General features: G+C 47.7%; 1 protein-coding gene across 1 annotated transcript; it reads right to left on the reverse strand.

The window, feature by feature from the left end:
- Positions 1-244: 244 nt before the first annotated feature.
- On the reverse strand, positions 245-187,473 carry GRIN3B (glutamate ionotropic receptor NMDA type subunit 3B). Its single transcript, XM_085638494.1, has 9 exons — positions 186,389-187,473; positions 149,032-149,627; positions 138,441-139,491; positions 133,665-133,810; positions 125,478-125,593; positions 114,245-114,396; positions 105,268-105,432; positions 104,710-104,771; positions 245-3,660 (listed from the first exon to the last, which is right to left on the reverse strand). The coding sequence occupies exons 1-9, from the start codon at positions 186,998-187,000 to the stop codon at positions 3,276-3,278; spliced, it is 3,285 nt and encodes a 1,094-aa protein (XP_085494620.1). The 5' UTR covers positions 187,001-187,473; the 3' UTR covers positions 245-3,275.
- Positions 187,474-261,942: the final 74,469 nt, after the last annotated feature.

Consider the following 261,942-nt stretch of genomic DNA (forward strand, 5'->3'; position numbering starts at 1 on the left):
GTGCGGGACTGTTTGAGTTTTGGTAGTTCTTTGGCAGAAGACGTTTTAAGAGTACGGACAGGTAGTTGGTTGGCATGGTTTTGATCTGGTTGGTAGGCGGTCCTTCGTGGCCCTTGGTGTATGTCATTTACCCTGAAAGAGCATTCCCAGGTACTGGTCAATTCTGTAGGTTGGTCTTTTGACAAGATTTGTTTTGGATTATTTGTTTCTCCCCAAAAATTACCAAGTCTTTAAAAAAAAAAAGTTTTTCTGTAAAAACAATTTTATTTGTTTTCATTTGTTTTATATGACTGCATTGTCCTTTTGAAACCGCCTAATATTGGTGTATTACATAGAGGTAGAAACTGCACAAAAAAACAATATTCAGTTTAGATGTAATTTAACAGTCCCATTACATAGTTTATAAACCGTGCACAGTACAAACTGAATGTATTCAAGTGCCTTAAAGTAAGAATTAAATATTGCTCAAATCTGTGCATTGGCACCAAGTCCTGCTTTTTCCTTGTAGGGGTTACCTTCCTGTGACGGGCCTGTGTGTACCCTATGGTGATCATAATGGGAGCGTTGCTGGGGTGGTCCTGCTCTCGGTCTTTTGGGGTTACCTGTCACGGTCAGGCCTGTGTACACCTGATGGGATTGTGGTTGAAATGATACTGTCAGTCTGTTTGGAGTTACCTGGCAATGTCTTGCCGCTGTACGTAATGAGGTGAGAAGACATTTGCTGCTGTGGTCCTGCTGCTGTCTCTGGGTGTTACCTGCTAATTCGTTTCACTCTGCTTTGTGCAGACACACCTTTCAGAATGTAGGCATGGAACAGATCTACAGAAAGCTATGAGATAAGCACTTTGTTCAGAGAAGACCCAGCCTGCCGCTGTCCCTTCAGACTTGGAGATCACCAGGTTTAGCGGAGGGTTTTCCCTTAGTCAGTGACACCTTTTACTGTTTACATGAAAGTATTCTTTGACCTCATCTTAGTTTGCTTCAGAAAGCTGTTCTTGATTATGCCGATCTGTTCAGGTCCCAGAATTCTCCTGCTCGGCAGCACCTGAATACTTTCCATGCTTTACTTTGGTATCCGGATGGGGCCAAAACAGTCCAAAATGGTTTCTAGTTTCAAGAGCACACAATGAAAAGGCTAAACTGTTTCAAAGATTGGTATTCGCATTTTGTGTTTTCTCCATAAAATCTCTCCAGAGGACTGACCTAACTCTCTAAGGTAATCCTGAGAAATCCTCAGTGCTATGAGAGGTGGTTCCTGTTACACCCTGCATGATATCCTTTGATGGAAATCTGCAAAGCAGCCACATGGACATCGGGTCATGTCGCCAAAAGGTACTGCTCAAGTTGGCCAATTTATCGTGAAAGGACGCTTGTTCCTCGCTTCCATCCAACTTTTGAAGTTTTTCTGATTCTCACTCTAGTCTGAGCATGTGAATTTGTAGAGGATATGAGGGTAGAGAATTATGCTCCTAACCTGCCACCCTAGTGTTTCAGTTAAGTCTCTGGTGATGAAAGTGCTTCCTACTCAACATCTCTTTAGTATTGGCTGCTGAGCTGTCCCATCACTGCTCCATAGGGAACCTAGGTTACATTTCACTGTCTCCGGCATCACAAAATGGTTCATCCTTCAAGGATATCAAATGGCTACAAATGTTAACATTACCTTTTCCAAGTCCAGCATTGCTTCACAGTCACACACTGGCAAAATATTCAACCTTGCAAGTGAGTCTTTTTCTTAGCTGTTGCTCCCCTGCATAGCGCCCTGGTCCGCCCGAGTTACTTTTGTATCAGGGTTACTCTGCTTTAAGACCCATACCCTTACTGTGAGTAATTGTTCTGTCTTGTGCTGCCTTCCTTTATCTCCTAGCTTCAGTGGTACGTGCCTTTTTGGATATATGTGAAGGAGTACATATGTTTTACAGGAACCAGAAAGAAACATTGGTTTCCTATGTGGCAATTTAAGCAGCTCAGGGTTGAGAAGTGTACGTTTTTTGTCCCCCCCGCCCCCCACAAATGAATAGAGATGAAGTAGAATGTTAATGTTTGCTTTTTAGGTCTGACTTCACAACACCGCTGTATGCATAGCATCTAACTACAATTCCTTTAAAATATCCAGTGTGTGTTTTGGATGCACCCAAAGGAGTATTTTGGTCTCAAGTCGCGCTATTAGCTGTTTGCTGGATCATTCAGCTTAATTTGAAGTGCTCGTGTTACAATGCACGAAGGACTAATTTACTTCTCAAACGGTACAACGAAGTGTGGCGTATTAAATTATCTAATAGATTCACCGTGTACAGAAACCAGTAGTATTTTGCTTTGTTCAGGGCTCAAAATGCTTACCAGGCTTGTTTACTTTGCCAGTGCTTAGCTTATTATGTTGATGTTTTTAAGATGCTGTGTCCCCTAACACCTCACAATGTGAACTAATTCTCTCATGATACCTAGCCAGGCCTGAAGGTGACAGCAATTACCTTGTGCTAGCCCTAATCCCACCCAGGTCTAGAGGTGGCATGTCTAATCCCATGTCAATACCCTGTGCATACTCAGGCTTTGCGGATTGGCACAGAAATACTGTGGGCCACATCTGAGTCCATACAGCCATAGAAGTGTCCTGCTCGCTATGCCTGTGCCAGTCCCCCGAGTCCATGTGACCTAGAGGTCACATTGTTATTCTGAGCCAGAGCCCAGTGAGGCCGTCTTTGTCTCCCTGCATCAATCCTCTGGAGGCCTCTAACATTCTTTGTACCTATCCTCTGCACCATGTGGAAGTGACCGCCTTTGTGTCCCGGTGTCAATCCCATGAATACATTAATTTTAGAGGTGATGCGTTTTTTATCCCTGAACTAATCCTCATAACCGTTCATCCCCACTGAGGACAGGAAAAGACGGGTGTGCCTGCCAAACCCTTGAGCCCAATCTGGGACATGATCTATATTCCTGTGCAAATCCTCTGAGCCCATCTAGTTCCAGTGGTGACGGGCCTTACATCTCTATGCCAGACTCTCAAGCCATTCAAGCGTTAGAGTTGACAGACTGTATGAACCTGTGACATTTCTTTCCCCAACAGGTAGGTGGGCTTTTGTCAGGATCTGCATCCTTTAGTGGAGTCTGTTCTTTTCAGCCCTGTTCTGTGCATCTCACCAGCCTTCAGTATATATTCCTTTGCTCTGGTCCCACAGCTGCCTCAGTCCCATAAAAATAATTCTGTTTTGAGGATTTAGAAAGTAACATGGTTCAAAGTCCTTGGGGAGGTGGCCCCGCTCTTAGGAGTCCCATCACCTGTCCTCCTTGTTCTCTCTACAGGCAGAAAGGCAGATGCTGTTGAGAGGTGTCTGCAGGGAGGACATCAGCTCGCTTTTCCTCACCAGGGCAGCCCTCAGCTGCTCCTTCATCTTAAGAATATTCAGGTCCAGTTCTTTAAGTTCCCGTTCACTGGGGTTTCCTTCCTCTGGCTCAGGAGGTCGCCCATTCTCACAGTGCCCAAGCTGGCCATCCTTTTCCTGGGGGGAAACTCCTGTAGCCCCGGGATCCTTCTCCAGGTTAAAGTGCACATGCCGGTTCTCCTTGGCCACTGCCCGCCGTAGATTGTTCCATCGTGCTCGACTATCAGCTCTGCTTATGCTTGGGGGAGGTGCATCTTGGCTTCCTTTAAGGTCACTCCTAAAGAGAAATACAGAGAAAGCAATGAAATGTGTTGCCTCGCCCCTTCCTGTAACCAACAAGAACACCCAACAAATCCACTGCAAAGGTTACTGCCCCACCACCAGTCAATCACCATTGTCTACAAGTCAGGGTAGTTGATGGAGTCTTACAGCCGCAGATTGCTTACCTTAAAATTATCTCCAGGCGTCAGACTGGATCTGCAAATTCTTTTGTGATCAGTACCCCCGTGTGTAGATAAGTGGTGGTGTTTGGCTCTGTGTGGCATCATCCGCGCCAGATATAACCTGTGCAGTTCTTATATAGGTGCCACCCCAGTGCGCTGTTGTCTGTTAATATTCGTGGCTTTCCACTAGTTTGGAATACTAGGGCCCCGAGAGGGAAATAGCCCTGTTCCTAGAATTCCATTCGAGGGGAGAAGGGTGGATTGGTAATTAATCTGAGGCTAGAAATATTCTCTACCAAATAATTACTGAAGGTAAGTAACTTGTTCATATGATTGAGACTTTAAGCCATAGATATCATACCTCAGAATAGATACCTCAGAATAGATACCTAAGCAATACCTCCTTGGAGGTAGGTCTACAAACTGATTCACACTTACAAAGTCCTGCAGGATCGAAGGAGCAAAGAGCCCTTCCTGGCGGACCGGACTTTCCACGCAGTAATGCTTCATGAATGTGTGTAGAGAAGCCCATGTTGCTGCCTAGCAGATATCCAGGACCATAACTCCATGTGCTAACACAGTGGTCGCAGCCTTGGCTCTGGTGGGATGAGCATGCAAACCTTCATGGGGTTGCTTCTTGGCAATGTGTATATCTTAATGCATAGCCTGATCCATCGGGAGATGGTCTGCTTCAAGAGGAAGGTCCCAGGATTGGTCTGGAGTCCAAGATCCTCGTCTAAGTCGTCTTTGTGTAAGTCCCACCGTAAGAAGTTGTTTTTTACTCCCATCTGTCAAAGTTATCTGACAAGGGAGTGTTGTAATTTGAGACCTGGCTCTGCAGTTGAACCTGCGCCTGGGCAGGATCTCCACCTCCCTAAATTTCCGGGAGCTATAGCGACCCTGCTATGAGTTCTAGGAGGACATGCACCTCATATGGGCAGCCTGTTCCTGCTGGTGCACCTTTGGGCCCTGCTTGAAGTCACATCCCCTTCTCCAGTCTGGCATTTCCACGAATGGACTTGAACCAGCACCGGTCGTACAACCTCGACCTTCCCTGATGCCAGCGCCATCTCCATTCTCATCCTCCAGTATGGAACCAGAGCCCTATTCGTATGGGCTGGGGCCCATGGAAGAATGAGTTACTGTAAACTGAAGAATACTATCCCCTAACATGGACTGGTGTAAGGATTTGGCGGATGCCAACAGATTAGGCACCTTTCCAGATACTGGCATGGTGTCTCCTCCTACTGTGGCTACGGAGGAGGGAGCCTCATTTGGTATGGTGGTGAGAAGGGCGGCTAAAGTCCTGGACCTTAGCCTACCCTCAGTGGAAGTCCAGACTGACGTCTTGATGTTGGTTCTTCAGCTGGGAGTGACCACCTCAGAACCGCTTCTCCCATTTAATTAAGCCCTCATTAACGTCCTGCTTGGGACTTGGTCCAAACCCTGCACAATAAATGCCTCCTGTGAACAGGACTATTACTTGCCGCCACCACCCTGCACCTGGGACACCAATTTCCTCACACAACACCCTATACCTAAGAGCTTGGTGGTCCTAGCTTCCACCCCTTAGCAGACCCTTCCCCCCCCCCCCCCCACCCATTTGCGATATGCTGTCGCAGGACCATCTCTACTTGATCTACTAGTAAGTGACGGTTCTCTTGGACAAGGGAGCCATAGAGATGATGCCAGAAGTAGGTTGTGGTTGTTATTTCTGCTATTTTCTGGTGCCCAAGAAGGACAGAGACATTTGTGTCAGCCTGACCTGCACTATCTAAATTTCTTCCTCAAAAAGAAGTTAAAAATGCTTACCCTTGCTCATGGCCTGCATAACCTGATTCCAGGAGACTGGATGGTAGCGTTAGACTTGCAGGATGCACACGTCCACATTGTTGTCATGTCAGCCCGCAGGCGTTACCTGTGGGGCATCAACACTTTCAGTTTGCTATGCTCCCTTTTGGCCTTAACAGTGCCCCTCGTGTGTTCACCAATGTGATGACCGTTGTTGTAGCTCATCTGTGGAGACCGGGGGTGTTAGTCTTCCCCTTATCTTGATGTTTAGTTATTGAAGGCGGGCGCGCCCCAGGCTGTCATCTCCCACCTCCAGACTACGACGGACCTCCTGCATTCACTGAGGTTCACTAGCGACAGCCCAAAGCCACATCTGACTCCGTTTCAGATGCTCCCTTTTATCGGAGCTATTCTGGACACTGCAGTTTCGGTCCTAGCCTCCGGAACTAGGAGTCCAGGATATTCAGGCTATGATACCGATTTTTCAACCTATATCCTGGATTTCGATGAGACTGACTGAGGCTGCTGGGCCTGATGGCCTCAGAGGGAACTGCAAAAGATCTGCAGTGGTTTTTAACGAACTGCGATTGGGTCAGCAGCAGACCACTCACCCTTCCCTAACCACATCTCACAGTGGTGACAGATGCATCACTTCTGGGATGGGGCTCCCATCTGGGAGATGTGGAGATCGGAGGCGGAATCTGGACTCCTCATCTTTGTTGGAGCTCTGAGCGATCCGGCTGGCATTAAAAGCCGTTCTACCCTCTATCAAAGGAAGACTACTGCATGTGTTCATGGACAACAGTACCATGTGGTACTGTAACAAACAGGCCAGGGTGTGGGGTAATGGACCCTTCATCAATATGCCCTGCGTCTCTGGACGTGGCTGAAACAGCAGGCCATATCCCTGGTGCGTCAACACCTGGCAGGCTCTCTGAATGCCAGGGCTGGCCAACTCAGCTGCAGATGCCTAGCGACAAGTGGCATCTCCATCCGAAGGTGGAGCAAGATCTCTTTCAGCAGTGGGGAGAGCCTTGGTTAGATCTGTTCGCCTCTGCCGAGAACGCGCTATGTCAGCAGTCCTGTGCGCTGGAGTTTACAAGGCAGCTATAGCTCTATAACTGATTTAGTCTTGAGTGCACCTCTGGCCTCCTGTACACCTTTCTGCCCATACCACTCCTGTCCAGAGTGCTCAAGATCAGGAACGACCGGGCCGAAGTCTTATGACTCTAGACTGGGCATGGAGAGCCGGGTATCTCTAGCTTCTCCAACTGAGCATTGATGCTCCAATCAGGCTGCTCCTTCTGGAGGATTTTCTGTCGCAGCAGCAGGGGTTGGTACTTCATTCGAACCTGTGAACACTATGCCTTCTTATATGGTTCTTAATTGGTGGCAGTTGCCAGCATTCGACCTTCCTCCTGAAGTCTGTAATGTTGTTTTGGCAGGCAGGCGTCCCTCTACCAAGACCGCGTTTGCCTGTCTGTGGCACAAAACGTTAAAATATTGTACAGCAAGATCTACTGATCCTCTTTCTGCTTTCCTCTCTCGGGTCCTTTTCTTTATTTTGACCATTGCCCAGCAAGGCTCTGCTCTGGGCACTCTCAAGGGGTACTTTTCTGCCCTGGCTGCCTTTTTGAGGCTGCCAAACCAACCCTCTTTCTTTAAATCCCCAGATGTAAATTTCTTTCTTAAGCGGCTTGTACATATGTTTCCACCTGCCCTTTTTATCATGCGTCAGTTGGACCTTAATTTTGGTTCTCACCTTTCTGATGTGTGCTCTGTTTGAACCTCTGCACAACTACCCCCTCTGGCTGCTTACCATCAAAACAGCCTTTAGTAAGGGGTAATAACATGCTAGGAGAGGGAGCAAGTTGCAGGCTCTGTCATCCAAGCCTCCTTATAAGTTAATGCGTTGCACTAGGCCCTTTCTTACCAAAAGTGGCGACTCCATTCCATGCGGGGGGGCAATCAGTCACTTTGCCCACTTTCTATGCTCCTCCGCAACCTTCTAAATTAGAGGCGCGACTCCGCCGTTTGGAACCAAAAAGAGTATCGTCTTTCTGCCTTGACCACACAAGAGTTCCGGGTGTGCGTCCAACTCTTAGTCCTCTGCTGTACCGCGCAACTTTCTTTGATTCCACTATCTCATGATGGGTCGTCCTCTGCATCAATATTTGCTACGCTCAGGCCCAAAAAGCAGCCTCCTGAAGTCTTAAGGGCTCACTCCACCAGAGCTAAGGCTGCGAACACAGCGTTGCAGCCTGGAGTCCCAGTCCTTATCATTTGTCAGGCAGCAACGTGAGCATCCCTGCTCACGTTTAACAAGCACTACTGCCGGCACAGCTATTTGGTCTGCTTTGTCCTGCAGGACTTTCAGGGCTAACCACTAGAGATGGTATTGCTTGGGTATTCTAAGGTAAGGAACCTGCAGATAAAGTCTCTTTCAGATGAACCAGTTACTAACCTTTGGTGATGTCTTATCCGTGAGAGACAGGATCTAGACATAGATTCCTTACTAACCCACCCACCCTTCCTGCACTGTGGAGAGGGCTAATCCCTTTCAGGGCCCTAGTAGTTCTGAACACTTCATGGCTCCGCGTGGGGAAGGTAAGTGATGTCATAGTACTGAGGTGGAGGTGCTGCTGCTGCTGATGACAAGCAAGGATGATGTTCATTGGAAAGTCTTTTAGATCCAGTGTGATGTTCTAAGGTAAGGAATCTAGCTAGATCATGTCTCTACCAGGTAAGACATCACTGAAGGTAAGTTAGTAAACTAGTCCTAGTAGAATATCTTAACCCCTTCGCCGCGGCAGGAATTCCGCCGCGGCGCTGGGGGGGTTTGGGGGCAGGTGCGGTGACGCTGTGCTCGTGACGGAACCACTCCGTCACGAGTCACGGGTGAGCTGTGCTCATGACGGAGTGGTTCCGTCACGTCTCTGCCCACTGCGCTAATCGCCCGCACAGGCGGGGAATTAGCGCCGCATGGGCGGAGCGGCCGCCAACGGCCGCAGCATGACGGAACCACTCCCTCATGAGCACAGCGCACCCGTGGCTCATGACGGAGTGGTTCCGTCATGAGCGGGGAAGGGGTTAAGTGTCCTAGTGTTGAATGACCGTTAGGGTCATTCTCGACATTGCTAAGTTAGCATGAGCTCTGCTGCCATGATGCTGCTTTTGCGCACGTTACTACATAACTTTATTTTGCAAGACAGTTCTCATGTGAAAGGCACAAACGGTCTACTTTCTGCGTTGTTTGCTGTTCCTGGAGTTTAGTCTGAACACTATGTGCAAGGTTGATAAACATGCCCCTTGTTGTTCTGTTCTGGTCAGTCCCTAGCACCTAGACAAAAAATACTACACACAGCTGCACTGCTGGAAAGCTTGTGCTTTGATATTACAGGGATGCAAGTTCACATGGAGGGAAACCTTTCCTTGCTGAAGAGCTATGCTGTTCCTATGATGTAAAGCTACCATCTAGGCTCTAAGGTATGGAGTCTGCTGACTAAGCCCAGAGATCTTCCTTTATATAATAATCCTCAAACTTACCAAGGGGAGGGTGGTTAGGCCTTATAGTCCTTTTTCCACTGTCTGTATATGATGACATCCCCCTTCATATTCTATGGTATTGAAACAATGCTAACTGTTCTAGGTTTATGCATGTTGCTGCTGGTAGTGGGTCGTATGCTACATTAAAGTTAAAATAAACATTTTGAACTATACAGTGACACGTACGAATGAGTGAGCGAAAGGGTATGTCTTGCTACCGCGATATATGAGAGTTGGGAGTATTCTGTTCTGGGTTGTCTAATCATTTGTAGCTTCGTGATTATATAGGAGAACGAATGAGACACCATAGCTAGTCTGTTTTAGGTACTAAGGTGGTAAGAAGGTACAACCCCTATACACCGAGGTCCTGTTTTCCTGCGCATAGTTCTGTGTATATGCAGAATCCCTGCAACATTAGTTGCATATTCTAAGTAGACTAGTCCTAGTAGCATATTATAAGTGTCCCATTATAAGTAGACTAGTCCCTGTAGCATATTATAAGTGTCGCATTATAAGTAGACTAGTCCCAGTAGCATATTATAAGTGTCGTAATTCTAGTAGCATATTATACGTGTCCCACTATAAGTAGACTAGTCCCAGTAGCATATTATAAGTGTCGTAATTCTAGTAGCATATTATAAGTGTCCCATTATAAGTAGACTAGTCCCAGTAGCATATTATAAGTGTCCCATTATAAGTAGAGTAGTTCCAGTAGCATATTATAAGTGTCGTAATTCTAGTAGCATATTATAAGTGTCCCAGTCCCATATTATAAGTGTCGTAATTCTAGTAGCATATTATAAGTGTCCCATTATAAGTAGACTAGTCCCAGTAGCATATTATAAGTGTCGTAATTATAGTAGCATATTATAAGTGTCCCAGTAGTATATTATAAGTGTCGTAATTCTAGTAGCATATTATAAGTGTCGTAATTCTAGTAGCATATTATAAGTGTCCCATTATAAGTAGACTAGTCCCAGTAGCATATTATAAGTGTCCCATTATAAGTAGACTAGTCCCAGTAGCATATTATAAGTGTCGTAATTATAGTAGCATATTATAAGTGTCCCAGTAGTATATTATAAGTGTCGTAATTCTAGTAGCATATTATAAGTGTCGTAATTCTAGTAGCATATTATAAGTGTCCCAGTAGCATATTATAAGTGTCCCAATTCTAGTAGCATATTATAGGTGTCCCAGTAGCATATTATAAGTGTCCCAGTCCCATATTATAAGTGTCATAATTCTAGTAGCATATTATAAGTGTCCCATTATAAGTAGACTAGTCCCAGTAGCATATTATAAGTGTCGTAATTATAGTAGCATATTATAAGTGTCCCAGTAGTATATTATAAGTGTCGTAATTCTAGTAGCATATTATAAGTGTCATAATTCTAGTAGCATATTATAAGTGTCCCAGTATAAGTAGACTAGTCCCAGTAGCATATTACAAGTGTCCCATTATAAGTAGACTAGTCCCAGTAGCATATTAGAAGTGTCGTAATTCTAGTAGCATATTTTAAGTGTCGTAATTCTAGTAGCATATTATAAGTGTCCCATTATAAGTAGACTGGTCCCAGTAGCATATTATAAGTGTCCCATTATAAGTAGACTAGTCCCAGTAGCATATTATAAGTGTCGTAATTCTAGTAGCATATTATAAGTGTCCCAGTAGCATATTATAAGTGTCCCAGTCCCATATTATAAGTGTCGTAATTCTAGTAGCATATTAGAAGTGTCCCAGTATAAGTAGACTAGTCCCAGTAGCATATTATAAGTGTCCCATTATAAGTAGACTAGTCCCAGGAGCATATTATAAGTGTCGTAATTCTAGTAGCACATTATAAGTGTCCCATTATAAGTAGACTAGTCCGAGGAGCATATTATAAGTGTCGTAATTCTAGTAGCATATTATAAGTGTCCCAGTAGCATATTATAAGTGTCCCATTATAAGTAGACTAGTCCCAGTAGCATATTATAAGTAGACTAGTCCCAGTACCATATTATAAGTGTCCCATTATACGTAAACTAGTCCCAGTAGCATATTATAAGTGTCGTAATTCTAGTAGCATATTATAAGTGCCCCATTATAAGTAGACTAGTCCCAGTAGCATATTATAAGTGTCGTAATTCTAGTAGCATATTATAAGTGTCCCATTATAAGTAGACTAGTCCCAGGAGCATATTATAAGTGTCCCAGTAGCATATTATAAATGTCGTAATTCTAGTAGCATATTATAAGTGTCCCAGTAGCATATTATAAGTGTCCCATTATACGTAGACTAGTCCCAGGAGCATATTATAAGTGTCCCAGTAGCATATTATAAATGTCGTAATTCTAGTAGCATATTATAAGTGTCCCATTATACGTAGACTAGTCCCAGGAGCATATTATAAGTGTCGTAATTCTAGTAGCATATTATAAGTGTCCCAGTAGCATATTATAAGTGTCCCATTATACGTAGACTAGTCCCAGTAGCATATTATAAGTGTCCCATTATAAGTAGACTAGTCCCAGGAGCATATTATAAGTGTCCCATTATAAGTAGACTAGTCCCAGTAGCATATTATAAGTCTCGTAAGTCTAGTAGCATATTATAAGTGTCCCATTATAAGTAGACTAGTCCCAGTAGCATATTATAAGTAGACTATTCCCAGTAGCATATTTTAAGTGTCGTAATTCTAGTACCATATTATAAGTGTCCCATTATAAGTAGACTAGTCCCAGTAGCATATTATAAGTGTCGTAATTCTAGTAGCATATTATAAGTGTCCCATTATAAGTAGACTAGTCCGAGGAGCATATTATAAGTGTCGTAATTCTAGTAGCATATTATAAGTGTCCCAGTAGCATATTATAAGTGTCCCATTATAAGTAGACTAGTCCCAGTAGCATATTATAAGTAGACTAGTCCCAGTAGCATATTATAAGTGCCCCATTATAAGTAGACTAGTCCCAGTAGCATATTATAAGTGTCGTAATTCTAGTAGCATATTATAAGTGTCCCATTATAAGTAGACTAGTCCCAGGAGCATATTATAAGTGTCCCATTATAAGTAGACTAGTCCCAGGACCATATTATAAGTGCCCCATTATAAGTAGACTAGTCCCAGGAGCATATTATAAGTCTCGTAATTCTAGTAGCATATTATAAGTGTCCCATTATAAGTAGACTAGTCCCAGTAGCATATTATAAGTGTCCCATTATAAGTAGACTAGTCCCAGTAGCATATTATAAGTGTCCCATTATAAGTAGACTAGTCCCAATAGCATATTACAAGTGTCCCATTATAAGTAGACTAGTCCCAGTAGCATATTACAAGTGTCCCATTATAAGTAGACTAGTCCCAGTAGCATATTATAAGTGTCGTAATTCTAGTAGCATATTATAAGTGTCCCAGTATACGTAGACTAGTCCCAGTAGCATATTATAAGTAGACTAGTCCCAGTAGCATATTATAAGTGTCCCATTATATGTAAACTAGTCCCAGTAGCATATTATAAGTGTCGTAATTCTAGTAGCATATTATAAGTGTCCCAGTATAAGTAGACTAGTCCCAGTAGCAAATTATAAGTAGACTAGTCCCAGTAGCATATTATAAGTGTCCCATTATACGTAAACTAGTCCCAGTAGCATATTATAAGTGTCCTATTATAAGTAGACTAGTCCCAGTAGCATATTATAAGTCTCGTAATTCTAGTAGCATATTATAAGTGTCCCAGTCCCATATTATAAGTGTCGTAATTCTAGTAGCATATTAGAAGTGTCCCAGTCCCATATTATAAGTGTTGTAATTCTAGTAGCATATTATAAGTGTCGTAATTCTAGTAGCACATTATAAGTAGACTAGTCCCAGTAGCATATTATAAGTGTCCCATTATAAGTAAACTAGTCCCAGTAGCATATTATAAGTGTCGTAATTCTAGTAGCATATTATAAGTGTCCCAGTAGCATATTATAAGTGTCGTAATTCTAGCAGCACATTATAAGTGTCCCATTATAAGTAGACTAGTCCCAGTAGCATATTATAAGTGTCCTATTATAAGTAGACTAGTCCCAGTAGCATATTATAAGTCTCGTAATTCTAGTAGCATATTATAAGTGTCCCAGTAGCATATTATAAGTGTCCCATTATAAGTAGACTAGTCCCAGGAGCATATTATAAGTGTCGTAATGATAGTAGCATATTAGAAGTGTCCCATTATAAGTAGACTAGTCCCAGTAGCATATTACAAGTGTCCCATTATAAGTAGACTAGTCCCAGTAGCATATTATAAGTGTCCCATTATAAGTAGACTAGTCCCAGTAGCATATTATAAGTGTCCCATTATAAGTAGACTAGTCCCAGTAGCATATTATAAGTGTCGTAATTCTAGTAGCATATTATAAGTGTCCCAGTATAAGTAGACTAGTCCCAGTAGCATATTATAAGTGTCCCATTATAAGTAGACTAGTCCGAGGAGCATATTATAAGTGTCCCATTATAAGTAGACTAGTCCCAGTAGCATATTATAAGTAGACTAGTCCCAGTAGCATATTATAAGTGTCCCATTATAAGTAGACTAGTCCCAGTAGCATATTATAAGTGTCCCATTATAAGTAGACTAGTCCCAGTAGCATATTATAAGTGTCCCATTATAAGTAGACTAGTCCCAGTAGCATATTATAAGTAGACTAGTCCCAGTAGCATATTATAAGTGTCCCATTATAAGTAGACTAGTCCCAGTAGCATATTATAAGTGTCCCATTATAAGTAGAGTAGTCCCAGTAGCATATTATAAGTGTCCCAGTCCCATATTATAAGTGTCGTAATTCTAGTAGCATATTATAAGTGTCCCAGTCCCATATTATAAGTGTCGTAATTCTAGTAGCATATTAGAAGTGTCCCAGTCCCATATTATAAGTGTTGTAATTCTAGTAGCATATTATAAGTGTCGTAATTCTAGTAGCACATTATAAGTAGACTAGTCCCAGTAGCATATTATAAGTGTCCCATTATAAGTAAACTAGTCCCAGTAGCATATTATAAGTGTCGTAATTCTAGTAGCATATTATAAGTGTCCCAGTAGCATATTATAAGTGTCCCATTATAAGTAGACTAGTCCCAGTAGCATATTATAAGTGTCCCATTATAAGTAGACTAGTCCCAGTAGCATATTATAAGTGTCCCATTATAAGTAGACTAGTCCCAGTAGCATATTATAAGTGTCGTAATTCTAGTAGCATATTATAAGTGTCCCAGTAGCATATTATAAGTGTCCCATTATAAGTAGACTAGTCCCAGTAGCATATTATAAGTGTCCCATTAGCATATTATAAGTCTCGTAATGCTAGTACCATATTATAAGTGTCCCATTATAAGTAGACTAGTCCCAGTAGCATATTACAAGTGTCCCATTATAAGTAGACTAGTCCCAGTAGCATATTATAAGTGTCCCATTATGAGTAGACTAGTCCCAGTAGCATATTATAAGTGTCGTAATTCTAGTAGCATATTATAAGTGTCCCAGTATAAGTAGACTAGTCCGAGTAGCATATTATAAGTGTCCCAGTAGCATATTATAAGTGTCCTATTATAAGTAGACTAGTCCCAGTGGCATATTATAAGTGTCCCATTATAAGTAGACTAGTCCCAGTAGCATATTATAAGTGTCCCATTATAAGTAGACTAGTCCCAGTAGCATATTATAAGTAGACTAGTCCCAGTAGCATATTATAAGTGTCCCATTATAAGTAGACTAGTCCCAGTAGCATATTATAAGTGTCGTAATTCTAGTAGCATATTATAAGTGTCCCATTATAAGTAGACTGGTCCCAGTAGCATATTATAAGTGTCCCATTATAAGTAGACTAGTCCCAGTAGCATATTATAAGTGTCGTAATTCTAGTAGCATATTATAAGTGTCCCAGTAGCATATTATAAGTGTCCCAGTCCCATATTATAAGTGTCGTAATTCTAGTAGCATATTAGAAGTGTCCCAGTATAAGTAGACTAGTCCAGTAGCATATTATAAGTGTCCCATTATAAGTAGACTAGTCCCAGGAGCATATTATAAGTGTCGTAATTCTAGTAGCACATTATAAGTGTCCCATTATAAGTAGACTAGTCCGAGGAGCATATTATAAGTGTCGTAATTCTAGTAGCATATTATAAGTGTCCCAGTAGCATATTATAAGTGTCCCATTATAAGTAGACTAGTCCCAGTAGCATATTATAAGTAGACTAGTCCCAGTAGCATATTATAAGTGTCCCATTATACGTAAACTAGTCCCAGTAGCATATTATAAGTGTCGTAATTCTAGTAGCATATTATAAGTGCCCCATTATAAGTAGACTAGTCCCAGTAGCATATTATAAGTGTTGTAATTCTAGTAGCATATTATAAGTGTCCCATTATACGTAGACTAGTCCCAGGAGCATATTATAAGTGTCGTAATTCTAGTAGCATATTATAAGTGTCCCAGTAGCATATTATAAGTGTCCCATTATACGTAGACTAGTTCCAGTAGCATATTACAAGTGTCCCATTATAAGTAGACTAGTCCCAGTAGCATATTATAAGTGTCCCATTATAAGTAGACTAGTCCCAGTAGCATATTATAAGTGTCCCATTATAAGTAGACTAGTCCCAGTAGCATATTATAAGTGTCGTAATTCTAGTAGCATATTATAAGTGTCTCATTATAAGTACTAGTCCCAGTAGCATATTATAAGTGTCCCATTATAAGTAGACTAGTCCCAGTAGCATATTATAAGTGTCCCATTATAAGTAGACTAGTCCCAGTAGCATATTATAAGTGTCCCATTATAAGTAGACTAGTCCCAGTACCATATTATAAGTGTCGTAATTCTAGTAGCATATTTTAAATGTCGTAATTCTAGTACCATATTATAAGTGTCGTAATTCCAGTAGCATATTATAAGTGCCCCATTATAAGTAGACTAGTCCCAGTAGCATATTATAAGTGTCGTAATTCTAGTAGCATATTATAAGTGTCCCATTATAAGTAGACTAGTCCTAGTAGCATATTATAAGTGTCCCATTATAAGTAGACTAGTCCCATTAGCATATTATAAGTGTCGTAATTCTAGTAGCATATTATAAGTGTCCCAGTATAAGTAGACTAGTCCCAGTAGCATATTACAAGTGTCCCATTATATGTAAACTAGTCCCAGTAGCATATTATAAGTGTCGTTATTCTAGTAGCATATTATAAGTGTCCCAGTAGCATATTATAAGTGTCCCATTATAAGTAGACTAGTCCCAGTAGCATATTATAAGTGTCGTAATTCTAGTAGCATATTATAAGTGTCCCAGTATAAGTAGACTAGTCCCAGTAGCAAATTATAAGTAGACTAGTCCCAGTAGCATATTATAAGTGTCCCATTATACGTAAACTAGTCCCAGTAGCATATTATAAGTGTCCCATTATAAGTAAACTAGTCCCAGTAGCATATTATAAGTGTCGTAATTCTAGTAGCACATTATAAGTGTCCCATTATACGTAGACTAGTCCCAGTAGCATATTATAAGTAGACTATTCCCAGTAGCATATTTTAAGTGTCGTAATTCTAGTACCATATTATAAGTGTCCCATTATAAGTAGACTAGTCCCAGTAGCATATTATAAGTGTCGTAATTCTAGTAGCATATTATAAGTGTCCCATTATAAGTAGACTAGTCCGAGGAGCATATTATAAGTGTCGTAATTCTAGTAGCATATTATAAGTGTCCCAGTAGCATATTATAAGTGTCCCATTATAAGTAGACTAGTCCCAGTAGCATATTATAAGTAGACTAGTCCCAGTAGCATATTATAAGTAGACTAGTCCCAGTAGCATATTATAAGTGCCCCATTATAAGTAGACTAGTCCCAGTACCATATTATAAGTGTCGTAATTCTAGTAGCATATTTTAAATGTCGTAATTCTAGTACCATATTATAAGTGTCGTAATTCTAGTAGCATATTAGAAGTGTCCCAGTATAAGTAGACTAGTCCCAGTAGCATATTGTAAGTGTCCCATTATAAGTAGACTAGTCCCAGTAGCATATTATAAGTGTCCCATTATAAGTAGAGTAGTCCCAGTAGCATATTATAAGTGTCGTAATTCTAGTAGCATATTATAAGTGTCCCAGTAGCATATTATAAGTGTCGTAATTCTAGTAGCATATTTTAAATGTCGTAATTCTAGTACCATATTATAAGTGTCGTAATTCCAGTAGCATATTATAAGTGCCCCATTATAAGTAGACTAGTCCCAGTAGCATATTATAAGTGTCGTAAATCTAGTAGTATATTATAAGTGTCCCATTATAAGTAAACTAGTCCCAGTAGCATATTATAAGTGTCCCATTATAAGTAGACTAGTCCCAGGAGCATATTATAAGTGTCCCACTAGCATATTATAAGTGTCGTAATTCTAGTAGCACATGATAAGTGTCCCATTATAAGTAGACTAGTCCCAGTAGCATATTACAAGTGTCCCATTATAAGTAGACTAGTCCCAGTAGCATATTATAAGTGTCGTAATTCTAGTAGCATATTATAAATCTCGTAATTCTAATAGCATATTATAAGTGTCCCATTATAAGTAGACTAGTCCCAGGAGCATATTATAAGTGTCCCATTATAAGTAGACTAGTCCCAGTAGCATATTATAAGTGTCCCATTATAAGTAGACTAGTCCCAGGAGCATATTATAAGTGTCCCATTATAAGTAGACTAGTCCCAGTAGCATATTATAAGTGTCGTAATTCTAGTAGCATATTATAAGTGTCCCATTATAAGTAGACTAGTCCCAGTAGCATATTATAAGTGTCCCATTATAAGTAGACTAGTCCCAGTAGCATATTACAAGTGTCCCATTATAAGTAGACTAGTCCCAGTAGCATATTACAAGTGTCCCATTATAAGTAGACTAGTCCCAGTAGCATATTACAAGTGTCCCATTATAAGTAGACTAGTCCCAGTAGCATATTACAAGTGTCCCATTATAAGTAGACTAGTCCCAGTAGCATATTATAAGTGTCCCATTATAAGTAGACTAGTCCCAGTAGCATATTATAAGTGTCCCATTATAAGTAGACTAGTCCTAGTAGCATATTATAAGTGTCCCATTATAAGTAGACTAGTCCCAGGAGCATATTATAAGTGTCGTAATTCTAGTAGCATATTATAAGTGTCCCAGTATAAGTAGACTAGTCCCAGGAGCATATTATAAGTGTCCCAGTAGCATATTATAAGTGTCGTAATTCTAGTAGCACATTATAAGTGTCCCATTATGAGTAGACTAGTCCCAGTAGCATATTATAAGTCTCGTAATTCTAGTAGCATATTATAAGTGTCCCATTATAAGTAGACTAGTCCCAGTAGCATATTATAAGTGTCCCATTATAAGTAGACTAGTCCCAGTAGCATATTATAAGTGTCGTAATTCTAGTAGCATATTATAAGTGTCCCATTATAAGTAGACTAGTCCTAGTAGCATATTATGAGTGTCCCATTATAAGTAGACTAGTCCCAGGAGCATATTATAAGTGTCCCATTATAAGTAGACTAGTCCGAGGAGCATATTATAAGTGTCGTAATTCTAGTACCATATTATAAGTGTCCCATTATAAGTAGACTAGTCCCAGTAGCATTTTATAAGTGTCCCATTATAAGTAGACTAGTCCCAGTAGCATATTATAAGTGTCGTAATTCTAGTAGCATATTATAAGTGTCGTAATTCTAGTAGCATATAAGTGTCGTAATTCTAGTAGCATATTATAAGTGTCCCATTATACGTAGACTAGTCCCAGTAGCATATTATAAGTGTCCTATTATAAGTAGACTAGTCCCAGTAGCATATTATAAGTGTCGTAATTCTAGTAGCATATTATAAGTGTCCCATTATAAGTAGACTAGTCCCAGTAGCATATTATAAGTGTCCCATTATAAGTAGATTAGTCCCAGTAGCATATTATAAGTGTCCAATTATCAGTAGACTAGTCCCAGTAGCATATTATAAGTGTCCCATTATAAGTAGATTAGTCCCAGTAGCATATTATAAGTGTCCCATTATAAGTAGACTAGTCCCAGTAGCATATTATAAGTGCCCCATTATAAGTAGACTAGTCCCAGGAGCATATTATAAGTCTCGTAGCATATTATAAGTGTCCCATTATAAGTAGACTAGTCCCAGGAGCATATTATAAGTGTCCCATTATAAGTAGACTAGTCCCAGGACCATATTATAAGTGCCCCATTATAAGTAGACTAGTCCCAGGAGCATATTATAAGTCTCGTAATTCTAGTAGCATATTATAAGTGTCCCATTATAAGTAGATTAGTCCCAGTAGCATATTATAAGTGTCGTAATTCTAGTAGCATATTATAAGTGTCCCATTATAAGTAGACTAGTCCCAGGAGCATATTATAAGTGTCCCATTATAAGTAGACTAGTCCCAGTAGCATATTATAAGTGTCCCATTATAAGTAGACTAGTCCCAGGAGCATATTATAAGTGTCCCATTATAAGTAGACTAGTCCCAGTACCATATTATAAGTGTCGTAATTCTAGTAGCATATTTTAAATGTCGTAATTCTAGTACCATATTATAAGTGTCGTAATTCCAGTAGCATATTATAAGTGTCCCATTATAAGTAGACTAGTCCCAGTAGCATATTATAAGTGTCCCATTATAAGTAGACTAGTCCCAGTAGCATATTACAAGTGTCCCATTATAAGTAGACTAGTCCCAGTAGCATATTACAAGTGTCCCATTATAAGTAGACTAGTCCCAGTAGCATATTATAAGTGTCCCATTATAAGTAGACTAGTCCCAGTAGCATATTATAAGTGTCGTAATTCTAGTAGCATATTATAAGTGTCCCAGTAGCATATTATAAGTAGACTAGTCCCAGTAGCATATTATAAGTGTCCCATTAGCATATTATAAGTCTCGTAATGCTAGTACCATATTATAAGTGTCCCATTATAAGTAGACTAGTCCCAGTAGCATATTATAAGTGTCCCATTATGAGTAGACTAGTCCCAGTAGCATATTATAAGTGTCGTAATTCTAGTAGCATATTATAAGTGTCCCAGTATAAGTAGACTAGTCCCAGGAGCATATTATAAGTGTCCCATTATAAGTAGACTAGTCCCAGGAGCATATTATAAGTGCCCCATTATAAGTAGACTAGTCCCAGGAGCATATTATAAGTGTCCCATTATAAGTAGACTAGTCCCAGGAGCATATTATAAGTGTCCCATTATAAGTAGACTAGTCCCAGTAGCATATTATAAGTGTCGTAATTCTAGTAGCATATTATAAATCTCGTAATTCTAATAGCATATTATAAGTGTCCCATTATACGTAGACTAGTCCCAGGAGCATATTATAAGTGTCGTAATTCTAGTAGCATATTATAAGTGTCCCAGTATAAGTAGACTAGTCCCAGTAGCATATTATAAGTGTCCCATTATACGTAAACTAGTCCCAGTAGCATATTATAAGTGTCCCATTATAAGTAGACTAGTCCTAGTAGCATATTATAAGTGTCCCATTATAAGTAGACTAGTCCCAGGAGCATATTATAAGTGCCCCATTATAAGTAGACTAGTCCCAGGAGCATATTATAAGTGTCCCATTATAAGTAGACTAGTCCCAGGAGCATATTATAAGTGTCCCATTATAAGTAGACTAGTCCCAGTAGCATATTATAAGTGTCCCATTATAAGTAGACTAGTCCCAGGAGCATATTATAAGTGTCCCAGTAGCATATTATAAGTGTCGTAATTCTAGTAGCACATGATAAGTGTCCCATTATAAGTAGACTAGTCCCAGTAGCATATTACAAGTGTCCCATTATAAGTAGACTAGTCCCAGTAGCATATTACAAGTGTCCCATTATAAGTAGACTAGTCCCAGTAGCATATTATAAGTGTCCCATTATAAGTAGACTAGTCCCAGTTGCATATTATAAGTGTCGTAATTCTAGTAGCATATTATAAGTGTCCCAGTATAAGTAGACTAGTCCCAGTAGCATATTATAAGTAGACTAGTCCCAGTAGCATATTATAAGTGTCACATTATATGTAAACTAGTCCCAGTAGCATATTATAAGTAAACTAGTCCCAGTAGCATATTATAAGTGTCGTAATTCTAGTAGCATATTATAAGTGTCCCAGTAGCATATTATAAGTGTCCCATTATAAGTAGACTAGTCCCAGTAGCATATTATAAGTGTCGTAATTCTAGTAGCATATTATAAGTGTCCCAGTATAAGTAGACTAGTCCCAGTAGCATATTATAAGTGTCCCATTATACGTAAACTAGTCCCAGTAGCATATTATAAGTGTCCCATTATAAGTAAACTAGTCCCAGTAGCATATTATAAGTGTCGTAATTCTAGTAGCACATTATAAGTGTCCCATTATAAGTAGACTAGTCCCAGTAGCATATTGTAAGTAGACTAGTCCCAGGAGCATATTATAAGTGTCCCATTATAAGTAGACTAGTCCCAGGAGCATATTATAAGTGCCCCATTATAAGTAGACTAGTCCCAGGAGCATATTATAAGTCTCGTAATTCTAGTAGCATATTATAAGTGTCCCATTATAAGTAGATTAGTCCCAGGAGCATATTATAAGTGTCCCATTATAAGTAAACTAGTCCCAGTACCATATTATAAGTGTCATAATTCTAGTAGCATATTTTAAATGTCGTAATTCTAGTACCATATTATAAGTGTCGTAATTCCAGTAGCATATTATAAGTGCCCCATTATAAGTAGACTAGTCCCAGGAGCATATTATAAGTGTCCCAGTAGCATATTATAAGTGTCGTAATTCTAGTAGCACATGACAAGTGTCCCATTATAAGTAGACTAGTCCCAGTAGCATATTATAAGTGTCCCATTATAAGTAGAGTAGTCCCAGTAGCATATTATAAGTGTCGTAATTCTAGTAGCATATTATAAGTGTCCCAGTCCCATATTATAAGTGTTGTAATTCTAGTAGCATATTATAAGTGTCGTAATTCTAGTAGCACATTATAAGTAGACTAGTCCCAGTAGCATATTATAAGTGTCCCATTATAAGTAAACTAGTCCCAGTAGCATATTATAAGTGTCGTAATTCTAGTAGCATATTATAAGTGTCCCAGTAGCATATTATAAGTGTCCCATTATAAGTAGACTAGTCCCAGTAGCATATTATAAGTGTCCCATTATAAGTAGACTAGTCCCAGTAGCATATTATAAGTGTCCCATTATAAGTAGATTAGTCCCAGTAGCATATTATAAGTGTCCCATTATAAGTAGACTAGTCCCAGTAGCATATTATAAGTGTCGTAATTCTAGTAGCATATTATAAGTGTCCCAGTAGCATATTATAAGTGTCCCATTATAAGTAGACTAGTCCCAGTAGCATATTATAAGTGTCCCATTAGCATATTATAAGTCTCGTAATGCTAGTACCATATTATAAGTGTCCCATTATAAGTAGACTAGTCCCAGTAGCATATTATAAGTGTCCCATTATAAGTAGACTAGTCCCAGTAGCATATTATAAGTGTCCCATTATAAGTAGACTAGTCCCAGTAGCATATTATAAGTGTCCCATTATAAGTAGACTAGTCCCAGTAGCATATTATAAGTGTCGTAATTCTAGTAGCATATTATAAGTGTCCCAGTCCCATATTATAAGTGTCGTAATTCTAGTAGCATATTATAAGTGTCCCAGTCCCATATTATAAGTGTTGTAATTCTAGTAGCATATTATAAGTGTCGTAATTCTAGTAGCACATTATAAGTAGACTAGTCCCAGTAGCATATTATAAGTGTCCCATTATAAGTAAACTAGTCCCAGTAGCATATTATAAGTGTCGTAATTCTAGTAGCATATTATAAGTGTCCCAGTAGCATATTATAAGTGTCCCAGTCCCATATTAAAAGTGTCGTAATTCTAGTAGCATATTAGAAGTGTCCCAGTCCCATATTATAAGTGTCGTAATTCTAGTAGCATATTAGAAGCGTCCCAGTATAAGTAGACTAGTCCCAGTAGCATATTATAAGTGTCCCAGTAGCATATTATAAGTGTCGTAATTCTAGTAGCACATGATAAGTGTCCCATTATTAGTAGACTAGTCCCAGTAGCATATTATAAGTAGACTAGTCCCAGTAGCATATTATAAGTGTCCCATTATAAGTAGACTAGTCCCATTAGCATATTATAAGTCTCGTAATGCTAGTACCATATTATAAGTGTCCCATTATAAGTAGACTACTCCCAGTAGCATATTATAAGTGTCCCATTATAAGTAGAGTAGTCCCAGTAGCATATTATAAGTGTCCCAGTCCCATATTATAAGTGTCGTAATTCTAGTAGCATATTATAAGTGTCCCAGTCCCATATTATAAGTGTCGTAATTCTAGTAGCACATTATAAGTGTCCCATTATAAGTAGACTAGTCCCAGTAGCATATTATAAGTGTCGTAATTCTAGTAGCATATTATAAGTGTCCCAGTAGCATATTATAAGTGTCCCATTATAAGTAAACTAGTCCCAGTAGCATATTATAAGTCTCGTAATGCTAGTAGCATATTATAAGTGTCCCATTATAAGTAGACTAGTCCGAGGAACATATTATAAGTGTCGTAATTCTAGTAGCATATTATAAGTGTCCCATTAGAAGTAGACTAGTCCCAGTAGCATATTATAAGTGTCGTAATTCTAGTAGCATATTATAAGTGTCGTAATTCTAGTAGCATATAAGTGTCGTAATTCTAGTAGCATATTATAAGTGTCCCATTATAAGTAGACTAGTCCCAGGAGCATATTATAAGTGTCGTAATTCTAGTAGCATATTATAAGTGTCCCAGTAGCATATTATAAGTGTCCCATTATAAGTAGACTAGTCCCAGTAGCATATTAGAAGTGTCCCATTATAAGTAGACTAGTCCCAGTAGCATATTATAAGTGTTGTAATTCTAGTAGCATATTATAAGTGTCCCATTATAAGTAGACTAGTCCCAGTAGCATATTAGAAGTGTCCCATTATAAGTAGACTAGTCCCAGTAGCATATTATAAGTGTCGTAATTCTAGTAGCATATTTTAAGTGTCGTAATTCTAGTAGCATATTTTAAGTGTCGTAATTCTAGTACCATATTATAAGTGTCCCATTATAAGTAGACTAGTCCCAGTAGCATATTATAAGTGTCCCATTATAAGTAGACTAGTCCCAGTAGCATATTATAAGTGCCCCATTATCAGTAGACTAGTCCCAGTAGCATATTATAAGTGTCCCATTATAAGTAGATTAGTCCCAGTAGCATATTATAAGTGTCCCATTATAAGTAGACTAGTCCCAGTAGCATATTATAAGTCTCGTAATTCTAGTAGCATATTATAGGTGTCCCATTATAAGTAGACTAGTCCCAGTAGCATATTATAAGTGTCCCAGTAGCATATTATAAGTGTCCCATTATAAGTAGACTAGTCCCAGTAGCATATTATAAGTGTCCCATTATAAGTAGACTAGTCCCAGTAGCATATTATAAGTGTCCCATTATAAGTAGACTAGTCCCAGTAGCATATTATAAGTGTCCCATTATAAGTAGACTAGTCCGAGTAGCATATTATAAGTGTCCCATTATAAGTAGAGTAGTCCCAGTAGCATATTAGAAGTGTCCCATTATAAGTAGACTAGTCCCAGTAGCATATTATAAGTCTCGTAATTCTAGTAGCATATTATAAGTGTCCCAGTAGCATATTATAAGTGTCCCATTATACGTAGACTAGTCCCAGTAGCATATTAGAAGTGTCGTAATTCTAGTAGCATATTATAAGTGTCCCATTATAAGTAGACTAGTCCCAGTAGCATATTAGAAGTGTCCCATTATAAGTAGACTAGTCCCAGTAGCATATTACAAGTGTCCCATTATAAGTAGACTAGTCCCAGTAGCATATTATAAGTGTCCCATTATGAGTAGACTAGTCCCAGTAGCATATTATAAGTGTCGTAATTCTAGTAGCATATTATAAGTGTCCCATCATAAATAGACTAGTCCCAGTAGCATATTATAAGTGTCGTTATTCTAGTAGCATATTTTAAGTGTCGTAATTCTAGTAGCATATTTTAAGTGTCGTAATTCTAGTACCATATTATAAGTGTCCCATTATAAGTAGACTAGTCCCAGTAGCATATTATAAGTGTCCCATTATAAGTAGATTAGTCCCAGTAGCATATTATAAGTGTCCCATTATAAGTAGACTAGTCCCAGTAGCATATTATAAGTAGACTAGTCCCAGTAGCATATTATAAGTAGAGTAGTCCCAGTAGCATATTATAAGTGTCCCATTATAAGTAGAGTAGTCCCAGTAGCAGATTATAAGTGTCGTAATTCTAGTAGCATATTATAAGTGTCCCAGTCCCATATTATAAGTGTCGTAATTCTAGTAGCATATTATAAGTGTCCCAGTAGCATATTATAAGTGTCCCATTATAAGTAGACTAGTCCCAGTAGCATATTATAAGTGTCCCATTATAAGTAAACTAGTCCCAGTAGCATATTATATTATGCTACTGGGACTAGTCTACTTATAAGTGCCCCATTATAAGTAGACTAGTCCCAGTAGCATATTATAAGTGTCCCATTATAAGTAGAGTAGTCCCAGTAGCATATTATAAGTGTCCCATTAGCATATTATAAGTGTCCTAATTCTAGTAGCATATTATAAGTGTCCCATTATAAGTAGACTAGTCCCAGTAGCATATTATAAGTGTCGTAATTCTAGTAGCATATTATAAGTGTCGTAATTCTAGTAGCATATAAGTGTCGTAATTCTAGTAGCATATTATAAGTGTCCCATTATACGTAGACTAGTCCCAGTAGCATATTATAAGTGTCGTAATTCTAGTAGCATATTATAAGTGTCCCATTATAAGTAGACTAGTCCCAGTAGCATATTATTAGTGTGCCATTATAAGTAGACTAGTCCCAGTAGCATATTATAAGTAGACTATTCCCAGTAGCATATTATAAGTGTCCCATCATAAATAGACTAGTCCCAGGAGCATATTATAAGTGTCCCATTATAAGTAGACTAGTCCCAGGAGCATATTATAAGTGTCCCAGTAGCATATTATAAGTGTCGTAATTCTAGTAGCACATTATAAGTGTCCCATTATAAGTAGACTAGTCCCAGTAGCATATTACAAGTGTCCCATTATAAGTAGACTAGTCCCAGTAGCATATTATAAGTCTCGTAATTCTAGTAGCATATTTTAAGTGTCGTAATTCTAGTACCATATTATAAGTGTCCCATTATAAGTAGACTAGTCCCAGGAGCATATTATAAGTGCCCCATTATAAGTAGACTAGTCCCAGGAGCATATTACAAGTGCCCCATTATAAGTAAACTAGTCCCAGTAGCATATTATAAGTGTCGTAATTCCAGTAGCATATTATAAGTGTCCCATTATAAGTAGACTAGTCCCAGGAGCATATTATAAGGGTCCCATTATAAGTAGACTAGTCCCAGGAGCATATTATAAGTGTCCCATTATAAGTAGACTAGTCCCAGTAGCATATTATAAGTGTCGTAATTCTAGTAGCACATTATAAGTGTCCCATTATAAGTAGACTAGTCCCAGTAGCATATTATAAGTCTCGTAATTCTAGTAGCATATTATAAGTGTCCCAGTAGCATATTATAAGTGTCCCAGTAGCATATTATAAGTGTCCCATTATAAGTAGACTAGTCCCTGGAGCATATTATAAGTCTCGTAATTCTAGTAGCATATTATAAATCTCGTAATTCTAGTAGCATATTATAAGGGTCCCATTATAAGTAGATTAGTCCCAGTAGCATATTATAAGTGTCCCATTATAAGTAGACTAGTCCCAGTAGCATATTATAAGTGTCCCATTATAAGTAGACTAGTCCCAGTAGCATATTATAAGTGTCCCATTATAAGTAGACTAGTCCCAGTAGCATATTATAAGTGTCCCATTATAAGTAGACTAGTCCCAGGAGCATATTATAAGTGTCCCATTATAAGTAGACTAGTCCCAGTAGCATATTATAAGTGTCCCATTATAAGTAGACTAGTCCCAGGAGCATATTATAAGTGTCCCATTATAAGTAGACTAGTCCCAGTAGCATATTATAAGTGTCCCATTATAAGTAGACTAGTCCCAGTAGCATATTATAAGTGCCCCATTATAAGTAGACTAGTCCCAGTAGCATATTATAAGTGCCCCATTATAAGTAGACTAGTCCCAGTAGCATATTATAAGTGTCGTAAATCTAGTAGTATATTATAAGTGTCCCATTATAAGTAAACTAGTCCCAGTAGCATATTATAAGTAGACTAGTCCCAGTAGCATATTATAAGTGTCCCATTATAAGTAGATTAGTCCCAGTAGCATATTATAAGTGTCCCATTATAAGTAGATTAGTCCCAGTAGCATATTATAAGTGTCCCATTATAAGTAGACTAGTCCCAGTAGCATATTATAAGTGTCCCATTATAAGTAGACTAGTCCCAGTAGCATATTATAAGTAGACTAGTCCCAGTAGCATATTATAAGTGTCGTAATTCTAGTAGCATATTATAAGTGTCCCATTATAAGTAGACTAGTCCTAGTAGCATATTATAAGTGTCGTAATTCTAGTAGCATATTATAAGTGTCCCATTATAAGTAGACTAGTCCCAGGAGCATATTATAAGTGCCCCATTATAAGTAGACTAGTCCCAGTAGCATATTATAAGTGTCGTAATTCCAGTAGCATATTATAAGTGCCCCATTATAAGTAGACTAGTCCCAGTAGCATATTATAAGTGTCGTAAATCTAGTAGTATATTATAAGTGTCCCATTATAAGTAAACTAGTCCCAGTAGCATATTATAAGTGTCCCATTATAAGTAGACTAGTCCCAGTAGCATATTATAAGTGTCCCATTATAAGTAGACTAGTCCCAGTAGCATATTATAAGTGTCCCATTATAAGTAGACTAGTCCCAGTAGCATATTATAAGTGTCCCATTATAAGTAGACTAGTCCCAGGAGCATATTATAAGTGTCCCATTATAAGTAGACTAGTCCCAGTAGCATATTATAAGTGTCCCATTATAAGTAGACTAGTCCCAGGAGCATATTATAAGTGTCCCATTATAAGTAGACTAGTCCCAGTAGCATATTATAAGTGTCCCATTATAAGTAGACTAGTCCCAGTAGCATATTATAAGTGCCCCATTATAAGTAGACTAGTCCCAGTAGCATATTATAAGTGCCCCATTATAAGTAGACTAGTCCCAGTAGCATATTATAAGTGTCGTAAATCTAGTAGTATATTATAAGTGTCCCATTATAAGTAAACTAGTCCCAGTAGCATATTATAAGTAGACTAGTCCCAGTAGCATATTATAAGTGTCCCATTATAAGTAGATTAGTCCCAGTAGCATATTATAAGTGTCCCATTATAAGTAGATTAGTCCCAGTAGCATATTATAAGTGTCCCATTATAAGTAGACTAGTCCCAGTAGCATATTATAAGTGTCCCATTATAAGTAGACTAGTCCCAGTAGCATATTATAAGTAGACTAGTCCCAGTAGCATATTATAAGTGTCGTAATTCTAGTAGCATATTATAAGTGTCCCATTATAAGTAGACTAGTCCTAGTAGCATATTATAAGTGTCGTAATTCTAGTAGCATATTATAAGTGTCCCATTATAAGTAGACTAGTCCCAGGAGCATATTATAAGTGCCCCATTATAAGTAGACTAGTCCCAGTAGCATATTATAAGTGTCGTAATTCCAGTAGCATATTATAAGTGCCCCATTATAAGTAGACTAGTCCCAGTAGCATATTATAAGTGTCGTAAATCTAGTAGTATATTATAAGTGTCCCATTATAAGTAAACTAGTCCCAGTAGCATATTATAAGTGTCCCATTATAAGTAGACTAGTCCCAGTAGCATATTATAAGTGTCCCATTATAAGTAGACTAGTCCCAGGAGCATATTACAAGTGTCCCATTATAAGTAGACTAGTCCCAGGAGCATATTACAAGTGTCCCATTATAAGTAGACTAGTCCCAGTAGCATATTATAAGTGTCGTAATTCCAGTAGCATATTATAAGTGCCCCATTATAAGTAGACTAGTCCCAGTAGCATATTATAAGTGTCGTAATTCTAGTAGCACATGATAAGTGTCCCATTATAAGTAGACTAGTCCCAGTAGCATATTACAAGTGTCCCATTATAAGTAGACTAGTCCCAGTAGCATATTATAAGTAGACTAGTCCCTGTAGCATATTATAAGTGTCGTAATTCTAGTAGCATATTATAAGTGTCCCATTATAAGTAGACTAGTCCTAGTAGCATATTATAAGTGTCGTAATTCTAGTAGCATATTATAAGTGTCCCAGTATAAGTAGACTAGTCCCAGTAGCAAATTATAAGTAGACTAGTCCCAGGAGCATATTATAAGTGTCCCATTATACGTAAACTAGTCCCAGTAGCATATTATAAGTGTCCCATTATAAGTAGACTAGTCCCAGTAGCATATTATAAGTAGACTAGTCCCAGTAGCATATTATAAGTGTCCCATTATAAGTAGACTAGTCCCAGTAGCATATTGTAAGTGTCCCAGTAGCATATTATAAGTGTCGTAATTCTAGTAGCATATTATAAGTGTCCCAGTCCCATATTATAAGTGTCGTAATTCTAGTAGCATATTATAAGTGTCCCAGTCCCATATTATAAGTGTCGTAATTCTAGTAGCATATTATAAGTGTCCCATTATAAGTAGACTAGTCCCAGGAGCATATTATAAGTGTCGTAATTCTAGTAGCATATTATAAGTGTCCCAGTATAAGTAGACTAGTCCCAGGAGCATATTATAAGTGTCCCAGTAGCATATTATAAGTGTCGTAATTCTAGTAGCACATTATAAGTGTCCCATTATGAGTAGACTAGTCCCAGTAGCATATTATAAGTCTCGTAATTCTAGTAGCATATTATAAGTGTCCCATTATAAGTAGACTAGTCCCAGTAGCATATTATAAGTGTCCCATTATAAGTAGACTAGTCCCAGTAGCATATTATAAGTGTCCCATTATAAGTAGACTAGTCCCAGTAGCATATTATAAGTGTCGTAATTCTAGTAGCATATTATAAGTGTCCCAGTATAAGTAGACTAGTCCCAGTAGCATATTATAAGTGTCCCATTATAAGTAGACTAGTCCGAGGAGCATATTATAAGTGTCCCATTATAAGTAGACTAGTCCGAGGAGCATATTATAAGTGTCGTAATTCTAGTAGCATATTTTAAGTGTCGTAATTCTAGTACCATATTATAAGTGTCCCATTATAAGTAGACTAGTCCCAGTAGCATTTTATAAGTGTCCCATTATAAGTAGACTAGTCCCAGTAGCATATTATAAGTGTCGTAATTCTAGTAGCATATTATAAGTGTCGTAATTCTAGTAGCATATAAGTGTCGTAATTCTAGTAGCATATTATAAGTGTCCCATTATAAGTAGATTAGTCCCAGTAGCATATTATAAGTGTCGTAATTCTAGTAGCATATTTTAAATGTCGTAATTCTAGTACCATATTATAAGTGTCGTAATTCCAGTAGCATATTATAAGTGTCCCATTATAAGTAGACTAGTCCCAGTAGCATATTATAAGTGTCCCATTATAAGTAGACTAGTCCCAGTAGCATATTACAAGTGTCCCATTATAAGTAGACTAGTCCCAGTAGCATATTACAAGTGTCCCATTATAAGTAGACTAGTCCCAGTAGCATATTATAAGTGTCCCATTATAAGTAGACTAGTCCCAGTAGCATATTATAAGTGTCGTAATTCTAGTAGCATATTATAAGTGTCCCAGTAGCATATTATAAGTAGACTAGTCCCAGTAGCATATTATAAGTGTCCCATTAGCATATTATAAGTCTCGTAATGCTAGTACCATATTATAAGTGTCCCATTATAAGTAGACTAGTCCCAGTAGCATATTATAAGTGTCCCATTATGAGTAGACTAGTCCCAGTAGCATATTATAAGTGTCGTAATTCTAGTAGCATATTATAAGTGTCCCAGTATAAGTAGACTAGTCCCAGGAGCATATTATAAGTGTCCCATTATAAGTAGACTAGTCCCAGGAGCATATTATAAGTGCCCCATTATAAGTAGACTAGTCCCAGGAGCATATTATAAGTGTCCCATTATAAGTAGACTAGTCCCAGGAGCATATTATAAGTGTCCCATTATAAGTAGACTAGTCCCAGTAGCATATTATAAGTGTCCCATTATAAGTAGACTAGTCCCAGTAGCATATTATAAGTGTCGTAATTCTAGTAGCATATTATAAATCTCGTAATTCTAATAGCATATTATAAGTGTCCCATTATACGTAGACTAGTCCCAGTAGCATATTATAAGTGTCCCATTATACGTAAACTAGTCCCAGTAGCATATTATAAGTGTCCCATTATAAGTAGACTAGTCCTAGTAGCATATTATAAGTGTCCCATTATAAGTAGACTAGTCCCAGGAGCATATTATAAGTGCCCCATTATAAGTAGACTAGTCCCAGGAGCATAATATAAGTGTCCCATTATAAGTAGACTAGTCCCAGGAGCATATTATAAGTGTCCCATTATAAGTAGACTAGTCCCAGTAGCATATTATAAGTGTCCCATTATAAGTAGACTAGTCCCAGGAGCATATTATAAGTGTCCCAGTAGCATATTATAAGTGTCGTAATTCTAGTAGCACATGATAAGTGTCCCATTATAAGTAGACTAGTCCCAGTAGCATATTACAAGTGTCCCATTATAAGTAGACTAGTCCCAGTAGCATATTATAAGTGTCCCATTATAAGTAGACTAGTCCCAGTAGCATATTACAAGTGTCCCATTATAAGTAGACTAGTCCCAGTAGCATATTATAAGTGTCCCATTATAAGTAGACTAGTCCCAGTTGCATATTATAAGTGTCGTAATTCTAGTAGCATATTATAAGTGTCCCAGTATAAGTAGACTAGTCCCAGTAGCATATTATAAGTAGACTAGTCCCAGTAGCATATTATAAGTGTCCCATTATATGTAAACTAGTCCCAGTAGCATATTATAAGTAAACTAGTCCCAGTAGCATATTATAAGTGTCGTAATTCTAGTAGCATATTATAAGTGTCCCAGTAGCATATTATAAGTGTCGTAATTCTAGTAGCACATTATAAGTGTCCCATTATAAGTAGACTAGTCCCAGTAGCATATTGTAAGTGTCCTATTATAAGTAGACTAGTCCCAGTAGCATATTATAAGTAGACTAGTCCCAGGAGCATATTATAAGTGTCCCATTATAAGTAGACTAGTCCCAGGAGCATATTATAAGTGCCCCATTATAAGTAGACTAGTCCCAGGAGCATATTATAAGTCTCGTAATTCTAGTAGCATATTATAAGTGTCCCATTATAAGTAGATTAGTCCCAGGAGCATATTATAAGTGTCCCATTATAAGTAAACTAGTCCCAGTACCATATTATAAGTGTCGTAATTCTAGTAGCATATTTTAAATGTCGTAATTCTAGTACCATATTATAAGTGTCGTAATTCCAGTAGCATATTATAAGTGCCCCATTATAAGTAGACTAGTCCCAGGAGCATATTATAAGTGTCCCAGTAGCATATTATAAGTGTCGTAATTCTAGTAGCACATGACAAGTGTCCCATTATAAGTAGACTAGTCCCAGTAGCATATTACAAGTGTCCCATTATAAGTAGACTAGTCCCAGTAGCATATTATAAGTGTCGTAATTCTAGTAGCATATTATAAGTGTCCCATTATAAGTAGACTAGTCCTAGTAGCATATTATAAGTGTCCCATTATAAGTAGACTAGTCCCATTAGCATATTATAAGTGTCGTAATTCTAGTAGCATATTATAAGTGTCCCATTATAAGTAGACTAGTCCCAGTAGCATATTATAAGTGTCGTAATTCTAGTAGCATATTATAAGTATCCCAGTATAAGTAGACTAGTCCCAGTAGCAAATTATAAGTAGACTAGTCCCAGTTGCATATTATAAGTGTCGTAATTCTAGTAGCACATTATAAGTAGACTAGTCCCAGTAGCATATTATAAGTGTCCCATTATAAGTAGAGTAGTCCCAGTAGCATATTATAAGTGTCCCAGTCCCATATTATAAGTGTCGTAATTCTAGTAGCATATTATAAGTGTCCCAGTCCCATATTATAAGTGTCGTAATTCTAGTAGCATATTAGAAGTGTCCCAGTATAAGTAGACTAGTCCCAGTAGCATATTGTAAGTGTCCCATTATAAGTAGACTAGTCCCAGTAGCATATTATAAGTGTCCCATTATAAGTAGAGTAGTCCCAGTAGCATATTATAAGTGTCGTAATTCTAGTAGCATATTATAAGTGTCCCAGTCCCATATTATAAGTGTCGTAATTCTAGTAGCATATTATAAGTGTCCCAGTCCCATATTATAAGTGTTGTAATTCTAGTAGCATATTATAAGTGTCGTAATTCTAGTAGCACATTATAAGTAGACTAGTCCCAGTAGCATATTATAAGTGTCCCATTATAAGTAAACTAGTCCCAGTAGCATATTATAAGTGTCGTAATTCTAGTAGCATATTATAAGTGTCCCAGTAGCATATTATAAGTGTCCCATTATAAGTAGACTAGTCCCAGTAGCATATTATAAGTGTCCCATTAGCATATTATAAGTCTCGTAATTCTAGTAGCACATTATAAGTAGACTAGTCCCAGTAGCATATTATAAGTGTCCCATTATAAGTAAACTAGTCCCAGTAGCATATTATAAGTGTCGTAATTCTAGTAGCATATTATAAGTGTCCCAGTATAAGTAGACTAGTCCCAGGAGCATATTATAAGTGTCCCAGTAGCATATTATAAGTGTCGTAATTCTAGTAGCACATTATAAGTGTCCCATTATAAGTAGACTAGTCCCAGTAGCATATTATAAGTGTCCCATTATAAGTAGACTAGTCCCAGTAGCATATTATAAGTGTCCCATTATAAGTAGACTAGTCCCAGTAGCATATTATAAGTAGACTAGTCCCAGGAGCATATTATAAGTGTCCCAGTAGCATATTATAAGTGTCCCAGTCCCATATTAAAAGTGTCGTAATTCTAGTAGCATATTAGAAGTGTCCCAGTCCCATATTATAAGTGTCGTAATTCTAGTAGCATATTAGAAGCGTCCCAGTATAAGTAGACTAGTCCCAGTAGCATATTATAAGTGTCCCAGTAGCATATTATAAGTGTCGTAATTCTAGTAGCATATTATAAGTGTCCCATTATAAGTAGATTAGTCCCAGTAGCATATTATAAGTGTCCCATTATAAGTAGACTAGTCCCAGTAGCATATTATAAGTGTCCCATTATAAGTAGACTAGTCCCAGTAGCATATTATAAGTAGACTAGTCCCAGTAGCATATTATAAGTGTCCCAGTAGCATATTATAAGTGTCGTAATTCTAGTAGCACATGATAAGTGTCCCATTATTAGTAGACTAGTCCCAGTAGCATATTATAAGTAGACTAGTCCCAGTAGCATATTATAAGTGTCCCATTATAAGTAGACTAGTCCCAGTAGCATATTATAAGTGTCCCATTATAAGTAGACTAGTCCTAGTAGCACATTATAAGTGTCCCATTATAAGTAGACTAGTCCCAGTAGCATATTATAAGTGTCGTAATTCTAGTAGCATATTATAAGTGTCCCAGTATAAGTAGACTAGTCCCAGGAGCATATTATAAGTGTCCCAGTAGCATATTATAAGTGTCGTAATTCTAGTAGCACATTATAAGTGTCCCATTATAAGTAGACTAGTCCCAGTAGCATATTATAAGTGTCCCATTATAAGTAGACTAGTCCCAGTAGCATATTATAAGTGTCCCATTATAAGTAGACTAGTCCCAGTAGCATATTATAAGTAGACTAGTCCCAGGAGCATATTATAAGTGTCCCAGTAGCATATTATAAGTGTCCCAGTCCCATATTAAAAGTGTCGTAATTCTAGTAGCATATTAGAAGTGTCCCAGTCCCATATTATAAGTGTCGTAATTCTAGTAGCATATTAGAAGCGTCCCAGTATAAGTAGACTAGTCCCAGTAGCATATTATAAGTGTCCCAGTAGCATATTATAAGTGTCGTAATTCTAGTAGCATATTATAAGTGTCCCATTATAAGTAGATTAGTCCCAGTAGCATATTATAAGTGTCCCATTATAAGTAGACTAGTCCCAGTAGCATATTATAAGTGTCCCATTATAAGTAGACTAGTCCCAGTAGCATATTATAAGTAGACTAGTCCCAGTAGCATATTATAAGTGTCCCAGTAGCATATTATAAGTGTCGTAATTCTAGTAGCACATGATAAGTGTCCCATTATTAGTAGACTAGTCCCAGTAGCATATTATAAGTAGACTAGTCCCAGTAGCATATTATAAGTGTCCCATTATAAGTAGATTAGTCCCAGTAGCATATTATAAGTGTCCCATTATAAGTAGACTAGTCCCATTAGCATATTATAAGTCTCGTAATGCTAGTACCATATTATAAGTGTCCCATTATAAGTAGACTAGTCCCAGTAGCATATTACAAGTGTCCCATTATAAGTAGACTAGTCCCAGTAGCATATTGTAAGTGTCCCATTATAAGTAGACTACTCCCAGTAGCATATTATAAGTGTCCCATTATAAGTAGAGTAGTCCCAGTAGCATATTATAAGTGTCCCAGTCCCATATTATAAGTGTCGTAATTCTAGTAGCATATTATAAGTGTCCCAGTCCCATATTATAAGTGTCGTAATTCTAGTAGCACATTATAAGTGTCCCATTATAAGTAGACTAGTCCCAGTAGCATATTATAAGTGTCGTAATTCTAGTAGCATATTATAAGTGTCCCATTAGAAGTAGACTAGTCCCAGTAGCATATTATAAGTGTCGTAATGCTAGTAGCATATTATAAGTGTCCCATTAGAAGTAGACTAGTCCCAGTAGCATATTATAAGTGTCGTAATTCTAGTAGCATATTATAAGTGTCGTAATTCTAGTAGCATATAAGTGTCGTAATTCTAGTAGCATATTATAAGTGTCCCATTATAAGTAGACTAGTCCCAGTAGCATATTATTAGTGTGCCATTATAAGTAGACTAGTCCCAGTAGCATATTATAAGTAGACTATTCCCAGTAGCATATTATAAGTGTCCCATCATAAATAGACTAGTCCCAGGAGCATATTATAAGTGTCCCATTATAAGTAGACTAGTCCCAGGAGCATATTATAAGTGTCCCAGTAGCATATTATAAGTGTCGTAATTCTAGTAGCACATTATAAGTGTCCCATTATAAGTAGACTAGTCCCAGGAGCATATTAGAAGTGTCCCATTATACGTAGACTAGTCCCAGGAGCATATTATAAGTCTCGTAATTCTAGTAGCATATTATAAGTGTCCCATTATAAGTAGACTAGTCCCAGTAGCATATTAGAAGTGTCCCATTATAAGTAGACTAGTCCCAGTAGCATATTATAAGTGTCGTAATTCTAGTAGCATATTATAAGTGTCCCATTATAAGTAGACTAGTCCCAGTAGCATATTAGAAGTGTCCCATTATAAGTAGACTAGTCCCAGTAGCATATTATAAGTGTCGTAATTCTAGTAGCATATTTTAAGTGTCGTAATTCTAGTAGCATATTTTAAGTGTCGTAATTCTAGTACCATATTATAAGTGTCCCATTATAAGTAGACTAGTCCCAGTAGCATATTATAAGTGTCCCATTATAAGTAGACTAGTCCCAGTAGCATATTATAAGTGCCCCATTATCAGTAGACTAGTCCCAGTAGCATATTATAAGTGTCCCATTATAAGTAGACTAGTCCCAGTAGCATATTATAAGTGTCCCATTATAAGTAGACTAGTCCCAGTAGCATATTATAAGTGTCGTAATGATAGTAGCATATTATAAGTGTCCCATTATAAGTAGACTAGTCCCAGTAGCATATTATAAGTCTCGTAATTCTAGTAGCATATTATAGGTGTCCCATTATAAGTAGACTAGTCCCAGTAGCATATTATAAGTGTCCCAGTAGCATATTATAAGTGTCCCATTATAAGTAGACTAGTCCCAGGAGCATATTATAAGTGTCCCATTATAAGTAGACTGGTCCCAGCAGCATATTATAAGTGTCGTAATTCTAGTAGCATATTATAAGTGTCCCAGTATAAGTAGACTAGTCCCAGGAGCATATTATAAGTGTCCTAGTAGCATATTATAAGTGTCGTAATTCTAGTAGCATATTATAAGTGTCCCATTATAAGTAGACTAGTCCCAGTAGCATATTATAAGTGTCCCATTATAAGTAGACTAGTCCCAGTAGCATATTATAAGTGTCCCATTATAAGTAGACTAGTCCCAGTAGCATATTATAAGTGTCCCATTATAAGTAGACTAGTCCGAGTAGCATATTATAAGTGTCCCATTATAAGTAGAGTAGTCCCAGTAGCATATTAGAAGTGTCCCATTATAAGTAGACTAGTCCCAGTAGCATATTATAAGTCTCGTAATTCTAGTAGCATATTATAAGTGTCCCAGTAGCATATTATAAGTGTCCCATTATACGTAGACTAGTCCCAGTAGCATATTAGAAGTGTCGTAATTCTAGTAGCATATTATAAGTGTCCCATTATAAGTAGACTAGTCCCAGTAGCATATTAGAAGTGTCCCATTATAAGTAGACTAGTCCCAGTAGCATATTATAAGTGTCGTAATTCTAGTAGCATATTATAAGTGTCCCATCATAAATAGACTAGTCCCAGTAGCATATTATAAGTGTCGTAATTCTAGTAGCATATTTTAAGTGTCGTAATTCTAGTAGCATATTTTAAGTGTCGTAATTCTAGTACCATATTATAAGTGTCCCATTATAAGTAGACTAGTCCCAGTAGCATATTATAAGTGTCCCATTATAAGTAGATTAGTCCCAGTAGCATATTATAAGTGTCCCATTATAAGTAGACTAGTCCCAGTAGCATATTATAAGTCTCCCATTATAAGTAGACTAGTCCCAGTAGCATATTATAAGTAGACTAGTCCCAGTAGCATATTATAAGTGTCCCAGTAGCATATTATAAGTGTCGTAATTCTAGTAGCACATGATAAGTGTCCCATTATTAGTAGACTAGTCCCAGTAGCATATTATAAGTAGACTAGTCCCAGTAGCATATTATAAGTAGAGTAGTCCCAGTAGCATATTATAAGTGTCCCATTATAAGTAGAGTAGTCCCAGTAGCAGATTATAAGTGTCGTAATTCTAGTAGCATATTATAAGTGTCCCAGTCCCATATTATAAGTGTCGTAATTCTAGTAGCATATTATAAGTGTCCCATTATAAGTAGACTAGTCCCAGTAGCATATTATAAGTGTCCCATTATAAGTAAACTAGTCCCAGTAGCATATTATATTATGCTACTGGGACTAGTCTACTTATAAGTGCCCCATTATAAGTAGACTAGTCCCAGTAGCATATTATAAGTGTCCCATTATAAGTAGAGTAGTCCCAGTAGCATATTATAAGTGTCCCATTAGCATATTATAAGTGTCCTAATTCTAGTAGCATATTATAAGTGTCCCATTATAAGTAGACTAGTCCCAGTAGCATATTATAAGTGTCGTAATTCTAGTAGCATATAAGTGTCGTAATTCTAGTAGCATATTATAAGTGTCCCATTATACGTAGAGTAGTCCCAGTAGCATATTATAAGTGTCGTAATTCTAGTAGCATATTATAAGTGTCCCATTATAAGTAGACTAGTCCCAGGAGCATATTATAAGTGCCCCATTATAAGTAGACTAGTCCCAGGAGCATATTATAAGTGTCCCATTATAAGTAGACTAGTCCCAGGAGCATAATATAAGTGCCCCATTATAAGTAGACTAGTCCCAGGAGCATATTATAAGTGTCGTAATTCTAGTAGCATATTATAAGTGTCGTAATTCTAGTAGCATATAAGTGTCGTAATTCTAGTAGCATATTATAAGTGTCCCATTATACGTAGACTAGTCCCAGTAGCATATTATAAGTGTCGTAATTCTAGTAGCATATTATAAGTGTCCCATTATAAGTAGACTAGTCCCAGTAGCATATTATTAGTGTGCCATTATAAGTAGACTAGTCCCAGTAGCATATTATAAGTAGACTATTCCCAGTAGCATATTATAAGTGTCCCATCATAAATAGACTAGTCCCAGGAGCATATTATAAGTGTCCCATTATAAGTAGACTAGTCCCAGGAGCATATTATAAGTGTCCCAGTAGCATATTATAAGTGTCGTAATTCTAGTAGCACATTATAAGTGTCCCATTATAAGTAGACTAGTCCCAGTAGCATATTACAAGTGTCCCATTATAAGTAGACTAGTCCCAGTAGCATATTACAAGTGTCCCATTATAAGTAGACTAGTCCCAGTAGCATATTATAAGTCTCGAAATTCTAGTAGCATATTTTAAGTGTAGTAATTCTAGTACCATATTATAAGTGTCCCATTATAAGTAGACTAGTCCCAGGAGCATATTATAAGTGCCCCATTATAAGTAGACTAGTCCCAGGAGCATATTATAAGTGTCCCAGTAGCATATTATAAGTGTCGTAATTCTAGTAGCACATTATAAGTGTCCCATTATAAGTAGACTAGTCCCAGTAGCATATTACAAGTGTCCCATTATAAGTAGACTAGTCCCAGGAGCATATTACAAGTGCCCCATTATAAGTAAACTAGTCCCAGTAGCATATTATAAGTGTCGTAATTCCAGTAGCATATTATAAGTGTCCCATTATAAGTAGACTAGTCCCAGGAGCATATTATAAGTCTCGTAATTCTAGTAGCATATTATAAGTGTCGTAATTCTAGTAGCATATTATAAGTGTCCCAGTAGCATATTATAAGTGTCCCATTATAAGTAGACTAGTCCCAGGAGCATATTATAAGGGTCCCATTATAAGTAGACTAGTCCCAGGAGCATATTATAAGTGTCGTAATTCTAGTAGCACATTATAAGTGTCCCATTATAAGTAGACTAGTCCCAGTAGCATATTATAAGTCTCGTAATTCTAGTAGCATATTATAAGTGTCCCAGTAGCATATTATAAGTGTCCCAGTAGCATATTATAAGTGTCCCATTATAAGTAGACTAGTCCCTGGAGCATATTATAAGTCTCGTAATTCTAGTAGCATATTATAAATCTCGTAATTCTAGTAGCATATTATAAGGGTCCCATTATAAGTAGATTAGTCCCAGTAGCATATTATAAGTGTCGTAATGATAGTAGCATATTATAAGTGTCCCATTATAAGTAGACTAGTCCCAGTAGCATATTATAAGTGTCCCATTATAAGTAGACTAGTCCCAGTAGCATATTATAAGTGTCCCATTATAAGTAGACTAGTCCCAGTAGCATATTATAAGTGTCCCATTATAAGTAGACTAGTCCCAGGAGCATATTATAAGTGTCCCATTATAAGTAGACTAGTCCCAGTAGCATATTATAAGTGTCCCATTATAAGTAGACTAGTCCCAGGAGCATATTATAAGTGTCCCATTATAAGTAGACTAGTCCCAGTAGCATATTATAAGTGTCCCATTATAAGTAGACTAGTCCCAGTAGCATATTATAAGTGTCCCGTTATAAGTAGACTAGTCCCAGTAGCATATTATAAGTGCCCCATTATAAGTAGACTAGTCCCAGTAGCATATTATAAGTGTCGTAAATCTAGTAGTATATTATAAGTGTCCCATTATAAGTAAACTAGTCCCAGTAGCATATTATAAGTAGACTAGTCCCAGTAGCATATTATAAGTGTCCCATTATAAGTAGATTAGTCCCAGTAGCATATTATAAGTGTCCCATTATAAGTAGATTAGTCCCAGTAGCATATTATAAGTGTCCCATTATAAGTAGACTAGTCCCAGTAGCATATTATAAGTGTCCCATTATAAGTAGACTAGTCCCAGTAGCATATTATAAGTAGACTAGTCCCAGTAGCATATTATAAGTAGACTAGTCCCAGTAGCATATTATAAGTGTCGTAATTCTAGTAGCATATTATAAGTGTCCCATTATAAGTAGACTAGTCCTAGTAGCATATTATAAGTGTCGTAATTCTAGTAGCATATTATAAGTGTCCCATTATAAGTAGACTAGTCCTAGTAGCATATTATAAGTGTCCCATTATAAGTAGACTAGTCCCAGGAGCATATTATAAGTGCCCCATTATAAGTAGACTAGTCCCAGGAGCATATTACAAGTGTCCCATTATAAGTAGACTAGTCCCAGGAGCATATTACAAGTGTCCCATTATAAGTAGACTAGTCCCAGTAGCATATTATAAGTGTCGTAATTCCAGTAGCATATTATAAGTGCCCCATTATAAGTAGACTAGTCCCAGTAGCATATTATAAGTGTCGTAAATCTAGTAGTATATTATAAGTGTCCCATTATAAGTAGACTAGTCCCAGGAGCATATTACAAGTGTCCCATTATAAGTAGACTAGTCCCAGTAGCATATTATAAGTAGACTAGTCCCAGTAGCATATTATAAGTGTCGTAATTCTAGTAGCACATGATAAGTGTCCCATTATAAGTAGACTAGTCCCAGTAGCATATTACAAGTGTCCCATTATAAGTAGACTAGTCCCAGTAGCATATTATAAGTAGACTAGTCCCAGTAGCATATTATAAGTGTCCCATTATAAGTAGACTAGTCCCAGTAGCATATTGTAAGTGTCCCAGTAGCATATTATAAGTGTCGTAATTCTAGTAGCATATTATAAGTGTCCCAGTCCCATATTATAAGTGTCGTAATTCTAGTAGCATATTATAAGTGTCCCAGTCCCATATTATAAGTGTCGTAATTCTAGTAGCATATTATAAGTGTCCCAGTCCCATATTATAAGTGTCGTAATTCTAGTAGCATATTATAAGTGTCCCAGTCCCATATTATAAGTGTCGTAATTCTAGTAGCACATTATAAGTAGACTAGTCCCAGTAGCATATTATAAGTAGACTAGTCCCAGTAGCATATTATAAGTGTCCCAGTAGCATATTATAAGTGTCGTAATTCTAGTAGCACATAAGTGTCCCATTATTAGTAGACTAGTCCCAGTAGCATATTATAAGTAGACTAGTCCCAGTAGCATATTATAAGTAGAGTAGTCCCAGTAGCATATTATAAGTGTCCCATTATAAGTAGAGTAGTCCCAGTAGCATATTATAAGTCTCGTAATTCTAGTAGCATATTATAAGTGTCCCAGTCCCATATTATAAGTGTCGTAATTCTAGTAGCATATTATAAGTGTCCCATTATAAGTAGACTAGTCCCAGTAGCATATTACAAGTGTCCCATTATAAGTAGACTAGTCCCAGTAGCATATTATAAGTGTCCCATTATAAGTAGACTAGTCCCAGTAGCATATTATAAGTGTCCCATTATAAGTAGACTAGTCCCAGTAGCATATTATAAGTGTCGTAATTCTAGTAGCATATTATAAGTGTCCCAGTAGCATATTTTAAGTGTCCCATTATAAGTAGACTAGTCCCAGCAGCATATTATAAGTGTCGTAATTCTAGTAGCATATTACAAGTGTCCCATTATAAGTAGACTAGTCCCAGTAGCATATTACAAGTGTCCCATTATAAGTAGACTAGTCCCAGTAGCATATTACAAGTGTCCCATTATAAGTAGACTAGTCCCAGGAGCATATTATAAGTGTCCCATTATAAGTAGACTGGTCCCAGCAGCATATTATAAGTGTCGTAATTCTAGTAGCATATTATAAGTGTCCCAGTATAAGTAGACTAGTCCCAGGAGCATATTATAAGTGTCCTAGTAGCATATTATAAGTGTCGTAATTCTAGTAGCATATTACAAGTGTCCCATTATAAGTAGACTAGTCCCAGTAGCATATTATAAGTGTCCCATTATAAGTAGACTAGTCCCAGTAGCATATTATAAGTGTCCCATTATAAGTAGACTAGTCCCAGTAGCATATTATAAGTGTCCCATTATAAGTAGACTAGTCCGAGTAGCATATTATAAGTGTCCCATTATAAGTAGAGTAGTCCCAGTAGCATATTAGAAGTGTCCCATTATAAGTAGACTAGTCCCAGTAGCATATTATAAGTCTCGTAATTCTAGTAGCATATTATAAGTGTCCCAGTAGCATATTATAAGTGTCCCATTATACGTAGACTAGTCCCAGTAGCATATTATAAGTGTCGTAATTCTAGTAGCATATTATAAGTGTCCCATTATAAGTAGACTAGTCCCAGTAGCATATTAGAAGTGTCCCATTATAAGTAGACTAGTCCCAGTAGCATATTATAAGTGTCGTAATTCTAGTAGCATATTATAAGTGTCCCATTATAAGTAGACTAGTCCCAGTAGCATATTATAAGTGTCCCATTATAAGTAGACTAGTCCGAGTAGCATATTATAAGTGTCCCATTATAAGTAGAGTAGTCCCAGTAGCATATTAGAAGTGTCCCATTATAAGTAGACTAGTCCCAGTAGCATATTATAAGTCTCGTAATTCTAGTAGCATATTATAAGTGTCCCAGTAGCATATTATAAGTGTCCCATTATACGTAGACTAGTCCCAGTAGCATATTAGAAGTGTCGTAATTCTAGTAGCATATTATAAGTGTCCCATTATAAGTAGACTAGTCCCAGTAGCATATTAGAAGTGTCCCATTATAAGTAGACTAGTCCCAGTAGCATATTACAAGTGTCCCATTATAAGTAGACTAGTCCCAGTAGCATATTATAAGTGTCCCATTATGAGTAGACTAGTCCCAGTAGCATATTATAAGTGTCGTAATTCTAGTAGCATATTACAAGTGTCCCATTATAAGTAGACTAGTCCCAGTAGCATATTATAAGTGTCGTAATTCTAGTAGCATATTATAAGTATCGTAATTCTAGTAGCATATTACAAGTGTCCCATTATAAGTAGACTAGTCCCAGTAGCATATTATAAGTCTCGTAATTCTAGTAGCATATTATAAGTGTCCCATTATACGTAGACTAGTCCCAGTAGCATATTATAAGTGTCGTAATTCTAGTAGCATATTATAAGTGTCCCATTATAAGTAGACTAGTCCCAGTAGCATATTAGAAGTGTCCCATTATAAGTAGACTAGTCCCAGTAGCATATTATAAGTAGACTAGTCCCAATAGCATATTATAAGTGTCGTAATTCTAGTAGCATATTATAAGTCTCGTAATTCTAGTAGCATATTATAAGTGTCCCATTATAAGTAGACTAGTCCCAGTAGCATATTATAAGTGTCCCATTATAAGTAGACTAGTCCCAGTAGCATATTACAAGTGTCCCATTATAAGTAGACTAGTCCCAGTAGCATATTATAAGTGTCGTAATGATAGTAGCATATTATAAGTGTCCCATTATAAGTAGACTAGTCCCAGTAGCATATTATAAGTGTCGTAATTCTAGTAGCATATTATAAGTGTCGTAATTCTAGTAGCATATTATAAGTGTCCCATTATAAGTAGACTAGTCCCAGTAGCATATTACAAGTGTCCCATTATAAGTAGACTAGTCCCAGTAGCATATTATAAGTGTCCCATTATGAGTAGACTAGTCCCAGTAGCATATTATAAGTGTCGTAATTCTAGTAGCATATTACAAGTGTCCCATTATAAGTAGACTAGTCCCAGTAGCATATTATAAGTGTCGTAATTCTAGTAGCATATTATAAGTATCGTAATTCTAGTAGCATATTACAAGTGTCCCATTATAAGTAGACTAGTCCCAGTAGCATATTATAAGTCTCGTAATTCTAGTAGCATATTATAAGTGTCCCATTATACGTAGACTAGTCCCAGTAGCATATTATAAGTGTCGTAATTCTAGTAGCATATTATAAGTGTCCCATTATAAGTAGACTAGTCCCAGTAGCATATTAGAAGTGTCCCATTATAAGTAGACTAGTCCCAGTAGCATATTATAAGTAGACTAGTCCCAATAGCATATTATAAGTGTCGTAATTCTAGTAGCATATTATAAGTCTCGTAATTCTAGTAGCATATTATAAGTGTCCCATTATAAGTAGACTAGTCCCAGTAGCATATTATAAGTGTCCCATTATAAGTAGACTAGTCCCAGTAGCATATTACAAGTGTCCCATTATAAGTAGACTAGTCCCAGTAGCATATTATAAGTGTCGTAATGATAGTAGCATATTATAAGTGTCCCATTATAAGTAGACTAGTCCCAGTAGCATATTATAAGTGTCGTAATTCTAGTAGCATATTATAAGTGTCGTAATTCTAGTAGCATATTATAAGTGTCCCATTATAAGTAGACTAGTCCCAGTAGCATATTACAAGTGTCCCATTATAAGTAGACTAGTCCCAGTAGCATATTATAAGTGTCCCATTATGAGTAGACTAGTCCCAGTAGCATATTATAAGTGTCGTAATTCTAGTAGCATATTATAAGTGTCCCATTATAAGTAGACTAGTCCCAGTAGCATATTACAAGTGTCCCATTATAAGTAGACTAGTCCCAGTAGCATATTACAAGTGTCCCATTATAAGTAGACTAGTCCCAGTAGCATATTACAAGTGTCCCATTATAAGTAGACTAGTCCCAGTAGCATATTACAAGTGTCCCATTATAAGTAGACTAGTCCCAGTAGCATATTACAAGTGTCCCATTATAAGTAGACTAGTCCCAGGAGCATATTATAAGTGTCCCATTATAAGTAGACTGGTCCCAGCAGCATATTATAAGTGTCGTAATTCTAGTAGCATATTATAAGTGTCCCAGTATAAGTAGACTAGTCCCAGGAGCATATTATAAGTGTCCTAGTAGCATATTATAAGTGTCGTAATTCTAGTAGCATATTACAAGTGTCCCATTATAAGTAGACTAGTCCCAGTAGCATATTATAAGTGTCCCATTATAAGTAGACTAGTCCCAGTAGCATATTATAAGTGTCCCATTATAAGTAGACTAGTCCCAGTAGCATATTATAAGTGTCCCATTATAAGTAGACTAGTCCGAGTAGCATATTATAAGTGTCCCATTATAAGTAGAGTAGTCCCAGTAGCATATTAGAAGTGTCCCATTATAAGTAGACTAGTCCCAGTAGCATATTATAAGTCTCGTAATTCTAGTAGCATATTATAAGTGTCCCAGTAGCATATTATAAGTGTCCCATTATACGTAGACTAGTCCCAGTAGCATATTATAAGTGTCGTAATTCTAGTAGCATATTATAAGTGTCCCATTATAAGTAGACTAGTCCCAGTAGCATATTAGAAGTGTCCCATTATAAGTAGACTAGTCCCAGTAGCATATTATAAGTGTCGTAATTCTAGTAGCATATTATAAGTGTCCCATTATAAGTAGACTAGTCCCAGTAGCATATTATAAGTGTCCCATTATAAGTAGACTAGTCCGAGTAGCATATTATAAGTGTCCCATTATAAGTAGAGTAGTCCCAGTAGCATATTAGAAGTGTCCCATTATAAGTAGACTAGTCCCAGTAGCATATTATAAGTCTCGTAATTCTAGTAGCATATTATAAGTGTCCCAGTAGCATATTATAAGTGTCCCATTATACGTAGACTAGTCCCAGTAGCATATTAGAAGTGTCGTAATTCTAGTAGCATATTATAAGTGTCCCATTATAAGTAGACTAGTCCCAGTAGCATATTAGAAGTGTCCCATTATAAGTAGACTAGTCCCAGTAGCATATTACAAGTGTCCCATTATAAGTAGACTAGTCCCAGTAGCATATTATAAGTGTCCCATTATGAGTAGACTAGTCCCAGTAGCATATTATAAGTGTCGTAATTCTAGTAGCATATTACAAGTGTCCCATTATAAGTAGACTAGTCCCAGTAGCATATTATAAGTGTCGTAATTCTAGTAGCATATTATAAGTATCGTAATTCTAGTAGCATATTACAAGTGTCCCATTATAAGTAGACTAGTCCCAGTAGCATATTATAAGTCTCGTAATTCTAGTAGCATATTATAAGTGTCCCATTATACGTAGACTAGTCCCAGTAGCATATTATAAGTGTCGTAATTCTAGTAGCATATTATAAGTGTCCCATTATAAGTAGACTAGTCCCAGTAGCATATTAGAAGTGTCCCATTATAAGTAGACTAGTCCCAGTAGCATATTATAAGTGTCGTAATTCTAGTAGCATATTATAAGTGTCCCATCATAAATAGACTAGTCCCAGTAGCATATTATAAGTGTCGTAATTCTAGTAGCATATTTTAAGTGTCGTAATTCTAGTAGCATATTTTAAGTGTCGTAATTCTAGTACCATATTATAAGTGTCCCTTTATAAGTAGACTAGTCCCAGTAGCATATTATAAGTGTCCCATTATAAGTAGATTAGTCCCAGTAGCATATTAGAAGTGTCCCATTATAAGTAGACTAGTCCCAGTAGCATATTAGAAGTGTCCCATTATAAGTAGACTAGTCCCAGTAGCATATTATAAGTGTCGTAATTCTAGTAGCATATTATAAGTGTCGTAATTCTAGTAGCACATGATAAGTGTCCCATTATTAGTAGACTAGTCCCAGTAGCATATTATAAGTAGACGAGTCCCAGTAGCATATTATAAGTGTCCCATTATAAGTAGACTAGTCCCAGTAGCATATTGTAAGTGTCCCATTATAAGTAGACTAGTCCCAGTAGCATATTATAAGTGTCGTAATTCTAGTAGCATATTATAAGTGTCCCAGTAGCATATTATAAGTGTCCCAGTCCCATATTATAAGTGTCGTAATTCTAGTAGCATATTATAAGTGTCCCAGTAGCATATTATAAGTGTCCCATTATAAGTAAACTAGTCCCAGTAGCATATTATATTATGCTACTGGGACTAGTCTACTTATAAGTGCCCCATTATAAGTAGACTAGTCCCAGTAGCATATTATAAGTGTCCCATTATAAGTAGAGTAGTCCCAGTAGCATATTATAAGTGTCCCATTAGCATATTATAAGTGTCCTAATTCTAGTAGCATATTATAAGTGTCCCATTATAAGTAGACTAGTCCGAGGAGCATATTATAAGTGTCGTAATTCTAGTAGCATATTATAAGTGTCATAATTCTAGTAGCATATAAGTGTCGTAATTCTAGTAGCATATTATAAGTGTCCCATTATAAGTAGACTAGTCCCAGGAGCATATTATAAGTGTCGTAATTCTAGTAGCATATTATAAGTGTCCCATTATAAGTAGACTAGTCCTAGTAGCATATTATAAGTGCCCCATTATAAGTAGACTAGTCCCAGGAGCATATTATAAGTAGACTATTCCCAGTAGCATATTATAAGTGTCCCATTATAAGTAGACTAGTCCCAGGAGCATATTATAAGTGCCCCATTATAAGTAGACTAGTCCCAGGAGCATATTATAAGTGTCCCAGTAGCATATTATAAGTCTCGTAATTCTAGTAGCATATTTTAAGTGTAGTAATTCTAGTACCATATTATAAGTGTCCCATTATAAGTAGACTAGTCCCAGGAGCATATTATAAGTGCCCCATTATAAGTAGACTAGTCCCAGGAGCATATTATAAGTGTCCCGTTATAAGTAGACTAGTCCCAGTAGCATATTGTAAGTGTCCCATTATAAGTAGACTAGTCCCAGGAGCATATTATAAGTCTCGTAATTCTAGTAGCATATTATAAGTGTCGTAATTCTAGTAGCATATTATAAGTGTCCCATTATAAGTAGACTAGTCCCAGGAGCATATTATAAGTGTCGTAATTCTAGTAGCATATTATAAGTGCCCCATTATAAGTAGACTAGTCCCAGTAGCATATTATAAGTGTCCCATTATAAGTAGACTAGTCCCAGTAGCATATTATAAGTGGCCCATTATAAGTAGACTAGTCCCAGTAGCATATTATAAGTGTCCCATTATAAGTAGACTAGTCCCAGGAGCATATTATAAGTGTCCCAGTAGCATATTATAAGTGTCGTAATTCTAGTAGCACATGATAAGTGTCCCATTATAAGTAGACTAGTCCCAGTAGCACATGATAAGTGTCCCATTATAAGTAGACTACTCCCAGTAGCATATTATAAGTGTCCCATTATAAGTAGACTAGTCGCAGTAGCATATTATAAGTGTCCCATTATAAGTAGACTAGTCCCAGTAGCATATTACAAGTGTCCCATTATAAGTAGACTAGTCCCAGTAGCATATTATAAGTGTCCCATTATAAGTAGACTAGTCCCAGTAGCATAATATAAGTGTCCCATTATAAGTAGACTAGTCCCAGTAGCATATTATAAGTAGACTAGTCCCAGGAGCATATTATAAGTCTCGTAATTCTAGTAGCATATTATAAATCTCGTAATTCTAGTAGCATATTATAAGTGTCGTAATTCTAGTAGCACATTATAAGTGTCCCATTATAAGTGGACTAGTCCCAGTAGCATATTATAAGTGTCCCATTATAAGTAGACTAGTCCCAGTAGCATATTATAAGTGTCCCATTATAAGTAGACTAGTCCCAGTAGCATATTATAAGTGTCGTAATTCTAGTAGCATATTATAAGTGTCCCATTATAAGTAGACTAGTCTGAGGAGCATATTATAAGTGTCGTAAATCTAGTAGCATATTATAAGTGTCGTAATTCTAGTAGCATATTATAAGTGCCCCATTATAAGTAGACTAGTCCCAGTAGCATATTATAAGTGTCGTAAATCTAGTAGTATATTATAAGTGTCCCATTATAAGTAAACTAGTCCCAGTAGCATATTATAAGTGTCCCATTATAAGTAGACTAGTCCCAGGAGCATATTATAAGTGTCCCAGTAGCATATTATAAGTGTCGTAATTCTAGTAGCACATGATAAGTGTCCCATTATAAGTAGACTAGTCCCAGTAGCATATTACAAGTGTCCCATTATAAGTAGACTAGTCCCAGTAGCATATTATAAGTGTCCCATTATAAGTAGACTAGTCCCAGTAGCATATTATAAGTGTCGTAATTCTAGTAGCATATTATAAGTGTCCCAGTATAAGTAGACTAGTCCCAGTAGCATATTATAAGTGTCCCATTATACGTAAACTAGTCCCAGTAGCATATTATAAGTGTCCCATTATAAGTAAACTAGTCCCAGTAGCACATTATAAGTGTCCCATTATAAGTAGACTAGTCCCAGTAGCATATTGTAAGTGTCCTATTATAAGTAGACTAGTCCCAGTAGCATATTATAAGTAGACTAGTCCCAGGAGCATATTATAAGTGTCCCATTATAAGTAGACTAGTCCCAGGAGCATATTATAAGTGCCCCATTATAAGTAGACTAGTCCCAGGAGCATATTATAAGTCTCGTAATTCTAGTAGCATATTATAAGTGTCCCATTATAAGTAGATTAGTCCCAGGAGCATATTATAAGTGTCCCATTATAAGTAAACTAGTCCCAGTACCATATTATAAGTGTCGTAATTCTAGTAGCATATTTTAAATGTCGTAATTCTAGTACCATATTATAAGTGTCGTAATTCCAGTAGCATATTATAAGTGCCCCATTATAAGTAGACTAGTCCCAGGAGCATATTATAAGTGTCCCAGTAGCATATTATAAGTGTCGTAATTCTAGTAGCACATGACAAGTGTCCCATTATAAGTAGACTAGTCCCAGTAGCATATTACAAGTGTCCCATTATAAGTAGACTAGTCCCAGTAGCATATTATAAGTGTCGTAATTCTAGTAGCATATTATAAGTGTCCCATTATAAGTAGACTAGTCCTAGTAGCATATTATAAGTGTCCCATTATAAGTAGACTAGTCCCATTAGCATATTATAAGTGTCGTAATTCTAGTAGCATATTATAAGTGTCCCATTATAAGTAGACTAGTCCCAGTAGCATATTATAAGTGTCGTAATTCTAGTAGCATATTATAAGTATCCCAGTATAAGTAGACTAGTCCCAGTAGCAAATTATAAGTAGACTAGTCCCAGTTGCATATTATAAGTGTCGTAATTCTAGTAGCACATTATAAGTAGACTAGTCCCAGTAGCATATTATAAGTGTCCCATTATAAGTAAACTAGTCCCAGTAGCATATTATAAGTGTCGTAATTCTAGTAGCATATTATAAGTGTCCCAGTAGCATATTATAAGTGTCCCATTATAAGTAGACTAGTCCCAGTAGCATATTATAAGTGTCCCATTATAAGTAAACTAGTCCCAGTAGCATATTATAAGTAGACTAGTCCCAGTAGCATATTATAAGTGTCCCATTATAAGTAGAGTAGTCCCAGTAGCATATTATAAGTGTCCCAGTCCCATATTATAAGTGTCGTAATTCTAGTAGCATATTATAAGTGTCCCAGTCCCATATTATAAGTGTCGTAATTCTAGTAGCATATTAGAAGTGTCCCAGTATAAGTAGACTAGTCCCAGTAGCATATTGTAAGTGTCCCATTATAAGTAGACTAGTCCCAGTAGCATATTATAAGTGTCCCATTATAAGTAGAGTAGTCCCAGTAGCATATTATAAGTGTCGTAATTCTAGTAGCATATTATAAGTGTCCCAGTCCCATATTATAAGTGTCGTAATTCTAGTAGCATATTATAAGTGTCCCAGTCCCATATTATAAGTGTTGTAATTCTAGTAGCATATTATAAGTGTCGTAATTCTAGTAGCACATTATAAGTAGACTAGTCCCAGTAGCATATTATAAGTGTCCCATTATAAGTAAACTAGTCCCAGTAGCATATTATAAGTGTCGTAATTCTAGTAGCATATTATAAGTGTCCCAGTAGCATATTATAAGTGTCCCATTATAAGTAGACTAGTCCCAGTAGCATATTATAAGTGTCCCATTATAAGTAGACTAGTCCCAGTAGCATATTATAAGTGTCCCATTATAAGTAGATTAGTCCCAGTAGCATATTATAAGTGTCCCATTATAAGTAGACTAGTCCCAGTAGCATATTATAAGTGTCGTAATTCTAGTAGCATATTATAAGTGTCCCAGTAGCATATTATAAGTGTCCCATTATAAGTAGACTAGTCCCAGTAGCATATTATAAGTGTCCCATTATAAGTAAACTAGTCCCAGTAGCATATTATAAGTAGACTAGTCCCAGTAGCATATTATAAGTAGACTAGTCCCAGTAGCATATTATAAGTGTCCCATTATAAGTAGATTAGTCCCAGTAGCATATTATAAGTGTCCCATTATAAGTAGACTAGTCCCAGTAGCATATTACAAGTGTCCCATTATAAGTAGACTAGTCCCAGTAGCATATTATAAGTGTCCCATTATAAGTAGACTAGTCCCAGTAGCATATTATAAGTGTCGTAATTCTAGTAGCATATTATAAGTGTCCCAGTATAAGTAGACTAGTCCCAGGAGCATATTATAAGTGTCCCAGTAGCATATTATAAGTGTCGTAATTCTAGTAGCACATTATAAGTGTCCCATTATAAGTAGACTAGTCCCAGTAGCATATTATAAGTGTCCCATTATAAGTAGACTAGTCCCAGTAGCATATTATAAGTGTCCCATTATAAGTAGACTAGTCCCAGTAGCATATTATAAGTAGACTAGTCCCAGGAGCATATTATAAGTGTCCCAGTAGCATATTATAAGTGTCCCAGTCCCATATTAAAAGTGTCGTAATTCTAGTAGCATATTAGAAGTGTCCCAGTCCCATATTATAAGTGTCGTAATTCTAGTAGCATATTAGAAGCGTCCCAGTATAAGTAGACTAGTCCCAGTAGCATATTATAAGTGTCCCAGTAGCATATTATAAGTGTCGTAATTCTAGTAGCATATTATAAGTGTCCCATTATAAGTAGATTAGTCCCAGTAGCATATTATTAGTGTCCCATTATAAGTAGACTAGTCCCAGTAGCATATTATAAGTGTCCCATTATAAGTAGACTAGTCCCAGTAGCATATTATAAGTAGACTAGTCCCAGTAGCATATTATAAGTGTCCCAGTAGCATATTATAAGTGTCGTAATTCTAGTAGCACATGATAAGTGTCCCATTATTAGTAGACTAGTCCCAGTAGCATATTATAAGTAGACTAGTCCCAGTAGCATATTATAAGTGTCCCATTATAAGTAGATTAGTCCCAGTAGCATATTATAAGTGTCCCATTATAAGTAGACTAGTCCCAGTAGCATATTATAAGTGTCGTAATTCTAGTAGCATATTATAAGTGTCCCATTAGCATATTATAAGTGTCCCATTATAAGTAGACTAGTCCCATTAGCATATTATAAGTCTCGTAATGCTAGTACCATATTATAAGTGTCCCATTATAAGTAGACTAGTCCCAGTAGCATATTACAAGTGTCCCATTATAAGTAGACTAGTCCCAGGAGCATATTATAAGTGTCCCAGTAGCATATTATAAGTGTCCCATTATAAGTAAACTAGTCCCAGTAGCATATTATAAGTCTCGTAATGCTAGTAGCATATTATAAGTGTCCCATTATAAGTAGACTAGTCCGAGGAACATATTATAAGTGTCGTAATTCTAGTAGCATATTATAAGTGTCCCATTAGAAGTAGACTAGTCCCAGTAGCATATTATAAGTGTCGTAATTCTAGTAGCATATTATAAGTGTCGTAATTCTAGTAGCATATAAGTGTCGTAATTCTAGTAGCATATTATAAGTGTCCCATTATAAGTAGACTAGTCCCAAGAGCATATTATAAGTGTCGTAATTCTAGTAGCATATTATAAGTGTCCCATTATAAGTAGACTAGTCCCAGTAGCATATTATAAGTGCCCCATTATCAGTAGACTAGTCCCAGTAGCATATTATAAGTGTCCCATTATAAGTAGACTAGTCCCAGTAGCATATTATAAGTGTCCCATTATAAGTAGACTAGTCCCAGTAGCATATTATAAGTGTCGTAATGATAGTAGCATATTATAAGTGTCCCATTATAAGTAGACTAGTCCCAGTAGCATATTATAAGTCTCGTAATTCTAGTAGCATATTATAGGTGTCCCATTATAAGTAGACTAGTCCCAGTAGCATATTATAAGTGTCCCAGTAGCATATTATAAGTGTCCCATTATAAGTAGACTAGTCCCAGGAGCATATTATAAGTGTCCCATTATAAGTAGACTGGTCCCAGCAGCATATTATAAGTGTCGTAATTCTAGTAGCATATTATAAGTGTCCCAGTATAAGTAGACTAGTCCCAGGAGCATATTATAAGTGTCCTAGTAGCATATTATAAGTGTCGTAATTCTAGTAGCATATTATAAGTGTCCCATTATAAGTAGACTAGTCCCAGTAGCATATTATAAGTGTCCCATTATAAGTAGACTAGTCCCAGTAGCATATTATAAGTGTCCCATTATAAGTAGACTAGTCCCAGTAGCATATTATAAGTGTCCCATTATAAGTAGACTAGTCCCAGTAGCATATTATAAGTGTCCCATTATAAGTAGAGTAGTCCCAGTAGCATATTAGAAGTGTCCCATTATAAGTAGACTAGTCCCAGTAGCATATTATAAGTCTCGTAATTCTAGTAGCATATTATAAGTGTCCCAGTAGCATATTATAAGTGTCCCATTATACGTAGACTAGTCCCAGTAGCATATTAGAAGTGTCGTAATTCGAGTAGCATATTATAAGTGTCCCATTATAAGTAGACTAGTCCCAGTAGCATATTAGAAGTGTCCCATTATAAGTAGACTAGTCCCAGTAGCATATTATAAGTGTCGTAATTCTAGTAGCATATTTTAAGTGTCGTAATTCTAGTAGCATATTTTAAGTGTCGTAATTCTAGTACCATATTATAAGTGTCCCATTATAAGTAGACTAGTCCCAGTAGCATATTATAAGTGTCCCATTATAAGTAGATTAGTCCCAGTAGCATATTATAAGTGTCCCATTATAAGTAGACTAGTCCCAGTAGCATATTATAAGTCTCCCATTATAAGTAGACTAGTCCCAGTAGCATATTATAAGTAGACTAGTCCCAGTAGCATATTATAAGTGTCCCAGTAGCATATTATAAGTGTCGTAATTCTAGTAGCACATGATAAGTGTCCCATTATTAGTAGACTAGTCCCAGTAGCATATTATAAGTAGACTAGTCCCAGTAGCATATTATAAGTAGAGTAGTCCCAGTAGCATATTATAAGTGTCCCATTATAAGTAGAGTAGTCCCAGTAGCAGATTATAAGTGTCGTAATTCTAGTAGCATATTATAAGTGTCCCAGTCCCATATTATAAGTGTCGTAATTCTAGTAGCATATTATAAGTGTCCCATTATAAGTAGACTAGTCCCAGTAGCATATTATAAGTGTCCCATTATAAGTAAACTAGTCCCAGTAGCATATTATATTATGCTACTGGGACTAGTCTACTTATAAGTGCCCCATTATAAGTAGACTAGTCCCAGTAGCATATTATAAGTGTCCCATTATAAGTAGAGTAGTCCCAGTAGCATATTATAAGTGTCCCATTAGCATATTATAAGTGTCCTAATTCTAGTAGCACATTATAAGTGTCCCATTATAAGTAGACTAGTCCCAGTAGCATATTACAAGTGTCCCATTATAAGTAGACTAGTCCCAGTAGCATATTACAAGTGTCCCATTATAAGTAGACTAGTCCCAGTAGCATATTATAAGTCTCGAAATTCTAGTAGCATATTTTAAGTGTAGTAATTCTAGTACCATATTATAAGTGTCCCATTATAAGTAGACTAGTCCCAGGAGCATATTATAAGTGCCCCATTATAAGTAGACTAGTCCCAGGAGCATATTATAAGTGTCCCAGTAGCATATTATAAGTGTCGTAATTCTAGTAGCACATTATAAGTGTCCCATTATAAGTAGACTAGTCCCAGTAGCATATTACAAGTGTCCCATTATAAGTAGACTAGTCCCAGTAGCATATTACAAGTGTCCCATTATAAGTAGACTAGTCCCAGTAGCATATTATAAGTCTCGTAATTCTAGTAGCATATTTTAAGTGTCGTAATTCTAGTACCATATTATAAGTGTCCCATTATAAGTAGACTAGTCCCAGGAGCATATTATAAGTGCCCCATTATAAGTAGACTAGTCCCAGGAGCATATTACAAGTGCCCCATTATAAGTAAACTAGTCCCAGTAGCATATTATAAGTGTCGTAATTCCAGTAGCATATTATAAGTGTCCCATTATAAGTAGACTAGTCCCAGGAGCATATTATAAGTCTCGTAATTCTAGTAGCATATTATAAGTGTCGTAATTCTAGTAGCATATTATAAGTGTCCCAGTAGCATATTATAAGTGTCCCATTATAAGTAGACTAGTCCCAGGAGCATATTATAAGGGTCCCATTATAAGTAGACTAGTCCCAGGAGCATATTATAAGTGTCCCATTATAAGTAGACTAGTCCCAGTAGCATATTATAAGTGTCGTAATTCTAGTAGCACATTATAAGTGTCCCATTATAAGTAGACTAGTCCCAGTAGCATATTATAAGTCTCGTAATTCTAGTAGCATATTATAAGTGTCCCAGTAGCATATTATAAGTGTCCCAGTAGCATATTATAAGTGTCCCATTATAAGTAGACTAGTCCCTGGAGCATATTATAAGTCTCGTAATTCTAGTAGCATATTATAAATCTCGTAATTCTAGTAGCATATTATAAGGGTCCCATTATAAGTAGATTAGTCCCAGTAGCATATTATAAGTGTCGTAATGATAGTAGCATATTATAAGTGTCCCATTATAAGTAGACTAGTCCCAGTAGCATATTATAAGTGTCCCATTATAAGTAGACTAGTCCCAGTAGCATATTATAAGTGTCCCATTATAAGTAGATTAGTCCCAGTAGCATATTAGAAGTGTCCCATTATAAGTAGACTAGTCCCAGTAGCATATTAGAAGTGTCCCATTATAAGTAGACTAGTCCCAGTAGCATATTATAAGTGTCGTAATTCTAGTAGCATATTATAAGTGTCCCAGTAGCATATTATAAGTGTCCCAGTAGCATATTATAAGTGTCGTAATTCTAGTAGCATATTATAAGTGTCCCAGTAGCATATTATAAGTGTCCCAGTAGCATATTATAAGTGTCGTAATTCTAGTAGCATATTATAAGTGTCCCAGTAGCATATTATAAGTGTCCCATTATAAGTAGACTAGTCCCTGGAGCATATTATAAGTCTCGTAATTCTAGTAGCATATTATAAATCTCGTAATTCTAGTACCATATTATAAGGGTCCCATTATAAGTAGATTAGTCCCAGTAGCATATTATAAGTGTCGTAATGATAGTAGCATATTATAAGTGTCCCATTATAAGTAGACTAGTCCCAGTAGCATATTATAAGTGTCCCATTATAAGTAGACTAGTCCCAGTAGCATATTATAAGTGTCCCATTATAAGTAGATTAGTCCCAGTAGCATATTAGAAGTGTCCCATTATAAGTAGACTAGTCCCAGTAGCATATTAGAAGTGTCCCATTATAAGTAGACTAGTCCCAGTAGCATATTATAAGTGTCCCATTATAAGTAGACTAGTCCCAGGAGCATATTATAAGTGTCCCATTATAAGTAGACTAGTCCCAGTAGCATATTATAAGTGTCCCATTATAAGTAGACTAGTCCCAGTAGCATATTATAAGTGTCCCGTTATAAGTAGACTAGTCCCAGTAGCATATTATAAGTGCCCCATTATAAGTAGACTAGTCCCAGTAGCATATTATAAGTGTCGTAAATCTAGTAGTATATTATAAGTGTCCCATTATAAGTAAACTAGTCCCAGTAGCATATTATAAGTAGACTAGTCCCAGTAGCATATTATAAGTGTCCCATTATAAGTAGATTAGTCCCAGTAGCATATTATAAGTGTCCCATTATAAGTAGATTAGTCCCAGTAGCATATTATAAGTGTCCCATTATAAGTAGACTAGTCCCAGTAGCATATTATAAGTGTCCCATTATAAGTAGACTAGTCCCAGTAGCATATTATAAGTAGACTAGTCCCAGTAGCATATTATAAGTGTCGTAATTCTAGTAGCATATTATAAGTGTCCCATTATAAGTAGACTAGTCCTAGTAGCATATTATAAGTGTCGTAATTCTAGTAGCATATTATAAGTGTCCCATTATAAGTAGACTAGTCCTAGTAGCATATTATAAGTGTCCCATTATAAGTAGACTAGTCCCAGGAGCATATTATAAGTGCCCCATTATAAGTAGACTAGTCCCAGTAGCATATTATAAGTGTCGTAATTCCAGTAGCATATTATAAGTGCCCCATTATAAGTAGACTAGTCCCAGTAGCATATTATAAGTGTCGTAAATCTAGTAGTATATTATAAGTGTCCCATTATAAGTAAACTAGTCCCAGTAGCATATTATAAGTGTCCCATTATAAGTAGACTAGTCCCAGTAGCATATTATAAGTGTCCCATTATAAGTAGACTAGTCCCAGTAGCATATTATAAGTAGACTAGTCCCAGTAGCATATTATAAGTGTCGTAATTCTAGTAGCACATGATAAGTGTCCCATTATAAGTAGACTAGTCCCAGTAGCATATTACAAGTGTCCCATTATAAGTAGACTAGTCCCAGTAGCATATTATAAGTAGACTAGTCCCAGTAGCATATTATAAGTGTCGTAATTCTAGTAGCATATTATAAGTGTCCCATTATAAGTAGACTAGTCCTAGTAGCATATTATAAGTGTCCCATTATAAGTAGACTAGTCCCAGTAGCATATTATAAGTAGACTAGTCCCAGTAGCATATTGTAAGTGTCCCAGTAGCATATTATAAGTGTCGTAATTCTAGTAGCATATTATAAGTGTCCCAGTCCCATATTATAAGTGTCGTAATTCTAGTAGCATATTATAAGTGTCCCAGTCCCATATTATAAGTGTCGTAATTCTAGTAGCATATTATAAGTGTCCCAGTCCCATATTATAAGTGTCGTAATTCTAGTAGCATATTATAAGTGTCCCAGTCCCATATTATAAGTGTCGTAATTCTAGTAGCACATTATAAGTAGACTAGTCCCAGTAGCATATTATAAGTAGACTAGTCCCAGTAGCATATTATAAGTGTCCCAGTAGCATATTATAAGTGTCGTAATTCTAGTAGCACATAAGTGTCCCATTATTAGTAGACTAGTCCCAGTAGCTTATTATAAGTAGACTAGTCCCAGTAGCATATTATAAGTAGAGTAGTCCCAGTAGCATATTATAAGTGTCCCATTATAAGTAGAGTAGTCCCAGTAGCATATTATAAGTCTCGTAATTCTAGTAGCATATTATAAGTGTCCCAGTCCCATATTATAAGTGTCGTAATTCTAGTAGCATATTATAAGTGTCCCATTATAAGTAGACTAGTCCCAGTAGCATATTACAAGTGTCCCATTATAAGTAGACTAGTCCCAGTAGCATATTATAAGTGTCCCATTATGAGTAGACTAGTCCCAGTAGCATATTATAAGTGTCGTAATTCTAGTAGCATATTATAAGTGTCCCAGTAGCATATTATAAGTGTCCCATTATAAGTAGACTAGTCCCAGGAGCATATTTTAAGTGTCCCATTATAAGTAGACTAGTCCCAGCAGCATATTATAAGTGTCGTAATTCTAGTAGCATATTACAAGTGTCCCATTATAAGTAGACTAGTCCCAGTAGCATATTATAAGTGTCGTAATTCTAGTAGCATATTATAAGTATCGTAATTCTAGTAGCATATTATAAGTGTCCCAGTCCCATATTATAAGTGTCGTAATTCTAGTAGCATATTATAAGTGTCCCAGTAGCATATTATAAGTGTCCCATTATAAGTAGACTAGTCCCAGGAGCATATTATAAGTGTCGTAATTCTAGTAGCACATTATAAGTGTCCCATTATGAGTAGACTAGTCTCAGTAGCATATTATAAGTGTCCCAGTAGCATATTATAAGTGTCCCATTATAAGTAGACTAGTCCCAGTAGCATATTAAAAGTGTCCCATTATAAGTAGACTAGTCCCAGTAGCATATTATAAGTGTCGTAATTCTAGTAGCATATTATAAGTGTCCCAGTAGCATATTATAAGTGTCCCATTATAAGTAGACTAGTCCCAGTAGCATATTATAAGTGTCCCATTATAAGTAGACTAGTCCCAGGAGCATATTATAAGTGTCCCATTATAAGTAGACTAGTCCCAGTAGCATATTATAAGTAGACTAGTCCCAATAGCATATTATAAGTGTCGTAATTCTAGTAGCATATTATAAGTCTCGTAATTCTAGTAGCATATTATAAGTGTCCCATTATAAGTAGACTAGTCCCAGTAGCATATTATAAGTGTCCCATTATAAGTAGACTAGTCCCAGTAGCATATTACAAGTGTCCCATTATAAGTAGACTAGTCCCAGTAGCATATTATAAGTGTCGTAATGATAGTAGCATATTATAAGTGTCCCAGTAGCATATTATAAGTGTCCCATTATAAGTAGACTAGTCCCAGTAGCATATTATAAGTGTCCCATTATAAGTAGACTAGTCCCAGGAGCATATTATAAGTGTCCCATTATAAGTAGACTAGTCCCAGTAGCATATTATAAGTAGACTAGTCCCAATAGCATATTATAAGTGTCGTAATTCTAGTAGCATATTATAAGTCTCGTAATTCTAGTAGCATATTATAAGTGTCCCATTATAAGTAGACTAGTCCCAGTAGCATATTATAAGTGTCCCATTATAAGTAGACTAGTCCCAGTAGCATATTACAAGTGTCCCATTATAAGTAGACTAGTCCCAGTAGCATATTATAAGTGTCGTAATGATAGTAGCATATTATAAGTGTCCCATTATAAGTAGACTAGTCCCAGTAGCATATTATAAGTGTCGTAATTCTAGTAGCATATTATAAGTGTCGTAATTCTAGTAGCATATTATAAGTGTCCCATTATAAGTAGACTAGTCCCAGTAGCATATTACAAGTGTCCCATTATAAGTAGACTAGTCCCAGTAGCATATTACAAGTGTCCCATTATAAGTAGACTAGTCCCAGTAGCATATTACAAGTGTCCCATTATAAGTAGACTAGTCCCAGTAGCATATTACAAGTGTCCCATTATAAGTAGACTAGTCCCAGTAGCATATTACAAGTGTCCCATTATAAGTAGACTAGTCCCAGGAGCATATTATAAGTGTCCCATTATAAGTAGACTGGTCCCAGCAGCATATTATAAGTGTCGTAATTCTAGTAGCATATTATAAGTGTCCCAGTATAAGTAGACTAGTCCCAGGAGCATATTATAAGTGTCCTAGTAGCATATTATAAGTGTCGTAATTCTAGTAGCATATTACAAGTGTCCCATTATAAGTAGACTAGTCCCAGTAGCATATTATAAGTGTCCCATTATAAGTAGACTAGTCCCAGTAGCATATTATAAGTGTCCCATTATAAGTAGACTAGTCCCAGTAGCATATTATAAGTGTCCCATTATAAGTAGACTAGTCCGAGTAGCATATTATAAGTGTCCCATTATAAGTAGAGTAGTCCCAGTAGCATATTAGAAGTGTCCCATTATAAGTAGACTAGTCCCAGTAGCATATTATAAGTCTCGTAATTCTAGTAGCATATTATAAGTGTCCCATTATACGTAGACTAGTCCCAGTAGCATATTATAAGTGTCGTAATTCTAGTAGCATATTATAAGTGTCCCATTATAAGTAGACTAGTCCCAGTAGCATATTAGAAGTGTCCCATTATAAGTAGACTAGTCCCAGTAGCATATTATAAGTGTCGTAATTCTAGTAGCATATTATAAGTGTCCCATCATAAATAGACTAGTCCCAGTAGCATATTATAAGTGTCGTAATTCTAGTAGCATATTTTAAGTGTCGTAATTCTAGTAGCATATTTTAAGTGTCGTAATTCTAGTACCATATTATAAGTGTCCCTTTATAAGTAGACTAGTCCCAGTAGCATATTATAAGTGTCCCATTATAAGTAGACTAGTCCCAGTAGCATATTATAAGTGTCCCATTATAAGTAGACTAGTCCCAGTAGCATATTATAAGTAGACTAGTCCCAGTAGCATATTATAAGTGTCCCATTATAAGTAGACTAGTCCCAGTAGCATATTAGAAGTGTCCCATTATAAGTAGACTAGTCCCAGTAGCATATTAGAAGTGTCCCATTATAAGTAGACTAGTCCCAGTAGCATATTATAAGTGTCGTAATTCTAGTAGCATATTATAAGTGTCGTAATTCTAGTAGCACATGATAAGTGTCCCATTATTAGTAGACTAGTCCCAGTAGCATATTATAAGTAGACGAGTCCCAGTAGCATATTATAAGTGTCCCATTATAAGTAGACTAGTCCCAGTAGCATATTGTAAGTGTCCCATTATAAGTAGACTAGTCCCAGTAGCATATTATAAGTGTCCCATTATAAGTAGAGTAGTCCCAGTAGCATATTATAAGTGTCGTAATTCTAGTAGCATATTATAAGTGTCCCAGTAGCATATTATAAGTGTCCCAGTCCCATATTATAAGTGTCGTAATTCTAGTAGCATATTATAAGTGTCCCAGTAGCATATTATAAGTGTCCCATTATAAGTAGACTAGTCCCAGTAGCATATTATAAGTGTCCCATTATAAGTAAACTAGTCCCAGTAGCATATTATATTATGCTACTGGGACTAGTCTACTTATAAGTGCCCCATTATAAGTAGACTAGTCCCAGTAGCATATTATAAGTGTCCCATTATAAGTAGAGTAGTCCCAGTAGCATATTATAAGTGTCCCATTAGCATATTATAAGTGTCCTAATTCTAGTAGCATATTATAAGTGTCCCATTATAAGTAGACTAGTCCGAGGAGCATATTATAAGTGTCGTAATTCTAGTAGCATATTATAAGTGTCGTAATTCTAGTAGCATATAAGTGTCGTAATTCTAGTAGCATATTATAAGTGTCCCATTATAAGTAGACTAGTCCCAGGAGCATATTATAAGTGTCGTAATTCTAGTAGCATATTATAAGTGTCCCATTATAAGTAGACTATTCCCAGTAGCATATTATAAGTGTCCCATTATAAGTAGACTAGTCCCAGGAGCATATTATAAGTGCCCCATTATAAGTAGACTAGTCCCAGGAGCATATTATAAGTGTCCCAGTAGCATATTATAAGTCTCGTAATTCTAGTAGCATATTTTAAGTGTAGTAATTCTAGTACCATATTATAAGTGTCCCATTATAAGTAGACTAGTCCCAGGAGCATATTATAAGTGCCCCATTATAAGTAGACTAGTCCCAGGAGCATATTATAAGTGTCCCAGTAGCATATTATAAGTGTCGTAATTCTAGTAGCACATTATAAGTGTCCCATTATAAGTAGACTAGTCCCAGTAGCATATTACAAGTGTCCCATTATAAGTAGACTAGTCCCAGTAGCATATTACAAGTGTCCCATTATAAGTAGACTAGTCCCAGTAGCACATTATAAGTGTCCCATTATAAGTAGACTAGTCCCAGTAGCATATTATAAGTGTCCCATTATAAGTAGACTAGTCCCAGGAGCATATTATAAGTGTCGTAAATCTAGTAGCATATTATAAGTGTCGTAAATCTAGTAGTATATTATAAGTGTCCCATTATAAGTAAACTAGTCCCAGTAGCATATTATAAGTAGACTAGTCCCAGGAGCATATTATAAGTGTCGTAATTCTAGTAGCATATTATAAGTGCCCCATTATAAGTAGACTAGTCCCAGTAGCATATTATAAGTGTCCCATTATAAGTAGACTAGTCCCAGTAGCATATTATAAGTGTCCCATTATAAGTAGACTAGTCCCAGTAGCACATGATAAGTGTCCCATTATAAGTAGACTAGTCCCAGTAGCATATTATAAGTGTCCCATTATAAGTAGACTAGTCCCAGTAGCATATTATAAGTGTCCCATTATAAGTAGACTAGTCCCAGGAGCATATTATAAGTGTCCCAGTAGCATATTATAAGTGTCGTAATTCTAGTAGCACATGATAAGTGTCCCATTATAAGTAGACTAGTCCCAGTAGCATATTATAAGTGTCCCGTTATAAGTAGACTAGTCCCAGTAGCATATTGTAAGTGTCCCATTATAAGTAGACTAGTCCCAGGAGCATATTATAAGTCTCGTAATTCTAGTAGCATATTATAAGTGTCGTAATTCTAGTAGCACATTATAAGTGTCCCATTATACGTAGACTAGTCCCAGTAGCACATGATAAGTGTCCCATTATAAGTAGACTACTCCCAGTAGCATATTATAAGTGTCCCATTATAAGTAGACTAGTCGCAGTAGCATATTATAAGTGTCCCATTATAAGTAGACTAGTCCCAGTAGCATATTATAAGTGTCCCATTATAAGTAGACTAGTCCCAGTAGCATATTATAAGTGTCCCATTATAAGTAGACTAGTCCCAGGAGCATATTATAAGTGTCCCAGTAGCATATTATAAGTGTCGTAAATCTAGTAGCATATTATAAGTGTCGTAATTCTAGTAGCATATTATAAGTGTCCCATTATAAGTAGACTAGTCCCAGGAGCATATTATAAGTGTCGTAATTCTAGTAGCATATTATAAGTGCCCCATTATAAGTAGACTAGTCCCAGTAGCATATTATAAGTGGCCCATTATAAGTAGACTAGTCCCAGTAGCATATTATAAGTGTCCCATTATAAGTAGACTAGTCCCAGGAGCATATTATAAGTGTCCCAGTAGCATATTATAAGTGTCGTAATTCTAGTAGCACATGATAAGTGTCCCATTATAAGTAGACTAGTCCCAGTAGCACATGATAAGTGTCCCATTATAAGTAGACTACTCCCAGTAGCATATTATAAGTGTCCCATTATAAGTAGACTAGTCGCAGTAGCATATTATAAGTGTCCCATTATAAGTAGACTAGTCCCAGTAGCATATTACAAGTGTCCCATTATAAGTAGACTAGTCCCAGTAGCATATTATAAGTGTCCCATTATAAGTAGACTAGTCCCAGTAGCATAATATAAGTGTCCCATTATAAGTAGACTAGTCCCAGTAGCATATTATAAGTAGACTAGTCCCAGGAGCATATTATAAGTCTCGTAATTCTAGTAGCATATTATAAATCTCGTAATTCTAGTAGCATATTATAAGTGTCGTAATTCTAGTAGCACATTATAAGTGTCCCATTATAAGTGGACTAGTCCGAGTAGCATATTATAAGTAGACTAGTCCCAGTAGCATATTATAAGTGTCGTAATTCTAGTAGCATATTATAAGTGTCCCATTATAAGTAGACTAGTCCCAGGAGCATATTATAAGTGTCGTAATTCTAGTAGCATATTATAAATCTCGTAATTCTAGTAGCATATTATAAGTGTCGTAATTCTAGTAGCACATTATAAGTGTCCCATTATACGTAGACTAGTCCCAGTAGCATATTATAAGTGTCCCATTATAAGTAGACTAGTCCCAGTAGCATATTACACAAGTGTCCCATTATAAGTAGACTAGTCCCAGGAGCATATTATAAGTGTCCCATTATAAGTAGACTAGTCCCAGTAGCATATTATAAGTGTCGTAATTCCAGTAGCATATTATAAGTGTCCCATTATAAGTAGACTAGTCTGAGGAGCATATTATAAGTGTCGTAAATCTAGTAGTATATTATAAGTGTCCCATTATAAGTAAACTAGTCCCAGTAGCATATTATAAGTAGACTAGTCCCAGGAGCATATTATAAGTGTCGTAATTCTAGTAGCATATTATAAGTGCCCCATTATAAGTAGACTAGTCCCAGTAGCATATTATAAGTGTCCCATTATAAGTAGACTAGTCCCAGTAGCATATTATAAGTGTCCCATTATAAGTAGACTAGTCCCAGTAGCACATGATAAGTGTCCCATTATAAGTAGACTAGTCCCAGTAGCATATTATAAGTGTCCCATTATAAGTAGACTAGTCCCAGTAGCATATTATAAGTGTCGTAATTCTAGTAGCATATTATAAGTGTCCCAGTATAAGTAGACTGGTCCCAGTAGCATATTATAAGTGTCCCATTATAAGTAGACTAGTCCGAGGAGCATATTATAAGTGTCGTAATTCTAGTAGCATATTATAAGTGTCCCAGTAGCATATTATAAGTGTCCCATTATAAGTAGACTAGTCCCAGTAGCATATTATAAGTGTCGTAATTCTAGTAGCATATTATAAGTGTCCCATTATAAGTAGACTAGTCCCAGTAGCATATTATAAGTGTCCCATTATAAGTAGACTAGTCCCAGTAGCATATTACAAGTGTCCCATTATAAGTAGACTAGTCCCAGTAGCATATTATAAGTGTCCTATTATAAGTAGACTAGTCCCAGTAGCATATTATAAGTCTCGTAATTCTAGTAGCATATTATAAGTGTCCCAGTAGCATATTATAAGTGTCGTAATTCTAGTAGCATATTATAAGTGTCCCAGTAGCATATTATAAGTGTCCCATTATAAGTAGACTAGTCCCAGTAGCATATTGTAAGTGTCCCATTATAAGTAGACTAGTCCCAGTAGCATATTGTAAGTGTCCCATTATAAGTAGAGTAGTCCCAGTAGCATATTATAAGTCTCGTAATTGCAGTAGCATATTATAAGTGTCCCATTATAAGTAGACTAGTCCTAGGAGCATATTATAAGTATCGTAATTCTAGTAGCATATTATAAGTGTCCCAGTAGCATATTATAAGTGTCCCATTATAAGTAAACTAGTCCCAGTAGCATATTATAAGTGTCCCATTATAAGTAAACTAGTCCCAGTAGCATATTACAAGTGTCCCATTATAAGTAGACTAGTCCCAGTAGCATATTACAAGTGTCCCATTATAAGTAGACTAGTCCCAGTAGCATATTATAAGTGTCCCATTATAAGTAAACTAGTCCCAGTAGCATATTATAAGTAGACTAGTCCCAGTAGCATATTATAAGTGCCCCATTATAAGTAGACTAGTCCCAAGAGCATATTATAAGTGTCCCATTATAAGTAGACTAGTACCAGGAGCATATTAGAAGTCTCGTAATTCTAGTAGCATATTACAAGTGTCCCATTATAAGTAGACTAGTCCCAGGAGCATATTATAAGTGTCCCATTATAAGTAGACTAGTCCCAGTAGCATATTACAAGTGTCCCATTATAAGTAGACTAGTCCCAGTAGCATATTATAAGTGTCGTAATTGTAGTAGCATATTATAAGTGCCCCATTATAAGTAGACTAGTCCCAGTAGCATATTATAAGTGTCGTAATTCTAGTAGCATATTATAAGTGTTCCATTATAAGTAGACTAGTCCCAGTAGCATATTATAAGTGTCGTAATTATAGTAGCATATTATAAATCTCGTAATTCTAGTAGCATATTATAAGTGTCGTAATTCTAGTAGCATATTATAAGTGTCCCAGTAGCATATTATAAGTGTCCCATTATATGTAGACTAGTCCCAGGAGCATATTATAAGTGTCCCATTATACGTAAACTAGTCCCAGTAGCATATTATAAGTGTCCCATTATAAGTAGACTAGTCCCAGTAGCATATTACAAGTGTCCCATTATAAGTAGACTATTCCCAGGAGCATATTATAAGTGTCCCATTATAAGTAGACTAGTCCCAGTAGCATATTATAAGTGTCCCATTATAAGTAAACTAGTCCCAGTAGCATATTATAAGTAGACTAGTCCCAGTAGCATATTATAAGTAGACTAGTCCCAGTAGCATATTATAAGTGTCGTAAATCTAGTAGTATATTATAAGTGTCCCATTATAAGTAGACTAGTCCCAGTAGCATATTATAAGTGTCCCATTATAAGTAGACTAGTCCCAGGAGCATATTATAAGTGTCGTAATTCTAGTAGCATATTATAAGTGTCCCATTATAAGTAGACTAGTCCCAGTAGCATATTATAAGTGTCCCATTATAAGTAAACTAGTCCCAGTAGCATATTATAAGTGTCCCATTATAAGTAGACTAGTCCCAGTAGCATATTATTAGTGTCCCATTATAAGTAGACTAGTCCCAGTAGCATATTATAAGTGCCCCATTATAAGTAGACTAGTCCCAGTAGCATATTATAAGTGTCGTAATTCTAGTAGCATATTATAAGTGTCCCAGTAGCATATTATAAGTGTCCCAGTATAAGTAGACTAGTCCCAGTAGCATATTATAAGTGTCGTAATTCTAGTAGCATATTATAAGTGTCCCATTATAAGTAGACTAGTCCCAGTAGCATATTATAAGTGTCCCATTATAAGTAAACTAGTCCCAGTAGCATATTATAAGTGTCCCATTATAAGTAGACTAGTCCCAGTAGCATATTATTAGTGTGCCATTATAAGTAGACTAGTCCCAGTAGCATATTATAAGTGCCCCATTATAAGTAAACTAGTCCCAGGAGCATATTATAAGTGTCGTAATTCTAGTAGCATATTATAAGTGTCCCATTATAAGTAGACTAGTCCCAGGAGCATATTATAAGTGTCGTAATTCCAGTAGCATATTATAAGTGTCCCATTATAAGTAGACTAGTCCCAGTAGCATATTATAAGTGTCGTAATTCTAGTAGCATATTATAAGTGTCCCATTATAAGTAGACTAGTCCCAGTAGCATATTATAAGTGTCCCATTATAAGTAAACTAGTCCCAGTAGCATATTATAAGTGTCCCATTATAAGTAGACTAGTCCCAGTAGCATATTATTAGTGTGCCATTATAAGTAGACTAGTCCCAGTAGCATATTATAAGTGCCCCATTATAAGTAAACTAGTCCCAGGAGCATATTATAAGTGTCGTAATTCTAGTAGCATATTATAAGTGTCCCAGTAGCATATTATAAGTGTCCCATTATAAGTAAACTAGTCCCAGTAGCATATTATAAGTGTCCCATTATAAGTAGACTAGTCCCAGTAGCATATTATTAGTGTGCCATTATAAGTAGACTAGTCCCAGCAGCATATTATAAGTGTCCCATTATAAGTAGACTAGTCCCAGTAGCATATTACAAGTGTCCCATTATAAGTAGACTAGTCCCAGTAGCATATTATAAGTGTCGTAATTCTAGTAGCATATTATAAGTGTCCCAGTATAAGTAGACTAGTCCCAGTAGCATATTATAAGTGTCCCATTATAAGTAGACTAGTCCCAGGAGCATATTACAAGTGTCCCATTATAAGTAGACTAGTCCCAGTAGCATATTATAAGTGTCGTAATTCTAGTAGCATATTATAAGTGTCCCAGTATAAGTAGACTAGTCCCAGTAGCATATTACAAGTGTCCCATTATAAGTAGACTAGTCCCAGTAGCATATTACAAGTGTCCCATTATAAGTAGACTAGTCCCAGTAGCATATTATAAGTGTCCCATTAGCATATTATAAGTCTCGTAATGCTAGTAGCATATTACAAGTGTCCCATTATAAGTAGACTAGTCCCAGTAGCATATTATAAGTGCCCCATTATAAGTAAACTAGTCCCAGGAGCATATTATAAGTGTCGTAATTCTAGTAGCATATTATAAGTGTCCCATTATAAGTAGACTAGTCCCAGGAGCATATTATAAGTGTCGTAATTCTAGTAGCATATTATAAGTGTCCCAGTAGCATATTATAAGTGTCCCAGTATAAGTAGACTAGTCCCAGTAGCATATTACAAGTGTCCCATTATAAGTAGACTAGTCCCAGTAGCATATTATAAGTGCCCCATTATAAGTAGACTAGTCCCAGTAGCATATTATAAGTGTCGTAATTCTAGTAGCATATTATAAGTGTCCCAGTAGCATATTATAAGTGTCCCAGTATAAGTAAACTAGTCCCAGTAGCATATTATAAGTGTCCCATTATAGGTAGACTAGTCCCAGTAGCATATTATAAGTCTCGTAAGTCTAGTAGCATATTATAAGTCTCGTAATTCCAGTAGCATATTATAAGTGTCCCATTATAAGTAGATTAGTCCCAGTAGCATATTATAAGTGTCCCATTATAAGTAGACTAGTCCCAGTAGCATATTATAAGTGTCCCATTATAAGTAGACTAGTCCCAGCAGCATATTATAAGTGTCCCATTATAAGTAGACTAGTCCCAGTAGCATATTATAAGTGTCGTAATTCTAGTAGCATATTATAAGTGTCCCATTATACGTAGACTAGTCCCAGTAGCATATTATAAGTAGACTAGTCCCAGTAGCATATTAGAAGTGTCCCATTATAAGTAGACTAGTCCCAGTAGCATATTATAAGTGTCCCATTATATGTAAACTAGTCCCAGTAGCATATTATAAGTGTCCCATTATAAGTAGACTAGTCCCAGTAGCATATTATAAGTGTCGTAATTCTAGTAGCATATTATAAGTGTCGTAATTCTAGTAGCATATTATAAGTGTCCCAGTATAAGTAGACTAGTCCCAGTAGCATATTATAAGTGTCGTAATTCTAGTAGCATATTATAAGTGTCCCAGTATAAGTAGACTAGTCCCAGTAGCATATTATAAGTGTCCCATTATAAGTAGACTAGTCCGAGGAGCATATTATAAGTGTCGTAAATCTAGTAGCATATTATAAGTGTCCCATTATAAGTAGACTAGTCCCAGTAGCATATTGTAAGTGTCCCATTATAAGTAGACTAGTCCCAGGAGCATATTATAAGTCTCGTAATTCTAGTAGCACATTATAAGTGTCCCATTATACGTAGACTAGTCCCAGTAGCATATTATAAGTGTCCCATTATAAGTAGACTAGTCCCAGTAGCATATTACAAGTGTCCCATTATAAGTAGACTAGTCCCAGGAGCATATTATAAGTGTCCCATTATAAGTAGACTAGTCCCAGTAGCATATTATAAGTGTCGTAATTCTAGTAGCATATTTTAAATGTCGTAAATCTAGTAGCATATTATAAGTGTCGTAATTCTAGTAGCATATTATAAGTGCCCCATTATAAGTAGACTAGTCCCAGTAGCATATTATAAGTGTCGTAAATCTAGTAGTATATTATAAGTGTCCCATTATAAGTAAACTAGTCCCAGTAGCATATTATAAGTAGACTGGTCCCAGGAGCATATTATAAGTGTCGTAATTCTAGTAGCATATTATAAGTGCCCCATTATAAGTAGACTAGTCCCAGTAGCATATTATAAGTGTCCCATTATAAGTAGACTAGTCCCAGTAGCATATTATAAGTGTCCCATTATAAGTAGACTAGTCCCAGTAGCATATTACAAGTGTCCCATTATAAGTAGACTAGTCCCAGTAGCATATTATAAGTGTCCCATTATAAGTAGACTAGTCCCAGGAGCATATTATAAGTGTCGTAAATCTAGTAGCATATTATAAGTGTCGTAATTCTAATAGCATATTATAAGTGCCCCATTATAAGTAGACTAGTCCCAGTAGCATATTATAAGTGTCGTAAATCTAGTAGTATATTATAAGTGTCCCATTAGAAGTAAACTAGTCCCAGTAGCATATTATAAGTAGACTAGTCCCAGGAGCATATTATAAGTGTCGTAATTCTAGTAGCATATTATAAGTGCCCCATTATAAGTAGACTAGTCCCAGTAGCATATTATAAGTGTCCCATTATAAGTAGACTAGTCCCAGTAGCATATTATAAGTGTCCCATTATAAGTAGACTAGTCCCAGTAGCACATGATAAGTGTCCCATTATAAGTAGACTAGTCCCAGTAGCATATTATAAGTGTCCCAGTAGCATATTATAAGTGTCGTAATTCTAGTAGCACATGATAAGTGTCCCATTATAAGTAGACTAGTCCCAGTAGCATATTATAAGTGTCCCATTATAAGTAGACTAGTCCCAGTAGCATATTATAAGTGTCCCATTATAAGTAGACTAGTCCCAGTAGCATATTACAAGTGTCCCATTATAAGTAGACTAGTCCCAGGAGCATATTATAAGTGTCCCAGTAGCATATTATAAGTGTCGTAATTCTAGTAGCACATGATAAGTGTCCCATTATAAGTAGACTAGTCCCAGTAGCATATTATAAGTGTCGTAAATCTAGTAGCATATTATAAGTGTCGTAATTCTAGTAGCATATTATAAGTGTCCCATTATAAGTAGACTAGTCCCAGGAGCATATTATAAGTGTCGTAATTCTAGTAGCATATTATAAGTGCCCCATTATAAGTAGACTAGTCCCAGTAGCATATTATAAGTGTCCCATTATCAGTAGACTAGTCCCAGTAGCATATTATAAGTGTCCCATTATAAGTAGACTAGTCCCAGTAGCATATTATAAGTGTCCCATTATAAGTAGACTAGTCCCAGTAGCATATTATAAGTGTCCCATTATAAGTAGACTAGTCCCAGGAGCATATTATAAGTGTCCCAGTAGCATATTATAAGTGTCGTAATTCTAGTAGCACATGATAAGTGTCCCATTATAAGTAGACTAGTCCCAGTAGCATATTATAAGTGTCCCATTATAAGTAGACTAGTCCCAGTAGCATATTATAAGTGTCCCATTATAAGTAGACTAGTCCCAGTAGCATATTATAAGTGTCCCATTATAAGTAGACTAGTCCCAGGAGCATATTATAAGTCTCGTAATTCTAGTAGCATATTATAAATCTCGTAATTCTAGTAGCATATTATAAGTGTCGTAATTCTAGTAGCACATTATAAGTGTCCCATTATAAGTGGTCTAGTCCCAGTAGCATATTATAAGTGTCCCATTATAAGTAGACTAGTCCCAGTAGCATATTATAAGTGCCCCATTATAAGTAGACTAGTCCCAGTAGCATATTATAAGTGTCGTAATTCTAGTAGCATATTATAAGTGTCCCAGTATAAGTAGACTAGTCCCAGTAGCATATTATAAGTGTCGTAATTCTAGTAGCATATTATAAGTGTCCCAGTATAAGTAGACTAGTCCCAGTAGCATATTATAAGTGTCCCATTATAAGTAGACTAGTCCCAGGAGCATATTATAAGTTTCGTAATTCCAGTAGCATATTATAAGTGTCCCATTATAAGTAGACTAGTCCCAGTAGCATATTATAAGTCTCGTAATTCTAGTAGCATATTATAAGTGTCCCAGTAGCATATTATAAGTGTCCCATTATAAGTAGACTAGTCCCAGGAGCATATTATAAGTGTCGTAATTCTAGTAGCATATTATAAATCTCGTAATTCTAGTAGCATATTATAAGTGTCGTAATTCTAGTAGCACATTATAAGTGTCCCATTATACGTAGACTAGTCCCAGTAGCATATTATAAGTGTCCCATTATAAGTAGACTAGTCCCAGTAGCATATTACAAGTGTCCCATTATAAGTAGACTAGTCCCAGGAGCATATTATAAGTGTCCCATTATAAGTAGACTAGTCCCAGTAGCATATTATAAGTGTCGTAATTCTAGTAGCATATTTTAAATGTCGTAATTCTAGTACCATATTATAAGTGTCGTAATTCCAGTAGCATATTATAAGTGTCCCATTATAAGTAGACTAGTCTGAGGAGCATATTATAAGTGTCGTAAATCTAGTAGTATATTATAAGTGTCCCATTATAAGTAAACTAGTCCCAGTAGCATATTATAAGTAGACTAGTCCCAGGAGCATATTATAAGTGTCGTAATTCTAGTAGCATATTATAAGTGCCCCATTATAAGTAGACTAGTCCCAGTAGCATATTATAAGTGTCCCATTATAAGTAGACTAGTCCCAGTAGCATATTATAAGTGTCCCATTATAAGTAGACTAGTCCCAGTAGCACATGATAAGTGTCCCATTATAAGTAGACTAGTCCCAGTAGCATGTTATAAGTGTCCCATTATAAGTAGACTAGTCCCAGTAGCATATTATAAGTGTCGTAATTCTAGTAGCATATTATAAGTGTCCCAGTATAAGTAGACTAGTCCCAGTAGCATATTATAAGTGTCCCATTATAAGTAGACTAGTCCGAGGAGCATATTATAAGTGTCGTAATTCTAGTAGCATATTATAAGTGTCCCAGTAGCATATTATAAGTGTCCCATTATAAGTAGACTAGTCCCAGTAGCATATTATAAGTGTCGTAATTCTAGTAGCATATTATAAGTGTCCCATTATAAGTAGACTAGTCCCAGTAGCATATTATAAGTGTCCCATTATAAGTAGACTAGTCCCAGTAGCATATTACAAGTGTCCCATTATAAGTAGACTAGTCCCAGTAGCATATTATAAGTGTCCTATTATAAGTAGACTAGTCCCAGTAGCATATTATAAGTCTCGTAATTCTAGTAGCATATTATAAGTGTCCCAGTAGCATATTATAAGTGTCCCAGTAGCATATTATAAGTGTCGTAATTCTAGTAGCATATTATAAGTGTCCCAGTAGCATATTATAAGTGTCCCATTATAAGTAGACTAGTCCCAGTAGCATATTGTAAGTGTCCCATTATAAGTAGACTAGTCCCAGTAGCATATTATAAGTGTCCCATTATGAGTAGACTAGTCCCAGTAGCATATTATAAGTCTCGTAATTGCAGTAGCATATTATAAGTGTCCCATTATAAGTAGACTAGTCCTAGGAGCATATTATAAGTATCGTAATTCTAGTAGCATATTATAAGTGTCCCAGTAGCATATTATAAGTGTCCCATTATAAGTAAACTAGTCCCAGTAGCATATTATAAGTGTCCCATTATAAGTAGACTAGTCCCAGTAGCATATTACAAGTGTCCCATTATAAGTAGACTAGTCCCAGTAGCATATTATAAGTGTCCCATTATAAGTAAACTAGTCCCAGTAGCATATTATAAGTAGACTAGTCCCAGTAGCATATTATAAGTGCCCCATTATAAGTAGACTAGTCCCAAGAGCATATTATAAGTGTCCCATTATAAGTAGACTAGTACCAGGAGCATATTAGAAGTCTCGTAATTCTAGTAGCATATTACAAGTGTCCCATTATAAGTAGACTAGTCCCAGGAGCATATTATAAGTGTCCCATTATAAGTAGACTAGTCCCAGTAGCATATTACAAGTGTCCCATTATAAGTAGACTAGTCCCAGTAGCATATTATAAGTGTCGTAATTGTAGTAGCATATTATAAGTGCCCCATTATAAGTAGACTAGTCCCAGTAGCATATTATAAGTGTCGTAATTCCAGTAGCATATTATAAGTGTCCCATTATAAGTAGACTAGTCCCAGTAGCATATTATAAGTGTCGTAATTCTAGTAGCATATTATAAGTGTTCCATTATAAGTAGACTAGTCCCAGTAGCATATTATAAGTGTCGTAATTCTAGTAGCATATTATAAGTGTCCCATTATAAGTAGACTAGTCCCAGTAGCATATTATAAGTGTCCCATTATAAGTAGACTAGTCCCAGTAGCATATTACAAGTGTCCCATTATAAGTAGACTAGTCCCAGTAGCATATTATAAGTGTCCTATTATAAGTAGACTAGTCCCAGTAGCATATTATAAGTCTCGTAATTCTAGTAGCATATTATAAGTGTCCCAGTAGCATATTATAAGTGTCCCAGTAGCATATTATAAGTGTCCCATTATAAGTAGACTAGTCCCAGTAGCATATTATAAGTCTCGTAATTGCAGTAGCATATTATAAGTGTCCCATTATAAGTAGACTAGTCCTAGGAGCATATTATAAGTATCGTAATTCTAGTAGCATATTATAAATCTCGTAATTCTAGTAGCATATTATAAGTGTCGTAATTCTAGTAGCATATTATAAGTGTCCCAGTAGCATATTATAAGTGTCCCATTATATGTAGACTAGTCCCAGGAGCATATTATAAGTGTCCCATTATACGTAAACTAGTCCCAGTAGCATATTATAAGTGTCCCATTATAAGTAGACTAGTCCCAGTAGCATATTACAAGTGTCCCATTATAAGTAGACTATTCCCAGGAGCATATTATAAGTGTCCCATTATAAGTAGACTAGTCCCAGTAGCATATTATAAGTGTCCCATTATAAGTAAACTAGTCCCAGTAGCATATTATAAGTAGACTAGTCCCAGTAGCATATTATAAGTGCCCCATTATAAGTAAACTAGTCCCAGTAGCATATTATAAGTGTCGTAATTCTAGTAGCATATTATAAGTGTCCCATTATAAGTAGACTAGTCCCAGGAGCATATTATAAGTGTCGTAATTCTAGTAGCATATTATAAGTGTCCCATTATAAGTAGACTAGTCCCAGGAGCATATTATAAGTGTCCCATTATACGTAAACTAGTCCCAGTAGCATATTATAAGTGTCCCATTATAAGTAGACTAGTCCCAGTAGCATATTATAAGTAGACTAGTCCCAGTAGCATATTATAAGTGTCCCATTATAAGTAGACTAGTCCCAGTAGCATATTATAAGTGCCCCATTATAAGTAGACTAGTCCCAGTAGCATATTATAAGTGTCGTAAATCTAGTAGTATATTATAAGTGTCCCATTATAAGTAGACTAGTCCCAGTAGCATATTATAAGTGTCCCATTATAAGTAGACTAGTCCCAGGAGCATATTATAAGTGTCGTAATTCTAGTAGCATATTATAAGTGTCCCATTATAAGTAGACTAGTCCCAGTAGCATATTATAAGTGCCCCATTATAAGTAGACTAGTCCCAGTAGCATATTATAAGTGTCCCATTATAAGTAGACTAGTCCCAGTAGCATATTATTAGTGTCCCATTATAAGTAGACTAGTCCCAGTAGCATATTATAAGTGCCCCATTATAAGTAGACTAGTCCCAGTAGCATATTATAAGTGTCGTAATTCTAGTAGCATATTATAAGTGTCCCAGTAGCATATTATAAGTGTCCCAGTATAAGTAGACTAGTCCCAGTAGCATATTATAAGTGTCGTAATTCTAGTAGCATATTATAAGTGTCCCATTATAAGTAGACTAGTCCCAGTAGCATATTATAAGTGTCCCATTACAAGTAAACTAGTCCCAGTAGCATATTATAAGTGTCCCATTATAAGTAGACTAGTCCCAGTAGCATATTATTAGTGTGCCATTATAAGTAGACTAGTCCCAGTAGCATATTATAAGTGTCCCATTATAAGTAGACTAGTCCCAGTAGCATATTATTAGTGTCCCATTATAAGTAGACTAGTCCCAGTAGCATATTATAAGTGCCCCATTATAAGTAGACTAGTCCCAGTAGCATATTATAAGTGTCGTAATTCTAGTAGCATATTATAAGTGTCCCAGTAGCATATTATAAGTGTCCCAGTATAAGTAGACTAGTCCCAGTAGCATATTATAAGTGTCGTAATTCTAGTAGCATATTATAAGTGTCCCATTATAAGTAGACTAGTCCCAGTAGCATATTATAAGTGTCCCATTATAAGTAAACTAGTCCCAGTAGCATATTATAAGTGTCCCATTATAAGTAGACTAGTCCCAGTAGCATATTATTAGTGTGCCATTATAAGTAGATTAGTCCCAGTAGCATATTATAAGTGCCCCATTATAAGTAAACTAGTCCCAGGAGCATATTATAAGTGTCGTAATTCTAGTAGCATATTATAAGTGTCCCATTATAAGTAGACTAGTCCCAGGAGCATATTATAAGTGTCGTAATTCCAGTAGCATATTATAAGTGTCCCATTATAAGTAGACTAGTCCCAGTAGCATATTATAAGTGTCGTAATTCTAGTAGCATATTATAAGTGTCCCATTATAAGTAGACTAGTCCCAGTAGCATATTATAAGTGTCCCATTATAAGTAAACTAGTCCCAGTAGCATATTATAAGTGTCCCATTATAAGTAGACTAGTCCCAGTAGCATATTATTAGTGTGCCATTATAAGTAGACTAGTCCCAGTAGCATATTATAAGTGCCCCATTATAAGTAAACTAGTCCCAGGAGCATATTATAAGTGTCGTAATTCTAGTAGCATATTATAAGTGTCCCAGTAGCATATTATAAGTGTCCCAGTATAAGTAGACTAGTCCCAGTAGCATATTACAAGTGTCCCATTATAAGTAGACTAGTCCCAGTAGCATATTATAAGTCTCGTAATTCTAGTAGCATATTATAAGTGACCCAGTAGCATATTATAAGTGTTATGTTATGTTATGTTATGTTAGTGCTATTTGTATTGCGCACGGCTGCTCCAGCGAAGGAGCGTCCCGGCGCACCGACAAGGTGGCGAACACAACACAACTGGGGAACAGAAATAATTATTAAGAAATTGGGGAGTGCAGGATTTAACAAAGCTCAGAAAATAAATGAGTTTTAGCGGCCTTGCGGAAGGAGAGCAGGTCACCAAAGGTCCGGAGTTTCAAAGGGAGAGCGTTCCAGAGTGCGGCTGCCCGCACCTTAAAAGAGCGACCCCCCACCCGACTGAGTTTGAACCGAGGGGCTACCGCTAATTCTTGGTCTAGCGAGCGCAGAGTGCGGCCCGGGATGTAAGGGCGCAAGAGTTGGTGCAGTAAGGGAAGTGATAGGCCCTTCAGAATTTTGAAGGAAAGGCACAAAACTTTAAAGTGGATCCGCTGCCTAACGGGTAACCAATGCAAGGCTCGCAAAGATTGACCGGCCGAGCAAAACCTAGGAAGACCTATGATCGCTCTGGCCGCAGCGTTCTGCACTCTTTGAAGTCGGGTTAACTCAGCCTGGTTTAATCCTATAAAAAGGGAGCTGGCATAGTCCAGCCGTGCCAAAACCGTTGCTTGCACCACCAATTGACGAGTTGCGGCATCGAAGTATTTAAGGGCAGGGCGCAGATTGCGCAGGATGCCGAAGCAGCAAGCCGCCGTCCTTTTGGTGTGGCCAACGAAGTTGAGGGAAGGGTCCAGCCAAACACCAAGGTTTTTGATCTCCGCAACCGGAGTGGGGGTCGGCCCCAACTCAGAGGGCCACCAAGTATCTCCCCATAGGTCCGTCCGCTTCCCAAAGATCATCACCTCCGTTTTTTTGGCGTTTAGTTGGAGACAGTTGGACGTCATCCAACCAGCCACCGCCCTGAGTCCTTCTCTGAATCTTGGGGCATCCACCCCCGAGTCCCCGCTGATCGTGACCGCTAGCTGGGTGTCATCTGCGTACGACACCATGGTCATACCACAGAGCTTCACAACCTCAGCCAGCGGCCTCACGTAGATGTTAAACAACGTGGGGCTCAGTGAGGAACCCTGTGGGACCCCAAGAGACAGACGATGACATTTGGACTGGTAGGGCGGGGACGCCACACAGAAGGAACGATCCCTGAGAAACGAACGGAACCACTGGTGTGCAGTGCCGATCACCCCTATCTCCTCAAGACGTTGCAGGAGAATGTCATGGGAGACCGTGTCAAAGGCGGCGCTTAGGTCTAACAAAACAAGCGCCGCCGTTTGACCTGCATCCAGAACTACCCGAAGGTGCTCGACCATAGATAACAGTGCTGTCTCCGTACTGTGGCCAGCCCGAAAACCATTCTGGGTGTCGTCCAGAATGTTGGCACGCAACAGATGACCAGAGAGGGCGGTGTTGACATGCGCCTCCGCGAGTTTGGCTGGCCACGGGAGAAGTGAAATCGGGCGGTAGTTCTCCGATTTTGTAGGGTCGAGAGATGGTTTTTTCAAAATGGGCATTACTACCGCATGCTTCCATTTCAAAGGCACTTGGCCTGATGATAGCGACGTGTTGATTAAGTCGCAAACCGGGCGAGCAAAAACCTGGTCTCTGAACATAGGTGGCTTGAGCGGGTCGTCCGGCGACCCCGACTTAACTCGGAGAGCCAAGGCCGTGTAAGACTCCAAAGAGAGAGAGGGGAGAGAGTCTAGCACCACCTGATCCAACCGGATGGGAGGCCCCATACTGGTTTGTGCAGTGGAGGAGGGGAAGGCCCTATATATGGTCTGGACCTTCTCCAGGAAGAAAGCCGCCAGCGCTTCACAATGAGTATTGGAGCTGATGGAGTTACCGGCCGGCTTCCTTGCCACAAGGTCTTTAAGGGCCTTAAAGATGGTTTTAACAGGATTCCCACTATTGCGAAACTCCAGAGCGTAGTATTCAGCCCGGGTTCTACAAACCGCGCGGTGATAAGACTTGACCGCAGCCATATACAGGGTTTTTTTGCTGCTGTCATACCTCTTCCTCCAGTCTCTCTCTGTACGTCTGCAGACACTTTTCAGAGCCCTCAGATTGCCATCATACCAGGGACTGGGGGCGCGGGAGCCACACTTACTGGAAACCATCGGGATAAGGGAGTCGAGGGCCCTGGTTACCCATCCGCAGAAATGGTCATAACCAGACTCCACGTTCTCCACTGCACCCAGCGGGTCGTCAGTAAGAAGGCGGTGGAGATCTTCCGCCTTTAATTTGCTCCAGCGCCGTCTGGGCATGGCTCGCAGTGGCACCTTAAGTGGGGCTTCATCAAGACTACAGTGAATGGTCACGAGTGAGTGGTCTGACCAGGTCAGGGGGAGGGGGGGGGCCACTGTAACCCCTTCTAAGTTAGAAAAAAAGGGGTCCAGAGTGTGGCCACCACTATGAGTGGGGTCCGAGACCAGCTGGAACAATTGAAGGGCCTCAAGGTCCGCCACCATCCCTCCCACAGAAGAAAGACACAAAGTGTCAAAATGGAGATTCAAATCACCAATGATAGAAAAATTGGCAGACCCTACTGCTAGTGAACTAACCGCCTCAGGGAGAGCCTCTCGAAATGCCACTGAGCTACCAGGTGGACGGTAAATCAGCAATCCTGACAAGGTAAAATGCGGAGTAACCGCAACCTTGAACAGGGCGCTTTCGCAGCCCGTGATGTTCTGCACACTCCAGGCGCAAGAATAGCACGATTTAACAGCAAGAGCGACGCCACCCCCTCTCGAAGAGCGGTTGAGCGTGTAGATGGAATACTCAACGGGGAACGCCAGATTCAATACCGTAGAATCGGTGTCTTGCAGCCATGTCTCTGTCAGACAAAAGTGTCCCAGTAGCATATTATAAGTCCCGTAATTCTAATGGCATATTATAAGTGTCGTAATTCTAGTAGCATATTATAAATCTCGTAATTCTAGTAGCATATTATAAGTGTCCCATTATAAGTAGACTAGTCCCAGTAGCATATTATAAGTGTCCCATTATAAGTAGACTAGTCCCAGCAGCATATTATAAGTGTCCCATTATAAGTAGACTAGTCCCAGGAGCATATTATAAGTCTCGTAATTCTAGTAGCATATTATAAGTGTCCCATTATAAGTAGACTAGTCCCAGTAGCATATTATAAGTGTCGTAATTCTAGTAGCATATTATAAGTGTCCCAGTATAAGTAGACTAGTCCCAGTAGCATATTATAAGTGTCCCATTATAAGTAGACTAGTCCGAGGAGCATATTATAAGTGTCGTAAATCTAGTAGCATATTATAAGTGTCCCATTATAAGTAGACTAGTCCGAGGAGCATATTATAAGTGTCGTAATTCTAGTAGCATATTATAAGTGTCCCAGTAGCATATTATAAGTGTCCCATTATAAGTAGACTAGTCCCAGTAGCATATTATAAGTGTCGTAATTCTAGTAGCATATTATAAGTGTCCCAGTAGCATATTATAAGTGTCCCAGTATAAGTAGACTAGTCCCAGTAGCATATTATAAGTGTCCTATTATAAGTAGACTAGTCCCAGTAGCATATTATAAGTCTCGTAATTCTAGTAGCATATTATAAGTGTCCCATTATAAGTAGACTAGTCCGAGGAGCATATTATAAGTGTCGTAATTCTAGTAGCATATTATAAATCTCGTAATTCTAGTAGCATATTATAAGTCTCGTAATTCCAGTAGCATATTATAAGTGTCCCATTATAAGTAGATTAGTCCCAGTAGCATATTATAAGTGTCCCATTATAAGTAGATTAGTCCCAGTAGCATATTATAAGTGTCCCATTATAAGTAGACTAGTCCCAGTAGCATATTATAAGTGTCGTAATTCCAGTAGCATATTATAAGTGTCCCAGTATAAGTAGACTAGTCCCAGTAGCATATTATAAGTAGACTAGTCCCAGTAGCATATTATAAGTGCCCCATTATAAGTAGACTAGTTCCAGTAGCATATTATAAGTAGACTAGTCTCAGTAGCATAATATAAGTGCCCCATTATAAGTAGACTAGTCCCAAGAGCATATTATAAGTGTCCCATTATAAGTAGACTAGTACCAGGAGCATATTAGAAGTCTCGTAATTCTAGTAGCATATTATAAGTGTCCCAGTATAAGTAGACTAGTCCCAGTAGCATATTACAAGTGTCCCATTATAAGTAGACTAGTCCCAGTAGCATATTATAAGTGTCCCATTATAAGTAGACTAGTCCCAGTAGCATATTATAAGTGTCCCATTATAAGTAGACTAGTCCCAGTAGCATATTATAAGTGTCCCATTATAAGTAGACTAGTCCCAGGAGCATATTATAAGTGTCGTAATTCTAGTAGCATATTATAAGTGTCCCATTATAAGTAGACTAGTCCCAGGAGCATATTATAAGTGTCGTAATTCTAGTAGCATATTATAAGTGTCCCAGTAGCATATTATAAGTGTCCCATTATAAGTAGACTAGTCCCAGTAGCATATTATAAGTGTCGTAATTCTAGTAGCATATTATAAGTGTCCCATTATAAGTAGACTAGTCCCAGTAGCATATTATAAGTGTCCTATTATAAGTAGACTAGTCCCAGTAGCATATTATAAGTCTCGTAATTCTAGTAGCATATTATAAGTGACCCAGTAGCATATTATAAGTGTCCCATTATAAGTAAACTAGTCCCAGTAGCATATTATAAGTAGACTAGTCCCAGTAGCATATTATAAGTGTCCCATTATAAGTAGACTAGTCCCAGTAGCATATTATAAGTGTCCCATTATAAGTAGACTAGTCCCAGTAGCATATTATAAGTAGACAAGTTCCAGTAGCATATTATAAGTATCGTAATTCTAGTAGCATATTATAAGTGTCCCAGTAGCATATTATAAGTGTCCCATTATAAGTAAACTAGTCCCAGTAGCATATTATAAGTAGACTAGTCCCAGTAGCATATTATAAGTGTCCCATTATAAGTAGACTAGTCCCAGTAGCATATTACAAGTGTCCCATTATAAGTAGACTAGTCCCAGTAGCATATTATAAGTGTCCCATTATAAGTAAACTAGTCCCAGTAGCATATTATAAGTAGACTAATCCCAGTAGCATATTATAAGTGTCGTAATTCCAGTAGCATATTATAAGTGTCCCAGTAGCATATTATAAGTGTCCCATTATAAGTAGACTAGTCCCAGTAGCATATTATAAGTGTCGTAATTCTAGTAGCATATTATAAGTGTCCCATTATAAGTAGACTAGTCCCAGTAGCATATTATAAGTGTCGTAATTCTAGCAGCATATTATAAGTGTCCCAGTAGCATATTATAAGTGTCCCATTATATGTAGACTAGTCCCAGGAGCATATTATAAGTGTCCCATTATAAGTAGACTAGTACCAGGAGCATATTAGAAGTCTCGTAATTCTAGTAGCATATTATAAGTGTCCCAGTATAAGTAGACTAGTCCCAGTAGCATATTACAAGTGTCCCATTATAAGTAGACTAGTCCCAGTAGCATATTATAAGTGTCCCATTATAAGTAGACTAGTCCCAGTAGCATATTATAAGTGTCCCATTATAAGTAGACTAGTCCCAGTAGCATATTATAAGTGTCCCATTATAAGTAGACTAGTCCCAGGAGCATATTATAAGTGTCGTAATTCTAGTAGCATATTATAAGTGTCCCATTATAAGTAGACTAGTCCCAGGAGCATATTATAAGTGTCGTAATTCTAGTAGCATATTATAAGTGTCCCAGTAGCATATTATAAGTGTCCCATTATAAGTAGACTAGTCCCAGTAGCATATTATAAGTGTCGTAATTCTAGTAGCATATTATAAGTGTCCCATTATAAGTAGACTAGTCCCAGTAGCATATTATAAGTGTCCTATTATAAGTAGACTAGTCCCAGTAGCATATTATAAGTCTCGTAATTCTAGTAGCATATTATAAGTGACCCAGTAGCATATTATAAGTGTCCCATTATAAGTAAACTAGTCCCAGTAGCATATTATAAGTAGACTAGTCCCAGTAGCATATTATAAGTGTCCCATTATAAGTAGACTAGTCCCAGTAGCATATTATAAGTGTCCCATTATAAGTAGACTAGTCCCAGTAGCATATTATAAGTAGACAAGTTCCAGTAGCATATTATAAGTATCGTAATTCTAGTAGCATATTATAAGTGTCCCAGTAGCATATTATAAGTGTCCCATTATAAGTAAACTAGTCCCAGTAGCATATTATAAGTAGACTAGTCCCAGTAGCATATTATAAGTGTCCCATTATAAGTAGACTAGTCCCAGTAGCATATTACAAGTGTCCCATTATAAGTAGACTAGTCCCAGTAGCATATTATAAGTGTCCCATTATAAGTAAACTAGTCCCAGTAGCATATTATAAGTAGACTAATCCCAGTAGCATATTATAAGTGTCGTAATTCCAGTAGCATATTATAAGTGTCCCAGTAGCATATTATAAGTGTCCCATTATAAGTAGACTAGTCCCAGTAGCATATTATAAGTGTCGTAATTCTAGTAGCATATTATAAGTGTCCCATTATAAGTAGACTAGTCCCAGTAGCATATTATAAGTGTCGTAATTCTAGCAGCATATTATAAGTGTCCCAGTAGCATATTATAAGTGTCCCATTATATGTAGACTAGTCCCAGGAGCATATTATAAGTGTTTCATTATACGTAAACTAGTCCCAGTAGCATATTATAAGTAGACTAATCCCAGTAGCATATTATAAGTGTCCCATTATAAGTAGACTAGTCCCAGTAGCATATTACAAGTGTCCCATTATAAGTAGACTAGTCCCAGTAGCATATTATAAGTGTCCCATTATAAGTAAACTAGTCCCAGTAGCATATTATAAGTAGACTAATCCCATAGCATATTATAAGTGTTGTAATTCTAGTAGCATATTATAAGTGTCCCATTATACGTAAACTAGTCCCAGTAGCATATTATAAGTAGACTAGTCCCAGTAGCATATTATAAGTGCCCCATTATAAGTAGACTAGTCCCAGTAGCATATTATAAGTGTCGTAATTCTAGTAGCATATTATAAGTGTCCCAGTAGCATATTATAAGTGTCCCAGTATAAGTAGACTAGTCCCAGTAGCATATTATAAGTGTCCCATTATAAGTAGACTAGTCCGAGGAGCCTATTATAAGTTTCGTAATTCTAGTAGCATATTATAAGTGTCCCATTATAAGTAGACTAGTCCCAGTAGCATATTATAAGTCTCGTAATTCTAGTAGCATATTATAAGTGTCCCAGTAGCATATTATAAGTGTCCCATTATAAGTAGACTAGTCCCAGGAGCATATTATAAGTCTCGTAATTCTAGTAGCATATTATAAATCTCGTAATTCTAGTAGCACATTATAAGTGTCCCATTATACGTAGACTAGTCCCAGGAGCATATTATAAGTGTCCCATTATAAGTAGACTAGTCCCAGTAGCATATTACAAGTGTCCCATTATAAGTAGACTAGTCCCAGTAGCATATTACAAGTGTCCCATTATAAGTAGACTAGTCCCAGGAGCATATTATAAGTGTCCCAGTAGCATATTATAAGTGTCCCATTATAAGTAGACTAGTCCCAGTAGCATATTATAAGTGTCCCATTATAAGTAGACTAGTCCCAGTAGCATATTATAAGTGTCCCATTATAAGTAGACTAGTCCCAGTAGCATATTATAAGTAGACTAGTCCCAGTAGCATATTATAAGTGTCGTAATTCTAGTAGCATATTATAAGTGTCCCAGTATAATTAGACTAGTCCCAGTAGCATATTATAAGTAGACTAGTCCCAGGAGCATATTATAAGTCTCGTAATTCTAGTAGCATATTATAAATCTCGTAATTCTAGTAGCATATTATAAGTGTCGTAATTCTAGTAGCAAATTATAAGTGTCCCATTATAAGTGGACTAGTCCCAGTAGCATATTATAAGTAGACTAGTCCCAGTAGCATATTATAAGTGTCGTAATTCCAGTAGCATATTATAAGTGTCCCATTATAAGTAGACTAGTCTGAGGAGCATATTATAAGTGTCGTAAATCTAGTAGCATATTATAAGTGTCGTAATTCTAGTAGCATATTATAAGTGCCCAATTATAAGTAGACTAGTCCCAGTAGCATATTATAAGTGTCGTAAATCTAGTAGTATATTATAAGTGTCCCATTATAAGTAAACTAGTCCCAGTAGCATATTATAAGTAGACTAGTCCCAGTAGCATATTATAAGTGTCCCATTAGCATATTACAAGTCTCGTAATGCTAGTAGCATATTATAAGTGTCCCATTATAAGTAGACTAGACCGAGTAGCATATTATAATTGTCCCATTAGCATATTATAAGTGTCCTAATTCTAGTAGCATATTATAAGTGTCCCAGTAGCATATTATAAGTGTCCCATTATAAGTAGACTAGTCCCAGTAGCATATTATAAGTGTCGTAATTCTAGGAGCATATTATATGTGTCCCAGTAGCATATTATAAGTGTCCCATTATAAGTAGACTAGTCCCAGTAGCATATTATAAGTGTCCCATTATAAGTAGACTAGTCCCAGTAGCATATTATAAGTGTCCCATTATAAGTAGACTAGTCCCAGGAGCATATTATAAGTGTCCCAGTAGCATATTATAAGTGTCGTAATTCTAGTAGCACATGATAAGTGTCCCATTATAAGTAGACTAGTCCCAGTAGCACATGATAAGTGTCCCATTATAAGTAGACTAGTCCCAGTAGCATATTATAAGTGTCCCATTATAAGTAGACTAGTCCCAGTAGCATATTACAAGTGTCCCATTATAAGTAGACTAGTCCCAATAGCATATTATAAGTGTCCCATTATAAGTAGACTAGTCCCAGTAGCATATTATAAGTGTCCCATTATAAGTAGACTAGTCCCAGGAGCATATTATAAGTGTCCCAGTAGCATATTATAAGTGTCGTAATTCTAGTAGCATATTATAAGTGTCCCATTATAAGTAGACTAGTCCCAGTAGCATATTATAAGTGTCCCATTATAAGTAGACTAGTCCCAGTAGCATATTATAAGTGTCCCATTATAAGTAGACTAGTCCCAGGAGCATATTATAAGTGTCGTAATTCTAGTAGCATATTATAAGTGTCCCATTATAAGTAGACTAGTCCCAGGAGCATATTATAAGTGTCGTAATTCTAGTAGCATATTATAAGTGTCAAAGTAGCATATTATAAGTGTCCCATTATAAGTAGACTAGTCCCAGTAGCATATTATAAGTCTCGTAATTCTAGTAGCATATTATAAGTGACCCAGTAGCATATTATAAGTGTCCCATTATAAGTAAACTAGTCCCAGTAGCATATTATAAGTAGACTAGTCCCAGTAGCATATTATAAGTGTCCCATTATAAGTAGACTAGTCCCAGTAGCATATTATAAGTAGACTAGTCCCAGTAGCATATTATAAGTATCGTAATTCTAGTAGCATATTATAAGTGTCCCAGTAGCATATTATAAGTGTCCCATTATAAGTAAACTAGTCCCAGTAGCATATTATAAGTAGACTAGTCCCAGGAGCATATTATAAGTGTCCCATTATAAGTAGACTAGTCCCAGTAGCATATTATAAGTAGACTAGTCCCAGGAGCATATTATAAGTGTCCCATTATAAGTAGACTAGTCCCAGTAGCATATTATAAGTGTCGTAATTCTAGTAGCATATTATAAGTGTCCCAGTATAAGTAGACTGGTCCCAGTAGCATATTATAAGTGTCCCATTATAAGTAGACTAGTCCGAGGAGCATATTATAAGTGTCGTAATTCTAGTAGCATATTATAAGTGTCCCAGTAGCATATTATAAGTGTCCCATTATAAGTAGACTAGTCCCAGTAGCATATTATAAGTGTCGTAATTCTAGTAGCATATTATAAGTGTCCCATTATAAGTAGACTAGTCCCAGTAGCATATTACAAGTGTCCCATTATAAGTAGACTAGTCCCAGTAGCATATTATAAGTGTCCCATTATAAGTAGACTAGTCCCAGTAGCATATTATAAGTGTCCCATTATAAGTAGACTAGTTCCAGTAGCATATTATAAGTAGACTAGTCTCAGTAGCATATTATAAGTGCCCCATTATAAGTAGACTAGTCCCAAGAGCATATTATAAGTGTCCCATTATAAGTAGACTAGTCCCAGTAGCATATTATAAGTCTCGTAATTCTAGTAGCATATTATAAGTGTCCCAGTAGCATATTATAAGTGTCCCAGTAGCATATTATAAGTGTCGTAATTCTAGTAGCATATTATAAGTGTCCCAGTAGCATATTATAAGTGTCCCATTATAAGTAGACTAGTCCCAGTAGCATATTGTAAGTGTCCCATTATAAGTAGACTAGTCCCAGTAGCATATTATAAGTGTCCCATTATAAGTAGAGTAGTCCCAGTAGCATATTATAAGTCTCGTAATTGCAGTAGCATATTATAAGTGTCCCATTATAAGTAGACTAGTCCTAGGAGCATATTATAAATATCGTAATTCTAGTAGCATATTATAAGTGTCCCAGTAGCATATTATAAGTGTCCCATTATAAGTAAACTAGTCCCAGTAGCATATTATAAGTGTCCCATTATAAGTAAACTAGTCCCAGTAGCATATTACAAGTGTCCCATTATAAGTAGACTAGTCCCAGTAGCATATTACAAGTGTCCCATTATAAGTAGACTAGTCCCAGTAGCATATTATAAGTGTCCCATTATAAGTAAACTAGTCCCAGTAGCATATTATTAGTGTCCCATTATAAGTAGACTAGTCCCAGTAGCATATTATAAGTGCCCCATTATAAGTAGACTAGTCCCAAGAGCATATTATAAGTGTCCCATTATAAGTAGACTAGTCCCAGTAGCATATTATAAGTGTCCCATTATAAGTAGACTAGTCCCAGTAGCATATTGTAAGTGTCCCATTATAAGTAGACTAGTCCCAGTAGCATATTACAAGTGTCCCATTATAAGTAGACTAGTCCCAGTAGCATATTATAAGTGTCGTAATTGTAGTAGCATATTATAAGTGCCCCATTATAAGTAGACTAGTCCCAGTAGCATATTATAAGTGTCGTAATTCCAGTAGCATATTATAAGTGTCCCATTATAAGTAGACTAGTCCCAGTAGCATATTATAAGTGTCGTAATTCTAGTAGCATATTATAAGTGTTCCATTATAAGTAGACTAGTCCCAGTAGCATATTATAAGTGTCGTAATTATAGTAGCATATTATAAATCTCGTAATTCTAGTAGCATATTATAAGTGTCGTAATTCTAGTAGCATATTATAAGTGTCCCAGTAGCATATTATAAGTGTCCCATTATATGTAGACTAGTCCCAGGAGCATATTATAAGTGTCCCATTATACGTAAACTAGTCCCAGTAGCATATTATAAGTGTCCCATTATAAGTAGACTAGTCCCAGTAGCATATTACAAGTGTCCCATTATAAGTAGACTATTCCCAGGAGCATATTATAAGTGTCCCATTATAAGTAGACTAGTCCCAGTAGCATATTATAAGTGTCCCATTATAAGTAAACTAGTCCCAGTAGCATATTATAAGTAGACTAGTCCCAGTAGCATATTATAAGTGCCCCATTATAAGTAGACTAGTCCCAGTAGCATATTATAAGTGTCGTAAATCTAGTAGTATATTATAAGTGTCCCATTATAAGTAGACTAGTCCCAGTAGCATATTATAAGTGTCCCATTATAAGTAGACTAGTCCCAGGAGCATATTATAAGTGTCGTAATTCTAGTAGCATATTATAAGTGTCCCATTATAAGTAGACTAGTCCCAGTAGCATATTATAAGTGTCCCATTATAAGTAAACTAGTCCCAGTAGCATATTATAAGTGTCCCATTATAAGTAGACTAGTCCCAGTAGCATATTATTAGTGTCCCATTATAAGTAGACTAGTCCCAGTAGCATATTATAAGTGCCCCATTATAAGTAGACTAGTCCCAGTAGCATATTATAAGTGTCGTAATTCTAGTAGCATATTATAAGTGTCCCAGTAGCATATTATAAGTGTCCCAGTATAAGTAGACTAGTCCCAGTAGCATATTATAAGTGTCGTAATTCTAGTAGCATATTATAAGTGTCCCATTATAAGTAGACTAGTCCCAGTAGCATATTATAAGTGTCCCATTATAAGTAAACTAGTCCCAGTAGCATATTATAAGTGTCCCATTATAAGTAGACTAGTCCCAGTAGCATATTATTAGTGTGCCATTATAAGTAGACTAGTCCCAGTAGCATATTATAAGTGCCCCATTATAAGTAAACTAGTCCCAGGAGCATATTATAAGTGTCGTAATTCTAGTAGCATATTATAAGTGTCCCATTATAAGTAGACTAGTCCCAGGAGCATATTATAAGTGTCGTAATTCCAGTAGCATATTATAAGTGTCCCATTATAAGTAGACTAGTCCCAGTAGCATATTATAAGTGTCGTAATTCTAGTAGCATATTATAAGTGTCCCATTATAAGTAGACTAGTCCCAGTAGCATATTATAAGTGTTCCATTATAAGTAAACTAGTCCCAGTAGCATATTATAAGTGTCCCATTATAAGTAGACTAGTCCCAGTAGCATATTATTAGTGTGCCATTATAAGTAGACTAGTCCCAGTAGCATATTATAAGTGCCCCATTATAAGTAAACTAGTCCCAGGAGCATATTATAAGTGTCGTAATTCTAGTAGCATATTATAAGTGTCCCATTATAAGTAGACTAGTCCCAGGAGCATATTATAAGTGTCGTAATTCTAGTAGCATATTATAAGTGTCCCAGTAGCATATTATAAGTGTCCCAGTATAAGTAGACTAGTCCCAGTAGCATATTACAAGTGTCCCATTATAAGTAGACTAGTCCCAGTAGCATATTATAAGTCTCGTAATTCTAGTAGCATATTATAAGTGACCCAGTAGCATATTATAAGTGTCCCAGTAGCATATTATAAGTCCCGTAATTCTAATGGCATATTATAAGTGTCGTAATTCTAGTAGCATATTATAAATCTCGTAATTCTAGTAGCATATTATAAGTGTCCCATTATAAGTAGACTAGTCCCAGTAGCATATTATAAGTGTCCCATTATAAGTAGACTAGTCCCAGCAGCATATTATAAGTGTCCCATTATAAGTAGACTAGTCCCAGGAGCATATTATAAGTGTCGTAATTCTAGTAGCATATTATAAGTGTCCCATTATAAGTAGACTAGTCCCAGTAGCATATTATAAGTGTCGTAATTCTAGTAGCATATTATAAGTGTCCCAGTATAAGTAGACTAGTCCCAGTAGCATATTATAAGTGTCCCATTATAAGTAGACTAGTCCGAGGAGCATATTATAAGTGTCGTAAATCTAGTAGCATATTATAAGTGTCCCATTATAAGTAGACTAGTCCGAGGAGCATATTATAAGTGTCGTAATTCTAGTAGCATATTATAAGTGTCCCATTAGCATATTATAAGTGTCCCAGTAGCATATTATAAGTGTCCCATTATAAGTAGACTAGTCCCAGCAGCATATTATAAGTGTCCCATTATAAGTAGACTAGTCCCAGTAGCATATTATAAGTCTCGTAATTCTAGTAGCATATTATAAGTGTCCCATTATAAGTAGACTAGTCCCAGTAGCATATTATAAGTGTCGTAATTCTAGTAGCATATTATAAGTGTCCCAGTATAAGTAGACTAGTCCCAGTAGCATATTATAAGTGTCCCATTATAAGTAGACTAGTCCGAGGAGCATATTATAAGTGTCGTAAATCTAGTAGCATATTATAAGTGTCCCATTATAAGTAGACTAGTCCGAGGAGCATATTATAAGTGTCGTAATTCTAGTAGCATATTATAAGTGTCCCAGTGGCATATTATAAGTGTCCCATTATAAGTAGACTAGTCCCAGTAGCATATTATAAGTGTCGTAATTCTAGTAGCATATTATAAGTGTCCCAGTAGCATATTATAAGTGTCCCAGTATAAGTAGACTAGTCCCAGTAGCATATTATAAGTGTCCTATTATAAGTAGACTAGTCCCAGTAGCATATTATAAGTCTCGTAATTCTAGTAGCATATTATAAGTGTCCCATTATAAGTAGACTAGTCCGAGGAGCATATTATAAGTGTCGTAATTCTAGTAGCATATTATAAATCTCGTAATTCTAGTAGCATATTATAAGTCTCGTAATTCCAGTAGCATATTATAAGTGTCCCATTATAAGTAGATTAGTCCCAGTAGCATATTATAAGTGTCCCATTATAAGTAGATTAGTCCCAGTAGCATATTATAAGTGTCCCATTATAAGTAGACTAGTCCCAGTAGCATATTATAAGTGTCGTAATTCCAGTAGCATATTATAAGTGTCCCAGTATAAGTAGACTAGTCCCAGTAGCATATTATAAGTAGACTAGTCCCAGTAGCATATTATAAGTGCCCCATTATAAGTAGACTAGTTCCAGTAGCATATTATAAGTAGACTAGTCTCAGTAGCATAATATAAGTGCCCCATTATAAGTAGACTAGTCCCAAGAGCATATTATAAGTGTCCCATTATAAGTAGACTAGTACCAGGAGCATATTAGAAGTCTCGTAATTCTAGTAGCATATTATAAGTGTCCCAGTATAAGTAGACTAGTCCCAGTAGCATATTACAAGTGTCCCATTATAAGTAGACTAGTCCCAGTAGCATATTATAAGTGTCCCATTATAAGTAGACTAGTCCCAGTAGCATATTATAAGTGTCCCATTATAAGTAGACTAGTCCCAGTAGCATATTATAAGTGTCCCATTATAAGTAGACTAGTCCCAGGAGCATATTATAAGTGTCGTAATTCTAGTAGCATATTATAAGTGTCCCATTATAAGTAGACTAGTCCCAGGAGCATATTATAAGTGTCGTAATTCTAGTAGCATATTATAAGTGTCCCAGTAGCATATTATAAGTGTCCCATTATAAGTAGACTAGTCCCAGTAGCATATTAGAAGTGTCGTAATTCTAGTAGCATATTATAAGTGTCCCATTATAAGTAGACTAGTCCCAGTAGCATATTATAAGTGTCCTATTATAAGTAGACTAGTCCCAGTAGCATATTATAAGTCTCGTAATTCTAGTAGCATATTATAAGTGACCCAGTAGCATATTATAAGTGTCCCATTATAAGTAAACTAGTCCCAGTAGCATATTATAAGTAGACTAGTCCCAGTAGCATATTATAAGTGTCCCATTATAAGTAGACTAGTCCCAGTAGCATATTATAAGTGTCCCATTATAAGTAGACTAGTCCCAGTAGCATATTATAAGTAGACTAGTCCCAGTAGCATATTATAAGTATCGTAATTCTAGTAGCATATTATAAGTGTCCCAGTAGCATATTATAAGTGTCCCATTATAAGTAAACTAGTCCCAGTAGCATATTATAAGTAGACTAGTCCCAGTAGCATGTTATAAGTGTCCCATTATAAGTAGACTAGTCCCAGTAGCATATTACAAGTGTCCCATTATAAGTAGACTAGTCCCAGTAGCATATTATAAGTGTCCCATTATAAGTAGACTAGTCCCAGTAGCATATTATAAGTGTCCCATTATAAGTAGACTAGTCCCAGTAGCATATTATAAGTGTCCCATTATAAGTAGACTAGTCCCAGGAGCATATTATAAGTGTCGTAATTCTAGTAGCATATTATAAGTGTCCCAGTAGCATATTATAAGTGTCCCATTATAAGTAGACTAGTCCCAGTAGCATATTAGAAGTGTCGTAATTCTAGTAGCATATTATAAGTGTCCCATTATAAGTAGACTAGTCCCAGTAGCATATTATAAGTGTCGTAATTATAGTAGCATATTATAAATCTCGTAATTCTAGTAGCATATTATAAGTGTCGTAATTCTAGCAGCATATTATAAGTGTCCCAGTAGCATATTATAAGTGTCCCATTATATGTAGACTAGTCCCAGGAGCATATTATAAGTGTTTCATTATACGTAAACTAGTCCCAGTAGCATATTATAAGTGTTGTAATTCTAGTAGCATATTATAAGTGTCCCATTATAAGTAAACTAGTCCCAGTAGCATATTATAAGTAGACTAGTCCCAGTAGCATATTATAAGTGCCCCATTATAAGTAGACTAGTCCCAGTAGCATATTATAAGTGTCGTAATTCTAGTAGCATATTATAAGTGTCCCATTATAAGTAGACTAGTCCCAGTAGCATATTATAAGTGTCCCAGTATAAGTAGACTAGTCCCAGTAGCATATTATAAGTGTCCCATTATAAGTAGACTAGTCCGAGGAGCCTATTATAAGTTTCGTAATTCTAGTAGCATATTATAAGTGTCCCATTATAAGTAGACTAGTCCCAGGAGCATATTATAAGTCTCGTAATTCTAGTAGCATATTATAAATCTCGTAATTCTAGTAGCACATTATAAGTGTCCCATTATACGTAGACTAGTCCCAGGAGCATATTATAAGTGTCCCATTATAAGTAGACTAGTCCCAGTAGCATATTACAAGTGTCCCATTATAAGTAGACTAGTCCCAGTAGCATATTACAAGTGTCCCATTATAAGTAGACTAGTCCCAGGAGCATATTATAAGTGTCCCAGTAGCATATTATAAGTGTCCCATTATAAGTAGACTAGTCCCAGTAGCATATTATAAGTGTCCCATTATAAGTAGACTAGTCCCAGTAGCATATTATAAGTGTCCCATTATAAGTAGACTAGTCCCAGTAGCATATTATAAGTAGACTAGTCCCAGTAGCATATTATAAGTGTCGTAATTCTAGTAGCATATTATAAGTGTCCCAGTATAATTAGACTAGTCCCAGTAGCATATTATAAGTAGACTAGTCCCAGGAGCATATTATAAGTCTCGTAATTCTAGTAGCATATTATAAATCTCGTAATTCTAGTAGCATATTATAAGTGTCCCATTATAAGTAGACTAGTCCGAGGAGCATATTATAAGTGTCGTAATTCTAGTAGCATATTATAAATCTCGTAATTCTAGTAGCATATTATAAGTCTCGTAATTCCAGTAGCATATTATAAATCTCGTAATTCTAGTAGCACATTATAAGTGTCCCATTATAAGTGGACTAGTCCCAGTAGCATATTATAAGTAGACTAGTCCCAGTAGCATATTATAAGTGTCGTAATTCTAGTAGCCTATTTTAAATGTCGTAATTCTAGTACCATATTATAAGTGTCGTAATTCCAGTAGCATATTATAAGTGTCCCATTATAAGTAGACTAGTCTGAGGAGCATATTATAAGTGTCGTAAATCTAGTAGCATATTATAAGTGTCGTAATTCTAGTAGCATATTATAAGTGCCCAATTATAAGTAGACTAGTCCCAGTAGCATATTATAAGTGTCGTAAATCTAGTAGTATATTATAAGTGTCCCATTATAAGTAAACTAGTCCCAGTAGCATATTATAAGTAGACTAGTCCCAGTAGCATATTATAAGTGTCCCATTAGCATATTATAAGTCTCGTAATGCTAGTAGCATATTATAAGTGTCCCATTATAAGTAGACTAGTCCCAGGAGCATATTATAAGTGTCGTAATTCTAGTAGCATATTATAAGTGTCCCATTATAAGTAGACTAGTCCCAGGAGCATATTATAAGTGTCGTAATTCTAGTAGCATATTATAAGTGTCCCAGTAGCATATTATAAGTGTCCCATTATAAGTAGACTAGTCCCAGTAGCATATTATAAGTCTCGTAATTCTAGTAGCATATTATAAGTGACCCAGTAGCATATTATAAGTGTCCCATTATAAGTAAACTAGTCCCAGTAGCATATTATAAGTAGACTAGTCCCAGTAGCATATTATAAGTGTCCCATTATAAGTAGACTAGTCCCAGTAGCATATTATAAGTAGACTAGTCCCAGTAGCATATTATAAGTATCGTAATTCTAGTAGCATATTATAAGTGTCCCAGTAGCATATTATAAGTGTCCCATTATAAGTAAACTAGTCCCAGTAGCATATTATAAGTATCGTAATTCTAGTAGCATATTATAAGTGTCCCAGTAGCATATTATAAGTGTCCCATTATAAGTAAACTAGTCCCAGTAGCATATTATAAGTAGACTAGTCCCAGTAGCATATTATAAGTGTCCCATTATAAGTAGACTAGTCCCAGTAGCATATTACAAGTGTCCCATTATAAGTAGACTAGTCCCAGTAGCATATTATAAGTGTCCCATTATAAGTAAACTAGTCCCAGTAGCATATTATAAGTAGACTAATCCCAGTAGCATATTATAAGTGTCGTAATTCCAGTAGCATATTATAAGTGTCCCATTATAAGTAGACTAGTCCCAGTAGCATATTATAAGTGTCCCATTATAAGTAGACTAGTCCCAGGAGCATATTATAAGTGTCGTAATTCTAGTAGCATATTATAAGTGCCCCATTATAAGTAGACTAGTCCCAGTAGCATATTATAAGTGTCCCATTATAAGTAGACTAGTCCCAGTAGCATATTATAAGTGTCCCATTATAAGTAGACTAGTCCCAGGAGCATATTATAAGTGTCCCAGTAGCATATTATAAGTGTCGTAATTCTAGTAGCACATGATAAGTGTCCCATTATAAGTAGACTAGTCCCAGTAGCATATTATAAGTAGACTAGTCCCAGTAGCATATTATAAGTATCGTAATTCTAGTAGCATATTATAAGTGTCCCAGTAGCATATTATAAGTGTCCCATTATAAGTAAACTAGTCCCAGTAGCATATTATAAGTAGACTAGTCCCAGTAGCATATTATAAGTGTCCCATTATAAGTAGACTAGTCCCAGTAGCATATTACAAGTGTCCCATTATAAGTAGACTAGTCCCAGTAGCATATTATAAGTGTCCCATTATAAGTAAACTAGTCCCAGTAGCATATTATAAGTAGACTAATCCCAGTAGCATATTATAAGTGTCGTAATTCCAGTAGCATATTATAAGTGTCCCATTATAAGTAGACTAGTCCCAGTAGCATATTATAAGTGTCGTAATTCTAGTAGCATATTATAAGTGTCCCATTATAAGTAGACTAGTCCCAGTAGCATATTATAAGTGTCGTAATTATAGTAGCATATTATAAATCTCGTAATTCTAGTAGCATATTATAAGTGTCGTAATTCTAGCAGCATATTATAAGTGTCCCAGTAGCATATTATAAGTGTCCCATTATATGTAGACTAGTCCCAGTAGCATATTACAAGTGTCCCATTATAAGTAGACTAGTCCCAGGTGCATATTACAAGTGTCCCATTATAAGTAGACTAGTCCCAGGAGCATATTATAAGTGTCCCAGTAGCATATTATAAGTGTCCCATTATAAGTAGACTAGTCCCAGTAGCATATTATAAGTGTCCCATTATAAGTAGACTAGTCCCAGTAGCATATTATAAGTGTCCCATTATAAGTAGACTAGTCCCAGTAGCATATTACAAGTGTCGTAATTCTAGTAGCATATTTTAAATGTCGTAATTCTAGTACCATATTATAAGTGTCGTAATTCCAGTAGCATATTATAAGTGTCCCATTATAAGTAGACTAGTCTGAGGAGCATATTATAAGTGTCGTAAATCTAGTAGCATATTATAAGTGTCGTAATTCTAGTAGCATATTATAAGTGCCCCATTATAAGTAGACTAGTCCCAGTAGCATATTATAAGTGTCGCAAATCTAGTAGTATATTATAAGTGTCCCATTATAAGTAAACTAGTCCCAGTAGCATATTATAAGTAGACTAGTCCCAGGAGCATATTATAAGTGTCGTAATTCTAGTAGCATATTATAAGTGCCCCATTATAAGTAGACTAGTCCCAGTAGCATATTATAAGTGTCCCATTATAAGTAGACTAATCCCAGTAGCATATTATAAGTGTCCCATTATAAGTAGACTAGTCCCAGGAGCATATTACAAGTGTCCCATTATAAGTAGACTAGTCCCAGTAGCATATTATAAGTGTCCCATTATAAGTAGACTAGTCCCAGTATCATATTATAAGTAGACTAGTCCCAGTAGCATATTATAAGTGTCGTAATTCTAGTAGCATATTATAAGTGTCCCAGTATAATTAGACTAGTCCCAGTAGCATATTATAAGTAGACTAGTCCCAGGAGCATATTATAAGTCTCGTAATTCTAGTAGCATATTATAAATCTCGTAATTCTAGTAGCACATTATAAGTGTCCCATTATAAGTGGACTAGTCCCAGTAGCATATTATAAGTAGACTAGTCCCAGTAGCATATTATAAGTGTCGTAATTCTAGTAGCATATTTTAAATGTCGTAATTCTAGTACCATATTATAAGTGTCGTAAATCTAGTAGCATATTATAAGTGTCGTAATTCTAGTAGCATATTATAAGTGCCCAATTATAAGTAGACTAGTCCCAGTAGCATATTATAAGTGTCGTAAATCTAGTAGTATATTATAAGTGTCCCATTATAAGTAAACTAGTCCCAGTAGCATATTATAAGTAGACTAGTCCCAGTAGCATATTATAAGTGTCCCATTAGCATATTATAAGTCTCGTAATGCTAGTAGCATATTATAAGTGTCCCATTATAAGTAGACTAGACCGAGTAGCATATTATAAGTGTCCCATTAGCATATTATAAGTGTCCTAATTCTAGTAGCATATTATAAGTGTCCCAGTAGCATATTATAAGTGTCCCATTATAAGTAGACTAGTCCCAGTAGCATATTATAAGTGTCGTAATTCTAGGAGCATATTATATGTGTCCCAGTAGCATATTATAAGTGTCCCATTATAAGTAGACTAGTCCCAGTAGCATATTATAAGTGTCCCATTATAAGTAGACTAGTCCCAGGAGCATATTATAAGTGTCGTAATTCTAGTAGCATATTATAAGTGCCCCATTATAAGTAGACTAGTCCCAGTAGCATATTATAAGTGTCCCATTATAAGTAGACTAGTCCCAGTAGCATATTATAAGTGTCCCATTATAAGTAGACTAGTCCCAGGAGCATATTATAAGTGTCCCAGTAGCATATTATAAGTGTCGTAATTCTAGTAGCACATGATAAGTGTCCCATTATAAGTAGACTAGTCCCAGTAGCATATTATAAGTGTCCCATTATAAGTAGACTAGTCCCAGTAGCATATTACAAGTGTCCCATTATAAGTAGACTAGTCCCAATAGCATATTATAAGTGTCCCATTATAAGTAGACTAGTCCCAGTAGCATATTATAAGTGTCCCATTATAAGTAGACTAGTCCCAGTAGCATATTACAAGTAGACTAGTCCCAGTAGCATATTATAAGTGTCGTAATTCTAGTAGCATATTATAAGTGTCCCAGTATAAGTAGACTAGTCCCAGTAGCATATTATAAGTAGACTAGTCCCAGTAGCATATTATAAGTGTCCCATTATAAGCAGACTAGTCCCAGGAGCATATTACAAGTGTCCCATTATAAGTAGACTAGTCCCAGTAGCATATTACAAGTGTCCCATTATAAGTAGACTAGTCCCAGTAGCATATTATAAGTGTCGTAATTGTAGTAGCATATTACAAGTGTCCCATTATAAGTAGACTAGTCCCAGTAGCATATTATAAGTGTCCCATTATAAGTAGACTAGTCCCAGTAGCATATTACAAGTGTCCCATTATAAGTAGACTAGTCCCAGGAGCATATTACAAGTGTCCCATTATAAGTAGACTAGTCCCAGTAGCATATTACAAGTGTCCCATTATGAGTAGACTAGTCCCAGTAGCATATTATAAGTGTCGTAATTGTAGTAGCATATTACAAGTGTCCCATTATAAGTAGACTAGTCCCAGTAGCATATTATAAGTGTCCCATTATAAGTAGACTAGTCCCAGTAGCATATTATAAGTGTCCCATTATAAGTAGAATAGTCCCAGGAGCATATTATAAGTGTCCCATTATAAGTAGACTAGTCCCAGGAGCATATTATAAGTGCCCCATTATAAGTAGACTAGTCCCAGTAGCATATTATCAGTGCCCCATTATAAGTAGACTAGTCCCAGGAGCATATTATAAGTGCCCCATTATAAGTAGACTAGTCTCAGGAGCATATTATAAGTGTCCCATTATAAGTAGACTAGTCCCAGTAGCATATTATAAGTGTCCCATTATAAGTAGACTAGTCCCAGTAGCATATTACAAGTGTCCCATTATAAGTAGACTAGTCCCAGTAGCATATTACAAGTGTCCCATTATAAGTAGACTAGTCCCAGTAGCATATTATAAGTGTCGTAATTCTAGTAGCATATTATAAGTGTCCCAGTATAAGTAGACTAGTCCCAGTAGCATATTATAAGTGTCCCATTATGAGTAGACTAGTCCCAGTAGCATATTATAAGTGTCCCATTATAAGTAGACTAGTCCCAGTAGCATATTACAAGTGTCCCATTATAAGTAGACTAGTCCCAGGAGCATATTACAAGTGTCCCATTATAAGTAGACTAGTCCCAGTAGCATATTACAAGTGTCCCATTATAAGTAGACTAGTCCCAGTAGCATATTATAAGTGTCGTAATTGTAGTAGCATATTACAAGTGTCCCATTATAAATAGACTAGTCCCAGTAGCATATTATAAGTGTCCCATTATAAGTAGACTAGTCCCAGTAGCATATTATAAGTGTCCCATTATAAGTAGACTAGTCCCAGTAGCATATTATAAGTGTCCCATTATAAGTAGACTAGTCCCAGTAGCATATTACAAGTGTCCCATTATAAGTAGACTAGTCCCAGTAGCATATTATAAGTGTCCCATTATAAGTAGACTAGTCCCAGGAGCATATTATAAGTGCCCTATTATAAGTAGACTAGTCCCAGTAGCATATTATAAGTGTCGTAATTGTAGTAGCATATTACAAGTGTCCCATTATAAGTAGACTAGTCCCAGTAGCATATTACAAGTGTCCCATTATAAGTAGACTAGTCCCAGGAGCATATTATAAGTGTCGTAATTCTAGTAGCATATTACAAGTGTCCCATTATAAGTAGACTAGTCCCAGTAGCATATTATAAGTGTCCCATTATAAGTAGACCAGTCCCAGTAGCATATTACAAGTGTCCCATTATAAGTAGACTAGTCCCAGTAGCATATTATAAGTAGACTAGTCCCAGTAGCATATTATAAGTGTCCCATTATAAGTAGACTAGTCCCAGTAGCATATTATAAGTGTCCCATTATAAGTAGAATAGTCCCAGGAGCATATTATAAGTGTCCCATTATAAGTAGACTAGTCCCAGGAGCATATTATAAGTGCCCCATTATAAGTAGACTAGTCCCAGTAGCATATTATAAGTGTCCCATTATAAGTAGACTAGTCCCAGGAGCATATTATAAGTGCCCCATTATAAGTAGACTAGTCTCAGGAGCATATTATAAGTGTCCCATTATAAGTAGACTAGTCCCAGTAGCATATTACAAGTGTCCCATTATAAGTAGACTAGTCCCAGTAGCATATTACAAGTGTCCCATTATAAGTAGACTAGTCCCAGTAGCATATTACAAGTGTCCCATTATAAGTAGACTAGTCCCAGTAGCATATTATAAGTGTCGTAATTCTAGTAGCATATTATAAGTGTCCCAGTATAAGTAGACTAGTCCCAGTAGCATATTATAAGTGTCCCATTATGAGTAGACTAGTCCCAGTAGCATATTACAAGTGTCCCATTATAAGTAGACTAGTCCCAGGAGCATATTACAAGTGTCCCATTATAAGTAGACTAGTCCCAGTAGCATATTACAAGTGTCCCATTATAAGTAGACTAGTCCCAGTAGCATATTATAAGTGTCGTAATTCTAGTAGCATATTACAAGTGTCCCATTATAAGTAGACTAGTCCCAGTAGCATATTATAAGTGTCCCATTATAAGTAGACTAGTCCCAGTAGCATATTACAAGTGTCCCATTATAAGTAGACTAGTCCCAGTAGCATATTACAAGTGTCCCATTATAAGTAGACTAGTCCCAGTAGCATATTATAAGCGTCGTAATTCTAGCAGCATATTACAAGTGTCCCATTATAAGTAGACTAGTCCCAGGAGCATATTACAAGTGTCCCATTATAAGTAGACTAGTCCCAGTAGCATATTACAAGTGTCCCATTATAAGTAGACTAGTCCCAGGAGCATATTACAAGTGTCCCATTATAAGTAGACTAGTCCCAGTAGCATATTATAAGTGTCCCATTGTAAGTAGACTAGTCCCAGTAGCATATTATAAGTGTCCCATTATAAGTAGACTAGTCCCAGGAGCATATTATAAGTGTCGTAATTCTAGTAGCATATTACAAGTGTCCCATTATAAGTAGACCAGTGTCAGTAGCATATTACAAGTGTCCCATTATAAGTAGACTAGTCCCAGTAGCATATTATAAGTGTCGTAATTGTAGTAGCATATTACAAGTGTCCCATTATAAGTAGACTAGTCCCAGGAGCATATTACAAGTGTCCCGTTATAAGTAGACTAGTCCCAGTAGCATATTATAAGTGTCCCATTATAAGTAGAATAGTCCCAGGAGCATATTATAAGTGTCCCATTATAAGTAGACTAGTCCCAGGAGCATATTACAAGTGTCCCATTATAAGTAGACTAGTCCCAGTAGCATATTATAAGTGTCCCATTATAAGTAGACTAGTCCCAGGAGCATATTACAAGTGTCCCATTATAAGTAGACTAGTCCCAGTAGCATATTATAAGTGTCCCATTGTAAGTAGACTAGTCCCAGTAGCATATTATAAGTGTCCCATTATAAGTAGACTAGTCCCAGGAGCATATTATAAGTGTCGTAATTCTAGTAGCATATTACAAGTGTCCCATTATAAGTAGACCAGTCCCAGTAGCATATTACAAGTGTCCCATTATAAGTAGACTAGTCCCAGTAGCATATTATAAGTGTCGTAATTGTAGTAGCATATTACAAGTGTCCCATTATAAGTAGACTAGTCCCAGGAGCATATTACAAGTGTCCCATTATAAGTAGACTAGTCCCAGGAGCATATTATAAGTGTCGTAAATCTAGTAGCATATACCAAGCCCTGTCAGCTGAAGCCCCGAGGAATCGGGTTTTTGCTTGCAGGAATCGGGAGGCGGGAGACTAGCCTTCAAATTGGTAGTCTCACGCCTGAATCGGGAGTGTTGGCATGTATGCCGAGTTGTAAGTCTGTCTGGGAGGGCGGGGGGCGCTGTCCTGGTGGCGGCCAGGACTGTCCCTTGCAGACAGACCCAGCATCACTCGTGCTGCGCCTCCTGGGCGTCATCGGCCCTCGGCAATCCTGTGGCGGCCACAAAGTGGAATAAAAGAAGCCCGTCTGCCACATTTAGCAGCTCAAAGTCCTGCTCAGCTGTCGAAGTGAGCGCTGCGAGAGAGCAGATATTGGGGACTTCGCCAGTTAATGAGAAGGGACTCGTTATCGCCAGTTCTTCGCCTCTTTGAGATGAAAACGAGGGGCGCTATCTGAAAGGGAAGAGATGCATTCTGGGTCGTGCGAGCTGTGGGATTATAGCACCAAGGAATATCAAGGCGCACACAAATCCCGAGTGTATATGTGCCTTGCGATAAGTACTGAGATGAGGGGGGGGGGGGGAGCCGAGGCGCAGATGGAGAGAGACAGACTGTGGGGGGGTGGGGGTGCCCTGAGAGCTCCTTAAGTCACTAGTGTGGACTTCGGGGCTTCAATAAGTTAACAGAATCAAATATCACAGCAGCTCGTTGCTGAGCCGTGGGCCCCAGAAAACGAGCGGGGGTGCGCTGAGGATTTCGAGGCGCTGGGTGGATATGGGGCGAAGCAGACTCTGCAACGAGGAGCAGGGGGGTCTGGGGCCACGGGGGTTACTCACACCTTCTTTGTAGACATAAAAATACCACCGTCAGGAGATTCCGGTTATCCTTCTAAGTCTGTAATGTGTAACCAATCACGTCCCACTGAAGCGAAGCACGTGCCGGCATACCTGTTGAACCCAAGAACCACTCTGGCCCATAACTGGCCGATGACTGGCAGCATTTGTAAAATCCAACAATGAATTATTTCAATAAGTATTCAGAACACTCACTGTGGAACTGAGTTACTCATTAGGACCGTGGTCGGGGAGGGACTGAGTCTCAGTCACGTGTCTGTCACAGCTTTGGTACCACTGGCGCCCCTGGGGCACAGGCCTACCATAAAATACAGTGTTTGCCCGGGCCGCCCTGGCCCCAAGAGGAGCCGGGTGGATGTGCATGGAAACAGTCGTTCTTCCACACGGATTAAATGCAGATCGGAAGTTCTCTACGTACAGAGGCGCACTTACCTCTCCTGCGGGACCACTTTCGGAAGGTCTTCGAAGCAGTCATTCAATGCCCAGTGGATTTTCTATGAAAACAAAATGGCAGAGAGGAGTCAGGGAATGCTCAAAGTGGGCCCCGACCGCTCGTAGACCCCACTGCAAACCAACAACACGGGTAGTATGCAGAGGCGCTGCGGCTCACCGTGCATGCACCACTTAAAAGAGCTTAACCGCGGAGCTCTGTCCAGGTATAATTAAATACTTTCCAAAGTACTGGTATATAAAGAATTAAGATGCAGGGAAGGCCCAGGATTAGACGTTCTCTCTCAGTGGCTAAACTTGTGTTCACAGACTACCACTCACCCACATCTGCATCCCCAGGAGAGCAGGTACCGTTAGCCCGGATGTAGCCCCCGTGCAGCTGTGCATACAGTACAAACCAGTCGAAGTGACACGCCTGCGCAGTGAGCCTTCCTGCGGGCTGGCGGCAAGAGGTTAACACAGGTCGCACCTGTGCAGAGACCCAGGCGAGCTTGTGCCCGGCTAGGGATGCGGGGAGCCGAGGGGGCGTCATGGTCTTACCTGACTGGTATGAAGCCAGTACTTGAACCGCTTCTTCTTCTTCATGCGAGGGAGGATGAGGTGGAAGAAGGTGTGCTCCCCCAGGGAGGTGAGCAGGGCCCCCCCGAAGCCAATGCAGAGCAGCACAAAGAGGCCGGAGAAGTGGTAGATTCCCATCTGGAGTGTCTGAGGGTGAAGGAGAGACCCGTGTCAGCGCTCGCGTGTTCATAGTGGCATGGATGGGTGCACAGGCATTCACGACTCGAGGCATGGACTGACGGGCGTTTACTCACTCTCCAGCTCCACGAGTGACACCGATGGGTGTGGGGGCATTACCCTCAACTCAACAGAGCAGTCATGTTATTAGAGCGACCATTCATGTCATGTTCAAAGATGGACACTATCACTCAATCTGCTGTCAGTCACCTGGACTGCAATCAGTCACCTGACCAACTATCAATCACTTGGACATCTATCAATCACTGGACCCGCTATCAATCACCGAACCCACTGCAAATCACATGACTAGCAATAAATCACTCAGAGTGCACCCATCACCTGCACCACAATCAATCTCCTGTTCCTCTCATTGCCTCCATGCTAGATTGAACTGCCCTGTATCCATCCTTCGTGCCACGTGTACCATACCCTTGTGTGGGGACCCCTGTGTTATGTATTCAGAGGAGGAAGAGCCCTCCCTGTCCCACTCATACTTCACACCAGTGCAATGAGGTAAAATACTGTGCCGCCCCCTCATCCTTCCCGCACCCTCACCTGTACCTGGAGTCTTCCAACCGCACACTCCTCTCTGGTGACATCACCCCAGTTCTCTACTCCAGCAATTCATGCTGTGCTCACTGACCTCGCCATCCTTAAAAATAATACAAGCCTTTCCCTACCCCCCCCCCCCCCCCCCACTCCGGCAGCTACCCACCTCAATGGCTCCTCAACTGCTCTCCTCAGATACCTCCTCGAGAGGGCTGATGATAGCGGTGGTGGTCCCTACACTGATGAGGCGCCTCCCTCCCCTACCAGATTCTAGAAGTGGGGCCACATTGTATTTAAAGTTCCCCCTATTTGTGCAAGCCCCTTCCTGCCATACTTTAAAACAAACTTCACTCCACAGACAATACCTCTCGTCTCTGTGCCCCTGCTGCCGGACCCTACCTCCTTCACGCACCCCTCCCCATGCCGCTCCTACCAGGCCCTACCTCCTTTACGCACCCCTCCCACACTGGGCCCTACCTCCTTTATGCACCCCTCCCCCACCGGGCCCTACCTCCTTCACACACCCCTCCCCCACCGGGCCCTACCTCCTTCACACACCCCTCCCCCACCGGGCCCTACCTCCTTTACACACCCCTCCCACACCGGGCCCTACCTCCTTTACGCACCCCTCCCCCACCGGGCCCTACCCTCTTCACCTCTCCTCAATGGTTATCCTTCTCTGCTGCCTCCCACAGACAGCATGTTAGATCCCTGCTGTCCACGGATCTTTTGCTTGCACTATTGACTCTTCGATATGTATCCAACTCTTGTTGCCATTTTACATAAAATGACACAGGTGTTCCCACACACATTGGGTCGGCTCCTGAGCAGGTCAGGTGCATGCACCGCGCACCTACTGCTTGAGCTACGCATTCTCTCTATAACTCCCTCAGTTACTGTTCTGGGACCTGTTGGGCAAGTTTCTTACCTTTGGTAACGTCTTATCTGGTAGAGACTCTAGCCGCAGATTCCTTACCTGAGCATTATCCCCAGACGTCAGACTGGATCCGGAAATGTTTCTTTGGGCAGTACCCCTGCACGCCAGTAAGTGGCGTAGATCGGCCCTGTGTGGTGGCTTAGTTTGTGCTGGATGCAGGAGGCAATGAGACCCAGCGGCCTCAGAGTGAGTCTCGCCGAAATCCAGGATAGAGGCTGAAACATCAGTATCATAGCCCTGGACTCGCCATTTGGGAGGATAAGCCTGAAACTGCACTGTGTCCAGAGCAGCTCTGATGAAAGAGAGCGTCTGAGAGGGAGTCAGGTGTGACTTCGGTATGCTGATAGTGAAACCCAGCGAATGCAGGGCGTTACCCGTAGTCTGGTAGTGGGAGATGACAGCCTGGGGCGCGCCTGCCTTCAACAGCCAGTCATCAGTCTAGGAGAAGACTGGCACCCCTGATCTCCGCAGAGGAGCAGCAAACACTGCCATCACCTTCATTAACACCCAAGGGGCGCTGGTAAGGCCAAAAGGGAGCACGGCAAACTGAAGGTGCTCATGGCCCACCATGAACCACAGTTCACGCCTGTGGGCAGGAAGGTTGGTAATGTGGACGTATGCATCTGCCAGTCCAACGCTACCATCCAGTCTCCCGGGTCCAGGGTAGATGGGACTTGAATGAGCGTGAGCATTTAGAATTTCTCCTTGTGTAAGAAATTGAGAGGGCACAGGTCTGGATAGGACAAAGGCCTCTCTCCTTCTTGGGCACCAGAAAGTAACAGGAATAACAACCAAAACCCACTTCTGGCATCTGCACCAACTCTATGGCTCCCTTGGCCAAGAGAGCGGTCACTTCCTGGCAGTTAAGATGGTCGTCCGTCAGCCTGTTGCAATCAGGGGACATGGGTGGAGGGGTAGTCACGAAGGGGAGGGAGTAGCCCTTTCAGATAATTTGAGCAACCCATTGGTCTGATGTTATCGACTGCCAGTGGGGGCAGGTGATGGCGTATCCTGCCTCACACTGGAGCCCCATGATGGTATGTGGGCAAACTATAAAGGTTTGGAGGCTGCAGCTGCAAAGAGAGAGAGCTGACTGGCCCGACCTCTGGCTGTCCGACCGATGAGTTCTGGGTCCTTGGCTGGGTGGGTACAGACATGGCTGAAAGCCCCTTCCATGGTCGTGAAAGGCAGATTGCGGGTGGCAAGAGGCCATGAAAAGGTACAAGGACCTGGCCATAGCCCTGCTGTCCTTAAAGCATTCCAGCGCTGAACCCACCTTGTCTCCGAGGAGATGGAGCCATCCCCAGAAAAGCCAGTTGTCCTCAGCCAGGCGTGGCACCTTAAGGCAACCATCAACGAAACTGCTCTGTCCAGCGAGCCGGTGGTACCCAGTCGACATCAGATGGTGTACTTGGCTGCATCTCTACCATCAGGAATAGTTTGGGAGAGGATGGCCCGGGCCCCCTCCAGGACCGTCGGCAGCGCCTGCGCAACCATATCCCATAGAGCATGGGAATAGCAGCCCAAAAGGCACGCAGTGTTTACGGACAGCAGTGCCAGGCTGGTGGTAGAAAACATCTTCTTCGCTAAGGTGTCTAACCTCTTGGATTCCTATCCGGGGGGTGTGGTAGCGAATTCGTCATTAGAAGTGGAGGCTTTGACTACCAAGTTCTCGAGGATAGGGTGTTACATGAAGAAATTGGTGCCCCCTGGAGCAGGGGTGGGCAATAGTACTGTTCACAGGAGGCCCTGTGCTGGGCTTGCACCAGGTCCCAGGGCAGGGTGTCTGTAAGGGCGTCATTTAAAGGGAGAAGCGGTTTTGAGTGGGACACTCCTGGCCTGAAGCACTTTCGTCAAGAAGTTTGTTTGATTGACTCAGAGAGCGGGCTAAGATCTAGGACCTCAGATGCCCTTGTCACCACTATTGCAAATGACGCTCCCTCCTCTGTAGCCACAGTAGGGGAAGAAAGCATGCCAGTATGTGGAGAGGTGTCCAGTCAACTGGCTTCTGCCATATCCTCACACCCGTCCATGTTGGGGTCAAAGGGCTGGTATTCCTCAGGGGGCAGTGACCTCACCAAATACTGCCAGAGTCCTAACCCATAAGAATTGGGCCCAGGCATGGAATTCTCCGCTCAATAGCCATCAGGCAACACCCATCTGGCTCTGTGTCGAAGTCAGGGATCAGAAAGGGGACAGCACCAGGAGAATCGGCACTGGGATCGGTGCCGGGGTAGGTCAAGGTGGTACGGCTGGTGCGGATCCATCCGGCGGAACCAACGCAAAGGAACCAGTAGGGGCTCCTCTTGAACTCGCAGGGGTCTAAAGGCACACCAGTGTAAACAGGCCGCTCAAGTATAAGGCACGTGGCCTCAGAAAACTGGAGTTGAGCGGGGAACGCTCTGGCTCCTGGAAACTCGGGAAAGCACAGAGCTAACCCAGGCGCTGGCTCAACAGTAAATCCAGGTCTCAAATGTTAAAGGACGAGGTGAAGTTGAAACCTCTCTTGATTTCTTGCACCGTTGTTAGCGGTGGGACTTACACGAGTGACCCAGAGACTTTGAGTGCAACGAAGATTTCGAGCTCTGCAACCGATCTCAGGACCTTCTTCTTGACCGAGATCGTTCTGATGTCGCACGTTGAGCCGCCAGCAGCTTGAGGGACTCCTTCCTTAAAGCCTTCAGGGTCGAACACAGGCATTACCATTGTGGTCTCGCTGAAGGCACCAAAGGGAAAGAAGATGAGGGTCCCTCATCAACATCGGTCGGTGACAGGTTCCTCAGGGCTTGAACCGGGCCTTCCTAGAGGATATTCCTGCCACACCAGGAGAAGAACTCTAAAAAAAACTCTTGACAAAAGTTGAAAAACGCCCAGTCAGATATTGACTGAAGGGGTAGCTCCTTCCGGAGCCACGCTGACTGGCGCGGGAAGAAAAGAACTGACGTCAGTGCACTGGCGTGGTGGCTATATAGGCACTGTGCAAGTCACATCCGGCGCGGACGATGCCACGCAGGGCTGATAGACGCCACCTACCGGTGCGCTGGGATACTGCTCACAGGAAAATTTCCGCTTCCAGTCTGACGCCTGAGGATAATTCTAAGGTAGGGAATCTGCGGCTAGAAGTCTCCATCTGATTCACTATGTGTTGTAGGGCAAGTACCATTCTCAAAGATCCATTAATGCCAATCCTGAGCTGAACCTGCAGAAAACACAAACCCCGTCACGACCACAATTTTTCACCTGATCCAGAATACTGCGCTTTAACGGTGGCGCTCACTTCTTAGGGTGACGTGGACACCAGAGAGGATCTTACAATTGTAGACTAAAAAAGTACAGTATGGCTCGGACAGGGAGCTTTAAGATTTCACGCCCTTCCGGCAATGCTTCCTCGCCAAATCGTCTACACCTCCTCGAACCCACACTTTGTAGCTAATCCGGGGATTGTGGAAGAAGCCTCTTGGAAGATCAATACTGATGCTAAATCTGCAACAATCATGAATCCACTGTGGGGACAGTAAAGACTTCAGACTGACGCACGTCCTACGGCATTGACAATCCATTCACGGAGCCGTGCAGCAATTGAAGATATTGGTTTTATGTCAAACGACGACATATTGTGCTGCCTCTGTAGTCTGGCTCGATAGCCAGATGTGGTGCTTTGCATACAGTGAGCTGCGCGGGATGTGCTTAGGAGCTGTAATTCAGTGGTGATAGAGCTTACATCTTAGTGCCCTGGCTACCATCTCTTGTGTGCTCTCCTGGACCAGAACATCTTCTAACCGGGGTGTCCTGCACAGGTCCAGACCTTCAGGCTATCCACTACGATGACTCGCCATACAATGAATCTAAATGAAAAACACCTGCAGTGGTTTCATTCCACTGCTGCGACCATGGGCACGCACCGCAGTCTAGGCACCCCAGCCACCTCTCTATGCCTTGTCCTTCCTTACAAGGTCTCCTCTGCTTGCCCCCGTCACCTTGTAGAACCAACCTACTCAAGAGTCCAAGCCCAGTCTGGTGTAGCTTTGTTTACTCTTCGAGGAACAACAAGTGTCATATTGGGCTCCCTACTGAAGGATTCATCTCCAGCGCTGCCACATGTCCGCTTCGAAGAGTAGGGTTCACGCCCGGATAGTCTCATTACTTGCTGCACTGAGGGCCGGACCCCAGGCATTGACTTTGGCTCCAGAGGCCACATCTGTGGCGTGTTCTGAAGGCCATTCATGGGATCTTGCGTACGAAGCTTGATACCTCGTGTGCATCGAGTCCACCTCTGGAGTGTTGTGACCTGTTCTGTATTGCAGTGGGTCCACCTGTCGACTGTCATGTCCCAGTCCGTACATAGTGTTGAGTTATAAACATTATCACAGCATGGGAGTGTTGTGACCAGTTCTTTAGTATAGTGTTGCGTCGACACGGCTCAGTAATTGTCAAGCTTCCCAACAACATCCATATGTCTATTAACCAGTCTGTCTCCTCTAGTCTGTCATCTTCGTTTCCTGCTGACACCTCGGTTGCGCCTTCTATTCCTCGCCATGGTACTTTCTCCATCCCATACACTGCTCCATTTATAAAGCCTCCGTCGGCAGCGGGGACTCGTGACATGTCGTTTCCTATACTACTGTCACACATGCACAGATGTGGACGGTCACCCTTCTTCTCTTCTTCCTACAGGTTGGTGCACTGTAGAACCCTTTCCAACCACAGCGTCCTCGCTCCTACGCCTTGAGTTACCTCCACTTGCCGGAAGAGCCACCAACATCCATTTAAGCTTGGGTCGTCAGTGTTAGGCTCTCACCCACCGGCTCTTCTTGTGAAAGAGCTGGTGACATTTTTATAACTAAGTGAAACCTGCCCATCTACGGGAAGTATGCTCTATTGACGGATCATAGATGACATGTGTATGCACCAATGGCTGTAACATACTGTTTTTCTTTCAATGACATACTCTACACTGAAGACGCGATGCAGTGTAAGCCCCCAAGAATCAGCGGAATAAAGTTTAAGTTTACACAGAACATCGAGCCAAACACAGCAGACCTACGACCTCTCACACCACCAGCACAGCACAGAGGTCTTTTACCTGCATATCACTTCACTCCCAGCAAGGAATGCTGCACAAAAAACCTCCAACAAGACACTGTAAATCAGACAGCTGTACACTACCACAAATGCTGCATTTTGATTGGCTCCCAGCCGGCAGATATCTATCCGCTAGATTAATAGGTAGTGGCTGAGACAGCAACGCCCCGCATAGCACTCCGCCTTCTACCCAGAACAGCTGCCCAGGATGACCACAGATTCCTAATAAATGCCTAGAATGTTCACCTCGCTCAAAGAATGCGCCTGCCCTGGGAGGCATGCTGGTGGAGGCCATTTCACAATCATTCACTCTCTGCAGAAGACTGAGTATGTGCCTGAAGATCATTCTCCTCTCTGCTGCTACAAGTACCTGAAATGAAAGACTCCGCGATAAGGAGTCCACAAAGCTCCGTGAACATTGTTTAGTTCATGACAGTTCTCACTGTGTCACAACGGATGCCGATGTGTCTGCCTTATTTATATTACTTTTTTTTTTAATTCATTCATTAACCTTGAATGCAGTTAGTTGTTTATTAATTATACAGAACAATTTTTTTAATAAATATTTTAAATGTGTTTTATGTCTTCCTTGTATTTAACTCACTAGATTTATTTTGAAGTCAGTGCAAATTTACACGGGGAGCTACAGCTAAGAGTCGAGAGGAAGTGGGGAAAACAAAAAGGTAAAAGCTTGATGCCCAAACAGCAGCTCATTCGGAAGGACTCACCGCCCACTGGAGCACAAATGTATTTGTACTAAACGGCTTACGGCACCTCCTCCCGCACATTTAGATGGAAGTTTAAAGAAATTTTGATGTCTACCAAAATGTTACTAGTTTGAGACTAAGGCTGTATTCAACAACCGACAGGAAGGGTAGCCCGAGTCAACAGACGTGGCACGGGTGGGCTGAGCTTAGGTAGGGGTTGGTCTTAATTACTATTTTTAGTCTCTTTGAAATATATTATGCAACAAACGACAAATAAACCTGTACTACCCCTCACATGTTTAAGCAAGCTGCTTTCATATTTACATTGACACCTCATTACTCATTGACTCCATAGGAAAGTCTAAAATTCAACAGCTCATGCCCTAGGAAGATGGTGTTCAGAAAGGCTCTGCCTTGCCGTTAGCACTGGACGTTAGCGCTCTAGTTGTTCATATTTGTTAATTTATCAACAATGTGTTCTCATTGTAGCTTCTGAAGCGCCTTCAATAAGTTAGTGTGATACCAACAAGAAATAACTTACGTTGTGACTAAACTCTGCGGCCACCCTTTCTATACGTGCTCTGTTTTGTACTCTCACATCCAGGCGTTTACTACAATGTGTTTCACTGGGGCAAAAATGGCATCACCGCATCGCCTAAAAAACACAAATTCTGCTTCTTGTAACCTTCCACCTAAATAGTCCCATGAGAAACTCCATCTAACAGTCTTGTGAATTTCAGCACAGGTGTTGAGAGTTTGTTTTACAACAGCAATATTACCCACGGGGAGGGCGCTCCCAGGCTGCGGATGATGGGGTGGAGTTGGGCCCCCGGCTTCGGCTCGAGCCCTCGAACTCCGACCTGGGAAGTGACTTACCTGGGAGATCCCGCTCCCTTGGATGGCTCTGCCGGCATCCAAGACATCTCAGGGAGGGTGTCCAGTTGGCTCTCGTAAAACAAAGACCTGCTGCACCCCAGCATCCAAACAAACACGTCAGACATAACCCCTAAAATACACCCAACACTGTTCAGTCGACTATCAAGATACTCGACTGGCTGCCATAAAGGCTAGCTATGGACTTCCCTTATAAGCAGAGTCAAGCTCAGACTGCCACTAAGCATCGAGAAATGGGCATATACCAGATCCTAGTGGTGGTCAATCTGGAAAATTCTCTGGCTCCTTCCTCTGACGTCAGTATCACACACTCAGAGCCACATGCTTCGGGGTCCACGCCAACCCACCCGACAGGAGTGACGATGGGAATCTACAGCAATCCATCGGCCAACCTCATTGCAAGCAAAATGCACACCCCACTCCAGGGCATGGAAGCAAACACCCAAAACCACCCACACCTTCAGCCTCCGGCCCGCTGTGGTGACACTGCAGAGGCGAGGACAGCACCCCAAACATCTGCCAGCGTCACAAGACTATAGTTAGACAGCGCACTGCTCAGATGCCGTAAGTAACATATCGACCCAGACAGAGCCACCGATGAGTCTCTCACCTCTGTGACAGCAAACACTCTTTTGCCGCAGGGCACCATCTTGTACCACTTGTCGTGCAGCGTGTCCATAAAGCCAGAGGACTTGTATCGGCTGATAAACTCGGACAGGTTGGAGGTCAGCGGGGAGTTCTGGGGGAGTCCAATCCCGTAACCTATCAAACACAACACCAAGTGAGGAAAATAACAAGTGTTAATATCGGCATAGTTTGAGGAGAAGGCGCTCCACTTGAAGGGCACGGTAGTGGCCGCCGAATGGCAAAGCACTATATAGAAAACACGACCATCAGAGCTATACACACACACACACACACATTCCCTTACCTAATGGAGCAAAGTACCGAAGCGCAAGATGTGACGGCCACTGACGTTGCCCCATTTTCTAAGGCCTCCAGCTACTCCAGGCTCACCCTGCCGATTGAGTCTACGTGCATCTTCTTCAGTCAGTGGTAGATGGGTGAACCCCAAGGGATGAACTCAGTCACCTAACCAGCCACAGACACTCCTCACGCAGGTGGACACCAAGACCCGCCCAGGCGGACACCAGCTCCATCCTCCTCCTGGCAGGAGAAGCCAACAATGATCCACTCTACTGGTGTGTCCAGGAGCACACATCTCATCCTCAGCGCCATACACACCCCATTCACCTGGACCTTGTGCAATGTATGTGCATTACCGGTCTCCCTTCACGGGTGAACAATGGCTCTGATTCTGCTAACTAGCATGCTCACACTCAAGTACTTCCTACTGGTCTATCTTTACTGTAATTCAACCCACATTGTGGAATCCGCAGCTACCATTACCTCAAAATACTTGGCATGTGAGCAGCTAATATCTATAATAATAAACAGTTATTAACGTATCACTACATACCGTACTTCAGATGTTTCTAAGCACTATAAAAAACAGTTGGTACTATTACCCAGTGTACTGGTACTCCAGTTACCATGGTTTGAACTAGATCCTTGCAGATGTCAGTCACAAGCGTTTATGTAACTGAGCACGTGTTGCTAGTTAGGTTAGGTGCGCGGCTCACCTGATGTAGGGGGTTTAGATGAAGATATCTATCAGCCTGTCCATAACCCTGGGGAAGATTTACAAACCCACAAGATGTTAATTCGGCTTGGAAATGTGTAGAGAACGCAGAGATCAAAGCTGCAGCCGCGTGCATTGCAGGGCTGCTATTGACCACACTCAGAGAGACTGCGGCCAAAGGTGAAAAACTCTGAGGGCCGGCATAGGGAAAGGTGAAGGGTAGTCGATGGCGCGTGGGGGGTTGCAGGTCGATTGTTGGACTGGTACCCAATGATGACATCGGATAATGCAGAACAAAGTGAAGAGTCTTGAATGTGTGAACTGAAATGTAAAGAAACCCGTTGCAGAGCTCTTTCCGACATCAATACAAGGCGAGGTCTCCAGTGGGAAGAGTTTAAAGCTCCTCTGAGAGGTTCAGATCTTTAGCAGCTACAAACGCAGCCGCCACGAAGGATTCAGGTTATTTTCTCATCTGTGAAGCGGGGGAATAGGCTTGAGTTACTCAGCTCCGACGCACTCCTGACAGACTGCGCACTCAGAAAATATTCTTTGGAAAACAACCAGCTTTTTTCAGAGTCTGCACGGAAGAGCACTATATTCTCAGAAGTATTACACATTCTCGGACGGGTACACCCAAAGGCTGTGATTTTATTTTCCAATCTTCCTTCAGAGAAAAGGTCATATTGATTTTTTTTTATTGCGTAATGGGGGGGAAATGCGTTATCTGGATCATAGACAGCATTCTTTCTGACCTCTTGGAAAAGGGCATTTTATTGGCGCAGCGACTGGTATCTTATGAGGTCCATAAAATACACACTGCCACTGCTATGCCAATGTAATGCTGTTTCCCCTCTATAGATGGGGTGATAGTGTCTTATTTAAAATCTTACATTGATCTACAAGTACCAGCACGCCCTCCTTCGTCGTACAGAGGCATCTATAAGGCGCCTTTACCCCGTTGGAAGTGACTCAACAGTCAAGGGATTCATTGACGAGGTATCATTCCGTTATTCCCCCATTGTGACTGCTGTTTCTTTTTGAAATTGGTATAAATTAATGTTCTAATAGTTTCATTCTCTGATGCGACCGACAGCTGATGGTTGCCCGCCAACGTTCTCCCTCGCGGCTCACGCGCATCCTCTCCTATGAAGAAGGCTTTTTAGGTCACAAAAAAAGGTGTTTGTGAAAGTAACTTTTTATTTCATCCAGAGCAACTTTCCTTGCGATGATACAAAATGTATTCTGTTAGTCAATTTTGTTCCACTCTGTAGCATTTGATGACTGACGAGAACTTTACAAATAAAGTTCATGCAGCTTATGGTGCATGGCCAGGTATTGATACACCGCTGTACCTCGGCCTCTAACTACTTTCCTTGCAGAAGGTTTAAGGTTACAGCAGTCCTCGCAGGCGGCGCCCTTTGTGCGGTAGAGGGAGGCCTCGTTCTAGATGAATTGAAGGTTCATTTGTCAAAAATTGTGAATTTGTAGATGAAATTTAAGACTAACATATGTTGCACCTAGTGATCCACTTTAAACATAGTTTTAAATTTCCTTTGCTTCTAGGCTGCAGTTTTTTGTTGTAACCCGTACTGCCCTAGCGCAGTGTGTCACTCATCTCTGTGGTTCAAATACACTGACTCCTAAATGAATCTGAGTCCCTCTCTCTGAGTGGAAAGGGCTGTGCATGGAGGGGCGGGTTTCTATCTGGCAGTCTCGGGGCCTCCTTTCTCTGCAGTGTTTTAATATTCTTTCACTGCAGTCTGTGGAGCCCCCGCTCTTTCCAAAGCTCATTAAAGTTCTTGCTTCCGGGGATGTATTTGTGAGCTGGTAACATGCAAATTTTATTTCCCAGGTGGCCAGTGCGCGCGGCTCTTTTGACTTCAGGACAACACTTTCATGTGTTTGCCCCGGCGCGCTGTTGCCACTCGCGCGTGCCGGCTGCCTCTGCGCGTACATCCACTCGCGGGCACTCCCTGGAGTCGTAATGTGACCCTAGCCTTCTTCAGGGATTGATTCTTTAAAGGAGAGAACTCTACTTTTTGGGTTTTTTTTTTTAGATCTGTCACTACGTTTGGTCTCTAACAATGATTTATGATGATGATGAATAGTGATTTGTAAAGTGTAGCAAATACTCCGAAGTGTGTCCCGGCGCTAGACTCCCAGGCAACAAATTAGACCTGAGGAAAAAGCCATTTTTTCAACTTTTTCTAAAAAAATCTGTTGAGACTCTACAAGGCGAAGGTGAAGAGGAAGTTTATTCCAAGCAGAATCCCCAGGAAAGAAAAGGACCATCCACCTTCTCTGGAGCGATTGATCTGGGCACCTCTGCCAGGACAAGCCTGGAGGAGCGGCGTCCCCAGTGGGAAAGTAAAAATGTATTCTTTTTAGAAGATAGGGAGGCCTACATGATGTAAGGCTCTGAGGTTCAGGACAAGCGCCTTGAACAGAATCTGTTTCTTAACTGGGAGCTTGTGGAGGGATTCGAGATACGGGGAAGCCTTCGTTTTCAGAGGAAGATTAAGCAGCAGCCGCGACGCCATATTTTGCGAAGCTTGCAGCCTTTCCATTAAGTAGTCTGGCAGGCCCACGTTTAGAGCATTGGCACAGGCCAGCATAGAAGGAATTATGGCCTGAATCGCTATTTTCCTGGCTAGAAAGGACATGCGCAGAGAAGCCCACAGCAGGTCTCCGCCAATGCAGAGACTTGAGGCTGAAAAGAGAGCTGGTTGTCAATCCTAGGGGTTAGGGTCCTAACCACTTCCGACTGAGGGAACACAGGGGCAGAATTTTCAGGCCAGCATTGGGCCAATCGAAAGGAGAGTCCAGGCCAAAGAATAGGACCTCCGTCTTTCCAGCACTGCACATCAGCGGATTCTGAAGCATCCAAGTAAAAACTGTAGCCAGACACGGTTGGATGAGATCTGGATAAATGACTTCGCCTTTATTACAGGAAAAAAGCAGCTGTGTGTCATCAGTGTAAAACATTATCTGTGCTCTGAAGGATTCCACAAGGTGTGCCAAAGGAGTTTCATAGATACTAAAAGTGTAGGACTCTGGGCAGAGCATTGTGGCACCCCGACTGCCAAAGCCTTAGTGTCAGATGAAAGCGGGGGGCTGGGCCCACACCTCTTGACCTCTGTTATTAAGATCGGAGTCCATCCACCTCAACCTAAGCCATTCAACCCAAGGGTCTGTACTCGACGGAGAAGCATAGAGTGTGGCATCGTATCGAAGGCTGCTGAGAGATCTAACAGCATCCGCACAGGTTCGCCCCCTTCATCTAGAGCGCATTCGATGTGTTCTGTCACCTCTAAAAGAGCTGTCTATGTACTCACATCGGGGACGAAAACACAGACTGACTGGGGTGAAGGAGATCGCTGGACTCCAAATAGTAACAAGCATTGGCATAGCCAATAGGTCTCGCCTTTGGGACCTTATAAGTGTTTAGCCATGCAACAGTTGCATAACTAAACGCTTATAAGGTCCCAAAAGCGAGACCTATTGGCTATGCAAAGCGGCCGTGTGGCTGCGAAAGTGAAAGCAATCGCGGTAAAGCGCTGCGCGCGCGCCTGTGCACATGCACTGTAGCTCTAGGCTGGCCTGGTAGGACTTATTGGAGCCCTCTCAATAAGTCTCGCCAGACCAGCGCATGCGCTGGGTCAGGCGAGACCTAAAAACTATATTAACTATTGTAATGTCCTAGTCTTTGTAAGCACAGTTTAAAAACTATCTTTTTCTCTTAAATGGAAGTCATTAAATCCCAGCAGAATACAATATTTGGGCCTTTGATACCATAAGATTCTATTACACCATTTGCTTCACTGTTAGCTAAAAGGGAGGTCCGGCTCACCATTCCCAAATGTATTGGGTATAAAGGACTCACTTGTTAATGTCGAAGCCCTTCAACCTCCAGATGTGGTCAGCTTTCTTCCAGGGTGCTCCCACTAAGGCACAGAGCCCCCATACAGATTACATCGCCTGGTTTTCACCTTTTAAGGATGATGAATCTGTTTCGATGTTCATCTCGGTCTTGAGGCATGTTGTGTATTAGACAGTTGCGTGACTGGAGCAGACAGCACAGCAACGCCTTCTGTGTGCACACCCCGCATAGCTATGCCTTCCCTGTGCACACCCCGCATAGCTGTGCCTTCCCTGTGCACACCCCGCATAGCTGTGCCTTCCCTGTGCACACCCCGCATAGCTGTGCCTTCCCTGTGCACACCCCGCATAGCTATGCCTTCCCTGTGCACACCCCGCTTAGCGGCACCTTCTACATTACTACAATTGAGCTCATCTAAAAAGTATCATCCTGGTGTTCTTTGGTCCAGGTGATGTCCCGCTGACCTCGCCTTCCTCCCTCTCCGCTGAGCTTCATCCACTTAACCAGTTACAAAGGGGCCAGCACAGCTACCTCAAGATCCTCTTCAGATGTAGGACAGGCGGTGCCAGACCTTTGTAACTTGGTGAATGTTGTTCTCATTCCTGGGTGCCTCTCTTCATACTCGGTAACAATCGCCCTGTCTCTTGGTTACACTCCTGCGCCAAACCTGTGGAAGAGAAGTCAATTCACAGCTGTCCACGTTTTTTGGGGCAACTCCCAGTTTTCCTTGTTCAAGCACGGGTTTGGTCACATCATTACATGGAAGTAGTGCCAGTGACTGTGTAAAAAGGACTGCGAACTACAGACTATTCTTGGTCAGGGAGGAGGGGACGCTCCACTTCTTTGTGATCTCTGCTCAGCCTTTGACGTGGTGTATCAAGATAGGCCGGCGGCATGTCACAATAGACTGGGATGTGTCACAATAGGCCGGCGGCATGTCACAATAGACTGGGATGTGTCACGATAGGCCGGCGGCATGTCACAATAGACTGGGATGTGTCACGATAGGCCGGCGGCGTGTCACAATAGACTGGGATGTGTCACGATAGGCCGGCGGATTGTCACAATAGACTGGGATGTGTCACGATAGGCCGGCGGCATGTCACAATAGACTGGGATGTGTCACGATAGGCCGGCGGCGTGTCACAATAGACTGGGATGTGTCACGATAGGCCGGCGGCGTGTCACAATAGACTGGGATGTGTCACGATAGGCCGGCAGCGTGTCACAATAGACTGGGATGTGTCACGATAGGCCGGCGGCATGTCACAATAGACTGGGATGTGTCACGATAGGCCGGCGGCATGTCACAATAGACTGGGATGTGTCACGATAGGCCGGCGGCGTGTCACAATAGGCTGGTGAGGGGACTACAGAAGGTCTGAGTTCGATTGATAGCATTGGGGTAGGTCCATACTTTCTCAATGGACACAGTCAGGTGGTCTCCTGCCACTCTTACGTCATCGGTGACTCCTCTTTTTGTGCAGACTCTCAAAGGTCCTCATTACACTTTATTCAATCTGCTTGTGTCTCGCCTCTCTGTCCTCTTTGGATCATTTCATGGTTCCTGCTTGCGCTATGCCGTCCACACTCGCCTGATTCTGGGTGGAAATACCGGCGTGGCCGAAACAAATTTATGACAAAACGGAGGTATCAGATCTGATCTTCAGGTTGGCGGTGCACACGTGGTGCTCGAGGCTTTCTGCACCTTATTTTTCTGAAGAAAACGTGATCTTTTCAAACACCCACTATCCTACCCCCAAGCAGGACGGCAGGCACGAATGGAGCACGCTAATGCTCCGTATCTTCATCTGCCGACATGCACCGTTTCCCAGTTACAACTAGTGCAGAATGCAGCGGCTTGACTCCTCAGATTGCAACTCAGTGCACTCATCACAGGCAGCTGCAGACTTTGCAATGGCTTCCTGTACATAAGCGCACCCCGTTTAAAAGCCTTTGCGTCTGTTTTAAAGCCCTCTAACAGCGGCCCTCTCTGCATGAAAGAAATGAAAAGGCCATGAAACCAGCCATGGCCCTGGTGGGATGACCATGAGCGCCCGCCACAGGGCTCTCCGCCAGGGAGCAGCAGGTCTGAACACAGAGGCTGACCCACTGTGAAACTTTGCGATTGTCACCATCTTCCCTTTTTGGCTACAGCACCCCACAAAGAGCTGGCCAGTCGCTCTGCCCTGTCACTATGGTCAATATAGTGCCTGAAGTCGGTCCTGGTTGGTCGGATGCGGAGGAGGGAAGAAGGGTGGAAGGGTAACAGACTGATCCAAATTAAATGCAGAAACGACTTTGGCTGAGAAGGAGGGGCGCGTGCGAAGGACCAACCTATCCGGGTAGAAAGCGCCCTTCCACGGTGCCTGCTGGGTTTGTTGCTAGTGAGGCTCTCACCTAGCGAAAAGGGAACCATAATGATGCCCGGAAGTGATGTCAGAGCGCCCCTCAATGCCTTACGTATCCCTGTGATAGGACGTTCGGTGGGGAAGTTGCATGGCGCCACTTAATGGCCCTAGAGGCAAGGCATAGTTTCAGAGTTGGTGTTTTGGGGTGTGACACCCCCCAAATAAATGTATTCTTGGCTTCATAGTTGGCTCTGCCTCCCCAGAGTTGGGTCTGCTATGTCTGTGTTGGTTTTTCTACCAAGAATATGAGGTAAAACAGCGCCTTTTAATGTTATACCCGGAATCAATACCCACCTCCCTGCTTGTCCAAACTGTCTGATCCTTGGCAAATATTTTCTTTCAGAGAGACTCACTTTTCTTATGAGCACACAACCTCCACCCCTCACCCTGGTCACCTCACCCTCCAGACCTCACCCTGGTCACCTCACCCTCCACCCCTCACCCTGGTCACCTCACCCTCCACCCCTCACCCTGGTCACCTCAACCTCCACCCCTCACCCTGGTCACCTTAACCTCAACCTCCACCCCGAGCCCTGGTCATATCAGCCTCCACCCCGAGCCCTGGTCATATCAGCCTCCACCCCGAGCCCTGGTCATATCAGCCTCCACCCCGAGCCCTGGTCATATCAGCCTCCACCCCGAGCCCTGGTCATATCAGCCTCCACCCCTCACGCTCCACCCCTCACCCTGGTCATCTCAACCTCACCCTGGTCATCTCAACCTCACCCTGGCCATCTCACCCACCAGCCTGCCGCCTTTTTAGGTTGAGCTTTCGAGACCTCTTGTATATACTTATATGTGTATGTACTTTGTGGGCTCTGGCGATCAGCCCTAGGACTGGTCTACTTCCGCTTAGGGACTTTCTTTTCCTGTTCAACTGCCTCTTTTTAACGGTCTTGATAGAAAACTACCAGCAGGGGTCAGTAAAATACCAGAATCACTTTATCATTCTCTAGATTCCAGTCCATAGGAAGTGTCTTCCATGGGCACCCGTAGACAATAATATTTTTTTCAAATCTTGTATTTTCAGTGATATGCCCACAAAAGGGGGGGCACGGGGGCATCCGAGGCGCACGGGGGCATCCGAGGCGCACGGGTTCGTCTTGTTATGAAGCACTTTAGAGCCGGCATCAGTCCGGGAGGCGCTGGGCTTCGAGGCGCGTCTTAGGGCGCTGTAGCACAGAAACATCGCACATTAATCCTTGTCACGTCCGTGGGAAGCGCAGCCTCGGCTCGAGCCCCCATAAATAATGGAGGCGGCTCGCAAGGCACTTAAATATTAATTCATTAAAAGTGTTTTATAGACTGAACTTTGCCCCCGCGGGCTTCGGAGCGCTGCACATCCCGGGGGCGGTTCACACGGCCGGGGGCGCTTTAAAATTCACGGTGGATAGACGGGTGCCAGGGCTGGCGCCCCCGCCTTTGGAAAGGTGGAGGGAGGGCTGCAAGTAATATTACACGCTTTGGAAACACAACCCTCGCTGCAAGCGACTTCAGAGAGAGCCAACGCGAATATACGGGGCGCAGAAACAGGGCGAAAATAATGATATGGCAAAGGTATCCGTGGCGGGGGGGCCTGATCAGAGAGGGTGAGGGGAGGGGCCGAACCTCAGAAGGTGGGGCAGTGATGTAGCAAGGACGCTGAGGGTCAGGAGCACTCACGCAGGACATATCTCCTGTCCACATGTAGATACTGAACTAGAGCAGAAGGACCTAAATTCCGGTGTCACTGCACCTGCTGCACCACTGATAGGCAGGCCCCCTGAATGCGGATGACTGGGGGCCCCGGTGCCACTGCACCTGCTGCACCACTGGTAGGTTGACCCTGGATGCAGACGATTGCGGGCGCCAGTGCCACTACACCTGCTGCACCAGTGACAGGCAGGCCCCTGAATGTGGAGGATTGGGGGCCCCGGCGCCACTGCACCTGCTGCGCCAGTGATAGGCAGGCCCTTCCGTGGCGGAGGAGGGAGCGCAGGCTCTCAGTTCGGGGAAGCAGCGCGCGCCTCATCTTCATACCTTGCACGTGTGGCCTGGAGGACGCTCGGAGACCCCCTGATTGATATGCATCCGGCGCCCCCGCTCACTGATCCGTCTAATCCTGCTCAGTGGACGTGCCTGGGGGGTCCATGGGGCTGCAGAGGAGGCGGGGGCCCTGTCACGAAGCGAGCCTGGGGGTGGGTAAATTCAACGGGTGATTACAAGGAGCCCAAGGTGAGCTGTAGGGTGAGAGGTCACCGGAGCGCGTAGACCAGACCCTAGCCCGGGGGTAACTCAAGGTCACGGCTGGCCAAGAGCAGACCCTGCCAGGGGGTAACTCAAGGTCAATGCTGGGCCAAGAGCAGACCCTGCCAGGGGGTAACTCAAGGTCACGGCTGGCCAAGAGCAGACCCTGCCAGGGGGTAACTCAAGGTCAATGCTGGGCCAAGAGCAGACCCTGCCAGGGGGTAACTCAAGGTCAATGCTGGGCCAAGAGCAGACCCTGCCAGGGGGTAACTCAAGGTCACGGCTGGCCAAGAGCAGACCCTGCCAGGGGGTAACTCAACAGGTAACTGTTCCATCCTGCCCCCTCACTCTCCTCTCGCTTGTGTCTCCCTCTCTCTTTTTACTTCCACCTCTCTCGTCCCCTTCTCCCTTGTCTCTGTCCCCATTGTCTGTCTCTCCCTCTATATCTACTTTCTCTTATCCGCATCTCTCACTTATCTCTGTCCATCCCTGTTAGACCAGTAAGCACTAGGGTGGTCTTTCTCACAAACAACTTGACCTCAGGCTTTTGGCACCTCCGACATCTTGGAACCTGTGCAGGAAGGAAATTCCAGACCCATCTGTCATGGGAAAACTCCACAGAAATGTCTCTGGCTTCCAAGCTTGTGCCAGGTATGAATAGTGGCCCCTCGGAGCCACTGACCAGTGCAGTCCTGGACCTGCGGAAGACTCCGGAAGGACTCCTGTCCTGCGGCCTGAGGCCTGCCCTGCAGCTTGCCCTGCGGCTTGAGGCCTGCCTTGTTCTTCAGAGGCCTGCCCTACTGCCTGAGGCCTGCCCTGCCACTTGAAAGAGAGAGGACCGTCTCCTTGAACCCAGGACTACCAGAGTGACTCCTAGGGTCAGTTGGCTGACCTCCTGTTCTGAGCTGCAGGGACACAACAAGCTCCAGAGGCCTCTCCTACACCTGCCCAGCTCACCTGCTGCAGCTGGCCCTGCCCCAGCCCTGCCGGCCTCTGCTGTAGTGAGTTCATGATCCCCAAGAGGAGGTTCCTCAGATCCTGAACACTTGGCCGGCATCTGGGGAGCTCCTCCTGTGAAATCCCGAAGTTTTGAAATCTACGCCCCGGACCTTGAGACGGTATCTTTTCCAGCGGGACTAACCTGGTACCTGTATCCGGGCACATTCCATCACGGCCAGACTGAGCTTGCAACTTTCTCCCCGTCTAGCATGAGCAGACATCCACAGTTAGCGCTTTCTGCTTCATGGTGCTATTTTTACTTAAACCTTTAAATTGCATATTTCCGGTTCTACTGGTTGCATTTGTTGTGGTCTCCATTGGTGTATTGCACGCTGCGCTCTTATTCTAAATCGGTGTGGGGTTTTTCTTGTGAGTGTTTTCACTTTATTGCTGCATAAATGCTTAACATATTGCCTCCAAGTTAAGCCTGACTGCTTTTGAGCCATGCTACCAGACGGTTGAACACAGGTTAGTTTAGGGACTTTTGTGGTTCACCCTGACCGGGATTGCGGTTGTTGCCTTGGAAGGGTTTTCACTCCCCTCAGTCAAAAACCTAATTTCTCATAATCTCTTTTTATCTCCCACTCTGTACACCCTCTCTCACCCTCTCTCACCCCCATCTCTTCATTTGCTCTTCTGTTCCCACTCCCCTTTCAAGGAGGGGCCTTGCACTCGTACCCCTCACCTTCGATTGCGAAGGGCTTGCCGACGGTGAGCAGTTTGCAGTCGGAGTCAATGGAGACCTCATATTCCAGCAGGGCCTTGTCCATGATGAAGGCATTGAGGGTTGGGGGGTTCGTCCTTCCAAATGAAATCAGAAAGAAACAGAGTGTAACAAACCTATGTGGCTGCCCAGAAGCGCCAGTATCGCAGTGCAAAGTCCTCCTCGTGCACAAGTGTCACCATGCACAGCCCTCGTGGTGCACAAACATCGCCACGCACAGTCCTCCTCGTGCACACGGCACAAGCATCGCCATGCACAGGCCTCCTCGTGCACAAGTGTCACCATGCACAGCCCTCGTGGTGCACAAACATCGCCACGCACAGCCCTCCTCGTGCACACGGCACAAGCATTGCCAAGCACAGCCCTCCTCGTGCAAACGGCACAAGCATCACCATGCACAGGCCTCCTCGTGCACAAGCGTCCCCATGCAAAGCCCTCCTGGTGCACCAGCATCATCATGTACAGCCCTCCTGGTGCACAAGTGTCACCATGCACAACCATCCTGGTGCACCAGCATCACTATGGACAGCCCTCCTGGTGCCCCAGCATCGCCACGCACAGTCCTCCTCGAGCACCAGCATCGCCATGCACAGCCCTCCCGGTGCACAAACATCGCCATGCAAAGCTCTCCTGGTGCAAAAGCATCTCAGCGTAAAACCCTCCCCGTGCAAAAGTATTGTCATGCACAGTCCTCCTTGTGCACAAGGATCACGGTGTACAGCCCTCCTGGTGCACAAGGATCGTCGTTCCCAGCCCTCCTTGAGAACAAGCATCGCCACACACAGTCCTTCTGCTAAAGGCACAAGTGTCACCATGCACAGCCCTCCTAGTGCACCAGCATCACTATGGACAGCCTTCCTGGTGCACCAGCATCTTCACGCACAGTCCTCCTCATGCACAAGCATCGCCATGCACAGCCCTCCTCGTGCACACGGCACAAGCATCGCCATGCACAGCCCACCTCGCGCACAAGCGTCACCATGCACAGCCCTCCTCGTGCACAAGGATCGCCGTGCACAGCCCTCCTTGAGAACAAGCATCACCACACACAGTCCTTCTGCTAAAGGCACAAGCGTCACCATGCACAGCCTTCCTTGTGCACAAGCATCGTTGAGTCCAGCCCTCATCTTGCACAACCAACCCCATGCACAGCCACCCCGCCCAAGCAGCCCTCCTCATGCACAACCCTCACCGTGGAGACAGCTTGCATTAAAGCAGCAGGTGCAGTAGCACCAGGGTCCTACAGTGTGAGCTCCCCATACCCTAATTATCTCTGCCTTTCAACAAACAAACATAACAAAGGGCTCATTTTCTCGCTTGCAAACATGTCACAGCCCCTCTGTCCCTAGTCATGCAAAGAAATGAAAACCGTAATGCGAGTGATGCACAGCTGTCATCACTCTACCCGCCTCCGCGTGCATCCACCCAACAGGGACACCCGTGCAGCCACCTCATGCATTCTTTCAGAGGTCACTATAGCACAGACACTAACCTATCCATCCTTCCCATAGGTTCATGCCTGCCCCCTCCCCAGCATTTATCAGAGATGGGCCACCTGCATGGACATGTGCATCCACCCTACATGTTCATCCGAACAGACACCTCACACGCCTTTCAGAGGCCACCACGGCGCATACATTCACCTATTCATCCTTTCTATATGTGTATCTGTACATCCACCGCAAGCATTAATCCATCCTGAATGTTCCTGTGAATATTCACTTTGTGTATACTTCCAGAGAACCAGCATACATCTTCATTCTCCTATGGATTGATCATATACATCACACCTACTTGTTTGCCAATGTACACCCCCCCATGAGTTCACCCATATAGCCACACTATAAATTCACCTAAGGCAGTCACGCATTGCATTCATCCATTTATTCAACCAATGCATTCCAACCATCAGCTTTATAGATTAAGCCAAATATGTACCCTGCACATTCATCCATATGTTCATTCATGGTAGCCGCACATATCCCTCTGTCCATCCATAGATCCACCCTCCAGGTTTATCCACAAAGCCACCTTATAGATTTACTCTCACATTCACTGCATATTTTCATCCCTAACACATTCACTCATGTATCCACCCCACACATTCATGTGTATATTGTCAGTTTAATTTACGAATATTTTTTAGAGTGTTTTCAATTGGAAGTTGTAGGGTTGAATGTGTAAAGGATACAGCAATATCATTTTAGGCGCAGAACGCTGCATTTATTATGCAAAAATAGTAGGGCGCCTTAGGTATTTCCTAAATTTTAGGTGGAGAGCAGCTCCTTTGTATGGATTACTCTACAATATCACTGACATGCCGTATCTGCTCAGATCAAATGTCTGGTTTTCTAACAGACTTTTTAAGCAGAGGATTAGCAGAGTGCCATTCACGCCAAGCTAGAAAGGCGACAAAGCTTTTAATCATTTTTTAAGCAAACGCTTAAAGCACAGGATTAGCTGATGGCATCAACGCCGAGCTCAAAAACAACAAATGAAAAACAGACATTTGAGGTGAACAGGCTTAGAGTGTCGGCGGACATTTGAGGTAAGCAGGTTTAGAGTGTCGGCAGACATTTGAGGTAAGCAGGTTTAGAGTGTCGGTGAACATTTGAGGTAAACAGGTTTAGAGTGTCGGTGGTCATTTGAGGTGAGCAGCTTTAGAGTGTCGGCGGTCATTTGAGGTAAGCAGGTCTAGAGTGTCGGCAGACATTTGAGGCGACCAGGTTTAGAGTGTTGGCGGACATTTGAGGTAAGCAGGTCTAGAGTGTCGGCAGACATTTGAGGCGAACAGGTTTAGAGTGTCGGCGGACATTTGAGGTAAGCAGGTCTAGAGTGTCGGCAGGCATTTGAGGTGAGCAGGTTTAGAGTGTCGGCAGACATTTGAGGCGACCAGGTTTAGAGTGTTGGCGGACATTTGAGGTAAGCAGGTCTAGAGTGTCGGCAGACATTTGAGGTGAGCAGGAAAAGAGTGTTGGCAGACCTTTGAGGCGAACAGGTTTAGAGTGTCGGCGGACATTTGAGGTAAGCAGGTTTAGACTGTCGGCAGACATTTGAAGTGAGCAGGTTTAGACTGTGGGCGGACATTTGAAGTGACCAGGTTTAGACTGTGGGCGTACATTTGAGGTAAACGGGTTTAGAGTGTCGGCGGACATTTGAGGTGAGCAGGTTTAGAGTGTCGGTGGTGTTGTAGACTGTGCCATATAAAAGAGCTTCTCTCTCTCTAGATATATATATATGTATGCACTATGGTTCCGATCGGCTTCACAGGGACCAATAATAGAATTATTCATTCACAGCCGAATCCTCGTACAACTTAATATATTTTGTGACATCATCAAAAAAGGAAACTATGGTGTATATATGCACACACTCACATATATATATATATATATATATATATATATATATATATATATATATATATACTCTGCCTCAAAACTACTCTAGAGGGCCTTAGCTGATGTGAAAACTCTGCAAGTCAAAATACACACTTACTCCCACCCTATTCATTTATTCACCCTTTCATAGATTCACAAACAAACCACCTGTTTAGACATGTATCATCATGCATACATCACCCATCCATCTAAATGCTGAATAACAAGTTACTTACCTTCTGTAACGCCTTATCTGGAAGAGACTATATCTAGTCGCAGATTCCTTACCTTTTGAGTTCCCTCAGGCGTCAGACTGGATCCGTAAGAATGTGTGAGAAGTACCCCTGCAAGCCACTAGGTTTGCGTCAATTAGCTCCGCGTCCGTTGTCGGCGTCATTGACACAGCGCTAACTATATAGGCATCACCCAGGTACGCGGACGTCAGTTACTTTTCACAACTTTCCATGCCAGAAGTGCAGAGCCATGAAGAAAACTGAGAACGGGAGTGTCAAAATTAGGGCCCTGAAAGGGGTCCTCCCTGTCCCTGTAAATACGTTCGCAAAGCGGGGAGGATGGGTGGGTCAGTAAGGAATCTGCAGCTAGATATAATCTCTACCAGGCAAGGCAGTAATTACTGAAGGTAAGTAACTTATTAATACGATAGAGACATCTAACAGCAGATTCATTACCTTAGAATAGATACCCAAGCAATGCCATCCCGGGGGAGGGTCTGCGATAGTCGGGATAGACAGAGGTAAGGTGGCTTAGAAGATGAGGCCTGCAGCTCACTCACTCTGCGGGCAGATGCAATCACCACAAGGAAGGCTGCTGTCAAGGTGAGAAGCCCGAGGGGGCAATTATTTAAAGTCTCGAAAGGAGCGCACATCAAAGAAGTCAAAACTAAATAAGGTCCCACTGAGGCATTATGAATGGTGAAGGAGGCAAGAGATGAGTGAACAAAGAGGGTTGATCAGGCTACTGGATTATGGCAGAAATGGCAGATAGACGGCCCTTAAGAGTGCCCAGAGCAGAGCCCTGCTGGTTACGCGAAAGAATGAAAAGCAGAACCTCAGAAAGGGGATCAAAAGCTTTCTCTGCACGACATAATTCTTTTCCAACCACAGACATGCACCGTCTTGGTGAAGGGACGCCAGGCTGCCAAAATGGCATTACCGACTTCAGGAGGAAAGTTGAAAGCTGTTGACTGTCGCTGCTCAATATCCAAGCAAGAAGGCGGAGAGTGGACAGGTTTCGGGTGTAGAACCCTCCCCTGCTGCTGTGACATAAGATACTCCCGAAGGGGCAGCCTCATCGGAGGATTGATGGCCATGTTCAGTAGCTCAGGAGACCAGACTCTTGACAGAGGGTCCACGACCCCGCCCTGCTTCTTGCAGTACCCTATGGCAGTGATGTTGGTAAACACCTGCACTAGCCTTCCCTTGATGGAGGGTAGAAAGGCTTTCAATGCCAGTCGGGTCGCCTGGAGCTCCAACAAGTTGATAAGGAGTCCGGATTCTGCTGGACACCAGAGTCCTCTGATCTCCACCTCTCCCAGATGGCCACCCCATCCCAGAGGTGATGCCTCTGTCACTACTGTGTGCTCTGGTTAGGGAAGGGAGATTGGTCTGCCCCTAACCCAATCGTGGCTCGTCAACCACCACTGCAGACCATTTGCAGTGCCCTCTGAGATCTGGACCGTGTCACAGAGATTCCCCTGATGCTGCGCCCACTGGAACTTCAGGTCCCACCGCAGAGCCCCCATATGCCAGCTAGCCTGTGTCACCAGCAGGATGCAGGAGGCCCAACAGTCTCAGAGTCATTCTCACCGAAATCCAGGATAGTAACGGAAACATCGGTATCATAGCCTGAATATCCTGGACTCGACGCTCAGGAAGATAAGCCCAAAACTGCAAGGTCTACAGAACAACTCGGATGAAAAAGAGCATCTGAAAGGGAGTCAGGTGTGACTTTGGTACGTTGGTAGTGAACCCCCAGTGAGTAGACAGGAGGTGGGATACGACAGTCTGGGGTGAGCCCCCTTCAGCTGTAAGTCGTCAAGATAGTAGAAGACTGACACCCCATATCTCCATAGATGAACTGCAATCACTGCCATCACCTTGAAAACCCGGGAGACGCTGGTAAGGTCAAAGAGAAGCACGGCAAATTGAAAATGCTCGTGGCCTATCTTGAACCATAGATAGCGCCAGTGGGCAGGCATGACGGGAATATGAAAATAGGCGTCCTGCATGTCCCACACTACCATCCAGTCTCCTGAGTCCGGGGCAGCCAAGACCCGAGCTAGCGTGAGCATTTTGAATTTCTCCTTTTTGAGAATATGAAGATTGAGAATAGGACAGAGGCCCTTGTTCTTTTGGGGAACCAGAAAGTAGCAGCAATAACAACCACAGCCTACTTCTGACACCAGAACAGTCTCTATGGCTCCCTTGGCCATGACAGCCAGGAAGGACATCCTCCCGGAGAAGAGACAGATGATTCTCCATCAGCCGGTCGTGAGATGGTGGCACGAGTGTGAATTGGCATGGCTGGAAGCCCTTACCGTAGCCGCAAAAGGCAGATTGAGGTGGACGTCGGGCAGCAGAGGCCTAAGGACCTGGCCGTAGCACAAGAATCCTTAAAGTACTCGAGCACCGAATCTGCCTAGTCTCCGAAGAGATGGGTGTCATCTAAGGGCATGTCCATAAGCTTGGACATTACCTGAAAAAACAGGCGTGGCGCCTAAGGGCCGCCGTTGTGGAAACCACTCTGCCAATTGGGTCGGTTGGGTCACGTTCGCATCGAATAGTGAACTTTGCCACATCTCTCCAGACAGTGGCAGCTTAGGAGTGCACAGCACAGGCCTCCTTCGGGACCTGTGGCAGCACTTGCACAACCGTATCCTACAAAGTGTGAAAATAACGGTCCAAACGGCATGCAGTGTTCACAGACCGCAATGCCAGGCTGGCAGAAGAAAACATCTTCCCAAATGAGTCCAGTCTCTTGGATTCCCTATCTGGGAGAGTGGTATGGAAAGCACCTCGGTAGGTGGAGGTTTGGGCCACCAAGCTTCCAGGAGTAAGGTGCTTGAGGAAGTTTGGGTCCCAGGTACAGGGCGATGGCGGCGGGCAATCATCCAATTCAAAGGAGCCCCTGTGCTGGGTTTGGACCAGATACCCAACTGGAAATCAGTGAGTGCGCCATTGAATGGGAGTAAGGGTTCCGACGTGGAGACTTCCAGTTGCAGCACATCTGTCAAGAAATTAGTCTTGACTGCCACCGTGGGTAGCTGAAGGTCAAGGAACTCCGCCGCCCTCCACACCACCACAGCAAAAGAAGCTCCCTCCTCTGTAGCCGCGGTAGGAGGAGAAAGCAGACCAGCATTGGGAGACGTATCCAGGCCACCTCACGCAGATCCTCAAACTAGTCCACACTTTGCCCTCCTCATAGGGCTGGTATTCTAAAGGGTCCATGACCACTCCCTTGTCGATGAAAATAGGCTCAGCCTCCAATCTAGGAGGCAAAGTTCCTGTTGGAGTTGGTGTTGTGTGGCGCACATCCGGCTCCGTGTCGAAGCCATGGATGACAATGGAGATGGCAGTGCTGAGAGTTCGGGCCCACACTGGGAAAGGGTGAGATGAAACGACCGGCGTTGATCCGGGTCCAGAAATGGTTCCTTGGGGCCCCACTGGAGCCAGGGCCGGATCCGCTGATGGGGCCACTTTCAACCCCGCAGGGCCCGAAGGCATGTCGACAGGGTTGAGCCACCCAAATACGAAGCGCATGGCCTCATTGAAGTCTTTCAGTTGGGCAGGAGTCGCTCTGGCCTTCAGAAATTTGGGGAGGCGCAGAGATGGCCCAGGTACAGGTTCTGGGAAATAAGGCCTAGAACGCAGAGGCTCCCTTGTCTCGTCAGCCGAGTGAAAATCGGAGACCTCTTTGACTTCTTGCTCTTCTTTTTGTTCCTCTTTCCTGAGTATCCAGAGGACTTCAAATGGGATGAGGAGAGCTAAGCGAGCAACCCTGGGACTTTCCCCTTGACAGGGATCTCGACTTCCATGGAGTCGCATGCCGGGCCATTAGCAACTTCAGGGACTGCTCCCTCAAAGCCTTCGGAGCTTGGTCCAGCAATCTGAACACAGCTTGGTGTTGTGGTTGCGCTCCAGACACCAAAGACACACATGGTGTGGGTCCGTCACCGACATCGGTCTTTGACAGGCGCCGTAGGGCTTAAAACCAGACTTGCGCAAAGACCTTCTTGACATACCAGGAGGTAAATCTCAAAAAGAGTCAACAAAATGTTGATCAAAGCCTGTCAAAAAACGACATAGGGGTCGGTAGCTCTACTCCGGATCACAGCTGACTGGTGTGGAAAGAAATAAAACTGACATCAGCGCACCAGAGTGGCACATATATAGGTACTGCGACGTCACCTAAGGCACGGACGAGGGACGCGGAGCCGATCGACTCCACCTACTGGTGCACAAGGGTACTGCTCATGAAAAATCTTTTGGATCCAGTCTGAAGCCTGGGAGAATCCAAAAAGTAAGGATTCTGTGGCTAGAAGTCTCTATCAGATATCACTCACCATTCAGCAGCCCGTGGCCAAGTCAGTTCCACGTCAGTCACTCCACCTCTGTGAGCTGGGAGAGTCAGTCGTGTTACGTGCAGGTGTAAACAGGGATCAGTGTGGTGTAGGTTTTATCCCCATCTTCCCTGACCAGAAGCATCCCCTAGTGCTCCAACCGCTCGCCTGCCCACCTTAGGCCCTTACTTGAGCATGGACACCCCATCCGACGTGGCCGGGACACTGTAGCGCCTCATGTACTCGTGAATCTCCGGGAAGCTCTTCTTGATGTACTCCTCGGCACTGCTCTCCCACACTGTGCCGAAGCGGAAGCCTTGAGATGGGTGATGCAGCTTTAGTGGATAGAATATTTTATAAATACATCACAAGAACAAAGTCATCACCAAAACCAACAGAAAGCAGTGAGAGAAAAAGCACACCCTACCACCTAAAAGAGGCTACAACCAAAACCAACAGAAACAACCCATAGAAAGAGCACATCGCACCACGACAACCAGGCTACAATCAAACAAAATCTTAACAGGTCTACAAATCCAACAGAAATTACCCAGCGAGAGCATCACATCCACAGTACAACCAAACAAAACAGGAACACATTACAATAATCCAACAGAAAGTAACACAGAGAGAGTGCATCCTACCACCAAAAACAGATAATGCCCAAACACAGAAGCATCATCTGACCAAAAGAAATGAACCAGAGAGAGAGAGCACACACATCCTACCATCAAAACAAGGCAACAGCCAAATAAAACTGAAACAGGTCAGCCAAAATGATCAGAAATCAACAAAATAGGATCACATTACCAAAACTAACCGAAAGCAACCAGCGATGGTGCACACCCTACCACCTGAACCAGGATACAACCAAGCAAAATAGGAACATGTCACAAAAACAACAGAAATCAACCAGAGAAAGGGCACCTTGGGCCACCACGACCAGGCTACAGCAAAACAGAACACATAACCAAAAGAAAGCAACCAGAGAAAAGACACACCCTACCATCACAACTAGGGGGCAACCAAGTAAAACTGCAAATTGTCACCAAGACCAATAGAAACACATGATATCACCACAAAAAGAGTACAAACAAAACATAGCATGTTACCAAAAACAACAGAAATCAAATAGAGAAAGACCACACCCAACAAACACAACCAGGATGCAACAAAATCTAAGCAGAAACACAGCACTAGAAGGAACAAACAGAGAGAGAGCATATCTTACCACCACAACCAAACAAAACTGCAACAGGTCACCAAAACCAACAGAAGTAGACCAGACTACAATCAAGCAAAACAAGAAGATCAAGAGATCCAGCAGAAATCAACTAGAGAGAGAGTGCATCCTACCACCACAACTAGGCTACAACAAAACAAAACAGGAACATGTCACCTAAATCATCAGAAAGAAACCAGAGACAGAGCACATCCTACCAACTCAAAGCAAAACAGACCACATCACCAAAAGAAAACAACAAGAGACAGAACACATACCGCCACTACAATCAGGCTTCAACCAAATACAAAAGGAACAGATCACCAAAACCAAAAGAGCACAACCACAGAGAGAACACATCCTAACACTGTAACCAGGTGTGCTGTTAAACAAAACATGAACACATATTGAAAACCAAAGAGAGAAAGCGCATATATCCAACCACTACAACCAGGAAATAGCCAAACAATACTAGAACACATCACCACTAGAAACCAACCAGCAAAATGGCACATCCCACTTTCACAACAAGTCTACAGCAAAACAGAACAGGAATACATCATCAAAACAAAATCAAAGCAATAGTGACCAAGCTACAAAGAAATACCCCACAAACATCACCAAAACGAGTAGAAAAAATCCATAGGGTGAGAGACAGCACATCCTAACCTTACAACTGGGGGGAAAAGTTAACCCAAAAAACTGAAAGCAACCACAGAGAAAGCATATTCTAACAAAACAATCCAAGGCAAAACCAAACAAGAAGTCATATGGCATTAAAACTACAGAAATGGAGAACAATGTATCACCACAATGAAGACACGCAGCAAAACCAGAAAGAAGAACAGAGAGGTCATCTTACCACCATCAGGAGGGCACACCTAACAAAAATCAGAAAGAGAAGCATCATCAATGCCATCTTACTATTACAAGTAGGACTAAAGTGGCAAACAAAAATGAAAAACGAGTGTGGACATCTTACCACCATAATAGGCAACAAACAACATAAAGCTCAGGAGAGAATGAAATGTGAAGGGACACATCTTAGAGCAATCTCAGAAAACTACCAAGAGAATTAGGAAGAGAACATGTTACCACAGTCACAAGACAAACAATGGCAACCAGACTGAAAAAGAGAATGTTATCATGAGTAGCAGACCACAGCCACCAGAATCCAGAGAGCAAACTGAAAAAAGCACATATTACAACTATAACTAGTCAGACATCTGAGCGGGAACTCTAAATATTCTCTATATTCTGGTCACAGAAAACAAGGTGCATCCTACCCTTATAACCAGGACTTATCACCATTTGAACTACCCTTAAAATTGGACCGCGAGGATAAGATATCGGCTAAAGATTCAGAAAGGACATCTTACAACCATAACCAGACCATATGAAACAGAAGCGGAGAGAAAGTGCATCTTTTCATCATACCCAACTATGAGATACTAGGGAGACAAAAGGAAATCTTGCCTCCCTTAACAGAATAGAGACCGACAGAAAATACCGAGCGCAAACCTTACCAACAAAATAACAGCATAACAAAGTCTGAAGAAAGAAAGACGGAGTGGAGGGAAGAATATGAAAATCTACATAAGCAGCAAAAAAAAATCTAAACCAACAGGGAACTGAAAGGTGAGCAACTACCACTGCCGCCTACCCATCCAGACCACAACAAACAGAAGGCAGGAAAGGATCACCTCTTACTGTAAACCATACACAGCATGACCTGGATAGAAAGCGAGCACAACTTACTATCGTCGTAACTAGACCAACACTGAACAGAGAGCGAGCATGCCTTACCATCACCCTAACTATACCAAAGACACAGGGGGCGAGCACATCTTTCCATCACCCTAACTATTCCAAAGCTAACAGAGAGCAAGCATGCCTTACCATCACCCTAACTAGACCAAAGACGACAGACAACTAGCATGCCTTACCATCACTATAAACATCCTAAAGGTGACAGAGAGCGAGCATGCCTTACCATCACTAAAACCATACCAAAGGTGACAGAGTGAGCATGCCTTACCATCACTATAACCATACCAAAGGTGACAGAGTGAGCATGCCTTACCATCACTATAACCATACCAAAGGTGACAGAGTGAGCATGCCTTACCATCACCATAACTATACCAAAGACGACAGAGTGAGCATGCCTTACCATCACCCTAACTAGACCAAAGATGAGAGAGAGTGAGCATCCCTTATCACCATAACTAGACCATAGGCGACTGAAGAGTGAGCATGCTTTGCCATCACCATAACAAAGACGGCAGAACGAGCATGCCTTACCATCGCCCTAACTATACCAGAGCTAACAGAGCGAGCATGCCTTACCATCACCCTAACTAGACCAAAGACGACAGAGAGTGGGCATGCCTTACCATCACCATAACTATACCAAAGACGACAGAGAGTGGGCATGCCTTACCATCACTATAACTATACCAAAGGTGACAGAGAGCAAGCATCCCTTACCATCACCATAGCTATACCAAAGACGACACAGAGCAGAGAGTGAGCATGCCTTACCATCACCATAACTAGACCAAAGACGACAGAGAGCAAGCATGCATTACCATCACTATACGCATGCCTTACCATCACTATAACTATACCAAAGGTGACACAGAGCAGAGAGCAAGCATGCCTTACCATCACCCTAACTAGACCAAGGTCGACAGAGTGAGCATGCCTTACCATCACCATAACTAGACCAAAGACGACAGAGAGCAAGCATGCCTTACCATAACTAGACCAAAGACGACAAAAGACGACAGAGAGCGAACATGCCTCACCATAACTAGACCAAAGACGACAGAGCGAACACACCTTCCCATCACAACAAGACCAAAGACAAAAAGCATGCCTTACCATCACCCTAACTAGACTAAAGATGACGGAGCAAGCATGTGTTACCATCACCATAACTAGACCAAAGACGACCGCGAGCGAGCATGTCTTACCTTAACCCTAACTATATTGAAGACGACAGAGCAAGCATGCCTTACCATCACCCTAACTATAGAAAGACGACAGAGCGAGCATGCTTTACCATCACCATAACTATACCACAGACAACAGAGCGAGCATGCTTTACCATAACTATACAAAAGACGACAGAGGGCGAGCATGCCTTACCATCACCATAACTAGACCAAAGACGACAGAGCAAGCATGCGTTACCATCACCATAACTAGACCAAAGACAACAGTGAGCGAACATGCCTTACCATCACCATAACTAGACCAAGGACGACAGAGCAAGCATGTGTTACCATCACCATAACTAGACCAAAGACGACAGCGAGCGAGCATGTCTTACCTTAACCCTAACTATATTAAAGACGACAGAGCAAGCATGCCTTACCATCACCATAACTATACCACAGACAACAGAGCAAGCAAACTTTACCATCACCATAACTAGACCAAAGACGACAGAGAGCGAACACAGCTTCCCATCACAGCAAGATCAGAGCTGACGGAGAACATACAGACAGAGAGCACATCTTACCGCTGCCTCCGATTTAGGTAACTACTTCTCTGCTGTCCATTTTCTTACTCCAATAGAAACTTTACAAATTAATAACTACTTGGTTAGATGGGGTGGCTCTTGCGTTACATCACAATTATGGGATTAAATGATCTGTCCCCTTTATCCTGTAATTGGGCGTTACTGCAATACAGACCCCTACTTCACCGTCTAGGAGAAGAGATGATCGACCAACCTTCGGGTCGTGGATTCCAGAGAGCTCCTCAAAGGTCTTGTCTCCCACCATGACTGCTGCCAAGTTAGCCGTGTAGCTGGAAAGGACCAGGAGGCAGAAGATGGCCCACAGGTTCATCAGGACGCGGCCGGTCCAGCACTTGGGTGTTTTGCTAGAGACCGTCCTGCCAAAGAGAATGGCATAGCAGAGGTTGAGTGCTGAAGAGTAGGAAAAGACGGTCACCCTGTTTCGACCTTGCGGGGTCATGCCGAAGGGGCTTTTCCACTCATAGAGGGTTAAGAAGAATGCCGTTATGTGCAGTGCCACAAAGATGCCCACCCACATGGTCCAGTGAAGAGGCCACATGAAGGCGCCGATCGGCGACGCCGTGTCTTTCGTTCGCACCAGTATGCCCAGGCTGGTGGAGAAGAAGGGGCTGGTGAAGTCAATGACGGTGCTCCTGGCAGAGTTAATGCTGAAGGAGGTGACGGCCATGTGGGCAGTGCCACTGAGCAGGTCACCCACCAACCCGGTCCACCGTCCATTCTTCCAGGCACCATACTTGCCGTCCCCAACGATGTAGAGGTCAAAGTCAAACTGAAGATCCTCAGAGAGTTTCTCCAGCAGGTCAATGCAATAACCATAGCAGCAAGTTTTTAAGTGTCTGGGGACGGAGTTATTCCCACTACTGAGGTCTCCAAAGAGCGTGTCCAGGACGGCGGACTCGTTGGTGTGTGGGTCCAAGCACAGCTGGCCGGCAGGACAGCTGCCATCGGCATCCACATCCCTGGTGAAGACAAAGGGGTGCTCGACCAGCGTCACCACCCGTAGCTTGGTGCGTGAGAAGCCAGCGCCACCACCAGGGTGACGCCGCTGCATGCGGTTCTGCCAGATCCCTTCCTCCAGCTGCATCTTGCCTTGTCGCCAGCTTCCCACCGTCACCCAGGTGGGCTCGCCCAGCGAGTCGTGCACCAGGCTCCATATCTTGTAGCGGTGGTCGGTGTGGATCATGGACGTGTCCACCACGTGCACCTGCCCTGTGGCACCCTGGAAGGACGTGTTCGCCAGGAACCTACAAAAGGAGGGACATCACAATGAGTACACCAGTAGCCAATCTGGGGGGTACCCAAGTACTCTCCAGAGCCATTTTAAGAGAGAGAGCACAAAGGCTGGGGTCCTGGTTATCAGGATCCCAGCAAACTACAGTCAAAACATAATGACACCATCAAAAAGTGGGGGTAACCATGCAAGCAGATCCTACTTTCCTACAATTGCTATCAGTACTGTTGTTATAAACACAGTGCAGTAAGCCTCGATTGCTCACTAGTGCCATCAGTACTTTTCTTACAGACACAGTCGAGTAAATCTTGTCTGCTAACACTTTATCAGTACCCTTACTACAGAGTGCAGTAAGCCTTGATTGCTCACTATTGCTATCAGCACCTTTGTTACAGTGTGCCGTAAGCCTTGATTGCTCACTATTGCTATCAGTACCCTTGCTACAGAGTGCATTAAGTCTTGATTGCTCACTATTGCTATCAGTACCCTTGCTACAGAGTGCAGTAAGCCTTGATTGCTCACTATTGCTATCAGTACCTTTGTTACAGAGTGCAGGAAGCCTGGATTGCTCACTATTGCTATCAGTACCCTTGCTACAGAGTGCAGTAAGCCTTGATTGCTCACTATTGCTATCAGTACCTTTGTTACAGAGTGCAGTAAGCCTTGATTGCTCACTATTGCTATCAGTACCCTTGCTACAGAGTGCAGTAAGCCTTGATTGCTCACTATTGCTATCAGTACCCTTGCTACAGAGTGCAGTAAGCCTTGATTGCTCACTATTGCTATCAGTACCCTTGCTACAGAGTGCAGTAAGCCTTGATTGCTCACTATTGCTATCAGTAGCTTTGTTACAGAGTGCCATAAGCCTTGATTTGCTCACTATTGCTATCAGTACCCTTGCTACAGAGTGCATTAAGCCTTGATTGCTCACTATTGCTATCAGTACCCTTGCTACAGAGTGCAGTAAGCCTTGATTGCTCACTATTGCTATCAGTACCTTTGTTACAGAGTGCAGTAAGCCTTGATTGCTCACTATTGCTATCAGTACCCTTGCTACAGAGTGCAGTAAGCCTTGATTGCTCACTATTGCTATCAGTACCCTTGCTACAGAGTGCAGTAAGCCTTGATTGCTCACTATTGCTATCAGTACCCTTGCTACAGAGTGCAGTAAGCCTTGATTGCTCACTATTGCTATCAGTAGCTTTGTTACAGAGTGCCATAAGCCTTGATTTGCTCACTATTGCTATCAGTACCCTTGCTACAGAGTGCAGTAAGCCTTGATTGCTCACTATTGCTATCAGTACCCTTGCTACAGAGTGCAGTAAGCCTTGATTGCTCACTATTGCTATCAGTACCCTTGCTACAGAGTGCATTAAGCCTTGATTGCTCACTATTGCTATCAGTACCCTTGCTACAGAGTGCATTAAGCCTTGATTGCTCACTATTGCTATCAGTACCCTTGCTACAGAGTGCAGTAAGCCTTGATTGCTCACTATTGCTATCAGTACCCTTGCTACAGAGTGCAGTAAGCCTTGATTGCTCACTATTGCTATCAGTACCCTTGCTACAGAGTGCAGTAAGCCTTGATTGCTCACTATTGCTATCAGTACCATTGCTACAGAGTGCAGTAAGCCTTGATTACTCACTATTGCTATCAGTACCTTTGTTACAGAGTGCAGTAAGCCTTGATTGCTCACTATTGCTATCAGTACCCTTGCTACAGAGTGCATTAAGCCTTGATTGCTCACTATTGCTATCAGTACCCTTGCTACAGAGTGCAGTAAGCCTTGATTGCTCACTATTGCTATCAGTACCTTTGTTACAGAGTGCAGTAAGCCTTGATTGCTCACTATTGCTATCAGTACCCTTGCTACAGAGTGCAGTAAGCCTTGATTGCTCACTATTGCTATCAGTACCCTTGCTACAGAGTGCAGTAAGCCTTGATTGCTCACTATTGCTATCAGTACCCTTGCTACAGAGTGCATTAAGCCTTGATTGCTCACTATTGCTATCAGTACCCTTGCTACAGAGTGCATTAAGCCTTGATTGCTCACTATTGCTATCAGTACCCTTGCTACAGAGTGCAGTAAGCCTTGATTTGCTCACTATTGCTATCAGTACCCTTGCTACAGAGTGCAGTAAGCCTTGATTGCTCACTATTGCTATCAGTACCCTTGCTACAGAGTGCATTAAGCCTTGATTGCTCACTATTGCTATCAGTACCCTTGCTACAGAGTGCAGTAAGCCTTGATTGCTCACTATTGCTATCAGTACCCTTGCTACAGAGTGCAGTAAGCCTTGATTGCTCACTATTGCTATCAGTACCCTTGCTACAGAGTGCAGTAAGCCTTGATTGCTCACTATTGCTATCAGTAGCTTTGTTACAGAGTGCCATAAGCCTTGATTTGCTCACTATTGCTATCAGTACCCTTGCTACAGAGTGCAGTAAGCCTTGATTGCTCACTATTGCTATCAGTACCCTTGCTACAGAGTGCAGTAAGCCTTGATTGCTCACTATTGCTATCAGTACCCTTGCTACAGAGTGCATTAAGCCTTGATTGCTCACTATTGCTATCAGTACCCTTGCTACAGAGTGCATTAAGCCTTGATTGCTCACTATTGCTATCAGTACCCTTGCTACAGAGTGCAGTAAGCCTTGATTGCTCACTATTGCTATCAGTACCTTTGTTACAGAGTGCAGTAAGCCTTGATTGCTCACTATTGCTATCAGTACCCTTGCTACAGAGTGCAGTAAGCCTTGATTGCTCACTATTGCTATCAGTACCCTTGCTACAGAGTGCAGTAAGCCTTGATTGCTCACTATTGCTATCAGTACCCTTGCTACAGAGTGCAGTAAGCCTTGATTGCTCACTATTGCTATCAGTACCCTTGCTACAGAGTGCAGTAAGCCTTGATTACTCACTATTGCTATCAGTACCTTTGTTACAGAGTGCAGTAAGCCTTGATTGCTCACTATTGCTATCAGTACCCTTGCTACAGAGTGCATTAAGCCTTGATTGCTCACTATTGCTATCAGTACCCTTGCTACAGAGTGCAGTAAGCCTTGATTGCTCACTATTGCTATCAGTACCTTTGTTACAGAGTGCAGTAAGCCTTGATTGCTCACTATTGCTATCAGTACCCTTGCTACAGAGTGCAGTAAGCCTTGATTGCTCACTATTGCTATCAGTACCCTTGCTACAGAGTGCAGTAAGCCTTGATTGCTCACTATTGCTATCAGTACCCTTGCTACAGAGTGCATTAAGCCTTGATTGCTCACTATTGCTATCAGTACCCTTGCTACAGAGTGCATTAAGCCTTGATTGCTCACTATTGCTATCAGTACCCTTGCTACAGAGTGCAGTAAGCCTTGATTTGCTCACTATTGCTATCAGTACCCTTGCTACAGAGTGCAGTAAGCCTTGATTGCTCACTATTGCTATCAGTACCCTTGCTACAGAGTGCATTAAGCCTTGATTGCTCACTATTGCTATCAGTACCCTTGCTACAGAGTGCAGTAAGCCTTGATTGCTCACTATTGCTATCAGTACCCTTGCTACAGAGTGCAGTAAGCCTTGATTGCTCACTATTGCTATCAGTACCTTTGTTACAGAGTGCAGTAAGCCTTGACTGGTCTCCGCGGCTATCAGTACCTTTGTTTCAAACAGCCTGAAGTAAGCCAGAACTATTGCTATCACTGCTCTAGAGGATGTGGTGTTCCCCATTCTGAGGGCTTTAACTTGTGCTGCCTGGGGTCAGGGTGGTGCTGCTACACCCCCTCCCTCTATCCACCTCTTCACCCTGTACATCTCATGACGTCAGCCTTGATGTGGTGAAATAAGTAAGATTTGTTCTGAAACTTGAGATATTTGACATTCGATTTTAACTGTGCCACAAAATGCTGGCCCACGCTGGATTACACCCTGGTTAGCGCCCCCGAGCAGTGGCATTTCGGGGGGGGGGGGGGTTGCAGCTGCATTGCTTTGCCGTTAGGACCACCCACACCCTCACCCAGGCCACGATGTAGTGGTTGTAAACAGTAGAAATGGGGGACATGGAAAACAAATTGAGCGCTCTTAGGCAATTACTTTCAAATATATAGGCCTTAAACAAGCTGCGCTGCACTGAGACGTTGGTCCTTCTCTTTCACCGAACGGTTTGATCTTGGGCAAATCATGTTCTCTACAAGCGTCTGTCCCCTTGGCTGCCCTTGTGTGAGGGCTTTAAAGCAGGCTCGATGCAGGAAACCATTGCTAAGGGGCGGGGCTCGTTTCCCGGACAGCGTCTGGGGCGGGTTTACATTTATATACAATGGTGATTACATCATTCTTTTGGGCAATATAGGCGAGACCGGACCGGAAATGACCACTTGAACTGACGCAGTCGCCGGTCAGTGAAACATGACGGCACACGGTTTAGGTCAAAGAGCTGCTGTTGATGTTACAGTGAAGTTACTTTAAAGATATGAAGACAGGGCAAACTCGCAACTCATCTTACACTGATTAAAAACACAATCCAACGATTCCTGAATTCACTAAGATAGATTTCCCTTTTTTAGACCACAAATTGTTCAAACCCATTACCTTGTTTGACAGGCAGCTAATGGGCCCTGTGCTGGTCAGTCTCCAGGGGCTGACTGGCCATTAATCCTCTCTGGGCAGTGTCCAGGCTGGCGGGTTGTTGCCTGCCGTATCAGCGCTGCCCCCTGCCGGTGCGAGCATCCATCCGCATTAGCATATAGAAAGGTAAACGTGTTTCTAACGCTGCAGCGTGCAGGGCGCCCTCTGTGCTGCTGCGTCTCCCAAGCAGTTCCCGCGTAGGCGCGTGCAGGCCGCTCGCGCGCTCCTCTGCGCAGCCCTTGCTCACGGTGTCAAAGCCGCGAGGTCCCGCCGGGCCCCGCCGCCGCCCATGAGCCTCGCGCCCCGCGATCGATGAGCCGCTTGCAGGCTAAGACTCTGTCTTCGGCAGATCCAACAAGTTCCTCGGCCAGCATTATCCTCCGCTCGGAGGGCGAGCTGATTAAGGTCTTGGGGGCCTATTCACAAACTGCATTTTGTAGTACATAAAGTAGTAATGCGGTAGAACCATAAACATGCGGCAGAGCATCTCCGCCGCCACAATCATTTCTCTGCAGAGATCTCCGCAAACCTACGTGCACACCTTTGAAGCCAATGAGGGAGGGGCAAGTGGGAGTGGCTGGAAAATGGGGAATACTTACTACAAAATGGGACTCATTTAGGGAGGGATATGGAGAGGTTTAGGGAGGACGACGCTAATTCAATCACTCAGTAAAAAAAGATTAAACCCGCTGCAATTCATAAGTTACTATTATTATTACAGTTACTACAGCCCTCAAGGTGACAACCCGTAGTAAATGTACTCCAGTGCAGCCTTTGAGAAAGTCAAGCACTACACAAGGCCAGTCACAGGAACTGCAACACACTCCCGTAGAAATAAATGGCGGTAGGGAAATTATTACAAGAAAACCCCATGGAAACTAGTGTTCAATTAATTATCGCAACATTTATACATGTAATTTGTTTACATGTTATAAAAATAAAACCGTATATATCTTTTCTATTTAATAATACACTTAATGTAAAACATGCATTCAACTGAAATTCTTTGAAATAAAAATTAATTTAAAGACAGCCTTTTAGGAATATACTACATATTAAATAAAAATGATAGTAAGGATTTTTTAAAGTATTGTTTATAAATTAAATATATTTTAGTTAATTGTTAAATACACATTTGAGGGGTCAGTGTGCTTTATTAGTTATAGATTAAAATAAATATCTTAAGTTAATTTAAAGTTATACTATACATCAAAATATTTCTAAAGAGTAATAAACTTTAATAATTGTCCCTAAACTTTCCCATAGGGACAGGCCCACCACAGTGGCAGAGACCTCCAACACTGTGATTTGAGGGGATGGAGAAACGTAAGACGACACCTAGGTGTAAATGTACAAGTGGAATGGTGAACAGCAAACACGTGTAGAGCTACACCTGATGTAGTAGTGAATATACACGTGTATTTACTCTACTTCCCTTTGTGAACCGGCCCCTTGATGTCCCATCAGCTCACGGTGGAACACAGGAAAACAACTGTGGGTATCTAGGCTCGAGCTACTGTTAATGCCCCCCAAAGAAATCCTTAGTGTTTTTTATTCAAGATGCTTTGTCTGTGGCTAACCCCTACTAGATGGTGGACTAAGGCAGAGCTTGTGAAAGTTAAATATTCTCAAATTGCAAAACTACTGTTACAGGTGGAGCAGCACAGCTCAGACTCCGCCCTTCACTCGTTTTCAATGCGCAATTATGCGTTTATATTTGACATTATATTTAATGTGTGCCTTAATAATATTAACATGTGTGAACATTTAAACGCATTATTGAAATTTAACCATTTAGAAACTGATGTTTTATAAACTTGTGCACCAACGTTCATTTAAAATACTTACATGTATTCATTATTCACATTTTATATTTACACTTCCAGTTATATTTCCATAAGTAAACATGCATTCTGTTTTTCACTCATGTTTATTTTGAGGGTTGCATGTATAATCATATATTTGAGATGCACAATAGCCTTCATTCTGAAATGTATTTTGCTGGTCAGCGTGTTCCTTCTTTTGCAGGTGCGTTCTCAAGCTTTCATTGGCTGGAGTAAAGGAGTTTTGTTGTCTGTTTTAGTTTCTTGATAGTAAGGCCTTAGAAGAGACATCTTGGCAAGAAACGTGGAGACCTGATGAGCAGGTGACGCCTCCTGTTCATGGACTATGCAGGTCGCGGTACCTGTCCACGTTCTGTGGGATGGGACACTCGAGGGATGCTGTGAATGAACACGAGAAGTGAATGATTGGTTCCTGGTGGGGTGAGGAGAGGTACAACTGTTTTTGGAGTCTCTGTCTGTTTAATTAATGCTCACGGTTACACGTCAGAGCGGATTTTCCGTGGACTGTGAGGGGTACAGACCTCTCCGCTTCTTTATTCTTACAAGTGTGAAACTTCGTGCTAAACACGTATTCCAATTCTGGGACCTCTACTGGCGTCTTCACTGTGCTGACACCTCCTCCCAGGCCCGAACTTCCTGGAGGCCCCACTCTGCAAACCATCCTTATTCTAAACTTAGAGCCCTGATTAGATGAGCTGTGAAAGGTATTCTTGTTTCGGAGAGAGAATCGGCGTTTCTTGAAGGGACGCCTATTTGTAATTCTGCGAGTTTTGCATGTCTTTTCCCAGTGAGAGCGAACCCACTGCGATATTTCAGCTTGCCCGCTGTAATCCTGTGACTTTTAATATTCTCTTGATACGCTTATGCACTGGACTGAATATTAATTGGTAATAAAACGCCTTCACTTCAACCTCGGATTCCTGGTCTATTGTGGGGGCTTCCCGAAGACTGAACTGTTTTAATTTTGAAACTCCCTCGGCCTCTCAGACAACTTCCAACGATCCCCCGGTGAGAGATGGTAAGTCAAGGTAAGTGGCTTTTTTCTGGCGAGGCATGCTGTGCTGTAACAGTCTACATTTGACAACAGATGAACAACTTGTACTTGCTCGTGTTTCTGGGGTCCCCCACTTTCCTTTAGAGCATGTGTCAGGTCACACCCCGCTAACGCTGGAGGGATGCTACAAATACAGGTCTAGAAGTTCTGGCCGAAGACAATCCTTCTGCTGTAAGCAGGGCCAGCTTGAGGGCAGTGCGCCTGGTGCAGCTGCACTGGGAGCTGACCTGAGGAGGGGGCCCTGACTTCAGGAGGGGGTGCTGTGTTTAGTAATAACTTATGATAGGAGAGATGAGGGGCACTTTTGCAGGTGGTAGCGAGAGAATCTGAGGAGGCGGTCATGGAGTGTGTGGGCGCCAAAAATTATTGTCGCACCGGGCGCCACCAGTGCTAGAGCCGGCCCTGCCTGTAAGAGAAGCCAGTGCCTTGAAGCCATCTCAGACTCAGAAGTGACCATTCCTTTCGGACCCCGTAGGCAGCTGCAAACATCAGCAGAGGCGCGGTCTTCTCGAGCACTGGCCAGCACCGGTAGCAAGAGGCTTCTGAAGCAAACAATTGTAATGGGAGAATATCTGTGGTGATATCAAGCCCCACTTAAGGCAAACACATGTGTTTTCAGTCCTCTGGAAATCAGGTTACTTCTCCAAGAAAGTTTCAGCATTTGCTGATGGGTTGTCGACTGACCACCAACACTCGGGCCTCTCACGATAATCCTATGATAACAAAATATCCATTTTATAGAATAATGCTCAAACACTGTATTCCAGCTTCACCCATCACTCTCTCACAAGATGTCCGCCTTGTTGAAGGCCCAAGCTCAGTAAACATTAAGGAGACCACCTGTCCCAGAATTCCATGCTCCTCAAGGAAGCCATCTTGTGTGGCCATTATTACCACCCTCACAAGATGGCTGCCTTGTAGAGGCCATCTTTGGGGCCATTGTTCACACCCTCATAAGATGGCAGCCTTCTTGAGGGCCCAAGGCCAGATGAGCTTGAGGTGTCCCCTCAGTACAAGAGGCCGAGGGTACCAAGCTGCTGGAGACACTGTAAGCATCCGTCCCACCCAGAGGCTGCGGGACCCAGGCTTACACCCATGTGAAGGGGCACGGTGACAGAATGGACGTGCCAGTTTTACCCTTCTAGCGTCAGGATCTCTCAGGGTCCCTGCACGCGCACGTGTTGCTGCATCATCATTGGTGGTTAAGGCTGCCAGTCTCTCCCGCCTTAGGGTGTTGTAGCAATGATTTCTGCGCACTACGAAATTAATATTTAATTTTACATCTTTGGAACAGCGCGTCGCCCATGGCGCTTTTAAATGAAAGAACAGAGATCTCCGTTCGCTGCAAACACGGCCACAACATTTCAATCAATCCCCTGGAAGGGGCAGCATTATTTAGAGAGAGTAAAAACTCAGAGTGGCGACATTTGGAAATGTTTGTATCTATATATGTACATGTGACTTATAAAGTGCAAAGCTAGCCACAAAACAACAGGCAGGTTTAGTTGGGGTTTAACAGTGGGCCCTGCTGGAGGAGGGGCTGTACATGCCAAGAGGAGGTGGGTTACACCAAGGGGGCGGGAGGAGGGGTGGGGGATGGTAAGTCAAGCCTCATTGGGGGGGGGGCAGGAGAGTGGAAGGCTCCGCGTGGGAGGAGAGCAGAGGGGCAGATTTTGGCTATCGGGGCTAATCTTCAAACAACAGTAGAGAAACAAAAAACTGGGGAAATGACCAATATAGGTAACGAGTTGGCCATGGCGTAGAGGGCAAATTAATATTTTAAACTCCATATCTAGCATTTTGCGTCAAGCGCTAGTGGTTCCCAACCTTTGGCGTTTTGAGGAGTTTGTGATGGAATGTGTGTAGTGGGGACATGTTATCTCTGGACCCTTATGTCAGTCCACCTGACTTCATTAAGAACATCAGTGGGTGCAGTGGGCGGGTCTACGTGTGGCTGTGACGTCATCTGCGCAGTTATGTAACATTATACAGACACCTTTGAGGCAGCAGGCCATGCGCCGCCTCATGACACTCACCCCGAGAGGTAGCGGCCGGAGGACTCTCCCCACTTGTGCTTGTCGTAGCAGTTGACCATGTTCTGGATGAGGGCCAGGTCGGGCCGGACGTTCACCGCTGCGGAGATGGCTCGCGTGATCAGGCCGATGGCGTCCTGGATGAACTGCTCCATGGAAGGTCTGTTGACCTCTCCGTAGGCCAGCAGTCCCAAGGGCAGGCCTTCGGTCTGCAGCTCCTCAACGTTGAGGGGGGACCCGATCAACCAGTGGAACTCCTGCACAGTCAAGCCGCAGTCCTTGGCGGTCCTGAAAACCAGCCCCGAGCGCTGGGCATCACAACCAAACAAGAGGAGCGGGCTGGTCAGCCCCCCTATGCTGCTGAAATGCTCCTGGAGATGGCGGACGATGCCGGCCTCGTCGAGCAGGTGAAGGCTGAGGACGGCCCTCAGAGATAATCCGGTGTTCCTGGTCAAGAACCCCAATAATCCAGAGGTGTCCCAGGTGTAGCAGGTGACCAGGGTCAGCTCGTCCCAACCATTGGTCTGGAGAACGTCGACCAGCACATCCATCAAGGCATCGGTCGAGCTCCTCGTGTCCATACGGAGGTGGAAAGGGTTCTGCGGAGACATGAACAGAGCACTCAACGTAAATATTAAGGGGAGGGAGAACACAGAATTCACAAGCAGAAAGAACACCACCTGACATCTTGGACCGACATCTGAATACATGGGACATTCACATTCAAAGTCCCCAACATTGCGTCCCTCCCGTTCCCAGGCGACGGCCAATGCCCACTCCCTGGATGAGGACATCACCGTCTCCAAGACCTCAACACTTCATCTGTTCGATTATCAAATGATGCTCAATCGACTTGTCTCATCAAGACTCGGTCTTGAAATGCCTATTGGCCACTATCTGGTTAATAACGGCACCGTCTCCAAGCCATCAACGGATACACCTCATTCTTAACCCCGAGGCATTCTCACCTGGCCATCCTGGTCTGGACCAAGCCTTCTGAAGAGTCAGAACCAGATCTGTCAGTTGGTTCCAGACAGGACAAACATCTCTATTAACGTGTAATGTCTGCACCGCTCAGTGCCGGACCCTCCCCCGCCATAGAGACGCTGGAAGCAATCGACCAATGCACTGCTACTAACACTAAAAGTCCTATTACATACACCAAGCCACAATACCGCCTGGTTTAGAGAAGCCAGAGCAGTCTAACCACACTGGAGAGTGAGCTTTCCATCGCCCTATTCCTGGTCCATGACATTTAGACAGTGCACACCATGAGAAGGTGCTTCTGTTGACGCCACAGTGGAAGTGAAAAATAGCCAATAAATTACACAGTGCGCAGACAGTACATAGGACAAGCCCAACCACTGGGGCATATTTTTATTGGAATCCTGACGAATAGACGTACAGGATTTGATAGCGTCCAATATTGTATGAAATGGTTAGGACAAAAAATGTGACGTTTCGACCACTCGTAGTGATTTAAGCTGGCTCTTCTTCAGGACATAAACAGGAATCAATCTGGCCATGGAATTTTGGTGTACTCCGATAATATCCAAAAACCCAGTTAACATTACCTCAGTTGTATTTTCAAACTCTTTACCAGGGTCACAAAATGTGTTGGCAAGTGACTCGAGCACCGTGGGGCAGCACTGCGGCGTCACCAGGGGCACCTTCTTAGGTTCTGAGCTGTCTAAATGTCATGAATCTAGAATATGCGGAAAATATAAAGGAATGTTCTTGTTGCTTCTATGTGCCTCATGTTTACTGTTTGAGACGGCATGGATGGCACACGTTGTGGTTCCTCGATGACGCTTAAGATCATTTTAATCATTTCTAGCGGCACACTGTTTTTGAGTCTGTCGTTAGTACGCATGTTCCCTGGAATACAGGGTGCCCCTTGTTTCTGCTAGCTTGATGTGGCTGGGCCTACATACCTTGATTCAGCTGCTCACTGTGTTGTCTTGAGTCTGGCACAATCCTCTGCTTGCCTCCGGAAGTGCTCACTGCTGAACTCTCACCCACTGCTGCATCCGGCGCACCCCGGAAGTACTCGATTGCGGTACTTTCCGGTGGTAGCGGGGGTGGGGCAGACAGGCCTCACTCAAGGGAGTGGGCGTGAAGGCTGGCACCACATATAGTGTAACACAAAAGTTTTTACATTTAATTAAGTTTAATGTCTGCGCCAGGGGCTTCTTTGAAAACATAATTCTTTCATAGTCAGAAAGATGGAACAGTTTAAATAAAACACCACAGAGGAAGCAGAGATGCCCAGCACTTTATGTAACCCCGAGTACATCTTGCGTCACACCGTGCGAGAATGACGCCCCCATTAAAGGAGTTCATGTTACCCTAGAATCCAGGTTCTCGCCGCTTTGAATCACCACAGCGGGGCCGCCTCTTGCACTATGCACACTTGTGAACAGAATCGTGTGAACAGAATCGTGCAACCCGCCGGGCAGCAGCCCACAGGAGCCTGAGTGCCAATGTCTAGGGCGCCCTCCCCATGCCAAGGCCTGAGGTTGGCACCGTCCTGGCGGGATTCTGTGTGGTTTTTTTTTTATTTATCTGCATAGAATTATTGTGTTACAGACATTAAAGTTACAACTAACACAGAGGATTCATCACAAGTCATATATCCGAGGCCCAAACTAACGTCAGATCTCATTTTCATAAGTAATGAATGAACTGTGAAGAAAAGCAGAGGGGCTTCAATCCTCAACAACTAAAGAATGCGCCGCCCACTCCAGCCCAAACCAACAAAATGGACAAATATGATTGACATTGTGATTCAGAGAAGGCGGTCTGGAGCAGTGTGGGAGGAGCCACATGGGGGTCATGTGCAATGTTGCCAGGGCTTTGCCAGGTTACTCGTGCCCGGTGCAGGTGGCGGGTGAGTGTAGTGGCAAGGGTCCTCTGTGCTCCCCAGGCTCCGCCCCCTCTGCCTTAGGATTGGCCTTCTCAGGTTCAGCCCCTAGACAAGCAACCAACAAATGGGGGCCCTAATCCTGCGTGACGTATAACATGTTATTACAACACTAGAATGTTGGGCGCTCCATTGAAGACAATGAAGCGTCTCGGGGCCAATAATGGCTAGTAGAGGCCCTTCTGCACCAGCAGTCCAGGGTTAGTTTGGTTCTCAAGCCGCACCCCCACCCTGGTGGCCAGGAATGTCAATACACATCACCACTAGGGCAATGATATTTCACTGGACTCTTGGACAAAACCAAGGGGCCAGCACTGCACATCTACTCCCCCACACACCTTAATGGCTTCAACCACATCACCGTTATCGTCTTGCATTCAAAGTAAGTGCCAGAGATTAAATTTTAGGGCGCTGCCTAGTGCACAAAGGCCCATTACGTGCATATAATTCATGGATTCTGAAGTTCCCGCATTCAAAGCCCATCTCTAACTCCAAGATAATAGGCAACTTGTAGCACTCCCAAGAAAAGACACCAGAACTCGGCTGTAATGACTTACTACAGTTGAGTTCTGATATCACCATGCCTGCAGCCGGGGGCAAACGCAGGTCAAGTCACAGGGCATAATTAAAGCAGCTGCTTAAAGAAAGAAAAACCAATATGGGGCTTTTCTTTCTTCTGCTTTCTTTTTCTAGCTGTGCAGTGACAAGCAGAAAGGAGATATTTATGGCAACACTCTTTGGGCAATTATAGGAAAGTTAGAATCTTTCTGTATGTTTCTACACATTCCAAGCTACTGAAACTTGTTTTGAAAAACTGGACTTCTATTAAACCTATTCTAATACCCAACAGCTATTTTAAAGTGTTTTTCTTTGCACTAGAGATTCTATTTGTATTCTTCAAGGTCTTTCTCTTATTTCAAAGTGCTGGAGACCAAGGATTTAAGTGGTTTGTGGAGAGGCGATGAGGTCGCAATGTATTATAAGTTAGAATCCCAGTTTTCGTTTTTTACTGATTTTTACAGATAAATACAGACAGAAAACAGTGCGTTTCCTGCTTCCATTTATTTTTAAAAGCGTAAAAATACAAATAACCAGGCTCGCCTTGAGTGACTCTCGTCGCCGTCCTCCATGTTTTAAAGGCCAATCGCTGTACGGATGGATAGCGTGGGGAGTTTAAAAACAGGATGAGATTTCCATGAATAATTCCACATCTCAATATGCTTTTGTGGCATAATGCTTTTCATGTCGGCGTATTGATTTATTATATTTAACTTTGCAGCCTAAGACAGACATCAAAGTCTGACGGCACATTTATCAGATAAATAAATGTGGAAATATACAAGTTACAACTGTATTTGTTTACAAACCTCAGATGTACGGATACTGATAATGTAGCCAGAAACTAAATATCGATAAATACAGAAGGAAATGTTAAAAAATAAATACCATAAAACCAGCAACCTTAATTATACGGAATAACATATCCTTGGTGCACATGAGAAGGATATTGGTAGTTACCTCAGGGTTCCATAAGCTTATAAAGGAACTCAGCCGTTGACCCTCACCCAGGCACCTACCTCCGAGACCCCCTCACCCAGGCACCCACCTCCGAGACCCCCTCACCCAGGCACCCACCTCCGAGACCCCCTCACCCAGGCACTTACCTCCGGGACCCCCTCACCCAGGCACCTACCTCTGAGACCCCCTCACCCAGGCACCCACCTCCGGGACCCCCTCACCCAGGCACTTACCTCCAGGACCCCCTCACCCAGGCACTTACCTCCGGGACCCCCTCACCCAGGCACCTACCTCTGAGACCCCCTCACCCAGGCAGTGACCCCCAGCAGGCGCCAGACTGAGGCGGGCTCTCAACTCAAAGGAGGGGCCAGGTCTGAGGCGGGCCCTCACCTCAAAGGAGGGGCCAGTGACCCCCAGCAGGGGCCAGGTCTGAGGCGGGCCCTCACCTCAAAGGAGGGGCCAGTGACCCCCAGCAGGGGCTAGGTCTGAGGCTGGCCCTCACCTCAAAGGAGGGGCCAGTGACCCCCAGCAGGGGCCAGGTCTGCGGCGGGCCCTCGCCTTTAAGGAAGGACCGGTGACCCTCACGACGGGCCAGGTCTGAGGGAGGGGGGGGGGGGGTCTCAGCTCAAAGGAGAGGCCGGTGACCCTCACGAGGGAGCAGGTCTGGGGGAGGGGGGGGGGGGTCTCAGCTCAAAGGAGAGGCAGGTGTCCCTCACGAGGGATCAGGTGGGGGGGGAGCTCAGGTCAAAGGAGAGACCGGTGACCCCCCAGGCTGGGGCCTCAGTCCAGACTTCAGGTTCTAAAGCACAGGTGAGGGCCCGTCACCTTTAGGGGTGGAGCGTCAGAGGAACCGAATGGAAGGAGGGGGCGGGGGTATGCAGCACAAATGCCCCCTCGATCTCGGGTGTAAGTTCAGAAAACGCCACAGAGTGAGTGCATCAAGTGAGTAAACTCTCTACGTGGATGAGGCTGGGGGGAAGGGGGGGGGTGTCTAGAAAAATGCTTTAAGTCATATTGTCAATTTGTTATTGATATGTTCTGGCTTTATGGTGAAGCGCCTCGATGCCTCGGGGACATGTCTGCGCTGCATAAAAAACCACAAATAAATACATACCCCTTTGCCCCGTGCTCCTCAGAGGTGCTCTCCGTACCCCGAAATGGGTCAAAGGATCTAAAGAGCAGCAACAAGACAGGAACTCGCCGCACCAGCGCTTTAAGCGCTTCACTGCTCACTATAACCAGGCGCTGGGGCTTCAAGGCGCTGTGCATTTCCCACAGGGCTGTTCCTGTCAAGGGTCAATGCTTTTATTAAAGTGAAATCGCACAGACACCCGCAGAACAGAAGACACCGTTCTAGACTAGCTCCTCCGCTACCTCTTAGTGATATGAAGCGCTATAGCTACAATGCAATGCAGCACTTTACCTTGTGTACTGTTGCAACCAATACAAGTCTGGCGCATACAACGCAGTCCGCTAACCTGCTTCGCTGCCTCGCCAGGGGTATAAAGCGCTATAAAATCGTTGGCATTGCAGTCTGCTGCTCACAGTCCAGGCCAGGCGCTGCATACTGATGCTACTAGCTGCCGCCCACCCCCCCCCCCCCCCCTCCACCACCCCAGGGCCTACCTCTCGTTAAGAAGTCTGCTCTCGAACACACACCGCACGACACGTGTTATCTGATGCAGCCCGAGCCCCCCTGGAAGCCCCCTTCGGCAGACCTTAACATCGGCAGCTCCCCCGGGAGCCGCCGCCGACTCCAATCTTCCCAGACACATTTTCAGTTTTTCATTTAAGAAATAATGGAGCATTTTGAAAAGGATATATGATGGAGGGGGGGGGGGGGGGCTTACAGTGATCACAGGAAGGTGGGGGCGCAGTGCAAGGCAATGTCAGTGTCCTGGGGTGAATGTGCAAGCTTCCCCCGCGGACCAGGATTAATCCATGGACGAGCAGCTAGTCATTCCTTCGCGGGTGAGTATTCAACCCTTCATCCAAGGACAAGCACGGAGTCATTCCTTCGGGAGTGTGAGCATTCAATCATTCCTTCTGGGGTGAGTATTCAACCCTTCATCGATGGACAAGCACTCAGTCATTCCTTCGGGGTCAGTATTTAACCCTTCATCCATGGACAAGCCCCAGTCATTCCTTCGGGGGTGAGTATTTAACCCTTCATCCATGGACAAGCCCCAGTCATTCCTTCGGGGGTGAGTATTTAACCCTTCATCCATGGACAAGAACTCAGTCAGTCCTTCGGGGGTGAGCATTCAGTCATTCCTTGGGGGTGAGTATTCAGTCATTTCTTCGGGGGCGAGCATTCAACCCTTCATCCAAGGACAAGCACTGAGTCATTCCTTCGGGGGTGAGCATTCAATCATTCCTTCTGGGGTGAGTATTCAACCCTTCATCGATGGACAAGCACTCAGTCATTCCTTCGCGGGTGAGTATTTAAACCTTCATCCATGGACAAGCCCCAGTCATTCCTTCGGGGGTGAGTATTTAACCCTTCATCCATGGACAAGAACTCAGTCAGTCCTTCGGGGGTGAGCATTCAGTCATTCCTTGGGGGTGAGTATTCAGTCATTTCTTCGGGGGCGAGTATTCAACCCTTCATCCAAGGACAAGCACTGAGTCATTCCTTCGGGGGTGAGTATTCAACCTTTCATCCATGGACAAGCACTCAGTCATTCCTTCGCGGGTGAGTATTTAACCCTTCATCCATGGACAAGCCCCAGTCATTCCTTCGGGGGTTAATATTCAGACATTCCTTCTAGGGTGAGCATTCAACCCTTCATCCAAGGACAAGCCCCAGTCATTCCTTCGGGGGTGAGTATTTAACCCTTCATCCATGGACAAGCACTCAGTCATTCCTTCGGGGGTGAGTATTCAGTCATTCCTTCTGGGGTGAGTATTCAACCCTTCATCCATGGACAAGCACTCAGTCATTCCTTCGCGGGTGAGTATTTAACCCTTCATCCATGGACAAGCACTGAGTCATTCCTTCGGGGGTGAGCATTCAGTCATTCCTTCGGGGGTGAATATTTAACCCTTCATCCATGGACAAGCCCCAGTCATTCCTTCGGGGTGAGCATTCAGTCATTATTATTTTGGGGCTGAGTACTCAGTCATTCCTTCGGGGATGAGTATTTAACCCTTCATCCACGTACAAGCACGGAGACATTCCTAAGGAGGTGAGCATTCAGTCATTCTTTGGGGGGGGGGGGGTGAGTATTCAACCCTTCATCCATGGACAAGCAGTCCTTCGAGGGTGAGTGTTCAGTCATTCCTTCTGGGTGAGTATTCAAAGCTTCATCCATGCAGGAGTCTGCAATCCTGTTTTCTGAGCATCTTGTCGCAGCGGCGGCTTTGAAGGAACGATAGGACTGGGGCAGAGGTCGGTATCACGGTGGCCTGTGAGATGATGCCAGGCTGGTGCAGATGCCAGCCTTGGGGAGGGCACGCCAGGGGTTCTGCCTGATCGTCTCACACCTGTGATGCCTTCAACAGCTGGCACCGGAGCAGTGTCTGCAGCTGGCACAACAAGCCGCCCCAGCTCCCAAACCTGCCTTCCTTCCCTGGGCGCTCAGCCCACGGGGTGGTGCCCGACACCTGGCAGAGCTTCGTGACAAGGCCTCCATGCCCAGGGCGTGCAGAAGACGAGGGTGAGCACAGCTGGGTAGCCAGGGCCAGGCGAACATCACAGCCCGGGGGTGGTGCCCACACCTGGCAGAGCTTCGTGACAAGGCCTCCATGCCCAGGGCGTGCAGAAGACGAGGGTGAGCACAGCTGGGTAGCCAGGGCCAGGCGAACATCACAGCCCGGGGGTGGTGCCCACACCTGGCAGAGCCTCGTGACAAGGCCTCCATGCCCAGGGCGTGCAGAAGACGAGGGTGAGCACAGCTGGGTAGCCAGGGCCAGGCGAACATCACAGCCTAGGGGGTGGTACCCACACCTGGCAGAGCCTGGTGCCAAGGCCTCCATGCCCAGGGCGTGCAGAGGGTGAGCACAGCTGTGTACCCAGGGCCAGGTGAACATCACAGCTCAGGGGGTGGTGCCCACACATGGCAGAGCCTGGGGCGAAGGCCTCCATGCCAAGGGCGTGCAGGAGACGAGGGTACCCTGGGCCAGGTGAACATCTCAGCCCAGGGGGTCATTTATCATAAGAACCTCCCTCTGCTGCCGAGGGGGGGGGGGGGGGGGGGGGGTGCGGGCTCTAAAGCTCCAATTCCTTATAAACAAGAAAACACAAATCAATCGAACTGCATTCCAGCCCCAAGCAGAGGGCCCTTCATATATCCCTTTTATTACAGAAAATTCAAGTCAGGGACTCGGAAACAGGCGGCGCAGCAGCGGCGGCAAAGAGACCGATGCTCCACTGAAAGAGGCGAGGGACCCGCACCCACGGGTTATTTCTAACCCAGGAAGTCAAACAGCTGTACAACGCTGACCGTACCAACATGAAAAGGAACAAGCACTGGCAAAGCCACGAGGTCTCGCCTACGGAAGAGCCATTAGCGCTTCGATATCTTATAGCCACGCTGTAAGGGCGTAGAGGAGAGTGACGTGCGGCAGAGTGTTATGAAGTAGTGTGGGGAAGAGTATATTTCAGTGGAGTAGAGTGTCAGAGCGGAGTGGCACAGTGTCGTGGAGTAGTATGGAGTAAAGTGGCATGGAGTGGCATAGAGGAAGCTGCATAGAGCGTCGTAGTGTGGAGTAGCGTGGCATAAAGTGGAGTAGTATGGAGTAGAGTGGCATGGGGTGGCATAGAGGAAGCTGCATAGAGCGTCGTAGTGTGGAGTAGCGTGGCATAGAGTGGAGTAGCGTTTAATGGAGTAGAACATCAGAGTAGAGTATCGTAGACTGGAGTGTCGTAGAGTGGCCTGGAGTTAAGTGACGTACAGTACAGTGGTGGAGAAAAGATTGGCGTAGAGGGCTTTGGTTAGGAGTGCAGTGGCGCAGGGTTCAGTGGGGACGAGTGCGATAGCCTAGAGTAGGGTGCTGCAGAGTAGACTGCAGTGGCGTGCAGTGCAGTGGCGGAGAGTAGATAGTGGCAGAGTGCAATGTTTCAGGGTAGAATGGAGTGTTGGTGGGTAGAGTAGAGTGGTGTAGAGTGCAGTGGTATGGAGTGCAGATATATTAGAGTGGCGTGGCGCAGAGTGTAGCAGCATAGAGTGCAGTGGTGTAGAGTATAGTGATATAGAGTGCAGTGCTACAGAGTAATTAACAGAGTGCAATGGTGTAGAGTGCACGGTTTTTTGTACAGTGGTGATGAGGTGATTGGCTTAGAGTGCAGTAGCGAAAAGTAGAGTGGCACATCATTGAGTGGTATAAAGCAGAGTAGAGTGCAGTGGCATGGAGTAGATTGTTTCAGAGTGCAGTGGTGCAGGGTAGAGTAGTGACAGACTGTAGTGGTGCAGAGTAAGGTGGGATAGAGTGGTGCGGAATAGAGGGGAGTGGCCTGGAGTGGTGTAGAGTGCAGTGGTGCACAGTAGAATAAAGAGGCGTAGAGTGCAGTGGCATAGATTGGTGCAGAATAAAGTGACGAAGTGAAATGGTATAGAGTGCAGTGGCACAGCGTGGAGTGGCATAGGGTAGACTGCAGTGGCGCAGAGTGTAATGGAGTGGCAGAGAGTGCAGTGGTGTACAGTAGAGTGTGGCAGAGTAGAGGATAGTGGCATACAGTGTGGATTGGCATAGTGTGCAGTGGGGGAGAGTGTAATGGGTGAGTAAAGTGGCGCAGAGTGCAGTGGCACAGAATAGGGTGGAATGGCATAGGGTAGACTGTAGTGGCGCAGAGTGTAATGGAGTGGCGTAGAGTGCAGTGGCGTACTGTAGATTGTTTCAGAGTAGAGTGCAGTGGCAGAGTGCAGTGGTGCAGAGTAGATTAGAGTGGCTTAGAGTGGATTGCAGTAGAGTGCAGTGTCAGAGTGCAGTGATGCAGAGTAGAGTGGCGTAGAGTTTAGTGGCGTACAGTACATTGATGTACAGTAGAATGCAGTGCAGAGTGGCATAGAGTTCAGTGGTGGACAGTGTTGTTGCAGAGTAGAGTGGTGTAGAGTGAAGTGGAGTTGTGCAAGGTAGAGTGCAGTGTCATAAAGTGCAGTGGCAGAGAGTGCAGTGTTGAGTAGACTGTTGTAGAGTGCAGTGGTGTTTAGTGGTGCAGAGTAGAAGAGAATGAAGAACAGTGCAATGGCATACAGTGGAGTGGCGTAAAGTGTTGTACAGTGCAGCTGTGCAGAGTCGATTTGCGCAAAGGGCAGTGGTGTAGAGTGCATTGGTTTTGAGTAAAGTGGTGTAGAATGTAGTGGCGTAGAGAGCAGTGTTGCAGATTAGAGTGGTGAGGAGTGGAGTAGTGTAGAGTGCAGAGTAGTGGAGGGTAGGGTGCATGGCAGAGTGAAGTGGTGTAGAGTACAGAAGCATAAAGTGATATGGCGTAGAGTAGAGTGACGCAGTGTGGAGTTGAGTGATGTAGGGTGGAGTGGTGCAGAATGCAGTGGCTTGGTGTAAAGTTTAGTATGCATGGTGTGGTAGTGCACTGCCATTTCAGACAACACATCTTCAATTGAAATGGCCATTGCATTTGCACAGACATGCAGTTTTTACTGATAAAAGTACACAGCGCACAAATGATAATGTGTGTAAATGTCATCACCAAGTGTCTTGATTTGTTTGTTTTGATCGTATGAAAATATTTGTTTTCACCACACTTCAGAATTAACAAAGCAATGTACTTCATTTGTGCTTTTCTAATTGTGAAATATCTTCACAGTTCATTTATAGACATTTCAATTTGTGAACTACAAGCTATAAAAAAAATGACATCATGCAGCCTTCCTCAAGCACAGCCCCAGTAACCAGCAGGATTGTCACATAAATCCTCTCGCTTTGAAGTCAGAGAAAGAAAAGTAAAGACCAAGTTCCCAGGAAGACGGCGCCTGACATTCGACCGCTGCCTTTGAACGCCCAGCACATGTGACAAGATAAGAACAAGATTTAAAGGCCCGTTTACAGAAACCAAGCACTGGTGGAAGGATATAGTAAATAGGGTTTGGGCAAGGGAGGGACCAGCTTTATCTGGAGAGCCTAAAACCAATAGAGCCAGCGAATAGAGAGCAAGCAGTTGTGAGTGACAAACCACACAGCCAATGGTAAGCAAGGGGCGGAATGCACTCCCAGGGAAGCTTTCTGAATGTCTCCAAGAAGTCTTAGCAAACCAGGCAGCTGCGCTAACCAAAAAATGAGAATCGTGAACACAAAAGAAAAACATTTCAACAAATAAGCAGAATGACAAGATGCAAATGAAATGTTAGCATGTAGCTGAACAGAAAAACACGCAAACCCGTCACTCAGACAGGTTATCTCAAGCAAAGAGTCGAAGGAAAGAACTCTTCAAGAGAATTCAGAATGTGAAAGAGGCAGGAGGGTGTGCAGCAGCAGCAGCAACAACACCACCACAGCCAACAACAACAACAACAACAACAACAACAACACAGCCAACTCAAGAGCTGTGCAATAACTTAGCAAACCAGGTCTGCGAAACACACAGTGAAAATAAAGCACAGCCGAAAATGACCCTCCAACCTCTCTCCGGAGCTACAGCCGACCACTTCTCCAAAATCATACACACAGCGAAGATAATTTACACCCTCAAATGCCTCTCCGTATCCACCATGTGATACAGTTACTCGAGAGACAGCACCGAGTTCACCTCAGCAACTATTACATGAAAGAGCCGAAGCACCCTAGGTGACCTGCATCCCCTCCCCGCAAGAACTCGGGTCCACCCAGAGAATGTCCACCGCTCACCTGGACATCCTCGACTCTTCTCTGGAGACCCCCACAGAACCTAAAACCAGTCGAAGACTACAAGTGACTCCCACCCTGCTCCTTGGACCCAACAACGGCAGCCTGGCTTCAGATGCACCCTTCCCAGCCACGTGACCCAAAGGCGCCCCCTCCTCAGACTCTCAGACTTCAAGGCGCCCTTGACACCATGGACCACGGCACTCTGATCGATGGATTCCACGGGCTCCCGAATCCAGACCTTGGCTCTGAAATGATCCCACTGCTTCCACTGCTTCCATCGATAATCGATCAAGAAGCAGAACATTAATTGGCACAATTCTCTCTTCTGCTCTCTATTGGCTGAAGGACCGACAGTCACCCCCTCAGTTCCACATTTATCTCAGCCCATTAGCGGCGCTCACTCTCTCCTCCCCTCACTGAGGGCATAAACAATTGGGTAATGGAGATGTGCCCGTGCATGCCAAGGAGCTGAAGCTCGACTCAGACATAACAAAAATGACACCAGATGGCACCGCATCCGTCCCTGCTACCCTCACCCCCATGGTTGGACCACGATAGAGAACACCAGCGAAGTCATAGACGCCAACCCTACTTACGCAGATAAATAAACCTCACCCAGACCTGCTTCGATCATCAGAAACATAAGATCAATCTTTGCAGTTCCTCTAACAACAGATGAACTGTAGCCCAAGGTCTGCCAGACCAGACCATGACCAGCCGTGACCTGGCCTCAGGGACTCGCTCATCCAAAGGTCCCACCTACAGCGCGGATGTACACATGCTCCTCGGTCTCTTCTGAGCAAAATCAACTCCGGATTAAAGTGACCACACAGTTGGGAGAACAAAGGATTTTTATTTGTGGGTTTCTTCGTTCAAACAGTTCGTCAATGTAGGTAAGTAGCATCTGCTTTCACGGTAGCCACCACTTTTTGTTGGTGTCAGTGTGTTTTTGACCTGGTGTGCTGGGATCCTGCTAACCAGGGCCCCAGTCTCTGTGCTTTGTCCCTAAATTGACATGGTAAGTATGTTAGAACCTCCACAATTGGCTACCGGGGTACCCTTTTAAGTCCATAGTATATGGTACTAAGGTGCCCAGGGCATAGGTACACCAGGGGTCCACCCATGGGCTGAAGCACGTATTATGCCACCCATCGGAGACCACTCACACTGTGACTGCAGGCCTGCCATTGCAGGTTGTGTGAGTTGGTGCTAGAACCTCTCATGCCACATATAAGTGTCCTTATATCTGATGTCACGGCACTTTAAACCTATAAGTCACCCCTATGGCAGGCCCTTCAGTCCTGAAGGCAGCGTGCTTGTTTATAAGTGTGAGGGTGCCCCTGCATGAGCAGGACACCCCTACAAACCCAGGAGTCGATTCTCCAGGGTTTGTAAGTGTGGTCAGCCATTTTAAAACCTATAGTGGACATCAGCCATTACGAGATGTCTAACTATATATTTGCTGCACCAAACCTGGTCATGTTTGGTATCAAACATGTTAGAATCCTACCCCAACACTGATTTCAGTGTTGGAAGTATGATACCATGTACTGGGGGGGCTCTCTTGGGGTACCACCCTGTACTCCCAGTAACAGCCTTTCAGGGTCTGACAGCAAGCTAGTGCTGCTGCAGACCACAGACACAATTCTGCCCTCCTGCTGCAGAGATGAGCTCGAACAGGGTAAGGTAGAACAATAGGTTTCCTGTCACAGGGAGATGTGACCACTTCACAGACAGGACTTGGTGTATTGGGCTGGGGTAGGGTGGGGCGCTTTCTAGTGCCACCAGCCTGCTTTGGCTATATTTGGTGCCCTCCTTGCATACTACAGTTTGAACCAGTTCCAAAAACCTTGGTTCCCTCTCTGGCACGAAACTGGACAAAGGACATGGCCGTATTCTCCCCTCTGTCCAGCCCCTCCTCTGGAAGGGACCCCTGAGTCGTCCCAACCTTTTCCTTAGGGTGCTTAAGGGCTCCTCTGTGAGTGGGTCCTCAGATTTGTCCTGGGACCAGACTCGACCCTGAAACTACATCACTCTTCAATCATCTGGACACCGGGACTGGACCCAGGAAGACTCCTGCTGCTCCTGGTCTCGCTGTCCTTCAAGTCTTCTTGATTGTCTATGTCTGTGCTTCTGCCAGAATCTTCAACAGACCCTTGGGCATCCAGGACACCAGAAGAAATCTCTCTTGGAGTGAAGGAGTCACTCCCCTGCATCTGCAGGCACCTCAACGAAGCTTACCAGTCTGCTGCCCCTGACGCTCCACGGACATCCCGAGGCTCAGCAACACAAGTGGTAGTTCTGTGGCTCCCTAGAGGCCTGTCCTGTCTTCCCTGAAATGCTGAGGCCAGTATCCCTCATTGCGGCTTCTGGGATCGAACCCCTGTGCACCAAGTCAACTTGCCGTTGCCAAGGCTTGTTGGCTCTGCATCCCAGAGATCTTCGCGCTACAAGAAGCTCCAGCACCTCTTCCTTCCAAGATCTTTATCCTCACCACATCCTCCGGACCGTGGGCCTCCATCTTTGGGGAGCTGCTCGAGGTGCTCTTGCGACTCCTGTGCCTTTGGACCGCGGGTTCTCTCGAGCGTCTTCTCTTGCTTCAGTGGGCTCCCCTGCTTGCATGGGGCCTGCACTGACTCGCCTGCACTTGTTGAGTCCCTTGGACCTTGCTGATCCCAACGACAGCATCTCTTGATTTTCCACGCCAGTTGCGGCTACCAAGCCTTGTTGGTGCTCCTGCCAACCACCTAGACACCGACATCCGACGTGGGACAGCTCGTGCACGGCTCCTGGTCTTCCTCAGCATCGCCTGGTCCACACAGCTGCAGAGTCAAGGTCACACGCATCACTCCTGAACCTCCCGACTTCGGTGGGCATTGTGCTTCCAGGCCTCCTGATCACCTTCGAGTGGCATAGACTCTGTCCCCTCTGCTTGCAGGTTCTTCACTTCCACAATCCCCTCTTGGATTCCACCGGACTACTTCGCAATCTATTCCACAGGCATCTTCTTTGAAGTCTTCCATTGCTGTCTACGGCAGGTTCCGAAGTCACTTCACTACGCATACCTGGTGTAGGTAACCTGGTTCCTGGAACATCCACGGGTGGGGTGGTTCTTCAACCTTCTGTCTTCCAAAGGTTTCTTCCAGGTCCTCCGGGAAGGGTCCTTCTTCAAAACTGCAACAGTAACTTCTCCATTGATTTCTATTGGGCACGTGGCTGTGTTTCCACTCTGCACACGGCCTCCGTGGGGTTCCTGAGTACTTACCTAGGGTGGTTCCGTGTATCCCTGGCTCCTCTGGGTCTTCTGGTCCAAGTCCCGTTCTGCTTTGCAGTTCACAATTCCCTTTCTTAAAATATGGTTTGGTCTCACCCTAGAGACCCTTGCATGTGTGTGCTACTTACCTGATTATTTCAAAGTATTTTTGCATATTGTGTTGATATCTCCCGGTAGGAGATATACCAACGAGTTAGTGAGTGTTGTGTAATAAATAGACTTATTTTAATATAAACACTGTGGTTTCCTTTCATTTGACTTACACTATTGATTAAACTGGTAAAACAAGCTGCTTTACACTCCTTCAAGATAAGCCTGAAGGCTGCTCTCTGCAGCTACCACTTAGAGAGCTTTCTAAGGTTGTCTACGACCACTAAAATCACCATAAGGGTTGTCTGGATTAGTGCAGGGTGCTACACTTAAGCACCATATATTAAGCCAGCCTCCTACAATCAATATTTGCTTTTGGAGTAACTTAATTTCCTCTTCCCTATATTTCGGGATAAATGATTCCTCTTCCACGGAGGATTCAGAAATGGTCTGTTATCTATATATGCGCCAAATAATTTCCAATATCAAGTTAAAGTCCCCCTTTTGTCTTTAGTCACGTTTCCTAAGCTTTCTTTCGAGAAGATCACAGTCTTTATTCCATAGCAGTTATAGAAGCAGCTTGTAGCCGGACCTTCATTCAAGCTCATGGGTCTCAAAGCGTCTAAGTTCTCAATCCATCCATGTGCTCTCCTCTGGAGTAAATATCCTTTTATGGCTTCTCTGGGATCACACGCGCTTTAAAGCCATGCTGTGTGGATGATCCGTAAAAGGGCCAGCCAAACAGGATTTTGTGTTTTGAGTTCACAGTTTAATTTTGTGCTCATTTTTTTGAATTTTGTTTTTTATTTGACGTGGGTCTGACATAGGGCAGTTACTCGCATAAATCGTCTTCGTACCTTTGCATGAGACACATCGTCTTAAAGGAAGACCTCCATTGAAGGCAAGGGTTTTAATGTTGGGCCTTTCACTACATGAATACAACCCAGACATCAATATCCAACCCCAGACCGGCGTCTTCCCTCTGGATCTACGGTCTTTGGAAATACCAAGGAATATCCTGTGTCAACAGGTGTTACTGGATAATACCCTCTGGGGACCACACAACTGCCCAAGGGCCTGGATACCCTCTCGGGGGATCAGTGCGCTATACAATTCAACCCAACCTGGGCTCCTCTCTCCCCCAGTGTCTGGCATCCATCCTTAGATGTCCTCGCATCTTACTGCAGAGTTTCTGTTCTCCTCTCTCCATCACCCGTTACATGCACCTCCCTGAAACCATCTGCCCCCCCCCCCAATCCCCAGGTCTTACCTCATCTACCTGCCTCCTTCACACCCCAGTCTCACCTGCCCTCCCTTTCACATCTCCCTCCACAGGGCCTGCCCTCCGCCATCACCCGCCTCCCTCTTCATTGACTTCCACACACCTCTCTTCCCAGGATCTCTCTTGTTGCCCCTCTTTGCCCGCCGTCCCCTTTCGCTCCCCACTGTCTCTCTTGACCACCCCAGCCTCTGTGGGCCCTCCACACCTTCCTTGGATCTGTCTCCCCCATGCCCCTTATGTTCTCTCTCGTCTGAGCCCCCCCCACCTTTCCCAGCAGCCTATTGGTCGCCCTGTTGCCCAGGTCTGTCTGTCCATCTCAGCCCACAACCTCAGCATGTCTTCTCTCCCCCTTCTCTCCAGCCCAGCCCTCTGCGTGGGTCTCTCTCCATCTTAGCCCACGCCCTGGGTCTCTCTCTCTCTCTCTCTCTCTCTCCATCTCAGCCCTCTCCCTGGGTGTCTCTCTCTCTCTCTCCATCTCAGCCCTCTCCCTGGGTCTCTCACTCTCTCTCCATCTCAGCCCTCTCCCTGGGTCTCTCTCTCTCTCTCTCTCTCTCTCCAGTTCAGCCCTCCCCCTTCTCTCTCCAGCTCTACCTCTCTCTCACCTCGCTTCAGCTCAGCCCTCCCCTGGGCCTCCCCCATTCTCTCTCCAGCTCTCTTTCTCAGCCCTCTGTCTGTGTCTCTCGCTCTCTCCTCTGCCTGGGCCTCTCCAGTTCTGCCTGTCTCTCTCTCTCCGGCTCTGCCTCTCAGCCCTAGGTGTGGGTCTCCCCAGCCTCTCACTTACTCTCCATCTCTCTTCAGCTCTCTCTCGCAAGCCTCTGTCTGGGTCTCTCAGGTATCTCTCTCTCGCTTTCTCTCTCTCTGGGTCTCTCCAGCTCTGTCTGCCTGTCTCTGCCTGTCTCTCCCCCCCCCTCCCCTCAGCCCTCCCCTGGGTCTCTCTATTTCTCGCAAGCTCTCCCTGGCTCCCCCCTCTATTCAGCTTTGCCCCTCTCTCTCTCTCCCCCCCCCACCCCCCTCAGCTCAGCCTTCCCCCTAGGTCTCTCCCCCTCTCTCCAACTCTGCCTGTCTCTCTCTCTCCAGCTCTCTTTCTCAGCCCTCATTGTGGGTCTCCCCGGCTTCTCACTCACACTCTCTCTCTCTCTCTCTCAGGCCTCTGTCTGGGTCTCTCTCTTTCTCTGGGTCTCACCAGCTCTGCCAGCCTGTCTCTCCACCCCCCGCTCCCCCTCCCCCTGGGGGTGTCTCTCTCTCTTCTTGGCTCTCCCTCTCCCCCCCCCCCCCCCAGCCCTCCCCTGGGTCTCTCCTCCCTTTCTCCTTTCTTCAGCTCTGCCTGTCTCTCGCTCTTTCTCTCCCCTCGCTCCAGCTGAGCCCTCCTCCCTGAGTCTCTCTCTCTCTCCATCTCAGCCCTTTGCCTGGGTCTCTCCCTCTTCCCTCTCCAGTGCTGCCTCTCTCTCTCTCTCTCTCGCCCCAGCTCAGCCCTCCCCCTGGGCCTCTCTCCTCCTCCTCTCTCTTCAGCTCTGGCTGGCTCTCACTCCCTCATCTCTGCCCCTCTCTCTCTCCCTCGCCCCAGCCCAGCCCTCCCCCTGTCAGACATGCCTTGAATCCTTGTATTACACGCAGAGCTGCCACCTCCGGCCCTGCGCTGACAGCGGGTGCGCATCACTCCCGGGAACAGCTGAGGGCGCAAGTCCCGGCTGCCCCCGCTCCCCTGTGTGACCTTGGACAACTCTCAAGGAGGAACAATGTTTAAACGGCCTCCCATTAGGAAAGCAAACCAGCACAATCCGTGTCCGTTAACCAGGTAAGTGCAATATATATGCAAATATGAATCTCTTCCACGGCAAGCGACAGGCGATGCCTGCACACGCATACAAATACACTCAAAGCTGAACATGTGTACGAGCACACACCCTCGAAGGATTCAAAGAACAGGTGCACGTTATGTAACAGACACCCTAACCAACACACGACCTGCAAGAGATATATTCAGAAATATACACACACACACATGTATATAGGTAAACATGATGCGGCTGATACCTACAGACCAATTTCCATATGTATATGGCACAGCTGATACAAATACATGCACACACAAACATACACATGCATGATAGACCAACCACGTGAACACGCATGCACTTCCTTGACATACACAGACAAGGGGAGAAACTAGACCTCAAAAAACAACTCAACTTGCAAGGACCCCAATAAACAAGCGACCTCAGGACATGCACGCCTTCCAGGGCCGTTTCTAGGTGTTTTTGCCGCCCTAGGCGAGAACTGAAGAATGACGCCCCCACCCTTTTACTACCATCACTCTCTCCCCCTGTCATCCAGGCTAGAAGAATTTGTGTATTAGACATAAAAGAACTTGTATTCAATATTAAACAATAAAACACATCAAACATTAAATAACTAAATAAGCACTGTTCATTTAGTTTTTAAATTTCTCTCTCAACTTCAGTGGCTTGTGCTCGGTCTCGCAACCAGACTCTGCGTTGCCTCTCCTCATTAATTTGCTGACCCCTCTCACCCCCGTCCCTCCCAGCAGAGGGGCGAATAGTCCCTGGTAGGGAGCCCCACTACTGCTCAGCATGACTCACCCAACAAGACATTCAGCACCAGGAGTCTTAAAGGGGTGAGTGAAAAGTGAGAACATGTGAATTAACAGGAAGCAGAAAGAGTGGAGAGAGATGAGCGACAGATTAGAGGGAGGGTTCAATAGAGAGGTAGCCTACGGAGAATATCTAGAAGAACCTCAAACGGGTGAGGAAATGTGCGTGATCATAATAGGTAATGGTTGAAAATCAGTAAAAATAAATTCAATATTAGAAACACGTTTAACCACTACCTTTTTCACCCTTGCACCAGATAAGTACAGGGTTTGCCCCCAGCAGGATGTGAGGTAGATGCAAACTCATCATTCTACAGCGGCGTTAGTATGAATGCGGTATTGAGCCGTAGTATGGGATTGCAAGATTGTTCATATTGCAGACCTATTCTACAGACGCAAATACAACAAGGGTCAGGTTCAGAGTTTGAGCCGCAGAAGCACCTTCCTTCCGCTGCAGATTTTGCAACCATGCGCGCCCGCAAAGGGAATGTTGCCATATTTTGACCTGCCCCCTAGGAAGGCGTAAATCACCAGATGGATTCCTGCTAAAATGAGCAAACCTACCGTCCTGCGGAATTTCTAGCAATGGCTGAAAGTCTGTGGCAGAATTTCCACCAATGTGTGTAGTCGCTACAAATGCGCCCCTAATGATAAGTTACATTATTTACACCCATATTCCCCATACCACGGTCTCACTATGAGGCTCCCATAAGATGAGTACATACGCAAACTTTATCTTCCCGTTCATGCCAGGTACATGGTGGATAATATGAGAGGACAGCAGGGTGTGCTTACTGTTGGGGTGTGGGGAGAGCTGGTGAAGAGGGCGCTGCCGGTCCAGGGGAGCAGGGTGGACAGGACTGTGGAAGTTTTAACTGAGGTGTACATGCTTAGAGTCTGGGACGGTGAGGCAGGAAGGTTACCATACGTAGGTGCCACAGCACTGGCTTTGAAACGAGCACCCACGGAGGTGTTTGGTACAGTAGTGTTTCACTGTGGTGCCAAATACACGTATCGAGGATTTCCTGTCGGATCAGCGCAAGCAGTGTAGTTCTTCTACTTGCTGATCAGGCATCGACACCGAGTCGTAAATAGCCAGTGCTGTCACACCCCCGCCCTGTGCCCTCCCCACCAGCCCCTTAAAAGGCAGCGGATAAATGAAACCGGTGACGCGCAGTGGGACCAGTGCGACTCCTACCGGGACCCGCGGAGCACCATTGCGTCATGCTTAGTTCTTGACATAGCCAAGGAATCTTAAAGTGTAGGTACTCGGTATCTCAGATTACCGGTTTGCTTCTCAGAAGTGCGGGTACTCTTGTGCTAAAAGCACTGCATCACTGCTAAGTGCAGGTGCTCTCCCCTTTGAATTAATGAAGTGCGGGTACTCGGTGCCTGTAAGTATCTGCCCATTTGAAGCACTGGATGGGGAACAGTGCTCTACGCCCAGCAAGTGTCTTGCGAATTTAAACGTCTTTTACTTTGTTCCCAGAGTAACACGCAAGAGTAGATATGATGTCATATAAGGTGGTAATTTTACCACCCAGAAGAACAGATGCGGGCAGGCACCTTGGGGTCAGCACAGGGTGCGACCATGCGGGCACAGACGTCCGACTCCGATCAGATCAGAAGCGGGAAATCGGCACACACGGCCCCCGTCCGTGGCGCCGAACGTGACGTCACGTCGAATTGTAGAAAGTACTACCCAATGCGCTTTTGAGGTCAAAGGCCAAATTCATGTTTTTTGCCGCCCTCCCCCTTTTGCCGCCGTAGGCAGCGGCCTAGTCTTGCCTAATGGTTGAAATGGCCGTGACGCCTTCTAGAACCGGAATCTCACGGCACTGGACAACCACACCCAATAAACACACTCAGGGTTAACCACATGCAGGAATGAGATCAAAAGAATGAAAACAACTCAAAGTACTACAACCAACTGAAGGAAACCAAGGGATGAAAAAGAATCACACCACGCCGACAAACCGAGTCTACAAAACCGTCATCGGGACCACAACACTTCGCCACACGCACAACTGACGCGAACCGGCCATCCAAAATACCCCACAGATTTGTGGCAGAACTCCGCAATCCAGGAACTCCACAACTTCCATTGCAAAATTTCCATGGAACTCTTTGGAAAAAATAGCTACGACACCTCTTACACACGACAGAACCACCAGGAAGTGAGACAACATCACTCGCCCTGTTCTCAACTCCTTCAAGACACTCTCTGAAAAAGAGTCACACAGCATCATGAAAGAGACCAGATCGACAGGACCACTTTCAGTCCGAGCACCTCAAAAATCTTCAAAGATACCCTTTGCACAACCTTTGCGACGGAGGAGTCTAGAAGCTCACGCTACAAGCCCCGAGAGCTAGGTTCATTCCCCGCCGAGCTGAAAGATTGCCTCATTAGAGCACAACGAGAAGCAGCTTGAGCCCTCGACACCACAGACACAGATCTATGGCCAGCTAGTTTTCAAAGTTTACGGAGGAAAATAACCTGATACCAGGGCAACGGTGAGCATTCAGACCAGGATTAGACCATTCGACTTCACGTGTTACAACTATGCAGATGACATGCAAATAATTCTAAAAAGAGATGGCCCAGAGACCTCTACAAGTCGAGACTCGCCTCTGTGCATTGAGTGCACGGATAAGGAGCAGCTACCTGAAGCCAAGACAGAGCTCATGACCTGTGGACAGACGCAAGGACATCCGTCCACCGCTGGATGGCCCGAGGCCCGTCCCACATCAAGAGAAGCCTGAAGCCTCAGAGTAACCTCAGATTCGGACCGCATGTTAGCAACGAAAGAGAGCGCCTTCTATACACAGTGAAAACACTACGTCGCTTCTTCCCATACCTGGGATTGAACAGAAATTCATGGCATCCTAATACACGTAGTCTCCAAGCTTGGCTCTGCCAACACCCTATACCCGCGTCCATCACACGCACATTACAAGTAATCCACAACGCTGTCAAAAGAGCCCATCTCCACCCCCACCCAAGAGTGCGCTGGACTCCAGTCCTGCAATCGAGACACCAGCTGACCATAGCTAGGAGACAACGTTCAAGTCACGCCGCACTGTCGACAGACGCCCAAGGAAAGGGAGCGCCATAAGGTACCTTAAATTCAAGCAGACAGAACACTGCGCTTCAAGCTCGCACCACTTGTCATCGCACCACCTTACCATAAGGAATCACTTTCTCAGTACAAGCTGCCGAGCTCTGGAACTCACTACCAGCCACGTTTCAACAAAGCCTTTAGAGGCAGACACCTGAGAGGGGTGAAAATATGGCTGTATGCAAGGTAACTACTTCATTTCAAAACCCTGAGATAGAACCCGGAACAAGCTGCCCCTTCAAGTTCAATCGACGGGCGTGGAATAGCCTAATCAGCACAGGCGACCCATCCCCCAATCAGCTCAGGCTTCCTATGCCCCCAATCAGCTCAGGCTTCCTATGCCCCCAATCAGCACAGGCTTCCTATGCCCCCAATCAGCACAGGCTTCCTATGCCCCCAATCAGCACAGGCTTCCTATGCCCCCAATCAGCACAGGCTTCCTATGCCCCCAATCAGCACAGGCTTCCTATGCCCCCAATCAGAACAGGCTTCCTATCCCCCAATCAGAACAGGCTTCCTATCCCCCAATCAGCACGGGCTTCCTATCCCCCAATCAGCACAGGCTTCCTATCCCCCAATCAGCACAGGCTTCCTATCCCTGAAAAAGCACAGGCTTCCTATCCCTGAAAAAGCACAGGCTTCCTATGCTCCCAATCAGCACAAGCTTCCTATCCCCAAATCAGCACAGGCTTCCTATGCCCCCAAACAGCACAGGCTTCCTATGCCCCCAAACAGCACAGGCTTCCTATGCCCCCAAACAGCACAGGCTTCCTATGCCCCCAAACAGCACAGGCTTCCTATGCCCCCAAACAGCACAGGCTTCCTATGCCCCCAAACAGCACAGGCTTCTTATCCCCCAAAATGCACAGGCTTCTTATCCCCCAATCAGCACAGGCTTCCTATCCCCCAACCAGCAAAGGCTTCCTATGCTCAGGGAAGTTATGGAGGGCGGTGCTGTCTCTACCCTGGGTATTATGTAGTAAAGTCACTCACACATAGCTCTCCTGGCTCACACTGTACTATTTTATTTATTATTTGCAGCGTTTTATATAGCTCAGGCTAGACACGGAGGTATCAGAGCACTTTACATGAGGATCAGCGAATTACAGGTTACAACATTACATCAGTTGCAGGAGCCAAGAGTAAACAGGAGAAAAACAGTGATTACACAATACCAAGAGATATTAACGCAAAGCATAGCCAAGACACGTCGGATGGGGAATGGAAGGTAGAGGGGAGAATGGTAAAGGGGATAAGGATTGCAGATAGTGTCAGGCGGACTGGCAGGGGGGGAAGTACTTCAAAGGGACGAAGCAGTCAAAGCGAGAGACAGACAAACCGGCTGGGGACCGACGATCCAAAACTAGAGTGACCAACTGGCTTGGGTACAAATTCAGGACAGTGAGTGCAAAAATTCAGGACTAAAGGTCAAAATTCAGGACAGAAGGTCAGTATTCAGGACAAAAATTCTGTACGTTTTGCATACGCATCAGAAGAATTCGCGCAATAGTGCATAAGTAAATGGACAACCAACACAAGCACAAGTCAAAATACGTTTATATTAGGTTCAGAGAACCTCGCACTCACTGCATCTGTTGTGTATGCCAGTGAATCTTGAACACCTGCGTTTGCATTTTCAAACAAAAAAAAAGTGTAGAAAAAGATCAAAGCAGGCGGCTTCTCAGACCTTACATGCCCCCTCTCCCCCACTGCAAAAAAACACTGGATCCGAAATGCTGTCACTGGGCAGAGAGGCCCATTATCATTCTGTATGTGATAATTAGGCCAACATACAGATTGATACTGGGCCTGATAGCCGTCTGTGCCAGGTCAGGGAGGGGCAGCTGCAGGGCACTGATCACAGCAGGAGCGCGGGCTGGCCCTGCAGTGAGAGTACAGGACTCGCAGGCTGCATGCAGGGGGCAGCTCACGCCAATGTCTGAAACTACAGACAAAAGGCGTCCGTGGTAGAAACCCTTACGGACAACGGACAAGAGGCCCAAATTACGGGCAGTCCGTGAAATTTAAGGATGGTTGGTCACCCTATCCAAAACACGTGGGGCTGGTAAAGGGGAGGTAGATACATGTACTAATACCATGAGACGCAGCGGCATCATCATACATCATGTGTGTGTCATCCCCTCAGTCTGTGGCGCCTTGTTGTGTGCTCCCTGTGTCTCGACGCATCACAACACTCTGCCTGGACGGAGCCTAGTGCTGTCTGTCCAGCTGTGATGTACAGACAGCCATGCTTGAAGTGGCCGAGAGGAAGAAAGACGCAGAGCCGGGATCTGGGACAAGACCCCTGTGGACTGAGGCCCCAATTGACAGCCAAAGAGAACTCAGTGGACTCACCCTGGACAGAAAGGCACCCATCACCCGGAAGAAGACAGCTCTTCCTCCAGAAACACTTCCTACTTGAACCCTGCGAAGGCCCCGCTCCTTTCACACCAGACAGGAGGCGCCCTGCCCTACAGACCCCCTGAACCTGCAGTGATGAGCCTCAAAGACATCCAACGTCTCATCAAAGACCTGCAGACCCTACCGCCCAGTGCAGAAAATCCACTTTTATTCACCTGGCTCACATCGTCTTTGCAGTTGTTTTAATGCTGTTCACCCAGAAGCCACTATTCGGGTCCTCGCTGGTTGGGTCTCCTTTCTGCTGCAGAAATTGCTTGTATGTCGCTTCGCCACTGCAGGCGCACAACCTGCCTGTTCTCTACATGACAAGGCTTCAGAAGGACGGGCTCCCTTTGCAGGATCAGGCCGAGGCATCAGACTGCAGCTAGAGGAGGAGTGACGGCCACTCCTAGGATACAGGGGCAGACTGGGAAGGCGGGCAGGGGGCCAGTTTTCTGGGCAGCATGGAGGCCGATTTGGGCTGTGTCTTTGCTGTTCAGATGCCGCCAGCGGCCCGGCGTGGCCTCACAGACCTTTTACCAAGGGATCGGATAGGTCATTCCCAGCATCTCCCTGGGCCGGGCCATCAATGTATGCAGATTGAGCAGGGGGGGGGGGCTGAGCGAAAGAGGCCTCACTTATATTCAGGTGTGGGTCACCAGTGTGAACTAACCCTTGCACAAAGAGGGCTGGCAGCATTTGCAGTGAGGTTAAAAAAGCATGCCTCTTTTAGACACCCCCCTCCCCTTTTTTTCATAATACTTAAAACACTGGGGCAGTGTTTTACGAAAAAGGCGCAATCCGCAAGTGTGAGGCCCCTTTTTCAGTTCTCGCCTAAGCAGCCCTTGCAGTGTCTCTTCGAGACATGCTGTATCAGGGATATGGTTTAGCTCTCGCCTAGGCAACGCATGCGCTGTCTTCGAGACATGCTGCATCTGGGATATGGTTTAGTTCTCGCCTAGGCAGCGCATGCGCTGTCTTCGAGGCATGCTGTATCTGGGATATGGTTTAGTTCTCGACTAGGCAGCGCATGCACTGTCTTTGAGGCATGCTGTATCGGGGATATGGTTTAGTTCTCGCCTAGGCAGTGCTTGCAATGCCTCTTCGAGACATGTTGTATCTGGGATATGATTTACTTCTCGCCTAGGCAGCGAATGCGCTGTCTTCGAGACATGCTGTATCAGGGATCTGGTTAGCTCTCGCCTAGGCAGCGCATGCACTGTCTTCGGGACATGCTGTAACTGAGATATGGGCTTGAAAAAAACACTAATCTTTTTAATTACTACTTCTTGCTGTCCTTCCTAAATGCCTGCTTTTAATTGGTTAATGTGCTTAGTAGTCCCTCCTTTTCTACTTGTGTAACCTCCCATGAGGACTGCCACTGTTACTCTTTGTTAATTTATAGGACTTGGAGGGCACTCTTTTCTTTTTTGTTGGCCTGCCTCTGCTCATGCATGCATGTTATCTTTACTTGCGTATGCTGAAAGGTGCTCAGCTGTATAATTAACCAGTGCTTCCCCTTCACCGCTGCACATTCTGCCCTTCACAGGATGTTATTTTTTATTTAAACTTTTACAGGCTTTGCACAATCTTAATTTTGTTTCGTTTTTGGCACTTCCACGGTCGCCACTCCCCCTCGCGTTTACGGTTCCTCCTGGTTGTCCCAACAGCGCAGCTCTCAGCTGCTCCTTATTTGTTTTTTTAACTTTCTCAACATACCTGCCATTGCTTTAGTGACGACAACAAGCGTCATGTATTTACATTCTGTTTTTTATTGGCACAGCTTTATCGACGGAGAGACTCGAACCCGGTTTCCCCAGGTCCGAAGTCAGGAACTGTGGCGATTATGCCACGGTCTCTTCTGCTAGTTTACTAGTGCTCGTTTTATATTTTTATTTACATCAAGCACTTTGTGCTCTTACTTTCCCTTGCTCCCAGTTCCACCCCACCCTGCTTGTTCATGTCGATCTGCGAATGCTGCTGGTTAGCTCGTTAGCAGCATTCCTCTTGCTGCTTTTAAGCCCTCCCCCCAGCTTTCTCTCGCACCCCCACGTGCACCGTCGATGCTTCGCTTCACTACCCCACCCTCATGTCTCTTTCTTCCCCTACTCCTCCTCACCGCATCAACCAGTCCTTGACGGCCGTTGACAGGAGGTGGACAGCAGGCACTCGAAACAAGCATTTGCAATGCAATAGGTCTCCCATTACTGAAAGTGTGAGCTACTGGCGTTGCATTATTATTGGCAATGCCAATAGCTCAAACTACTGCATTGGAAATGCTTATTTTTAGGGTGTCTGGGCCAATATTTGATCCCAATCCAACCCTGGACACCTGAGATGAGATAATTGAGGAGGGTGTGGGTGGGGTCGGTACTTCTAGGAGAACCTTCAAAGCTCCAGCCAAGCTGAGAGGAATATAGTCCTGGCCTGTCCCTTAACGGAAGCCTAGGTTCAGACGTCACCAGACTAGTGCGCGTCAGAACAGCCACATCCCTGGCTGGAATCAGTGTAAACCAAGCACACACTGGGAAGGCTTCAAGTGCAACCCTTTGAAAGCTTCAAACTGACAACTCCATTAGCAGGGTCTGCGCAGTCCAAGAGACACCTGCAGTAAAGTGACGGGTAACTAGGGGTGGAGACGAAGGACAAAGGTGTCCCACACTGCCTCTTACCTGCTAGGCGCTATATCTGACATTTGGGATTTGTTACCGGCACCCGGACACACGAGACAGAGTACCGCCGTACCACACGAGGCAGATTGCAACCGTACCACACGAGGCAGATTGCAACCGTACCACACGAGGCAGATTGCAACTGTACCACACGAGGCAGATTGCAACTGTACCACACGAGGCAACTGCAACAGTAGCACACGAGACAGAGTGCCACCGTACCACACGAGGCAGATTGCAACCGTACCACACGAGGCAGATTGCAACTGTACCACATGAGGCAGATTGCAACTGTACCACACGAGGCAACTGCAACAGTAGCACACGAGACAGAGTGCCACCGTACCACACGAGGCAGATTGCAACCGTACCACACGAGGCAGAGTGCAACCGTACCACACGAGGCAACTGCAACAGTAGCACACGAGACAGAGTGCCACCGTACCACACGAGGCAGATTGCAACCGTACCACACGAGGCAGATTGCAACTGTACCACATGAGGCAGATTGCAACTGTACCACACGAGGCAACTGCAACAGTAGCACACGAGACAGAGTGCCACCGTACCACACGAGGCAGATTGCAACCGTACCACACGAGGCAGAGTGCAACCGTACCACACGAGGCAACTGCAACAGTAGCACACGAGACAGAGTGCCACCGTACCACACGAGGCAGATTGCAACCGTACCACACGAGGCAGATTGCAACTGTATCACACGAGGCAGATTGCAACTGTACCACACGAGGCAACTGCAACAGTAGCACACGAGACAGAGTGCCACCGTACCACACGAGGCAGATTGCAACCGTACCACACGAGGCAGATTGCAACCGTACCACACGAGGCAGATTGCAACTGTACCACACGAGGCAACTGCAACAGTAGCACACGAGACAGAGTGCCACCGTACCACACGAGGCAGATTGCAACCGTACCACACGAGGCAGATTGCAACTGTATCACACGAGGCAGATTGCAACTGTACCACACGAGGCAACTGCAACAGTAGCACACGAGACAGAGTGCCATCGTACCACACGAGGCAGATTGCAACCGTACCACACGAGGCAGATTGCAACCGTACCACACAAGCCAGATTGCAGCAGTACCACATGAAGCAGATTGCAGTAGTATCACACGAGGCAGATTGCAGGCAGATTGCAGCAGTACCACACGAGGCAGATTGCAGCCGTACCACACGAGGCAGATTGCAGCCATACCACACGAGGCAGATTGCAGCCATACCACACGAGGCAGATTGCAGCCATACCACACGAGGCAGATTGCAGCCATACCACACGAGGCAGATTGCAGCCATACCACACGAGGCAGATTGCAGCAGTACCACACGAGGCAGAGTGCAACCGTACCACACGAGGCAGAGTGCAACCGTACCACACGAGGCAGAGTGCAACCGTACCACACGAGGCAGAGTGCAACCGTACCACACGAGGCAGAGTGCAACCGTACCACACGAGGCAGATTGCAACCATACCACACCGTACCACACGAGACAGATTGCAACCGTACCACATGAGTACTACACGAGGCAAAGTGCAACCGTACCACACGAGGCAGAGTGCAACCGTACCACATGAGTACCACACAAGGCAGAGAGCAACCATACCACACGAGGCAGATTGCAACCGTACCACACGAGGCAGATTGCAACCGTACCACACGAGGCAGAGTGCAACCGTACCACACGAGGCAGAGTGCAACCGTACCACACGAGGCAGAGTGCAACCGTACCACACGAGGCAGAGTGCAACCGTACCACACGAGGCAGAGTGCAACCGTACCACACGAGGCAGAGTGCAACCGTACCACACGAGGCAGAGTGCAACCGTACCACACGAGGCAGATTGTAACCGTACCACACGAGGCAGATTGCATCCGTACCACATGAGGCAGATTGCAACCGTACCACACGAGGCAGATTGTAACCGTACCACACGAGGCAGATTGCATCCGTACCACATGAGGCAGATTGCAACCGTACCACACGAGACAGAGTGCTGCCACACCACACAAGGCAGAATACTGCCGTACTACACGTGGCAGAGTGCCGCCGTACCACATGAGACAGAGTGCCTCCACACTATACAAGGTAGAGTGATGCCGTACCATGCGAGGTAGAGTGGTGCCGTACCATGCGAGGCAGCGTGCCACCATACCACATGAGCGTCAGTTATGCTCTATACAAGTGCCAGATACCCCAACAATACAGATGACGTGGGTTCTGGCTTCAGACCACCTCCTGGTAAGGGCCACAGCTGACCAGTAATGACGTCCCCTAAAGAGAGTCAGACCCTAGACTCATCTCCGTGGCACACTTGTTTCTACACAGTGTTTCATAACACACTTTTTGTCGTGTCTTTGCGCTGTATAGCAGTTGTTACTACAGTTCAGAGTAATGATACTCGTTTATCGACCGCAGAAGGATGGGCGGCTTAGATTGCCAGCAGCAACTCTCAGTGGCTTTGTCACAAGGTGCTAGTTAATTGTGTGTTGAAGGTCACATATATACCACATGTATAGTCAGTAGCACAGCAAGGTCCTGGTGCAGGTCAGGGAAAGGGCCCCTTTGCTGTTGGGGTAATAAAATACACTAATTTTCAGGGTTCAAGGGGCCCGGTGTCACTGCAGCCGCAGCACCAGTGGTAGATACACTCCTGTGTGATGTGTGTACAGTTGTGCCCACAAATGACTAACAGAACATGGGCAAGCATATTCCCATCTCTGCAAGCACACACAGGTGTGATGAACTCACAGGCAGCAGCGGTGCAGGCACCAACATGAACTAACAAGCTGTGAAGAGACAGCAGACACCAGCAGGGAGGCTGGAGTGATGGATGGGGCAGGAACAGGTGGAGGACACAGATGAATGATGGATGAGCAGGGAGGAAGAGGGCAGGTGCAGACAGCATTCATGGAAGGGTAAACAGTTGGGGCACTGCCAATTACAGGAGGAAGACAGAGGATGGCAATGCTGATTACAGGAGGAAGACAGAGGATGGCAATGCCGATTACAGGAGGAAGACAGAGGATGGCAATGCCGATTACAGGAGGAAGACAGAGGATGGCAATGCCGATTACAGGAGGAAGACAGAGGATGGCAATGCCGATTACAGGAGGAAGACAGAGGATGGCAATGCCGATTACAGGAGGAAGACAGAGGATGGCAATGCCGATTACAGGAGGAAGACAGAGGATGGCAATGCCGATTACAGGAGGAAGACAGAGGATGGCAATGCCGATTACAGGAGGAAGACAGAGGATGGCAATGCCGATTACAGGAGGAAGACAGAGGATGGCAATGCCGATTACAGGAGGAAGACAGAGGATGGCAATGCCGATTACAGGAGGAAGACAGAGGATGGCAATGCCGATTACAGGAGGAAGACAGAGGATGGCAATGCCAAGTACAGGAACACAGTGGATGGCAAAGCACATCACAGGAACAGTGGGGATGGTAATGCCAATTACAGGAACACCTAGGATGGCGATGCCGATCACAGGAAGAACACAGAGCATGGCAATGCCAAATTACAGGAGGAACACAAAGGATGGCAAAGCCAATTACAGGAGGAACACAGAGGATGGCAATATCGAGTGGCATGTCAGAGTGGAATGGAAGGGCATAGAGTGGACGGGCATAGATGGAGTGGCATGTCAGAGTGGAATGGAAGGGCATAGAGTGGACGGGCATAGATGGAGTGGCATGTCAGAGTGGAATGGACGGGCATAGAGTGGACGGGCATACATGGAGTGGCATGGAGTCGGGTGGCATGGAGTCGGGTGGCATGGAGTCGAGTGGCATGGAGTCGAGTGGCATGGAGTCGAGTGGCACGTCGTAGAGTGGCACGTCGTAGAGTGGCACGTCGTAGAGTGGCACGTCGTAGAGTGGCACGTCGTAGAGTGGCACGTCGTAGAGTGGAATGGAAGGGCATAGAGTGGACGGGCGTAGATGGAGTAAAGTCGAGTGGAGTGTGCACAGTGAGGTAGCGCACTGCCATTACAGACAACACATTTTCAATTGAAATGACCATTGCATTTGCATAAAAATACAGTTTTACTACACAAACGATGTGAGCAAATGTCATGTGATTTGCTCAATAAAAATTTTTGTTTCCAACACACTTCAGAATTACAAAAAGGAATGTGCCTCAGAATTACAAAAAGGAATGTGCTTCATTTGTACGAATTCTGAAACATCAGCACCAGCTCATGTTGTTGTTGTTGTTGTTGTTGTAGTGTGCTAGAAAAGAAACATCCAACAACCTTTCTTCTCACATGCATGGGCATTGGGAAAGAAAAGTAAACACCAAGCTCCCTGGAAGAGAGAGCCTGACGTTTGACCTCTGTCTTTGAATGCACAGCAAATGTGACAAGATAAGGACAAGATTTAAAGGCCGGTTTATAGAAAGAGAGTTTGTGGAAGAATACAGTTTCAGCTACAGGAGGGACAATCTCAAGTTGCACAGCCTGAAGCAAATAAAGATGGCAAATAGAAAGCCAGAAAATGTGAATTACAAACCAGAAAGCCAATGGTAAGCAATGGGCGGAATGCATTCACAGGGAAGCTTTCAGAATGTACCCAGGATGGCTTTAGCAAACCGGCTTCCACTTAACAACACACACTACAGCCAACAATACCGACTGCAAGAACACGGAAGATGCAATGCCAGTTACAGGAACACCAAGGGTGGCAATGCCAGTTAAAGGAACACCAAGGGTGGCAATGCTAGTTTTAGGAACACCAAGGGTGGCAATGCCAGTTTTAGGAACACCAAGGGTGGCAATGTCAGTTACAGGAACACCAAGGGTGGCAATGTCAGTTACAGGAACACCAAGGGTGGCAATGCCAGTTAAAGGAACACCCTATAACTGGCATTGCCACCCTTGGTGTTCCTATAACTGGCATTGCCACCCTTGAACACCAAGGGTGGCAATGCTAGTTTTAGGAACACCAAGGGTGGCAATGCCAGTTATAGGAACACCAAGGGTGGCAATGTCAGTTACAGGCACACCAAGGGTGGCAATGTCAGTTATAGGAACACCAAGGGTGGCAATGCTAGTTTTAGGAACACCAAGGGTGGCAATGCCAGTTATAGGAACACCAAGGGTGGCAATGTCAGTTATAGGAACACCAAGGGTGGCAATGCTAGTTTTAGGAACACCAAGGGTGGCAATGCCAGTTATAGGAACACCAAGGGTGGCAATGTCAGTTACAGGCACACCAAGGGTGGCAATGCTAGTTTTAGGAACACCAAGGGTGGCAATGCCAGTTATAGGAACACCAAGGGTGGCAATGCCAGTTATAGGAACACCAAGGGTGGCAATGCTAGTTTTAGGAACACCAAGGGTGGCCATGCCAGTTATAGGAACACCAAGGGTGGCCATGCTATTTATAGGATCACCAAGGGAGGCAATGCCAGTTATAGGATCATCAAGGGTGGCAATGCCAGTTATAGGGTCATCAAGGGTGGCAATGCCAGTTATAGGAACACCAAGGGTTACAGAATAAAGTGGATGGCGGTGCTGGTTAAGGTAGCCCTGGGGTGGCAATGCATGCTATACGAACCCCAGGAAACGGCAAAGCCAGTCAAAGGACACTACAGATAACAAAACACGGCGGGTGGAAATGCCGGTTATAGAGATCATTACGGGTGGAAATGCCGGCTATGGGATGACTGCGGGTGGAAATGCCGGTTATAGGGCCACTGCGGGTGGAAATGCTGTTTACATGGACCTGCGAAGGTAGGGCGACTCCTGAATGTTTGGGGTTCCGCTGCCGGTGTTGGGGGCCCGAGAAACGGGTTTTCAGGTAATCCCAGAGCCGAGGAAGGAGCGCCGGCACTTGTTGACAGAGGGAAGAGGCCCCTGAATACAAATGATGGGAGAGAGGGGAGGAGGGGCGGGAATCTACCGACGCGCACCGGCTCCATTACTGCCTGCCGGGGAGCTACAGAGCCATCTGGAGATGAAGGGACCGGGGGAGGGGGGGCTACTGCCCAGCGCCTGGAGCAGAGACCCTACTGCCCAGCGCCTGGAGCAGAGACCCTACTGCCCAGCGCCTGGAGCAGAGACCCTACTGCCCAGCGCCTGGAGCAGAGACCCTACTGCCAGCACCTGGAGCAGAGACCCTACTGCCCACCCTACTGCCCAGCGCCTGGAGCAGAGACCCTACTGCCAGCGCCTGGAGCGGAGACCCTACTGCCCAGCGCCTGGAGCAGAGACCCTACTGCCCAGCGCCTGGAGCAGAGACCCTACTGCCCAGCGCCTGGAGCAGAGACCCTACTGCCCAGCGCCTGGAGCAGAGACCCTACTGCCCAGCGCCTGGAGCAGAGACCCTACTGCCCAGCGCCTGGAGCAGAGACCCTACTGCCCAGCGCCTGGAGCAGAGACCCTACTGCCCAGCGCCTGGAGCAGAGACCCTACTGCCCAGCGCCTGGAGCAGAGACCCTACTGCCCAGCGCCTGGAGCAGAGACCCTACTGCCCAGCGCCTGGAGCAGAGACCCTACTGCCCAGCGCCTGGAGCAGAGACCCTACTGCCCAGCGCCTGGAGCAGAGCCCCTACTGCCCAGCGCCTGGAGCAGAGACCCTACTGCCCAGCGCCTGGAGCAGAGACCCTACTGCCCAGCGCCTGGAGCAGAGACCCTACTGCCCAGCGCCTGGAGCAGAGACCCTACTGCCCAGCGCCTGGAGCAGAGCCCCTACTGCCCAGCGCCTGGAGCAGAGACCCTACTGCCCAGCACCTGGAGCAGAGACCCTACTGCCCAGCGCCTGGAGCAGAGACCCTACTGCCCAGCGCCTGGAGCAGAGACCCTACTGCCCAGCGCCTGGAGCAGAGACCCTACTGCCCAGCACCTGGAGCAGAGACACTACTGCCCAGCGCCTACCAGTCAGCCCCTATTTCAAAGACACTAACTACTGCCCAGTGCTGACCAGTCAACGCCTATAACAGAGACCCTACTGCTCAACCCTACTGCCCAACGCCTATTTCCCAGCCCCTACCAATCAAGTCCTATACAGAGACCTTACTACCCAGTGCCTACCATTTAATACTTGTAACTGGCACCCTCCTGACTAGCACCTACCACCATACGCCTCTAGATGGCACCCTCCAGCCCATATTGCCCAGCACCTATATTCAACTCCTACAGCTGACCGTCCTGTACTGGCCATGCCTTGCCATTCAACCCATAGAGCCAAGTTCCTATGCTTGACCCTGCTGGACAGCACCTACTAAATGCCTTTAGCTAGCACTCTACTGCCCAGCCTCTGCCATTCAGTGCCTACAGCTCGCCCCTACTGCCCAGCCTCTACAGCTGACCCCTGCTGCCCAGCATCTACAGCTGACACCTACTGCCCAGCATCTACAACTCACCCCTACTGTCCAGCCTCTTTCATTCGGCACCTACAGCTCACCCCTACTGCCCAGCCTCTGCCTCTCACTGGCTGCAGGCCAGCTCTCATTGGACAGCACATTGCCTTCGATCTCTGGGCTTCGGATCCTAGGGGTCAAGGACGTAGGTTGGATGCTACGGCTAACCCCATGTAGTGGACACTGTACCTCACCAGGTGAGTCACCACTGGACCTCGTACCCCACACCCGGGCCTGCACTGCACCCCGTACCCCACAACCAGGCCTGCACTGGACCCCGTACCCCACACCCAGGATTGGACTGGACCCCGTACCCCACACCCAGTCCTGGACTGGACTCCGGTCCCCACACCCAGGCCTGCACTGGACCCCGAACCCCACACCCAGGCCTGGACTGGACCCCTAACACCACACCCAGGATTGGACCGGACCCCGTACCCCACACCCAGTCCTGGACTGGACTCCGGTCCCCACACCCAGGCCTGCACTGGACCCCGAACCCCACACCCAGGCCTGGACTGGACCCCGAACCCCACACCCAGGATTGGACCGGACCCCGTACCCCACACCCAGGATTGGACCGGACCCCGTACCCCACACCCAGGCCTGCACTGGACCCCGAACCCCACACCCAGGCCTGGACTGGACCCCGAACCCCACACCCAGGATTGGACTGGACCCCGTACCCCACACCCAGTCCTGGACTGGACTCCGGTCCCCACACCCAGGCCTGCACTGGACCCCGAACCCCACACCCAGGCCTGGACTGGACCCCGAACCCCACACCCAGGATTGGACTGGACCCCGTACCCCACACCCAGTCTTGGACTGGACTCCGGTCCCCACACCCAGGCCTGCACTGGACCCCGAACCCCACACCCAGGCTTGGACTGGACCCCGAACCCCACACCCAGGCTTGGACTGGACCCCGAACCCCACACCCAGGCTTGGACTGGACCCTGGACCCCGTACCCCACACCCAGGCCTGAACTGGACCCCACACCCAGGCCTGGACCCCACACCCAGGCCTGCACTGACCTCGTACCCCACACCCAGGCCTGGACTGGACCCCGTACCCTACACCCAGGCCTGGACTGGACCCCGTACTCCACACCCAGGCCTGCCTAACCGCCCCTGGTGCTCATGCCCCGTCACGCCTGCTCGCATTAGCCGGACTCTACACAGCGGAGTCAGACCCTTCACTCAGGATCCGTCCAGACCCCGCAGCCCACACACAGGGGGGAAAGGGGGCCCCGGTGCCACTGCACCAATGTAAGCTATACCCTGCCAACAGTCTGCACCCCAGTCCAATCCCGCAGCTCACACACAGGGTGGTCAGTGGGCCCTACAGGCCTCTAGACCCCGGTGCCACTGCATCTGCTGCACCGCTGGAAGCTAAGCCCCTGGCAACGTAGACCTGCTCGCCCACACCCCACCCGGTACCCCTTAGATTCGCCAGCTCGTAGGCATCTCTCGGACCCAGCCTTCTGGACTCCGGCACAACCCCCTCTACCTGGCTGCTGAGAGACGCCCCTTCATTGGACTCCCCACACCAGCCCTACCTGACTTCTGAGGGGCGCCCTCACCACTACCCAGCACGAGGGACGGCTTCTCCCTCCCTCCTAAATGACTGGGGAGGGGCACCCTTAGCCCTACCTGGCTGGGGATAATAATAATCCACATTCGTAAAGCGCGAACAATCACCCGTAAGGGTCTCTAGGCGCTGGGGGCCTCGGGAAGATTAAGCAAGCTATTGCCCCAGAGTCACCTGGTGCTGGGCTAATCGTGATCCCCAGATTCCGGAGTCAGTCGCCCTGGCCGCGGCGCCACACCTCTTCCACCCCCCCCCCCCCAACCCCTATCGGGCTGGGGATTGGCACCCTCTACCTCACCCCTACCTGGCTGGGGATGGGCAACTTCACCCCTACCTGCCTAGAGAGGGGCACCCTCCCGTCACCCCTACCCGTCTGGAGAGAGCCACCTTCCCCTCCTCCCTCCATACCTGGCTGCCCAGGGGCACTCCCCCCTCTTCTCCATCGCTGGCTGCCCAGTGGCTCCCCCCCCCCCCTCTCCATACCTGGCTGCCCAGGGGCTCCCCCCCTCCATACCTGGCTGGCCAGAGGCTCCCCCCCCCCCTCCATACCTGGCCAGAGGCTCCCCTCCCTCCATACCTGGCTGCCCAGCGACCCCCCCCCCTCCATACCTGGCTGCCCAGCGCCCCCCCCCCCCCCTCCATACCTGGCTGGCCAGGCACCCCCCCCCCCTCCATACCTGGCTGCCCAGGGGCACCTGCTGCTCCTGCTCCAGGATGCTGACCACGGGCACCTCCAGGAAGGCGGAGATGAAGTCCAGCTGCAGCTGCTCGTCCCGGGACTGCGGGAAGGCGAGCACGGCGGCCACCCCCTGTGCCACCAGCGCCTGGCACAGCCAGCGCGCCAGGGAGTCGGGGTCGCGGTGCCGAGGCGCCCCAGCCACCAGCTCCAGGCTCAGGTTGTAGGGCAGCAGGTTAGCGCGGCTGAGCCGGGACAGGGCGCTGCGGATCCGGCTCTGGGCGCCCCCTCCGAGGGGCAGCAGGGCGCCCAGGCGCACCGTGTGCCCGATCCGGGCCAGGATGTGGCAGGGCTGGGGGTGCCCGGCGCCGGGGGCCGCCAGAAGGCTGGACATCGTGCCCAGGTAGAGGCAGAGGCGGCGGATGGGGTCCATGGCACAAGGTGAGGGTGGCACACACCGGTCCGGCGCGCAAAGGCGAGGCTGGCACACACCGAGCGGAGAGTGTCTGTTGTGGACGAGGCAGGCACGCAGGGGAACGAGGCTGGCACACCACTCCGGCGCGCAGTCGCGAGGGTGGCACACGCAGGTAAGGGGAACGGAGGGGCGAGGCATGCACACACCTGGCTGGTGTGCACAGGTCGTCTGGTGAGGGTGGCACACACCGCGCTGACTAACAGCAAACGCCTGATGAGAGTGGCACAAACTGGGCACCGTGCAGGAGAGCACAGGGCTTGTGAAGCGTCACACAGCGGCCGGGGGGCCACAGGTGGCCTGATGGGGAAGAGCGTGGCGCACAACCCAGACTTGTCTGATGGGGGCGAGGGTGGCACACACAGGGCAGAGGGTCTCTCGGGGTGGCATTAGTGCCCGACATGGCAGAGGGTGGCAGAAGTTATGGGTGCGCCCCAGGCACAGAGCGGTGGGCGGGCGTGCCACGCACCAGGCGGAGGGCAGCAAGTGCATGGAGGGTGAGGCAGAGGGGGTGAGTGGCGGAGGGTGGGGGTGTCACAGTTCTTGCAGGGGTGCTAGGGTCTGGAGCCTCCGGTGCCCGCCCGGGACAGACAGGAATCCAGCAGCCGGGGGATGCCCGGGACATCTCAGGCAACAGCCGAGGAGGGAGGGGGCGGGGACTGATGGAGGGGGGGCAAGGGCTGGGCTGAGCCTGAGAGGAAAAGGGAAAGACTTGGGTGGAGGGCTGCGGTCGTAAGCAAGAGGCGGGGGCACTGGAGGGCGGACACGGGCAGCCTTGGGGGAAGAGATGAGCCGGTCTGGTTCGGCTCTAAGAGCCAGAGCACGAGCCAGCAAAGGCGGGAATCAGGCAACACCTGAGAAAAAATATTTAAAAAAAAACAAAAAACACACTATATATATATATTTATGGGGTTTTTCAACTTCTCATCGGCTAAATTAAGTACGTTTAAAAAAAAAGTACAAAAATTATATATATATATAAATTGACTGACATCCATTGAAAGTACATTTTTAAAAGGCAATGGGAGTGACGAGGGCTAGCTAGAACAGAAGGAGGAGAGGGTCTTGGGGTTAGAGAGAAGGCGGGGCTTGGGGTCAGAGAGAAGGCGGGGCTTGGGGTCAGAGAGAAGGCGGGGCTTGGGGTCAGAGAGAAGGTTGGGGAGAGGGGCTTGGGGTCAGAGAGAAGGTTGGGTTGAGGGTTTTAGGGCTAGAGAAGGTTGGGGAGGGGGGCTTGGGGTCAGAGAGGAGGTTGGGGAGAGGGGCTTGGGGTTAGAGAGAAGGCCGTGCGGGGTTGGGGAGAGGGGCTTGGGGTTATAGAGAAGGCCGGGCGGGGTTGGGGAGAGGGGCTTGGGTTAGAGAGAAGGTTGGGGGACTGGCTTGGGGTTAGAGAGAAGGCAGGAGATTTGAAGATGGGCTAGGGGTTAGAGTGAAGGTTGGGGAGGAGCTTGGGGTCAGAAAGAAGGCCGGGGAGAGGGGCGTGGGGTTAGAGAAGGTTGGGGGGACGGGCTTAGGGTTAGAGAGCAGGCTGGGGTTGGGGAGGGTCTTGGGGTTCGAGAGGTTGGGGAGAGGGGCTTGGGGTTAGAGAGAACGTTAGGGAGAGGGTCTTGGGGTTAGAGAGAAAGCCGGGGTTGGAGAGGGGATTGGGGTTAGAGAAGGTTGGGGCTTGGGGTTAGAGAAGGTTGGGGCTTGGGGTTAGAGAAGTTTGGGGACAGGGGCTTGAGGTTAGAGAGCAGGTTGGGGAGGGTCTTGGGGTTAGAGAGAAGGTTGGGGAGAGGGGCTTGGGTTTAGCCAGAAGGTTGGGGGGGGGTACAGGGAAGGCCGGTGTAGGAGAGTAGGTATTCAAAAGTTCAAATTGAACCTTGTTTACTCAAAGGGTAGAGAGAGGCAGCGGCAGTACACGTCTCGAAACCTCCCTGCACAAGAGCGGGATTTAGCCTCCTGTACCCGATGGGTTTCCTCAAATTGAGAAAACAAGGTTCAATTTGAACTTTCGAATACCGGTTGGATCAATCACTCCACCCTACTTGGGAGTCCCTTGGATATTAGGGTCCCCACACTTACACTAGGTCCTGATGAAAGCCCACCTGACCCTTAGGGGCACGACATAGGGCTGAAACATGTCGACCTCTTTTTTGGACTTTTCCACATAGTGCACTAGACCCTAAAGCGTCTATTACTGCACGAAAAACGTTTTTAATAAACTCGCACCCAGTTTTATTAAAAATTATTGACTGGTTTGACGAGCTTTTTATCTTACACTCACGCGGATCACCTCACCACACACGGGTATTTTTTCACCTTTACGATCACTACTGAAAAAAACAGAGGCAAAAACCTCCGGGTGGAGGAAGCACACAGTGACCCAATGATGATGCTGTCGCGTTGTCAAGCATAAGCGGATAATCGAACATACCGCTGGAACACCACCTACAATAAACGTGATTGAGGGTTTCTTATTAGTCTCTGAACTACTGTTGCTAACTTTGGTTCTTTCAGGACCAGTGATCCACTCACTATAACTAGTGACCAGCATATGCCAGGCCAACCTCTCTCAGCCGGGCTTGCAGGGGCCGCAGCTTCCTCACCCCAACGCCATTCACTGAGGGCGACTTATTTTTAAAATCACCCCTGTCCCGGCTTCTTTAGCAAACGGAGACGGAGGTCTTCTGTCCTCCCTAGGCCTCCGTTGTTGAATGTGCAGCCATTAGCAGCTGCCTCATGCATATTAATTAGGCCAGGGAAGAATCTTAATTATGCTGGAGTAATCGGAGTATTTTGGGAATGTTGCATTACTTTAAAATGAAAATACAGAAAATGATGCGATTATGCGGGTTCGCATAATTATGAATAATTTGGCACAAAAATCCTACCTAAAGAGCAGAGGTGCAATGAACCTCTGTGTTCTGTTGCATTTAGCACTATTTTCGTAGCACAAAATGCATTTCCATGTTAATTCTGGATACAAGGGGACATTTTACACAAAACAAGTTGTGCTAAATGCTAGGGCATGCTCCCCGCAAAATTCCACATACTTTTGCTGCAATTACACCTCAGCAAATGATGACAGTTACAGCCACATCGAATATTAATGGGGGGGGGGGGGGGGAGGGCGCAGCATTTGCGGTTAGTCTTCATGCGATGAGACTGAATGGTGCGAAAAGACGACCGGCTCGCCCAGCAGTTGGCGTGTAAAATAAAAGGCGCCCTCTGGTCTGAGTTCACCTTTGGTAGCCCTGCACTGTGCCCACCCCTTAGCGCCTAGCACACAGCGCCTCCGCTTGCAGTGCAGCACAAGCCTTTAAGACGACAGCAGACACAGCCACAGGCCGTCGGAGTTGGCAGCAAACAGACCGGGAGCCCTGCCAAGAACTCATCCGCCCCACTTATATACTTAGGAGATTCACATCTCTGGCCAGCTGCCGACTTCTAAGAAAAACAGCCCTGACTGGCCAGGCGCCCTCCTAACCCAGGCTTCCCATCCCCTTAATTAATCTGGTGGCTCATCTTTGGACTTTTCCCAAATCACTAATATCCTTTCCGCTGCCTGCTGCCAAAAACTGACTGTGATGGCCTGTGCGCTGGGAAATGGCTTCCCACCCCCAGCCCTTTACAAGAGGGTAACAGGCAGACCGCAGCAGGACATGGTGTACCCCTGCCCAGCTGCGAGTCCATGTGCTCCCAGAGGACTGGGAGCTGAGAGCAGCCCTGGAAAATGTGTTCATACCAGTGCCATGTTCTGATTATTCTGCTTATAGAGCGCCTGGTTACTCCAACGGAGTGTCCCCGCGCTATAACACCAACAATGCCTTGACAGCTGGCCTGAGCCACCCACCCTCCCTACAGCATATTGTACCAAGGGTGGCCAAACATCTCCCAGGGGCACACTACACACACTGTGTGTGTTCCCTCAGGGCTGCTTACCAGTCGGGACAGCTGATGACACCCCTCACCCACCTCTAAAAGCAGGCTATGCTCCCAGCCGGCAGGCGTTTCATGTGTCCCACAGCCTGCCTAGCTCTGTGTGCACCACACACCGCCCCCTTGAGCTGAGGTGCCCGCAGAGTGCACTGTACATGGATTGTGATTATTGAGATGTGAGGGCCTCACCTGGCCTGCCTCACCTGCATGCTTCATCTGCACACCTCACCTGCCCCGCCTCACTTGGCACACCTCACCTGCATACTTCACCTGGCCCGCCTCACCTGCATGCCTCAAGTGCACGCCTCATCTGCATGCCTCAAGTGCACGCTTCACCTGCCCCGCCTCACGTGGATACCTCACGTGCCCCGCCTCACCTGCATGCTTCACCTGCCCCGCCTCACGTGGATACCTCACGTGCCCCGCCTCACCTGCATGCTTCACCTGCCCCGCCTCACGTGGATACCTCACGTGCCCCGCCTCACCTACATGCTTCACCTGGCCCACCTCACCTGCACGCCTCACCTGCATGCTTCACCTGGCCCACCTCACCTGCATGCCTCAAGTGCACGCCTCACCTGCATGCCTCAAGTGCACACCTCACCTGGCCCGCCTCACCTGGCCCGCCTCACCTGGCATGCTTCACCGGCATGCTTCACCTGCCCCGCCTCATGTGGACACCTCACCTGGCCCGCCTCACCTGCATGCTTCACCTGCACACCACACCTGCCCCGCCTCACTTGGCACACCTCATGTGTCTCGCCTCACCTGCATGCCTCAGGTGCATGCCTCACCTGCCCCGCCTCACGTATACACCTCACCTGGCCCGCCTCACGTGCACACCTCACGTGCCCCGCCTCACCTGCATGTTTCACCTGGCCCACCACACCTGCCCTGCCTCACCTGCATGCCTCACCTGCACACCTCACTTCTCCCACAGTGACGTGCCCTCTTCTGCTGTGTACTTCTTGCTCTTGCCATGTCACATGCATGTCACTTCCAAATCCACCACCCAGGCACAGCCAATAGCAACCTCTCAACATCCCCCATGGACTACCCTCGTCCACACTCACCAGAAAAGTCCTCTGAATATACTTAACAGTATTTTTTTATATACCCGGGGTACTACCTAATGAAGGTTTTTTTGTGGTTTACAATGAGGTATTTTTATCCAGAACATTTTTTTTCTAAGAATTTGCTCAAGACAGTCCCACTTGAGGCTGAGTCTGCCCTCGTGGTACTCCCTCACCAGGGTGGGACGCGGCGGCCTATGATGAAGCATGTCACACTACGCGAGTGAGCCCAGGTCATGGAATTGTCAGGATTTAGAGTAGGAAATTAGGATCATGCAGACGGAATCCCTTGAATGGTACCAGAAACCTTTGAGTGCCCTCCATGCAGGTTATCACCTCATTTCATGTTTAGATATGGTCTTCGTAAAACACTACACCATCATACTCTTCCACTGAACACCCCTTGGACAGGGCAGCGCCATCAACAGCTTCTCCTGCTGGAGATTGACAAAACCCTGGTCACCACCAAACCACCCGCTCCAAGTGGTCGCTCTTAAACGCCCTCCTCACGCGACTTGTCAAAGACTCTTCAGTTCCAAGTCAACAACACTAAAGAATCATCACCAGGTATTCCGTAATGAAGTCGGTCACAAGCTGAATGCATACGCCCTCAACGCCGCCCTCACTCAAGACATCACCACCAGGTCTTCAGTTCTGACATCAGTCATAAGCTGAACACTTACGTCATCAACGCCTCCCTCACTCAAGACATCTTCCCCGACACCAAGACCGAACAGATCCTCTTACTGCTGCAGAGCGAGCGCCTCACCAACCTCACTCAATGCCTCACCCTCATGCCACGATCACGGAGAAGGCCCTCATTCCAGGCACACGAGGGTGCGAGTTCAGCTCTGTCTACAGAGGTAGAAGCTGGGATCTGCCCCGGTACATCACGGACAGCGGTCAAGGAGGCGCTTGAGGGCATCGCCACATCTCCAGTACAACCAACCTGTCCACTTTCTCCACCTGCTGCAGCATTTGCCACCACTGACTATCAGACCGTACTCAAAGCGCTCACCCAAGAATGAGTTCTGACAGAGGTCTTGCAGCCTATAACCTCCCTCAGATATACCAGCTCGGCCTCCTCCCTCCATCACAGATACCATCTCAGCTTCCTCCATCACACATACCATCTCAGCCTCCTCCATCACATATACCATCTCAGCCTCCTCTATCACACATACCATCTCAGCCTCCTCCATCACACATACCATCTCAGCCTCCTACCACCTTTCCTCAAAGATACCAGTTCAGCCTCCTACCTCCCTCGCACATAGCAGCTCAGCCTGCCTCCTTCCCTTACAGATACCAGTTCAGCCTTCTACCTCCCTCGCACATACCAGCTCAGCCTACCTCCTTCCCTTACAGATACCAGTTCGGCCTCCTACCTCCCTCGCACATACCAGCTTAGCCTGCCTCCTTCCCTTACAGATACCAGTTCAGCCTCCTACCTCCCTCGCACATAACAGCTCAGCCTGCCTCATTCACACGTACCCGCTGAGCTTACCTTCCTCACACATGGCAGCTCAGCCTCCTACGTCCCTCACCCATACCATTTCAGCCTCCTCACTACTGTAGGACGCTGGCTATGTATATACTATACAAAAATGAGGTACAGTGTGCACAGTGTCCAGTGGATACCCAAAGGTAGGCAGAGGTGATAGATAGCACCTCACTCTCTATTTGTGGTAGTGTGGGCGAGCAGTAAGGCAGTATCAGAGGACAGTGTTAAGCATTTGTTGTACACACACAGGCAAGAAATTATGTCACACACTCAAAGACTGAACTCAGTTCAGTTTGTATAAAAATATTATTTATTTCTTAAACCAAACAAGCCTGGCGCAGGTAAGTGAAATAAATCTTTGCAATACTTATGCAATAATTTACAGTTGAATGCAGGTTCAAACACAGTTATGTGATTTACAGGTAAATCAATAATCAGAATTACTTTTCAGTTATTTTGTAGATTACATTTCTCATTACTTCTTGGATTACTTTTTAAGTTACTTTTGCTAATCAGTGTGATATGCCTAGATATCACAATGAGACATTACCTAGACAAAAAGTAAGTAATTCAGTTTTTGTACATTTGCAGTTTTTCAAGTTTTCATACACACACTGCGCATGGACAAACACACACACACACAAGACTCTCACCAGTGAGCATGGACAAACATGCGCGCGCGCGCACACAGAAGACTCACCAGTAAACACAGACACATGCACACAGCACTCTCACCAGTGAGCAGTGTGCGCGCACACACACACACACACACACACACACACACACACACACACACACACTGCTCTCACCAGTGAGCACACACTGCCCCAGACACACGTGCCTCATTGCTGCTGAGTGTGCAGTCTGGGCCTGCTCTCTGCTGTCGGATACAGCTTGAAAAAGTGCCCCAATTACTCTTAATTTCCCCCAAGCTCCTGCCATTCATCCCAATTAGCTGCACTGCCATTACAGGGGGGCAGGTGGTGTGTAGAGGCGGGACTTTCTGTGGGGGGGGGGTGGTCACTGGATGTCAGAGGAGGGGTCTCTCGGGATCAAAAAGGAGAAATTCCACGCCCTCCACACAAGGGCTTAAAATTAAAGGGGGGGGGGCGAGTAAAAAGGGCTCCCCAGGGGCTGCCACACCAGGCCTAAAAGGAAACATGCCTTGGCAAAGCCAGTGGGTCTGGCCTTTGCATACCAGTGCATAGTTATATATATATTTTTTTTACTGGAAGCATATGTCACAAAAATAAAACACAGGAAAAACATGCTGCAGCCATAAGCTTGCAATTAAAATGTTACATTTAGAAACACATTATTGCATATAATTTATAATAGAACAGTACTTGTGATTCCAAGAAGGGATGTGTACTTACATCTGCAGAAACCCTTTTCAGGTCTCACCTGACCCAGCGCATACGCTGGTCTGGCGAGACTTATTGAGAGGGCTCCAAAAAGTGCTACCAGGCCAGCCTAGAGCTACAGTGCATGTGCGCGGGCACGGGCGCCGCGCTTTACCGCAATTACTTTCACTTTCGCGGCTGCACGGCCGCTTTGATGTTTGATCGCGATCACTTTCACAGCTTGGCATAGCCAATAGGTCTCGCTTTTTGGACCTTATAAGTATTTAGTTATGCAACTGTTGTATGGCTAAACACTTATAAGGTCCCAAAGGCGAGACCTATTGGCTATGCCAATGCTTGTTATTATCTTTAATGCACACAACATACAAATTAGATCCCTTCAGGAGTAGGCAGGGTGACCAGACCAGAGGTCTCTCGGGGGGGGGGGGGGGCAGGGTGACCAGAGGTCTCTCGGGGGGGGGGCAGGGTGACCAGAGGTCTCTCGGGGGGGGGCAGGGTGACCAGAGGTCTCTCGGGGGGGGCAGGGTGACCAGAGGTCTCTCGGGGGGGGGGCAGGGTGACCAGAGGTCTCTCTGGGGGGGGGCAGGGTGACCAGACCAGAGGTCTCTCGGGGGGGGCAGGGTGACCAGACCAGAGGTCTCTCGGGGGGGGCAGGGTGACCAGACCAGAGGTCTCTCGGGGGGGGCAGGGTGACCAGACCAGAGGTCTCTCGGGGGGGGGCAGGGTGACCAGAGGTCTCTCGGGGGGGCAGGGTGACCAGAGGTCTCTCGGGGGGGCAGGGTGACCAGAGGTCTCTCGGGGGGGCAGGGTGACCAGAGGTCTCTCGGGGGGGCAGGGTGACCAGAGGTCTCTCGGGGGGGCAGGGTGACCAGAGGTCTCTCGGGGGGGCAGGGTGACCAGAGGTCTCTCGGGGGGGGCAGGGTGACCAGAGGTCTCTCGGGGGGGGGCAGGGTGACCAGAGGTCTCTCGGGGGGGGGCAGGGTGACCAGAGGTCTCTCGGGGGGCAGGGTGACCAGAGGTCTCTCGGGGGGCAGGGTGACCAGAGGTCTCTCGGGGGGCAGTATGAGGGAGCGTACCTGCCGTAAGTCCGCGTAGAGTAATCATGTGGACTTACGTAAAAGAGCAATTCTGCATTTAGCTCCATTTTTCTTTCCAAATGGATGCGAGGATGCATTGTGCGCAAATAAATAGTGCCAAACAGCACATGATTATCGAGCGTGAGCAGCTACTCGCACTCAGTGGCGTTAGAAGGGGGGCGAGGGGGCTTGCAAGAGATTTGGGGGGGGTGGCTCACCCCTCCCCCCGCTCCTACATGAGTTTGCTGCGGGCGAGGCAGGGTGCCTGGCGAAGGCCTGGGCGAGGCAGAGTCGATGGAGGGCGTCCTGGTGCGGAGTGTAACATCTGCCTGTCACTGGGAGGGTGGGGACCCGTTACGCCCTCCTGGGCCCCTCCTCTGCTGACTGGACTCAGGGGGTGGGGGGGGGGGCTGGAATGAGAGTTTATCATCGCATACAAAGGCCTAATCCCACCAGGGCTATGTGGCTAGCTTCCCAGAATGCACTGCTGCCGTGTGTTGGAAGTCGAGGTTACTGTGAATGCTTCGTAAAGTCTTAATTACTCCATTCACCAGCGGACTGCCGAGCAGTGTGGGCAGGCAGGGCCTCTGGGGGTGTAAGAGGGGGGTGCTGTGCCTGTGCGGTGAGACAGAGTTCTGCAGTAATGCAGAGCTGTGCGGTATGCAGAACTGTGCTTAAATACACAGGCTTGAAATACAGCAGAGCTGTGCAGTAGAGTTCAGCTACATCAGAGCTGTGCAGTCGAGCTCGGATACATCAGAGCTGTGCAATAGAGCTCAGATGCATCAGAGCGGTGCAGTAGAGCTCGGATGCATCAGAGCTGTGCAGTAGAGCTCGGATGCATCAGAGCTGTGCAGTAGAGCTCGGATGCATCAGAGCTGTGCATTAGAGCTCGGATGCATCAGAGCTGTGCAGTAGAGCTCGGATACATCAGAGCGGTGCAGTAGAGCTCGGATACATCAGAGCTGTGCAGTAGAGCTCGGATGCATCAGAGCTGTGCAATAGAGCTCGGATGCATCAGAGCGGTGCAGTAGAGCTCGGATGCATCAGAGCTGTGCAGTAGAGCTCGGATGCATCAGAGCTGTGCAGTAGAGCTCGGATGCATCAGAGCTGTGCAGTAGAGCTCGGATGCATCAGAGCTGTGCAGTAGAGCTCGGATGCATCAGAGCTGTGCAGTAGAGCTCGGATGCATCAGAGCTGTGCAGTAGAGCTCGGATGCATCAGAGCTGTGCAGTAGAGCTCGGATGCATCAGAGCTGTGCAGTAGAGCTCGGATGCATCAGAGCGGTGCAGTCGAGCTCGGATACATCAGAGCTGTGCAGTAGAGCTCGGATGCATCAGAGCTGTGCAGTAGAGCTCAGATGCATCAGAGCTGTGCAGTAGAGCTCGGATGCATCAGAGCTGTGCAGTAGAGCTCGGATACATCAGAGCGGTGCAGTCGAGCTCGGATACATCAGAGCTGTGCAGTAGAGCTCGGATGCATCAGAGCTGTGCAGTAGAGCTCAGATGTATCAGAGCTGTGCAGTAGAGCTCGGATGCATCAGAGCGGTGCAGTCGAGCTCGGATACATCAGAGCTGTGCAGTAGAGCTCAGATAGAGCAGACACCCTTGTAACGGGGGCAGGCAGGGCCTGTCGCTGCGGCCTCTGTGCGGCAACACAGACAGGTCCTGACAGGCCTTCCTTCAACCGGGCATTTCCCGGAGGGTGGAGCCCTTAGAAGTGGTTTTGAAAGCCCAGGGCCGCTCCTGGTTCCTCTGTCACTCTCCACAGCTCCCTGAGGTTAACTGCAGCAGGCAAGAGAGAGGGGGGTGTAGAGAGAAGGCGACAGGAGAGGGAGTAGAGGGAGTAGAGAGGGAAGGAGAGAGGGAGAATGGAGGGATGGAAAGAGACATTGCGTGGGAATGTTCGCCTGTGCAGTTTTTAGTCCCCCAGTCCATTGTCTGGACCCTTTTAAATGTAAACAGGCCATTGTAAAGAGCTCCGCGCCCCCCCCCCCCCCCGAGGAGGGCAGCGAGGTAGGGGTTCAGGGAGAAGCCTGACCAGTGTTTGATCTGAGCCAGTGAAAGCCACCTGAACTCATTCTTGGGGACCTGCACGCATTTTTTGGGGGGGACCTGCACGCATTCTTTTTTTGGAGACCTGCACGCATTCTTTTTTTGGAAACCTGCACGCATTCTTGGGGTCCTGCACGCATTCTTTCCTTGGCGACCTGCACGCATTCTTGGGGACCTGCACGCATTCCTGGGGACCTGCACGCATTCTTGGTCATTAGACTCGGGAGCGGCTCCTCCGCAATGGCGGAGGAGCGTCGCCCCACTGCCTCAGAGCCAGCACCCGAAAAACAAATGGATATACTTGCATCGTTTTATTTTTCAGTTGCTGGCTGAGCCCGGGTGTGCAGGGGTGAGCCCGGGTGTGTATGGGCGGGCCGTGCAGGGGCGAGCCAGGGTGTGCAGGGGCGAGCCAGGGTGTGCAGGGGCGAGCCAGGGTGTGCAGGGGCGAGCCAGGGTGTGCAGGGGCGGGCCGGGGCATGGGAGGCGGAGGAGGAGTGCTATGTGCGGGAGTTGCACGGGGAGTCTGTGATATTGCCCCAGTGTCTGCTGGGACAAGGAAGAACACAGAGGCGTGATGCGGGAGGCGGCCAGCAGCGCAGGTAAGTAGCCCTTTTTTTTGTTTTTACTATTATTAAACTCCCCTGAGAGAAGATACTTTACCAGAACCTCACCCACCCCATTTAAGAACCCCCTCCCGATGCAGCCCCACTGATGCAGAGGCCTGGACGACAGCCACAGAACTGCCCCCGCTTCAGACACCCCGAAGAGGAAAGCTTCCCTCACCTCAGGAACACCCCCCGCCCCTGTGCAGCCCGGCAGCTCTCTCATAGGGTCTGTACATTACCGGTGGAATCAAGGGGGTAGCCCTAGGGAGCTGGCATAGAGGTGAATCTGGGGGGGGGGTAACCCCCATCCACAGAGCGCGCCCCGCCTGCAGAGAAAAGGACAAACCAGGGCCCATGTTTTGTGGGATGAATTTCAGCCCGTGCTCCCTTGTGAACTCTGATTGCAGAGGCTGACCCCACCTGTGCACACCATGGAAGGATGGCACGTCGGAGTCCTGTCTGCAGAAGCAGCACCCTAACATCCTGGGGTACCTACAACAGTTTTGCGTGGAACCCCAAATGTAGGAGGGGGTAGCACCACTGCCTGATCCAACGTCATTTTAAACCGTCCCCCATCAGTGTCCGTGCAGCAGTTTTCCTGAACTCTCCACTTCTCAGTCTCTTTTCTATGTCTAGTATTTGTTGGCGGGATGGCGGCCAGAATCAATATGGCCGTTTTGTGGAATGTGCGACTCAACGGTTTGTCTGCCAGCCCCTGTATCTGTTTTAAGTAAGGTGTGTAGGAAAGTGCCACTAATGGATTGCTCATCGCCCACTTTTTGCCCGATTTCTGATGCACTTTGACTGAATGTGCACTGGGTCCCTGCCAATCAGGTTCCCAGTGCCTGTGTTCTTTCCCAAATCTGTACCTTTGTTTCCACAATTGGCACACCTCAAGCACACACAATTTCCTTGTAAAAGGTACCAGTGGTACTGAGGGCCTGGTGATCAGAGAGGGTCTCTAAGGGCTGCAGCATGTATTGTGCCACCCATAGAGACTCTTCAAAAACACTTATTTGTATTTATTTAAAAAACAAATCATATAGCTCTAACAAGACCACATATGGGTATCAGAGCGCTCTACATATTAGCAGTTAAGAAGGTACAAGCAGTGGAAGCCATATCACAAGCAGAACAAGAAACGAACATAACAGATCGATAAAGAGCGACTGTAAACTAGCGCGTCCGAGGGGGATTGGGACTTAGCCCAGAACTTTCTTCATCAGTATCTCCTTAGCTTCTCTTTTGAAGGAAACCGTGGAATTGTTAAGTCTTATTTCAGGTGGCAAGGCATGCCAAATTCTTGGTGCAATACCCGAGAATGCTCGACTGTGGGTTTGTTTTTAAATGGATTTTCGGTGGCTTGAGCAGTAGAGTGGTGGAGCCTCTAGAGGATCCAGACCCCCGGAGAGATCAGATTTTTGCGCAAGATCTACTGGGATGTTGAAGTGTAAAGATTTGTGTGTCATGCATACAGTTTTGTAATGTATCCTTGCTTCATACGGGAGCCATTTTAGTGATTTCAACTCTGGCGTGATGTGATGATCGCGTTTGGAGGCTGTACGAAGCCTTGCAGCGGGGTTCAGAGAGGCCCCGAGTGGTGCCGTCTTTGATCTAGGGAGGCCACAGAGGGTTGAGCAACCATAATCCAGTTTAGAGATCACTTACCCACGGCCGTCACAGACAGTGTGTTTTGGTGCAGACAAAACTTAAGAGTCAACATGGCACGCATCCCTGTGTGCCATGCCCATAACCACTGACTGTGGCATAGGCAAGTCACCCCTCTAGCAGGCCTTACAACCCTAAGGCAGGGTGCACTATACCACAGGTGAGGGCATAGCTGCACAAGCAATGTGCCCCTATAGAATCTATGCCATTCACAGACATTGTAAGTGCAGTGAAGCCTTATTGAGTACATGGGCTGGGAGTTCGTAGAGACTAACTCCGAAGCTTCATGATGGCTTTACTGAAAAGCTAAGAGGTTTGGTACCAAACTTACCATGTCATGATGCCAGCGCTGGGTTTATTGCAACATGCACCCAGAGTGTATCTTAGAGATGCCCCCTGAAAAACAACTAACTCCCTCGTGTCCAGCTGACCGTTCTGCACCAGCCTGCCACACTCGGGCACGTTTCTGACCCCCTGAGGTGGGAGCCCTTGGGCTCTCGCGGGTCAGGGACAAAGGCTGATTGGGGTGGAGGTGCTTCTTACCAGAATTGAGGGTGTTGAGCCTCAAAGGCTTCCTGGCCTTTGTTACGCTAGCCAGGGCCTCTCCAGCTAGTGGAGATGCCCGCCCCTCTGACCAAGCCCTACTTTTGGGGGCAAGGTCAGCGGGGAAATTAGTAAACAGGAGAGGTGTGTACCCTCTCTTTCAGGACTAGCCCTAAGGTGTCCCAAACCGAGGTTACCCCCTCCTTAGGAAATCCTCCATATTGGATGGAAGGATATTAGCCAATCAGGTTAGGCAATGCCCCCTCCCCAGAGGGAGGAGGACATACAAAGGGTGTAGTCACCCAAAAGTTAAGCAGCCCATTGGCTACCACCTGCCAGTGCCTGTAATGCCCCTAAATTCAGTATTTATGGGAACCCCTGTTCTTTGATCCTCAGATTTCTGCAACTTAAAGACAAAAGGACACACAGTGCAGCCAAGCCTGGAGACTACCACTGATTTGGCCCCAACCCCACCACCCAGTCTCATAATTAAAGAGACTGCAAGGAAGACAACGCCTGTCCTGCAGCCAGTGACTTCCAGAAACCTGATGAAGACTGCTTGCTCTTCAACAAAGACCAGATCTCTCGAGGACAGTTGTCCTGTCCACAGGAAACCCCTTCCAAGGACCCCTGATCCAGTGACGCTTGCCACTCTGCACCCGACGCCCAGGGCCAGAGTGGCTCACCGGTCCAGTGAAGTCTCCCCAGCGATCCTGACCTCGAAACCCTTGGTGGTTGACTTCTCCTGGACTCCACGAAGAGGCTTGCAGCCTCATCTTGAAGGGTCCCTTGACCAGGACCGGCTACGGTAAAGAAGTTCCGTAGTACACAGGCTGCCCTGCATCCTCAGCCCCCCCACTTTCGGGACCACAGCCGACGGTGCCCAGGTATCCACCGACACCTCTAATTACCTTCCCAGCTGTTGGTCACCTTGGTCCAGCCTCCTGGTCTGAGCCTGCAGCCTCTTTGAGCGACCGAGATTCTCCCTTACTTGCATTGGGCACCAAACGCTAATTTACACCCTGCACCCGGCCGCACCTGTGCTGCTTGTGGTGTATGGATAGTGGCACATTGTTGCCACCCTTGTGCTTGCTTTAACCGTCTGTGCCTGTGCCCTTAAACCGTGGGTACCTACCTGCAATCAACACCTCCTTGTGGGTGCTTCCAGTCTCCATTGACTAACATTGGGCCCAGTGACCTCTGCACCTGGCCGCCCCAGGGCCTCTGGTGGTGCAGTACCTACCTTGATCAGACCCTTGCCCAGTGTTGGCCTAAACTCCCAAAGACTGAATGTGTAAGTCGAGTACTTACCTGTAAATGTGCATAACTGGTTTCCTCCCATAGGATTGCATTGAATTTCTTGACATTTGCACTAAGTGTTTCTAGTACGTTGCGCCAGGTCACTGCTACTGTCGATTGACACCACAAAGTATTTTCCATATCACTGTAAAGTATTCTTACTGCTTTTGGAAACACCTTTCCCCAGGACCTGAAAAGTATTGCTATTGTCAACTGGTACTTACCTGCAACCGAGTTCCTCTTGGTTCTAAAAAATGTAAGTAATATTTTTACAAACAATTGGTCTTGGATTCATTTCTTGAGTGTCTCTCGTTCACTGCCTCTGTGAGTACAACAAATGCTTAACACTGCCCTCGGATCAGCCTAACAGCGCCCACACCACCACGAAGAGCGCTAGTATCATCTACTTCAGCCTCTGGGGATCCACTGGACCATGTGCACACTATACCTTACTTTGGGATAGTATATACGGAGCCAGCTTCCTACAAGGTGTTATCAATAATGAAAGTATAGAATTAATGCTTTTAAATACATTGGTGTTGTTTCAAACGCCTGGCATGGAGTGATTTATTGCAACAGTCTCCATGTCTTGTTAACGCTGCTGTTTTTAATCCGCTGTCAAAACTTGCTTCGAAAGAGCGGTTTTAGAACGGAGGGACGAAGGCTTACCTCGCTGCTGTCGCTGTCCCCGTTGCTGAACGTGCCGAGCCCGGCCACGAGTTCAGGGTTCAACCCAGATCTGTGCGGACGCAGGAGTCTGCAGAAGAATGTGGTCATCACAGCATCACCAGCGCAGCGCCTTGATGGGCACCGCCAGGCACCAGCCGCACTGCAAGAAAGAAGCAGGGCTCTGTTAACATCGCTTTCATTTTCTGTTTAGGGAACCTCATGGAATCAGCGCTGCGAATTAGGGGGAATAATTCAGTTAGAACCCTTTTCTGTCACCTGCGAGCTTTAAAACCACCAGCACTCAATAAGAAGTCTTAACCCTGTGATCTCTCTCTCTATATATATATATATATATATATATATATATATATATATATATATATTCCGCTGTTAAGAATGGAGTATAACATTACAAAATGTACATATTAGGATTTGGGTATCCCTTAACGCCCCAACAATATTTACCTAAAAGGAGAAAAAAACTCTAACCTTGTCTGACGTATGCATGGTGTCTGTACGTGCAGGGGTCCACTACCCTCCCCCCCCTACAGACAGAGAAGGGAACGGGGAGGGAGTGTACGAGAGAGACAGGGGGGGATGAACAGGGAGAGAGTGTACGAGAGAGACAGGGGGATGAACAGGGAGGGAAGGGGAGAATGTACGTGAGAGCGACAGGGGGATGAACAGGGAGGGGAGAGTGTACCAGAGAGACAGGGGGATGAACAGGGAGAGGAGAGTGTACGAGAGAGATGGGGAATGAACAAGGAGGGGATGGGAGAGTGCATGAGAGAGACAGGGGGATGAACAGGGAGAGGAGAGTGTACGAGAGAGATGGGGAATGCACAGGGAGGGGAGGGAGTGGAGAAGTGTGGCTCAATGATTAGAGCGGCAGACCCTGATGCAGAGGTCTAGCCCGGGACCAGGGTTCAATTCCCTGCCTCGGCGGGTCTTGGGCTCAAAAATTCCACGGACCTGATAATTCTCGCCTCGGTGCCATTCCAATCATGGAGCCCCACTCTGCAACTCTGGGCAATAGCTTGCTTAATCTCCACAACGGCCCCCACAACGCTAAGGATGTCTGGCCTCCACCTTGGGGGTGCCCAGGAGTGGACGCCTCACAGGGAAAAGCCAGGATGGGTTCCACAGCGGTATTCGTACAAGCACCTTGAGACCCTTGCGGGTGAGTAGTGCGCTATACAAGTATCAATTTACAATTTTAGGGAGTGTAGGAGAGAGACGGGGATGAACAGGGAGGGAAGGGGAGAGAGTGTAGGAGGGAGACAGAGGGATGAACAGGGAGGGAAGGGGAGAGAGTGTACAAGAGAGACAGGGAGCTAAACAGGGAGGGAAATGGAGAGAGTGTAGGAGAGAGACAGGGAGATAACAGGGAGGGAAATGGAGAGAGTGTAGGAGAGAGAGACAGGGGAATGAACAGGGAGGGGAGAGAGTATACGAGAGAGACAGGGGGATGAACAGGGAGGGGAGGGGAGAGTGTACGAGTGAGACAGGGAAATTAACAAGGAGGGGAGAGTGTACGAGAGACGGGGATGAACAGGGAGGGAAGGGGAGAGTATGAGAGAGACAGAGGGATGGACAGGGAGGGAAGGGGAGAGAGTGTAGGAGAGAGACAGTGGGATGAACAGGGAGGGGAGGAAAGTGTACGAGAGAGAGGGGAATGAACAGGGAGGAGAGAGTGTACGAGAGACAGGGGGGATGAACAGGGAGGGAAGGGGAGAGTGTGAACGAGAGAGACAGGGGGATGAACAGGGAGGGAAGGGGAGAGAGTATGAGAGAGACAGGGGAATGAACAGGGAGGGGAGAGAGTACGAGAGAGACAAGGGGATGAACAGGGAGGGGAGAGTGTACGAGAGAGACAGGGGGATGAACAGGGAGGGGAGAGTGTACGAGAGAGACAAGGGGATGAACAGGGAGGGAAGGGGAGAGAGTGAACGAGAGAGACAGGGGAATGAACAGGGAGGGGAGAGTGTACGAGAGAGACAGGGGGATGAACAGGGAGGGAAGGGGAGAGAGTGTACGAGAGAGAGACAGACAGGGGGACGAACAGGGAGGGAAGGGGAGAGAGTGTACGAGAGAGAGGAGGATGAACAGGGAGGGGGGTGGAGGACAGTGGAGGGAGGGTCACGGAAGGATGGACACGGAGGAGAGCCACACTGAAATGGTCGGTTAACCACAAAAACTCTGCAGTCTGTCTTTGTAACGGCTTCAGGGGAGAGAAGGAAAGGGGCAGTCTGGAGGGTGAACAATAACCATGGCAACAGAAACTACCTCCATGACAGGCACTGCCAAGGGCAGACGCCTGGGGGCCAGGGGGGTCCCCAGAGCCTGTGTGTCTGAGCATCTGAGGGCCCCAGGGCGGACAAGAGACAGTGTGTGTGGGCATCAGAACTGGTAAGAGTCAGTGTGTGTGGGTATCTGACGGCCCCAGGGGCTGGCAAGTGCTAGTGGGTGGGGGCATCTGAGGGCCCCAGGGGCTGGCAAGAGCTAGTGTGTGTGGGCGGTGACTATGGCTGAGGACTCAATGTATCCATGCCCTGTAAGGGGCTGACCTGTCACTGCCCATGAACCATCCAGTGTATATTGGCACTGCCAAGGGGAGGCCGCTGAGGGTCCCCGGGCTCCCACAATAGAGCTCTGCTGTGCGCAGAGCCGCTTCCAGGAGCTGTACGGACTTCAGGAGGCATGGACAGCAAGTCTCACTCATTTTGGGTGAGAGTCACACATTCTGAGTTCTGGTTGAGCTCCCACTCACAAAAGGTTACATTTTCCACCAGGTAAGAGTTATAACCTGTACTCTAAATGAAGCTCTTTAGAGCAATGCTGTGTGCAGAGCAGCTTCAGTGAGCTGTACAGACTTGAGGAAGTCATTCCCCACTGTGGGTGACGGCCTACAGCTGCACCCCTTGATGCCAAGCGCCACTGTGGACACCTCGGAGTGCAGGCACACTGCTCTTGGAATACATGAGCCTACTTCGTTAGAGGCTTGCTGTAGAATTATCAGTTTTACATTTATTTAGTTGTTTCATCCATCACCTCTTGTATTATAGGTGTGAAAGAGTTTGTGACATCACTTCCCATGATGTCGCCAAATATGCTAATTAGTTCTCTCGACTACGAAGTCTACAAATTTGAGAGCTGTGCTACACAGCAAACATTAACACTGTCACAGAAGGGGGCACAAGAGCAGAAATACGGCTATGACCCGAGAATATAAAGCCGGTACTCGTATGTTCATTCGTTAATCTTTATTCGGTTTAAAAAAACATAAAAGATAAACAGTTCATACATAATAATAATAAAACTCAGTTAAAATCCAAATCGTTCCATTACGGCCTTAAACAAATGCAGTTAATGAAATGTAAACATTTACAGTGAAATGCCGGCGAGTCGATAGATCACGTGAAAGATGATAAAATGCTAAGCTTACGGTTCGATACAATTAAAACATAGAAGGGAATATATAAACCAGGCTGAGAGGAAGGTGCAAATACTAGAAAAGTACATGTAAGTATTTAAAGCTTTCGTCATAGATTCTGGGTAGCGAACAAAAATGCAAGTGCGAATATGCGAACTTGAGCTGCACGTAGCATATGCAAAGGGTGCATGTTAGTGTCTGAAGCGTTCAGCCGAGGCAATTCTAAAGTGCAAATGCAAGAAAGTGCATATTGGTAATTAAGACAACACAAGACTAAAACATTAAAATGTCTTGCCTCCCAAACCCCCCCCCCCCCCCCCCCCCCCCCCAAAATAAACCAACGGCAAACAGATATCTACTAACACTAAACAATTTTCTGTGAAGTATCGGTTTTTAGGTCTCGGGACCATCCGGTCTGCCGAAGGCAGAACCGGAAGTCGAGAGATTTAATGTTTTGGAGAAGAGGGGCTTGAACCCGCCCCTCTTCTCCATTGGCTGGCCTCTTGAATGCTGGCCAGCCATTGGAGAAGAGGTTTGTCTCTCCGATCAGGCCCCGTCCTTTTCGGATCAGGAGGCGTGTTTTTTGCAGAAAGTCTAATTATCTCCTCCAGCCAACGGCTGGAGGAGATAACAGCAAAACACGCCCCCGAATCCGAAAAGGACGCTGCGTTTCTCCAAGGCATTTCTGCTCTGCCTCGGAGAAAGGCAGTGGTGTGCTTGTTTTAATGTTCGGCTCGTATACGGTCTCACAGCCAAGCCGGACCCCTGGCTCGATCCTTCCTTTCAGTTGGAGCACCTCTAATTAGAATTACTACAGTTACATAATTGATGCCTATCGGCAGACAGGCTTGTACTATTTGGTGGCCAAATTCTTTCGTCCAGAAAGCAGCTCGCGGCGAAGGTGAAAGCAATGGACAGGATTATGAAAGAGCGGCAGGGTTTTACTTTCTTACACCTTATTGATAGTATCGAGTTTTCTGAGTGGCCAACACGGCCTCCCAAAAATCAAAACGCAGCAGTCTAGTGTTTCTGATATCCACAGTGATGTTAATCCGGAGCGCGAAAGAATAAACTACATTTTCAGGGGCAGCGTCACGTCCTACGCGACACGAGCCGCAACAAACCCCTGCCCGATCGCCGGAAGTGCCTCGCACGGAACCTGGCAGCACTATCTTTGACGTTGTTCCCTGCGCCCTAGGATAGCTGTCTTTTTCGGTGCATATTCGCTTTATTCTGGTTTTGGTGACCCAGGTAAGAAGTGAGTGCGGATCCTCGGGAGGGGGTGGAGGCAAAACGAAACCAGGACATTTTTCACTGATCTTTAGGCGGGAATGCGAGTGCGGATTCCGGGAGAGGTGGTGCGTTACCATGACAACTGGACGCTCCACACACGCAGCAGGCAGTGCATGGCAGGCAGTCTCGGCCTAGCAGAGGCATAGGGCACTGGAGAAGGACGGTCGATTCACCAGCAGAGTTCAGGAGAGACGTCGGGTAAGCACTCGTGGGCACAGCACTCGTAAACCTGAACGTCGTCGGACCCCCGACACTCTCGAGGAAACATGAGTGCATAATGCACTGTGTAAATGCGAATGGGGCGCATGAGATGTACATTATTGGAGGGACGTTAGAGCTCGGCACGCAGTTTTGTATAGAACTGACCAACCTCGAACACTCAAATTTCAATATTTTAAACTTAAAAAGCACGGAACACTCCCATTATTCGGAGGGCTAAATAACATACACAATGTGCAACGATATCACTTCCTCGTAGAAAGAGATGTCATCCTTATCATTCCCTTTACTTTAGTGTCAGTGTGTCTATTTTCCTTCGAACAGGTTATCAGCACTTGAATGTCCAGCTTTCTGCTACCTTTTGGATTAGGGTGTTGTAAATGCTCTGATACTGTTAAAACTGGGAGCATATTTATTACCCGACGAGGTAGATTACAGCCTCATCGTTATTACCACAATTGACATCATACCCAACATTCCAGAATAAAGAAGTGGCTTAAATAACCACTTTCCACTGTATTTGCCTCAACCGTATTACGAGGTAGACATACGATACCCCATCTTTAACCCACAAAGGGTAAGTTAGGAACTAACACAAGAGCTAACAGCAGGCATGGTCAGGTTAAGCCGGTGCCTCAGATCGCTCCTCTGATGGATGTGCTTATAGCTAAGGTAGCACGTCTGGATTGTCCGAGACACTGGTTATAGAATTTACATCAAAACTGACAGCAGCTCCGTTTCCTCCTTTTCTCATTCACAAAAGATGGGCCACATTTCTTTTGACCACTGACTGCATATAGCTCTCCTGCTTTCACCACTAAACCTTACCCAATTACTTTCGCTAAAGCCACTGACTTCCGCCTGTTTCCCTGCTATTACCCGTCTGCAGGTCAGTCTGCCTGCCGTGACTGCGAACCAGCGCTCATTCATACTCAGTCTTTGCCACTAACCTTAGCTGTCGCCCAGCTTGCACCACTGACCACAGTGTCTATTTTGAAATAAGGCACCTTGTATTTGGATTGTACACGAAAATTTTTTATTTTATCCCAGTTTTTCTTTGGACTGCAGTAGTGTCAGATTGAACATGAAAATCTTGTTTTTTTTTAACCCTATTTTGCGTTTGGCCCGCACTGGCCGCTGTGTGTTTTTTAATAAGAACTTTAACCGAGGGGTCAGATCAAAGGCGCCTGCCTTACCTGACCGCTGACAGTCAGGAGCCAAGTTCAGCAGCGTGTGTGCTCCTCATCACGGGATCAGAACTATGCCACATCTCACTAACTCACTTTCACTACCTCTCTCTCACTACATCACAACACCACTCTGCTTACATCTCACTACCTCACAACATCCCTCTCCCTCACTACATCACTGTTTCACTACCTCGCTCTTTCTCACTACATAACTCTCTCTACCTCACTACTCCACTCTATCTCACTATCTCACAACTTCTCTCTCAAAACATCACTACCTCACAACCTCACTCTCTCTCACTCACTACCTCAATCACTCTCTATCTCACTACCTCACTCTTTCTATCTCACTAACTCACTTTCACTCTCTCTTTCACTACCTCTCTCTCTATCTCACTACATCACAACATCACTATGCTTATAAATCACTACCTCACAACATCCGTCTCCCTCACTACCTCACTCTTTCACTACCTCACTCTTTCACTACCTCACTCTTTCACTACCTCACTCTTTCACTACCTCACTCTTTCACTACCTCACTCTTTCACTACCTCACTCTTTCACTACCTCACTGGCGACACCTCTGCTTCTTTTAGGGCTGTTCGCGGTGACATTTTCAAATTCCGGTGAGTGGTCGTATTTTTATATTATGCTGGGGTATGTGATACTGAGGGAGATGAGTATAGCACTGTTTTGCCATTCCTATGATCTCACGAGGTACCATCACATACTCGTTGGCAGGGCTTTAAGTGGGATGAAACAACGGGGGGGCCTCTAAAGGGGGCGTGGTCAGTGTAATTAAGGGGGTGGCTTAAAAATACGTAAGCTAAAAATCTGTGTAGCACAGTGTACCGCCCGACTTTTATTTTGCTGTTCCTCTCATTGCGTCCAGATATATGATACAAGCCACATCATACCTACAACAAGTCAGGACTATTGGCTTTGTCAATGGTTGTTAGTTGCATAAGATAAATAAGCAGCAACTATGGCTTGTGTATAATTTTGAAAACGCTTCCACTTACAGCCCAGGTGACACCACGAAAATGTTGCTGCTCCTGAGATTCAAAAACAGAAGGGAAATCCAGAGAGAAAAGGACTCTCTTGAAATCAGTGTGTGTGTGGGTGGCTTTGTGTGTGTGGGTGCAAATGCAATAGGTCTCGCATTTGAGAGTGATTAAGCTATTGACATTGTAAATAACAATGCCGTTTCTTTAAATGTTTTACAAAAACAAACAAAAATAATGTCATGAGCAATGCCAATAGCTCTAACTTTACCAATGCCGAGACCATTGCATTGTAAATGCTTGTTAGTTTTCTTTTCGTATCAGAACAAGACCTAGTTCCCAAATTCCGACAGATGGGTTTAATCCATGTTCGCCGTGGGATGGCGTATGCTGGGCATAAGAATAGTTTGTGTAAATCGTTTTCTTGTACATTGGGTTGACATCATAATAAACAATCCTCGTAATTCTCACCTATTTTCCAACCTCATTTTACCGGATTAGAATTAATTTGCAAAACACCACAGCGAAATTTCATGTACAAGGATTTTGCCAACTGAGGCTGCACTTGGTCCAAATATTGCTCAAAGGTCGGAATTGGTTTTCAAAGAAGGAGCTGGGGCGTTAATCTACCGATATCCCCCTGGTGCCGGCATCCGAGCAGAGACAGACTGGGCGGGGCCTGACATGGCTGCGGACACCCCTGCCGACAGATGCGCGCCGCTTCAGCTGGTTTTCTTTCACACATGTTTGCATTTTCTTTCGGTTCCATTGACAGCGTTTAGTTAACAAGGAGCTGTGAACTCTGCGCCTCGCACGAACACCGGGCTTCCCACAAGGCCTTCCCGGGACGGAGGAGAAGGGTCCCGTCTAACAATTATCAATGACGCCGCCGCTCCAGATACCGTTCATTATTGTGAGCTGTAGGTACAGGGGCGGTGCGACCTCAGAGGCAGGTATCCGATGAACCCGGAGCTCTAACGGGGGGTGAGGGAGGGGGCTGCACACTGGCTGCTCTCAACCCGAGGCACAGGAAGCGCCAGCTGTGTGCTGCAGCACAGCTGGAACGACATTTGCTTCCAAACCTACTCTACTCCTCACTCAGCTCTTACAATAGGTTATTATTGACTCCTACATGTCTTAACAGGTTCACACTCTCCACCAGTACCAAGGGTTGGCCTCGTCAGATGGACAGCGACATTATGCATCCAGGGGCGGCTGGTGACATTTGAAAGTGGTGAGGCGTAAAATGATTGGCGTACTGCACCGTTGCGAGCGAGCCCGAACCACCATAAGGGGGGTTCGTTGCGATTCTCTTCCCGTGAAAATTTTGAAAAAAGAGAAGAAAAATTGTGCATTTTCAAGCAAATTTGAGAAAGCAGGAAGGTTAATAAAGCAAATTGTGAAAGTGCCTCTGTGAACTGTCACTTTTCTCTTTACCTATCTCTCTCCCAGAATTCACCACCTTCACCTGTGAGTGGCTGCAAGCTGCTCTATCGGCGTCACTCTCTTCCAGTGACACTCACTTTCCCATCATCTAAGTATCCCTTCCTACCTTATCTCTTTCGCTATCTCAGCATCTCCCCTCCTCTGTCACTGGCTGGGTGCTGCGGACACTGCCCGGTGACTGTCTCTTGCTGCCCCTTCCATTTCTCGCAACCCCCCCCATGCTCTCCTCTCCCTATCTTGCTATCTCTTCCTACCTTGTTGCCGTCACATCCATCTTGCTTGCTATCCCTCCCTACATCTCAGTATCCCTTCCTCCCTCGTCTCTTTCTCTGTCTCCGCACCTCCATTCCGCCGTCATAGCAAATGACAAGTAGTTACGACAGAGCACATCTCACACAAGAATCGGATGAACTCTCTCTAGACTCTACTATAGCGCCTAATATGTACCGGTGATTGCAGGTGGTGGGCGCTTAGCGCTGCCACTCTTAAGGTCCGGCATCTGGTCCAGGGAGCATTTCTCATCATCGGCCTTCACCCCCAGAGCAAGAGAGAAAAGTCAGCTAACCGGGAAAGAGAAGGAAACAGTGACATAAGGGAACGATAGTGCAGAAAGGAACGTGCGAGACTAACGAAGCTGACCTAATGCCCATTGCTTTTATCATTACAAAACGAAAACAGAATGGTTTCAAAAGACCACGTTTGTGAATACAGAGCCGCAGTATGCATTTTGTTTTCCAATGCACGCACCCAACAAGCGGGTATTTCAGTACCTCCAGGAAAAGTGAGCTTTCCCACCCAGGGAAAACATGGCTGTTCAAAGAGCGAGGAGGCAACAAAAGTAGGGCTTCACCGGCAAACACTGTAATGTGGCGCTAATGTGTTTAGGTGTGAATAAATCAATATGGCCACCTTGCTTCAGTTAGTTATTTTTCATACTTTGAATGTTTTATTTCTCTCTATCCTGAGGCTGCACTTAGAAATTGAAAAATATCAGCAAAAGACTACGTTTCCAGCAACTTTTTTTTCTTTTTTGAATCCATTTCACAAGGAAGCAAATAAACGAAAGGAGGAAAGCGAAGGTAATAACTGTTTCTTGAAGTCTCGGACCAGTTTTTACTACATGAGGAGGAGCGAGACAGAGGAAAGAGGGGGAACAAAGGAGGGGGGACCAGCTGCCAGCAGCGGGAGAACTGGACACTGTCCTTGTCTTCTATGGGCACGAAGGAAAAGACAGTTATTTTCCTTCTCTGCCCGTTTCGCCCTTCCCCAAAGGCCGAGCCTTCATCATCGGCCTTGCCCCTTGGCAAATTCCGCCATGGGGGAGACATGTTTAAGAAAGTAGGGGAACGGACTCCAGCAGTGACTTACGACAGAGCACATCTCGCGAGGAGGGGGGAAGGGGGGGCGAGGGAGAATAAAGTTCATACAAAAACTTACCTGACCGCCTCTGCTCCGCGTTGGCAATGGCGCCTCTTGAGTTTAACAGCACGGGAGTGGCAACCCCTCAGTCCAATCCTGGCGTTGCTGCAGCGCCAGGATTGGCTGAGGGCACAGCTTACTCTTCGCGCTCGCCGCCTGCCCATTAGGAGACCGAGGGACTCCTAATGGGCATGCGCAAATCAACGAAAACACAAATGCGCATGACTGGGCACAGGCGAAAAATTAGTGCACCGTCCGCACTCATGCGCACTTGTGCTGCCTGTCCCTGCCTGGTCTGACAATGCATGTCAGTCAACATGACACCGGACCGCCCACGGTCTGACGTCATGCTGACTGACATGCATTGTCAGTTCTCCCTCTGCGTCTCTGAACTTAAGTAAACGAAGTTCAGAGACGCCGAGAGAGCTGCGGGCGGGGGGGGGGGGCAATGCCCCAACGCCCCAATGGACGCACCGCGCCTGGAATGCATCTGTTCTTTGATTGGCCAAATGTGCATGCATTCTGGGAACACCTTCGTACATACAAGTCTGGGGCATGAAATCTGATATTTGTTCTAGAAGCATATTGTTTAACGTCCCTTCATCGGTACAAGTCAGAGGGAAGATATCTGATGTTTGTTCTAGAAGCATTGCGTTTAATGTGCCTTCGTACATACAAGTCTGGGGCAAGATATCTGTCTACTCGACAGGAGGGATGCTCCTGTTGAAGACAGGGTCACCAGCCGACCCCTGCGCAAGGGGGGCGTGGAGTGGCGTGATGCACACCTACACGTCCCTGTGCAGCTGCACGCTCCGGGAGTGCACGTGCTTCGTAGGTTCTAACACTACTCGCGCAGCCACAGGCCTGGCCACTACAATGACACGATTCAGCGGCCACCACCTTTTCCATACATTGATAGATTTGCTGCTTTACCACATAAGCCATCATCGACTGCATAACCTGCAGACTTTAACAATTTATTCTCACTCAAACGGATCTAAAGTTACCAAAAACACAGCTATGCGTGGGGCCGCGCAGTGCGACCCCCTTCCAAAGGTTGACTGGTTATCTTTCAGTTGCTTGACTCTGTACTTGGAAGTTAAACTACTACTTAGTTGAAACATTTGCTCAGATAGTTAACGGGAAAAAATTATGAAGTACTACCACCGCATAATTTGTCTTTTCTTGCTGCAAAATGTACTCAATCGTGCCGCAGTTTCAGTGGCCCTGGTTCACCCTTGCCAGGGGTCACTGGTGGCCAGCTGCAGCACACAAACCGCATTGCCTTCGCGCCCAGAAGAAGAGGAGGCCTAATCTACGGTTTCCCACACCCCAGGTGGCTGCCGACACCTGTAATGATGACAAATGTCCGGCCGGCGTGGGTGGTATCAGCTTCTGTGTAAACCGTCGGAGCGCCACTCGTTATCTAAACCTCCGCACCGAGGCGGGCGCCTCTGCAAGAAACCCATTTACAAGCAGCAGATAAACTGCAGACAGACCAGGAGGGTGACAATTATGCAGGGCCCCAGGAATTATGCGATTGTGCGGCTGTGGCGCTTTTCGCATAATCATTGATTTGTCACATTTGCCACAATCATCTGCTACATAGTTTGCAGATTTTAACCAAAAAATTTGTTTCTAGCTCAAATGCAAAAATAACTATTGATGGACAGAATGCAGAACAATGTCATACATTAACCCCGGTACAGAGATCTGGGCCTAAATTCATCGTTTTTTTGCTCACCATGCCATTCCAGTTTGAACCCAGCCATATGCAAATCAGTCTTGACCCTGCGCCTCATGGGAACAGTCCAGCCGAACTGCCAAGCCAGGTCCTCCCTGGACTGGAAACAAGCATCCTAGGACCGGTTTCGGGGTAACACCCCTCTTCAGCCAGGATAGCTTGATTCCAGTGGCATGGAGAGCACGGGACCCACGTCTGGGCATACCCTTCCCACTCGGGGTGACAAATGCTCAAAAGACTCACAAAATAAATCTTCCGCTTTCAGATCTTTATTTGGTCTGTGTTAGAAATGGGATTTCTGGTTGGCTAGGGCTTGCGCCAAAGCCAGGCAGAAACCACCACTCTAGTCAGGGCAAGGAAGGTACACGCCAAAGATAACCCCTGCTCACCCCCTTGGTAGCTTGGCACGAGCAGTCAGGCTTATCTCTGAGGCGATGTGTAAAGCGTTTGCGCGCGCACCCAGCAACACCCAAGGCCCACCACAAAGGAAACTCCACACAAGGTATTCTATAAAAATAGCCTTTGTATTATACACAACCCATTAGATAAAAACACACACTCTACAATGTGCCAACAGGCACGGGCAGAATTTACAAGGGATTATATATACAGGGGACAGGGCCACATGGACCACTGTCAGGAATTAGCACTCTTAGAACATAGCACTTAGAACATCGGAAATAAAATTACTGTTGCACTAAATTACACCTAGCACACAACCAGTCACTACTGGTATCAGGTAAGTACCACCTACGCAACCCTAACCACCTTAGGAAAATATTGCGCAGGGAATCAGGACCTCACTAGCACCACCTGTACTAGGGAGAAAACAACAACCACCTACGTATCACAATACCTGTAGGGGTAATAGGACGTTACACATGATGCATCACATTCAGAGGTGTAGGGAAGGAAAACACATGATGCCTAAAAACATTCAGAGGTGTAAAGCAATAGCACATGATGCATCAACACACATTCAGAGGTGCAAGTAGGAACACAATTGCGCAAAACTCCTATGCCACCACCTGTGGCAGTCCCTGGGCCAACTGGCCTGGTAGGGGCTAGGACGCCCTGTGTTCAGTCAAGCTGAAACGAAAATGGTCCCCCACCTAAACGTGGCAGCTGCCCACTAAGTGCTGGGCAGCTGTCAAACGAACTTCAGGCACTCCGCGTGCCTCTGGAGCCCTCTCCGGGCTCTGACCATTCACATATGTCCCCTAGAGCCCTCGTGGCTCGGAACAGTCGTGCTCCCCTTCGTTGGAGCGCTCCGGGCGCTCTGAACACCCGACAATGCCCTCTAGAGCCCTTGTGGCTCTGCACAACGTTGGAGCCTCACTGGGCTCAACAACAATGCCCCGTCGTTGGAGCGTCAGCGCTCTAGGTACTCAGGCCCCCTAGAGCCTCGCAGGCTCCAAATACCGTTGGAGCCTCACTGGGCTCGGAACTACAATGCCCCTCCGTTTGAGCTACGGGGCTCAGGAACCCATGCGCCCCGTTTGGAGCCTCTCTGAAGAATCAGCCGGTCTGGGGCCGGCACCCACAGGCACACGCACGGAGTCCCCCAGCCCTCCTCACTTACCGGGCTGCTTTCTGGGGACTCCCGCGCTGTCTCCGCTTCTCTTGGTCCCGGCGGACTCCCGGGGCTGCTTCTCTACACGGAGGGGGCAGGCACCGACAATGTGCCTCGCGCCCCCCTCCGCTCCAGCTCCTGCCGTCCTCCTCTCACGGTCCAGCGCGGGGTGGGCTCCCGCCTGGACCTTCACTCCTCCCGGGCACTTCTCACCGCACAGGAGCGCGGGGTAGGCTCCCGTCCGCTTCCTGTTTCAAAGTCCCGCCCCCGTCCTCCACGAGGGCTGCCTGACTTCCGGGTTTCCCCGGACCGGGCTGCAGTGGTGATCGGAAACCTCAGCAATAAGAGGGGTAGGCTCCCTCGTAAGCACAACGAACAAGCGGGGTGGGCACCCGCCAACGAAATCAAAGCGCACACAGCGCTATAAAGTGAGTCAGCGCTCGCAGCGCTACAAGGATCATAAAAGCGCTCCCAGGCGCTGAGAAACAGCAGGTCCAGGGAAACAGCGCGCACAGCGCTACAAAGTCCAGGAAGCGCTCCCAGGCGCTGTTGATCACCAAAGGGGTCCAGTAAAGAGTCCTCAAAGAACAGGGGGCACAGGCTGGGCCCAGAGCCAGCACACAGGGCCCTCCAGCAGGGAGGCAGTCCCCAGTGGCGGTCTCTCCTGGCGCCCAGCAGCAGCAGGCCCCCCCCTCAGATGATCCTGCAAGAGAGAACCGTTTCTGTGGGGACACAGCCCCATTTTTATACAGTCAAACCCTTTGTTCTGGGTTCAGGGTGAGGGGGAAAACCAGTCGCAGCTGGTTGGGGAGCACCCTTGATGTGCTCAGCCCCTCACTCTATTCACTGGCAGGGCTAGGGTCGTCAGTCGCACCACAGGGGGCGGGGCCAGCATTGTGTGTGGAAAACCCTGTCCTATTCAGGACCCAGGTGTACTCCTCCCACCCATCTAGCTGCTGATCTCCCCATTCACCACTGGGTGACTCATCCTGACTCTGGGGAATCCCTAGCCCGTCACATGACATGACCAGCCAATCACGCGACAGACACTGCACACAGAAGTGCCCACTTCTAGAAGTGGCACTTCCACACTAGGTACATGCACGCCGCACACATCATCGCGCAGCATTCACTCCCACGAGTCCGCACATACCAAACTCGGGCCTGCACACCCCACGCATCAGGAACTACTAGGGACACATACATTCCCCATGCATTCCTATGGGAGGGCAGGCCTATCTCACCACATGCACTCAGAGCGCGCACGCACTTTACCCTGGGACACAGGGAAAGTGCGCAGAAACCAAAAAATCACCACACCAAGTCACCAGTAAAAAGCAAAAAAAGAGCAATAAAAAAACTTGTTTAAAACATCATAATCAAACAAGGATACACCGAAAAAAGGGTTAAAACTTGCTTGGATTGAGCACGTATCATGAAATATTTGAAAAAAATCAAGGACGCCAAAACACTTCGTAAGAGTCGCAAAGGCGAAGGAAAGCAGTCTTAGTCCGTAAATCCTCCTGGCGCCGGCGCATAGGGGAAAACACCGTTTCAAACAGCACCCTGTGCCTTAACAAGTACAGATACAGAGGGGACTAAACATCTTAAAGGGTTGGTGCCTGAGGGGAGCAGAGACCCTGGGAGCGCCCCCTGCTGGTGTGATATCCGGACCCCCGTCCTGTCCGCCGTCGGAGGGCAGCCGGAGCCGCAGACCCTGCTTGGACTCGTGTCCGGTCATAAGATACAAGAGCCTCAACGGGTTCCAAGACCCCTAAACTCCGCACACTGGGAGCGTCCATTCCGTCACATAGGCTGGGCATCAGAACGGGCACGCTGCACAACTGCCTTGCTGGCACCGGGGAGGGTGTGCCCACCTGCCCCGTTCATGTGGCCGACGCCAGCGTAAGGTGAAGGGGGGCACGGGAAGGGGCCATCACGAGCTGGAGGGGGGGCCTCCGAGCTGCCGCAGGTTCAGCCTCGTCAAGGACCCCTCAGTCTTTAAACTCATCCCTCCCCGAGAGGAGAGTGTCGCCCCAGGGGCCGAGGGAGGGGTGGGGCTGCATCAGCTTCATTGTGCACCGCCCATAAACGTTGTTGATGTTTTTAATCCCAACAGACCCCCGGTCATCGGGTCGCCCCACAAAATCCCATTGCCAGCCTCTCAGTGTGTCTAATCCATGGGATTGTGTCGGAGCCTGGCGGGCCCGAGATCTCTCGCAGCCCCGGTCTGTAGGATACAAGCCCGGGGCGGCCCAGAGCCTCCTCTATAGAAGAAGGGTCTCACCCCTCTCTTCTCGGATCCACTCAATGCCCGCATCTAACCCGAGTGGAAGCAAGGGGCGGCTGCCAGGGGGGCGGCTGCCAGGGGGGCGGCAGGGAGGCCCGTCCGCTGGCGCAGTAGTGGAGTAAGACCCCTGCATCCTTGTGGCCCCACAGCTCCGCTCCGCCCCTGTATTCATTTGCAGCGTCGGGAAATTGCTCGAAATAACCAAACTGGAACCACTGAAGGCGTGTGAGAATCGGGGATACAGCGGGGGATACTGCGGACGACCCCGGTCTGAGACAAGCCGGGGATACTGCGGGAGATCCCGGTCTGAGACAACCCGGGGATACTGCGGGGGATACTGCGGGAGACCCCGGTCTGAGACAATCCGGGGATACTGCGGGAGACCCCGGTCTGAGACAACCCGGGGATACTGCGGGAGACCCCGGTGTGAGACTCGGGGGATACAGCGGGCAACCCCGGTGTGAGACTCGGGGGATACAGCGGGCGACCACGGTGTGAGACAACATGGGGATACTGAGGGAGACCCCGGTGTGAGACAACCCGGGGATACTGCGGGAGACCCCGGTCTGAGACAACCCGGGGATACTGCGGGAAACCCCCGTGTGAGACTCGGAGATACTGCGGGAGACCCCGGTCTGAGACAACCCGGGGATACTGCGGGAGACCCCGGTCTGAGACAACCCGGGGATACTGCGGGAGACCCCGGTCTGACACAACCCGGGGATACTGCGGGAGACCCCGGTCTGAGACAACCTGGGGAGATACTGCGGGAGACCCCGGTCTGAGACAACCTGGGGAGATACTGCGGGAGACCCCGGTCTGAGACAACCCGGGGATACTGCGGGAGACCCCGGTCTGAGACAACCCAGGGATACTGCGTGAGACCCCGGTCTGAGACAACCCGGGGATACTGCGGGAGACCCCGGTCTGAGACAACCCGGGGATTCTGCAGAGACCCCAGTGTGAGACAACCCGGGGATACTGCGGGAGACCCCGGTGTGAGACTCGGGGGATACAGCGGGGGATACAGCGGACGACCCCGGTGTGAGACTTGGGGGATACAGCGGGGGATACAGCGGACGACCCCGGAGTGAGACTCGGGGATACAGCGGACGACCCCGGAGTGAGACTCGGGGATACTGCGGGAGACCCCGGTCAGACAACCCGGGGATACAGAGGGAGACCCCGGTCTGAGACAACCCGGGGATACTGCAGGGGATACTGCGGGAGAGCCCGGTCTGAGACAACCCGGGGATACTGCGGGAGATCCCGGTCTGAGACAACCCGGGGATACTGCGGGAGACCCCGGTGTGAGACAACCCGGGGATACTGCGGGAGACCCCGGTCATAGACAACCCGGGGATACTGCGGGAGACCCCGGTCAGAGACAACCCGGGGATACTGCGGGAGACCCCGGTCAGAGACAACCCGGGGATACTGCGGGAGACCCTGGTGTGAGACAACCCGGGGATACTGCAGGAGACCCCGGTGTGAGACAACCCGGGGATACTGCAGGAGACCCCGGTGTGAGACAACCCGGGGACACTGCAGGAGACCGCGGTGTGAGACAACCCGGGGACACTGCAGGAGACCGCGGTGTGAGACAACCCGGGGACACTGCGGGAGACCCCGGTGTGAGACAACCCGGGGACACTGCGGGAGAACCCGGTGGGAAACAATTCTGGGATACTGCGGGAGACCCCGGTGTGAGACAACCCGGGGAGATACTGCGGGAGACCACGCTCTGAGACAACCCGGGGATACTGCGGGAGAGCCCGGTCTGAGACAACCCGGGGATACTGCGGGAGAGCCCGGTCTGAGACAACCCGGGGATACTGCGGGAGAGCCCGGTGTGAGACAACCCGGGGATACTGCAGGAGACACCGGTGTGAGACAACCTGGGGATATGCGGGAGACCCCGGTGTGAGACAACCCAGGGATATGCGGGAGACCCCGGTCTGAGACAACCCGGGGATATGCGGGAGACCCTGGTGTGAGACAACCCGGGGATACTGCGGGAGACCCCGGTGTGAGACAACCCGGGGATACTGCAGGAGACCCCGGTGTGAGACAACCCGGGGACACTGCAGGAGACCGCGGTGTGAGACAACCCGGGGACACTGCGGGAGAACCCGGTGGGAAACAATTCTGGGATACTGTGGGAGACCACAGTCTGAGACAACCCGGGGAGATACTGCGGGAGACCACGGTCTGAGACAACCCGGGGATACTGCGGGAGACCCCGGTCTGAGACAACCCGGGGATACTGCGGGAGACCCCGGTCTGAGACAACCCGGGGATACTGCGGGAGACCCCGGTCTGAGACAAGCCGGGGATACTGCGGGAGACCCCGGTCTGAGACAACCCGGGGATACTGCGGGAGACCCCGGTCTGAGACAACCTGGGGAGATACTGCGGGAGACCCCGGTCTGAGACAACCCGGGGATACTGCGGGAGACCCCGGTCTGAGACAACCCGGGGATACTGAGGGAAACCCGGTCTGAGACAACCCGGGGATACTGCGGGAGACCCCGGTCTGAGACAACCCAGGGATACTGCGGGAGACCCCGGTCTGAGACAACCCGGGGATACTGCGGGAGACCCCGGTCTGAGACAACCCGGGGATACTGCGGAGACCCCAGTGTGAGACAACCCGGGGATACAGCGGGGGATACTGCGGACGACCCCGGTGTGAGACTCGGGGATACTGCTGGAGACCCCGGTCTGAGACAACCCGGGTATATGCGGGAGACCCCGGTCTGAGACAATCCGGGGATACTGCGGGAGAGCCCGGTCTGAGACAACCCGGGGATACTGCGGGAGAGCCCGGTCTGAGACAACCAGGGGATACTGCGGGAGAGCCCGGTCTGAGACAACCCGGGGATACTGCGGGAGAGCCCGGTCTGAGACAACCCGGGGATACTGCGGGAGAGCCCGGTCTGAGACAACCCGGGGATACTGCGGGAGAACCCGGGGATACTGCGGGAGAACCCGGTCTGAGACAACCCGGGGATACTGCGGGAGAACCCGGTCTGAGACAACCCGGGGATTCTGCGGGAGAGCCCGGTGTGAGACAACCCGGGGATACTGCAGGAGATCCCGGTGTGAGACAACCCGGGGATACTGCAGGAGACCCCGGTGTGAGACAACCCGGGGACACTGCGGGAGACCCCGGTGTGAGACAACCCGGGGACACTGCGGGAGACCCCGGTGTGAGACAACCCGGGGACACTGCGGGAGACCCCGGTGTGAGACAACCCGGGGACACTGCGGGAGACCCCGGTGTGAGACAACCCGGGGACACTGCGGGAGAACCCGGTGGGAAACAATTCTGGGATACTGTGGGAGACCACAGTCTGAGACAACCCGGGGAGATACTGCGGGAGACCCCAGTGTGAGACAACCCGGGGATACTGCGGAGACCCCAGTGTGAGACAACCCGGGGATACTGCGGAGACCCCAGTGTGAGACAACCCGGGGATACTGCGGAGACCCCAGTGTGAGACAACCCGGGGATACTGCGGAGACCCCAGTGTGAGACAACCCGGGGATACTGCGGAGACCCCAGTGTGAGACAACCCGGGGATACAGCGGGGGATACAGCGGACGACCCCGGTGTGAGACTCGGGGATACTGCTGGAGACCCCGGTGTGAGACAACCCGGGGATATGCGGGAGACCCCGGTCTGAGACAATCCGGGGATACTGCGGGAGAGCCCGGTCTGAGACAACCCGGGGATACTGCGGGAGAGCCCGGTCTGAGACAACCCGGGGATACTGCGGGAGAGCCCGGTCTGAGACAACCCGGGGATACTGCGGGAGAGCCCGGTCTGAGACAACCCGGGGATACTGCGGGAGACCCCGGTCTGAGACAACCCGGGGATACTGCGGGAGACCCCGGTCTGAGACAACCCAGGGATTCTGCGGAGACCCCAGTGTGAGACAACCCGGGGATACTGCGGGAGACCCCGGTGTGAGACTCGGGGATACTGCGGGAGACCCCGGTGTGAGACAACCCGGGGATACTGCGGGAGACCCTGGTCTGAGACAACCCGGGGATACTGCGGGAGAGCCCGGTCTGAGACAACCCGGGGATATTGCGGGAGAACCCGGTCTGAGACAACCCGGGGATACTGCGGGAGAGCCCGGTCTGAGACAACCCGGGGATACTGCGGGAGAGCCCGGTCTGAGACAACCCGGGGATACTGCGGGAGAGCCCGGTGTGAGACAACCCGGGGATACTGCGGGAGACACCAGTGTGAGACAACCCGGGGATATGCGGGAGACCCCGGTGTGAGACAACCCAGGGATATGCGGGAGACCCCGGTGTGAGACAACCCGGGGATACTGCAGGAGACCCCGGTGTGAGACAACCCGGGGACACTGCAGGAGACCCTGGTGTGAGACAACCCGGGGACACTGCGGGAGACCCCGTTGTGAGACAACCCGGGGACACTGTGGGAGAACCCGGTGGGAAACAATTCTGGGATACTGTGGGAGACCACGGTCTGAGACAACCCGGGGAGATACTGCGGGAGACCACGGTCTGAGACAACCTGGGGAGATACTGCGGGAGAGTCCGGTCAGAGACAACCCAGGGATACTGCGGGAGAGCCCGATCTGAGACAACCCGGGGATACTGCGGGAGAACCCGGTCTGAGACAACCCGGGGATATGCGGGAGACCCCGGTGTGAGACAACCCGGGGATACTGCAGGAGACCCCGGTGTGAGACAACCCGGGGACACTGCGGGAGACCCCGGTGTGAGACAACCCGGGGACACTGCGGGAGACCCCGGTGGGAAACAATTCTGGGATACTGTGGGAGACCCCGGTGTGAGACTCGGGGGATACAGCGGGGGATACAGCGGACGACCCCGGAGTGAGACTTGGGGATACTGCGGGAGACCCCGGTCTGAGACAACCCGGGGATACTGCGGGAGACCCCGGTCTGAGACAACCCGGGGATACTGCGGGAGACCCCGGTCTGAGACAACCCGGGGATACTGCGGGAGAGCCCGGTCTGAGACAACCCGGGGATACTGCGGGAGAGCCCGGTCTGAGACAACCCGGGGATACTGCGGGAGAGCCCGGTCTGAGACAACCCGGGGATACTGCGGGAGAACCCGGGGATACTGCGGGAGAACCCGGGGATACTGCGGGAGAACCCGGTCTGAGACAACCCGGGGATACTGCGGGAGAACCCGGTCTGAGACAACCCGGGGATTCTGCGGGAGAGCCCGGTGTGAGACAACCCGGGGATACTGCGGGAGAGCCCGGTCTGAGACAACCCGGGGATACTGCGGGAGAGCCCGGTCTGAGACAACCCGGGGATACTGCGGGAGAGTCCGGTCAGAGACAACCCAGGGATACTGCGGGAGAGCCCGATCTGAGACAACCCGGGGATACTGCGGGAGAACCCGGTCTGAGACAACCCGGGGATATGCGGGAGACCCCGGTGTGAGACAACCCGGGGATACTGCAGGAGACCCCGGTGTGAGACAACCCGGGGACACTGCGGGAGACCCCGGTGTGAGACAACCCGGGGACACTGCGGGAGACCCCGGTGGGAAACAATTCTGGGATACTGTGGGAGACCCCGGTGTGAGACTCGGGGGATACAGCGGGGGATACAGCGGACGACCCCGGAGTGAGACTTGGAGATACTGCGGGAGACCCCGGTCTGAGACAACCCGGGGATACTGCGGGAGACCCCGGTCTGAGACAACCCGGGGATACTGCGGGAGACCCCGGTCTGAGACAACCCGGGGATACTGCGGGAGAGCCCGGTCTGAGACAACCCGGGGATACTGCGGGAGAGCCCGGTCTGAGACAACCCGGGGATACTGCGGGAGAGCCCGGTCTGAGACAACCCGGGGATACTGCGGGAGAGCCCGGTCTGAGACAACCCGGGGATACTGCGGGAGAGCCCGGTGTGAGACAACCCGGGGATACTGCGGGAGAACCCGGTCTGAGACAACCCGGGGATTCTGCGGGAGAGCCCGGTGTGAGACAACCCGGGAATACTGCGGGAGACCCCGGTGTGAGACAACCCGGGGACACTGCGGGAGACCCCGGTGTGAGACAACCCGGGGACACTGCGGGAGACCCCGGTGTGAGACAACCCGGGGACACTGCGGGAGACCCCGGTGTGAGACAACCCGGGGACACTGCGGGAGACCCCGGTGTGAGACAACCCGGGGACACTGCGGGAGACCCCGGTGTGAGACAACCCGGGGACACTGCGGGAGACCCCGGTGTGAGACAACCCGGGGACACTGCGGGAGACCCCGGTGTGAGACAACCTGGGGATACTGTGGGAGAACCCGGTGGGAAACAATTCTGGGATACTGTGGGAGACCACAGTCTGAGACAACCCGGGGAGATACTGCGGGAGACCACGGTCTGAGACAACCTGGGGAGATACTGCGGGAGACCGGTCTGAGACAATCCGGGGATACTGCGGGAGACCCCGGTCTGAGACAACCCGGGGATACTGCGGGAGACCCCGGTCTGAGACAACCCGGGGATACTGCGGGAGACCCCGGTCTGAGACAACCCGGGGATACTGCGGGAGACCCCGGTCTGAGACAACCCGGGGATACTGCGGGAGACCCCGGTCTGAGACAACCCGGGGATACTGCGGGAGACCCCGGTCTGAGACAACCCGGGGATACTGCGGGAGACCCCGGTCTGAGACAACCCGGGGATACTGCGGGAGACCCCGGTCTGAGACAACCCGGGTATACTGCGGGAGACCCCGGTCTGAGACAACCCGGGGATACTGCGGGAGACCCCGGTCTGAGACAACCGGGGAGATACTGCGGGAGACCCCGGTCTGAGACAACCTGGGGAGATACTGCGGGAGACCCCGGTCTGAGACAACCTGGGGAGATACTGCGGGAGACCCCGGTCTGAGACAACCTGGGGAGATACTGCGGGAGACCCCGGTCTGAGACAACCTTGGGAGATACTGCGGGAGACCCCGGTCTGAGACAACCTGGGGAGATACTGCGGGAGACCCCGGTCTGAGACAACCTGGGGAGATACTGCGGGAGACCCCGGTCTGAGACAACCTGGGGAGATACTGCGGGAGACCCCGGTCTGAGACAACCTGGGGAGATACTGCGGGAGACGCCGGTCTGAGACAACCTGGGGGGATACTGCGGGAGACCCCGGTCTGAGACAACCCGGGGATACTGCGGGAGACCCCGGTCTGAGACAACCCGGGGATACTGCGGGAGACCCCGGTCTGAGACAACCCGGGGATACTGCGGGAGACCCCGGTCTGAGACAACCCGGGGATACTGCGGGAGACCCCGGTCTGAGACAACCCGGGGATACTGCGGGAGACCCCGGTCTGAGACAACCCGGGGATACTGCGGGAGACCCCGGTCTGAGACAACCCGGGGATACTGCGGGAGACCCCGGTGTGAGACTCGGGGATACTGCGGGAGACCCCGGTCTGAGACAACCCGGGGATACTGCGGGAGACCCCGGTCTGAGACAACCCAGGGATTCTGCGGGAGACCCCGGTGTGAGACAACCCGGGGATACTGCGGGAGACCCTGGTGTGAGACTCGGGGATACTGCGGGAGACCCCGGTCTGAGACAACCCGGGGATACTGCGGGAGACCCTGGTCTGAGACAACCCGGGGATACTGCGGGAGACCCTGGTCTGAGACAACCCGGGGATACTGCGGGAGACCCCGGTCTGAGACAACCCGGGGACACTGCGGGAGACCCCGGTGTGAGACAACCCGGGGATACTGTGGGAGAACCCGGTGGGAAACATTTCTGGGATACTGTGGGAGACCCCGGTGTGAGACTCGGGGGATACAGCGGGGGATACAGCGGACGACCCCGGAGTGAGACTCGGGGATACTCCCGGGGATACTGCGGGAGACCCCGGTCTGAGACAACCTGGGGAGATACTGCGGGAGACCCCGGTCTGAGACAACCTGGGGAGATACTGCGGGAGACCCCGGTCTGAGACAACCTGGGGGGATACTGCGGGAGACCCCGGTCTGAGACAACCCGGGGGGATACTGCGGGAGACCCCGGTCTGAGACAACCCGGGGATACTGCGGGAGACCCCGGTCTGAGACAACCCGGGGATACTGCGGGAGACCCCGGTCTGAGACAACCCGGGGATACTGCGGGAGACCCTGGTCTGAGACAACCCGGGGATACTGTGGGAGAACCCGGTGGGAAACAATTCTGGGATACTGTGGGAGACCCCGGTGTGAGACTCGGGGGATACAGCGGGGGATACAGCGGACGACCCCGGAGTGAGACTTGGGGATACTGCGGGAGACCCCGGTCTGAGACAACCCGGGGATACTGCGGGAGACCCCGGTCTGAGACAACCCGGGGATACTGCGGGAGACCCCGGTCTGAGACAACCCGGGGATACTGCGGGAGACCCCGGTCTGAGACAACCCGGGGATACTGCGGGAGACCCCGGTCTGAGACAACCCGGGGATACTGCGGGAGACCCCGGTCTGAGACAACCCGGGGATACTGCGGGAGACCCCAGTGTGAGACAACCCGGGGATACTGCGGGAGACCCCAGTGTGAGACAACCCGGGGATACTGTGGGAGAACCCGGTGGGAAACAATTCTGGGATACTGTGGGAGACCCCGGTGTGAGACTCGGGGGGGATACAGCGGGGGATACAGCGGACGACCCCGGAGTGAGACTCGGGGATACTGTGGGAGACCCCAGTGTGAGACAACCTGGGGAGATACTGCGGGAGACCCCGGTCGGAGACAACCTGGGGAGATACTGCGGGAGACCCCGGTCGGAGACAACCTGGGGAGATACTGCGGGAGACCCCGGTCGGAGACAACCTGGGGAGATACTGCGGGAGACCCCGGTCGGAGACAACCCGGGGAGATACTGCGGGAGACCCCGGTCTGAGACAACCCGGGGAGATACTGCGGGAGACCCCGGTCTGAGACAACCCGGGGATACTGCGGGAGACCCCGGTCTGAGACAACCCGGGGATACTGCGGGAGACCCCGGTCTGAGACAACCCGGGGATACTGCGGGAGACCCCGGTGTGAGACTCGGGGATACTGCGGGAGACCCCGGTCTGAGACAACCCGGGGATACTGCGGGAGACCCCGGTCTGAGACAACCCAGGGATTCTGCGGAGACCCCAGTGTGAGACAACCCGGGGATACTGCGGGAGACCCCGGTGTGAGACTCGGGGATACTGCGGGAGACCCCGGTCTGAGACAACCCGGGGATACTGCGGGAGACCCTGGTCTGAGACAACCCGCGGATACTGCGGGAGAACCCGGTCTGAGACAACCCGGGGATACTGCGGGAGAGCCCGGTCTGAGACAACCCGGGGATACTGCGGGAGAGCCCGGTCTGAGACAACGCGGGGATACTGCGGGAGAGCCCGGTCTGAGACAACGCGGGGATACTGCGGGAGAGCCCGGTCTGAGACAACCCGGGGATACTGCGGGAGACACCAGTGTGAGACAACCCGGGGATATGCGGGAGACCCCGGTGTGAGACAACCCAGGGATATGCGGGAGACCCCGGTGTGAGACAACCCGGGGATACTGCAGGAGACCCCGGTGTGAGACAACCCGGGGACACTGCAGGAGACCCTGGTGTGAGACAACCCGGGGACACTGCGGGAGACCCCGGTGTGAGACAACCCGGGGATACTGTGGGAGAACCCGGTGGGAAACAATTCTGGGATACTGTGGGAGACCACGGTCTGAGACAACCCGGGGAGATACTGCGGGAGACCACGGTCTGAGACAACCTGGGGAGATACTGCGGGAGAGTCCGGTCAGAGACAACCCAGGGATACTGCGGGAGAGCCCGATCTGAGACAACCCGGGGATACTGCGGGAGAACCCGGTCTGAGACAACCCGGGGATATGCGGGAGACCCCGGTGTGAGACAACCCGGGGATACTGCAGGAGACCCCGGTGTGAGACAACCCGGGGACACTGCGGGAGACCCCGGTGTGAGACAACCCGGGGATACTGTGGGAGAACCCGGTGGGAATCAATTCTGGGATACTGTGGGAGACCCCGGTGTGAGACTCGGGGGATACAGCGGGGGATACAGCGGACGACCCCGGAGTGAGACTCGGGGATACTGCGGGAGACCCCGGTCTGAGACAACCCGGGGATACTGCGGGAGACCCCGGTCTGAGACAACCCGGGGATACTGTGGGAGACCCCGGTCTGAGACAACCCGGGGATACTGCGGGAGACCCCGGTCTGAGACAACCCGGGGATACTGCGGGAGACCCCGGTCTGAGACAACCCGGGGATACTGCGGGAGACCCCGGTCTGAGACAACCCGGGGATATTGCGGGAGAACCCGGTCTGAGACAACCCGGGGATACTGCGGGAGACCCCGGTCTGAGACAACCCGGGGATACTGCGGGAGAGCCCGGTCTGAGACAACCCGGGGATACAGCGGGAGAGCCCGGTCTGAGACAACCCGGGGATACAGCGGGAGAGCCCGGTCCGAGACAACCCGGGGATACTGCGGGAGAACCCGGGGATACTGCGGGAGAACCCGGTCTGAGACAACCCGGGGATACTGCGGGAGAACCCGGTCTGAGACAACCCGGGGATTCTGCGGGAGAGCCTGGTGTGAGACAACCCGGGGATACTGCGGGAGACCCCGGTGTGAGACAACCCGGGGACACTGCGGGAGACGGAGACCCCGGTGTGAGACAACCCGGGGATACTGCGGGAGAGCCCGGTCTGAGACAACCCGGGGATACTGCGGGAGAGCCCGGTCTGAGACAACCCGGGGATACTGCGGGAGAGCCCGGTCTGAGACAACCCGGGGATACTGCGGGAGAGCCCGGTCTGAGACAACCCGGGGATACAGCGGGAGAGCCCGGTCTGAGACAACCCGGGGATACAGCGGGAGAGCCCGGTCTGAGACAACCCGGGGATACTGCGGGAGAACCCGGGGATACTGCGGGAGAACCCGGTCTGAGACAACCCGGGGATACTGCGGGAGAACCCGGTCTGAGACAACCCGGGGATTCTGCGGGAGAGCCTGGTGTGAGACAACCCGGGGATACTGCGGGAGACCCCGGTGTGAGACAACCCGGGGACACTGCGGGAGACGGAGACCCCGGTGTGAGACAACCCGGGGACACTGCGGGAGACCCCGGTGTGAGACAACCCGGGAACACTGGAGACCCCGGTGTGAGACAACCCGGGGACACTGCGGGAGACCCCGGTGTGAGACAACCCGGGGACACTGCGGGAGACCCCGGTGTGAGACAACCCGGGGACACTGCGGGAGACCCCGGTGTGAGACAACCCGGGGACACTGCGGGAGACCCCGGTGTGAGACAACCCGGGGACACTGCGGGAGACCCCGGTGTGAGACAACCCGGGGACACTGCGGGAGACCCCGGTGTGAGACAACCCGGGGATACTGCGGAGACCCCAGTGTGAGACAACCCGGGGATACTGCGGAGACCCCAGTGTGAGACAACCCGGGGATACTGCGGAGACCCCAGTGTGAGACAACCCGGGGATACTGCGGAGACCCCAGTGTGAGACAACCCGGGGATACTGCGGAGACCCCAGTGTGAGACAACCCGGGGATACTGCGGAGACCCCAGTGTGAGACAACCCGGGGATACTGCGGAGACCCCAGTGTGAGACAACCCGGGGATACAGCGGGGGATACAGCGGACGACCCCGGTGTGAGACTCGGGGATACTGCTGGAGACCCCGGTGTGAGACAACCCGGGGATATGCGGGAGACCCCGGTCTGAGACAATCCGGGGATACTGCGGGAGAGCCCGGTCTGAGACAACCCGGGGATACTGCGGGAGAGCCCGGTCTGAGACAACCCGGGGATACTGCGGGAGAGCCCGGTCTGAGACAACCCGGGGATACTGCGGGAGAGCCCGGTCTGAGACAACCCGGGGATACTGCGGGAGAGCCCGGTCTGAGACAACCCGGGGATACTGCGGGAGACCCCGGTCTGAGACAACCCGGGGATACTGCGGGAGACCCCGGTCTGAGACAACCCGGGGATACTGCGGGAGACCCCGGTCTGAGACAACCCAGGGATTCTGCGGAGACCCCAGTGTGAGACAACCCGGGGATACTGCGGGAGACCCCGGTGTGAGACTCGGGGATACTGCGGGAGACCCCGGTGTGAGACAACCCGGGGATACTGCGGGAGACCCTGGTCTGAGACAACCCGGGGATACTGCGGGAGAGCCCGGTCTGAGACAACCCGGGGATATTGCGGGAGAACCCGGTCTGAGACAACCCGGGGATACTGCGGGAGAGCCCGGTCTGAGACAACCCGGGGATACTGCGGGAGAGCCCGGTCTGAGACAACCCGGGGATACTGCGGGAGAGCCCGGTGTGAGACAACCCGGGGATACTGCGGGAGACACCGGTGTGAGACAACCCGGGGATATGCGGGAGACCCCGGTGTGAGACAACCCAGGGATATGCGGGAGACCCCGGTGTGAGACAACCCGGGGATACTGCAGGAGACCCCGGTGTGAGACAACCCGGGGACACTGCAGGAGACCCTGGTGTGAGACAACCCGGGGACACTGCGGGAGACCCCGTTGTGAGACAACCCGGGGACACTGTGGGAGAACCCGGTGGGAAACAATTCTGGGATACTGTGGGAGACCACGGTCTGAGACAACCCGGGGAGATACTGCGGGAGAGTCCGGTCAGAGACAACCCAGGGATACTGCGGGAGAGCCCGATCTGAGACAACCCGGGGATACTGCGGGAGACCCCGGTGTGAGACAACCCGGGGATATGCGGGAGACCCCGGTGTGAGACAACCCGGGGATACTGCAGGAGACCCCGGTGTGAGACAACCCGGGGACACTGCGGGAGACCCCGGTGTGAGACAACCCGGGGACACTGCGGGAGACCCCGGTGGGAAACAATTCTGGGATACTGTGGGAGACCCCGGTGTGAGACTCGGGGGATACAGCGGGGGATACAGCGGACGACCCCGGAGTGAGACTTGGGGATACTGCGGGAGACCCCGGTCTGAGACAACCCGGGGATACTGCGGGAGACCCCGGTCTGAGACAACCCGGGGATACTGCGGGAGAGCCCGGTCTGAGACAACCCGGGGATACTGCGGGAGAGCCCGGTCTGAGACAACCCGGGGATACTGCGGGAGAGCCCGGTCTGAGACAACCCGGGGATACTGCGGGAGAGCCCGGTCTGAGACAACCCGGGGATACTGCGGGAGAGCCCGGTCTGAGACAACCTGGGGATACTGCGGGAGAGCCCGGTCTGAGACAACCCGGGGATACTGCGGGAGAACCCGGGGATACTGCGGGAGAACCCGGTGTGAGACAACCCGGGGACACTGCGGGAGACCCCGGTGTGAGACAACCCGGGGACACTGCGGGAGACCCCGGTGGGAAACAATTCTGGGATACTGTGGGAGACCCCGGTGTGAGACTCGGGGGATACAGCGGGGGATACAGCGGACGACCCCGGAGTGAGACTTGGGGATACTGCGGGAGACCCCGGTCTGAGACAACCCGGGGATACTGCGGGAGACCCCGGTCTGAGACAACCCGGGGATACTGCGGGAGACCCCGGTCTGAGACAACCCGGGGATACTGCGGGAGAGCCCGGTCTGAGACAACCCGGGGATACTGCGGGAGAGCCCGGTCTGAGACAACCCGGGGATACTACGGGAGAGCCCGGTCTGAGACAACCCGGGGATACTGCGGGAGAGCCCGGTGTGAGACAACCCGGGGATACTGCGGGAGAACCCGGTCTGAGACAACCCGGGGATTCTGCGGGAGAGCCCGGTGTGAGACAACCCGGGGATACTGCGGGAGACCCCGGTGTGAGACAACCCGGGGACACTGCGGGAGACCCCGGTGTGAGACAACCCGGGGACACTGCGGGAGACCCCGGTGTGAGACAACCCGGGGACACTGCGGGAGACCCCGGTGTGAGACAACCCGGGGACACTGGAGACCCCGGTGTGAGACAACCCGGGGACACTGCGGGAGACCCCGGTGTGAGACAACCCGGGGACACTGCGGGAGACCCCGGTGTGAGACAACCCGGGGACACTGCGGGAGACCCCGGTGTGAGACAACCCGGGGACACTGCGGGAGACCCCGGTGTGAGACAACCTGGGGATACTGTGGGAGAACCCGGTGGGAAACAATTCTGGGATACTGTGGGAGACCACAGTCTGAGACAACCCGGGGAGATACTGCGGGAGACCACGGTCTGAGACAACCTGGGGAGATACTGCGGGAGACCGGTCTGAGACAACCCGGGGATACTGCGGGAGACCCCGGTCTGAGACAACCCGGGGATACTGCGGGTCTGAGACAACCCGGGGATACTGCGGGAGACCCCGGTCTGAGACAACCCGGGGATACTGCGGGAGACCCCGGTCTGAGACAACCGGGGAGATACTGCGGGAGACCCCGGTCTGAGACAACCGGGGAGATACTGCGGGAGACCCCGGTCTGAGACAACCTGGGGAGATACTGCGGGAGACCCCGGTCTGAGACAACCTGGGGAGATACTGCGGGAGACCCCGGTCTGAGACAACCTGGGGAGATACTGCGGGAGACCCCGGTCTGAGACAACCTGGGGAGATACTGCGGGAGACCCCGGTCTGAGACAACCTGGGGAGATACTGCGGGAGACCCCGGTCTGAGACAACCTGGGGAGATACTGCGGGAGACCCCGGTCTGAGACAACCTGGGGAGATACTGCGGGAGACCCCGGTCTGAGACAACCTGGGGAGATACTGCGGGAGACGCCGGTCTGAGACAACCTGGGGGGATACTGCGGGAGACCCCGGTCTGAGACAACCCGGGGATACTGCGGGAGACCCCGGTCTGAGACAACCCGGGGATACTGCGGGAGACCCCGGTCTGAGACAACCCGGGGATACTGCGGGAGACCCCGGTCTGAGACAATCCGGGGATACTGCGGGAGACCCCGGTCTGAGACAACCCGGGGATACTGCGGGAGACCCCGGTCTGAGACAACCCGGGGATACTGCGGGAGACCCCGGTGTGAGACTCGGGGATACTGCGGGAGACCCCGGTCTGAGACAACCCGGGGATACTGCGGGAGACCCCGGTCTGAGACAACCCAGGGATTCTGCGGGAGACCCCGGTGTGAGACAACCCGGGGATACTGCGGGAGACCCTGGTGTGAGACTCGGGGATACTGCGGGAGACCCCGGTCTGAGACAACCCGGGGATACTGCGGGAGACCCTGGTCTGAGACAACCCGGGGATACTGCGGGAGACCCTGGTCTGAGACAACCCGGGGATACTGCGGGAGACCCTGGTCTGAGACAACCCGGGGATACTGCGGGAGACCCTGGTCTGAGACAACCCGGGGATACTGCGGGAGACCCCGGTCTGAGACAACCCGGGGACACTGCGGGAGACCCCGGTGTGAGACAACCCGGGGATACTGTGGGAGAACCCGGTGGGAAACAATTCTGGGATACTGTGGGAGACCCCGGTGTGAGACTCGGGGGATACAGCGGGGGATACAGCGGACGACCCCGGAGTGAGACTCGGGGATACTCCCGGGGATACTGCGGGAGACCCCGGTCTGAGACAACCCGGGGATACTGCGGGAGACCCCGGTCTGAGACAACCCGGGGATACTGCGGGAGACCCCGGTCTGAGACAACCCGGGGATACTGCGGGAGACCCCGGTCTGAGACAACCCGGGGATACTGCGGGAGACCCCGGTCTGAGACAACCCGGGGATACTGCGGGAGACCCCGGTCTGAGACAACCCGGGGATACTGCGGGAGACCCCAGTGTGAGACAACCCGGGGATACTGCGGGAGACCCCAGTGTGAGACAACCCGGGGATACTGTGGGAGAACCCGGTGGGAAACAATTCTGGGATACTGTGGGAGACCCCGGTGTGAGACTCGGGGGGGATACAGCGGGGGATACAGCGGACGACCCCGGAGTGAGACTCGGGGATACTGTGGGAGACCCCAGTGTGAGACAACCTGGGGAGATACTGCGGGAGACCCCGGTCGGAGACAACCTGGGGAGATACTGCGGGAGACCCCGGTCGGAGACAACCTGGGGAGATACTGCGGGAGACCCCGGTCGGAGACAACCTGGGGAGATACTGCGGGAGACCCCGGTCTGAGACAACCCGGGGATACTGCGGGAGACCCCGGTCTGAGACAACCCGGGGATACTGCGGGAGACCCCGGTCTGAGACAACCCGGGGATACTGCGGGAGACCCCGGTCTGAGACAACCCGGGGATACTGCGGGAGACCCCGGTGTGAGACTCGGGGATACTGCGGGAGACCCCGGTCTGAGACAACCCGGGGATACTGCGGGAGACCCCGGTCTGAGACAACCCAGGGATTCTGCGGAGACCCCAGTGTGAGACAACCCGGGGATACTGCGGGAGACCCCGGTGTGAGACTCGGGGATACTGCGGGAGACCCCGGTCTGAGACAACCCGGGGATACTGCGGGAGACCCTGGTCTGAGACAACCCGGGGATACTGCGGGAGAACCCGGTCTGAGACAACCCGGGGATACTGCGGGAGAGCCCGGTCTGAGACAACGCGGGGATACTGCGGGAGAGCCCGGTCTGAGACAACGCGGGGATACTGCGGGAGAGCCCGGTCTGAGACAACGCGGGGATACTGCGGGAGAGCCCGGTCTGAGACAACCCGGGGATACTGCGGGAGACACCAGTGTGAGACAACCCGGGGATATGCGGGAGACCCCGGTGTGAGACAACCCAGGGATATGCGGGAGACCCCGGTGTGAGACAACCCGGGGATACTGCAGGAGACCCCGGTGTGAGACAACCCGGGGACACTGCAGGAGACCCTGGTGTGAGACAACCCGGGGACACTGCGGGAGACCCCGGTGTGAGACAACCCGGGGATACTGTGGGAGAACCCGGTGGGAAACAATTCTGGGATACTGTGGGAGACCACGGTCTGAGACAACCCGGGGAGATACTGCGGGAGACCACGGTCTGAGACAACCTGGGGAGATACTGCGGGAGAGTCCGGTCAGAGACAACCCAGGGATACTGCGGGAGAGCCCGATCTGAGACAACCCGGGGATACTGCGGGAGAACCCGGTCTGAGACAACCCGGGGATATGCGGGAGACCCCGGTGTGAGACAACCCGGGGATACTGCAGGAGACCCCGGTGTGAGACAACCCGGGGACACTGCGGGAGACCCCGGTGTGAGACAACCCGGGGATACTGTGGGAGAACCCGGTGGGAATCAATTCTGGGATACTGTGGGAGACCCCGGTGTGAGACTCGGGGGATACAGCGGACGACCCCGGAGTGAGACTCGGGGATACTGCGGGAGACCCCGGTCTGAGACAACCCGGGGATACTGCGGGAGACCCCGGTCTGAGACAACCCGGGGATACTGTGGGAGACCCCGGTCTGAGACAACCCGGGGATACTGCGGGAGACCCCGGTCTGAGACAACCCGGGGATACTGCGGGAGACCCCGGTCTGAGACAACCCGGGGATACTGCGGGAGACCCCGGTCTGAGACAACCCGGGGATACTGCGGGAGAGCCCGGTCTGAGACAACCCGGGGATACTGCGGGAGAGCCCGGTCTGAGACAACCCGGGGATACTGCGGGAGAGCCCGGTCTGAGACAACCCGGGGATACTGCGGGAGAGCCCGGTCTGAGACAACCCGGGGATACTGCGGGAGACCCCGGTCTGAGACAACCCGGGGATACTGCGGGAGACCCCGGTCTGAGACAACCCGGGGATACTGCGGGAGACCCCGGTCTGAGACAACCCAGGGATTCTGCGGAGACCCCAGTGTGAGACAACCCGGGGATACTGCGGGAGACCCCGGTGTGAGACTCGGGGATACTGCGGGAGACCCCGGTGTGAGACAACCCGGGGATACTGCGGGAGACCCTGGTCTGAGACAACCCGGGGATACTGCGGGAGACCCTGGTCTGAGACAACCCGGGGATACTGCGGGAGAGCCCGGTCTGAGACAACCCGGGGATATTGCGGGAGAACCCGGTCTGAGACAACCCGGGGATACTGCGGGAGAGCCCGGTCTGAGACAACCCGGGGATACTGCGGGAGAGCCCGGTCTGAGACAACCCGGGGATACTGCGGGAGAGCCCGGTGTGAGACAACCCGGGGATACTGCGGGAGACACCGGTGTGAGACAACCCGGGGATATGCGGGAGACCCCGGTGTGAGACAACCCGGGGATATGCGGGAGACCCCGGTGTGAGACAACCCAGGGATATGCGGGAGACCCCGGTGTGAGACAACCCGGGGATACTGCAGGAGACCCCGGTGTGAGACAACCCGGGGACACTGCAGGAGACCCTGGTGTGAGACAACCCGGGGACACTGCGGGAGACCCCGTTGTGAGACAACCCGGGGACACTGTGGGAGAACCCGGTGGGAAACAATTCTGGGATACTGTGGGAGACCACGGTCTGAGACAACCCGGGGAGATACTGCGGGAGACCACGGTCTGAGACAACCTGGGGAGATACTGCGGGAGAGTCCGGTCAGAGACAACCCAGGGATACTGCGGGAGAGCTCGATCTGAGACAACCCGGGGATACTGCGGGAGAACCCGGTCTGAGACAACCCGGGGATATGCGGGAGACCCCGGTGTGAGACAACCCGGGGATACTGCAGGAGACCCCGGTGTGAGACAACCCGGGGACACTGCGGGAGACCCCGGTGTGAGACAACCCGGGGACACTGCGGGAGACCCCGGTGGGAAACAATTCTGGGATACTGTGGGAGACCCCGGTTTGAGACTCGGGGGATACAGCGGGGGATACAGCGGACGACCCCGGAGTGAGACTTGGGGATACTGCGGGAGACCCCGGTCTGAGACAACCCGGCGATACTGCGGGAGAGCCCGGTCTGAGACAACCCGGGGATACTGCGGGAGAGCCCGGTCTGAGACAACCCGGGGATACTGCGGGAGAGCCCGGTCTGAGACAACCCGGGGATACTGCGGGAGAACCCGGGGATACTGCGGGAGAACCCGGTCTGAGACAACCCGGGGATACTGCGGGAGAACCCGGTCTGAGACAACCCGGGGATTCTGCGGGAGAGCCCGGTGTGAGACAACCCGGGGATACTGCGGGAGAGCCCGGTCTGAGACAACCCGGGGATACTGCGGGAGAGCCCGGTCTGAGACAACCCGGGGATACTGCGGGAGAGTCCGGTCAGAGACAACCCAGGGATACTGCGGGAGAGCCCGATCTGAGACAACCCGGGGATACTGCGGGAGAACCCGGTCTGAGACAACCCGGGGATATGCGGGAGACCCCGGTGTGAGACAACCCGGGGATACTGCAGGAGACCCCGGTGTGAGACAACCCGGGGACACTGCGGGAGACCCCGGTGTGAGACAACCCGGGGACACTGCGGGAGACCCCGGTGGGAAACAATTCTGGGATACTGTGGGAGACCCCGGTGTGAGACTCGGGGGATACAGCGGGGGATACAGCGGACGACCCCGGAGTGAGACTTGGGGATACTGCGGGAGACCCCGGTCTGAGACAACCCGGGGATACTGCGGGAGACCCCGGTCTGAGACAACCCGGGGATACTGCGGGAGACCCCGGTCTGAGACAACCCGGGGATACTGCGGGAGAGCCCGGTCTGAGACAACCCGGGGATACTGCGGGAGAGCCCGGTCTGAGACAACCCGGGGATACTGCGGGAGAGCCCGGTCTGAGACAACCCGGGGATACTGCGGGAGAACCCGGGGATACTGCGGGAGACCCCGGTGTGAGACAACCCGGGGACACTGCGGGAGACCCCGGTGTGAGACAACCCGGGGACACTGCGGGAGACCCCGGTGTGAGACAACCCGGGGACACTGCGGAGACCCCAGTGTGAGACAACCCGGGGATACTGCGGAGACCCCAGTGTGAGACAACCCGGGGATACTGCGGAGACCCCAGTGTGAGACAACCCGGGGATACTGCGGAGACCCCAGTGTGAGACAACCCGGGGATACTGCGGAGACCCCAGTGTGAGACAACCCGGGGATACAGCGGGGGATACAGCGGACGACCCCGGTGTGAGACTCGGGGATACTGCTGGAGACCCCGGTGTGAGACAACCCGGGGATATGCGGGAGACCCCGGTCTGAGACAATCCGGGGATACTGCGGGAGAGCCCGGTCTGAGACAACCCGGGGATACTGCGGGAGAGCCCGGTCTGAGACAACCCGGGGATACTGCGGGAGAGCCCGGTCTGAGACAACCCGGGGATACTGCGGGAGAGCCCGGTCTGAGACAACCCGGGGATACTGCGGGAGAGCCCGGTCTGAGACAACCCGGGGATACTGCGGGAGACCCCGGTCTGAGACAACCCGGGGATACTGCGGGAGACCCCGGTCTGAGACAACCCAGGGATTCTGCGGAGACCCCAGTGTGAGACAACCCGGGGATACTGCGGGAGACCCCGGTGTGAGACTCGGGGATACTGCGGGAGACCCCGGTGTGAGACAACCCGGGGATACTGCGGGAGACCCCGGTCTGAGACAACCCGGGGATACTGCGGGAGACCCCGGTCTGAGACAACCCGGGGATACTGCGGGAGAGCCCGGTCTGAGACAACCCGGGGATACTGCGGGAGAGCCCGGTCTGAGACAACCCGGGGATACTGCGGGAGAGCCCGGTCTGAGACAACCCGGGGATACTGCGGGAGAGCCCGGTCTGAGACAACCCGGGGATACTGCGGGAGAACCCGGGGATACTGCGGGAGAACCCGGTCTGAGACAACCCGGGGATACTGCGGGAGAACCCGGTCTGAGACAACCCGGGGATACTGCGGGAGAACCCGGTCTGAGACAACCCGGGGATTCTGCGGGAGAGCCCGGTGTGAGACAACCCGGGGATACTGCGGGAGACCCCGGTGTGAGACAACCCGGGGACACTGCGGGAGACCCCGGTGTGAGACAACCCGGGGACACTGCGGGAGACCCCGGTGTGAGACAACCCGGGGACACTGCGGGAGACCCCGGTGTGAGACAACCCGGGGACACTGCGGGAGACCCCGGTGTGAGACAACCCGGGGACACTGCGGGAGACCCCGGTGTGAGACAACCCGGGGACACTGCGGGAGACCCCGGTGTGAGACAACCCGGGGACACTGCGGGAGACCCCGGTGTGAGACAACCTGGGGATACTGTGGGAGAACCCGGTGGGAAACAATTCTGGGATACTGTGGGAGACCACAGTCTGAGACAACCCGGGGAGATACTGCGGGAGACCCCAGTGTGAGACAACCCGGGGATACTGCGGAGACCCCAGTGTGAGACAACCCGGGGATACTGCGGAGACCCCAGTGTGAGACAACCCGGGGATACTGCGGAGACCCCAGTGTGAGACAACCCGGGGATACTGCGGAGACCCCAGTGTGAGACAACCCGGGGATACTGCGGAGACCCCAGTGTGAGACAACCCGGGGATACTGCGGAGACCCCAGTGTGAGACAACCCGGGGATACAGCGGGGGATACAGCGGACGACCCCGGTGTGAGACTCGGGGATACTGCTGGAGACCCCGGTGTGAGACAACCCGGGGACACTGCGGGAGACCCCGGTGTGAGACAACCCGGGGACACTGCGGGAGACCCCGGTGTGAGACAACCCGGGGACACTGCGGGAGACCCCGGTGTGAGACAACCTGGGGATACTGTGGGAGAACCCGGTGGGAAACAATTCTGGGATACTGTGGGAGACCACAGTCTGAGACAACCCGGGGAGATACTGCGGGAGACCACGGTCTGAGACAACCTGGGGAGATACTGCGGGAGACCGGTCTGAGACAACCCGGGGATACTGCGGGAGACCCCGGTCTGAGACAACCCGGGGATACTGCGGGAGACCCCGGTCTGAGACAACCCGGGGATACTGCGGGAGACCCCGGTCTGAGACAACCCGGGGATACTGCGGGAGACCCCGGTCTGAGACAACCCGGGGATACTGCGGGAGACCCCGGTCTGAGACAACCCGGGGATACTGCGGGAGACCCCGGTCTGAGACAACCCGGGGATACTGCGGGAGAGCCCGGTCTGAGACAACCCGGGGATACTGCGGGAGAGTCCGGTCAGAGACAACCCAGGGATACTGCGGGAGAGCCCGATCTGAGACAACCCGGGGATACTGCGGGAGAACCCGGTCTGAGACAACCCGGGGATATGCGGGAGACCCCGGTGTGAGACAACCCGGAGACACTGCGGGAGACCCCGGTGTGAGACAACCCGGGGACACTGCGGGAGAGCCCGGTCTGAGACAACCCGGGGATACTGCGGGAGAGTCCGGTCTGAGACAATCCGGGGATACTGCGGGAGACCACGGTCTGAGACAACCTGGGGAGATACTGCGGGAGAGTCCGGTCATAGACAACCCGGGGATACTGCGGGAGACCCCGGTCTGAGACAACCCGGGGATACTGCGGGAGACCCCGGTCTGAGACAACCCGGGGATACTGCGGGAGACCCCGGTCTGAGACAACCCGGGGATACTGCGGGAGACCCCGGTCTGAGACAACCCGGGGATACTGCGGGAGACCCCGGTCTGAGACAACCCGGGGATACTGCGGGAGACCCCGGTCTGAGACAACCGGGGAGATACTGCGGGAGACCCCGGTCTGAGACAACCTGGGGAGATACTGCGGGAGACCCCGGTCTGAGACAACCTGGGGAGATACTGCGGGAGACCCCGGTCTGAGACAACCTGGGGAGATACTGCGGGAGACCCCGGTCTGAGACAACCTGGGGAGATACTGCGGGAGACCCCGGTCTGAGACAACCTGGGGAGATACTGCGGGAGACCCCGGTCTGAGACAACCTGGGGAGATACTGCGGGAGACCCCGGTCTGAGACAACCTGGGGAGATACTGCGGGAGACCCCGGTCTGAGACAACCTGGGGAGATACTGCGGGAGACCCCGGTCTGAGACAACCTGGGGAGATACTGCGGGAGACGCCGGTCTGAGACAACCTGGGGGGATACTGCGGGAGACCCCGGTCTGAGACAACCCGGGGATACTGCGGGAGACCCCGGTCTGAGACAACCCGGGGATACTGCGGGAGACCCCGGTCTGAGACAACCCGGGGATACTGCGGGAGACCCCGGTCTGAGACAACCCGGGGATACTGCGGGAGACCCCGGTCTGAGACAATCCGGGGATACTGCGGGAGACCCCGGTCTGAGACAACCCGGGGATACTGCGGGAGACCCCGTCTGAGACAACCCGGGGATACTGCGGGAGACCCCGGTCTGAGACAACCCGGGGATACTGCGGGAGACCCCGGTCTGAGACAACCCAGGGATTCTGCGGGAGACCCCAGTGTGAGACAACCCGGGGATACTGCGGGAGACCCTGGTGTGAGACTCGGGGATACTGCGGGAGACCCCGGTCTGAGACAACCCGGGGATACTGCGGGAGACCCTGGTCTGAGACAACCCGGGGATACTGCGGGAGACCCTGGTCTGAGACAACCCGGGGATACTGCGGGAGACCCTGGTCTGAGACAACCCGGGGATACTGCGGGAGACCCCGGTCTGAGACAACCCGGGGACACTGCGGGAGACCCCGGTGTGAGACAACCCGGGGATACTGTGGGAGAACCCGGTGGGAAACAATTCTGGGATACTGTGGGAGACCCCGGTGTGAGACTCGGGGGATACAGCGGGGGATACAGCGGACGACCCCGGAGTGAGACTCGGGGATACTGCGGGAGACCCCGGTCTGAGACAACCCGGGGATACTGCGGGAGACCCCGGTCTGAGACAACCCGGGGATACTGCGGGAGACCCCGGTCTGAGACAACCCGGGGATACTGCGGGAGACCCCGGTCTGAGACAACCCGGGGATACTGCGGGAGACCCCGGTCTGAGACAACCCGGGGATACTGCGGGAGACCCCGGTCTGAGACAACCCGGGGATACTGCGGGAGACCCCGGTCTGAGACAACCCGGGGATACTGCGGGAGACCCCGGTCTGAGACAACCCGGGGATACTGCGGGAGACCCCGGTCTGAGACAACCCGGGGATACTGCGGGAGACCCCGGTCTGAGACAACCCGGGGATACTGCGGGAGACCCCGGTCTGAGACAACCCGGGGATACTGCGGGAGACCCCGGTCTGAGACAACCCGGGGATACTGCGGGAGACCCCGGTCTGAGACAACCCGGGGATACTGCGGGAGACCCCGGTCTGAGACAACCCGGGGATACTGCGGGAGACCCCGGTCTGAGACAACCCGGGGATACTGCGGGAGACCCCGGTCTGAGACAACCCGGGGATACTGCGGGAGACCCCGGTCTGAGACAACCCGGGGATACTGCGGGAGACCCCAGTGTGAGACAACCCGGGGATACTGCGGGAGACCCCAGTGTGAGACAACCCGGGGATACTGTGGGAGAACCCGGTGGGAAACAATTCTGGGATACTGTGGGAGACCCCGGTGTGAGACTCGGGGGGGATACAGCGGGGGATACAGCGGACGACCCCGGAGTGAGACTCGGGGATACTGTGGGAGACCCCAGTGTGAGACAACCTGGGGAGATACTGCGGGAGACCCCGGTCGGAGACAACCTGGGGAGATACTGCGGGAGACCCCGGTCGGAGACAACCTGGGGAGATACTGCGGGAGACCCCGGTCTGAGACAACCCGGGGATACTGCGGGAGACCCCGGTCTGAGACAACCCGGGGATACTGCGGGAGACCCCGGTCTGAGACAACTCGGGGATACTGCGGGAGACCCCGGTCTGAGACAACCCGGGGATACTGCGGGAGACCCCGGTCTGAGACAACCCGGGGATACTGCGGGAGACCCCGGTCTGAGACAACCCGGGGATACTGCGGGAGACCCCGGTCTGAGACAACCCGGGGATACTGCGGGAGACCCCGGTGTGAGACTCGGGGATACTGCGGGAGACCCCGGTCTGAGACAACCCGGGGATACTGCGGGAGACCCCGGTCTGAGACAACCCAGGGATTCTGCGGAGACCCCAGTGTGAGACAACCCGGGGATACTGCGGGAGACCCCGGTGTGAGACTCGGGGATACTGCGGGAGACCCCGGTCTGAGACAACCCGGGGATACTGCGGGAGACCCTGGTCTGAGACAACCCGGGGATACTGCGGGAGAACCCGGTCTTTGACAACGCGGGGATACTGCGGGAGAGCCCGGTCTGAGACAACGCGGGGATACTGCGGGAGAGCCCGGTCTGAGACAACGCGGGGATACTGCGGGAGAGCCCGGTCTGAGACAACGCGGGGATACTGCGGGAGAGCCCGGTCTGAGACAACCCGGGGATACTGCGGGAGACACCAGTGTGAGACAACCCGGGGATATGCGGGAGACCCCGGTGTGAGACAACCCAGGGATATGCGGGAGACCCCGGTGTGAGACAACCCGGGGATACTGCAGGAGACCCCGGTGTGAGACAACCCGGGGACACTGCAGGAGACCCTGGTGTGAGACAACCCGGGGACACTGCAGGAGACCCTGGTGTGAGACAACCCGGGGACACTGCGGGAGACCCCGGTGTGAGACAACCCGGGGATACTGCGGGAGACCCCAGTCTGAGACAACCCGGGGATACTGCGGGAGACCCCGGTCTGAGACAACCCGGGGATACTGCGGGAGACCCCGGTCTGAGACAACCCGGGGATACTGCGGGAGACCCCGGTCTGAGACAACCCGGGGATACTGCGGGAGACCCCGGTCTGAGACAACCCGGGGATATTGCGGGAGAACCCGGTCTGAGACAACCCGGGGATACTGCGGGAGACCCCGGTCTGAGACAACCCGGGGATACTGCGGGAGAGCCCGGTCTGAGACAACCCGGGGATACTGCGGGAGAGCCCGGTCTGAGACAACCCGGGGATACAGCGGGAGAGCCCGGTCTGAGACAACCCGGGGATACTGCGGGAGAACCCGGTCTGAGACAACCCGGGGATACTGCGGGAGAACCCGGTCTGAGACAACCCGGGGATACTGCGGGAGAACCCGGTCTGAGACAACCCGGGGATTCTGCGGGAGAGCCTGGTGTGAGACAACCCGGGGATACTGCGGGAGACCCCGGTGTGAGACAACCCGGGGATACTGCGGGAGACCCCGGTGTGAGACAACCCGGGGACACTGCGGGAGACGGAGACCCCGGTGTGAGACAACCCGGGAACACTGGAGACCCCGGTGTGAGACAACCCGGGGACACTGCGGGAGACCCCGGTGTGAGACAACCCGGGGACACTGCGGGAGACCCCGGTGTGAGACAACCCGGGGACACTGCGGGAGACCCCGGTGTGAGACAACCTGGGGATACTGTGGGAGAACCCGGTGGGAAACAATTCTGGGATACTGTGGGAGACCACAGTCTGAGACAACCCGGGGAGATACTGCGGGAGACCACGGTCTGAGACAACCTGGGGAGATACTGCGGGAGTCCGGTCAGAGACAACCCGGGGATACTGCGGGAGACCCCGGTCTGAGACAACCCGGGGATACTGCGGGAGACCCCGGTCTGAGACAACCCGGGGATACTGCGGGAGACCCCGGTCTGAGACAACCCGGGGATACTGCGGGAGACCCCGGTCTGAGACAACCCGGGGATACTGCGGGAGACCCCGGTCTGAGACAACCCGGAGATACTGGTGGAGACCCCGGTCTGAGACAACCCGGAGATACTGCGGGAGACCCCGGTCTGAGACAACCTGGGGAGATACTGCGGGAGACCCCGGTCTGAGACAACCTGGGGAGATACTGCGGGAGACCCCGGTCTGAGACAACCTGGGGAGATACTGCGGGAGACCCCGGTCTGAGACAACCTGGGGAGATACTGCGGGAGACCCCGGTCTGAGACAACCTGGGGAGATACTGCGGGAGACCCCGGTCTGAGACAACCCGGGGATACTGCGGGAGACCCCGGTCTGAGACAACCCGGGGATACTGCGGGAGACCCCGGTCTGAGACAACCCGGGGATACTGCGGGAGACCCCGGTCTGAGAAAACCCGGGGATACTGCGGGAGACCCCGGTCTGAGACAACCCGGGGATACTGCGGGAGACCCCGGTCTGAGACAACCCGGGGATACTGCGGGAGACCCCGGTCTGAGACAACCCGGGGATACTGCGGGAGACCCCGGTCTGAGACAACCCAGGGATTCTGCGGGAGACCCCAGTGTGAGACAACCCGGGGATACTGCAGGAGACCCCGGTGTGAGACTCGGGGGATACTGCAGGAGACCCCGGTCTGAGACAACCCGGGGATACTGCAGGAGACCCCGGTCTGAGACAACCCGGGGATACTGCGGGAGAGCCCGGTCTGAGACAACCCGGGGATATTGCGGGAGAGCCCGGTCTGAGACAACCCGGGGATACTGCGGGAGAGCCCGGTCTGAGACAACCCGGGGATACTGCGGGAGAGCCCGGTCTGAGACAACCCGGGGATACTGCGGGAGAGCCCGGTCTGAGACAACCCGGGGATACTGCGGGAGAGCCCGGTCTGAGAACGCGGGGATACTGCGGGAGAGCCCGGTGTGAGACAACCCGGGGATACTGCGGGAGACACCAGTGTGAGATAACCCGGGGATATGCGGGAGACCTCGGTGTGAGACAACCCAGGGATATGCGGGAGACCCCGGTGTGAGACAACCCGGGGATACTGCAGGAGACCCCGGTGTGAGACAACCCGGGGACACTGCAGGAGACCCTGGTGTGAGACAACCCGGGGACACTACGGGAGACCCCGGTGTGAGACAACCCGGGGATACTGTGGGAGAACCCGGTGGGAAACAATTCTGGGATACTGTGGGAGACCACGGTCTGAGACAACCCGGGAAGATACTGCGGGAGACCACGGTCTGAGACAACCTGGGGAGAAACTGCGGGAGAGTCCGGTCAGAGACAACCCGGGGACACTGCAGGAGACCCTGGTGTGAGACAACCCGGGGACACTGCGGGAGACCCCGGTGTGAGACAACCCGGGGATACTGTGGGAGAACCCGGTGGGAAACAATTTTGGGATACTGTGGGAGACCCCGGTGTGAGACTCGGGGGATACAGCGGGGGATACAGTGGACGACCCCGGAGTGAGACTCGGGGATACTGCGGGAGAACCCAGTCTGAGACAACCTGGGGAGATACTGCGGGAGAGTCCGGTCAGAGACAACCCGGGGATACTGCGGGAGACCCCGGTCAGAGACAACCCGGGGATACTGCGGGAGACCCCGGTCAGAGACAACCCGGGGATACTGCGGGAGATCCCGGTCTGAGACAACCCGGGGATATGCAGGAGACCCTGGTGTGAGACAACCCGGGGATATGCAGGAGACCCTGGTGTGAGACAACCCGGGGATACTGCAGGAGACCCCGGTGTGAGACAACCCGGGGACACTGCAGGAGACCCTGGTGTGAGACAACCCGGGGACACTGCGGGAGACCCCGGTGTGAGACAACCCGGGGATACTGCGGGAGAACCCGGTGGGAAACAATTCTGGGATACTGTGGGAGACCCCGGAGTGAGACTCGGGGATACTGCGGGAGACCCCGGTCTGAGACAATCCGGGGATACTGCGGGAGACCACGGTCTGAGACAACCTGGGGAGATACTGCGGGAGAGTCCGGTCAGACAACCCGGGGATACTGCGGGAGACCCCAGTCTGAGACAACCCGGGGATACTGCGGGAGAGTCCGGTCTGAGACAATCCGGGGATACTGCGGGAGACCACGGTCTGAGACAACCTGGGGAGATACTGCGGGAGAGTCCGGTCATAGACAACCCAGGGATACTGCGGGAGACCCCAGTCTGAGACAACCCGGGGATACTGCGGGAGACCCCAGTCTGAGACAACCCGGGGATACTGCGGGAGACCCCGGTCTGAGACAACCCGGGGATACTGCGGGAGACCCCGGTCTGAGACAACCCGGGGATACTGCGGGAGACCCCGGTCTGAGACAACCCGGGGATACTGCGGGAGACCCCGGTCTGAGACAACCCGGGGATACTGCGGGAGACCCCGGTCTGAGACAACCCGGGGATACTGCGGGAGACCCCGGTCTGAGACAACCCGGGGATACTGCGGGAGACCCCGGTCTGAGACAACCCGGGGATACTGCGGGAGACCCCGGTCTGAGACAACCCGGGGATACTGCGGGAGACCCCGGTCTGAGACAACCCGGGGATACTGCGGGAGACCCCGGTCTGAGACAACCCGGGGATACTGCAGGAGACCCCGGTCTGAGACAACCCAGGGATTCTGCGGGAGACCCCAGTGTGAGACAACCCGGGGATACTGCGGGAGACCCCGGTGTGAGACTCGGGGGATACTGCAGGAGACCCCGGTCTGAGACAACCCGGGGATACTGCGGGAGACCCTGGTCTGAGACAACCCGGGGATACTGCGGGAGAGCCCGGTCTGAGACAACCCGGGGATATTGCGGGAGAACCCGGTCTGAGACAACCCGGGGATACTGCGGGAGAGCCCGGTCTGAGACAACCCGGGGATACTGCGGGAGAGCCCGGTCTGAGACAACGCGGGGATACTGCGGGAGAGCCCGGTGTGAGACAACCCGGGGATACTGCGGGAGACACCAGTGTGAGATAACCCGGGGATATGCGGGAGACCCCGGTGTGAGACAACCCAGGGATATGCGGGAGACCCCGGTGTGAGACAACCCGGGGATACTGCAGGAGACCCCGGTGTGAGACAACCCGGGGATACTGCAGGAGACCCCGGTGTGAGACAACCCGGGGACACTGCAGGAGACCCTGGTGTGAGACAACCCGGGGACACTACGGGAGACCCCGGTGTGAGACAACCCGGGGATACTGTGGGAGAACCCGGTGGGAAACAATTCTGGGATACTGTGGGAGACCCCGGTCTGAGACAACCCGGGGAGATACTGCGGGAGACCACGGTCTGAGACAACCTGGGGAGAAACTGCGGGAGAGTCCGGTCAGAGACAACCCGGGGACACTGCAGGAGACCCTGGTGTGAGACAACCCGGGGACACTGCGGGAGACCCCGGTGTGAGACAACCCGGGGATACTGTGGGAGAACCCGGTGGGAAACAATTTTGGGATACTGTGGGAGACCCCGGTGTGAGACTCGGGGGATACAGCGGGGGATACAGTGGACGACCCCGGAGTGAGACTCGGGGATACTGCGGGAGAACCCGGTCTGAGACAACCTGGGGAGATACTGCGGGAGAGTCCGGTCAGAGACAACCCGGGGATACTGCGGGAGACCCCGGTCAGAGACAACCCGGGGATACTGCGGGAGACCCAGGTCAGAGACAACCCGGGGATACTGCGGGAGAGCCCGGTCAGAGACAACCCGGGGATACTGCGGGAGAGCCCGGTCAGAGACAACCCGGGGATACTGCAGGAGACCCTGGTGTGAGACAACCCGGGGATATGCAGGAGACCCTGGTGTGAGACAACCCGGGGATATGCAGGAGACCCTGGTGTGAGACAACCCGGGGATACTGCAGGAGACCCCGGTGTGAGACAACCCGGGGACACTGCAGGAGACCCTGGTGTGAGACAACCCGGGGACACTGCGGGAGACCCCGGTGTGAGACAACCCGGGGATACTGTGGGAGAACCCGGTGGGAAACAATTCTGGGATACTGTGGGAGACCCCGGTGTGAGACTCGGGGGGGGGGGGGGGGGATACAGCGGACGACCCCGGAGTGAGACTCGGGGATACTGCGGGAGACCCCGGTCTGAGACAATCCGGGGATACTGCGGGAGACCACGGTCTGAGACAACCTGGGGAGATACTGCGGGAGAGTCCGGTCATAGACAACCCGGGGATACTGCGGGAGACCCCGGTCTGAGACAACCCGGGGATACTGCGGGAGACCCCGGTCTGAGACAACCCGGGGATACTGCGGGAGACCCCAGTGTGAGACAACCCGGGGATACTGCATGAGACCCCAGTGTGAGACAACCCGGGGATACTGCGGGAGACCCCAGTGTGAGACAACCCGGGGATACTGCGGAGACCCCAGTGTGAGACAACCCGGGGATACTGCGGAGACCCCAGTGTGAGACAACCCGGGGATACTGCGGAGACCCCAGTGTGAGACAACCCGGGGATACTGCGGAGACCCCGGTCTGAGACAACCCGGGGAGATACTGCGGGAGACCCCGGTCTGAGACAACCCGGGGAGATACTGCGGGAGACCCCGGTCTGAGACAACCCGGGGATACTGCGGGAGACCCCGGTCTGAGACAACCCGGGGATACTGCGGGAGACCCCGGTCTGAGACAACCCGGGGATACTGCGGGAGACCCCGGTCTGAGACAACCCGGGGATACTGCGGGAGACCCCGGTCTGAGACAACCCAGGGATACTGCGGGAGACCCCGGTGTGAGACTCGGGGATACTGCGGGAGACCCCGGTCTGAGACAACCCGGGGATACTGCGGGAGACCCCGGTCTGAGACAACCCGGGGATACTGCGGGAGACCCCGGTCTGAGACAACCCAGGGATTCTGCGGAGACCCCAGTGTGAGACAACCCGGGGATACTGCGGGAGACCCCGGTGTGAGACTCGGAGATACTGCGGGAGACCCCGGTCTGAGACAACCCGGGGATACTGCGGGAGACCCTGGTCTGAGACAACCCGGGGATACTGCGGGAGAGCCCGGTCTGAGACAACCCGGGGATACTGCGGGAGAGCCCGGTCTGAGACAACCCGGGGATATTGCGGGAGAACCCGGTCTGAGACAACCCGGGGATACTGCGGGAGAGCCCGGTCTGAGACAACCCGGGGATACTGCGGGAGAGCCCGGTCTGAGACAACGCGGGGATACTGCGGGAGAGCCCGGTGTGAGACAACCCGGGGATACTGCGGGAGACACCAGTGTGAGATAACCCGGGGATATGCGGGAGACCCCGGTGTGAGACAACCCGGGGATATGCGGGAGACCTCGGTGTGAGAAAACCCGGGGACACTGCGGGAGACCCCGGTGTGAGACAACCCGGGGACACTGCGGGAGACCCCGGTGTGAGACAATCCGGGGACACTGCGGGAGACCCCGGTGTGAGACAACCCGGGGATACTGTGGGAGAACCCGGTGGGAAACAATTTTGGGATACTGTGGGAGACCCCGGTGTGAGACTCGGGGGATACAGCGGGGGATACAGCGGACGACCCCGGAGTGAGACTCGGGGATACTGCGGGAGAACCCGGTCTGAGACAACCCGGGGATATTGCGGGAGAACCCGGTCTGAGACAACCTGGGGAGAAATTGCGGGAGACCACGGTCTGAGACAACCTGGGGAGATACTGCGGGAGAGTCCGGTCAGAGACAACCCGGGGATACTGCGGGAGACCCCGGTCAGAGACAACCCGGGGATACTGCGGGAGACCCCGGTCAGAGACAACCCGGGGATACTGCGGGAGACCCCGGTCAGAGACAACCCGGGGATACTGCGGGAGAGCCCGGTGTGAGACAACCCGGGGATACTGCGGGAGACACCAGTGTGAGATAACCCGGGGATATGCGGGAGACCCCGGTGTGAGACAACCCGGGGATATGCGGGAGACCCCGGTGTGAGAAAACCCGGGGATACTGCAGGAGACCCCGGTGTGAGACAACCCGGGGACACTGCAGGAGACCCTGGTGTGAGACAACCCGGGGACACTGCGGGAGACCCCGGTGTGAGACAACCCGGGGATACTGTGGGAGAACCCGGTGGGAAACAATTTTGGGATACTGTGGGAGACCCCGGTGTGAGACTCGGGGGATACAGCGGGGGATACAGTGGACGACCCCGGAGTGAGACTCGGGGATACTGCGGGAGAACCCGGTCTGAGACAACCTGGGGAGATACTGCGGGAGAGTCCGGTCAGAGACAACCCGGGGATACTGCGGGAGACCCCGGTCAGAGACAACCCGGGGATACTGCGGGAGACCCCGGTCAGAGACAACCCGGGGATACTGCGGGAGAGCCCGGTCAGAGACAACCCGGGGATACTGCGGGAGAGCCCGGTCAGAGACAACCCGGGGATACTGCGGGAGAGCCCGGTCAGAGACAACCCGGGGATACTGCAGGAGACCCTGGTGTGAGACAACCCGGGGATATGCAGGAGACCCTGGTGTGAGACAACCCGGGGATATGCAGGAGACCCTGGTGTGAGACAACCCGGGGATATGCAGGAGACCCTGGTGTGAGACAACCCGGGGATACTGCAGGAGACCCCGGTGTGAGACAACCCGGGGACACTGCAGGAGACCCTGGTGTGAGACAACCCGGGGACACTGCGGGAGACCCCGGTGTGAGACAACCCGGGGATACTGTGGGAGAACCCGGTGGGAAACAATTCTGGGATACTGTGGGAGACCCCGGTGTGAGACTCGGGGGGGGGGGGGATACAGCGGACGACCCCGGAGTGAGACTCGGGGATACTGCGGGAGACCCCGGTCTGAGACAATCCGGGGATACTGCGGGAGACCACGGTCTGAGACAACCTGGGGAGATACTGCGGGAGAGTCTGGTCATAGACAACCCGGGGATACTGCGGGAGACCCCAGTCTGAGACAACCCGGGGATACTGCGGGAGAGTCCGGTCTGAGACAATCCGGGGATACTGCGGGAGACCACGGTCTGAGACAACCTGGGGAGATACTGCGGGAGAGTCCGGTCATAGACAACCTGGGGATACTGCGGGAGAGTCCGGTCATAGACAACCCGGGGATACTGCGGGAGACCCCAGTCTGAGACAACCCGGGGATACTGCGGGAGACCCCAGTCTGAGACAACCCGGGGATACTGCGGGAGACCCCAGTCTGAGACAACCCGGGGATACTGCGGGAGACCCCGGTCTGAGACAACCCGGGGATACTGCGGGAGACCCCGGTCTGAGACAACCCGGGGATACTGCGGGAGACCCCGGTCTGAGACAACCCGGGGATACTGCGGGAGACCCCGGTCTGAGACAACCCGGGGATACTGCGGGAGACCCCGGTCTGAGACAACCCGGGGATACTGCGGGAGACCCCGGTCTGAGACAACCCGGGGATACTGCGGGAGACCCCGGTCTGAGACAACCCGGGGATACTGCGGGAGACCCCGGTCTGAGACAACCCGGGGATACTGCGGGAGACCCCGGTCTGAGACAACCCGGGGATACTGCGGGAGACCCCGGTCTGAGACAACCCGGGGATACTGCGGGAGACCCCGGTCTGAGACAACCCGGGGATACTGCGGGAGACCCCAGTCTGAGACAACCCGGGGATACTGCGGGAGACCCCAGTCTGAGACAACCCGGGGATACTGCGGGAGACCCCGGTCTGAGACAACCCGGGGATACTGCGGGAGACCCCGGTCTGAGACAACCCGGGGATACTGCAGGAGAGCCCAGTGTGAGACAACCCGGGGATACTGCAGGAGAGCCCAGTGTGAGACAACCCGGGGATACTGCGGGAGACCCCAGTGTGAGACAACCCGGGGATACTGCGGAGACCCCAGTGTGAGACAACCCGGGGATACTGCGGAGACCCCAGTGTGAGACAACCCGGGGATACTGCGGAGACCCCAGTGTGAGACAACCCGGGGAGATACTGCGGGAGACCCCGGTCTGAGACAACCTGGGGAGATACTGCGGGAGACCCCGGTCTGAGACAACCTGGGGGGATACTGCGGGAGACCCCGGTCTGAGACAACCCGGGGATACTGCGGGAGACCCCGGTCTGAGACAACCCGGGGATACTGCGGGAGACCCCGGTCTGAGACAACCCGGGGATACTGCGGGAGACCCCGGTCTGAGACAACCCGGGGATACTGCGGGAGACCCCGGTCTGAGACAACCCGGGGATACTGCGGGAGACCCCGGTCTGAGACAACCCGGGGATACTGCGGGAGACCCCGGTCTGAGACAACCCGGGGATACTGCGGGAGACCCCGGTCTGAGACAACCCGGGGATACTGCGGGAGACCCCGGTCTGAGACAACCCGGGGATACTGCGGGAGACCCCGGTCTGAGACAACCCGGGGATACTGCGGGAGACCCCGGTCTGAGACAACCCAGGGATACTGCGGGAGACCCCGGTGTGAGACTCGGGGATACTGCGGGAGACCCCGGTGTGAGACTCGGGGATACTGCGGGAGACCCCGGTCTGAGACAACCCGGGGATACTGCGGGAGACCCCGGTCTGAGACAACCCGGGGATACTGCGGGAGACCCCGGTCTGAGACAACCCAGGGATTCTGCGGAGACCCCAGTGTGAGACAACCCGGGGATACTGCGGGAGACCCCGGTGTGAGACTCGGAGATACTGCGGGAGACCCCGGTCTGAGACAACCCGGGGATACTGCGGGAGACCCTGGTCTGAGACAACCCGGGGATACTGCGGGAGAGCCCGGTCTGAGACAACCCGGGGATACTGCGGGAGAGCCCGGTCTGAGACAACCCGGGGATATTGCGGGAGAACCCGGTCTGAGACAACCCGGGGATACTGCGGGAGAGCCCGGTCTGAGACAACCCGGGGATACTGCGGGAGAGCCCGGTCTGAGACAACGCGGGGATACTGCGGGAGAGCCCGGTGTGAAACAACCCGGGGATACTGCGGGAGACACCAGTGTGAGATAACCCGGGGATATGCGGGAGACCCCGGTGTGAGACAACCCGGGGATATGCGGGAGACCCCGGTGTGAGAAAACCCGGGGACACTGCGGGAGACCCCGGTGTGAGACAACCCGGGGACACTGTGGGAGACCCCGGTGTGAGACAACCCGGGGACACTGCGGGAGACCCCGGTGTGAGACAACCCGGGGATACTGTGGGAGAACCCGGTGGGAAACAATTTTGGGATACTGTGGGAGACCCCGGTGTGAGACTCGGGGGATACAGCGGGGGATACAGCGGACGACCCCGGAGTGAGACTCGGGGATACTGCGGGAGAACCCGGTCTGAGACAACCCGGGGATACTGCGGGAGAGCCCGGTCTGAGACAACCCGGGGATATTGCGGGAGAACCCGGTCTGAGACAACCTGGGGAGATACTGCGGGAGACCACGGTCTGAGACAACCTGGGGAGATACTGCGGGAGAGTCCGGTCAGAGACAACCCGGGGATACTGCGGGAGACCCCGGTCAGAGACAACCCGGGGATACTGCGGGAGACCCCGGTCAGAGACAACCCGGGGATACTGCGGGAGAGCCCGGTCAGAGACAACCCGGGGATACTGCGGGAGAGCCCGGTGTGAGACAACCCGGGGATACTGCGGGAGACACCAGTGTGAGATAACCCGGGGATATGCGGGAGACCCCTGTGTGAGACAACCCGGGGATATGCGGGAGACCCCGGTGTGAGAAAACCCGGGGATACTGCAGGAGACCCCGGTGTGAGACAACCCGGGGACACTGCAGGAGACCCTGGTGTGAGACAACCCGGGGACACTGCGGGAGACCCCGGTGTGAGACAACCCGGGGATACTGTGGGAGAACCCGGTGGGAAACAATTTTGGGATACTGTGGGAGACCCCGGTGTGAGACTCGGGGGATACAGCGAAGGATACAGCGGACGACCCCGGAGTGAGACTCTGGGATACTGCGGGAGAACCCGGTCTGAGACAACCTGGGGAGATACTGCGGGAGAGTCCGGTCAGAGACAACCCGGGGATACAGCGGGAGACCCCGGTCTGAGACAACCCGGGGATACTGCGGGAGAGCCCGGTCTGAGACAACCCGGGGATACTGCGGGAGAGCCCGGTCTGAGACAACCCGGGGATACTGCGGGAGAACCCGGGGATACTGCGGGAGAACCCGGTCTGAGACAACCCGGGGATACTGCGGGAGAACCCGGTCTGAGACAACCCGGGGATTCTGCGGGAGAGCCCGGTGTAAGACAACCCGGGGACACTGCGGGAGACCCCGGTGTGAGACAACCCGGGGATACTGCAGGAGACCCCGGTGTGAGACAACCCGGGGATACTGCAGGAGACCCCGGTGTGAGACAACCCGGGGACACTGCGGGAGACCCCAGTCTGAGACAACCCGGGGATACTGCGGGAGACCCCAGTCTGAGACAACCCGGGGATACTGCGGGAGACCCCAGTCTGAGACAACCCGGGGATACTGCGGGAGACCCCAGTCTGAGACAACCTGGGGAGATACTGCGGGAGACCCCAGTCTGAGACAACCTGGGGAGATACTGCGGGAGACCTCAGTCTGAGACAACCCGGGGATACTGCGGGAGACCCCAGTCTGAGACAACCCGGGGATACTGCAGGAGACCCCGGTCTGAGACAACCCGGGGATACTGCAGGAGACCCCGGTCTGAGACAACCCGGGGATACTGCGGGAGACCCCGGTCTGAGACAACCCGGGGATACTGCGGGAGACCCCGGTCTGAGACAACCCGGGGATACTGCGGGAGACCCCGGTCTGAGACAACCCGGGGATACTGCGGGAGACCCCGGTCTGAGACAACCCGGGGATACTGCGGGAGACCCCGGTCTGAGACAACCCGGGGATACTGCGGGAGACCCCGGTCTGAGACAACCCGGGGATACTGCGGGAGACCCCGGTCTGAGACAACCCGGGGATACTGCGGGAGACCCCGGTCTGAGACAACCCGGGGATACTGCGGGAGACCCCGGTCTGAGACAACCCGGGGATACTGCGGGAGACCCCGGTCTGAGACAACCTGGGGAGATACTGCGGGAGACCCCGTCTGAGACAACCTGGGGAGATACTGCGGGAGACCCCGGTCTGAGACAACCTGGGGAGATACTGCGGGAGACCCCGGTCTGAGACAACCCGGGGAGATACTGCGGGAGACCCCGGTCTGAGACAACCCGGGGATACTGCGGGAGACCCCGGTCTGAGACAACCCGGGGATACTGCGGGAGACCCCGGTCTGAGACAACCCGGGGATACTGCGGGAGACCCCGGTCTGAGACAACCCGGGGATACTGCGGGAGAGCCCGGTCTGAGACAACCCGGGGATACTGCGGGAGAGCCCGGTGTGAGACAACCCGGGGATACTGCGGGAGAGCCCGGTGTGAGACAACCCGGGGATACTGCGGGAGACCCCGGTCTGAGACAACCCAGGGATTCTGCGGAGACCCCAGTGTGAGACAACCCGGGGATACTGCGGGAGACCCCGGTGTGAGACTCAGGGATACTGCGGGAGACCCCGGTCTGAGACAACCCGGGGATACTGCGGGAGACCCTGGTCTGAGACAACCCGGGGATACTGCGGGAGACCCTGGTCTGAGACAACCCGGGGATACTGCGGGAGAGCCCGGTCTGAGACAACCCGGGGATACTGCGGGAGAGCCCGGTCTGAGACAACCCGGGGATACTGCGGGAGAGCCCGGTCTGAGACAACCCGGGGATACTGCGGGAGAGCCCGGTCTGAGACAACCCGGGGATACTGCGGGAGAGCCCGGTCTGAGACAACCCGGGGATACTGCGGGAGAGCCCGGTCTGAGACAACCCGGGGATACTGCGGGAGAGCCCGGTCTGAGACAACCCGGGGATACTGCGGGAGAGCCCGGTCTGAGACAACCCGGGGATACTGCGGGAGAGCCCGGTCTGAGAGCCCGGTGTGAGACAAACCGGGGATACTGCGGGAGACCCCGGTGTGAGACAACCCGGGGATATGCGGGAGACCCTGGTGTGAGACAACCCGGGGATATGCGGGAGACCCCGGTGTGAGACAACCCGGGGATATGCGGGAGACCCCGGTGTGAGACAACCCGGGGATACTGCAGGAGACCCCGGTGTGAGACAACCCGGGGACACTGCAGGAGACCCTGGTGTGAGACAACCCGGGGACACTGCGGGAGACCCCGGTGTGAGACAACCCGGGGACACTGTGGGAGAACCCGGTGGGAAACAATTCTGGGATACTGTGGGAGACCACGGTCTGAGACAACCCGGGGAGATACTGCGGGAGACCCCGGTCTGAGACAACCTGGGGAGATACTGCGGGAGTCCGGTCAGAGACAACCCGGGGAGATACTGCGGGAGAGTCCGGTCTGAGACAACCCGGGGACACTGCAGGAGACCCTGGTGTGAGACAACCCGGGGACACTGCGGGAGACCCCGGTGTGAGACAACCCGGGGACACTGTGGGAGAACCCGGTGGGAAACAATTCTGGGATACTGTGGGAGACCCCGGTGTGAGACTCGGGGGATACAGCGGGGGATACAGCGGACGACCCCGGAGTGAGACTCGGGGATACTGCGGGAGAACCCGGTCTGAGACAACCCGGGGATACTGCGGGACAGCCCGGTCTGAGACAACCTGGGGATATTGCGGGAGAACCCGGTCTGAGACAACCTGGGGAGATACTGCGGAAGACCACGGTCTGAGACAACCTGGGGAGATACTGCGGGAGAGTCCGGTCAGAGACAACCCGGGGATACTGCGGGAGACCCCGGTCAGAGACAACCCGGGGATACTGCGGGAGACCACGGTCAGAGACAACCCGGGGATACTGCGGGAGACCCCGGTCAGAGACAACCCGGGGATACTGCGGGAGACCCTGGTGTGAGACAACCCGGGGATATGCAGGAGACCCTGGTGTGAGACAACCCGGGGACACTGCAGGAGACCCCGGTGTGAGACAACCCGGGGATACTGTGGGAGAACCCAGTGGGAAACAATTCTGGGATACTGTGGGAGACCCCGGTGTGAGACAACCCGGGGATACTGCGGGAGAGCCCGGTCTGAGACAACCCGGGGATACTGCGGGAGAGCCCGGTCTGAGACAACCCGGGGATACTGCGGGAGAGCCCAGTCTGAGACAACCCGGGGATACTGCGGGAGAGCCCAGTCTGAGACAACCCGGGGATACTGCGGGAGAGCCCAGTCTGAGACAACCCGGGGATACTGCGGGAGAGCCCGGTCTGAGACAACCCGGGGATACTGCGGGAGAGCCCGGTCCGAGACAACCCGGGGATACTGCGGGAGAACCCGGTCCGAGACAACCCGGGGATACTGCGGGAGAACCCGGTCTGAGACAACCCGGGGATACTGTGGGAGAGCCCGGTGTGAGACAACCCGGGGACACTGCGGGAGACCCCGGTGTGAGACAACCCGGGGATACTGTGGGAGACCCCGGTCTGAGACAACCTGGGGATACTGCGGGAGACCCCGGTCTGAGACAACCCGGGGAGATACTGCGGGAGACCACGGTCTGAGACAACCTGGGGAGATACTGCGGGAGACCACGGTCTGAGACAACCTGGGGAGATACTGCGGGAGAGTCCGGTCAGAGACAACCCGGGGACACTGCAGGAGACCCTGGTGTGAGACAACCCGGGGACACTGCAGGAGACCCCGGTGTGAGACAACCCGGGGATACTGTGGGAGAACCCGGTGGGAAACAATTCTGGGATACTGTGGGAGACCCCGGTGTGAGACAACCCGGGGATACTGCGGGAGAGCCCGGTCTGAGACAACCCGGGGATACTGCGGGAGAGCCCGGTCTGAGACAACCCGGGGATATTGCGGGAGAACCCGGTCTGAGATAACCTGGGGAGATACTGCGGGAGACCACGGTCAGAGACAACCTGGGGAGATACTGCGGGAGAGTCCGGTCTGAGACAACCCGGGGATACTGCGGGAGACCCCGGTCTGAGACAACCCGGGGATACTGCGGGAGACCCCGGTCTGAGACAACCCGGGGATACTGCGGGAGACCCCGGTCTGAGACAACCCGGGGATACTGCGGGAGACCCCGGTCTGAGACAACCCGGGGATACTGCGGGAGACCCCGGTCTGAGACAACCCGGGGATACTGCGGGAGACCCCGGTCTGAGACAACCCGGGGATACTGCGGGAGACCCTGGTGTGAGACAACCCGGGGATATGCAGGAGACCCTGGTGTGAGACAACCCGGGGATATGCGGGAGACCCCGGTGTGAGACAACCTGGGGATATGCGGGAGACCCCGGTGTGAGACAACCCGGGGATACTGCAGGAGACCCCGGTGTGAGACAACCCGGGGACACTGCAGGAGACCCTGGTGTGAGACAACCCGGGGACACTGCAGGAGACCCCGGTGTGAGACAACCCGGGGATACTGTGGGAGAACCCGGTGGGAAACAATTCTGGGATACTGTGGGAGACCCCGGTGTGAGACAATCCGGGGATACTGCGGGAGAGCCCGGTCTGAGACAACCTGGGGAGATACTGCGGGAGACCCCGGTCTGAGACAACCTGGGGAGATACTGCGGGAGACCCCGGTCTGAGACAACCTGGGGAGATACTGCGGGAGACCCCTGTCTGAGAAAACCTGGGGAGATACTGCGGGAGACCCCGGTCTGAGACAACCTGGGGAGATACTGCGGGAGACCCCGGTCTGAGACAACCCAGGGATACTGCGGGAGACCCCGGTCTGAGACAACCCAGGGATACTGCGGGAGACCCCGGTCTGAGACAACCCGGGGATACTGCGGGAGACCCCGGTGTGAGACAACCCGGGGATACTGCGGGAGACCCCGGTGTGAGACAACCCGGGGATACTGCGGGAGACCCCGGTCTGAGACAACCTGGGGAGATACTGCGGGAGACCCCGGTCTGAGACAACCCGGGGATACTGCGGGAGACCCCGGTCTGAGACAACCCGGGGATACTGCGGGAGACCCCGGTCTGAGACAACCCGGGGATACTGCGGGAGACCCCGGTCTGAGACAACCCGGGGATACTGCGTGAGACCCCGGTCTGAGACAACCCGGGGATACTGCGTGAGACCCTGGTGTGAGACAACCCGGGGATATGCAGGAGACCCTGGTGTGAGACAACCCGGGGATATGCGGGAGACCCTGGTGTGAGACAACCCGGGGATATGCGGGAGACCCCGGTGTGAGACAACCCGGGGACACTGCAGGAGACCCCGGTGTGAGACAACCCGGGGACACTGCAGGCGACCCTGGTGTGAGACAACCCGGGGATACTGCGGGAGACCCCGGTCTGAGACAACCCGGGGATACTGCGGGAGACCCCGGTCTGAGACAACCCGGAGATACCGCGGGAGACCCTGGTCTGAGACAACCCGGAGATACTGCGGGAGACCGCGGTCTGAGACAACCTGGGGAGATACTGCGGGAGACCCCGGTCTGAGACAACCCGGGGATACTGCGGGAGACCACGGTCTGAGACAAGCCGGGAATACTGCGGGAGACCCCGGTCTGAGACAACCCGGGGATACTGCGGGAGAGCCCGGTGTGAAACAACCCGGGGATACTGTGGGAGACCCCGGTCTGAGACAACCCGGGGATACTGTGGGAGACCAAGGCCACACGTGCAACCTAAAAACACCGGAGTCTCAATCTCTGGGCGGAAGGACCCCCTAATTAGAGGCATTAGTTACTGTCATTGATGCCAGAAGCACCCCCAAGTACTCCAGTTACGCCACACACTGGTAAAGGGTGCGGGGGGCTGGCACTGCTGTTAGATGGACCATACCTGGGCCCAGACGTGGGGAGGAGGGTAGGGGGCACCCCTCTTTGGCTTGGAGGACACCCTAATTAGAGGCGTTAGTCACTGAGGCCAGCAGCACCCCCAGGTATCCCAGTCCGGCCACACACGGGCAGGGGGGTGCGATAGATGGACCATAGCTGGGCACTGACGCGGGGAGGGCCTCTGATGCCCATCACTGGAGGGGGTGTGACATTTTACCAACACTGGCGACCCATGTGAACTTGGAGTGAAACATTTTGCCCAATAACATGTTCTGTAGAGCTGGTATGCTGCCCACACAAGTATCACTACAGCGCAAAGGACAAATTCCAATTTATTACCACATGATTTAAAAGTGAGTGTTATATGAACTTTAAATCATTTAAAGATAGCGGCACTCAACTAGCACTCCTATAGAAGGCGCTAGAGCTGCAGCGCGCGGCTTGAAAATAATTCATAAAATGGCCTGTGGGCAAAAAAGAGCAGACGGATTCGTTTTTGGAATATGTAAAAACTGGTGTAAATTATGTATGAATGTTATTTAAAAGAGCCCATTCAGAGGTCGGCCCGCGGGGCTCGGATCCGGCGCCGTGTACCCGGGCCAGGATTACTTTCAAAATTAATATATGAAATTTGATGTAGTCAGCAGGCCCCGCGACCCACGGACCGGGGCTGGACCGGGAGGAGAGAGGCCCAGTCTCCATCACCGACACTCTCCTGCCCTCCACCGGCACCACCGAGCCAGGGGACAAGGGGGCCACAGCCTCTGTTACTAGGGGGAGCAGCTGCGGAGACACAGCCTCGGTTAGTAGAGCGGGCGGCTGCTGAGACAGCCTCTGTTACTAGAGGGAGCAACTGCTGAGACAGCCTCTGTTACTAGAGGGAGCAACTGCTGAGACAGCCTCTGTTACTAGAGGGAGCAGCTGCTGAGACAGCCTCGGTTACTAGAGGGAGCAACTGCTGAGACAGCCTCGGTTACTAAAGGGAGCAGCTGCTGAGACAGCCTCGGTTACTAGAGGGAGCAGGTGCTGAGACAGCCTCGGTTACTAGAGGGAGCAGCTGCTGAGACAGCCTCGGTTACTAAAGGGAGCAGCTGCTGAGACAGCCTTGGTTACTAAAGGGAGCAGCTGCTGAGACACAGCCCCTGTTACTAGAGGGAGCAGCTGCTTTGACAGCCTCTGCTGGTTATTAGAGGGAGCAGCTGCTGAGGGAGCAGCT

The sequence above is a fragment of the Triturus cristatus genome, chromosome 12 (assembly GCF_964204655.1).
Source record: "Triturus cristatus chromosome 12, aTriCri1.1, whole genome shotgun sequence".
Lineage (NCBI taxonomy): Eukaryota > Metazoa > Chordata > Amphibia > Caudata > Salamandridae > Triturus > Triturus cristatus.

Excerpts from the sequence above, each read along its gene's own strand:
- GRIN3B (XM_085638494.1), bottom strand. The coding sequence starts at position 187,000 with ATGCCTCGCCCCTCCGTTCCCCTTACCTGCGTGTGCCACCCTCGCGAC. Across the intron at positions 149,628-186,388 it reads AGGTGCCCCTGGGCAGCCAG|AACCCTTTCCACCTCCGTAT; the intron begins GTATGGAGGGGG and ends ATGTCTCCGCAG. Across the intron at positions 133,811-138,440 it reads CTGGAATCCACGACCCGAAG|CTGCATCACCCATCTCAAGG; the intron begins GTTGGTCGATCA and ends TATCCACTAAAG.